The sequence below is a fragment of the Plecotus auritus genome, assembly GCF_963455305.1.
Source record: "Plecotus auritus genome assembly, chromosome: 9".
NCBI lineage: Eukaryota > Metazoa > Chordata > Mammalia > Chiroptera > Vespertilionidae > Plecotus > Plecotus auritus.
This window is the reverse complement of record NC_137783.1, coordinates 68,695,536-68,941,720: the sequence shown is the minus strand read 5'-3', so window position 1 is coordinate 68,941,720 and position 246,185 is coordinate 68,695,536. Positions and strand designations below refer to the sequence as shown.

At 50.3% G+C, this 246,185-nt stretch overlaps 8 protein-coding genes and 1 pseudogene across 17 annotated transcripts; 3 read left to right on the top strand and 6 right to left on the bottom strand.

Moving 5' to 3' along the window:
* Positions 1–7,777: 7,777 nt before the first annotated feature.
* Positions 7,778–130,614, top strand: CBL (Cbl proto-oncogene). Its single transcript, XM_080642159.1, has 16 exons — positions 7,778–8,180; positions 47,592–47,839; positions 76,257–76,403; positions 78,231–78,387; positions 81,546–81,667; positions 82,004–82,141; positions 85,940–86,027; positions 86,413–86,544; positions 86,734–86,937; positions 103,881–104,009; positions 104,147–104,524; positions 106,870–106,964; positions 122,845–122,985; positions 127,329–127,429; positions 128,288–128,467; positions 129,390–130,614. Exons 1-16 carry the CDS (start codon positions 7,992–7,994, stop codon positions 129,659–129,661), a joined length of 2,721 nt encoding a protein of 906 aa, XP_080498285.1. The 5' UTR covers positions 7,778–7,991; the 3' UTR covers positions 129,662–130,614.
* LOC308234466 (transcription initiation factor TFIID subunit 13-like) lies at positions 51,179–51,694 on the bottom strand. The gene has a single exon (XM_080642167.1). It carries the CDS (start codon positions 51,659–51,661, stop codon positions 51,287–51,289), a length of 375 nt encoding a protein of 124 aa, XP_080498293.1. The 5' UTR covers positions 51,662–51,694; the 3' UTR covers positions 51,179–51,286.
* Positions 90,206–91,695, top strand: LOC308234465 (zinc finger protein PLAGL2-like; annotated as a pseudogene). The gene has a single exon. The product of its transcript is annotated as a zinc finger protein PLAGL2-like (transcript).
* Positions 130,615–135,784: 5,170 nt separating the features above from the next.
* Positions 135,785–144,482, bottom strand: MCAM (melanoma cell adhesion molecule). 6 transcript variants are annotated; one of them, XM_080642164.1, is made up of 18 exons: positions 144,346–144,482; positions 144,056–144,237; positions 143,216–143,334; positions 141,545–141,669; positions 141,239–141,446; positions 141,038–141,108; positions 140,855–140,942; positions 139,801–139,980; positions 139,586–139,707; positions 139,341–139,503; positions 139,130–139,248; positions 138,901–139,042; positions 138,643–138,764; positions 138,422–138,563; positions 138,264–138,335; positions 137,968–138,115; positions 137,531–137,648; positions 135,785–137,093 (listed from the first exon to the last, which is right to left on the bottom strand). In XM_080642164.1, the coding sequence occupies exons 2-18, from the start codon at positions 144,202–144,204 to the stop codon at positions 137,064–137,066; spliced, it is 2,118 nt and encodes a 705-aa protein (XP_080498290.1). In that variant the 5' UTR covers positions 144,205–144,237; positions 144,346–144,482; the 3' UTR covers positions 135,785–137,063. The 6 variants fall into 6 exon arrangements, with proteins under 6 accessions (XP_080498290.1, XP_080498288.1, XP_080498291.1 ...); XM_080642162.1 differs by lacking the exon at positions 137,531–137,648 and having other exon boundaries at positions 144,346–144,469; XM_080642165.1 differs by lacking the exons at positions 144,056–144,237; positions 144,346–144,482 and adding an exon at positions 143,794–143,882.
* A 14,915-nt stretch (positions 144,483–159,397) lies between these two features.
* RNF26 (ring finger protein 26) lies at positions 159,398–161,252 on the top strand. The gene has a single exon (XM_080688364.1). It carries the CDS (start codon positions 159,953–159,955, stop codon positions 161,249–161,251), a length of 1,299 nt encoding a protein of 432 aa, XP_080544490.1. The 5' UTR covers positions 159,398–159,952; the 3' UTR covers position 161,252.
* A 1,041-nt stretch (positions 161,253–162,293) lies between these two features.
* C1QTNF5 (C1q and TNF related 5) lies at positions 162,294–165,802 on the bottom strand. 2 transcript variants are annotated; one of them, XM_080688366.1, is made up of 4 exons: positions 165,666–165,802; positions 165,173–165,423; positions 164,502–164,875; positions 162,294–162,584 (listed from the first exon to the last, which is right to left on the bottom strand). In XM_080688366.1, exons 2-4 carry the CDS (start codon positions 165,384–165,386, stop codon positions 162,444–162,446), a joined length of 729 nt encoding a protein of 242 aa, XP_080544492.1. In that variant the 5' UTR covers positions 165,387–165,423; positions 165,666–165,802; the 3' UTR covers positions 162,294–162,443. The 2 variants fall into 2 exon arrangements, with proteins under 2 accessions (XP_080544492.1, XP_080544491.1); XM_080688365.1 differs by lacking the exon at positions 162,294–162,584 and having other exon boundaries at positions 164,039–164,875.
* An 842-nt stretch (positions 165,803–166,644) lies between these two features.
* Positions 166,645–171,676, bottom strand: MFRP (membrane frizzled-related protein; the record flags this gene model as incomplete). Its single annotated transcript, XM_080640573.1, has 13 exons — positions 166,645–166,869; positions 166,954–167,081; positions 167,743–167,868; positions 168,007–168,137; positions 168,557–168,705; positions 169,258–169,334; positions 169,564–169,689; positions 169,816–169,946; positions 170,550–170,763; positions 170,892–171,059; positions 171,178–171,288; positions 171,397–171,499; positions 171,623–171,676. The coding sequence occupies 13 exons, from the start codon at positions 171,674–171,676 to the stop codon at positions 166,645–166,647; spliced, it is 1,743 nt and encodes a 580-aa protein (XP_080496699.1).
* Positions 171,677–182,008: 10,332 nt separating this feature from the next.
* On the bottom strand, positions 182,009–209,920 carry USP2 (ubiquitin specific peptidase 2). Of its 3 annotated transcripts, none has more exons than XM_080641942.1 (13): positions 209,752–209,920; positions 200,514–201,331; positions 187,019–187,069; positions 186,514–186,637; positions 185,971–186,082; positions 185,748–185,858; positions 185,509–185,573; positions 185,247–185,350; positions 185,083–185,163; positions 184,899–184,977; positions 184,586–184,693; positions 184,074–184,194; positions 182,009–183,624 (listed from the first exon to the last, which is right to left on the bottom strand). In XM_080641942.1, exons 2-13 carry the CDS (start codon positions 201,288–201,290, stop codon positions 183,537–183,539), a joined length of 1,821 nt encoding a protein of 606 aa, XP_080498068.1. In that variant the 5' UTR covers positions 201,291–201,331; positions 209,752–209,920; the 3' UTR covers positions 182,009–183,536. The 3 variants fall into 3 exon arrangements, with proteins under 3 accessions (XP_080498068.1, XP_080498069.1, XP_080498070.1); XM_080641943.1 differs by lacking the exon at positions 209,752–209,920 and adding an exon at positions 204,152–204,267; XM_080641944.1 differs by lacking the exons at positions 200,514–201,331; positions 209,752–209,920 and adding an exon at positions 191,111–191,489.
* Positions 209,921–221,173: 11,253 nt separating this feature from the next.
* THY1 (Thy-1 cell surface antigen) lies at positions 221,174–227,500 on the bottom strand. Its single transcript, XM_080641555.1, has 4 exons — positions 227,221–227,500; positions 224,950–225,010; positions 223,115–223,450; positions 221,174–222,337 (listed from the first exon to the last, which is right to left on the bottom strand). The coding sequence occupies exons 2-4, from the start codon at positions 224,984–224,986 to the stop codon at positions 222,225–222,227; spliced, it is 486 nt and encodes a 161-aa protein (XP_080497681.1). The 5' UTR covers positions 224,987–225,010; positions 227,221–227,500; the 3' UTR covers positions 221,174–222,224.
* Between the last annotated feature and the right edge of the window lie 18,685 nt (positions 227,501–246,185).

The window sequence follows — 246,185 nt, the reverse complement described above, 5'->3', positions numbered from 1 at the left end:
CCCCCCCACCCAGCGGGGCTTGACAGGGGATCTCAGGCCATGTCCCACACCTGGTGGGGCTTAATGGGGGACCTCAAGGCATGCCCCCCCACCCCAGTCTGGGCCGGGGAACTTCAGGCCATGCCCTCCCCCCACCCCCCCACCCCGGTCCTGGTGCTGGGCCAGGGGACTTGAGGCAATGTTCCCTGCCCATCGGGGCTTGGCAAGGGTGGGACTAGCTAGGTCTGGATCTATCCCAGTGAGGGGGGTGGCGGCCGGGTCTGGGTCTCACGCGATTTTGAGGTGCATGTGGGTGGGCAGGGACTTAACTCTGGGTCCTGTGGTGTGCCCCAGACTCCGACAGGAGGAAGGTTTTCATATACATTTTACTAATTTTCTTTCATCTCTGACACTTCTATTATAGAGAAAGGGAAAATAGCAATATTAAATTATTTCCTCTAATTAATCCCCTTTTAATGTGCACGAATTTCGTGCACTGGGCCACTAGTGTATAAATACAAATGTAACCCGCCATTCTCCGGAGCATTATCTCAGTTCATTGAGGTTCTGCTTCCCAGCATATATCGACAGATTGGCTCAAATAAACTCACAAAAATTCTTTACAGGTTTCAATGGTTTTTTACATTAACAGATGAAACCCATAGCCTTGGTGTGTCTGGACCATGCTCCAACCAACTGAGCCACCCAGCCAGGACTCACATGGTGTGATTGACAGCCCTAGGTCTCACCATCTCACCGGAAGCTCCCCCTCCAGAAGGCATTCTATAGGGCCTGGGAAAGACATGCAGGAGAAGGGCATTGAGAGAGTTTCCCCTTCGGAGAAATGAGACTCAGGGGAGAGGCAGACCCAGGTCTCCAGGTGCTGACCTAGTGGGCTACAAAAGTAGAAGAAAGGGCTCTGGGCAGAGACAAGAGCTATGAGTTCTAGTCTCCCCTTTGTTTTTCTTTTTGTGTGTGTTTTTAAAAAATATTTTTATTGGATGCAGAGAGGAAGGGATAGAAATAGATGAGAGAATCATTGATCTGCTGCTTCCTGCACGCCCCCTACTGGGGATCGAGCCCACAACTCCGTCATGTGCCCTGACCAGGACTTGAATCTGTGACCTCCTGGTTCATAGGTCGATGCAGAGTCATGCCTGCTGCACCTAAATTTTTCTATTTAAATGATTTCTGAGGCAATGTTGTAGGTCCTTCGCTCTTGGGGAAGCTTCCTAGCATTTTGCTGAAGTTGTGAGTGGTGGGACAAAAACATCGGAGGAAAGGAGTATGAAGGATGACTTGCCCTTGCTGAGCCCCCTCCCCCCCCTCTGTGGGGAGCCTTGTCATCTGTCTGCCACCTGGATCTCTGGGCACCTCACTTGTTAGAATGAAAACCGCAGAAACTTCAGGACTCTTCCCCTAGTTGATTAAGGGAACTTCAGACTCCTTCTTTAGCTATTTCTTTCTATCTCTGTCCCTTCAGCAATTTTGTCAATTGCCTATTGTCAGGAGCAGATTGAAGAAATAGCTATAAGATCTGGGAGTAAAAAAATCCTTCCTACCTTAGCTGGTTTAGCTCAGTGGATAGAGTGTTGGCCTGTGGACTGAAGGGTCCCGGATTTGATTCTGGTCAGGGGCACGTACCTCATATGCAGGCTCCTCCCTGGCCCAGGCCCTGGTCAGGGCACATGCAGGAGGCAACAAATCGATGTGTCTCTCTCACATTGATGTTTCTTTCTATCTTTCCCCTCCCTTCCACTCTCTAAAAATCAATGGAAAAATCTCCTCAGGCCCTAACCAGTTTGGCTCAGTGGATAGAGCGTCAGCCTACAGACTGAAGGGTCCCAGGTTCGATTCCGGTCAAGGGCATGTACCTTGGTTGCGGGCACATCCCCAGTAGGGGGTGTGCAGGAGGCAGCTGATCGATGTTTCTTTTCCATCAGTGTTTCTAACTGTCTCTCCCTCTCCCTTCCTCTCTGTGAAAAATCAATAAAATATATTTTAAAAAAATATCCTCAGGTGAGGACTAACAAACAAACAAAACAAAACAAACAAACAAAAATCCTTCCTTCAGACAGCAGGCAGAGTCAAGCAGAGGCGATTCATATTGCTTTGTCTCCTTCATGACCGCAGGTGTGTCTCTGCTGGCCACGTTGCAGAGTAAAGAGCAGCGCAGGCTCGTTTCCCATGTGCGCACAGGTCCTGTGCCTCAGGCTCACATAGCCTCAAGCTCCCTTCCTAAACACGGAGAACCCTTTTCTTCTCATCTCGAAGCATGTGCTGTGTTTATTCTTCCCCCAGAACCCTCTCTTCCTGCCCAGGAACTCAGCGGAAGGATGCCCTAGTCCTCCTCATAGAAGCTGTTTGGGGGCGTTTTCCATGGACGGTAGTGTCTCCATTATGCTGATGCGTGGATGACATATTGAGGACAGAGCTTACAGAATGCAAACAACATAGCATGCCTCAGAAGAGCATTTACTTTTCAAATATGTTCAGTCAACCAGCTTTCAGGTGCAGAATGAGGATGTGGTTTGGGGTGAAGGTGAAATAGAACAAGAAAAGTGCCACATGTCACATACGATATGAACTGAGTTAGCTCCAGGAGCGAGAATGACATTGTGATCAACAACCCAACTTCACTTCTAATGTATTTTGAAAACAAGCCAAGTGAAAATTATGAAGAAAGTAACAATTTCCTTATTTTAAGGAAGGTTTTATTGATTTTAGAGAGGAAGGGAGAGGGAGAGAGAAGCATAGATGTGAGAAACACTGATCGGTTGCCTTCACCCCCCACCTGGGACTGAACCCAAAAGCTGGAAACATGTCCTTACTGGGAACTGAATCTCTCAGTGTATGGGACAATCCTCCAACCAACTGAGCCACACCAGCCAGAGCCAATCTTTCCTTTTAAAAAATTAACTATGTTTAGAAGTGAGCATAAGAAAGATTATGTTAGCATAACTCTGTCTTCCTTTGAATAGGATCACATCTGGGAGACTTGAAGAGACATAGTGAATAGAAGGGTCACTGCGTTATTCAGATGTGAGGCAGGTCATTGTCTAGTAAATTAAACACGGCTCCTGCAGCAGAAACAACACGCATTTATGCCATTCCGCTCTGTGCAGACCGCGCGGAAGACAGCACACTTCGGAAGCTGTTACGCTAGAGGTGTATAGGTGACCTAGACAAGCTCAGAGAAAAAACATATTTTAGAATATAATAGAAGTAGTCCTGTTATTTGCAGATTTTTAATATTTCCCACAACTTTTGTGATATTATACTATGTTAGTACAGTTTTGGTACTATTATATTTAAAATATTTTTTTCTTGAAATATTAATGTTTATTGCATGTAATATTGTTATATTTAAAATAATTTTCTTGAAATATTGTTTATTGCATGAAACATTATTATATTTAAAATCATTTTTAAAGGTTAATTTATTTTATTTTTTAAAATATTTTTATTGAATTTCTTGGAGTTACATTGGTTAGTAAGATTCAATATAGGTTCCAAGGGTTAATTTCTTTATTTTTTTTAATCCTCACCCAAGGATAATTTTCCATTGATTTTTAGAGAAAGTGGAAGAGAGAGGGAAAGACAGAGAGAAACATTGATGTGAGAGAAGCACATTGATTGTTTGCCTCCTGCACACGCCCGATCAGGGGCTGGCCAGGGAGGAGCCTGCAACCATGGTATGTGCCCTTGACTGAATCAAACCTGGGACTTTTCAGTCTGCAGGCTGATGCTCTATCCACTAGGCAAAACCGGCTAGGCCTCAAGGGTTAATTTACCTTACTCCATTAAATCTAGGATCTAACAATGAGGGGAAGAAAATTGCCTTTGTGTACCAACTGTGGATGACTACAGTGGGTGTGAGAAATAAGTGGTTGTGGAAATTTAGAGGAGGTGTGGACGGGAAAAAAAAAGACCACATGCTGACCTGACTAGCTCAGGGAAGCCCTGCATGGAGGTTTTGCAAACTCAAAGACCTAAAGTAACCACAAAGGATGGTCTGAAATTAAAAATTTAACTAAAAGTAGTTTATAGGAGGTAGCCATTTCCTAAGCCAGTATTTTCCCTGACAAAGATCAACCTCCAATCTTTACTAAGTCTATTTCCTTTCTTTCTTTCTTTCTTTCTTTCTTTCTTTCTTTCTTTCTTTCTTTCTTTCTTTCTTATAAATATATTATTTTTATTGATTTCAGAGAGGAAGGGAGAGGGAGAGAGAAACATCAATGATGAGAAAGAATCATTGATCCGCTGCCTCCTGCACGCCCCCTACTGGGGGTTGTGCTTGCAACCCTGGCATGTGCCCTTGATCAGAATCGAACCTGGGACCCTTCATTCCCCAGGCCGACACTCTATCCCAAGCATGTACCCTCGGGCTGCATGTGGCCCATAACGAATATTTTTGCGGCCCAGCCAACATATCAGTATGTAAGAAACGTTTTTATAAAAATTTCATAAGTTAATTTTTACAATATCCTGTTATACGTAATTATTAACAACGAACTACAGCGTTCGCTAATGACTGATGACTATAATCGTGTTGCATTCATTTCCCTTACGCACCTTATGCACAGGTGCACCATTTCTCTCCACTAATACTAGCAGCAAATATTTTAGCAGCCGATGGCCATGTCATTAGTCTTGGACTGACTTGTTTGGTGTGCACAACAGGAAATACTTTGCTTTCGGAGAACAAGAAAAATAGGTTTATTTGTGTTACGTTTATTAATTTGTGCAGTTATTCAGTGTCTTGTAAGTTAATGTTAAAGAAAAAATATTGTTATTAAAATGTTCCTTTATTTTATGTTAATGATAAATAATGATGACTCATTTATTTCAGCCCTTTGTATTCAGCACATCTCTCCCGAAATAAACCTACCTTTCTATGAAAATGGAAGCTTTGTTTTTTTTTCGGCCCACACAAACTTCAACCTTGTTTATTTGGCCCATGTTAGCCTTTGAGTCTGACACGCTTGGTCTATCCACTGAGCCAAACCAGCTGGGCGAGCCTATTGTTTTTCTGCATCTAAGATAACACACCTGTGAAATGTCTGGGTGACTTGTAACTTCCCTTTCTCAGCACCCCTCAGGGCACAACCCATGGCTCCAAGGCGGAGACCACAAATTCCCTCACTGTTTTTTTATCATGTTAATTGTTGCCTGTTAACTATCCTGCACCCACCTATGTAAAAGAAGCATGTGCCAGCCCTTGTGCCAGGCCCTCCTTCTCCCCCTGCTTTGCTTTCTCCCTCCTCCCTAATCTATCACCACTGGATTTCATGTAACCCACTTACATCTCCTCCTTTGATGGTCATTTATAAAAACAAGGTAAAAACCCACCATTCTCCAGAGCAGTGGTCGGCAAACTGCGGCTTGTGAGCCACATGCGACTCTTTGGCCCCTTGAGTGTGGCTCTTCCACAAAATACCACGGCCTGGGCGAGTCTATTTTGAAGAAGTGGCGTTAGAAGAAGTTTAAGTTTAAAAAATTTGGCTCTCAAAAGAAATTTCAATTGTTGTACTGTTGATATTTGGCTCTGTTGACTTAATGAGTTTGCCAACCACTGCTCCAGAGCATTATCCCAATATGTTGACATTCTGCTTCCTTGCAATTGTGGACAGTTTGGCTCAAATAAACACACACAAATTCTTTACAGGCTTGAATGTTCTTTTATGTTAACAGAGAGAAGGATCATTTCTTGCTGGAGTGTCTGGTAAGGACACTATTTGGAGTGATTTTTGAAGAATGGATTTGATTTTAGCAGCACACCTTAGAGGTGTTACAGGATTGCAGGCAGGAGGATAGAGACACTGAGACAGGAAAGTGAAAGCAAGGCCAAACCCTGTGGGCAATTTGCAGCTGGCCTATAACTAACAAGCCGTTATCTTCCCAGCCAAGGACACAGAGCAAATGGTTAGACACCTCCCTACGGAGACGGAGGAGAGGGGAAACGGACAAAGGGCGGGTTACTTCCTAAGCAGAGAAGCCAGCAGTCCCAAGGCGGGGCAAGGTAAAGTGTAGGTGCTTCTCAGGAATTCTGGGAAGGCCACAGCGAGGTAAACAGGGGCCTTGAGAATTCATTTGCACCAAAATATCCAGCAAAGGAATGTTGAAGCTTATAGCCAGGAGGATGTATAACACCTCGGACCCCACCCAACCTGCTCTTCAGATGAGCTGAGAGCCGGTCTGCACTTCATAAGATGTATAGGTTTGCTTGCTTTGCTTTTTCAGTAAGGGTGCATGCTCCAACTGCTTTAATAAATTGGCTTTTCAAAATGCAGTCAAGACCTCTGGCATAAATTCATTTACATGGGAAGGATTGAGGCTGGGGACACCCTCCCCCACAGACTCAGAGGGCTGTCCAGGAACACCACTCTGGTGTTGGTGAGAAGTGCCTGTAACACTCTGAGTAATGGTTATGAAAGAAAGAAAAGAATTGTGGTATTTTGTGACTTGGTGAGTCAGTACAGGATCCATGTATTGGAATAGTGTAAAACCGCCAGGTATTTTGGAGTTAGATCATGGCTCTTAACTTCATTCAGGAGGAATGGGGAGCATTTAACGTTTTTTTGGTGATGCTGTCAGAACCATATTTAGAAGACGCGTCTGGTGACAGAATGGATTGGAGGCAGCATGACAACCAGTGTGGAAAAGATGTCAATAGACCAGGAGAGAGGAGGAGGGCCTGGCACAAGGGTGGGCACTAGGGATGCTAAGCTTTGCCCATTATCTCAGAGCTTTGCCTAGACTCTCCCTTGGGAGAGTGCCCTAACTTTCTAGATAGGAACTAATGAAAGGAAATTCTTTGGAGGAAATGATACTGTTGACTTCATACTCAACCTTCCAGCAAGGCCTTTGAACTGCAGCGCCAGGATAACTGGCTGAGGGCTCTTGAGTTAGAGAGATTTTCCCTGATATGCAGGAGTGCTTGATCAGCTCAATTCCCGAACAGTCAAGGGTTTTGTGGAAGAGCCAGGCGGAGGGTCTAAGGTGGAACTGAGTACTTATTGTCACACCAGTGTCTGCAAGTTCCCCAAGAGGAGGCTCAGAATTAGCAAATTGGGGCAGGGCACTTCCTTCTTTGGGAGGGAAGTTCCTTTTTTCAAAGTTCTTCCATCGGAACTCTTAGATTAGAAAAGGGGAAGTGCCTGGAGCTGCAGAGGACTCCTCGGCCCGGCCCAGCCCTGCAGGATCTGTGGTCGGGGCCTGGCTCCGGCGGCAGCGGTGCAAGGCGCTGAGTAGGGGATCTTAAGTACATACTCAATTCCCAGCAAAGGAACTTGTGTTCAGAAGCCAAAAAAAGGGGGAAGTGTTTTGTTTTCAGAGGTCAAAGGGCTTGCTGGAAGAATAGTTCACGGCGCGCCTGTCTCCAGCCTTTTTCTGAGGTCTAATCAGTTCCAACGATCCGCAGCGTTCTCAGTCCCGTCCGCGGCCACCTGGGTATGAGTACAGAACTCATCGCTACATTCATGGCGTGGGAATCACTTCCTTTCTTCCACCGCGGGAAGGAGCCACTTCCTCCTCTGTCGGCCCGGGGCTACAGACTTGAATTCGGGTTCTTCCTACCGCGACCCACGGTCAAGTTCCCAGGACCCACTCGCCCAGCGCCGGACGGGCAGCCCGCGGGGACCCGCGCAGCCCGGCCGTGTCCAGTACGCAGACTCGGACCAGGCCCCGCCCCTTACAGCCCGGCCCCGCCCTCGCCACCCGGCCCCGCCCACCGGCCGCCTGGCGAGGAGGAGGGAGGAGGTGGAGACGGTGCTCAGCTTGGCTGCTGCCCGTGAGCGGGCGGCGCGGGGTCGCTGGCCCGTGGGGACGAGGACGCCGGATCTCCGAGCTCGACGGATCCCTCGGCCCCGACACCGCCCCTCCCTGCGCCGCTCTCCCTGCGCCGACGCCGGCGGCTGGGCGAGGCCCCCGTGCGCCCTCCCGCGTCCGGCTCGCCACCCTGCGGAGCCGGCGGCCCGGCCCCAGCGCCCCCGCGCCCCGCGCCCGCGGCCATGGCCGGCAACGTGAAGAAGAACGCGGGGCCCGGGGGCGGCGGCGGCTCCGGGGGCTCGGGCCCTGGCGGTCTGATCGGGCTCATGAAGGACGCCTTCCAGCCGCACCACCACCACCACCTCGGCCCCCACCCGCCGGGCGCCGTGGACAAGAAGATGGTGGAGAAGTGCTGGAAGCTCATGGACAAGGTGAGGGCCTGGCGATCGCGGGCGGGGGGCGTGGGCGTGGGCCGGGGCCGGGGCCGGCGCTGAGGAAACGGGAAGCGGGGGGAGGGGACGTGTCAGGCGAGGCAGGGCGGCGCTGAGCCGGGGTGCTGGGCTGGGAGTGGGGGTCGCGGGGCGGGGAGCCGGGTGGCGGTGGGGGAAGGGCCGCGGCAGCTGCGGGTGGGGACGTGGAGGTGGTGCGTGTGGCGTGGCGAGACAAAGGGGCCTGGGGTGCAGGTTGGCTGGGGAGCCGCCGGGCGGAAGTGCAGTGGGGGTGCGGGTTTGGGGCGCCGCGCAGGGCGCAGTGATGTGGGTCACGGACTTGCCCCGGGAGATGGGAGGCGGGAGGAGGAAGTGTTTGAGTTCCCAGCTCAGCTGGGAGTTGCTGGGAACTTATTCCTGGAGCGGCTCGGCTGGAGAGACCGCGGTCGGGACCACCCCGCAGGCATCTGGACTCCGGTTGCCGTTTAGTTTTCTTTCTCCTTAAGGGTAACACCAAGATGAAAGGAATAGGTGTGTTTCACTTGCCTCCCCGCCAGCGCTGGCTCAAGTTTGTGTCCTCACGAGCCTGGCGGCTACCCTGCGGGCACACCTGTGAACGGATGAAACCACAGGTCTAGCTGCAGCCAGGACCTTGGGGAAGGTGTGCACCGGCCGAGCGTGCTAAGCTGCAGGCGAGCTGCTCAACTTCCTCCTTACACCCGCCTGGCTGGCTTCTGCTTTGTGTAACGGACTTGCCTCCTCACTACAGCACCTGACCACGCCTGCTCCACGGGCTGCTTTGATTACCTGTTAAAAATTTTTTAAAAAAAATATATCTTTTATTGATTTCAGAGAGAAAGGGAGAGGGAGAGCGAGAAACATTAATGATGAGAGAGAATCATGGATCGGCTGCCTCCTGCACGCACCCCACTGGGGATCAAGCCCACGACCCGGGCATGTGCCCTTGACCGGAATCGAACTTCAGTCGGCAGGCTCATGCTCTATCCACTGAGCCAAACCAGGTAGGGCTAAAAAATTTGTTTTAAAGCAAGTTTGAAAAATAACACCATTATATTAGCCACTTTAAGTTTGGCCTTTGGGAGAACTTTACTTCCTGGTATTTGTGTCTATATAACGAAATACAGTAGTTAGTCCCAAGTACTGAAGAGTGTTTTGAAGCAGTCTACAATTTGTTCGAGAGAATTCAATACTATAGTTCCTTGATCTCTTTCACATTATTAATAACTTGTTTCTGCTAAATGTATACTGTAAATGAGAAGTGATTAGAAGGATCTGGCACATTGTAAGAGAATGGTGTTATTTCCAGAGTAAAACTGGTTATTTTCTGGTCCAAGATTTCTCTTCTCAAAAGTATTTCATGTATTGTTTTGGATTAGAAACGACTAATAAAAATGATTATGAGCCCTAGCTGGTTTGGCCCAGTGGATAGAACGTAGGTCTGCAGACTGAAGGGTTCCAAGTTCGATTCCTGTCAAGGGCACATGCCGGGGTTATGGGCTCGATCCCCAGTGGGGGGTGTGCAGGAGGCAGCTGATCAATGGTTCTCTCATTGATGTTTCTATCTCTCCCTCTCCCTTCCTCTCTGAAATCAATAATAAAAAATGATTATGAAGCACTTGGCAAATATAAACGTGCTATATAAATGCTTAATAAGTCCTGTGTGTGAGCTAACAATCCTGTAGTGCGGTGGTTCTCAACCTTCCTAATGCCGCGACCCTTTAATACAGTTCCTGATGTTGTGGTGACACCCAACCATAAAATTATTTTCGTTGCTACTTCATAACTGTAATTTTGTTACTGTTAATGAATCGTAATTTAAATATCTGTGTTTTCCGATGGTCTTAGGCTCTAAGTCGTGACCCACAGGTTGAGAACCGCTAGCAGGGTCGCCTAAATAATTTCATGGTTGGGGGTTACCACAACATGAGGAACTGTATTAAAGGGTCGTGGCATTAGGAAGGTTGAGAACCACTGCTGTAGTGCATACCCGTGGTTTCAGAGCCACTTTTTCTCATGTTAAATTGATACTGTAATTAATGACACAAAGATTACTTAAAATCTTTATTGTTGAAAGTATTACATAGGTTCTCTTTCCCCCCCATTAACCTCCTGTAGCCCGCTCCTGGCCTCCTCCACCCCCTCAGGCTCAAGTATCATTATTATTTGTTAATCCTCACCCGAGGATATTTTTTCCATTGATTTTTAGAGAGAGTGGAAGGGAGGGAGGGGGGAGAGAGAGAAAAACATTGATGTGTCTGGGTTGGTTGCACCCCCCCATGCACCCAGAGGCGTGCCCTTGACTGGAATTGGAACCCTTCCGTGTGCAAGCCCAGCTCTAATGACTGAAACACATGGCTAGGGCAATGATACAAATATTTTTATGTTGATTATATTGGGTGTTGTAGTGCTCATTTTGTTATTAGAAATTTTAATAAAACTGTTACAGAAAGTTAGGCATGTAAAGGGAACTTTAAGTGCATTGACATTTTATTTTTTTAAAATATATATTTTATTGATTTTTTACAGAGAGAAAGGGAGAGGGATAGAGAGCTAGAAACATCGATGAGAGAGAAACATCGATCAGCTGCCTCCTGCACACCCCCCACTAGGGATGTGCCTGCAACCAAGGCACATGCCCTTGACCAGAATCGAACCAGGGACCCTTCAGTTCGCAGGCCAATGCTCTATCCACTGAGCCAAACCGGTCAGGACAGCATTGACATATTTTAGAAAAACAACATGAATGCTAGGAGGAGGGGCAGAGGAGGTGGGAATGGGAGATATCTGTGATACTATCAACAATAAAAATATGTTAAAAAACAACAACAGTCCTGACTGGTTTGGCTCAGTGGATGGAGCGTCGGCCTGTAATCTGAGAGGTCCCAGGTTCGATTCCGGTCAGGGGCATGTACCTTGGTTGCGGGCATATCCCCAGTGGGAGGTGTGCAGGAGGCAGCTGGTCGATGTTTCTCTCTCATCGATGTTTCTAACTCTCTATCCCTCTCCCTCCTCTCTGTAAAAAATCAATAAAATATATTTAAAAAACAACAACAACACAAACCCGGTTGGCATGGCCCAGTGGTTGAGCATTGACCTATGAACCAGGAGGTCACAGTTCGATTCCCAGTCCGGGCACATACCTCGGTTGCAGGCTCAATCCCCAGTGTGGGGCGTGCAGGAGTCAGCCGATCAATGATTCTCTCTCATCATTGATGTTTTTATCTATCCCTCTCCCTTCCTCTGTGAAGTGAATAATAATAATAATTTAAAAAATACGAACGTGTTCAAAATCTGAAGTTTGTAGGTTTGCATTTTAGGGATTTGCAGTTAGGACTAAAATGGTTCTTCTGGTATAAAAAATGTTTGTATTTCTAATTAGTCTCATATAAAATGTGTACGCAATGTATCAAAATTGTATTGATTAGAGACCTCTTCTTAAAAATAATAAACTTCAATCAAACTTTTGAGTTTCTGTAAAGTAGTCCAATATAAGATCCCTTCTTAAGTCTTACCGCTTCATCTATTTAAAGTATGTGTGTTAGTTTTTTTTTCTTCTGCAGAATGTTTAACTATTTGGGAAGAACAAGGAGGACTCAGAGTTTTGTGTGAAGGTGATTTTTAGGTGTTGACAGTTTCGAGGAGAGGAGGCTCTGGCTTTTCCACGTCAGTGTAGGGAGAGGGTGTTTTACTCTCAGCTGCTTGTCCCGGAAGGTGGCTTGTGGTCCTCGTTGAGCTCTGTGTCACATATTACTGGTTGTGCTGGAATGAAAACTTCAGTTCTTTCTGATGTATGATAGGTTCATACTATTTCCAGAATTTCTGAATATTTCTGCAGTGTTGTTAGGTCACATGATCTCCTTGACTTTTGACATTTTGAGCATAGATGTTCTCTTTTTTCACTATATTTATTGTTGAAAGTCTTAAATGTGACTTCAGGTGGTCTGAGTGGTGAAGAACTTACTGTCAAATCCATAGGTTTCACACATTTATTGAATTTAGTTCTGTCACCATCTCATACATGTTTTTTCCTTGTCAATGAAGTGAGATGAATATTATTCCAGCTGATTGTTAAGCAGTTTATTGATTTAGCACTGAAAATCTTTAGTCTCCTGCCCTCTTGCAATATTGGATGTATGTAGATGGAGAAGTTGGCATAGTCATAGGTTCTGGGCAACATAGGCCCAATTCACTAATTCATTCATAGGCTCAGTTTTTTAAACCATTGTGGAACTTAAACTGGTTGGAAAATACTTGTGCTACAATGCTTGTTATTAAACAAAAGACATGCTCAGCCCCTAGTGTGTGTGTGTGTGTGTGGTGTGTGTGAGTATGTGTGTGTGTTTTAACCAACTCAGAATATTGTGTAATGCCTGTATAAACACTTGTATGTGAAGAGAGTGGCTAGTAAAGAAAGTACTGGACAGGGGAGTGGAGAGAGACATCATATAAATTCCCTTAAATGTAAATATAGAAGTATGAAGGCATTGGTTTAGCGAGACACTCAAAATTCCATTAGGAAGTAGAGCAGGAGGTGGGACACTTTTCTGTCAGGGGACAGATATTAAATATTTTAGGCATTGCTGTCCACATACTCAGTCCTATATTCTTGGTTGTTGTTTTTACAACACTTTAAAATGTAAAAGCTACCCTAGCTGGTGTGGCTCAGTGGACAGAGCATTGACCTGTGGACTGAAGGTCCTGGGTTTGATTTCGGCCAAGGGCACATGCCCAGGTTGCAGGCTCAATCCCCAGTAGGGGGTGTGCAGGAGGCAGCCGATCAATGATTCTCTCTCATCATTGATGGTTCTGTCTCTCTCTCCCTCTCTTTTCCTTGCTGAAATCAATAAAAATATATTTTTAAAAAATGTAAAAGCCATTCTTAGCTTGCAGGTATACAAAAAGCTGTAGGCTGTGGTTTACCCACTTCTGAAGTAGAGCATCATGCTGGCAGAATTTTAGGTCAATACTATGTTTTTATTTTAAATAAGTTTACATCATTAAAACATTAAGGTGTTGATTTTTTAAAAAATTGGATGTAATTTATTGGAAAATGCTTCCCTTTAAAGCATGCGTTCAAAAACAGTGTTTTCAGCTCCAGATTTTGAAAAAACCCAAGCCTGCGTCTTCCAGGTGAGTGGTGGAAGGACATCTCTAAAATGTTTTAATTATCATCATATGCATCATTTAATCAATTGAATAAGTAAAACCAAATAACATTGCTTGAAACTTAAGTTAAAAATCATATAGGGAGATGGTTAGCTTCACAGGCCACACACCCAAAGGGAAGTTTCAGCAGGCACCAGATCCTACAGGGTGAATTTTGCTTTGTGTGGTTAGCTCTTTTTTTTTTTTTTTTTTAAATATATTTTATTGATTTTTTACAGAGAGGAAGAGAGAGGGATAGAGAGTTAGAAACATCGATGAGAGAGAGACATCGATCAGCTGCCTCCTGCATGCCTCCTACTGGGGATGTGCCCGCAACCCAGGTACATGCCCTTGACCGGAATCGAACCTGGGACCCTTCAGTCCGCAGGCCGACGCTCTATCCACTGAGCCAAACCTGTTAGGGCTGTGTGGTTAGCTCTTGCATAGCAACTCATACACTGTGGTTGGGGTCAAGCCTCATAGTCAGCCAGGCTGAAGGCCAACCCCATCCACGGGAGGTCAAATAGCAATCAAGACAATGACAATAGGAGGGCTCACATAACCCCCACAGAAACCCTTCTGGAGCACCCTGACTAAATGATCAGGGAGACTGTACCACTGAGCCCCGCAGGGTACCTGCTACATAAGGCCACCCTGCCAGGACTGGAACACAGGGCAAATTGACCTGATGCACAGAAATAAATGCACAGAGACAGCCAAAATGGGGAGACAAAGAAGCATGCTCCAAACGAAAAAAACAGAAGAACCCCCCAGAAAAAGGATCTGCCAGATACAGAGTTCAAAACAATGGCTGTAAGGATGCCCAAGGAACTTAGGGGAAGAGTGGATGAACTCAGTAAGAACTTAACGAAAGAGATACGAAGCATAAAAAAGGACCATCAGAGGTGAAGAATACAATATCTGAAATGAAGAATACACTAGAAAGCCCTGGCTGGGTGGCTCAGTTTATTGGAGCATTGTCCTGTACACCAAAAAAGGTTGCAGATTTGATTCCCGATCAGGGCATATATCTAGGTTGTGGGTTTGATCCCTGGTCAGGGTGAGTACAGGAGGCAACTGATCAATGTTTATCACATCAATGTTTCTCCCTCCCCCTCCCCCTCCCCCTCTTCCTCTCCCTCTCTCTCCCCTCCCCTTCCCCCTCCATCTCTCCCTCTCCCTCTGTCAAATCAAACATATCCTCAGGTGAGGATTAAAAATACACTTGAGGGACTCAAAGGCAGATTAAATGAAGCAGAAGATCAAATCAGTGATATGGAAGATAAGATAGCAGAGAATACCCAATTAGAACAGCAAAAAGAAAAAAGTATTTTAAAAAAATGAGGAACATTTAAGGGACCTCTGGTACAACATGAAATGCAACAACATCCCCATCATAGGGGTACTAGAAGGAGAATAGAGAGAGCAAGGGATTGATAACCTATTTGAAGAAATAATGACTGAAAAATTTTCAACCTGATGAAGGAAAAAGACACACAAGTCCAGGAAGTGCAGAGTCCCAAACAAGATGAACTCAAAGAGGCCCACACCAAGACACATCATAATTAAAATGCAAAAGATTAAAGACAAAGACAGAGCCCTAGCTGGTTTGGCTCAGTGGATAGAGCATCGGTCTAAGGACCAAAGAGTCCCAGGTTTGATTCCAGTCAAGGGCAGGTACCTTGGTTGCAGGCTCTGTCCTGGCCCTGGTCAGGGCTCCTGCAGGAGGCAAGCAATCAATGTGTTTCTCTCACATCGATGTTTTTCTCCGTTTTTCCCTCTCTCTTCCATTCTCCCTAAAAAAATTAACAGAAAAATATCCTTGGATGAGGATTAAAAAAAAAGATAAAGACAGAATCTTAAAAGCAGCAAGAGAAAGATAGTTACCTACTAGTACAAGGGAGTTCTCCTAAGATTGTCAGCTGATTTCTCAACAGAAACTGCCTGCCAGATTAGGCTGAAATATTCAGTGATGAAAATTAAAGATTTACATCCAAGATTACTCTGCTCAGCAAGGCTATCATTTGAGATTGAAGGAGAAGTAAAGGGCTTCCCAGACAAAAAAAGGCCAAAGGAATTCATCACCACCAAAACAGTATTTATAATGTGTTAAAGGGACATTTTTAAGAAGAAAGAAAAAAAGAGGAACATAAATATGAATAAGGAAGTGGCAATAAATACATATGCATCAATAAATTTATTTAAATCATAATTTTTCAATTACAGTTGATAGACAATACAGGGGTTGGCAAAAATAGGTTTACAGTTATAGTACACATAAATAATACAGTGACTAAGAAATCTATATATATAAAAGGCTAAGTGACTGTCTGACTGTCTGACTGGTAGCTATGATGTGCACTGACCACTAGGGGGCAGATGCTCAATGCAGGAGCTGCTGAGCTGCGGTGACTTGGCAGTGGCGGTTCTCAGGTGATGCAACCCGGAGCCCGAGAGGAGGGAGTGTGATTCCAGGATGTGTCACCCAAGAACTGCCCTCTTGCAATCCAGGACCCCTTGGGGGATGTTGGAGAACCGGTTTAGGCCCAATTCCTGCAGGCCAGGCCAAGGAACCCCACCTGCTCAAGGCTCTCTGCTCACTCCACAGATGCTCTTCGAGCCATGGCGCCGCCTCAGGTGTGGCTGGTGGCAGGGGGGGGGGACTGCGGGAGGTTGGCTTCAGTGTGTGTCCAGCCCGTCTCACCCAGTCCTGCCGGCCACATTCTAATTAATTTCCTTTCAATGTGCATGAATCTGTGCACTGGGACACCAGTATTAATATAAGAGTAAACTCTGTTTTATTTACTCACAACTGTAAATCTACTTTTCCCACCTCTGTATTATATTGGTTTCAGGTGTACACCCCAGTGATTAGACATTTGATCACCCCGATAAATCTTGTACCCATCTACACCATACATAGTTATTATGATATTATTGACTATACTAGTGGCCCGGTGCATGAAATTCGTGCACATTAAAAGGGGATTAATTAGAGGAAATAATTTAATATTGCTATTTGCCCTTTCTCTATAATAGAAGTGTCAGAGATGAAAGAAAATTAATAAAATGTATATGAAAACCTTCCTCCTGTCGGAGTCTGGGGTACACCACAGGACCCAGAGTCAAGTCCCTGCCCACCCACATGCACCTCAAAATCGCGTGAGACCCAGACCCGGCCACCACCCCCCTCATTGGGATAGATCCAGACCTAGCTAGTCCCACCCTTGCCAAGCCCCGATGGGCAGGGAACATAGCCTCAAGTCCCCTGGCCCAGCACCAGGACCGGGAAGGGGGTGGGCATGGCCTGAGGTCCCCGGGCCCAGACTGGGGTGGGGGGGCATGCCTTGAGGTCCCCCATTAAGCCCCACCAGGTGTGGGACATGGCCTGAGATCCCCTGTCAAGCCCCGCTGGGTGGGGGGCATGGCCTGAGGTCCCCTGTCAAGCCCCCTCAGGTGGGGGGGCAGGCGCAGCCTCAGGTCCCCCAGCCCAGCACCGGGAGGGGGGAACAGCCTCAGGTCCCCTGTCAAGCCCCATCGGCAGGAGGGTGGTGCCTCAGGTCCCCCCTGGGCAGGGTGCTCGGCCTGAGTTCCCCCGACCCAGCACTGGGTGTGCACCTTGAGGTCCCCTGGCTCAGTGCTGGGGCGGGGGGTGCAGCCTGAGGTCTCCCGGCATGGTGCTGGGTGGGGGGCTCAGCCTGAGGTCCCGTAGCCCAGCACCAGGACGGGAAGTGCACCTTGAGATCCCCTGTAAAGCCCTGCCAGCCTGAGGTCCCCTGTCGAGCCCCATGGGGGTGGGGGAGGGCGTAGCCTCAGGTCCCTGCTGATTGCTTGTTAAGGCTCCTTATGGGAACTTGGCCTCAGCTGTGGGTGCAGCCATCTTTGTGACAGAGTGATGGTTAATTAGCATATTCCCTCTTTATTAGATATGATTCCCTATGCTGTACTTTAACAGCCCTGTGACTATTCTGTAACTCTATTTGCACTTCTTAATCTCTTCACCTTTTTCACCTAACCCCAAGCTCCCTCCCAATCACCCAATCATCAAAATGTTCTCTGACTCTGTTCTGTTTGTTCATTTATTTTGTTTTTTAGATTCAGTTGTGTGTGTGTGTGTGTGTGTGTGTGTGTGTGTGTGTGTGTATATATATATATATATATATATATATATATATATAGCCATCTTATTGTTCATATGTTTGATTTTTGATTTTTCTTCTTAAAAAAGACTTTAATATTTTATATAATGCTGGTTTGGCAGTGATGAACTCCTTTTATCTTTTTCTTGTCTGGGAAGCTCTTTATTTCTTTTTCAATTTTAAGTAATAGTTTTGCTGGGTAGAGTAATCTTATAGATAACTTACTGGTTTTCTCTTGCTGCTTTTATTTATTTATTTTTATTTTTTTATTTTAATAAATCTTTATTCAGATTATTACAATTGTTTCTCCTTTTTCCCCCCATAGCTCCCCTCCACCCAGTTCCCACCCCACCTTCTACCCTTACCTCCCCCGCACTGTCCTCATCCATAGGTGTATGATTTTTGTCCAGTCTCTTCCTGAAACCCCCATACCCCTTTCCCCCTGAGAATTATCAGTCCACTCCCTTTCTATGCCCCTGATTCTATTATATTCACCAGATTATTCTGTTCCTCAGGTTTTTAATTCACTTGATTTTTAGGTTCACTTGTTGATAGATATGTATTTGTTGTTAATAATTTTTCTCTTTATTTTTTTCTTCTTCCTCCTATAGAATACCTTTCAGCATTTCATATAATACTGGTTTGGTGGTGATGAACTCCTTCAGCTTTTTCTTATCTGTGAAGCTCTTTATCTGCCCTTCAATTCTGAATGATAGCTTTGCTGGGTAGAGTAATCTTGGTTGTAGGTTCTTGCTATTCATCACATTGAAAATTTCTTGCCACTCCCATCTGGCCTGCATAGTTTCTGTTGAGAAATCAGCTGACAATCGTATGGGTACTCCCTTGTAGGTAACTAACTGTTTTTCTCTTGCTGCTTTTAATATTCTCTCTTTGTCTTTTGCTCATGGCATTTTAATTATGCTGTGTCTTGGTGTGGTCCTCTTTGGATTCCTTTTGTTTGGGGTTCTGTGCGCTTCCTGGACTTGTAAGTCTATTTCTTTCACCAGGTGGGGGAAGTTTTCGGTCATTATTTCTTCAAATAGTTTTTCAGTATCTTGCTCTCTCTCTTCTTCTGGCAGCCCCATAATTCTGATGTTGGTACGCTTGAAGTTGTCCCAGAGTCTTCTTACACTATCTTCAACTTTTTGGATTTTTTTTTTTTGCTTTTTGCTTTTTCGGTTGAGTGTTTTTTGCTTCTTTGTATTTCAATTCTTTGACTTGATACTTGTGTTCCTCTAGTCTGTTTTTGGGTCTCTGTATAATATTTTTTATTTCAGTCAGTGTATGTTTAATTTCTAGTTGGTCCTTTTTCATATCTTCGAGGGTCTCGTTATATTTATCGGCCTTTTCTAGGATATTCTTGAAAAGCCTTATAACCGTGGTTTTGAATTCTATATCCAGTCGTTTGTTTTCCTCCATTTCTTTCGTTTGTGATCTGTTTCTTTGACGCCGCATTTTCACTGCTTCCCTGAGTTGGTAGGGTAAATTTGTGTGCTAGGTTTCCAATATGGCCCAGTGGGTCTGCCTCCCCAGTTAACCTGAGGTGGACACTCTTGGTGCACCCCTTTGTGGACTGTGTGTACAGCCTTGTTGTAATGAAGTCTTGATTGTTGTTGGTATCACTGGGAGGAATTGACCTCCAGGCCAGTTGGCTGTAAGGATCAGCTGTGTCTATGCTGGGAGAAGTTTGGTGTTGGAGACAGCCTTATAGGATTAGACTTGCCAAATTGCAATAGCCTCTGTGCTCAGCTTGGATGGGGTGGAGTCTCAGTCTTGGCTTCCTGTCAGCCTTGCCCTTGCACGCACTCGTAGACCTCTGCCTTCCCCAGCTCCCGAGTCTCCGCCCGAGAGTCCAGACTCCCCCCACAAGAGCGTGGGTCCCCAGGGGCTCGCCTGGAACTGGGGTTCAGTGCAGTCAGAACTGGGGCTCAGTGCAGTCAGGAGCCTCTGACTCCCTTCCACTAGGCAAAGCCTGTGACAACCTCCGCTGCCTTTGTGTGCACTGGCATGTGTGCGTCTTCAGACCTCTGCTTTCCCCGGCTCCTGAGTCTCCGCCCGAGAGTCCAGACTCCCCCCACAAGAGTGTGGGTCCCAGGGGCTCGCCCGGAACCGGGGTTCAGTGCAGTTAGAACTGGGGCCCAGTGCAGTCAGGATCCTCCGACTCACTTCCACTAGGGAAAGCCTGTGGCAACCTCTGCAGCCTTTGTGCGCACTGGCACGCGTGCTCCTTCAGACCTCTGCCTTCCCCGGCTCCTGAGTCTCCGCCCGAGAGTCCAGACTCCCCCCGTAAGAGCGTGGGTCCCCAGAGGCTCGCCTGGAACTGGGGTTCAGTGCAGTCAGAACTGGGGTTCAGTGCGGTCGGGGGCTTCCTTCCCCCTTCCTCCAGAGAAACTCAGCCAGGCTCTCAGCCACCCTTCCTCTCTGCGCGCACAAAGACCCTTTGCCGTACCTCCAATTCTCTGTGAGCTTTTCTCTTTCCTTCTAGTTGTAGAATTTTCACTCAGCCAGCTTTCCTGTGGTTCTGGATGGTGTCTGTTCTGTCTTTTAGTTGTAGTTTTGAAATTGTTGTGCGAGGCAGCAGTTTAGGTGCTTACCTATGCCGCCATCTTGGTTTCTCCCTCCTCTCTTGCTGCTTTTAAGATTCACTCTTTGTCTCTTTAACCTTTTGTATTTTAATTATGATGTGTCCGGATATGTTCCTCTTTAGGTTCATCTTGTTTGGGACTCTGTGCTTCCTGGACTTGTGTACAAGTCTTTATCCTTTACCAGGTTAGGGAAGTTTTCCGTCATTAAAAAAAAAAAATTCTTTATTGTTGAAAGTATTGCATATGTCCCCACCCCCCATTGAACCCCCCAAGCCCCTTCTTCCCAGCATTTTTAAAAAATAGGCTTTTAATTTCTTATTCTCTTTGTTCCTTCACTGTTTTGAGTCTTGGCTTCATCTTCTCTACTGTTGATTCCCTGTAAATTATTCTTTTTATTTACATATGCTGCAAACTTGAACAGAAGCCAGTAATCACTTTAAATATAATTGGATTAAGTGCTCCAATCAAAAGACATAGGGTAGTCCTGGCTGGGTGGCTCAGTTGCTTGGACCGTTGTCCTATACACCAAAAGGTTGTGGGTTTGAGTCCCTGTAATGACACCTATCTAGGTTGTGGGCTTGATCCCCGGTTGGGGTGTGCACGGGAATCAACTGCGCAATGTTTTCCTCTCATATTGACTCTCTCTCTCTCTCTCTCTCTATCTCTCTCGCTCCCTCTCTTTTTCTCTCAAATCAATAAAAGCATATGCTCTGGTGAGGAAAAGAAAAAAACACATAGAGTAGCTGAATTGATAAAACAAAACCCATATATATGCTGTTTCCAAGACACTTACTTTAGATGCAGAGACACACACAAACTGAAATTGAAGGGATGGAAAGATTTCATGCAAACAAAAACAAACAAAAAAAGCTACAGTAGCAATACTTATATCAGACAATGTAGACTTTATTTTTTAATTTTTTAGTATATTTTATTGATTTTTTTTTTTACAGAGAGGAAGTGAGAGGGATAGAGAGTTAGAAACATTGATGAGAGAGAAACATCAATCAGCTGCCTCCTGCACACCCCATACTGGAGATGTTCCTGCAACCAAGGTACATGTCCTTGACCGGAATCTAACCTGGGACCATTCAGTCTGTAGGCTGACGCTTTATCCACTGAGTCAAACCAGTTTGGGCGACAATGTAGACTTTAAAAGAAAGGCTGTAGTAAGAGACAAAGAAGGACATTACATAATGGTAAAGGGATCAATTCAACAAAAGGGTATAACCCTTGTATACATTTTTGTATGCAACATAGGGCCACTGAAATATATAAAGCAAATATTGATGGACATAAAGGGAGAGATCAACTCAAATAAGTAATCTAACCTTACAACTATAGGAACTAGAAAAAGAACAACAAAAAAAGCCCAAAGTGAGTAGAAGTAAAAAAAAAACCTATATAATAAAAGAGTATTATGCAAATTAACCATCACGCCACTACACCCACCAGCCACGCCAACCAGCCAATCAGGAGCCAATATGCAAATAAACCCAACCAAGATGGCTACCGCCACAGAGAGCAGGAGGGAGGCATGGGTTTCCCCGGCAATGGAGGAAGCCAAGCTTTCCGCCTGCCCTTGCTGGCCAGGCCTCCACTCAAGGCTACAAAGTTTCAATGATAGAAGATACATAAACCCAAACAGAAATGGGGGCAGCCATGGAGCTGGAAAGAGCAGGAGGCTAGGGTTGCCCCCGGCGATGGAGGAAGCCAAGCTTTTCCGCTCACCCTGGCTGGCCCAGGCCTCGCTTAAGGCTACAAAGTTTCAATTATAGAAGATACATAAACCCCAACAGAAATGGCTGCCACCATGGAGCAAGCAGAAGGCTTGGCTCCGCTCCAGGCTACAAAGTTTCAATTGTAGAAGATAAACAAACCACAGATACCAGGGCCTCCGCTTGGGTCGCCAGGGGGTGTGGCCAGCCTGCAAACCACCACAGGCCCCTAACCCAGGTTGCCTCATGCCCCAGGGGAACCCCTACCCTGATCTGGGACACCCTTCAGGGCAAACCAGCTGGCCTCCACCCGTGCACCAGGCCTCTGTCCTATCTAATAAAAGAGTAATATGCAGATTGACCATCACTCCAACACACAAGATGGCTGCCCCCATGTGGACACAAGATGGCCACCACAAGATGGCCAGCAGGGGAGGGCAGTTGGGAGGGACCAGGTCTCCAAGGGAGAGCAGTTGTGGGCGATCATGCCAGCAGGGGAGGGCAATTAGGGGTGACCAAGCCGGCAGAGGAGGGAAGTTGGGGCGACCAGGCCTGCAGGTAAGGGCAGTTAGGGGAGACCCGGCTGGCAGAGGAGGGAAGTTGGGGGCGACCAGGCCTGCAGGGAAAGGCAGTTGGGAGGGACCCAGGCCTGCAGGGGAGAGCAGTTGGGGGGGACCAGGGCTGCAGGGGAGGGCAGTTAGGGGTGACCAGGCCTGCAGGGGAGGGCAGTTAGGGGTGACCAGGCCTGCAGGGGAGGGCAGTTAGGGGCAAACAGGCTGGCAGAGGATCAGTTAGGCATCAATCAGGCTGGCAGGGGAGTGGTTAGGGGGTGATCAGGCTGGCAGGGGAGTGGTTAGGGGGTGATCAGGCTGGCAGGCAGAAGAGGTTAGGGGCAATCAGGAAGGCAGGCAGGTGAGCAGTTGGGAGCCAGCAGTCCTGGATTGTGGGAGGGATGTCCGACCTGCCCGTTTAGGCCCGATCCCACTGGGATCGGGCCTAAACGGGCAGGTTGGACATCCCTCGAGGGGTACCAGATTGGAGAGGGTGCAGGCTGGGCTGAGGGACAACCCCCCCCCACCCTTGCACGAATTTCGTGCACCGGGCTTCTAGTAAAGATCATAAAGATCAGAGCAGAAATAAACAAAATAGAGTAAAAAAAAAAACAATACAAAAGATCAGTGAAGCAAAGAACTGGTTCTATGAAAAGATAAGTAATATCCATAAACCTTTAATCAGACTCATCAAGAATAAAAGAGAGGACCCAAATAAATGAAAAAAATAAAAGTGAAGAAGTAATAACAGACACTACAGAAATACAAAGGAGTATAAGAAAATGCTATTAAAATTATATACCAACAAATTGAACCATCTGAAAGATATGGATAAATTCCTAGAAATATGCAATCTTCCAAGACTGAATTGAGAAAAAACAAAATCTGAACATACCAATTACAACCAACAAATTGAAGCAGTAATAAAAAAATTTCCCAACAAACATTCTGGATTGGATGGCTTCACAGATAAATTTACCAAACATTCAAAGAAGAACTAACTCCTATTTGAGGTGTTGGATGTCAACTAAATTGACTGTGGTAATCATTCCACAGTATAGCCATGTATCAAATCATTATTCTGTACACCTTAAAACAAAAGGATCCCTCTTCTTTTTGCTCTCTCCGTACCTGCTCCTATTGGCACTACCCACCTGCCTCCCCACCAAAAAAAGCACCTGAGTTAATTAACATCCTATATGAGAAGTAAGATGCAAATAATAGAATTTATGAATCAGTACCTATATATTAAAATTTTTTTTATTGATTGATTTCTGGAGAGAGAGGAAGGAGGAGAGAGAGAAACATTAATTTGTTGTTCCACTTATTTATTTATTCATTGGTTGTTACTTGTATGTGCTCTGACCGAGGATTAAACCCGAAACCTTGGTGTATCCAGACAGTGCTCTAACCAATTAAGCTGAAACAGTATATTTCATTGGGCTTCTTACTCCCTTTCTTCTTGCCTTTCTTCCTATGTTTGCCTGGTCACTAAATCCCAAGCAAGCTTGGTGTAAATTCTTATACTACAGGAGATTACGTTATAGTGATAAATGACTACATAAGTATGTACAGAGTGATAGATTTCAAGTTTAAATATAGCATACATGTTTCTTCTGTGCTTATCTTTTTTTTTCAATTTTTTTTTCCTACTTCTGTGCTTATCTTCTTAAGATTGTAAGCTCCACGGGGACAGCAGCTGTAGTCTGCTTATCTGCTGCATTGTCCAGTCTGGAGGTCTTACACAATAGTAAGTGCTTTGTAAATATTTGTTACCCAAAGTATTTACTGAAAGGGAAGGGTATTGAGATGGGAATGATTTTAATTACATTAAACTGACTTATTTCTTGCTGTAGCCCTTTAGTAATATCATCCGTCCATCCAACTGTCCATCCATCCATCCATTCCTTCCCTTTTTAAAAATTTTATTTTATTTGTGTATTTATTTTTTAAACATAATGGTTTTATTTTTTAAATATATTTTTTAATTGATTTCAGAGAAGAAGGGAGAAGGAGAGATAGAAACATCAATGATGAGAGAGGATCATTGATTGGCTGTCTCCTGCACGCCCCCTACTAGGGATCAAGCCTGTGGTCCTGGCATATGCCCTGGCCGGGAATTGAACCATGACCTCCTGGTTCATAGGTTGACACTCAACCACTGAGCCACATCGGCCAGGCCTATTTATTTATTTATTTATTTATTTATTTATTTATTTATGTGGCATGGAAAGGGAGGGAGGGAGGGAAGAAGGGAGGTGAGAGAGAGAAAGAAGGAAAGAGAAACAAGAAACATGGATGTGAGAGAGAGACATCAATTGGTTGCCTCCCACATGTGCCCTTACTGGAGTCGGGGATTGAACCCACAACCCAGATATGTGCCCTAGATTGGGAATTGAACCCATGACAGTTCAGTGTATGTGGGCAGATGCTCTCTCTAACTGCTGAGCAGTACCAGCCGAGGCTATCATCTGTTTCTTTATTTTATTTTTTTATTGTTTAAAGTATTACACATAGTTGTACATATATCTCCTTTTTCCCCCCATTGACTTTCCCCCAGCCTCCCCTACCCCACCGTTGCATGCCCTCATCCCACCCCCTGCCAGTGTCTTGTGTCCATTGGTTGTGCTTATATGCATGCCTTTTTTTAAAATAAATCTTTATTGTTCAGATTATTACAGTTGTTCCTCTTTTTTCCCCCCAATAGCTCCCCTCCACCAGTTCCCACCCTACCCCCTGCCTTTACACCCCCTCCCCCACTGTCCTCATCCATAGGTGTATGATTTTTGTCCAGTCTCTTCCCACACCCCCCACACCCTTTTCCCCCTGAGAATTGTCAGTCCACTCCCTTTCTATGCCCCTGATTCTATTATATTCACCAGTTTATTCTGTTCATCAGATTCTTTATTCCCTTGATTTTTAGATTCACTTGTTGATAAATATGTATTTGTTGTTCATAATTTTTATCTTTACCTTTTTTCTTCTTCTTCCTCTTCTTAAAGAATATCCTTCAGCATTTCCTATAATGGTTTGGTGGTAATAAACTCCTTTAGCTTTTTCTTATCTGTGAAGCTCTTTATCTGACCTCCCATTCTGAATGATAGCTTTGCTGGGTAGAGTAATCTTGGTTGTAGGTTCTTGCTATTCATCACTTTGAAAATTTCTTGCCACTCCCGTCTGGCCTGCATAGTTTCTGTTGAGAAATCAGCTGACAATCGTATGGGTGCTCCCTTGTAGGTAACTATTTTTCTCTTGCTGCTTTTAATATTCTCTCTTTGTCTTTTGCTCTTGGCATTTTAATTATGATGTGTCTTGGTGTGGTCCTCTTTGGATTCCTTTTGTTTGGGGTTCTGTGCGCTTCCTGGACTTGTATTTCTTTCACCAGGTGGGGGAAGTTTTCTGTCATTATTTCTTCAAATAGGTTTTCAATATCTTGCTCTCTCGCTTCTTCTGGCACCCCCATAATTCAGATGTTGTTGCGCTTGAGGTTGTCCCAGAGGCTCCTTACACTATCTTCAAATTTTTGGATTCTTTTTTCTTTATGCTTTTCTGGTTGGGTGTTTTTTGCTTCTTCGTATTTCAAATCTTTGACTTGATTCTTGCAATCCTCTTGTCTGCTGTTGGATCTCTGTATATTATTCTTTATTTCAGTCAGTGTATTCTTAATTTCTAGTTGGTCCTTTTTCATATCCTTGAGGGTCTCACTAAATTTATCAGCGGTTTCTAGAAGATTCTTGAAAAGCCTTATAACCGTGGTTTTGAACTCTATATCCAGTAGTTTGCTTTCCTCCTTTTCTGTCATTTGTGACCTGTTTCTTTGTCTCTGCATTTTGGCTGCTTCCCTGAGTTGATAGAGTGACTTTGTGTGCTAGGTGTCCTCCCCAATTACCTGAGGTGGACACTCTTTTTTTTTTTTTTTTTTTTTTTTTTAAATATATTTTATTGATATTTTACAGAGAGGAAGGGAGAGGGACAGAGAGTTAGAAACATCGATGAGAGAGAAACATCGATCAGCCGCCTCCTGCACAACCCCCACTGGGGATTTGCCTGCAACCCAGGTACATGCCCTTGACCGGAATCGAACCCGGGACCTTCCAGTCCGCAGGCCGACGCTCTATCCACTGAGCCAAACCGGTTTCGGCAGGACACTCTTGGGGCACCCAGGCCAATTGACTGTGAGGATCAGCAGTGTCTACGCTGGGAGAACTTCTGTGCTGGAGACACCCTTATATGGCAAGAGTTGCTTCAGTGGGGCTTTGGTGCTCACTGAGTCTGTCCCCTGAGTGTGTCCCTTATTGATCTGAGGAGTTGTAATCTGGATGGTCCCACTCTGACCACTGGGTACACTGGCTCTTGGATCTCTAAGGAGGTGCAAATTTAGCCTCTGCCTGAGGCCACCCAGCAGGAGCTACAGAGAGATCTGTAGATTCCTCTTCTTTGTTTGGGGTTTGGAGGTGCCCAGATGAGGCCCAGCTGTGAAGCAATGCAAGCTGCTGTGGGGCCTTGGGCCTTCTTTTGGAAGTACTTGGGCTCTCTGACCCAGCTGCAGTTTGTTAGGTAATTTTACATTTCAAAGGACCAGGCCATTCATATGCAAAAGCCTCTGCACACAGGTTAGGTGGGGCAGGGTCTCAGGGAATCAACAGGGTGGAGCAAACAGCTAAGGCTGGTCCTCAGCCCTGCCTTAAGAGGCTCCGGTCTCAGTGTCCCTCGGTAATCACTGCAAACACCTCTGAGTTCCGCCCGATGCCAGACAGTCCAGTTTCTCCCCATATGAGTCTGGGTGCCCAGAGTCTCACCCAGAACTGGAGTTCAGAGCAGTTGGGAGTTTGTGTCTCCCTCCCGACTGAGTAAGCCAGCTGCGTACAGTTGCCAGCCCTTTCCTCATGCACGCGCCTCTGTACCTCTGCACTTTACTTCCGCACCTCCTCTGAGTCTCAGTGTGCTTTTCTCTTTACTTCTAGTTGTAGAATTTCCACTCAGCCTTCCTGTGGTTCTGGATGATGTCCGTTTTGTCTTTTAGTTGTAGTTTTGAAGTGGTTGTGCGAGGTAGCAATTTCAGGTGTTTACCTATGCCGCCATCTTGGTTTCTCCTCTATCATTCGTTTCTTATAGATGTGGTAGGCTTCGAGGTTATGTAACTTCGTTAATAGAGGAGGCTGACCTGGAATCAAGCATTACGCACCATCTAAGGTGTAGTTGTTTCCTCCGTACAATACCTTCTTGGGTATATATAACAAAGTCTGCATAACACAAGCCATTTATTCAGAAAGGTCCTATGTAGGCACATAGCAGCATTGCATGCATGAGCAAATCCCCTGCCATCACACAACCAGGCAAAGCACACATATTATTTTGAACTAGAGGCCGAAGGGGGGTGTCCCTTAGCCCAGCCTGCACCCTCTCCAATCTGGGACCCTTCGAGGGATGTCGACTGCCCGTTTAGGCCCGATCCAGCTAGGATGGGGCCTAAACGGGCAGTCGGACATCCCTCTCACAATCCAGGACTGCTGGCTCCCAACTGCTCGCCTGCCTGCCTGCCTGATTGCCCCAACCACTTCTGCCTGCCAGCCTGTTCTAACCACTCCGCTGCCAGCCTGATCGACGTCTAACTGCTCCCCTGCCGGCCCGATTGCCCTTAACTGCCCTCCCCTGCTGGCCTGGTCACCCCTAACTGCCCTCCCCTGCAGGCCTGGTTCCCTCCAACTGCCCTCCCCTGCAAGCCTGGTCCCCCCAACTGCTCTCCCCTGCAGGCCTGGTCCCTCCCAACTGCCCTCCCCTGCCGGCCTGGTTGCCCCTATCTGCTCTCCCGTGCTGGTCTGGTCTCCCCTAACTGCCCTCCCCTGCAGTTCTGGTTACCCCCAACTGCCCTCCCCTGCAGGCCTCGTCCCCCCCAACTGCCCTCCCCTGCAGGCCTGGTCCCCCCCAACTGCCCTCCCTGCTGGCCTGATCGCCCACAACTGCCCTCCCTTGCTGGCCATCTTTGACAACATGGGGGTTGCCATCTTGTGTGTTAGAGTGACAGTCAATTTGCACATTACCTCTTTATTAGATAGGATGATATTAAGAGAGTGTTTAGCCCTAATGGGTTTGGCTCAGCGGATAGAGCATCGGCCTGTGGACTGAAGGGTCCCGGGTTTGATTTTGGTCAAGGGCACGTGCCCAGGTTGTGGGCTCCATCCCCAGGAGGGTGCGTGCAGAAGGCAGGTGATCAATGGTTCTCTCTCATCATTGATGTTTCTATCTCTCTCTCTCTCCCTTCCTCTAGGAAATCAATAAAAAAATATATAAAAAGAGAGTGTTTAATTAGTACCATTCAATACAATATCTTATCTACTTTTAAGTTAAGGGTTTGTGTCTCTTCAAATTATGTGTACTGGCCCTAGCTTGTTTGGCTCAGTGGATAGAGCTTCCACCTGTGGACCAAGGTCCTGGGTTCGATTCTGGTCAAGGGCACATACTTGGTTGCAGGCTCCTCCCTGGCCCAGGCCCTGGTTGGGGCTCATGCAGAAGGCAACCAGTGATTTTTTTCTCACATTGATGTTTCTCTCTCTGTCTCTCTCTCTTCCAATCTCTCTAAAAATCAATGGAAAAATATCCTTGGGTGAGGATGAAAAAAAGAAATTATGTGTACTGGTTATTTTGCATAGAGGTTTGTACACCTTATTTTCCCATCATGCTTAATTCACATTGTCTGTGCTAACATTCATACTTTTATTTCATTGCTCTCCTTCACTAGCGCTCCTCAGGACCCAGGCTTTGCCTGAACTTTGGTTCCTGTGCCCAAGATATAGCACTTACAAGTGAAGTTAAGTGGGATCAGAATATGGTCCCTCTTTTTCTATATGATTAATTAGGGGATAAGGTAGAGAATATTTTTATTTTTAATTTTAATGCTTAATTAAAGTAACATAAGTAATTTCACCCTTTTTTGTTATAAAGATATCATAGTCATTGTAAAACATGAAGTGTTGTTTTTATGCCTATTTTGATAAGCTCCCCCCAAAGGATGTAACATTTTAAATATTTCCATATGAAAAATGAGCTCAATTGAGCATTTCATGTGATTCATGATTAAAATGCTGCAAGGCCCGTAGAATAAAAGTAGTAGTATTAGGCCCAGAAGAAGGTAGTCTGCTCGGTTCAGTGTGTGACTTTGGTTGAAGTTTTCGGTGATTTTTGCTATAGTAAAGCCTGTTTTTAAAACAAGAGTAGGGACAAGTAGGCTTACAGCTGTTCATATGGAAAATAATACAATATTAATAAATAATCATAGAAGAATAAACTGTGTCTTGCATACTCACAACTGTCACCTACCTTACCTGCCCTGTATGTTAGTCAGCAGCACACACATAGTGCACCTGGTAAGTCAGGAGCAGATTGGCCCGACTCCTCACTCACCAGCGTTCATGTTACATTCAAACATATAGTAACGTTCATACAACGAAAACCTATCTCTCTAATGACCATCCCAGAACATTAAAAGAAAAATGAACTAAGTATTATTTTGAAAACTGAGTCTGAACTTCAATCCCATTTTCTAAGCTGTTAGTTCTGATCTACATTAGGTTTGTCAGAAGAGGGAATTGCAACCAGCAAGTCATTGTGACATGTTTTCCTGATTAGCACATGCTGTGCTGGAAGGAAGTAGGTGGGAGTAGTCAACAAGGAGCCCTGGAAGCCAGCTCAGCTTGGGCCCCAGTGTTCCTTCCTGTGGCAGGTCCAGAAAGAGGATGAGAAGGGTACTTATGATGGCATCAGTGGTGCCCCCTGTGCGGGGTGCAGGCCCTGGGGGAGATGTTCCTTTTACGTTCATGTCCCCCAATGACTACCCTGCAGAGGTACCTAGTATCTAAAATGTGGGGTCCACCACTTCAGTCCTTATCCCTTTCCCTAAGTGCCTCTGGGGAGGCTGTCCATCCAGCATTGTTTTTGAAAGATTTATTGACTTGGTTGTTGACTGTAGCATTTACTAAGACTGATAACCAAGTTCTAATCATCCCTCAGATTGTAGTTTACAGCTTCACAGCTGCTGATGCATGAAAAGCTCACATGTGTCTTTTGAGAATGAAACGGAGATTCAGAGAGATTAAGTAGCATGTCTAAGTCGCCCAGCTAATACTATTTTTTTTATGTGGATCTTGAACTGGTATTCAGACTCCGTTAAGTGATTTCTTATAAACCAGTGCTTCTTATAACATGAATTCAGATCATCTGGGGCAAGCATGTCAGACTCAAAGGCTAACACGGGCCAAATAAACAAGGTTGAAGTTTATGTGGCTGCAAAAAAAAAAAAAAAAAAAAGCTTCAATTTTCATAGAAACATAGGTTTTTGATAGAGACATTCTGAATACAAAGGGCTGAAATAAATGAGTCATCGTTAACATAAAATAAAGGAACATTTTAATAACAATTAATATTTTTTCTTGAACATTAACTTACCAGACACTGAATAACTGCACAAATTAATAAGCATAACACAAATAAACCTATTTTTCTTGTTCTCCGAAAGCAAAATATTTCCTGTTGTGGACACCAAACAAGTCAGTCCAAGACTAATGACATGGCAATTGGCTGTATTAATAGTTCGTTATTAATAACTAGAGGCCCAGGGCATGAAATTTGTGCACTGGCTGGGTCCCTAGGGGCTGCTGGCAGGGGCCTCCGGCCCTTCCCTCGGCCAGGCTCACCCCCTGGTCGAACTCCCGGACAACTCCCGGTCCAGGGGACAATTTGCATACTATGCTTTTATTATATAGGATTATGTATAACAGGATATTGTAAAAATTAAGCTACGAAATTTTTATTAAAATGTTTTTTACATACCATTATATTGGCTGAGCCGCAAAAATATTTGTTGTGGGCCACGAGTTTGACATGCTTGCTCTGAGGATATTGTTAAAATATATAATCTGAGTAGATCTGGGTGGGGCTTGAGATTCTACATCCCTGACCAGCTCCCAGGGGAAGTTGATGCAGCTGGCCCACATCGACCACACTGGAAGGCAGGGCTCCATACCACAGGTGCTTTAATTTTAGACAGATTTGACAGTTTTTTTTTTTTTTTAAAGAAATGTCAACAGCCCTGGCCCATTTGGCTCAGTGGATAGAGTGTCGGCTTGCTGACCGAAGGGTCCTGGATTTGATTCCAGTCAAGGGCAAGTACCTTGGTTGCCAGGGGGCATGCAGGAAGCAACCAATCGATGTGTCTCTCTTACATCAGTGTTTCTCTCTGTCTCTCCCTTCCACTTTCTAAAAATCAATGGAAAAAATCGGTTGAGGATTAAAAAGTAAATAAATGAAATGGGAACAAAGCATCCTATTTCTGTTTTAAGGTTTTAGTTATTATGTTCTTAAATTTTATAAAATTATACATTTTTAAGTAAAAGTGGGATTTTTAAGCAAAATTCGTTCTAGAAGTTTTTCTTTTTTTTTAATTTAATAAATCTTTATTGTTGAGATTATTACAATTGTTCCTCTTTTTTCCCCCCAATAGCTCCCCTCCACCCAGTTCCCACCTCACCCTCTGCCCTTACCTCCCCCTCACTGTCCTCATCCATAGGTGTACGATTTTTGTCCAGTCTCTTCCCGCACCTCCCACACCCCTTACCTCCCGAGAATTGTCAGTCCACTCCCTTTCTATGCCCCTGATTCTCTTATATTCACTAGTTTATTCTGTTCATCAAATTTTTAATTCACTTGATTTATAGATTCACTTGTTGATAGACATTTATTAGTTGTTCATAATTTTTATCTTTACCTTTTTCTTCTTCTTCCTCTTCTTAAAGAATACCTTTCAGCATTTCATATAATACTGGTTTGGCGGTGATGAACTCCCTTAGCTTTTTCTTATCTGTGAAGCTCTTTATCTGCCCTTCAATTCTGAATGATAGCTTTGCTGGGTAGAGTAATCTTGGTTGTAGGTTCTTGCTATTCATCACTTTGAAAATTCCTTGCCACTCCCGTCTGGCCTGCATAGTTTCTGTTGAGAAATCAGCTGACAGTCGTATGGGTGCTCCCTTGTAGGTAACTAACTATTTTTCTCTTGCTGCTTTTAATATTCTCTCTTTGTCTTTTGCTCTTGGCATTTTAATTATGATGTGTCTTGGTGTGGTCCTCTTTGGATTCCTTTTGTTTGGGGTTCTGTGCGCTTCCTGGACTTGTAAGTCTATTTCTTTCACCAGCTGGGGGAAGTTTTTGGTCATTATTTCTTCAAATAGGTTTTCAGTATCTTGCTCTCTCTCTTCTTTTGTCATCCCCATAATTCAGATGTTGTTGCGCTTGAGGTTGTCCCAGGGGCTCCTTACACAATCTTCAAATTTTTGAATTCTTTTTTCTTTTTGCTTTTCCGGCTGAGTGTTTTTTGCTTCTTTGTATTTCAACTCTTTGACTTGATTCTTGCAATCCTCTAGTCTGCTGTTAGGTCTCTGTATAATATTTTTTATTTCAGTCAGTGTATTCTTAATTTCTAGTTGGTCCTTTTTCATCCTCGAGGGTCTCGTTAAATTTATCGGCCTTTTCTAGGAAATTCTTGAGAAACCTTATAACTGTGGTTTTGAACTCTATATCCAGTCGTTTGTTTTCCTCCATTTCTTTCATTTGTGATATGTTTTTTTTGTCTCCATATTTTCGTTGCTTTCCTGAGTTGGTAGAGTAGCTTTATGTGGTAGGTGTCCTCTAGGGCACAGTGGCTCAGTCTCCCCAGTTACCTGAGGTGGAAACTCTTGGTGCACCCCTTTGTGGACTGTGTGCTCAGCCTTGTTGTAGTTAAGTCTCCCCCCCCCCCCCTGCCCCCGGAGATTTTATTTATTTATTTATTTAGTTACCTTTTCATCAATTTTATTTTTTTAAATTAATAATTTATTTTTTTTTTGTTTGAAGTATTACAAATAGTAGTACATATGCCTCCTTTTTTTTTTTTTTTTCTCCATTGACCTCCCCCGGCCTCCCCTTCCCCCCAGTACATGCCTTTACCTGCCCCCCACCCCCCAGTGTCTTGTATCCATTGGTTACACTTATATGTAGTTAAGTCTTGATTGTTGTTGGTATCACTGGGAGGAATTGACCTCCAGGTCAATTGGCTGTGAGTACAGCTGTGTCTACGCTGGGAACACTTCTGTGCTGGAAACACTCTTATGAGACAAGACTTGCAGAATTGCAAAAGCCTCTGTGCTCAGCTTGGAGTTTCAGGGCGGAGCAGACAGCCTTGGTTTCCCGTCAGCCCTGCCCTATGAGGCCCCTGGGTCTCAGTGTCCCTTGGTAATCGCTGCAAGCACCTCTGAGAGAAAGCCACCCTTGAGTTCCGCCCACTGCCAGACAGTCCAGTTTCTCCCCAAATGAGTCGGGGTTCCCAGAAACTTGCCTGGAACTGGAGTTCAACGCAGTCGGGAGCTTCAGTCTCCCTCCTGCTTTAGAAAGCCAGCCACGCACTCAGCCTCCCGTGCATTCAGCAGTCAGTCCTCTCTGTGCGTGCGCGCGCACGCGCGCTTCCAGACCTCTGCCTTCCGCAGCTCCCGAGTCTCAGTGAACTTTCTTTTTCCTGACAGTCTAGATTCCCCCCGAATGAATCTGGTTTCCCAGCGTCTCGCCCGGGACTGGAGTTCAGTGCAGTCGGGAGCTTCCGTCTCCCTCCTGCTTTAGAAAGCCAGCTGCACACTCAGCCGCCCATGCACACAGCCGCCCTTCCTCTCTGCGTGTGAGCCTCCATCCCTCAGCCTTTTGTAGCTCCTCTGAGTCTCAATGTGCTTTCCTCTTTTCTTCTAGTTGTAGAATTTCCACTCAGCCAGCTTTCCTGTGGTTCTGGATGGTGTCCGTTTTGTCTTTTAGTTGTCGTTTTGATATTGTTGTGAGAGGCAGCAGTTTAAGTGTTTACCTATGCCGCCATCTTGGTTTCTCCGAAGTTTTTCTTTTTAAAAATTTGCTACATAATGGAGGTTTTTCCATGTTAATAACACTTATATGTCTTCTTGAATTAAAATTTTTTAAAAATCCTCACCCTAGCCCTAACCGGTTTGGCTCAGTGGATAGAGCGTCGGCCTGCAGACTGAAAGGTCCCAGGTTCGATTCTGGTCAAGGGCATGTACATTGGTTGTGGGCACATCCCCAGTAGGAGGTGTGCAGGAGGCAGCTGATCAATGTTTCTCTTTCATTGATGTTTCTAACTCTCTATCCCTCTTCCTTCCTATCTGTAAAAAATCAATAAGCCGAAACCGGTTTGGCTCAGTGGATAGAGCGTTGGCCTGTGGACTCAAGGGTCCCGGGTTCGATTCCGGTCAAGGGCATGTGCCGTGGTTGTGGGCACATCCCCAGTGGGAGGTGTGCGGGAGGCAGCTGATGGATGTTTCTCTCTCATCGATGTTTCTGGCTCTGTATCTCTCTCCTTTCCTCTCTGTAAAATATCAATAAAATATATTTTTTTAAAAAAATCAATAAAATATATTAAAAAAAATAAAATCCTCACCCTAGGATATGTTTTTTTAAATTGATTTTTAGAGAGAGAGGAAGAGAAAAAGAGAGGGAAACATCAATGTGAAAGTGAAACATTGATTGATTGCCTCCTGGGGCTTGAACCTGAAACCTAGATATGTGCCCTGACCAGGAATCGAACCCACCACCTTTTGGTGTATGGGGGGATGCTCCAACCAACTGAGCCACCTGGCTAGGACTTCTTGAATTATTTTTTAAGGACTTATTTAATACTAGTTACCTGGTGCATGAAATTTGTGCACGGGGGGTGGGAGGTATGGTTCCCTCAGCCCAGCCTGCACCCTCTCTAATTGGGGACATCTGTCACAATCTGGGACCGCTGGCTCATAACTGCTCACCTGCCTGCCTGCCTGATTGCCCCAACCCCTCTGCCTGCCTGCCTGATCGCCCCTAACTGCCTCTGCCTGCCTGCCTGATTGCCCCTAACTGCCCTCCCCTGCTGGCCTGGTTGCCCCCAACTGCCCTCCCCTGCCTGCCTGATTGCCCCTAACTGCCCTCCCCCACCAGCCTGATCTCGCCCCCAACTGCCCTCCCCTGCTGGCCTAGTTGTCCCCACCTGCCCTCCCCTGCCGGCCTGATCTCGCCCCCAACTGCCCTCCCCTGCGGCCTGATCACCCCTAAAGGCCTCTGCCTTGGTCCCCACCACCGTGGCTTTGTCCGGAAGGAAGTCGGATGTCTGGAAGATGGCAGGTCAACCCAGTCTAATTAGCATATTACCCTTTTAATAGTATAGATAGATTATATAGGATAGGATTGCTTAAAAGTCGGGGGGGGGGGCCTTTTTCATCAGGAGGAGATGCTCTTGGCAGACAAAAATACATAATCCCTATATCTGGACTGATAGCCAGGCATATGCACTATACTGCCAAACCAGTCATTAAAAAATTGAACCACTTTCTTACACCTTACACCAAACAGCTGTTGCCCTTAAAACCCCTCTTCAGCCCCTACTTTAGGTTCTGCCTTCGCAGTTCACCCAGATTAGGTTCTGATTGGTCGATTTCTATGCCAGTCAGCGTCAAAAGCTCCGCCTCCTAGGCAGCCATTGGCTCCTTGCACTTCACCCAGATTTGGTTCTGATTGGTCGGTTTCTATGCCAGTCAGCGTCTCTGGGCCTATCAACGGGCCTGATCAAAGAGGCGGGGCTGATCAGCAGCCCCAGTGGAGGCCCAACAGAAAGAGAGGCGCAGCTGCTGGCCAGGCCCCGAGAGAGAGAGAGAGAGAGAGAGAGAGAGAGAGAGAGAGAGAGAGAGAGAGAGAGGCAAGGGCTGATCAACAGCTGCCACGGAGGCTACACATCAGACCCTGCTTCTCCTTCCAGGCCTCTCTTCAGGCCTGATCCACAGCCCCCTCTGCAGTTAGTGCTGGGTCGCCACAGCCACCTAGCACTGACTTCCTGTCAGTTGAGCCTTCGGTCATTTTGGATGTTATGGACACTGGGTTTTTATATATTAGGACATTTATATTGCTTACTTTCTAGGTTATTCTTTATTTTTAATATTAGAAACAGTGCTTTGATGAGTATCCATTATGCAATTTCTAAATATTTCTTTAGACTAAACTCCTAGAAATGAAATAGGCTGAAATGAAATGAAAAAGGAATCATACATTAAATTTTAAAAAATATATACTATATCAAATTAAATAACTTGACATGTGCTGACTTCTTAACCATGCAGGTTTTATACATGGATTCTATTTTTGAGTTTGTTTTGTTAATCCTCACCTGAGGATATTTTTTCCATTGATTTTTAGAGAGAGTGGAAGGGAGGGGGAGAGACAGAGAGAGAGAAACATCGATGTGAGAGAGACACATCCATTGGTTGCTTCCCACATGTGCCCCAACCAGGGTCCAGGAATCAAGTCTGCAACCCAGGTACGTGCCCTTGACTGCAATCGAATGTGGGATCCTTCAGTCCATGGGCCAACGCTCTAACCACTGAGCAACTGGCTAGGGCTACTTTGTCCTTTTTAAAATAGAATCCATGCCCTGGCTGGTATGGCTCATTGGTAAGAGTATCGGCCCACCGACTGAAGGGTTGCGGGTTCGATTCCAGTCAAGGGCACGTACCTCGATTGCAGGTTCCCCAGCCCCAGTATGGAGTGTGGGGGAGGCAACCAATCCACGTGTCTCTCTCATATCAATGTTTCTCTCTCTCTTCCCCCTTCCTTCCTCCCTTCTATTCTCTCTAGAAATCAATGGAAAAAATATCCTCAGGTGAGGATTAAAAAAAAAAAAAAAGTAATTCTCTGACCAGGCATATTAGTTAAATTCCAAACCAAACACAGAACAAACTAGAGGTGAAATGATTTTAGCATCACATGTGGATGTCTGACCCTAGTTGAGATGCTACTGTGGATTAGGACAGTGCAGCGCCTGTCTGGTCTAAAGTCCCTCCCCATTCCCAATGCCCTGCTTGTCTTCTCAGGGATTAAGTAATAGTTTACCTAATGACCCCCACTGAGCTGCCCAGAGCCCTGTGTGTGCCCTCACTACGGCACGAGAGCGCAGTGTGCACGCACTGGGCACCTGTATAGAGTATGTGTCAGATATAGTGTGAGCGTGGCAAGGTGCCATGACTTTCACTAAGGTACCTAAGATACCAAGGAATCAGCTACCATATTTAAATTAATAAACTAGACAAGGGTTGTGGGTAGAAGATTATTTTTTGGAGGGCACTATGCTAATATACATATTTATACTTATACAACTGATAACTCTTCAAGTTTCTGAAACTTGAAATTTTAAGAAGACTTTAGGAAATTAAAGTCTTGAGACTTTAGAAATTACTTGATCTCTTTTATTTATAGAGTTAGAAATTGAGAGATGAATAACTTGCCTAACGTCATGTAGCCAGTTAATGTCATACACCAGACTAGAACCCAGGGCTCCAGACTCCTAGTCTGGTGTCTCTTTTGCTATACTCTTGAGCAATATAAATTCTTTTAAAACTGTAATCCAATTTTACATGTTTTATGTGAAGCTCAACATACTGAATACTTGTTTTTGAGTGCTATTTTCATAATGTTTTAATGTATGAAATAGTTTGAAATGAAAAACGCTCCCATGGATAAGTTGAGGTCTACAGAGATGAAAAGTACTCAGTTATGCCTGGCCAGCGTGGCTCAGGGGTTGAGTATCAATCTATGAACCAGGAGGTCATGGTTGGATTCCTGGTCGGGGCACATGCCCCGGTTGTGGGCTTGATCCCCATTGTGGGGTGTGCAGCTGAGCAATGATTCTCTCTCATCATTGATGTTTCTCTCTCTCTTTCTCCCTCTCCCTGCCTCTCTCGGAACTCATAAAAATAGATTAAAAAAAAGAATACTTATTCATAGTCCTATATACTTACAGTTTTCTGCTTAATTGGAAATACAGGTTCCTTTGTGTTAGCAAACATTGTGATCAGAATAGAATTAGGTTAGGCACTGTTCTCTGTAGCTTTTCTGTTTTTCAAAAATTTAGCAGTTTTGAAGCATAATATACCTCTGTAGTGTGATCATAGCACTTTCCAAAATTTTTCTATTGATCATTGAGCGTTGGCAGAAGCAAAGAGGAGTCAGGCTAGTGAGAAAGCTGCTATGAATGGAGGCTATGGCAGCTGCACAGGGTATTGTTGGTCCCAGAGATAGGCACATTCTTCTTTTTTTCATTGTTCTGCGTGATGCTATAAATGTACAGCAGAGGTAAACAAAAGGCAGCCATTTTTACTGTTGTGAGACTTGGAAAGCAAAGGAAAGCTGGCCACATAGAGATCAGACTAGTCAGGAAAATATTTTGTCTGGCAGAAATTATTTGGTGAATTTTTTTAAGTTAACTATGACTGCCAATTTAAAATTCACTAAAGTAACAAAGGCAGGCTGCTTTGGCCTTCGATATTTGTTAACTATTGGTTGATAATTTGTTGAATTATTCACAGAGCCTTTTTGGAACTTTGTTTTCCTAGAGGTTATAAATATTTAAGGCATTTTTTTTCTTTTTCTTTTTTTTTTTCTTTTAAATTTTTTTTAATTGTTTGAAGTATTACAAATAGTAGTACATATGTCTCATTTTTTTTCCCATTGACCTCCCCCCAGCCTCCCCTTCCCCCCAGTACATGCCTTTACCTGCCCCCCCCCAGTGTCTTTTATCCATTGGTTATGCTTATATGCATGCGCACAAGTCCTTCAGTTGATCTCTTACAGCCCCCCCCACCCAAAAAAAAAAACCTCCTCTGCCTTCCCGCTGTAGCCCGACAGTCTGTTCAATGCTTCTTTGCCTCTGTATCTATTTTTTCCCCCATTTCTTTCTTTTAAAAAATCTTGCCTCTGCAGACTAGGAATAAACATATAATTACAAAAAATGTTTGAGTCCCAATTTCAATGTCCAACAGTTCTGAGTCCCCGTTTCAATGTCAAACAGTTCCTTAAGTGTACATGTCAGCAATGATATCTGGATGGTGGGCACATGGTGGCAATGCAGGTCCGACCCTCTCTGGTTTGGTCCTAGGCAACCTGCTGCGATGCACAGCTGCTGACTGCGAGCGTGGCAAGGCGTCGTCAGCGTCTCCCATCTCTGGACTGTTTCTCCTCTTGTCTTCCTGGTTGGAGCAAACCTGTCAATTCCTCTCTGTTGCAGGAATCCACATGGTCTTGGAGTTGTTTTCTGAAAATATACAAACATATTCTCGACCAAAAGTTAATAAAGGAATCTTTTCTATATAATTGATTTGGGATCCTTTTTATTTTTGCCCAAACAATTTTCCTTTGTCTTATTTAGACACCATGTGTGTTTTTCATGGGTGTTTTGCTGTTGTCATTACAAATAAAAATTAATCTTGTAAAGTAAAAATTTTCTAGATGTAATTTACTTATAGGATATTTTTCCTTACATGATATTACCCTACTATCCCCCCTTTTTTGATTAATGGAGGCTTTTGTAAATTTTATAATGCAGTCTTGATAACTTTAAATTTTAATTTTTTGCACAAAAATATGGCTGCTTTAGTTTCATTGCATGTTCAGGAATTTTGCCATGAGATGAACTACCAATAGAAATTTTAGTTAACACTTTAGGAACAGCTTTTTGTCCAATACAATTAAATTTTCTTGAATATTCACTTATTTGAATTAGCCTATTTAATTTAATCTGAAAACTTGATTATTATTTTACTGTCAAATTTAATACTCTACCATCAATCTTAGTTTACCCTGTAAATATTAGTGGAAAGGATTATTTGCATTCTTGAGTAGGCCCTGAGCATTCCTGGTGCTAGGCTGGATTTAGATATAGGGCAGCTGCTGTCAGCCAGGTCTCTGTCTGTTACCTGGGTCCCAATCTGAGCTGGGCCAAGTCACTGTCTGTCACCTGTGTCCCGATCTGAAGCAAAGCAGCCATGGGAGCAGGAGACCTCCCTCAGACGGGGCGAGGGTTCAGGCCCCTGTAAGGTTGGGAGGGTGGGGGTCTGTGCCCCACTTCTGATGATCCCCAAGTTGTCTCCTGATGGCCCCTCTGCGACTGTGCCTGTCTTAGGTTGTTCCTTCCGTGAGGAATCTTACCCGTCTCTGGCTAACCAGTCATCCTCCGGGGCCAACATTTTTTTTTCTTTTCAGGAGACTTTAATATCCAAAGAGTAGTTCAACCTATATATTTTCTTAGTATTGAGATTCAAGTTGTTGGTGGAGTGCTGGTTTCCCTGGTCAGACACTTAGTCTACAAATGATCTTTTCCAAGCTCACATTCTAAGGAGAGATATATAACACTCCTGGGAGGTCCATAGTACTAATTTGAAATGCAAATTGATCAAGCATTTTGGAACATTTTTTAAACTTGTGATAGTGTAAGTCTGGTATGTTATTGTGGAGTGATATATGAACATTTATTGATTGCATGTTATAGGTTGGACAATATATGTAAGATCAGAGCAATGCTAGTTTAGTTTTTAGTTGTTGTTACTGAAAGGAAATATATCTTCTTTCCAGAGATTTTAGGCAAATATTACATTTTAACATGATCGCGTTGTGTTAATCCAGTTGCTTTTAATTAGGAAGAATATATGGGTTCGTGTGTTTGGCCCTGTGTATAAATGTAAATGCTTTTATTGGACCTTTGAAGGGGTGGTTCCTGTAGCATCTGTAGGTTGTCGGTCAGCTTGTTCTTGGGCAGCCTGCTGTTTGTTCACTATTCTTTGGGTACCAGTTAGTCAGAGGCCATGCAGAATTGGGAAGGTAGTGGTGGCTTGGCCAGATTGGTAGGAATAATGGTATCAGTTTCTGGGAGTCAGAAAAGGGTTATGTGAGGTCTACCATTGCATCTTCAATAGACAATTCCTGCCCCCCTGTCTGAGCTGGGTGGACATGGGGAGGGGACTGGCCTCCTGAAAGCCTACTTTATTGGAAACTGTGTTCTTTCACAATGAGGTAGTATCATCTCTTTCTACAGATGGGAGGATTGAGGCTCCGATGTTAAGAAATTTACTAAAGGTAAATGACTGATACAGGATATTTTTTTAAAATTAAATATTTTTTATTGGTTTTAGAGAGGAAGGGAGGAGAGAGAAACATCAGTGATGAGAGAGAATCATTGATCTGCTGCCTCCTGCACGCCCCCTACTGGGGATGGAGCCTGCAACCCAGACATGTGCCCTGACTGGGAATCCAACTGTGACCTCCTGGTTCATGGCTTGATGCTCAACCACTGAGCCACACCAAACAGGCGGCACTTTTAAATTCTAATTGAAAATTTAAAAACATATTTTAGACTTCATCATAATGCCTTCTTGTTAATTTCCTGCCTACTCCACATCTCTGTCTCCATTACCCTCTCCACCTTGCTTTCTGCATTTTTCTTTCACTGACCTTTCTATCCAAATCTGTTCTACTTTAGGGCTGTTGGATTAGTTCTTTTCCTCTATTTGGGCTGCTCTTTTGCTGAATCTACATGGCCAACTCCTTGTAATTTCAACTCTCAACCCAAATTTATCTCAGAAAGCTTTCCCTATCCACTATTCTAAAGCACCCAGGATTTTCTTATTATACTACTCTACTCTATTCTCTGCATAGAACCTGATGTTTTTCATGTTGATTTTTTTGAAATATACTTTTTATTGATTTTAGAGAGGAAGGGAGAGGGAGAGAGAGAGATAGAAACATCAATGATGAGAGAGAACCATTGATTGGCTGCCTTCTGCATGCCCCCCACTGGGGATGGAGCCCACAACCCAGGCATGTGCCCTTGGCTGGAATCGAACCTGGGACCCTTCAGTCCGCAGGCCAACACTCTATTCATTGAGCCAAACCAGCCAGGGCTCATGTTGATTTTTTAAAAAGTTGTTGTTTGGCCCTAACCAGTTTGGCTCAGTGGATAGAGCGTCGGCCTGTGGACTGAGGGGTCCCAGGTTCGATTCCAGCCAAGGGCACCTGCCTGGGTTGCGGGCTCCATCCCCAGTGGGGGGCATGCAGGAGGCAGCCAATCAATGGTTCTCTCTCGTCATTGATGTTTCTGTCTCTCTCTCCCTCTCCCTTCCTCTCTAAAATCAATAAAAATATATTTAAAGAAGTTGTTGTTTGTTGCCTTATTCCTCTCAGATTGAGTTTATTCTTGTATTATTATTTATTAATTATTGTATTATTTTCCCAAACAAACAACTGTAAAGCTATGTTGTCCCACCCTGTATTTGTTGAATGGATACATTGAGAAAAATCAAAACCAGCAGGTACAACTTTCTTTAACTTACTGTCTCCATATATGGACCTGTCCTAACTCCTTTTCTTCCTGTTTGAGAGGAAGAAGATGTCCCTTCTTCTTCTTTTTTTAAAAAAAATATATTTTATTGATTTTTTACAGAGAGGAAGGGAGAGGGATAGAGAGTTAGAAACATTGATGAGAGAGAAACATCAATCAGCTGCCTCCTGCACACCCCCTACTGAAGATGTGCCCACAACCAAGGTACATGCCCTTGACGGGAATCGAACCTGGGACCTTTCAGTCTGCAGGCCGACACTCTATCCACTGAGCCAAACCAGTTAGGTCAGAGATGTCCCTTCTTTTAATGTGTGTAGAGCTCTGGTTGTGCTGTAGATCCCATTTCCTGTTCAGTTTTCTCTGAAAATAAAAACCTTCTGTCATATGCCTCGTGTGATCCTTGCAGGTCCTGCTCTCTTAGTTCCAGTGTCAGCTTCCCCTTCTTCCTTCCAGGGACTCACCCAGGGACCTACCATGTTAACATTTTTATATGTGAGTACATATTCTGTAAGAATATATTCTGAATTATAAGCAACTGACTTACAAATGAGGTTTTAGAATGTAACTGGTACATTAGGGACTGTCTGTATTTGTATTATTAACGTGAGTGCTTGACTCCATTGCACTTAGAAGATAGTTGTCTTCTCAGACGGAATCTTTTTTCTTGGCTACACCTTTCTCTTCTGGCCTGAAATTCTTGAGAGGATGAGCACTTCCTAAAGCACTTCAAATATTTATACATTGAATATTTTTGTTGATTTAGTTTATGTTTATTTGCTAGGCTTATATGTAGGTCTGTTCTTAAAAGTTTAAAAAATACCCTAACCGGTTTGGCTCAGTGGATAGAGCGTCGGCCTGCGGACTGAAAGGTCCCAGGTTTGATTCCTGCAATGATTAAGATATGGTATATTGATAGACTGCAATCATTTAGACATCTCAAGAGGTTTATAATGAGCTTCTGGTGACAGAAATATAGGTATTTTAAAATGTGAAATAATGAGTAAGATGTCAGAGTTCTGAAAATGTTAGACTAGGTTGTTTCAAATTAAATATACTGCTGACAACTAGAAAAGCTAGAAGATACAGAAAAGCTGTAAAAGCAGTGAGGATTTATGAGGCCAAACTCTGGAAGATAAGGAAAGCTCAGAGAGGTGAGCCTGATGTTTGAGGCTGCCTTGCCGATGAGGTCATTGCTGATTCAGCCAAGGAAGACAAACAATTGGAATTAGAGCCTGCCAAAGTGGAGGGCCCTGGGGAAACGCTCCAGGCTTTGGGTCGGATCCCTGAGGGCCTAAATCATAGGCGTGAGCGTGCAACAGAAGTAGACCATCTTTTAAGTACTGAAGCCCAGCTTTTAAACCTTCTCAATTTTGGGTTAAGATGATCTGGGATTCCTAGAGTCCATAGCCTATCTGCCTGCCAGTAAGTCAGATAGTAAGTCCTTTATGAATAACAACTTCAGTGGCCTCAGCTTGTCTCTCTACTTTTTTATAATGTTCAGCATCCCATAAAAAATAACTAGGAATATGAAAAGACAAAATACAATAAAAAACGAAGAAGAAAATTTGACAATAGAAACATACCTATGAAGATACAGATAATTAGGTTATCAGTCATGGACTAAAGATATATTTATGATTAATGTGTTAGAAGAATTAAAAACAAAATTTATCATTTTGACAGAGGCTTGAAATGATAAAGAATGATATAGAAATTCTAGAACTGAAAAACATAAGAACTGATTATTAGGAGCTTAGTGGATAGGTTTATTAACAGTATAGATACAGCTAAAGAGAGAATTAGTGTAGTGAAAGATAAATCAGAAAAAAATCCAGACAAGCATTGAGAGACAAAAGGATGGAGAATACAGAAAAGAATGTAAGAGACAAATAGAATATTGTGAAAAGGTCTTGTATATAAGTAACTAAGGTTCCAGAGGGAGAAGAGAGAGAATGGGGCAAGAGCAATGTTTGATGAGAAATTGGCTAGTAATTTCCCCAAATTGATGGAAATTATGAAGTTGCAAATTAAAGAAGCTCAATAAAACACCAGGAGAGTCCTAACCGGTTTGGCTCAGTGGATAGAGTGTCGGCCTGTGGACTCAAGGGTCCCAGGTTCAATTCCGGTCAAGAGCATGTACCTTGGTTGTGGGCACATACCCAGTAGGGGGGTGTGCAGGAGGCAGCTGATCGATGTTTCTCTCTCATCGATGTTTCTAACTCTCTATCACTCTCCCTTCCTCTCTGTAAAAAATCAATAAAAATATATTAAAAAAAAAACCAACAACACCAGGAGAAGTATGAATAAAACGCGAGCCAAAGAAAATCTAAAAAGTGACCAGAGAATAAGACACTTTACCTTCCATGAGGCAGCGAGACTGACAACCTGCCCTCAGCACTAAGTGGCATCCGGAGAGATGAAGTAGCCACCCTAAACGGTGACGTGAAATAACTGGCCATCTGTCTAGTGAAAATAGCTTGTAAGAGTGGGGCCTGTGTGTGCACCCCAGAGGGCCTATGGCATTGTTCTTGGTTCCCACCTGACTTAAAGGGAACCTCACAGTGTCCTGCAGAGGAAGGAGTAGGGTGTCCTCAAATCCCCGCAGCAAGATGGCACTGTCTTGACTTCCAAATGGAACAGTCCATCCGCACAAGGAAGAGGGGCGGCGGCGACACCTACATCTTGAGAGAACCTGGGAGAAGCTTCTGCTGGTGGCTTGGGCCCTTGTTGCCACTGAGCTCCCGCTGAGGTCAGTGGCAGGTCGTCCAGGAGCTCTGGCCAGCGGGCGGTGCGGAAGGTGCCTGTGGCCGCTGGAGCCGCTTCTATAGCTGCTGCCTCACCCTGGAACCGTCACCAGCCAGATCCAGGCCCTCTGGGAGCCGAGACTGACGGCGGTCCCTGCTGCCGGCTGGCCACCAGCCACAGCGTCTGTGTGGACCTCCCCACCTCTGCCTTGTGTCACAGACGCTATGTGGGCAGTGCCTTTCCCTGTAGCCACTGGATGGGGAGGAACAGCCACTGAGTTGCCTTAAACTGCTCTTCCACAAACTTTTTATTTTTGTTTTTAGACGGAGGGAGGGAGGGAGTGGAGAGAGAGAGACATGGGTATTAGAGAGAAACATTTATCGGTTACTTCCCTTATGTGCCTTGACTAGGGATAGAACCCACAGCTTAGGTGTGTGCCCCGACCGGGAATGGAACCCGCCGCCTTTTCGTGTATGGGATGATGCTCTTACTGAGCCACCCGGCCAGGGCCTGAGAGGCCTAATTTTAGGTTTTTGCATAAAGACAGCCAATTTCCCCATAGTTTTTCTCTTGATCTCTGATCTTTTATGCCACTTCTGATTCTGAATTTCGGTACATGTGTGAATCTTTGTTTTTTGTTTTTTATTTTCTGTCCCATTTGGCCATTTACTTACTGTCTTTGGTCAATATCACACTATTTTATTTATTTTTACTTAAAAATTTTTTTTTTATTGATTTCAGAGAGGAAGGGAGAGGGAGAGAAAGAGAGAAACATCAATGATGAGAGAGAACCATTGATTGGCTGCCTCTCGCATGCCCTCCACCAGAGATGGAGCCCGCAACACTGGCATGTGCCCTGATTAGGAATCGAACCATGACCTCCTGGTTCTTGGGTCAGTGCTCAACCACTGAGCAACACTGGTTGGGCAGTTACATTGGATTTTTAAAACCTAGCAATATGTTCTTTAAAAGAGACACATTTAAAATATAAGAATTGCCCTAACCAGTTTGGCTCAGTGGATAGAGCGTTGGCCTGCGGACTCAAGGGTCCCAGGTTCGATTCCGGTGAAGGGCATGTACCTTGGTTGAAGGCACATCCCCAGTAGGAGGTGTGCAGGAGGCAGCTGATCGATGTTTCTAAGTCTCTATCCCTCTCTTCCTCCCTGTAAAAAATCAATAAAATATATTAAAAAAATAAAATAGAAGAATTCAGAAAAGTTGAAAGTAAAGGTGCTAAAAGGAATTCCAGCCTAAAAAGAAAGGCAAAAAAAAAAAAAAAAAAAAAGAATTACAAGCCCAGCTAGTGTGGCTCAGTTGGTTGAGCATTAATTACCCTGTGCACCAAAAGGTTGCCAATTCGATTCCTGGTGAGGGCACATGCTGGGTTGTGGGTTTGGTCCTCCGATTGTGGTGCATGCGTGGGGCAGCCAATGGATGTTTCTCTCTCACATCAATGTTTCTCTCTGTCTTCCTTCCTCTCTTTCTGAAATTAATAAAAACATATTTTTAAAAATAAAAAAAAAAGGAATTACTAGGCAAATTCTGAGAGACCTGCATTTATATGAGAAGAAATGGTATGTCAATGAGCTCGAGCTCCATGCTTCACTGGGTCCACAGCCTCTCTGCCCCTGTCCCCTAGTGGTTGTTCAAAGGCCATACCATGTACCACCCATTTACCTCCCAGCAGCCATCTGCACTTCCGTGCTTGAGAATCTTCTCCTGCTCTCAGGGAGTGAGCCGTGCATCACAAGGAACCTGCCGTATTTCATCCGGCTCTTTTTAGACATTTGTGTGGGTGTCCCCCACCTTCTCCACCTTCCCGCCTTCCTGCTTCAGTTGTTTAGTCTGTTACATGTTGTCTGAATCATTAGCCTCCCATATGGTTTTACGCTTCTAGGGGAACCAGTAAAAATGTAAGTAGGCCCTGGCCGGTTTGGCTCAATGGATTGAGCGTTGGCCTTTGGACTGAAAGGTCCCAGGTTTGATTCTGGTCAAGGGCACAGGCCTGGGTTGCGGGCTTGATCTCCAGTAGGGAGCACGTAGGATGCAGCCAATCAGTGATTTTTCTCTCATCATTGGTGTTTCTCTCTCTCCCTCTCCCTTCCTCTCTGAAATCAATAAAAATATATTAAAAAAAAGTAAATAGATAGCCTGTGGACAGAGGAATTATGGATCATTTCTTGTATTCTTATCCATTTTTCACATTTCTGCAATAGCACATATTTTATAACTTTTTAAACTTAAAGGAAATTGTCCTTTAGATCCTCCAAGTAATAGCCATTTCTTTTCCATTTGTTTCAGGTGGTGCGGCTGTGTCAGAACCCAAAGCTGGCGCTAAAGAACAGCCCACCTTACATCTTAGACCTGCTGCCAGACACCTACCAGCACCTTCGCACTGTCCTGTCAAGATATGAGGGGAAGATGGAGACACTTGGAGAAAATGAGTATTTTAGGGTGTTTATGGAGAATTTGATGAAGAAAACCAAGCAGACCATAAGCCTCTTCAAGGAGGGTAAAGAAAGAATGTATGAGGAGAATTCTCAGCCGAGGTAATGGAGATCCTGCACAAATGTTTGTGCAGGTCTGTGGCTGCTTGAGTGGGTAACATGTAGAAGTAGTTCAGTTGGTTTTAATTTTCTGTCAACAAGAATGCAAAGCTGACATTTGATTTCAAGGTGGGGTTTATAGATAAGGTTGCCCCAGAGGACGTTGAACTGTCCCTCTCTTCCTATGAAAAGTCATTGACTTATAGTCATGAAGATGAGATGGAGGCAGTAGGTCCTTTAGAGACCCTGAAGATCATGAAATTTTGTGGGTAGGTGAGAGTTTGAAAGAAAGAGGCTGGAGTGTTAAGCTGAGGTATAATACGGGCAGATTTTGCCGGAGCTGTAGCATATTAGGTAAATTGTAAGTATGGGATAATAGGAAGACAAATAAAGGCAATAGTTTAGATAACTTTTAAATGAAATGTAGTGAAATGACATTTCTTTTATAGGTAAAGTGACTTTTCAAATAGAATAGATATTGGCAAATGTAAGTCAATTCAATAAATATTTGAGGGATCACTATATATTCTTTTATTCTTATTAAGAACCAAAAACTATATTGGCTATCCTGTTATTGGTTGTTGGACGCTACATACTAGAAGAGAAATAGGTTGATTATATACACTGAGTGGCCAGATTATTATCTCTGAATGCATAATAATCTGGCCACTCAGTGTATGTGTATATTAATATGTATATCTACACTAATAAAAGAGAAACATGCAAATTAACCATCACTCCACTACATCCACAAGCCATGCCCAACAGCCAATCAGGAGTGAGTATGCAAATTAACCCAACCAAGATGGCAGCTGGCCATGGAGCTGGAGCAAGCAGGAGGCTTGGGTTGCCCCGGCAATGGGGGAAGCCAAGCTTCCCGCCCTGGCCGGTCCTGGCCTCTGCTCAAGGCTACAAAGTTTCAATTATAGAAGATAAATGAATCCTAGATACTTGCTTCCAGCCAGCTCTGGCCTCCCCTCAAGGAGGCGCTGAAAAAAAAAAAAGAAAAAGAAAAAAAGGAGGGGCTGGGACCTTGGGTTGCCGGTGGGTGATCAGGCCAGGATGGGATGGCAGGGGCCAATTGGGGGTAAGCAGATCAGCAGGGGGGCCAGTTGGGGGTGAGCAGGCCGTCAGTGGGGGTCAGTTGTGGGTGATCAGGACAGCAGGGGAGGGCGGACCCAGGCCTGCAGGGGAAAGCAGTTGGGGGGGGGGGAACCAGGCCTGCAGGAGAGGGAAGTTGGGGGTGACCAGGCCTGCAGGGGAGGGCAGTTGGGGGGGACTCAGGCCTGTAGGGGAGTGCAGTTGGGAGGGACCAGGCCTGCAAGGGAGGACAGTTGGGGGCAACCAGGCCGGCAGGGGAGGGCAGTTAGCGGTGACCAGGCCAGCAGAGGAGGGAAGTTGGGGGCAACTGGGCCTGCAGGGGAGGGAAGTTGGGGGCGACTGGGCCTGCAGGGGAGGGCAGTTAGGGGTGACCGGGTCAGCAGGGGAGGGCAGTTGGGGGGGGACCAGGCCGGCAGGGGAGGGCAGTTAGGGGTGACCAGGCTGGCAGGGGAGGGCAGTTAGAGGCTATTGGGCTGGCAGGGGAGCAGTTAGGCATCAATCAGGCTGGCAGGGGAGTGGTTAGGGCAGGGGTGGGCAAACTTTTTGACTCGAGGGCTACAATGGGTTCTTAAACTGGACCGAAGGGCCGGAACAAAAGCATGGATGGAGTGTTTGTGTGAACTAATATAAATTCAAAGTAAAGGAGCGGAGGGGAGAGCAAGAGAACCCTCCGCTCTTTCGGCTCCACGGGCCGGATAGAACAGCCGAACGGTCCGGATCCGGCCAGCGGGCCGTAGTTTGCCCACGGCTGGGTTAGGGGGTGATCAGGCTGGCAGGCAGAAGCGGTTGGGGCAATCAGGCAGGCAGGCAGGCAGGCGAGCAGTTGGGAGCCAGCAGTCCTGGATTGTGAGAGGGATGTCCGACTGCCCGTTTAGGCCCGATCCTACTGGAATCAGGCCTAAACGGGCAGTCGGACATCCCTCGAGGGGTCCCAGATTGGAGAGGGTGCAGGCTGGGCTGAGGGACACCCCTCCCTCGTGCACGAATTTCATGCATCGGGCCTCTAGTATGTATGTGTGTGTGTGTATATATATATTAGAGGCCCAGTGCATGAATTCGTGCATGGGTGGGGTCCGGCCAGCCTGGCCAGGGGGAGGGGACATGGACGGTTGGCCGGCCTGCCTGCTGGTCCAACTCCTGGTCGAGGGGACAATTTGCATATTAGCCTTTTATTATATAGGATATACACTGAGTGGCCAGATTATTATGCGTTCAGAGATCGTAATAATCTGGCCACTCAGTGTATGTGGATATAGTTGTATTTGGTTTTATTCAATTGAAAGTAAAGATTAACTCATCTAAAACAAGTAAAAAGTGTAAGTTCCACTAGTTCTTTTTAGGGAATAAACTACTCTTGAGGAGTGACCTGAATTAGGGGGCAGTACTTTCTGAGGGCATTAAGCAGTAGCTTACTGCCTGATATCCCTGTGCCCTTTTATGCTCTTGTTTTAGATTCTGTCTCTCACTTAACATTTGATGCACATCATTATTCCTATTATCTTTACTACCACAAATCACTCAGGTTCGGTCCCGGATACTAATCTTTTTCTTCTTTATTTAAAAAGATGTCGGGTGACTAAATTCAATGTGTAGGAACATTTGTAACTTCTAGTTTATATGAAAATGAACTTTATTCCTTTTAATTATTTTAATTTCATGACTTATGTTAAAACCTTGACTATATGGACCTTAGCTAACTAGTTTTGTATTGTTGAGTTTAAAAATGTTATTAAAAATATAATTTCACTTTATTAGGTACCAGAACTTTAAAAATTTAATTGCCATCTATACTGAACTAGGTTCTGTTTAAATTGTAGGTGAAAAGAAGAGTTACGCATTTAATTATGATGCAACATGATAAATGCTTTAGTAGAGATGTGTATAAAATGCTGTGAAAATATAGTTTTGCTTAGTGGCATTAGGGAGTGTGACCCAGAGAAGGTGTTATTTGAGCTAGATTTTGTTTTTTTTTTTTTTTGTTTTTTTAATTAAAAAAATATTTTTATTGATTCAAGAGAGGAAGGGAGAGGGAGACAGAAATATCAATGATGAGAGAGAATCACTGATCGGGTGCCTTGGGGATCCAGCCCGCAACCCAGGCATGTGCCCTTGACCGGAATCGAACCTGAGACCCTTCAGTCCGCAGGCCAATGCTCTATCTACTGAGCCAAACCAGTTAGGGCTCAAATATCACTCTTAAATAGAAGACATGAAAATAAAGGTGGGAAACTTTGTGCTCCTCCACCTTTCACTTACCTCACTAGTTATCGGGACCTTACTATGGAAAACATATGGTTATGTATTTGGTCTCCCCAGAAGATAAGGAAACTTCAGCAAGTTCAAAAGTTGTCAAGATCCATAGTTTGCTTCATCAAATGCTTTTCTAGCTCGTTTCAATTCTTCATTCATAGTGAGCAAGTCTTTAACCCTAGCAAACTTCCTTGGGTCCTTCCGAATAAAAAAGACGATATCTTCAACTTGTACCCGCCCTTGTCTTCCAATTGACATGGCCTTGTGAGTCATTTCAGTGATGAACTCTATAACAAGGTCTTCAAGAATATCCACCGACTCAGTATAAGGATTCTGGTCATCCCCAAACCCATACATCATACATCGTAATTCTTTAGAAAAAAGTCTCTTTCTTTTACCCTGCCCACCTTCTGCACCTCCTCCAATTTCTTCATTTTCTTCCTCAAAAGTGGGGTCATCTTCCTCATCCGCCATCCCACGGGCCAGCCCACAGCGCCGGGCCCACCTCGCTCCGAGCCGGCTTTTACCTTGAGCTAGATTTTGAAGGGGAGGACTTTTCTAGGCAGAAGAGTGAAGAAAAGGCCTTTAACACAGTGACATAGAAAACATGTTTCAGGACATGCGCAGTCTGGTTTGGCTAGCATTGGGGAGAGAGGTAAGCTGGAAATACAGGTTGGAATTGGATTGTAAAGAGCTGTTCTTTGACCTCTAAACCTTCTCCTCTAGATAACAGGCTGCCATAGGAGAGTTTTTTTTCTAAAAGGGCGTTTTTTCTCTTTAAGATTTTTAGAGAGAGAGGAAGGAAGAGAAATGATACCAAAATCTCAACAGTAGTTATTTCTAGGTATTAGAATTAGAGGTAATTTTAATTTTCTTTCTGTTTATATTTTCAACATTTTCTACAATGAATATGTAATCAATCAAATTATTTTTAAAAGAAGGAAAAAATGCGATAATTTTTAGGTACCAAATGGATTCACAAGGGCAATCCTGAAAAACGTTGTTTATTATAGAACGTGATCGGTTAGACGCAGCTGAGCTCGGCGAACTTAGTTACACACAGTGCTAAGCCCTGTGTCCAGAGGCTAGAGATCTTGGTCGAAGTGGCGACGGTGAGTTTGATGGAGGTGAACACGCACACTGAGTCCCACAGCCCTCTCCAGCCTTCGGGCGGCAGTGCTTGTAGGCAGCAGTCAGTCCCGAGCCACTGTGGTTACCTGGAACACATGGCAGTCACGCCTTCGGGTTTCTTAGAAAACATCACTAGGGTAGGCTGCATGTTAGCCCTAAAGTACTGTTTCTTAAAACTATAGATCTAGCCGAAACCGGTTTGGCTCAGTGGATAGAGCGTCGGCCTGGGGACTGAAGGGTCCCGGGTTTGATTCCGGTCAAGGGCATGTACCTTGGTTGCGGGCACATCCCCAGTGGGGGGTGTGCAGGAGGCAGCTGATCGATGTTTCTCTCTCATCTCTGTTTCTAGCTCTCTATCCCTCTCCCTTCCTCTCTGTAAAATATCAATAAAATATATTAAAAAAAAAAAAAAACTATAGATCTAGTTGTCTAGAGCTTTTTTTTTTTTTTTTTAAACATATTTTATTAATTTTTTACAGAGAGGAAGAGAGAGGAGAGGGATAGAGAGCTAGAAACATCGATGAGAGAGAAACATAGATCAGCTGCCTCCTGCACACCCCCTACTGGGGATGTGCCTGCAACCAAGGTACGTGCCCTTGACCTGAATCGAACCTGGGACCTTTCAGTCTGCAGGCCGACGCTCTATCAACTGAGCCAAACCGGTTTTGGCTAGAGCTTTTGATTACTAATGTAATTTTTTTCTCAAACTTTTTTAATTTTAAGATCTTTTACATTATGAAAATCACTGAGGACATTAAAGAGCTTTGTATATTTGGGTTATACTAGTATATCTCTTTTTTTTATTATTTTTTTATTTAAATAAATCTTTATTCAGATTATTACAATTATTTCTCCTTTTTCCCCCCATAGCTCCCCTCCACCCATTTCCCACCCCACCTTCTGCCCTTACCTCCCCCCCACTGTCCTCATCCATAGGTGTATGATTTTTGTCCAGTCTCTTCATGAACCCCCCATACCCCTTTCCCCCTGAGAATTATCAGTCCACTCCCTTTCTATGCCCCTGATTCTATTATATTCACCAGATTATTCTGTTCCTCAGGTTTTTAATTCACTTGATTTTTAGGTTCGCTTGTTGATAGATATGGATTTGTTGTTCATAATTTTTCTCTTTACTTTTTTCTTCTTCCTCTTCTTTAAGAATACCTTTCAGCATTTCATATAATACTGGTTTGGTGGTGATGAACTCCTTTAGCTTTTTCTTATCTGTGAAGATCTTTATCTGCCCTTCAATTCTGAATGATAGCTTTGCTGGGTAGAGTAATCTTGGTTGTAGGTTCTTGCTATTCATCACATTGAAAATTTCTTGCCAGTCCCGTCTGGCCTGCATAATTTCTGTTGAGACATCAGCTGACAGTCGTATGGGTGCACCCTTGTAGGTAATTAACTGTTTTTCTCTTGCTGCTTTTAATATTCTCTCTTTGTCTTTTGCTCTTGGCATTTTATTTATGATGTGTCTTGGTGTGGTCCTCTTTGGATTCCTTTTGTTTGGGGTTCTGTGCGCTTCCTGGACTTGTAAGTGTATTTCTTTCACCAGGTGGGGGAAGTTTTCGGTCATTATTTCTTCAAATAGGTTTTCAGTATCTTGCTCTCTCTCTTCTTCTGGCACCCCCATAATTCTGATGTTGGTACGCTTGAAGTTGTCCCAGAGTCTTCTTACATTATCTTCAACTTTTTGGATTTTTTTTTTTCTTTTTGCTTTTCCGGTTGAGTGTTTTTTGCTTCTTTGTATTTCAATTCTTTGACTTGATTCTTGTGTTCCTCTAGTCTGTTTTTGGGTCTCTGTATAATATTTTTTATTTCAGTCAGTGTATGTTTAATTTCTAGTTGGTCCTTTTTCATATCTTCGAGGGTCTCGTTATATTTATCGGCCTTTTCTAGGATATTCTTAAAAAGCCTTATAACCGTGGTTTTGAATTCTATATCCAGTCGTTTGTTTTCCTCCATTTCTTTCGTTTGTGATCTGATTCTTTGACCCCGCATTTTCACTGATTCCCTGAGTTGGTAAGGTAGATATTTGTGCTAGGTTTCCAATATGGCCCAGTGGGTCTGCTTCCCCAGTTAACCTGAGGTGGACACTCTTGGTGCACCCCTTTGTGGACTGTGTGTACAGCCTTGTTGTAATTAAGTCTTTATTGTTGTTGGTATCACTGGGAAGAATTGACCTCCGGGCCAGTTGGCTGTAAGGATCAGCTGTGTCTATGCTGGGAGAAGTTCGGTGCTGGAGACAGCCTTATAGGATTAGACTTGCCAAATTGCAATAGCCTCTGTGCTCAGCTTGGATGGGGTGGAGTCTCAGTCTTGGCTTCCTGTCAGCCTTGCCCTTGCGCGCATGTGCGCTTTCAGTCCTCCGCCTTCCCCAGCTCCAGTCTCCGCCTGAGAGTCCAGACTCCCCCCACAAGAGCGTGGGTCCCCAGGGGCTCGCCTGGAACTGGGGTTCACTGCAGTCAGAACTGGGGCTCAGTGCAGTCAGGATCCTCTGACTCCCTTCCACTAGGGAAAGCCTGTGGCAACCTCCGCAGCCTTTGTGCGCACTGGCCCGCGTGCGCCTTCAGACTTCTGCCTTTCCCAGCTCGAGTCTCCGCCCGAGAGTCCAGACTCCCCCTGTAAGAGCGTGGGTCCCCAGGGGTTCGCCCGGAACTGGGGTTCAGTGCAGTCAGAACTGGGGTTCAGTGCGGTCGGGGGCTTCCTTCCCCCTTCCTCCAGAGAAACTCAGCCAGGCTCTCAGCCACCCTTCCTCTCTGCGCGCACAAAGACCCTTTGCTGTACCTCCAATTCTCTGTGAGCTTTTCTCTTTCCTTCTAGTTGTAGAATTTTCACACAGCCAGCTTTCCTGTGGTTCTGGATGGTGTCCGTTCTGTCTTTTAGTTGTAGTTTTGCAATTTTTGTGCGAGGCAGCAGTTTAGGTGTTTACCTATGCCGCCATCTTGGTTTCTCCTATACTAGTATATCTCAATATTAGCCATATTCAGTATTAAAACCAAGAAATTAAAAATATTTAAATAGTTAAAATAACATTTAAACAACATTTTAAAATAACAGTGATAAACCCATTACATTTTAACATGGAAACATTTTTATGGGAATTTTTTTTTGAAATATTTTTTAAAAGAGTTTTACATTTTTGCAAATCTTTTAGACCACCTCAAAGAATATTTTGTACTTTATTACATTAAAATCCATGGTCTTGCACTTGGAATTAGTCTTTTACTCATGTATGATTTTGTAATATCAGGCATTAGTCACTTGGAAAATATTACTAGGTTATGTAGGTTTTTTAAGTGTTGACACATCATTGTACAATCACATTAATTAATTAAATCTCATTAGAAAAGTTTTATTGGGAAGCTGTTAAGCTCATAGTGGATGGAAGTTTTCCAAAATTCTAATTTTTACTTAAAAGCTTGAGTGTATCACTGGCAACACAAACTATTCATTGTTTTCCTTAAAGTGACAGGTCACTTCCTTCATTGTGGAGAAACTGTGTGCCAAATACCCCGTCTGAACTGCCGTACTGTGTTAGTTATCCCTTTAAGTAAATGGTGTTCCACTCACGCCACAGGCTGCAAGCTTCCTCCCGACCTCAGGAGCAAGACGAGGATGTCTGCTCTCACCACTGCTGTTCAACATAGCTTCTATTCCGACAGATGAGGTTCTAGCCAGAGCAATTAAGCAGGATAAAGAAATAAATGTGTCCACAAAGGAAAGGAAGAAGTAAAACTATATCTCTATTTGCACATGAAATGATCTTGTTTATGGAAAATCCTAAGGAATCCACTAAAAAAACCCGACTAGGACCATTAAATGAGTTCTGCAAAGTACAGGATACAAGATCAATATATAAAATCAATTGTATTCTATACATCAGCAATAAACTGCCCAAAAATGAAATTAAGAAAACAATCCCATTTATAACATCATCAGAAAGAATAAACTAGTTAGGAATAAATTAAACACTTCTACACTGAAAACTACAAAATGCTGCTGAAAGAAGTAGAAGACCTAAATAAATGGAAAGACATCCCATGGTCATAAAGTGAAAGACTTAGTATTAGGGTTACAATATGCACCCCTATTTTCATAGCAGCGCAATTTACAACAGCTAAGATCTTGAAACAGCCCACGTGTCCATCAACAGATGAGTGGATAAAAAAGATGTGCTATATTTACATAATGAAGTACTATGCAGATGTGAAAAAGAAGGATCTCTTATCCTTTGAGACAGCATGGAGCGACGTGTAGAGTATCATGCTAAGTGAAATAAGCCAGTCAGAGAAAGACAAGTATCACATGATCTCACTCATATGTGGAATGTAATGAACAAAATAAATGATGCACAACATAGATCCAGAGACATGGAAGCATGGAACAGAGTGCGGAATCTCAGAGGGAAGAGGGGAGAGAAGGGCTGGAAGAGACTAGCCAAAGAACTTGTATGCCTATATGCATAACCCATGGACACAGACAGTAGTGTGGTAAGTCCTTGGGGGTGGGGGCAGGTGCGGGGTGGAGGGGGTCAATGGGGTAAAAGGGGACATCTGTAATATATTCAACAATAAAGATAAATTTTAAAAAATGGCAGTACTCCAAATTGTTCTACAGGCCCACCACAATTCCTGTCAGAATCCCAGTTGCCCTTTTTGCAGAAATTGACATGCTGATCCTAAATTCATAAAGAATCTCAAGGAACCTTAAATAGCCAAAACAATCTTAAAAAAGAACAAAGTTGGAGAACTCACATTTCTTCATTTCAAAGCTTTACTACAAAGCCACAGCAATCAAGATGGTGTGGTACTGGCATAAGGACAGACATATAGAGAGAGCCCAGAAATAAACCCTCACACATATGGTCAATTAATTTTCAACAAGAATTCCAAGTCCACTCGAAGGAAAAGACAGTCTTTTCAACATATGGTGCTGGGAAAACTGGATATCTACATGCAAAAGAATGAAGTTGGACACTACGCACAGCATATATAAAAATTAACTCAAAATCAAAGATCTAAATTTAAGAGCTAAAAAATACAAAATGCTTAGAAGAAAACAGGTGAAATATCTCCATGATCTCAGATTGGGCAATGATTTTTTTTTTGATGATGACACCAAATCACAGACAAAGGAAAAAATCAGATCAATTGGACTTCATCAAAATTTAAAACTTTATGCATTGGGTGCTAGGGGGTGGTAGAAGAAGGGAAAGTTGGGATAAATGGTGATGGAAGGAGACTTGACTTGGGTGGGTAATACAATATACAGATGATGTATTTCAGAATTGTATACCTGAAACCTGTATAATTTTATTAACTAATATCACCCCGATAAATTCAATTTTTTTTTTAAATAAATCTTTATTCAGATTACAATTATTTCTCCTTTTTTCCCCCATAGCTCCCCTCCACCCATTTCCCACCCCACCTTCTGCCCTTACCTACCCCCCACTGTCCTCATCCATAGGTGTATGATTTTTGTCCAGTCTCTTTATGAACCCCCCCATACCCCTTTCCCCCTGAGAATTATCAGTCCACTCCCTTTCTATGCCCCTGATTCTATTATATTCACCAGATTATTCTGTTCCTCAGGTTTTTAATTCACTTGATTTTTAGGTTCACTTGTTGATAGATATGTATTTGTTGTTCATAATTTTTATCTTTCCTTTTTTCTTCTTCCTCTTCTTTAAGAATACCTTTCAGCATTTCATATAATACTGGTTTGGTGGTGATGAACTCCTTTAGCTTTTTCTTGTCTGTGAAACTCTTTATCTGCCCTTCAATTCTGAATGATAGCTTTGCTGGGTAGAGTAATCTTGGTTGTAGGTTCTTGCTATTCATCACATTGAAAATTTCTTGCCACTCCCGTCTGGCCTGCATAGTTTCTGTTGAGACATCAGCTGACAGTCGTATGGGTGCTCCCTTGTAGGTAACTATCTGTTTTTCTCTTGCTGCTTTTAATATTCTCTCTTTGTCTTTTGCTCTTGGCATTTTAATTATGATGTGTCTTGGTGTAGTCCTCTTTGGATTCCTTTTGTTTGGGGTTCTGTGGGCTTCCTGGACTTGTAAGTCTATTTCTTTCACCAGGTGGGGGAAGTTTTCGGTCATTATTTCTTCAAATAGGTTTTCAGTATCTTGCTCTCTCTCTTCTTCTGGCACCCCCATAATTCTGATGTTGGTACGCTTGAAGTTGTCCCAGAGTCTTCTTACATTATCTTCAACTTTTTGGATTTTTTTTTTTGCTTTTTGCTTTTTCGGTTGAGTGTTTTTTGCTTCTTTGTAATTCAATTCTTTGACTTGATTTTTGTGTTCCTCTTGTCTGTTTTTGGGTCTCTGTATAATATTTTTTATTTCAGTCAGTGTATGTTTAATTTCTAGTTGGTCCTTTTTCATCTCTTCGAGGGTCTCGTTATATTTATCGGCCTTTTCTAGGATATTCTTAAAAAGCCTTATAACCGTGGTTTTGAATTCTATATCCAGTCGTTTGTTTTCCTCCATTTCTTTTGTTTGTGATCTGATTCTTAGACGCCGCATTTTCACTGCTTCCCTGAGTTGGTAGATTTGTGTGCTAGGTTTCCAATTTGGCCCAGTGGGTCTGCCTCCCCAGTTAACCTGAGGTGGACACTCTTGGTGCACACCTTTGTGGACTGTGTGTACAGCCTTGTTGTAATTAAGTCTTTATTGTTGTTGGTATCACTGGGAAGAATTGACCTCCAGGCCAGTTGGCTGTAAGGATCAGCTGTGTCTATGCTGGGAGAAGTCCGGTGCTGGAGACAGCCTTATAGGATTAGGCTTGCCAAATTGCAATAGCCTCTGTGCTCAGCTTGGATGGGGTGGAGTCTCAGTCTTGGCTTCCCGTCAGCCTTGCCCTTGCGCGCACGTGTGTGCCTTCAGTCCTCTGCTTTCCCGGCTCCCGATTCTCCGCCCGAGAGTCCAGACTCCCCCCACAAGAGCGTGGGTCCCCAGGGGCTCGCCTGGAACTGGGGTTCACTGCAGTCAGAACTGGGGCTCACTTCAGTCAGAACTGGAGTTCAGTGCCGTCAGGAGCCTCTCACTCCCTTCCGCTAGGGAAAGCCTGTGGCAGCCTCCGCAGCCTTTGTGCGCACTGGCGCGAGCGGACTTTCAGTCCTCCGCCTTCCCCGGCTCCTGAGTCTCCGCCCGAGAGTTTTGACTCCCCCCACAAGAGCGTGGGTCCCCAGGGGCTCGCCTGGAACTGGGGTTCACTGCAGTCAGAACTGGGGCTCACTTCAGTCAGAACTGGAGTTCAGTGCCGTCAGGAGCCTCTCACTCCCTTCCGCTAGGGAAAGCCTGTGGCAGCCTCCGCAGCCTTTGTGCGCACTGGCGCAAGCAGACTTTCAGTCCTCCGCCTTCCCCGGCTCCCGAGTCTCCGCCTGAGAGTCCAGACTCCCCCCACAAGAGCGTGGGTCCCCAGGGGCTCACCCGGAACAGGTGTTCAGTGCAGTCAGAACTGGGGTTCAGTGCGGTCGGGGGCTCCCTTCCCTCTTCCGCCAGAGAAAGTCAGCCAGGCTCTCAGCCGCCCTTCCTCTCTGCGTGCACAAAGACCCTTTGCCGTACCTCCAATTCTCTGTGAGCTTTTCTCTATCCTTCTAGTTGTAGAATTTTCACTCAGTCAGCTTTCCTGTGGTTCTGGATGGTGTCCGTTCTGTCTTTTAGTTGTAGTTTTGAAATTGTTGTGGGAGGCAGCAGTTTAGGTGTTTACCTATGCCGCCATCTTGGTTTCTCCGATAAATTCAATTTTTAAAACACTTTATTCATCAAAGGACATTAACGAGAGTGAAAACACAACCCAAAAATTGGGCAGGAATATTTGTAAATCGAATATTTGTAAATCACATATTTGATAAGGGATTAAGATCCAGAATAGATCTACAATTCAACAACAAAAGAACAGTCTAATGAAAAAAATGAGCAAAAGATATGAATAGATATTTTTTCAAAGAAGTTACATCATTAGCCATTAAATACATGAAAAGAGGCTGAGTAGCATTAGTTGTTAGAGAAATGCACATCAAAACCATAAGATAGCACTTCACACCCATTCGGGTGGTATTGCCCAAAAGGGAATCTGATAAGTGTTGACAAAGCTGTGGAGACACTGGAACGCGTGCACTGCTGGCCGCGATGTGAAGTGGTGCGGTCACTGTGTACAGCGATGGGTGGCTCCTCGCAAAGTTGCAAGTAGCATTACCATCTGCTCTAACTATTCTAGATGTTTACCCAACATAATTGAAAGCAGAGGCTTGAACAGGTGTTTGTACACAAGTGTTCCTAGCAGCATTATTCACAATAGCCACAAGGTGGACACCATGCGGGTGTCCCTCAATAGAGGAATGTGGTCTGTACATACAAGGCAGTATTTCCCAGCTGTAATGAGGAAAGAAATTCTGATACATGCTGCCACATGGATGAACCTTAAAAACGTTATGCTAAGTGAAATAAGCCAGATACAAAAGGACAAACTATTGTATTATTTCACTTATGTCAGGTATTTAGAATAGGCTAATTCATAGAGACAGAAAGCACAAAACGGGCAAGATTAGCTGGGCATAGAGAGAGTAGGTAGTTACTGCTAATTCTGTTTGGGATGATGAAAAATTCTGGAAATGGTTAATGGTGGTAGTTACACAACATTATGAGTATACTTAATGCCACTGAGTTGTATACTTAAAATGATTAAATGATTTAAAAAATGTTTTATGGAAAAAAAAGAGGCTACTTCAACTAACGGTTTAAACATCGCAAAAGTGCTCTTTCTGAAGACATTGCTACGGAAGTGCTCTCTGTGAACTTCTCATTTTGTCATGCAGAATATTAAAAATGTCCTGAGCATCAGATTTAACAAAATTAATGACCTTTCCTGCTTCATCAAGGACATTGCATGCAGCTAACAATTTGACTTGATTGCAAGTCCCGGTGAAGAATACAGTGACCACGTATGTAGTTTAGTGCTACTGTCTTGATTCATGTTGGGGCACCAACAGTCTCACCACCATTGCTTTATGCAACCAATGTAAATGTCAACACAGTGGAAAAGACCGATCACATGCTGTCTTAGTGTTGCTATGGAAACAATTTTCACATCCCCCGCTCTACAAGGGCCTGGAGGACCCCAGGACTGTGCAGCACACCGAGAACCTCTGTAGTCATAGAATTTAATGCTACAGCCATGCCGTAGGGAATTGAGGAAGTAGTGAAAGGAAAGAAGGAATTGATGCTGCTGTCCTTTTGTTGCAGCTCCAAGCTTTTAAAGAGCTCCAAGCTTTTAAAGAGCAGTAAGCTTTTCATGATGTCATGCTGCTCCAGTATAGCTTTATAATTAAGGAGCAAGGCAGGCTAATCTTGTGTGTGTGTGTGTGTGTGTGTGTGTGTGTACCATCATTATACATTTCAAAGGAACAGAATATCAAGGCTGGAAAATAGATATTTTTTTAAAATACATTTTTACTGATTTTAGAGAGGAAGGGAGAGATAGAAACATCAGTGATGAGAGAGAATCTGCAGATGGCTGCTACTTGTGTTGGGCTTGGAGGTGCCCAGGAGAGGCCAAGCTGTGAACTTTGGCAAGCTGCTGCTTGTGCCCGGCCTGGGGCCACTTAGTGAGAGGGATGGGGCACACTGAGGCCAGCTGCTGCTTGTTTGATAGATTTTAGGAAAGTCTGAGGCCTGCGCCAGAACAGGCCATTCTTGTGGAAAAGACACTGCAAACACCTTGGTGGGCTGCAGATTGGGTGGGGTGGGATCAGGGAATCACCAGGGCAGGGCAAACAGTGTGGGCCAGGTTGGTGGAGACTCAGATATGGCGCCTGCTGTCAGCTCTGTGGAGGGGAGGTCCCTGCACTTTTTTCTGGTAGAAAGCTGCCCCCCAAGTTTTTGCCTGATGCCAGACAATTTAGTTTCTCCTCGTATGTCCGTGGATCCTTGCAAGCTGCTGCCCCAGGGCTGGAGCGCAGAGGGAGTGAGTCTGAGTAAGTCCGTGCATGGCCCTCTAAGACAAGCATGTCAAACTCAAAGGCTAACATGGGCCCAATAAACAAGGTGTAAGCTTATGTGGGCTGTAAAAAAACCAAAAGCTTCAATTTTCATAGAAATGTAGGTTTATTTCGATAGAGACATGCTGAACACAAAGGGCTGAAATAAATGAGTCATCGTTAACATAAAATAATAGAACATTTTAATAAAAATTAATATTTTTTCTTGAACTTACCAGACACTGAATAACTGCACAAATTAATAAGCATAATGCAAATAAACCAATTTTTCTTGTTTCCAAAAGTGAAATATTTCCTGTTGCGCACACCAAACAAGTCAGTCCAAGACTAATGACATGGCAATTGGCTGCTAAAATATTTGCTGCTAGTATTAGTGGTGAGAAATGGTGCGCCTGCGTGTAAGGACCGTAAGGGAAATGAATGCAACACGATTATAGTAACCAGTCATTAGCAAACATTGTAGTTCATTATTAATAACTAGAGGCCCGGTGCATGAAAATTCATGCACTGGAGTGGGGTGTCCCTCAGCCCGGTCTTACCCCTCTCACAATCTGGGAGCCCTCAAGGGTGGGAGGTGACCTGGCGATCAGGGGAAGGCAGTGCCCCCATCACACCTCTGCTGCTGCCACTGCTGGCAGTGCAAGCCTCGGCCGGCCCTGGTTACCTGAGCCTCGGGTGGCCCTGGGCGGCTGGGCAGCTGACTTCCGAGGCTTGCCTGTGCCTTGGGCCAGCTCTAGGTAGCTGGGGGGCTTAGGGTGGGTCTGGCTGCAGCGTGTGCCTCTCCCCCCCCCAACCCTGGGGCTGAAAGGACTGGGGGACTCCACCGGGGCTGAGGGGACTGTGCACCGCCATCTTGTGGCTGTGGCGTGCCACCATCTTTGTGACAGCATGATGGTCAATTTACATATTCCCTCTTTATTAGATAGGATTATGTATAACAGGACATTGTAAAAATTAAGTTACGGAATTTTTATTAAAACATTTCTTACATACCATTATATTGGCTGGGCCGCAAAAGCATTCATTGTGGGCTGCGAGTGTGATATGCTTGCTCGAAGAGGAACTGCCTGGTACTCCAGTAGCCTCCGTGTCACTCAGCCACAATCCTCGCTGGTTTTTACAGCCCTAAATTATGGTGACTTCTCTTCCTGGCTCTGGTACTCTGGTCTAGGGGTCTGGTTGTGACAGACCTCTCGCTCCTCAGGGGGGCATCTCTGTAGCCAAGATGTCCCTCCCAATTAAAAACACTCCACACGTGGATGTCAGACCAGCCCGTTTTGTGTCTCTACCCCCCTACCAGTTTCAATGTGGTTTCTTTTTTTATTCTCTAGTTGTAGGACTTCCGTTAAGCCAGATTTCAGGTGTTTCTGAATGATGGTTTTTCGATATTTTAGTTTTAATTTTGAGGTGGTTGTGGGAAGCAGCAAGCACCATATTTACATCACCATCTTGGTTCTTCCTTGACCTAAAATTAATGTAGCTTAGTGAACATGTGCACAATGATTTTAAAGCTATTTTTGTTTTTTTTTTTACAACCACACTGAAAACCAAAAGTACTAACACAAATATTATGCCTCAATAGTTTGTGCTTTAATGAGAATGTATCACGTTAATCATTTAAAAATACTGACTTTAGTATAAGTAGTCTGTTTTAAATGAGTTAGGAAGGAGGGAATATATATGAAGAAGTAAATATTTTCCAGCAATAACTATACTGTGGAGAAGCATGGTAAACACTGCCTAATGTGGGTAGTCAAGGTTGACATTTCCAGTGATGTCATGTGGACTTTATGTACCCCTGATGTGATGTGATGTGATGTGATTAGAAGACACTGCACTTCTGTGTTATTCTTCCTATAAACTCGTAACCCCAGTCAAAATATGAAAAAAACATCAGCTAAACACAAATTGAGGGATGTTGTACAAAAAACCTGAGCAATACTCCTCAAAATGATTAAGGTCATGGAACGCAAGGAAAGACTGAGAAACTGTCATGGACCCCAGGAGACTGAGGAGATGGGGTTAATAAATGTAACGTGTTATCCTTGATTAGATCCTGGAACTGATGAGGACATTAATGGAAAAAGAGATGAAACCTGAATGAAGTCTGGGTTTAGTTAACAGGACTATATGATGTTGATATCCCAGTTTTGACAGAGGTACCACAGTAACACAAGATGATAATATTAAGGGAAACTGAACCTGCATGAGGAGTATATGGGAGTGCTGTGCACTTACTGTCTTTGCAACTTTTTTAAAAAATGTATTTTATTGATATTTTACAGAGAGGAAGGGAGAGGGATAGAGAGCTAGAAACATCGATGAGAGAGAAAAATCGATCAGCTGCCTCCTGCACACCTCCCTGGGGATGTGCCCGCAACCAAGGTACATGCCCTTGATCGGAATCGAACCTGGGACCCTTCAGTCCGCAGGCCGACGCTCTATCCACTGAGCCAAACCGGTTTCGGCGTCTTTGCAACTTTTGTACAAACCTAAAATTCCAAAATAAAAAGTTTATTTAAAAAATAAGTTAGAGAACCAAGATGAGTTTCAGGTTCAATCCCCAGTGTGGGGTGTGCAGGAGGCAGCCAATCAATGATTCTCTCTCATCATTGATGTTTCTGTCTGTCTTTCCCTCTGCCTTCCTCTCTGAAGTCAATAAAAATATTTTTTAAAAACAAATAAATAAAAAATAAGTTATAGCCTGGCTGGTGTGGCTCAGTTGGTTGAAGCATCGTCCCATGCTCCAGGGGTTGCTGGTTCCATTCTCTGTCATGCCTGGGTTGCAGGTTCGATCCCCATTGGGGGGTGTGCAGGAGGCAGCTCATTGACGTTTCTCTCTTATTAATGTTTCTCTCCTTTTCCCTTCCTCTCTCTGAAATAAATAAAAATATTTTAAAAATAAGTTACATTTTCCAATTCAATTCTACAAATTTTATTGAATGACTGTTAAGTGCAGGGCAGTGTGATCCCTCCTGCAGGGGATAGAGTATGTAAGACACCTTCCTGGCCCTGCTTGTCATCCTGGCTGGGGATGAGACAGCTGATGCAAAGTAGAACACGATGGAGCCTGTGCAGAATATGGACAAGATGGAATCGGGGGGTGTCCAAAGTTATAGAGTAGATCCTGAATGAAGACTGGCAAACCTGTTCCCCCAAGGTGATCAGTTCTCTTAAGTATTTCACGTACTGATACCATTTCAGTGATAAATGTGCTGCTTTTCTGGTTCATTGTTAAACTCCAAAAAACCTGGCAGACAAACAGTAGTGTCATCCGAAGAATGCTGAGTGAGAGCACACTGAGACATTTATAACTCAGTGGCAGCATCCTCTGCTCACAGTGATCAGCTTTAAAACAGATACAGCCGAACATCTCTCACAGCTGCACAGCAAGCCAATGAAGTGCTGTTTAACTCTCATCTCCTTAAACTGCCTCTTAAAAAGGGCAAAACGAAAACCATCACCTGCACACTAAATCATCTAAATGCACACTGCTCAATATTGAGCAGTGTGCATTTAGATGCATGATCTGCTGTTAGTGTTAACTATTAGAGATGGAGAGAGGCATATGTTTTTGTAACACCATCACCTGACCAGCAGGAAAGGGTATCACAGGGAAGGGTAGAATGGAAATACTGAGCAGTGTGCATTTAGAAAAGCGGATCAGGAGCACATTGTGAGTGCTTTCACTTACAAACGGAGCAATTTGAAGTTTTGGTGGTTATTGTGAAGTCATTGAAGATTTGCGTGTAGAGGGAATAAGCAGATGGAGTCTCTTAGAACTCATTTGGTAGAAGTCGGAGGGAGTGTTGGAGATTCTCATATGGACTGCTGCCTTTCCATGGACTTGGGGAATTAGTTTTAGAATTCTGTGAAGCAGCTCAGTGTCCTGGGAGGTTGATGTGGGGTGGGCATCTTTCACCAGATAGCAGGGAGTCTCAGAAGTTGGACCACGAGTACAGTGTCAATGCACTTAATATGTGTTTAGTAAAAAAGGGTATTAGTATGTTGAGATATATTGGCTTAGAGCTCCTTCTGCAGGTGATGGTTTTCGTTTTGCCCTTTTTAAGAGGCAGTTTAAGGAGATGAGAGTTAAACAGCACTTCATTGGCTTGCTGTGCAGCTGTGAGAGATGTTCGGCTGTATCTGTTTTAAAGCTGATCACTGTGAGCAGAGGATGCTGCCACTGAGTTATAAATGTCTCAGTGTGCTCTCACTCAGCATTCTTCGGATGACACTACTGTTTGTCTGCCAGGTTTTTTGGAGTTTAACAATGAACCAGAAAAGCAGCACATTTATCACTGAAATGGTATCAGTACGTGAAATACTTAAGAGAACTGATCACCTTTCAGCAGTATAATCATCATCTATATGAATTTTTCAGCTCATACCACGTTGATTAGCAGAGAATGAGTTATAGTGTGACCTCATTTGGGGAATATTTTACAAGTCCAAAATGGTATCATATAATGTTGTACAGTTTGTTACCCATTATATTAAAAAATGTTAATAATTTTGAAGTTTTCCCACTGGGAATTACAGGATCATTCGGTCCACAAATATTAAAATAGATTTCAGCCTCCCTTTTTGTCGTCCCCCCAATGTTTTATTGTGAAATTTTTCAGTCATGCAGAAAAGTTGGAAGATTTTACAGCAGTTCTATGCCTGTCCTTTAGATCCCATAGTTAGCTACACCACTGTTTTTAAAAGGAAAGTTCTGTTTCTCTTTTTATAAATTAAAGAAACTTTTTTTCTGAGTCTTTGAGCCATTTTCACATGGGACTATATTTTGAAATGGCTGAGATTTTTATATATTTCTGTGTTATTTCGTCAGAAATCATAAAATTCTTGGAGTAAAATAATTACCGTTCTGGGATTTAGTCAATCCCTAGTGACAAGAGTAGATAACAAATTTTAGTTTATCATCTTAATTTTTCAGACCCCATATACAGGTTATACAATGAACTGTTCATTTAAATTCCATCAGATTTCAATTCTTTGCAGGCAGGAATAAAATATGCTTTTAAAAATTATTATTTATTGATAAAATTTCTAGTTCTCAGATATATAAGGATAAGCATAGATGTCTTTCTCTCAGGTCTTCCTTCTTCAACCCTCTTATGACATTAAACTAGCAGTTAAGGTTTTTTTTTCCAATTTCAAACCATGGTAAGCATATGAGTACATTTATACATGTTTATATATGGGCAGAGATCTTCACGATAAATGATTCCAGCTGCTGTTATTACATTTGTGCAAAGAGGCCCAGGGAGGTTAACTGCCCAAGGAGACAGTAAGTTAGTAAGAGGCCAGGAAATGCATTTTAGGTCTCTAGTCCTCTTGACTATTATCATATGTATGTATTTCCAGGTATTCCTTTGTAGAAGGAATTTTAAAAGCATGCTTGTCGATGATAGAATCTATCACTGACTATCAAAATGGAGTTTCAAAAAATAGTAACCCTGCCCTAACTGGTTTGGCTCAGTGGATAGAGTGTCGGCCTGCGGACTGAAGGGTCCCAGGTTCAATTCCGGTCAAGGGCATGTACCTTGGTTGCAGGCACATCCCAGTTGGGGTTGTGCAGAAGGCAGCTGATTAATGTTTCTCTCTCATCGATGTTTCTAACTCTCTATCCCTCTCCCGTCCTCTCTGTAAAAAAAATCAATAAAATATATATTAAAAAAAAATAGTAACCCTAAGTGAGAATATCTTTTTTTTTTTAAACATTCTTTTTTAAAAAAAATATATTTTATTGATTTTTTTACAGAGAGGAAAGGAGAGGGATAGAGAGTTAGAAACATCGATGAGAGAAACATCGATTCAGCTGCCTCTTGCACACCCCCTACTGGGGATGTGCCCGCAACCAAGGTACATGCCTTGACCGGAATTGAACCTGGGACCCTTCAGTCCGCAGGCCGACGCTCTATCCACTGAGCCAAACCGGTTAGGGCGAGAATATCTTTATGAATACTTTAGGCTAATTGTTTTATAGGTCATTATTTTTTTCTTGAAGAACTCAGTCTCTTAATATTCACTTCTCAACAGTCTTTTCTTCTTGAAACTGTTACTGTACTTCTAAGGAATTCTCATTAAGACAAAAAAGAGTGATGCTGCTCTCAATACTTGTCTTAACACGTTAAGCGCCAGCCAGTTTTGTCTTCCGGACAGAAAGTATATTGTCCGTCACCAGTGACTGAGGGGGCTCTTAACATGTTAATAAATACATTCTAATATTATGGGTTAATTTCTTCCCCCATATGATGTCCTTTCCCCGTTTCTGCTTCCCTGCAAAGTGCTTTGTGGCCAAGAGGTACACACTGTTTCCCGTGTTCTGTGCAGTGGTCAGTGCATGCGCCAGGATCATCATTTGAATTTTCTGTTTATCTCTTTTATTTTTGTTTGTTTTTTTGTTAATTCTCACTAGAGGGTATTTTTTCCATTGCTTTTCAAAGAGAGTGGGAGGGAGGGAGGGAGGCGGAAAGAGAGAAAGGTAGAATGTGAGAAAGACATTAATTGTTGCCTCCTGCTGGCGCCCCAACCAGGGGGTGAGGAGCAGACCTGCAACCCAGGTGTGTGCACTTGACTGGGAATCAAACCCATGACCCTTCCGTGTGCAGGCTGGCGCTCTAACCACTGAGCCACTGGCCAGGGCAATCTCTTATTATAAAGGCTTCCAACACTCTCTTTTTTTTTTTTTAACACTCTTGATTGATATATAGAAATGGTGGTTGTGGTTCCTATCAGGTGGTATTTATTTTTCTACCTTTGAAGCTAAAACAGGAGCTATAATTGCTCATTTAATTTTTAATATATCTGTGTATTGGTAAGATACAAATATTAGTCCCTTATTAGCTGAAAGATACAAAGAAAAATGTATGCTGTTCCTTTAGTCCTGAGATACATTAACTTTTGGGGTAGGCCCTTTCACAGGTTGAGGGAAAAGAAGCGACACCAGTCTTGACCTTAAAAGTAAGTTGACGCTCCCAGGGGTCCTCAAACTTTTTAAACAGGGGCCCAGTTCACTGTCCCTCAGACCGTTGGAGGGCCGGACTATAGTTTAAAAAAAACTATGAACAAATTCCTATGCGCACTGCGGACCCGGGACCAGGGCTGCTAAGCAGGACAGGCAGCGGCACCCGGCAGGCCGGATAAATGTCCTCAGCGGGCTGCATGTGGCCCGTGGGCAGTAGTTTGAGGACGCCTGCAGCACTTGGTCAGGGGGAGTTGGGCAGGAGAGGAGAGGACGATGGGGCTGTGGAGTGGAGTCGGCAGTTGCTTGATGTGAGTGGTTAGAGCTAAAATGACTTCCTTCTGCAAACACTGAACTGAAAAACGGGTGCTGCTGGCTGCTGCTGGAACCCAGAAAGGAGTCTCCTCCTCAGAGCATCAGGAGCATTGGACAGCAGCGCGGGGTCTGGAGCCCTGCGGGGACAGGTGCGCAGCGGGAGCTGGTCACGCTGGGAGGCGCGGGGGCATTGGTGTCCCCGCGGGGCCCACGGAGCCCTTGTGCGTTCTTGTTCTGATTTGCGTGTTAGCAGCTGCTGCTTGGGCTCTGCCCTGTCCCCGGCGGGCGCTGCCCCACAGCCTGCGGCCTCCCGGTGTCACGGAGGCTCTCCTCTGAGCAACGCGCCCTACGTGGTTTGAGGGACTGTGAGCTGGCTTCTTGGTGGGGTGCCTTCCTGCGCCTATGTTGTCAGCACTCCGAACTGCTCTGGGGCCCCGGGCGCCCCGCATGCCACGGTCAGCCACTCCTGTGCGGCTCCTCCACGGACGAGGACGCTCCCTGTCCGCTGGGAGCGGTCACCTCTGACCCCGCAGGGCCTGGTAGATTCTAAGTGGAAAACGGTGTGAAGAATCAGAGATGCTGACAAAGCCAGGACTCCCACGACTCACTTCCTGTCTTGACTTGAGCGCCGGCTTAAGAATCAGTCCTCAGAGACGGGCCGGGCCTCTGGGACAGCAGCCCGCTGCGCTCACATCCTGCCTTGGTTTTCTTCAAAGCCCTTTCTCCCCCGCCTGGTACTGCCCCCGGGGATGTAAGTGCTCTGATGCCAGGAATGCTGTTTGTTCATGGTGTATCCATCCCCAGTGCCTAGCACACAGTAGGCAGTCAGTGTGTTCTGGTGTAATGAAGGTTAGCCATTGTGCCAGATGCCCAAGGGATGGGAGGAAGTATGCCTCAGAAGTGGATTCGCTCTGTGCACACAGGTAACTGTAGTAGAAGGTGGGTTCAGGAACTAAGAGAACTGCAGGGAAAATGCTGGGATATATATTTTTTGTGTGTCTGTGATCATTCCAGTTTTATTTGTGTCTGTGTTTTTTTTTTAAAATAAATCTTTATTCAGATTATTACAATTGTTTCTCCTTTTTCCCCCCATAGCTCCCCTCCACCCGGTTCCCACCACACCCTCTGCCCTTACCTCCCCCCCACTGTCCTCATCCATAGGTGTATGATTTTTGTCCAGTCTCTTCCTGAACCCCCCATACCCCTTTCCCCCTGAGAATTATCAGTCCACTCCCTTTCTATGCCCCTGATTCTATTATATTCACCAGATTATTCTGTTCCTCAGGTTTTTAATTCACTTGATTTTTAGGTTCGCTTGTTGATAGATATGTATTTGTTGTTCATAATTTTTCTCTTTACTTTTTTCTTCTTCCTCTTCTTTAAGAATACCTTTCAGCATTTCATATAATACTGGTTTGGTGGTGATGAACTCCTTTAGCTTTTTCTTATCTGTGAAGATCTTTATCTGCCCTTCAATTCTGAATGATAGCTTTGCTGGGTAGAGTAATCTTGGTTGTAGGTTCTTGCTATTCATCACATTGAAAATTTCTTGCCTGTCCCGTCTGGCCTGCATAATTTCTGTTGAGACATCAGCTGACAGTCGTATGGGTGCACCCTTGTAGGTAATTAACTGTTTTTCTCTTGCTGCTTTTAATATTCTCTCTTTGTCTTTTGCTCTTGGCATTTTAATTATGATGTGTCTTGGTGTGGTCCTCTTTGGATTCCTTTTGTTTGGGGTTCTGTGCGCTTCCTGGACTTGTAAGTGTATTTCTTTCACCAGGTGGGGGAAGTTTTCGGTCATTATTTCTTCAAATAGGTTTTCAGTATCTTGCTCTCTCTCTTCTTCTGGCACCCCCATAATTCTGATGTTGGTGCGCTTGAAGTTTTCCCAGTCTTCTTACACTATCTTCAACTTTTTGGATTTTTTTTTTTGCTTTTTGCTTTTTCGGTTGAGTGTTTTTTGCTTCTTTGTATTTCAATTCTTTGACTTGATTCTTGCGTTCCTCTAGTCTGTTTTTGGGTCTCTGTATAATATTTTTTATTTCAGTCAGTGTATGTTTAATTTCTAGTTGGTCCTTTTTCATATCTTCGAGGGTCTCGTTATATTTATCGGCCTTTTCTAGGATATTCTTGAAAAGCCTTATAACCGTGGTTTTGAATTCTATATCCAGTCGTTTGTTTTCCTCCATTTCTTTCGTTTGTGATCTGTTTCTTTGACGCCGCATTTTCACTGCTTCCCTGAGTTGGTAGGGTAAATTTGTGTGCTAGGTTTCCAATATGGCCCAGTGGGTCTGCCTCCCCAGTTAACCTGAGGTGGACACTCTTGGTGCACCCCTTTGTGGACTGTGTGTACAGCCTTGTTGTAATGAAGTCTTGATTGTTGTTGGTATCACTGGGAGGAATTGACCTCCAGGCCAGTTGGCTGTAAGGATCAGCTGTGTCTATGCTGGGAGAAGTTTGGTGTTGGAGACAGCCTTATAGGATTAGACTTGCCAAATTGCAATAGCCTCTGTGCTCAGCTTGGATGGGGTGGAGTCTCAGGGCGGAGCAGACAGTCTTGGCTTCCTGTTAGCCTTGCCCTTGCGCGCACTCGTAGACCTCTGCCTTCCCCAGCTCCCGAGTCTCCGCCCGAGAGTCCAGACTCCCCCCACAAGAGCGTGGGTCCCCAGGGGCTCGCCTGGAACTGGGGTTCAGTGCAGTCAGAACTGGGGCTCAGTGCAGTCAGGAGCCTCTGACTCCCTTCCACTAGGCAAAGCCTGTGGCAACCTCCGCTGCCTTTGTGCGCACTGGCACGCGTGCGTCTTCAGACCTCTGCTTTCCCCGGCTCCTGAGTCTCCGCCTGAGAGTCCAGACTCCCCCCACAAGAGTGTGGGTCCCAGGGGCTTGCCTGGAACCAGGGTTCAGTGCAGTTAGAACTGGGGCCCAGTGCAGTCAGGATCCTCCGACTCACTTCCACTAGGGAAAGCCTGTGGCAACCTCTGCAGCCTTTGTGCGCACTGGCACGCGTGCTCCTTCAGACCTCTGCCTTCCCCGGCTCCTGAGTCTCCGCCCGAGAGTCCAGACTCCCCCCGTAAGAGCGTGGGTCCCCAGAGGCTCGCCCGGAACTGGGGTTCAGTGCAGTCAGAACTGGGGTTCAGTGCGGTCGGGGGCTTCCTTCCCCCTTCCGCCAGAGAAAGTCAGCCAGGCTCTCAGCCACCCTTCCTCTCTGAGCGCACAAAGACCCTTTGCCGTACCTCCAATTCTCTGTGAGCTTTTCTCTTTCCTTCTAGTTGTAGAATTTTCACACAGCCAGCTTTCCTGTGGTTCTGGATGGTGTCCGTTCTGTCTTTTAGTTGTAGTTTTGAAATTTTTGTGCAAGGCAGCAGTTTAGGTGCTTACCTATGCCGCCATCTTGGTTTCTGTATCATGCTGGGATATTTTAAAGACGGATTACTTCTAGCTGGCCTCTTAAGAAATGATATTTAGCCTGACCAGTGTGGCTCAGTGGTTGAGTGTTGACCTATGAACCAGGAGGTCATGGTTCATACTCCCAAGTTATCTGATTCAGAATCCCTCTGTGACTTAGTCTTGATCTTTTCTCTTTTTTTATTTTTGAAACAGTAAAATCCTAGTCAGCAATAGATAAAGGCTCTCAAAGTGCAGACGGTAATGAGGAAAACAGTAACAGAGGTTAGGCATTAACTCTTAAGGATCTGAATTATTTCAGACAATTTTCAAAGCATATTAATATTTATCAGTTTTTGTAGGTGCTTTCAGAAAAGAAATAGGAAACTAGAAAGAAGCTAATGTGCTACAAGTACAAGGAAAGTATGAAAAGCTGAAGCTGATGTTGGGTTCTGGTGGGAAGGGTTCAGTAGCATTTTGCAGAAAAGTCAGGCTAGAGGCGGTTGCTGTGGGGCAGTGCTGTATTCAGGGAAAGAGGCGGGGCCGATGATGGCTCCAGTGTGGCACAAAAACAGGAGGGTTTGTATCAAAGAGACTTTTTAGGCAATCAAATTTTATCCTGAATTTACTTGAAATTTTATAGTCCACTTATATGACAAGTATAGACTTTTGAATACATAACTACGAATTATTGAGGCAAGGGAAAGCAAGCGAGGGTAGTCAGTAGCTATTGGAGTATGACAGTATCGAAAGCATCTGTATCTTGCTTTACCATTAAAGATAAAGATTATTGCTTAAAGGACATACCTAAAAGTGGAGATATTAGCTGATGTGTTAAATTGATAGGGTGGCATCTTTATAATCACAGCCATTAAACAGAGGTTACTAGTATGAAGTTACTAGTTGTTAAAGCAGTAGTAGCACGTGCACTTAGACATTTTTACATAGTTTGGATGTTAACGTTCCATTTTTGGAAACGGAAGAGTTGTTTTTGTAAAACCTTTAGGGTCTGATTCAGTGAAAATATTGGTTAGGTCTGGATATTTAAATAGTCCTTTTTATTGATAATTTTATGAGTTTTATGATAATTTTCTTACCCAGAATAGCTTATCCAAAGCAGGAAATAATATATTTTGCTTTTCTAACATTTCCTTTCTCTTATAAGTTGAGTGGTTAGTCTAGTAATGTACACGTTCTTTTTTTCTTTTCTTTTTTAAATTACATTTATTGGGGTGCCATTGGTCCACATGAACATACAGGTTTCAGGTGTGGGTTTCCATGTGACAAGATCTGTGTATTGCACACTGAGCCCACCACCCAGAGTCAGATCTCCTCTAAAATATATCACTGTTAATTTTTTTCTTATTTACTACACAGCATCTATTTGAGTGGAGGGAATAGTGGGCGTAGTAGATTCAAGATACCAGGAATGCCGTTATATTTGCATCTTTCATATGATGTTAGGGCAAACAGTTTCTGAAGTCCTTCTTTGAACAAAGGTACTCTCCTGGAGTAAGGGGTCAGAGGTGCCTAGGAGCATACTCCCCCAAACTGGACCAATTCTGCTGCTGACCAGAAGCGTGGCTGATGGCAGTTAGTAAGCACGTATTTTGTCTGTTATGTATTAGATGCTGTATTCTTACCATAAAGGAAGCTAGAGAATAGAAAACACTAAGAAAACCGTGAGAAAGAGAAACAACACTCACCTTTCCATGTGCGTTAATTGAAAAACTCCCCACATACGTGGACATGCACAGTTGGTCCAGGACCAGCTGTTTCAGATTGTCAGCAGCACGTTCCTTTCTTCTTCCCACACGTTCTGTATCTTGGATAACGCTGGCTGGGTGTCTATTTGAAAGGGTTTATAAATGCACTTCAATGTTCACCTGTGCGTGGCTGGCGGTGGGAGTGCATCCTATGTAATAAAAGAGTAATATGCAAATTAACCACCACTCTGCGACACCCACAAGCCACGCCCACAAGTCACACCCACCAGCCAATCAGGAGCGAATATGCAAATAAACCCAACCAAGATGGCTACGGCCACAGAGAGCAGGAGGGAGGCTTGGGTTTCCCCGGCAATGGAGGAAGCCAAGCTTTCTGCCTGTCCTTGCCAGCCTAAGCCTCCACTCAAGGCTACAAAGTTTCATGATAGAAGATACATAAACCCAAACAGAAATGGCAGCAGCCACAGAGCTGGAAAGAGCAGCAGGCTAGGGTTGCCCCCGGCGATGGAGGAAGCCAAGCTTTCCACACACCCTGGCAGGCCCAGGCCTCGCTTAAGGCTACAAAGTTTCAATTATAGAAGATACATAAATCCCAACAGAAATGGCTGCCACCATGGAGCAAGCAGAAGGCTTGGCTCCGCTCCAGGCTACAAAGTTTCAATTGTAGAAGATAAACAAACCACAGATACCAGGGCCTCTGCTTGGGTCACCAGGGGGCGTGGCCAGCCTGCAAACCACCACAGGCCCTCGCCCAGGCTGCCCCACACCCCAAGGGAACCCCCACCCTGATCCGGGACACCCTTCAGGGCAAACCAGCTGGCCCCCACCCATGCACCGGGCCTCTATCCTATCTAATAAAGGAGTAATATGCAGTTTGACCATCACTCCAACACACAAGATGGCTGCCCCCATGTGGTCAAAGATCTTGTCCCCATGTGGACACAAGATGGCCAGCAGGGGAGGGCAGTTGGGGGCGATCAAGCCTGCAGGGGAGGGCAGTTAGGGGTGACCAAACCGGCAGAGGAGGGAAGTTGGGGGCAACCAGGCCTGCAGGGAAAGGCATTTGGGAGGGACCCAGGCCTGCAGGGGAGAGCAGTTGGGGGGGACTAGGCCTGCAGGGGAGGGCAGTTAGGGGTGACCAGGCCTGCAGGGGAGGGCAGTTAGGGGTGACCAGGCCTACAGGGGAGCAGTTAGGCATCAATCAGGCTGTCAGGGGAGTGGTTAGGGGGTGATCAGGCTGGCAGGCAGAAGCGGTTAGGGGCAATCAGGAAAGCAGGCAGATGAGCAGTTGGGAGCCAGCAGTCCTGGATTGTGAGAGGGATGTCCGACTGCCCGTTTAGGCCCAATCCCACCGGGATCGAGCTTAAAGGGGCAGTCGGACATCCCTCGAGGGGTTTCAGATTGGAGAGGGTGCAGGCTGGGCTGAGGGACACAACCCCTCGTGCACGAATTTCATGCACCGGGCCTCTAGTCTAAGATAAACGTCACTTGGTGCTGATATGATTGCTGTGCTTCTGGTCCTCACAGGCGGAACCTGACCAAGCTGTCACTGATCTTCAGCCACATGCTGGCCGAGCTGAAGGGCATCTTCCCCAGCGGGCTGTTCCAGGGCGACGCGTTCCGCATCACCAAGGCCGACGCTGCCGAGTTCTGGAGGAGAGCCTTCGGGGAAAAGTGAGTCTCAAATCATGAATGTGAACTGTGAGGAACTGAAGCTGGTATTGTGAGTTTTGGTTTCGTTTTTTATTAATGAAATATTTAAAACATGGGAAAACAGTAAAATAATGACTGTTTGTAAATACTATCCAGCTTTGGTAAATATTAACGTCCCCCCCCTCCCTTTTTTAAAAAAAAATATTTTTTGTTGTTCATTTCAGAGAGGAAGGGAGAGGGAGAGAGAGTTGGAAACATCAATGATGAGAGAGAATCATTGATCGGCTGCCTCCTGCACGCCCTACACTGGGGTGTCAAGCCTGCAACCCAGGCCTGTGCCCTGACCAGGAATCGAACTGTGAACTCCTGATTCATAGTTTGATGCTCAACCCCTGAGCCACACTGCTTCCCCCCGCCCCTTCTTCTTTTCTTAAAGAAATAAGCCTGTGAAGATTCAGTTGAAACCTATGCTCTTTGATGGAATACTCCTCTCTTCTTCTCCCTATCTATTATGCTTTTAATTGACATTCACATTTAAAATTATTTGCTGTTGCCAACAATGCTGCGCGAATAAAATTATATTTGTCTTCAGATGCGAGAGCTTGTCGGTATTTTCAGACCTAGGGGTGGAATTGCCGAGTTGGGGTTTCACATCTTCTGCTTGGCCAAATATTGCCTAATTGCTTTCCAAAGTGGTTGTGCCAGTTAATTTCCTGAAGGCAGTGTGCGTGAATTCCAGTCGCTCCGCAATCTGTCTAACACCAGTAGTAGGAATTGGTATCTGACTGGTCGGATTCTTACTCTGACTTGCCTGTTGCTCTTCCTGCTGCCTCCGCTTTCCTATTGCGTTGTCTTTTTCCTGTTGTAAGATACTAATTCTTTACTACATTACAAATACATTCTCCTACTCTATGGCTTGTCTTTCTACTTCGTTATATTGTCTCTTGAAACACAGAAGTTTAAAATTACATAGACAGATTAATAAGTCACGCTTATGTTTTTACCTTAATATAAATGTTCTTATAGATCTGAAATTTTGGATCAAAAAACTGAAAAAGGAAGAAAGCAATAAGTTTTCAGTTGAATATATAGATCCTAATGTAAGTCTCTTTAAATGCTACTTTTATTTTTTTAAATTGTGTTTACATATAAAATATAGAATAACCACAACTTAAAAACCTTAGTTGAAGAGAACGTGAATAAGTTTACTTTGTTCCTTTAACTTAATTAATAACTGCATTAGAAAAGAGTTCCAAATGCTACTTGTTTTTTCAGGCAAGCAAATACATAAGCTACTCAAAGGCTTTATTTGTTTTAAAGATCTTAAGGAAGAAAAATCACATCATATCTCTTGCTAGCCCTATCTAGGGTTTAATCAGTCTTATAATCAGTTCAGCAGTTTCTCACTCATCTCTATGAGAACTCTGCTCTTCCTGTACCTCCAGCCTATTTCTTCCTGTCTAGGCCTTGATGGTGTGGTTCCTCAAAGAACTCATCATGTTTTACATGGTTTTAAAAAGTTAGCTTAAACACAAGTTTTCATTAGTGAAGTTTGGGTCATTCTCTAATAGAACAAATGTCTGAAGAAAGATGATAAAAGAGATTAATTTGTGACATTCTGTTAAAGAACAGTGGAAAAAGACTTGTCTGTTGTGAATTTACTCATTTGACAGTTAAGAAATATATCATTTACTCCCTTTCTGTTCTCAATCCAAAATATAGCTCCACTTCTTTAAGAGAATTGAAATAGATACCGAGAGCTTAATGTGGCTCTCTTTTCCTTGATTATAGCATTGCCCAGAATTATCTGTTACCCCACTCTGCCTTCTCACCCCTCTGCCACCCCAGGACGATAGTCCCTTGGAAGAGCTTCCGACAGGCCCTTCATGACGTGCATCCCATCAGTTCCGGGCTGGAGGCCATGGCTCTGAAGTCCACAATTGATCTGACCTGCAATGATTATATTTCAGTTTTTGAATTTGACATCTTCACACGGCTCTTTCAGGTAGGACACTAAAAAGTTGGTTAAGGTAGTTATTGCTGCTTTTCTGAAGAGAACGCTTTTTAAAATAACACTTGGGATTTTGCCTATTATAAATGTATTTTTACTTATTCTAGAAACTATAGCAAAAAAGATTAGAACTACCTTGCACTTCATAGCTGTATATAAATATGTATATGCACATACAGTACTTTTTGTTAAAAAATAATCTACACTAATAAAAGAGAAACATGCAAATTGACCGTACCTCCATTACGCCCACCAGCCACGCCCACCAGCCAATCAGGAGCGAGTATGCAAATTAACCCAACCAAGATGGCTGCAGCCACGGAGTGAGCAGGAGGCTTGGGTATCCCCGGCAATGGAGGAAGCCAAGCTTCCCGCCCGCTCTGGCCAGTCCTGGCCTCCGCTCAAGGCTACAAAGTTTCAATTACATAAGATAAATAAATCCCAGATACCAGGGCCTCCGCTTGGGTCGTCAGGTGGCATGGCCGGCCTGCAAACCACCACAGGCCCCTCGCCCAGGCCGCCCCACACCCCAAGGGAACCCCCACCCTGATCCGGGACACCCTTCAGGGCAAACCAGCCGGCCCCCACCTGTGCATCAGGCCTCTATCCTATCTATGCAAATTGACCGTCACTCCAACACACAAGATGGCTGCCCCCATGTGGACACAAGATGGCCACCACAAGATGGCCAGCAGGGGAGGGCAGTTGGGAGGGACCAAGCCTGCAAGGGAGGGCAGTTGGGGTTGATCAAGCCTGCAGGGGAGGGCAATTAGGAGTGACGAGGCCGGCAGAGGAGGGAAGTTGGGGGCAACCGGGCCTGCAGGGAAGGGCAGTTGTGGGGGGACCCAGGCCTGCAGGGGAGAGTAGTTGGGGGGGACCAGGCCTGCAGGGGAGGGCAGTTAGGGGGGACCAGGCCTGCAGGGGAGGGCAGTTAGGGGCAAACAGGCTGGTAGGGGAGTGGTTAGGTGATCAGGCTGGCAGGGGAGTGGATAGGGGGTGATCAGGCTGGCAGGCAGAAGCAGTTAGGGGCAATCAGGAAGGCAGGCAGGCGAGCAGTTGGGAGCCAGCAGTCCTGGATTGTGAGAGGGATGTCCAACTGCCCGTTTAGGCCTGATCCTACCGGGATCGGGTCTAAACGGGCAGTCAGAGATCCCTCGAGGGGTCCCATATTGGAGAGGGTGCAGGCTGGACTGAGGAACAGCCCCCTCTCCCCCCATGCACAAATTTCATGCACCGGGCCTCTAGTAACTATATAATCTGCTTTCTTACCTTGACATTTATCATCTTTCTTTGCTATTAAATAATTCTTTTGCATCAGTTTAATGGTTGTAGAATGTGCAGAAAATGGGTATACAGTCACTTGCTACATAACAACAGGGATTTGTTCTGAGAAGTGCGTGTTAGTCAGTTTCATCCTTGTACAAACATCATCACATGCACTTACACAACCCTGAGTGGCAGAGCCTACTGCACACCTAGGCCAAATGGTGTAGCCTGCTGCTCCAAGGCTTACACCTGTACGGCACATTACTGTACTGAATCTTGTAGGCAGTTGAAGCACAGTGACTAGGTATTTGTGTATCTAACCATAGAAAAGGTACAGGAAAAATACTGTATGAAAGATTTGCAATATGGAACACCTGTACAGGGCACTTCTCATGAATGGAGCTTGCAGGACTGGGAGTCATTGAGTGGGTGGTAAGTGAATGTGAAGGCCTAGGACACTACTATATACTGCTGCAGACTATAACACTGTACACTTAGGCTGCATTAATTTATAAAACAACACTGGAGGCCCAGTGCACCGATTTGTGCACTGGTGGGGTCCCTCTGCCTGGCCTGTGGGGATCAGGCCGAAACCGACTCTCCAACATCCCCCGAGGGGTCCCAGATTGCTAGAGGGTGCAGGCCAGGCCGAGGGACCCCTCCGGTGCACGATTGCTCCAGGATGTGTCCGGCCCGTCTTGCTCAGTCCCGATCAGCTGGACCCCAACAGCAAGCTAACCTGCCAGTTGGAGCGTCTGCCCCTGATGGTCAGTGCACATCATAGCGACTGGTCAAATGGTTCAAGGGTTGGACACTTAGCATATTAGGCTTTTATATATATATATATATATATATATATAGATGAGGCTCGATCAAGTGTAAGAGAAAATGATGCATTTAAAATATGTGGTAAACACATGATGTATGAGGTTGCTGCCAGCATGCCCGGGTTGCAGGCTCAGTCCCCAATGTGGGGTGTGCAGGAGGCAGCCAATCAATGATTCTCATCATTGATATTTCTATCTTTCCCTCTCCCTTCTTCTTGGAAATAAATTTAAGAAATACATATTTTAAAAAAGAAAGGTACACTCTAAAATGACAATAAAACGTTTAGTATAAGCCAGTAAGAGCCATTTCTTAGTAGCAGATATTATGTGTTGTAATGATGTGTGTGCTGTACTTGTATGGGACTGGCAGCACAGTAGGTTTGCTTACACCAGCATTACCACAGACACGTGAGCAATGCGGTGCCCTGCAGTGCTAGTATGGCTGTGATGTGAGTAGTTGACAGGACTTTTAGCTCCATTTTCATCTTAATGGGACTACCATGGTATATGGGGTCAGTCTTTGACCAAAACATTAGTGTGCGGTGCACGACTGTAATGTGACATATTTAATGAGTTCTCTGTAAGTGGATAGTTACATATGTTTCCAACTTTTCTCCTATTGTATAGACATTCTTGACTTTAATATTGAGATGTAATGATGCTTCAAAAAGAACTCACGTTTTCTTTTCTAAAGATAATGTGTGTGTGAGACATCTGCATAACCTGCATATGGAGCTTCTTGGTGGCACATGTAGTCCCTGCCTTGTTCTGTTCTTTGGGTTCTTGTGGTCTAACCTCACGACTGTTAGTTGGAACTGCTTTAAAGTTTTTTAAATTTTATTTTGTAAAGTTAAGTTTTTTTATACGAATATATTTGTTTCTTTTTAGGTTTTCACAGTTTTTATCTCCCAAATACATTGTCTTTCCTCAAAGTGACAATCCGATCAAAAATTTGTGACAATAAATGGGGATTTGTAATTGAGAATTGAGGTCTCTGTCACTCTGAGGAGGGCTGTATGTCTTGAGCCAAGTGGTCCAATTGATCTCTTGTTTTCTTAGCCCTGGTCCTCTCTGCTCAGGAACTGGAACAGTCTCGCTGTCACTCACCCTGGTTACATGGCTTTCCTGACGTATGATGAAGTAAAAGCTCGGCTCCAGAAATTCATTCACAAACCTGGCAGGTCAGTGCCATGAGTCAAAGAGGCTTATTCTCCTGAATTTTATTTTCTGATGACCTTTGTTAAAATAGAGAAAACATGATCTTTGATTAGTTCCCCAATGGACATTTTTCTGCAGATAGATGCCTAATTTATCAGAGGAATTGACTCATTCAGATCTGATGATATGATAAATGCTTTCAATTCACTTCAGAATTGGGCTTATGTGTCTTTGCATTTTGGTCTGGAGTCATTGAAGATTCTATTATTGATGGTGTTTTTTATTTTTGTCCCTGTTTTACCATTTACCCTAATATGAAGTTATCATGTATTAAAGATTCTGTTTACCTCTATTCTCAGTTACATATTCCGGCTAAGCTGTACTCGTCTGGGTCAGTGGGCTATTGGGTATGTCACCGCTGATGGGAATATTCTCCAGACAATCCCTCACAACAAACCTCTTTTCCAAGCGCTGATTGACGGCTTCCGGGAAGGCTTGTGAGTACCTGCTGTTTGCCATCTGCCAGGGTCTGGGAACTGAGGGCTTGTCAGGCCCTATCATCAATGACTTTGATGGGTTCCTTATGCAGATGAAAATTCAGGAAATGTTTTAACAGATCATATTGTTGTGACCTTCAGGTTCTGTAGGACTTCTGTTTTTATTTAAGAGGAATTGGATGAAATTACTTTTTCTCTACTGCTTCACTTATTACTATGAGTAAACTTTATCTTTTTCCTTTTCCAAATGTTAACTTATTTTCAAGTCTGTTAGATTTAAAATGTTATCAGCTATTTCGCTAGCCACGCTAGAGTGATTAGGTGTTTGCTCCTGATGCCACCAGGCTCAGACCTTCCTCCTGACGTCACTTGGCTCAGCAGCATTTCTCCAGGCTTTGGGCTTTTGTACTGTGTGCTGATATTTATGGTTAAATTCTTATTTATTCCAGAATTGCTATTCCTTTGGGAATTTAAATAGATTATAACTTGGTAAGTACTGAAAGTACCAATGTTGACTAGGTATCAGAAAACTACTTGTATTTAAGGTAATTATGCATCATCTTCTACAGTAGCATTGGAGCTTCACCAAATGCCAGAGCAGTTTGATTCTAGAAGCTTCCTGGTAGATGATCTCAAGTGGCTTAATTTGTATCTTGTTACATTTCTTTTAAGTTGGTGTCTCTCAGTGTTAAAATCTGTAAACAAGGTGTTTACAGATTTTAGGTGTTTACAGTATTTTAGGTGTTTGGTCAAAAGTAAATGCAGTTTGGAGAGTCAACCCAGATGGCGGTGTAGGTAAACATGGTACTCACCTCCTCCCACAACCACATCAAAATTACAGCCAAACTACAGAACAACCATCTTTCAGAACTGCCTGAAATCTGACTGAATAAAAGTCCTACAGCTGGAGAATTAAAGAAGAAGCTACATTCAGACTGGTAGGAGGGGCGGAGACACGGAACAGGCTTGTCCGACACCTGTGTGTGGCTTTTTTTTTAATTGGGAGGGATATCTTGGCTGCAGAGGTCTCCTGTGAGGAGATAGGGGTCCAAGACCCATCAGACCAGGGTTCCAGAGTTGGGAAGAGAAGTCCCTATAACCTTGGGCTGTAAAAACCAGCAGGGGAAAAGTAAAAAACGAAAAAGAAAAAGAAAATAAAACCAACAGGGACTGTGACTGAGTGACGTGGAGGCTGTGGGAGACCCAGGCAGTTCCTCTTAAAGGGCCCACACAGGGACTTAACTGACTCACTCCCCCTCACTCCCCCTGAGCGCCAGCCCTAGGGCAGCAGCTTTTTTAAAATTTATTTTTTATTTTTAAAAAATGTATTTTTATTGATTTCAGAGAGGAAGGGAGAGGGAGAGAGAGATAGAAACATCAATGATGAGAGAGAATCATTGATCAGCCATGGGGCAACAGCTTGAAAGGATCCAGGGACGTATGGGAAGGAACTAAATTTTCTGGTATTAGGGCAAGAACTTGAAGGCAGCTTTCTACCAGACAAAAGGGCTGGCAGAGGTCATTGAACCTTTTCTGAGACCTCCCTGCCACATTGCTGACAGGCAGTCACCAGATATGAGTCTCCATCGACTTGGCCCACACTGTTCGTCCTGCCCTGGTGATTACCTGAGACCCAGACCCACCCAATTTGCAGCCTAACCCAAGCTGTTTGCAGTAGCTTTTTCATATGCATGGCCTGTCTTGGCTCAGGCTTCAGACTTTGCCTAAAATCTCTCAAACAAGCAGCAGGTGGCCTCAGTGTGCCCCATTACTCTTGATAAGTGACCACAGGCCTGGCAGCAGCCCCAGCCTGCCTTGGTTCACAGCTTGCCCTCTCCTGATACTTTCAAGTAGCAGCCATCTGCAGATTGCTCTGTAGCTCCTGCCGGGTGGTCCCAGGCAGTGGCAGACTTTGCACTTCCCGGGAGGCTCCAGAGCCAGTGCACCCCATGGACAGCTTCAGACCCTACCAGATTACAACTCTACACATCCACCAGCAACACACTCAAGAGGCAGACTCAGTGAGCACCATAGCTCCACTGAAGAAAGTCCTGCTCCATAGGGGTGTCTCCTGCACAGCTGCTCTTCCACTGTAGTCACAGCTGGTCCTCACAGCCAGTTGGCCTGGAGGTCAATTCCTCCTAGTGACGCCAACAGCAATGAAGGCTCAACTACAATGAGACTGTGCATACAGCCCACACAGGGTACCCCTAGAGTGCCCAGCTCAGGTGACTGAGGAGGCTGAGCCACTGGGCCTACAGGACACCTACTACATTAGGCCACTCTACCAACTCCAGGAGACATAGCAGCTCTACCTAATACATAGAAACAAACACAGGGAGGCAGCCAAAATGTGAAGACAAAGAAACATGTCACAAATGAAAGAATAGAAGAAATCTCCAGAAAAATGATGAAATGAAATGGAAGCCAACAAACTACTAGATACAGAGTTCAAAACAATGGTTATAAGGATGCTCAAAGTCTTACTGAGAACTTCAAGGAATTTAGTGAGAACAGCAAAGACATTAAAAAAAAAAGATTAGTCAGAAATTAAAGATACACTAACTGAAATGAAGAATAATTTACAGGAAGTCAACAGTAGAGTAGAAGATGCCAGGAATCAAATCAACGATTTGGAATATGAGGAAGCAAAAACACCAATCAGAACAGCATTTAAAAAAAGAATCCAACATTCCCATGATGGAGTGCCATCCTGGAAGGAGAAGAGAGGGAGCAAGAAATTGAAAACGTATTTGAAAAAATAATCAACAAACTTCCCCTACCTGGTGAAAGAAATAGACATACAAGTCCAGGAAGCTCAGACAGTCCCAAACAAGATGAGCCCAATGAGGCCCAAAAGAGAATTTAAAAGCAGCAAGAGAAAAGCAGTTAGTTACCTAAAGGAGTGCCAGCTGATTTCTGGCACCCGCTGGGAGTGGGCCTAAGCCATCAGTTGGACATCCCCCGAGGGCTCCCGGACTGCTAAAGGGCGCAGGCTGGACACCTCCCCACCCCCCACCCCCTCACGAGTGCATGAATGTCATGCACCGGGCCTCTAATAAATACATATCTATCAACAATTGAATCTAAAAATCAAAATAAATGAACAAGGAATCTAATGAACAAAATTAACTAATGCATAAAATAGAGGCATGGAAACATGGAACAGACTGATGAATCTCAGAGAGAAGGGGTAAGGGAAGGTGGGTAGAGATTAAACAAAAAAACTTATAAGCATACATGCATTACCCATGGTCACAGATAATAGGGTGGTGAAGGTCAGGGTGGTATGGGATCCAGGGGGAGGGGGAAAGACTAAGGGGGGGACATCTGTGATATTCTCAACAATAAAGATTTTTTTAAAAGCAAATGCAGTTTAAATTAAGAATTTATACTTTGTGGCCATCCATAGATCAAAATAGGGTTGGCAAACTGGCACATAGGCCAGCTATTTTGTGTCTAAGATACGTTTTAAAGTGTTGTTAAAAAAGAACATACACACACACAAAGAATATGTGACTTTATCGCTTGCAAAGCCTAAAATATTTACTGTCAGGCCTTACAGAAAAAGTTTGTCAACTCCTTGATTAAAAGGTGGGACCTGTGGCAACGTGCCCTGGAGAAAGGATAGCAGTTTTAGGAGAACACTGTTTTTGGAAGTGTTAGTAAGATTTATCCTTGCACTTTTTGCAAAGCGTCCCTTTGACAATGAGGGAATTCCTAAATGCCATCTGTTATGTTAGCGAGGGCTGACAAATCGACTTCAATGAAGTCACAGGCTGCTTTCTCCGCTCACAGCTATTTGTTTCCTGATGGGCGGAATCAGAATCCCGATCTGACAGGCTTGTGTGAACCAACGCCCCAAGACCACATCAAAGTGACCCAGGTGAGCTTTGTTGACATGATAACCATTTCACTAGAGTCGATTTTGTGTGGACTTAATGGAGCTGCCAGGAGAATGTATTAAGTGACTGAACACTTAAATTTTAAACTGTTGACTAGATTAGTGAATTTATGTTCCATGTGGTTTCTCTTTGAACCATGCAGCTTCAAGTAGTACCAAGACTAGGTAATTTCTGTGCTATGGGAGAACATTGACCACTGATGTGAAATTTTTGTTGTGATGGTGAAATTTTTGTACAAGCAAAATTTGTATAGACAGTAACGGTCTTTAATATTTTCGTTTTTAGCATTTATGGTTGCATTAATTCATTCAACAAATACCTGAAATAGGCTGAGTAACTTGTTTTTTATTTTTATTTTAATCAAAGGAACAATATGAATTATACTGTGAGATGGGCTCCACATTCCAACTGTGTAAAATATGTGCCGAGAATGATAAGGATGTGAAGATCGAGCCCTGTGGACACCTCATGTGCACTTCCTGTCTTACATCCTGGCAGGTATGGATCCAAATCATGCATTTTCTCAGTTGTGTAATCCTTCTGAAGAGTTGGGGATCGTATGTAAAGGATGGCTTGGTGTGTGGGGTAGAGGAACTTTTTCTTTCGTTTTTCAAATGTATTTCCTGGTGGGTGAATATTTTAAGTGCTTTCAGATGTGCCTGTCACCATCTCCTATTTCCTCTGCAGGAATCGGAAGGCCAGGGCTGTCCTTTTTGCCGATGTGAAATTAAAGGTACTGAGCCCATTGTGGTAGATCCATTTGATCCAAGAGGAAGTGGCAGCCTATTGAGGCAAGGAGCAGAGGGAGCTTCTTCCCCAAATTATGATGATGATGATGATGAACGAGCTGATGATTCTCTCTTTATGATGAAGGAATTAGCTGGTGCCAAGGTAAGTCTGCAATTTAAGAGCCGGTGGCAAACTCCACTGTGAGTTGCAATCTAAAGCTATGGAACACGTAATGGCATCCAAACTACGAGGAGCAATAATAACTAATATTTACTGAGCATCTGATGTCAGAGATGCCATGCTAAGCACTATGCTTATTTTAACTCATATAACCCAACAAGTAAGGACTATTATTATCCTCATATAACAGATGAAGAAACTGAGGCACAGAGATTAAGGAATTTGCTGAAGGTCACGCAGATAATAAGTTGAACCAGAATTTGTGGCCAGGCATTTTGGCTTCAAGGCCCATGTTCTTACTGTCTATATCCTAAATTTGGGCTTTACTCAGATATCTTGGTGGAAAAAATGAAGGGGAATAAAAGAATTGGACCCTGTTTTGCTACTGTGACTAGAATATATTGCTCTTGTCTTTTCTCTAATGGAGTCTTGTCATTACAACGTTAGGTTTGATGGGGAGAAAGATGTACTGTTAATAACAAAATAAGTGGCAACTAAAGTGATTGGAGGGTGATAGGAGGTACCATGTAGAATCTAACTGGAATTAAAACTAAATTGGGGAATATTCACCCTAAAATACCAGCTGAAGACTGGTGGAAGAGGCTTTATACAGGAAGGGCAGAAAACACCTTGAGACTGCTGGGAAGGACGGTCCTAGCCCAGCTCAAGAGTGCTGGCCAAGGGTGAGGAAGGTTCCCCTGGAGAGGAGAAAGACCTGGATCTCAGGCAAGGCCTCCCAGTCCGGACAGCCAGAGCTGGAACAGCTGCCCACGCAGCAACTAGCAGTGGGGCTTCTATCAGCTAGGGAGCTGAGCTGCCTGAAGACAAAGCCACAAGGGCTGGTGCACAGGATTTTCGTTCTAAGATGCTCACCTAGGTTTCTGTGGAGAAATGGTGGTGCGGACTGGAGTTGCCTGAAGAGACGGATAGAAGGAGTTGGGGAGAGTTGTGACGAGGGCGCTATTGGGATACCTGTGTTGAGCCACCCCCCCACTGCAATATCACAGTAGCCGTTTTTCTGGAAAGGCCCAAGTCCCTCCCAACATCAGAAGCCTGGGGAAAGGCAAATACCGCCCCCCCCCCCCCCCCCCGGGATGCGGCTCCCTGCCCTGAGGAATCCATCATGCTCCACCTTGCATCTGACGCCTGCTAAGGGGGAAGCAGCTCGGGGGCAGCAGTCTCAGAGAGCTTCAGGACTGGATTTGAGGTGGGAATATTCCTCCCACATTCATAGGAACCTGCCTGGCGCTTCCCTCATACAGGAGAGCTGATAGAAACTGCTGGCTTCTGGCATACTACACTGGCCTGCCTAAGAGGGACACTGCCCTGCGGAGGACGGGGAAATAGTGCAAGAACACATTCACAATCTTCCCTGAGTTCTGAACATTTGCTGACCTGTTTAGGGCCCTGTGCTGCCAACAAACAAACCAGCTTAGGAGCTCAGCTTGACACCTGCAGTGGACAGTCAAGCCCAGTGGAGGCAGCCACAAGCTGTGGATTGCTTGAAGCTTTGAACAGGGTGTTGAAAGCCAAACTTGTACAGCTTCTGACATTGGCTAGCACAAAAGTACCTCCCAGGAGACCCCAAATGAGCATGCAGAGTGGTTAGCCACAGACAACATAGAGCAGAACCAAAGGGAAAGCCTATCAGGCCCTAAAATCTGCTGAGAAGAACTTCACTTACTTAGTAATATTGTTGCTTTGTTTTGTTTTTTTCTTCTATTGCTTTGGTATTGTTATTTTTTTCTCATTTCTCACTTGTTTCTTTCATATCTTTTATTTGCCTTTCCTTCTCTTACTCTGTTTATTTCTTTTTTTTTTTACCTCTCCATATCTCTTTCTTTTCCTTTTTATCATTTTCCTTTATCTGTTCTTTATTCTAATTATTTTCTCTCCTTTCTTTCCTTTCAGATTATTTTTTCATTCCAATTTCTCTTCTAGTATTATTTTAGTTTTATTGATTACTAGAGGCCTGATGCACAAAATTCGTGCAAGGGGCTCAGCCCTCCCAGCTGCGGGGCTTCCTCCAGCTTCATCCAGAAGGTCATCCGGAAGGTTGTTCGGCTGTCTGTTCTAATTAGCATATTATGCTTTTATTATTATTACTAGTGGCCTGGTGCATGAAATTCGTGCATGGGGGTGTGTGTCCCTCAGCCCAGCCTGCACCCTCTCCAACCTGGGACCCCTTGGGGTATGTCCGACTGCCGGTTTAGGCCCAATCCCTGGGATTGGGACTAAACTGGCAGTCGGACATCCCTCTTGCAATCCAGGACCACTGGCTCCTAACCACTCTGCCTGCTGGCCTGCTTTCCCCAACTGCCCCCCACCGCCGGCCTGCTTGCCCCCAACTGCCCCCCTTGCCAGCCTGATCGCCCCCAACTGCCCCCCCTTGCTGGCCTGCTCACCCCCAACTGCCCCCCTGTGCTGGCCTGCTCGCCCCCAACTGCTCCCCCTGCCGGCCTGATCGCCCCCAACTGCCCTCCACTGCTGGCCTGCTTGGCCCCAACTGCCCTCCCCTCCTGGCCTGACAGCCCCTAACTGCCTCTGCCTTGGACCTGCCACCATGGCTTTGTCCAGAAGGACATCCAAAAGGTCTCCTTGTCTAATTAGCATATTACCCTTTTATTAGTATAGATTATAGATTATTATTATTTCTTTTTCACTTATTCTTGTTCTTTTTCTTAATTTTCTTTTCTTTTGAGGTTGTTTTTGCTGTTGTTGTCAGGTTCGTTTGTATGGTTTTGTTTTATTTCCTGTTTTGTTTTGTCCTATACAACAGCTTGCATGACATGGTGTGGGTGGAGCCTCAGAGCCAGCTTGAGAGGAGATCCCACCCACAAACTGGACAATAGCAGTCAAAACCCTATTGCAATAGTAGAGCCCAAATACCCCACAAAAGGGTCACTCCTAGAGCATCCAGCTCAGGAGTTCAAGGAGACTACACCACAGGGTTCCACAGGATATTTACTACAAAAAGACCACCTCACAAAGACTGGGAGTCATAGCTAGTATATTTAATACATAGAAACAAACACAAAGAGACAACTAAAATAAAGAAACAGGCCACTACCGGGGCCTGAGCAGGCCTGGCAGAGCCCGAGCGCGGCCCGGCCCACAGTGCGGGGCCCCGAGCGCGGTGAAGAGATTGTTTTCTGAAGGCTGCGTTGGAAGCTGTGACAGAGCAGAGAGCCTGTGTGAAGCCGATGGGGAGGCTTTCTGAGTAACATGGCCCTTCGCCATTAGCCTTGCCATGACCACATTTTTCACCAGCATCCCCCCCTGGATTCAAGATGCAAAGCAGGAGGAGGAAGTGGGCTGGAAAATAGTTCCCAGGCCTCAGGGCCGGGAGGCGGAGAGTCAAGTGAAGTGCCAATGTGAAATCTCGGGGACACCCTTCTCAAATGGGGAGAAGCTGAGGCCTCACAGCCTTCCCCATCCAGAGCAGAGACCATATAGCTGCCCTCAGCTGCACTGTGGGAAGTCTTTTGCCTCCAAGTATAAGCTGTATAGGCACATGGCTACCCACTCAGCCCAAAAACCACACCAGTGCATGTACTGTGATAAGATGTTTTACTGCAAGGACCATCTCCGGAACCACCTGCAGACCTACGACCCCAACAAAGAGGCTCTTCACTGTTCCGAGTGCTGTAAGAATTACAATACAAAGCTGGACTACCAGCGCCATCTGGCCATGCATGCTGCTAGCAACGGTGACCTCAGCTGTAAGGTGTGCCTGTAGACCTTTGAGAGTACCCAGGCCCTGCTAGAGCACCTGAAGGCCCACTCACCCCGGGTAGCAGGGGGTGCCAAGGAAAAGAAGCACCCCTGTGACCACTGTGACCGGCGCTTCTATACTCGTAAGGATGTGCGGAGGCACCTAGTGGTGCACACAGGCCGAAAGGACTTCCTATGCCAGTACTGTGCCCAGCGGTTTGGCCGCAAGGACCACCTGACACGGCATGTCAAGAAGAGCCACTCGCAGGAGCTGCTCAAAATTAAGACAGAGCCAGTGGACATGTTAGGCCTACTCAGCTGCAGCTCCACAGTCAGTGTGAAGGAAGAGCTAAGCCCTGTGCTGTGCATGGCCTCTCAGGACATGATGGGGGCCAAGGCCTTCCCTAGTATGTTACCCATGGGCATGTATGGCGCCCACATCCCTACCATGCCCAGTGCAGGCATGCCACACTCCCTGGTGCACAACACACTGCCCATGGGTATGAGCTATCTCTGGAATCTTCACCTATCTCTTCTCCAGCTCAGCTTCCTCCAAAATACTAGCTTGGATCTACCTCATACTTGCCCGACAAATTGCCCAAAATGGAGGTGGATAGTTTTATGGCGAAACTTCCTGGAAGCCTATCTCTTTCATCTGCAGAACCCTAGCCCGCCTCACCTCAGCCGGCGGCAGCTGCGGCCCTCCTAGATGAAGCACTGCTCACCAAGAGCCCCGCCAACCGCTCTGAGGCCCTCTGCGCTGCTAATGTGGACTTCTCCCACTTACTGGGCTTCCTTCCACTCAACCTGCCCTCATGTAACCCTCCTGGGGCCACAGGAGGCCTGGTCATGGGCTACTCCCAGGCTGAGGCACAGCCCCTGCTCACCACATTGCAAGCTCAGCCTCAAGATTCCCCAGGAACTGGGGGACCTCTGAACTTAGGGCCTCTGCACTCCTTGCCTCCTGTTTTCACCTCTGGCCTGAGCACCACCACCCTGCCTCGTTTCCACCAGGCATTCCAGTAGCCCCCAAGGAGGCCCTCAGTTCAGTCTTGAACTCTGTCAGGGTGCTTCAGTACCCATCCTATCTGCATCCCTCATAACGGCAGCTGAGCTTTCAGAGCTGGGTTCAAACAGAAAAAAATCCAGTATCTGTATGGAGCACTTGGTTCGGGGGCTCAGGCTTCAGGATCAGTTCCAAGAGGAGCTTTGAGCCCCAACCCCATGAAAAGATCACATACTATAGGACTTCAGGTATTTTTACTTTTATTTTTTTATCTGAATCGGGAGCTATACTTAGTCCTCTCATCTCCAAAGTGTCAGAACCTCATTCTCTTTGGAGAAAGGATGACCTGTTGGTGACACAGAGGGTTTCACTTTGGATGACCTCGAGAAAAATAGCCGAATAAGCCCGCCTTCTGGTCCCAACCTGCAGACCCACACAGTTGGTCAGGCCCTAATGGCAGAGGGTCACTTGGCTCCATCATCTGCTTCCAACCAGCGGGCAGGAGAGAAGGTCTCTATTCTTCCCCATCATCCCATCCCTCCTGTACCAGCACCTCCATTTTCAGTCAGTGTTGTCCAGCAACAGTACTGTTTACACAGTCGCTTCAGACACACCATTTCGCCTCCCTTGCCGAGCTGTTATCCTGAGAATGATTGCAGTGAACATTGGAAGGAAGGAAGGAAGGAAGGGAGGAAGGAAGGAAGGAAGGAAGGAAGGAAGGAAGGAAGGAAGGAAGGAAGGAAAGAAAAAGAAACTACCCTCAAATGAAAGAAAAGGAGAAATCTCCAGAAAAAGACTGAACTGAGATGGAGGTAAGCAATTTATCAGAGTTCAGAGTAATGGCTATAACAGTGCTCAAGAACCTTAACAGAACTACAAGGAATTTAATGGGAACTATAAGGAAATTAGTGGGAACTACATCAGCATGAAAAGAACATAGAAACCATGAATAAGAACAAGTCAGAAATGAATACTAAATCTGACAACTAAATCTGTCATACACATATGACACTGAAAGAAATTAAAAGCAGGCTTGATGAAGCAGAGGGTAGAATCAGTGATTTGGAAGAGAAGATAGGAAAAAGCAATTAGAGCAGCAAAAAGAAAAACACTTAAAAGGCCTGAGGAGAGTTTAAGGGAACTTTATGACACTGTGAAATGGAACAACATCTGCATCATAGTGGTACCAGGAGAAGAATGTGAACAAGGGATGGAGAAATTGAAGAAATAATGACAGAGCCCTGGCCAGTGTGGCTCAATGATTAGAACATTGGCCCGCACACTGAAGGGTCATGGGTTCAAATCCCGATCAAGAGCATATACCAGAGTTGCAGGTTCTATCCTAGTTCCTAATCGGGGCATGTGTGGGAGACAACCATTAGATGTTTCTCTCATCATCCCTCTCTCACTGTTTCTATCTCCATCCCTCCCTCACTCCCTCCCTTCCAATCTATCTAAAATCAAAAGAAAAGTATGCTTGGGTGAGGATTAATAACCACCACAACAATGCTATATAATAAAAGAGAAACATGTAAATTGACTGTACCTCCGCTATGCTAACCAGCCAATCAGGAGGGAGTATGCAAATTAACACGACAAAGATGGTGGGTTAATTTGCATATGCAGGCCGTTCCTAGCCTGTAGACCCTGAGTGCGTAGGCCCTGAGTGGCCAGGGTCCCAGAATGCCCCTGGCCACTCTGGGCCTGCAGGCTCCATATGGATGTTCCCGCAGCAGCCCAGGTCTGCATGCCCCCCAGCCCAGCGCCCACAACGCGGGGCTGCAGGCCTGGGGGGCATGCCCCCCAGGCTGTGGGGACACGCCCCTAGCCCAGTGGACACAATGCAGGGGGTCCTCTGCGCATGAGCTGCAGAGGAAACAACCTTTTCTTTTTTAAAAAAATACATTTTATTGATTTTTTACAGAGAAGAGAGGAGAGGGATAGACAGTCTGAAACATCAGTGAGAGAGAAACATCGATCAGCTGCCTTCTGCACACTCCCCAGCCAAGGTACATGCCCTTAACAGGAATCAAACCTGGGACCCTTCAGTCTGCAGGCCGATGCTCTATCCACTGAGCCAAACCAGTTTGAGTGTAAACACCTTTTCTGACCGCTCATTGGCTAAGCTCCCTGTACGCTGCCACTTGCAGTGTTCTTTGTAACTTGGGTTATAAGAATCCAAGAAGGTGATCTAGGGTTTTTCCACCACACTCCTGGAGGAAAAAATGAAGGTCTGCTGCTGGAGGGGCTAAGAAATGTCATATCCTTCCCTAGCCAGTTTAGCTTAGTGGAAAGCCTCAGCCTGCCAACTGCAGGGTCCAGGTTTGATTCTGATCAACGGCATGTACCTAGGTTACAGGCTTCTCCCTGGCCGGGGTCCAGGTCAGGGCTCATGCAGGAAGCAACCAATCGAAGTGTCCCTCTCACATTGATGTTTCTCTCTGTCTCTCCCTCTCTCTTCCACACTCTCTAAAAATCAATGGAAACATATCCTCAGGTGAGGATGAAAAAAAGAAAGAAAGAAAGAAATGTCATATCCTATGAAAGACAAATCTTGAAAATGCCTAAAGAAATTTGTCATTTTTTCATGGTGAAGGGACTGGAATCTGTGTTGATGAAAACACCTTGGTGGCTGCGGTGGCTAGCAGTGGCTGCAGCAGCAGGGTGATGGGGCTGGTGCCTTCCCCTGATCAGCCCAGTTGCCTCCCACAGAGGGAGGACAGACTGTGGCTTAGGCCCGCTCCCCCAGGGAGCGGTCCTAAGCCATCAGTAGGACATCCCCTGAGGGCTCCCAGTCTGTGAGAGGGGGCAGGCTGGGCTGAGGGACCCTCCCCCAGTGCACAAATTTCGTGCACCTGGTCCCTAGTAAGAATAACAATAGAAAACGTTCATAACCTGGTGAAGGAAAAAGTCACACAAATCCAGGAAGCACAGTGAGTCCCAATGAAGATGAACACAAAGACACTCACACTAAGACACATTATAATTAAAATAGCAAACGTTAAAGACAAATAGAAAATCTTAAGGGCAGCAAGAGAGCAACAGTTGCCTACAAGGAAGCTCCCATAAGGCTGTCAGATGATTTCTCAACAGAAACTCTACAGGCCAGAAGGGACTGGCATGAAGTATTCAAAGTAATGAAAAGCAAGGGATCCAAGACTACTCTATCCAGCAAGGCTATCATTCAGAATTGAAGATGAAATAAAGAATTTCCCAACAAAAAAGGCTAAAGGAGCTTATTACCACCCTACCAGCACTGAAAGAAATGCTAAAGGGACTGTAGTAAAAAGAAGAAGAAATAGAGAGAAAGAGAGGAATATAGACATAAAGAATAAAGATGACAATAAATAAGTACCTATCACTAATAATTTTAAGTGTAAATGAATTAAATGCTCCAAAAGACATAGGGTAGCTGAATGGATAAGACAACATGACCCATATACTGTGTATGCTATCTACAAGAGACCCACCTTAGAACAGAAGAAAGTAAAGGGATGGAAAAAAAATTTTCATGCAAATGGAAATGGAAAAAAATGTGGGGGGTAATATTACTCATATCTGACAAAATATACTTGAAAATAAAGGCCATAAGAAGAGATAGAAAAGGTTACTATATAATACTAAAGGGATTGTTCCAATAAGAAGATATAACCCTGGTAAACATATATGCACCCAATACAGGAGGAATCTAACTATATTAAAAAACTCGTGGAGGTCCTGGCCAGTTGCTCAGTGGTTAGAATGTTGGCCTGTGGACTGAAGGGTCGAGGGATCGATTCCCAGCCAAGGGCACATATCTGAGTTGCAGGTTTGATTCCTGGCCCCTGTTGGGGTGTGAGCAACTAATTGATGTGTTTCTCTCTGTTTGATATTTCTCTCTTTGCCCCTCTTCTCCCTCCCTTCCATTCTTTCTAAAAAGAATCAATGGAGCCCAGTAGTTGAACATTTTGACCTATGACCCAGGAGGTCACAGTTCAAGTCCCAGACAGGTTACGTGCCTGGATTGCAGGCTTAATCCCTGGTAGGGGGCATGCAGGAGGTGTCCGATAAATGATTCTCTCTCATCGTTGATGTTTCTATCTCCATTCCTTTCTGAAATTAATAAAAATACACTTAAAAATAAAAAGTCAATGAAAAACATATCCTCAGGTGAGGATTAAAAAAGCAACAACACACTCCTGGAGGACCTGAAAGGAGAGATAATGATCAGCAGTGTACTTATAGTGGGGGCTTTAACACCCACTGACATCAATGAATAGGTCTTCCAGACAAAAATCAACAAGGAAACAGTGACCTTAAAGCACACACTAGATTAGATGGATGTAATTGACATTTACTGAACATTATATCCCCAAACTGCAGAATATACATTCTTCTCAAGTGCACAGGGAACATTCTCAAAGATAGACATGTTAGGACACAAAACAAGCATTTACAAGTTCAGGGAGGTAGAAATCATATCAATCATCTTCTTGGATCATAACAGTATGAAACTAGAAATCAACTACAGTAAAAAAAAAACACCCTGAAAAATATTCAGACACATGGGTGCTAGCTAAATAGCATGTTATTAAACAATGACTGGACTACCAATAAGATCAAAGAAGAAATATAAATTTCCTGGAAACAAATGAAAACAAACACAAAATCTATAGGTCACAAAGAAAGTAGTCCTGTGAAGGAAATTTATAGCATTATAGGTATACCTCAAGAAATAATAAACTCAAATAAATGATCCCCTGCAACTAAAAGAATTAGAAATAGAACAAGAAAAGCCTAGAGGAAGAGGAAATAAGGAAATAATAAAGATCAGAGAGGATATAAAAGGCATAGAGACTAAAAAATAAATACAAAAGATCAAGGAAACCAAGAGCTGGTACCTGGAAAAGATAAACAAGATTGATGAACCATTAGCCAGACTCATCAAGAAAGAGAGGACCCAAATAAAATGAGAAATAAAGAGGTGAAGTAACAGCTGACACCATAAAAATACAAGAGAATTTTGAGAAAATACTATGAACATCTATATGCGAACAAACTGTACAACCTGGGCAAAATGGACAAATACCTAGAAACACAATCTTCCAAAACTCAATCAGGAGGAATCAGGAAACCTGAATGGGCTGTTAGCAACTAATGAAATTGAAACAATAATAAAAAAAAAACTTCCAGAAAACAAAAGGCCTCGACCAGATAGATGTACAGGTGAGTTTTACCAAACATTCAATTAAGAACTAACACCTATCCTCCCCAAACTATTACAAAAAAATTGAAGAGGAAGGAACACTTCCAAGCTTATTTTACGAGGTCAGCATTATCTAATTCCAAGGCCAGATAAAGACACTACAAAGAAAGAGAATTACAGGCCAATATCCCTGATGAACATAGATGCTAAAAGCCTCAACAAAATATTAGCAAATTGGATCCAGCAAGACATTGAAACGATCATATACCATGACAATGTGGGATTTATTCTGGGAATGCAAGGCTGGTACAGTATCAGCAAATCAATAAATGTAATTCATCCCAAGCAAAATGAAAGATAAAAATCACAGGATCATACCAATAGATGCAGAAAAGACATTCAACGAAGTCCAGTGCCCATTTTTGATAAAAACTTAGCAGAGTGCCCTGTCTTGTTTGGCTCAGTGGATAGAGCGTCGGCCTGCGGATTGAAGGGTCCCAGGTTCGATTCTGGTCAAGGGCATGTACCTTGGCTGCGGGCACATCCCCAGTAGGGGGTGTGCAGAAGGCAGCTGATCGATGTTCCTCTCTCATTGATGTTTCTAACTCTCTATCCCTCTCCCTTCCTCTCTGTAAAAAAATCAATAAAATATATATTTAAAAAAAAAAAACTCAGCAGAGTGGGAATAGAGGGATCATACCTCAACATAATAAAGGCCACATATGACAAACCTACAGCTAACATCACACTCAATGGGCAAAAACTAAAACCATTTCCTATAAGAACAGGAACAAGACAAGATGTCTGCTTTCACCACTCTTATTCAGCATAGTACTGGAAGTCAGAGAGGAAGAAAAAAAATAAAAAGGCACCCAAATTGGAAAGGAGGAAGTAAAACTGTCATTATTGGCAGATTATATGGTACTAGAGGCCTGGTGCACGAATTTGTGCATGGGTGGAGTCCGGCCAGCCCGCCTCGATGGGGGCCGATCGGGGCCGGGCCGGTTGGGGGAAGGGGCCTGGGGAGGTTGGCCACCCTGCCCTGCCCCCAATTGAGATTGGGCGGGGGGAGACCTGATCAGGGGCAGGGCTGGCCAGGGGGAGGGGCCACACGTTGTTGGAGCCCGATTGGGCCGGTTGGCTACTGCAGTGTGTGTCATAGCGACCGGTCGTTCCAGTTGCTTGGCTTTTATATATATACTAGAGGCCCGGTGCACGAAATTCGTGCACGGGGGTGTGTGTCCCTCAGCCCAGCCTGCACCCTCTCCAATCTGGGACCCCTCGAGGGATGTCCAACTGCCTGTTTAGGCTCTATCCAGCTAGGATTGGGCCTAAACGGATGTTGGACATCCCTCTCACAATCCAGGACTGCTGGCTCCCAACTGCTCGCCTGCATACCTTCCTGATTGCCCCTAACTGCTTCTGCCTGCCAGCCTGATCACCCCCTAACCACTCCCCTGACAGCCTTATTGATGCCTAACTGCTCCCCTGCCAGCCTGTTTGCCCCTAACTGCCCTCCCCTGCAGGCCTGGTCACCCCTAACTGCTCTCCCCTGCAGGCCTGATCGCCCACAACTGCCCTCCCTTGCAGGCCTGGTCCCTCCCAACTGCCCTCCCCTGCTGGCCATCTTGTGGTGGCCATCTTATGTCCACATGGGGGCAGGATCTTTGACCACATGGGGGCAGCCATCTTGTGTGTTGGAGTGATGGTCAATCTGCATATTACTCTTTTATTAGATAGGATAGAGGCCTGGTGCACGGGTGGGGGCCAGCCGGTTTGCCCTGAAGGGTGTCCCGGATCAGGGTGGGGGTTCCCTTGGGGCATGGGGCGGCCTGGTCGAGGGGCCTGTGGTGGTTTGCAGGCCGGCCACGCCCCCCTGGTGACCCAAGCGGAGACCCTGGTATCTGGGGTTTATTTATCTTCTACAATTGAAACTTTGTAGCCTGGAGCGGAGCCAAGCCTTCTGCTCCTCCGTGGCGGCAGCCATTTTTGGGGGGATTTATGTATCTTCTATAATTGAAACTTTGTAGCCTTAAGCGAGGCCTGGGCCGGCCAGGGTGTGTGGAAAGCTTGGCTTCCTCCATTGCCCAGGGCAACCCTAGCTTCCTGCTCTTTCCAGCTCCGTGACTGCCGCCATTTCTGTTTGGGTTTATGTATCTTCTATCATTGAAACTTTGTAGCCTTGAGTGGAGGTCTAGGCCGGCAAGGGCAGGCGGAAAGCTTGGCTTCCTCCATTGCCGGGGAAACCCAAGCCTCCTTCCTGCTCTCTGTGGCCGTAGCCATCTTGGTTGGGTTTATTTGCATATTTGCTCCTGATTGGCTGGTGGGCGTGGCTGGTGGGTGTAGCAGAGTGATGGTTAATTTGCATATTACTCTTTTATTAGATAGGATATTGTGCATAGAAAATCCAAAAGACTCTGCCAAACAACTAACACATTTAATAAATGAATCTGGCAAAGTTGCAGGAAACAAAATTAACATCCAGAAATCAGTGGCATTTTTATACACCAAAAATGAACTCTCAGAAAGAGAAACTAAATGAACAATCTCATTTATCACCTCAGGAAAGAAAAAAAAAGATACTTAGGAATAAACTTAACTAAGGAGGTAAAAGACCTGTACTCAGAAAACTATGGTGAATTGAAGATAGAAATAGAGGAAGACACCCTAGCTGGTTTGGCTCAGTGGATAGAGCGTCAGCCTGTAGACTGAAGGGTCCTGGGTTCGATTCCAGTCAAGGGCACATACCTTGGTTGCAGGCTCCAGGCCCTGGTCGGGGGCATGCAGGAGGCAACCAATCAATGTGTCTCTCTCACAGTGGTGTTTCTCTCTGTCTTTCCCTCTCCCTTCTACTCTCTCTAAAAGTCAATGGAAAAAATATCCTTGGGTGAGGATTATAAATCCTATCTAATAAAGAGGGAATATGCAAATTGACCGTCATACTGTAACAAGGTGGCTGCGCCCACAGCGGAGGCAGGGATTCCTTAACACAAGATGGCTGTGCCCATAGCAGAGGCCGAGTTCCCGTAATGAGCCTTAATGAGCAATCAACAGGGACCTGAGGCTGCGTGGTGCTGGGCTGGGGCAGGGGACCTGAGGCTGTGCGCCCCGCCTGGTAGGGCTTGACAGGGGGCCTCAGGCCGTGCCCCCTGCCCAGCAGAGCTTGATGGGGGCCTCAGGCCACCCCCCCACACCTGGCAGGGCTTGACGGGGGACCTCAGGCCGCGCCCCCTGCCCCAGCGCCAGGCCGGGGGACCTGAGGCCATGCCCCCTGCCCGTGGGGCTTGATGGGGACCTCAAGGTATTCCCCCTGCCCTGGCCCAGGCCGGAGGACCTCAGGCCATGCACGCTGCTCTGGTGCTGGGCCAGGGGACCTGAGGCTGTGCCCCCCACCCGGCGGGGCTTGATGGGGGTGGGGTCGGGTCTGGGTCTAGCCCAGGCATGGGCAAACTTTTTGACTCGAGGGCCACAATGGGTTCTTAAACTGGACCGGAGGGCCGGAACAAAAGCATGGATGGAGTGTTTGTGTGAACTAATATAAATTCAAAGTAAACATCATTACATAAAAGGGTACGGTCTTTTTTATTTTTTATTTCAATAGTTTTATTCATTTCAAACATTTTAACAAGAAGAATGTAAACACTAATTATTATAATTTGAAACTTCAAAAAATGGAGGAATCATAACACAATAACATACCTTATATTGAAGATGGCAAAGGCAAAATAAAATTGCCTAACAAAGGAAAGGTACAAAAGCCTTTCAAATTAAACTTAAATATAATAAAATAATTTAAAACTAAAACAAATAGAAAAGAACAAAATGTGTAAACAGTAAATTACACATTTTTTTAATATATATATTTTATTGATTTTTTACAGAGAGGAAGGAAGAGGGATAGAGAGTTAGAAACATCGATGAGAGAGAAACATCAATCAGCTGCCTCTTGCACACCTCCTATTGGGGATGTGCCCGCAACCAAGTTACGTGCCCTTGACCGGAATCGAACCTGGGACCTTTCAGTCCGCAGGCTGACGCTCTATCCACTGAGCCAAACCGGTTTTGGCTACACATTTTCTTTAGTGCAACTTCCAAATTATGCCCGGGACGTAGATGTAGATGGCAATGTAGACTGGGTTGAAAGGTTTTTGGTCTTTAAAACATCAACTTCAGTGGGAACAGTGTTGTTGGTCTCCTTTTTAGCTAATGCTCTGATACTGTGCTCTCCAGGGGCGTGTCTCCCTACATCACCACGATAATGTGTCTACGCATTCCCAGGGTGATGTTGGGGGACGCGTCCGCGGGCATTACAAGGAGCCTCTGGAAGATTGAGAGGTTGTTCCTTCTACTGAATGGGCTGATATAAATCTGCCCACTCAGAAGAAGGAGCTGCAGCCGTGTTTCCCGACGTTGCCATGTTAACACTGCTGCTGGTGAAGGAGCGGAGGGGAGAGCAAGAGAACCCTCCGCTCTTTCGGCTCCGCGGGCCGGATAGAACAGCCGAACGGGCCGGATCTGGCCCGCAGGCCGTAGTTTGCCCACGGCTGGTCTAGCCCATGTGGTGGGGCCAGCTGAGTCTGGATCTCACGCGATTTCGAGGCGCACGTGGGTGGGTGGGGACTTGACATTGGTTCCTGTGGTGCGCCCCAGACTCTGACAGGAGGAAGATTTTCATATACATTTTACTAATTTTCTTTCATCTCTGACACTTCTATTATAGAGAAAGGGCAAATAGCAATATTAAAATATTTCCTCTAATTAATTCCCTTTTAATGTACACAAATTTTGTACAAAAAGAAATAGAGGAAGATACTAACCAGTGGAAGTATATATCGTGTTCATGGCTTGGAAGAATTAACATAATTAAAATGTCCAAAGCAACCTATTGATTCAGTGTAATCCCTCTTAAAATACCATCGGCATATTTCACAGGTCTAGAGCAAATATTCCAAAAACGTATGGAACCAAAAAAGACTCCAAATAGCCTTAGCAATTTTGAGAAAGAAGAACAAAGTTGGAGGGATCACAATACTGGATATCAAATTATACTACAAAGGCATTTTAATCAAAGCATCCTGGTACTGGCACAAGAACATGTATATAGATCAACGGAACAGAACAGAAAGCCCAGAAATCAACACTTGCTTTTATCCTGAATTAATATTTGACAAAGGCGGCAAGAGCATACACTGGAGTAAAGATAGCCTCTTCAATAAATGGTGTTGGGAAAATTGGACAGATACATTGAAAAAAATGAAGCTAGACCACCAACTTACACCATACACAAGAATAAACTCAAAATGAACAAAAGATTAAATGTAAGCTGTGAAACCATAAAACATCTACAAGAAAATAGGCAGTAAATTGTCAGACATCTCACGTAGCAGAATTTTTACTGATACATCTCCTAGGGCAAGAGAAACAAATAAACAAATGGGACTGTATCAAACTAAAAAGCTGCGCGGCAAAAGAAACCAGCCTCAAAATGCAAAGGGCACCCACTGCGTGGGAGGACATATTTGCCAATGACGCATCTCATAGGGGCTAATTTCCAAAATGTATAAAGACTCATACAACTTAGCAAAAGGAAGACAAACTATACAGTTAAAACAATGGGCACAGGACCTGAATAGACACTTTTCCAAAGAGGACATACAGACCTGTTTGGTGGTGCTCAGTGGTTGAGCCAGGGGGTCACGGTGCAATTCCTGGTCAGGCCACATGCCCGGGTTTCAGGTTAGATCCCCAGTAGGAGCGTGCAAGAGGCAGCTGACTGATGATTCTCTCTCATCATTGATGTTTCTCTCTCTCTCTCCCTTTCCCTACCTCACTGAAGTCAATAAAAACATACAAAAACATAGGCAGAGAGGGCCCTTCAAACGGGGAAACAATTTGAACAAAGTGAGGAAGTGGGAATTCCAGAATAAAGAGGGGGGAAGAATGAGTTATGGACGGATGGTTTCTGAGTTGGTGAGTATTTAAGGATGGTAATGGTGAGCAAAAGGATTTGCTGAGATAAAAAAAACTGGAAGCCAGGAGAACCACGAGAAGGCGGTTTAATAAACCAGGCCAGGGCTGATAGGCACAAGGAAAAGGCTGCTATAGATTTGAGATCATTTTATGGGAAATTAACAGGACACAGTGACTAACTAGAAATCAACGATGAAGGTGGGTTAACTTGACTAATGATTTCGCTTTCTTAACTATGAGCGTTTAGCTTCTCAGATCACACTGTTGGTGCCCCCTTGACGGCCCGTTTTCTGAGGGCAGAGTGAAGGCAAGGAGCATTGCTTAGCGCTGTGTTCACCTCACTCACCAGCAGCGCCAAGACAGGGACAGTGCGGGTGCTGTGTCCTGTCGTGGCCTCCGTGCCTGCGATGCTCACCCCCTGCGCCACGGAGGCGGCAGTGTCGCCTGCTGTGGTTCAGCAGGGATATGGGAAAGGTAGCACACGTATGGTTTCTTCTAATTTGGCTTCTCATTGTTTAGACCACAGATTGACAGAAGGTACTAATCCCTTTAATTACTGAATTGAAATAACTTACTTCTTCAGAAGGACTCATGCCTTTTAGTGATTTTATTGAGCATTTTCCTCTTAGGAAGCTCTTGTTTTCTACCATAACAACCAACAGAGAAGTTATCATCTTTGATCTCCTTGGTTGTTCTGCCCCTAAAACGTTATTTTCCAGGTGATTTCTTGAGAGGTTTATGTCTGCTCCTTTCTTTTCATATGGGTTTCTGTTTTTAATATTATTATTTATCTGAAGAAGAAGAGGTGGAAAATTGTAACTTAAAATAAAAATCGTCCTGTGCGCACTGGCCTGCAGCTACGTCTGCGTGGCCTCCGGGATGGAGACTGGCCTGCTAGGCGACAGGAGCATGGCTGAGAGTGCCACCCCGGCCAGACCTGCCCCTCGGTAGTGTGGTCAGTGTTCATCCGGGGCTTGCTGTTCGCAGCTCTGGGAGGGGTGGAAGGTGCCACTCGCCCAACCAGAGTGACGGTGAGGTTTCCCCGTGCAGGTGGAGCGGCCCCCCTCTCCGTTCTCCTTGGCTCCGCAGGCACCCCTGCCCCCGGTGCCACCGCGACTGGACCTGCTGCAGCAGCGCGCTTGCGCCCCCGCGGGGGCGGGCCTGGGAGCGGCGCCCAAGGTAACGGCCCTGCTCTAGTCCCCGCAGCTCTAGTCCCCACTGCTCTAGTCCCCGCAGCTCTAGTCGCCCGCTGCTCTAGTTGCTGCTGCGCGGCTGCAGCCAGGGCTCCCCTGACTTGTTTCCCTCCTGCTCCACAGGCTGTGGCCGGCGCCCTGCATAAGGACAAGCCATTGCCAGCGCCCCCCCCCCTCAGAGACCTTCCTCCGCCGCCCCCTCCCGACCGGCCTTACTCCGGGGGAGCTGAGGCCCGGCCGCAGAGACGCCCCTTGCCCTGTACTCCCGGTGACTCTTCATACAGGGACAAACTGCCGCCCGTCCCCTCCAGCCGCCTTGGGGAGTCCTGGCTGCCTCGGCCGATCCCCAGAGTTCCCGTCGTCACCCCAAGCTCTGGGGAGCCCTGGACAGGACGGGAACTGACCAACCGGCACTCCCTGCCCTTTTCGCTGCCCTCACAAATGGAGCCCAGAGCAGAGGGGCCTCGGCCTGGGAGCGCCTTCAGTCTGGGTGCCTCCGTGGTGAGTCCTGGTTTTGAAATGATTTAGCCTGTTCTAAAATGTCTGTGGCCTGGCCTGTGGCACAGCATCAGCCCCTGCACCGAAGGGTCGAGGGTTCGATTTCTGGTCAAGGTCACATGCTTTGGTTGCAGGTTCGATCCTCAGCCCCAGTCGGGCACATGTGGGAGGCAACCATTTCTAGTTTTAAAAACCTATTTTTCTATATTGACACCACCACAAAGTCAACCCTAATCTCTCACTGAAACGCCACTTAAACCTGTCACCTCTCCCCTTACAGTCATTCCTGGCCACAGCATTCCTCAACCTCCCCCTTTCACTTCCATTTTTTTTTTTTTAGATTTCTAACTACCTGCTGGTCAATTCTTGTTTCAATAGCTCATCTCACATTCAACATGTCTCTAGCCAGGTTCAAAACCTCAATGGTTGCCTCCCCCTCCCCCCCCCCCCTTTTTTTCCCTTCCTCTCTTCTTCTAAAAATGGAAAAAATATCCTTTGGTGAGGATTAATAAAAGAAAAAAAGAGAAATACTTGTGGGTAGCATTTAAGGGGTCAGTGTTTATGATAGGTTTTATATAGGATTCAAAGATAATATAGCCCCTTCCCTGGGGAAATATAAAGCAGTATAAATAAAAACACAAGTTTTAGAGGAGAAATTATTTCCAGATAGAGCAGACGGTGCAGGCTCTCTGGAAAGAGTGGCTTCTGAATTTGAAGGACTCTTTCCAAAGCGTATCCAGCTCTACGGAGACCAGAACCAGTGACAGAATGCTTCAGTGTATTACAGAATGCGTGGGAGGGCGAGGAGAGCAGAAATGTTGTGCATCGAAGTATGAAAGTCGGCTAGAAAGGGCATTAGTACTAGATTAGAGGGCCTTTGAGACCCCCTCCCACAAGGATTGGAATTGATTTGGTAGGAAATGGGGGGCATTTGAAAGTTTTAACTTAGTGGAGTGACATGACCAAAATGCCAATTTAAAGAGATCCCTTCCCTGGCCGGTGTGGCTCGCTTAGTGGAGCATTGTCCCACTCACAGTTAGATACTGGTTGGGGCAGGTATGGGAGGCAACTGATCAATGTCTCTCACTCTCTTACAATCTTCCCCTCTCTCCCTTTCCCTTCCCTTCTCTCTAAAATAAATAAAAACATTTTTTAATTATAAAGAGATGACTCTAATAATTGTAGGTAGAACGGATTAATAAGAGAATAGATTGGAAAAAGGTTAGGGGTCCATTCTATAAGCATGAGATATAAAGGGTTTGGAACTGAGGGTGGAAGAGATATATTCATTCTTTTGTTGGTTCAGTTATGCACTCAACATAAATTCTTGCCCTTACAAAGTCTATATTCTAGTGGGGGAAAGACAGAAAATAAAAAGGATAAGTTAGTAAACATACAGGGTGTTGGACATGGATGAGTGCTGTAGAGAAATATAGGGCAAAGGGGTTATTGGGACAGCTAAGCAAAGACCTGGAGCGTGGGGAGGGGAGCCATGCTACTTCTGGGGAAAGACAATTCCAGGATGAAGGGAAAGCAGCTGAGCTTAGGAGAGTGTTTGAGGAATGACAGAGGGTGGAACATAGTTGGTGCTAAGTGAGCAGGAAGGAGAATAGCTGTCTAGGAGAAGGTGAGGCAGCCAGAGTATGCAGAGCCTTGAGAGGGTGAGAAACAAAGACCCAGTAAGTTTGAAAGCAGTCAGTGGGCGGGGACAGGACAGGAAACCATATACACACACACGCACTCACACGCGCGCGCACTCACACATGCACACACTCACATGCGCGCACACACGCACGCACACACACTCGCACACGCACACACGCGCAGCCTTGAGGTTTTGAACCTGGCTAGAGACATGTTGAATGTGAGATGAGCTATTGAAACAAGAATTGACCAGCAGGTAGTTAGAAATCTAAGAAAAAAAAATGGAAGTGAAAGGGGGAGGTTGAGGAATGCTGTGGCCAGGAATGACTGTAAGGGGAGAGGTGACAGGTTTAAGTGGCGTTTCAGTGAGAGATTAGGGTTGACTTTGTGGTGGAGTCAATATAGAAAAATAGGTTTTTAAAACTAGAAATGGTATTTGTGTAGACAGTTTTCACAAATATTTCTAGAATTAAGAAAAAATAAATATGTCCTTGGCTTGTTTTTTATCTCTATCTCCCTCATCTCCCTACATTTGAGCTTTTCAGAGCCTGAAACAGCTGTGCTTTTGTTAGATGTAATAACCCGAGTGTGGCGTGGAGTGAGATCTGTGTCTATGTTACTGTTCTTGTTATTGTTAAGTAGGTTAATAAGAGGAGATGCTTAGCTATATTAAGAAGGTCCTTTTTCAAAACTTTTCTTTCCAGAATATGAATAGCAGCCCATTAGCAGGTCCAGAGTGTGAGCACCCCAAAATCAAACCTTCCGCATCGGCCAATGCCATTTATTCCCTGGCTGCCAGGTGAGTCTACAAAGCTGCATTTCACACCGGGGAGCTGTCCTTCTAAAGGGTTTACCTACAGAAAAGTAAACTCAGAGGAAAGTAAAAATGGGTCTGCATTTGCACATATAAAAATCGCCCTGCTTATATTTGGACTATTTCCTCACATTCTTTTCTGTGTAAATGTACAGAGATTAGTCCTGTTGGGTGAGGTTCATCAATTTTACTACATTTTTTCAAAGAAACAATTTTGGATTTTGTTGATTTAAAAAAATTAATTTCTGAATTCTTATTTTTAATTTTAATTCTTAATTCTTGGGTACCTGCTTTTTTTGTGGTAAAATACACGACATTAAATTTTTCATCTGACCTATTTATCAGTATACAGTTTAGTTTTATTAATTAAAACTTCACATTGTGCAATGATCACCACCATCTCCATAATTCTTTTCATTTTGTTTAACTCTATACCTATTAACAATAAATCCTCATTTCCCCCTCTGCCAGCCCCTGACAGCCACCATTATACTTTTTGTCTTTGTGATTTTGATTACTCTAAATTCCTCATGTAAGTACAATCATACAGTATCTGGCTTTTTGTGACTGGCTTATTTCACTCAGCAAAATGTCTTCCAGGTTCGTCTCATTACAGGCTGAATGCTATACTATTGCATGTCTGTGCGACATTTTACTTATCTATTCATCAGTCAATGGCCACTTGGGCTCTTCTTGTTTTAGCTATTGCAGATGATGCTGCTATGAATATGGGTGAGCAATTATCTCTTTAAGACCCTACTTTCAGTTATCTGGATGTATACTCAGAAGTTGAATTGCTGGGTCATATGGTAATTCTATTTTTTTTTTTTTTGAGGCACCTTCATACTATTTTTCACAGCAGCTGTACTATTTTACATCCCAAACCATGGTGCACAAACGTTCCAATTTCTCCAAATTTTTACCAACACTTGGTTATTTTCTGTTTTGTTTTTTTAAAATTTTTATTTCTACTTATTTATTTTTAAAATATATTTTTATTGATTTCAGAGAGGAAGGGAGAGGGAGAGAGAGATAGAAATATCAATGATGAGAAGGAATCACTGATCGGCTGCCTCCTGCATGTCCCCCATTGGGGATCGAGCCTGCAACCCAGGCATGTGCCCTTAACCGGAATCGAACCTGGGACCCTTCAGCCCGCAGGCCGATGCTCTATCTACTGAGCCAAACCAGCTAGGGCTATTTTTATTTTTTTATATCAGCCATTCTAATGGGTGTGAGGTGGCATTCCCTGGTAATTTAGTTTTGCATTTCCCTGATGATTAATGATGATAGTAAGCATCTTTTCATGTGCTTATTGGTCATTCATATATCTTCTTTAAAGAAATTTCTATTGAAGGCCATTGACCATTTTTAAACAAATCTTTATTATTAAGGGTATTACAGATGTCCCCCCTTCTTTCCCTCATTGCCCCCCTCCACCTGGTTCCTGTCCCGCCCCATGCATTATCTATGAACACCCTATTGTCTGTGTCCATAGGTAATGCATATCTATAATAATAAAAACATAATATGCTAATTAGGCTGGACAGCTGAACAAACTTCCGGACATCCTTCCAGACAAAGCTGCAGCTGCGAGGACCAAGCCCCTTGCACGAATTTCGTGCATTGGGCCTCTGGTATGCATATAAAACCTTTGGTTAATCTCTTCCCACCTCTCCTTCCCTGTGAGATTCAACAGCCTGCTCCATGTTTCCATACCTCTGATTCTATTTTATTCACCAGTTTATTTTGTACATTAGATTCCTTGTTCGTTTATTTTGATTTATAGATTCCATTGTTGATAGATATGTATTTATTGTTAATATTTTTACTCTTTTTCTTCTTTTCCCTCTTCTTAAAGCATACCTTTCAACAGTTCATGTAATACTGGTTTGGTGGTGATGAACTTTTTTAGCTTTATCTTGTCTCTGAAGCTCTTTATCTGGCCTTCAATTATAAATGATAGCTTTGCTGGGTAGAGTAATCTTGGTGGTAGGTTCTTGCTATTCATCACTTTGCATATTTCTTGCCCCATTCCCGTCTGGCCTGCATAGTTTCTGTTGAGAAATCAGCTGACAGTCGTATGGGTGCTCTCTTATAGGTAACTAACTGCTTTTTCTCTTGCTGCTTTTAATATTCTCTCTTTGTCTTTGACCCTTGGCATTTTAATTATGATGTGTCTTGGTGTGGGCCTCTTTGAGTTCCTGTGGGACTCTCTGTGCTTCCTGGACTTGTAAGTCTATTTCTTTCACCAGTAGGGGACTTTTCTGTCATTATTTCTTCAGATAGGTTTTTAATATCCTGCTCTCTCTCTTTTCCTTCCGGCACCCCCATAATGCAAATGTTGTTATGCTTGAAGTTGTCCCAGAGGCTCTTTACACTATCTTCATATTTTTGTATTATTTTTCTTTTTTCTTTGCTGCTTGGGTGTTTTTTGCTTCCTCATATTCCAAATAATTGATTGTTTCTCGGAATTCTCTCTTGTTGAATCCCTGTAAATTATTCTTTATTTCAGTAAGTATATTCAGACTTGTCCTTTTTCATGTCTTTGACATTCTCACTAAGATCCTTGAAAGCCTCACTAAATCCCTTGAAGTTCTCTTTGAGTCAACTGAAGCTCTCTTGAGTAACCTTATAACCATGGTTTTGAACTCTGTATCCAGTAATTTGCTTGTTCCCATTTCTTTCATTTGTGACATGTTTCTTTGTCTCTGCATTTTGGCTGCTTCCCTGTGTTTGTTTCTATGTATTAGGTAGAGCTGCTATGTCTCCTGGAGTTGGTAGAGTGGCCTTGTGTAGTAGGTGTCCTGTAGGGCCCAGTGGCTCAGTCTCCACACTCACCTGAGCTGGGCACTCTAGGTGTGCCCCTGTGTGGGCTGTGAGCACAGTCTTATTGTAGTTGAGACTTAATTGCTGTTGGTGTCACTGGGAGGAATTGACCTCCAGGCCAATTGGCTGTGAGGATTGGCAGGGACTACAGTGGGAGAACTGCTGTGCAGGAGACACCCCTATGGATTAGGACTTACTTCAGTGGGGCTTTTGTGCTCACTGAGTCTTCCCCTTGAGTGTGTCATTTGTGGATGTGTAATCTGCTATGGTCTGAAGCTGTCCACTGGGTGCACTGGCTCTGGGGCCTCCCGGGAGGTGTAAAGTCAGCCACTACCTGGGGCCACTGGGCAGGAGCTACAGAGAGATCTGCAGATAGCTGCTACTTGTATTGGGCTTGTGAAGTGCCTATGCAAGGTCAAGTTGTGAAGCAAGGTAGGCTGGTGCTAGTGCCAGGTCTTGGCCTTTTATTGATAGGTTTGAGGCACGCTGACTCCAGCTGCTGCTTATTTGAGAGATTTTAGCAAAGTCTGAAGCCTGAGTCAGGATAGTAAATTGATATGGAAAAGCTGCTGCAAACAACTTGGGTGGGGCGGGTCTCAGAGAATCACCAGGGCAGAGCGAACAGTGTGAGCCAGGCTGATGGAAACTCAGATATGGCTGCCAGTCAGCTCTGCAACAGGGGAGGTCCCAACACAGGAAGAGTGATCCCTGCGAGGACTCCTTGTCTGGGAGAAATCTGCTGCTGAGTTCCCGCTACAGTGCCAGACAATCCAGTTCCTTCCTATATGTCCCTGGGTCCTCCAAAGCCACCTGGCACTGGAGCTCAGAGGGATCATGTCTGAGTAAGTTTGTGTACTGGCCCTTTAAGCGAAACTGCCTGGGTCCCCAGCAGCCTCCTTGTCACTCAGCCACAATCCCCACTGGTTTTTACAGCCCATAGTTATGGGAATTTCTCTTCCCAGCTCTGGTAGCCTGGGCTGGGGGTTTGGTGTCGGGCTGGGACACATTGCTCCTCCTAGGAGGCCTCTGCAGCTGAGATATCCCTCCCAATTAAAAAAAGGGGCACACAGAGAGGATTAAAAATAGCGGCAGAGTAAGTGTATACTGCATGAACATGATCCCAGGAACAAACTGAAATTACAACTAAAATACAGAAAAACTTTCTGAATAATGAACGGAAAACTCGCAGGAGAGAACCCTGATACCTGAGGACCGAAACTGGAGATTGCATAGAGACTGGTAGGAGAGGCAGAGGCACGAAAGGGCTGGCCGGGTGCTGCAGACAGCAACTGAAGTTCTGAAGAGATACCTCAATTGTGGGGGGTTGCAACTGAGAACTCTGGGATCCAATCCCCAAGCTGGGCTCCCCAGCAGAGAGCACCAAATCTAAGGAGGGTACCCATATAACATCTGGCTGTGAAAAACAGTGGGGTGCTGTCTGCCAGGGAGTGACAGCTGAAAATACTCTCTTAAAGGGCCAATGCACAAAATTCCCTGTGGAGCCACCCACCTTGTGCTCCGGCAGAAGGAGGGCACAGTGGACTGGAGCTGTGTGAGCAGAAACCAGGACTGGGGACTCAGGGCGATAGAGCTCAGAAGGCAGACACCCCCAGTTTCCTGGGCTGAGTCATTCCCTCACACAGCGGAGGACAGACAGTTGACTCACCCTATTGGAAAACACCTTGTCCTCAGTTACTTAAGAGACCAAAAATAACAATTAGCCTCCAGGCAGAAGCCACTGCCCCACTCTGTTGAAAAAACTCTCACCACACCTGAGGACAATTGCTTGGGGGCAATTCAAGTTGGAATCCTATCAATCTATAGGCAGGCAGGCAGGCTCTGGAGGCTTTGAGTCTTTGCCTGATCTAATTAGTCAGAAACAGCATTTGACACTGTCCTGCACTGGAGCTTGAGAGGCATAGCAGATCTACCTAATACATAGTCACAAACCCAAACAGACAGCCAAAATGAGGAGACAAAGAAACAAATGGAAGAAGTAGAGAATTCTCCAGAAGAAGAGATAAATGAAGCAGAGGTAAGAAATTTATTTGAAACAGAGTTCAGAGTAATGATGGTGAAGATGTTCAACAGCATGAAAAAAGATATAGTAACTATGAAAAAAGAACAGTCTGAGATAAAGTATGACACAGCAAAAATAAAGAACACATTGGAAGGAATACACAGCCAATTAGGGGTAGCCGAGGATCGAATCAGTGAAATGGAAGACAGGGCTGAAAAAAATCACTCAATCAGAGAACCAAAAAGAAAAAAACAATTAAAAAACAGGAGGACAATTTAAGGAAGCTGTGAGACAATGTGAAACGTAACAATATTCACATAGGAGGTGTGCCAGAAGAGGCCGAAAGATAGGATTAGAGAACATGTTTGAATAAATAATGGCAGACAACTTCCCTAACCTGGTAAAGGAAAAAGTCACACAAGTTCAGGAGGCACAGAGACCCCAACAGGCCCACCCCAGACACATCATAATTAAAATGCCAAAAATTAAAGAAAAGAGAGAATCTTAAAGGCAGCAAGAGAAAAACAAACTGTTACCTACAAAGGAGTTCCCATACTGATTACTTATCAGGAACTCTACAGGCAGGAAGGGAATGGCATGAAGTACTCAAGGTAATAAAGAACAAGGGTCTTGAAACCAAGATTACTATATCCGGTAAGGCTATCATTCAAAATAGATGGTGAAATAAAGAGCTTCCCAGACAAAAAGAAGCTAAAAGAGTATATCACCTCCAAACCAGCATTATAAGAAATGCTAAAGGGATTGCTGTAATGAGAAGAAGAAACAAAGAGAGAAACCTCAGCATACAGAATTAAAATGGCAATAAATAAATACCTCTCAATAATAACCCTAAATGTAAATGGGTTAAATGCTCCAATTAAAAGGTGTAGGGTAGCTGAATGGATACAAAAACATGACCCTTGAGATCAACTGAAGGACTTATATGCATGCATATAAGAGTAACCAACGGATGCAAAACATTGCGGGGTGAGGGCATGTATGGGAGTGGGGTGGGGGGGGGCAATGGTAAGATATGCACACATATAATACCTTAATAAATAAATAAATAAATAAATAAATAAATAAATAAATAAATAAAACGTGACCCAACTATATGCTGGCTACAAGAGACCCACCTGAACAAAAGACACAGGATGAGAGTGAAGGGATGGGAAAAAAATTGTCCACGTAAATGGAAAAGGAAAAAAAGCTGGAATAGCAATACTCATATCCAACAAAATAGATTTTAAAATGAAGGCCATCACAAGAGACAACAAAGGTCACTACATAATACTAAAGGGATTGATCCAACAAGAGGATATAACCCTGGTAAACATATATGCAACAAATATAGGAGCACCTAAATATATAAAAAAAACTTCTGGAGGACTTTAACGGAGAGATCAACAACAATACAGTCATAGTAGGGGACTTTAACACCCCGCTGACTGTATAGATCTTCCAGACAAAAACTTAAGGAAACAGTGACTCTAAAGGACACACTGGATTAGATGGATTTAATTGACATTTATAGAACATTTCTCCCCAATGCAGCAGAATATACATTCTTCTCAAGTGCACATGGATCATTCACAAAAATAGACCACATGTTAAGACACAAAGCAAGTCTCTACAAGTTTAAGAAAATTGAAATCATATCAAGCATCTTCTCAGATCACAGTGGAATGAAATTAGAAATCAACTACAGTAAAAACACTCAAAAATATTCAAACACATGGGGGCTAAATAGCCTGTTATTAAACATTGAATGGGTTACCAAAGAGATCAAGAAAGAAATAAAAAACTTCCTGGAAACAAATGAAAATGAACACCCAACAACCCAAAATCTTTGGGACACAGCAAAAGCATCCTGAGAGGGAAGTTCATAGCACTACAGGCCTACCTCAAAGAACAAGAAAAATCAGCAATAAGCTATTTAACCCTGCAACTTAAAGAACTAGAAAGAGAATAACAAGAAAAGCCCAGAATAAGTAGAAGGAAGGAAATAATCAAGATTAGAGCAGAAATAAATAACATAGAGACAAAAAAAATCAATGAAACCAAGAGCTAGTTCTTTGAAAGGATAAATAAAATTGATAAACCATTAGCCAGATTCATCAAGAAAGAGAAAGAGTACCCAAATATATATATTTTAAAAAAGAAGAAGAAGAAAAAAAGGGCACACATGGGTGTTCCACCAACCCATTTTACACCTCTGCCCCTCCTACCAGTCTCAATGTGCTTTCTTCTTTTCTTGTAGGAGTTCCATTCAGCCATCTTTCAGGTGGTTCTGAATGATGGTTCTGTATTTTAGTTGTTATTTTGATGTGGTTGTGGGAGGTGGCAAGTACTGGCGTTTACCTACAGTGCCATCTTGGTTCCTCCCATTGACCATTTTTTAAATCAGGTTGTGTTGAATTTTAGAAGTTCTTATCCTGGATATTAATCCCTTATCATATATATGATTTGCAAACATTTTCTGCCATTCTATGGGTTGCCATTTTGGTCTTGATGCAAAAAACTTTCATGAAGTCCAATTTGTCTATTTTTTCCTTTGTTACCTGTGCCTTTGGTGTCATTTCCAAGAAATCACTGCCAAGTCCAATGTCATGAAGCTTTTGTCCTGTTTTTTTCTAAGTGTTTTATTTTAGAACTCGAGGCCCGGTGCACGAAATTCGTGAACGGTTAGGGTCCCTAGGCTTGGCCGGTGATCAGGGCCGATTGGGGCCTTCCTTCCCCTGGCTGCCATCGGCCGGTCGGGGCCTTCCTTCATTCCATGTCGCCCCCTGGTGGTCAGCGCACGTCATAGCAAGCGGTCGAGCTCCAGGTCGGTCAAATTCCCAAGGGGACAATTTGCATATTAGCTTTTTATTATATAGGATTTATTTAGTTTTAGGTCTTACATTTAGGTCCTTGCTTCATTTTGAGGTAAACTTTTTTTTTAATATACGAAAGAGAGAGAGAGAGATAGAAACATCAATGATGAGAGAAAATCATTGATCAGCTGCCTTCTGCACGCCCCCTACTGGGGATGGAACCCGAAATAGGGCATGCGCCCTTGACCAGGATCGAACCCAGGACCCTTCAATCCACAGGCCAACACTCTATCCACTGAGCTAAACCAGTTAGGGCTAGTCCTGTTTTTTAACAAACATTTACAGCTATAAATTTACCCCTTAGTACTACTTTTACTGAGTCCCATAAGTTTTGGTTTGTGATTTTCCTTTTTATTCCCCTCTAAATATTTTCTAATTTCTCTTGTAATTTCTTCTTTGATCAATTGGCTGTTTAAAAAGTATATTTTTTAATTTCCTTAATTTTTGTTTGGGCAGTGAATGATTGATTCTTCACCATGATCATTGATGTTTCTCTCTCCCTTCCTCTCTGAAATCAATAAAACTGTATTTAAAAAATAAAATAGAATAGAATAGCTACATCAGTTGTCCTTTAGTTGGTGTTTATATGATCTTTGACCATCCTTCTACTTTCTGTCTTTCTGTGTTCTTACACTTAAGGGGTAGTCTTATAAACAGCATATACATTTCCCCTTAAGTCCAGTCTAGCAGCCTTTGTCTTATAATAATTGGAATATTTGTTTTCATTCTTTTCCCCATATTTTCTTGGTTCATTTCCCTACTTTCTCAAAGTACTTTTAACATTTCCCCCTTTAATTATTATTTTTAACAGTTATCCTGGGCATTCCCTTCATGCACCCTGGACTCAGTAGAGTCTGGCTCTTCACACTTTGCATACATGAAATTTCCCACATACTTACTCTCCAGGCTCCTCAACCCTTACTGCTTGCCATGCTGGAATCTCTTCCTTCTGCCCAGAGAGCTTCCTTTAGAGACAGAGATAGAGAGAGCGTACAGGCGTGGGATGGGGGAATGTATGTGTCTCCCAGCAGTGAGTGCTCCCAGATTTCATTTGATGGAAAACATCTGTTTGACAGAAAATATCTTTTATTTCACTGTGACATTTTTGCAAGGTATTTTCGCTGTGTCTAGTATTGCGCTGGAGTTACTGTCGCGTGGCCTTGCCTCCTGGCTGCCGTGGTTCCTGCTGAAAACGTAGCTGCCGGCCTCGGTGTGCTCCCTTAAAGGCGGTGTCTCCTCTCTGGGCCTCCTGGTCTTGGGTCCCAGCAGTTTTCTTAATGTCCTTGAGGTCTGTGGGCTTTACTCCTTTTTGTGGTTCGATGTTGCTAATGTCTTAGAAAATTCTAGCCCACTATTTCTTAAAATAGCCTGAGTACTATAGTCTCTCTCCTCTCCTGCTGGCCCTCCTGTTACCTAAAGGCCAGCTTCTCACCATTCCTAACGTGGGTGTTATACTCATTCTGTTTTCTTTTTTTGAGTAGTTCCTGCTATCTTCCACTTCCTTTATCACTTTGCAGTGTCTAATCTGCCCTAAGTCCATCTATTGAATTTGTATTTTCGGAAATTATGGGTTTTTTGTTGTTGGGTTTTTTGTTTTGTTTTGTTTTAAATCCTCACCCGAGGATATTTTCCCATTGATTTTTAGGGAGAGTGGGAGAGAGAGGGAAAGACAGAGAGAAACATCGATGTGAGAGAAACGCATCAATTGGTTGCCTCCTGCACGTGCCCCAACCAGGGCCCAGGGCGGGGAGGAGCCTGCAACCAAGGTACATGCCCTTGGCCGGAATCAAACTCAGAACCTTTCAGTCTGCAGGCCGACGCTCTATCCACTGAGCCAAACTGGCCAGGGCCAGATACTATAATTTTAGGTTCTAGGATTTCCATGTCATTTTCAAAAATGTATTTATTTTATTTTATTTCAGGGCTAGCATCAGATTTTTTTATTTTTTATTTTTTTAAATAAACCTTTATTGTTCAGATTATTACAGTTGTTCCTTTTTTTTCCCCCCATAGCTCCCCTCCACCCGGTTCCCACCCCACCCTCTGCCCTTACCCCCCACCCCCACTCTCCTCATCCATAGGTGTACGATTTTTGTCCAGTCTCTTCCCGCATCCCTCACACCCCTTCCCCACCCCCCCGAGAATTGTCAGTGCACTCCCTTTCTATGCCCCTGATTCTATTATATTCACCAGTTTATTCTGTTCATCAGATTTTTTATTCCCTTGATTTTTAGATTCACTTGTTGATAGATATGTATTTGTTGTTCATAATTTTTATCTTTACCTTTTTCTTCTTCTTCTTAAAGAATACCTTTCTGCATTCATATAATACTGGTTTGGTGGTGATGAACTCCTTTAGCTTTTTCTTATCTGTGAAGCTCTTTATCTGACCTTCAATTCTGAATGATAGCTTTGCTGGGTAGAGTAATCTTGGTTGTAGGTTCTTGCCATTCATCAATTTGAATATTTCTTGCCACTCCCATCTGGCCTGCATAGTTTCTGTTGAGAAATCAGTTGACAATTGTATGGGTACTCCCTTGTAGGTAACTAACTGTTTTTCTCTTGCTGCTTTTAATATTCTCTCTTTGTCTTTTGCTCTTGGCATTTTAATTATGATGTGTCTTGGTGTGGTCCTCTTTGGATTCCTTTTGTTTGGGGTTCTCTGTGCTTCCTGGACTTGTAAGTCTATTTCTTGCACCAGGTGAGGAAAGTTTTCTGTCATTATTTCTTCAAATAGTGGAGCAAACAGCAATGGCTTCCCATCAGCCCTGCCCTAAGAGGCCCCCAGGTCTCAGTGTCCCTCGGTAATCACTGCAAGCACCTCTGAGAGAAAGCTGCCCTCGAGTCCCACCACCCCCCCCCCCCCACCAGACAGTCCAGTTTCTCCCCGTATGATTCTGGGTCCCCAGAGTCTCGCCCAGAACTGGAGTTCAGAGCAGTTGGGAGCTTGTTGTCTCCCTCCTGATTGAGTAAGCCAGCTGCGTACTCAGTTGCCAGCCCTTTCCGCGTGCGCCTCCGTGCCTCTGCACTTTACTTCCGCAGCTCCTCTGAGTCTCTTCCCTTCTAGTTGTAGAATTTCCATTCAGCCAGTCTTCCTGTGGTTCTGGATGATGTCTGTTTTGTCTTTTAGTTTTAGTTTTGAAGTGGTTGTGGGAGGCAGCAATTTCAGGTGTTTACCTGTGCTGCCATCTTGATTTCTCCAAAAATGTATTGATTTTAGTTTTCTAATAAAAATTCTGAGTTTTCTGTTCTTACTGAACACATAGTTATTGAAAAGGCCTGCCTGTTATTCCAGCTGGCAGCACAGCCAGCATCTGCTCCTCCTCGGCGGCTGCTTTCGCCTGAGGAACCAGAACCTGCCTCCATGCAAACAGGTCAGGAGTCAGCCTGACTCCAGGGAACCTGCAGCACAGGTGAACCCTCCTCCTCGGCTCCTCCCTTCTTCAGGGTTGTGGGCCCTCACAATGGGCCATCCTGACACCCTGAATTTCCCGCCTCCTGAAACACCCTGGAAACCCCGGGCGTAGCGTGGCGCTTCCATCAGCATGCTCCCTGCTCCGGAACCCCGGCCGCCTCTCCAGTCCTGGCTGTGCGGCTGCTCTCCAAAGCCTTTGTGGTTTTAATTGATTGGGGTGACATTGGTCACTGTGGGCATGTAGGTTTCAGGTGTGAGTTTCTTTGACCAGATCTGTATTGCATGGTGTCCCCACCACCCAGAGTCAAATCCCCTTCTGTCACCCCCTTTTCCCCACACCCATACACCTTTCCTCTGGCCGCCACCATGTACTGTGTGTGTCTGCGAGTTTCTGTTTCTGATCCCACACATGCGTGAGATCATAGGGCTCTCAGCTCTCTCCCAAGGCCTTCTTTCTCTTGTATTTTATCGTGCTTCTTCAGTGGCTGTTCTAGGCAGGTGGTTAGATAGCTTGTTGCTTGGCCATGGCTGTAAACATGTAAAATGTATCTATGTTTTAGATCAAGATAGAGTGTTATATGCTCTCCTTTTTTAAACTTAGCATTATATATTAGGCATTCCTTTCTATTTAAAAAGTGCTTCAAAATCTGTACTTTTAATGATTACATATATAATGTGACTACTACTATCACATATTTTAATTATTCCCCTATTGGTGTATATTTATTTTGTTTAAAAGCTTTACTGTAATAAATATATATATATATTTTAAATATATTTTATTGATATTTTACAGAGAGGAAGGGAGAGGGATAGAGAGCTAGAAACATCGATGAGAGAGAAACATCGATCAGCTGCCTCCTGCACACCTCCCACTGGGGATGTGCCTGCAACCAAGGTACATGCCCTTGACCGGAATCGAACCCGGGACCCTTCAGTCCACAGGCCAACGCCCCATCCACTGAGCCAAACCGGTTTCGGCAATAAATATATTTTGATGAACATTTTTGTACATAATCAGAGATGCAGCCTAAGTAGAATTTCTGTGACGAAAGATGGTGAATGTTTTAAAATATGTGCTGGGCCCTGGCTGGTGTGGCTCAGTGGATAGAGTGTTGCCTGTGGACTGAAGGGTCCCAGGTTCAATTCTGGTCAGGGCACATGCCCAGGGTTGCAGGCTCTATCCCCAATAGGGGGCATGCAGGAGGCAGCTGATCCATGATTCTCTCTCATCATTGATATTTCTCTCTCCCGCTCCCTCCTCTCTGAAATCAATAAAGATATTTTAAAATAAATAGTAAGTGAGTAAATAAAATATGGAAGGGACAGCATAGGACAGAGAGCAGGAGGCTTCGGGAGCGCCTCTCGGACCTGTGAGCTGGGTGCTGACGAGAGCAGAATGACTCTCATCATTGATGTTTCTATCTCTCTCTCTCCCTCTCCCTTCCTCTCTGAAATCAATAAAAAATATATTTAAAAAATAAAATATGTGTTGGCAGAATGCTTAATGAGGAGGTGCATTTTCATATTTTTAACAGAGGCCCAATGCATGAAATTTGTGCAAGAGTAGGCCTTCCTTCCCCCAGCTGCCGGAACTGGCTTCCCTCTGGCACCTGTGACCTAGGCTTCCCTCGCAGCCCAGGCTTTGTCTGGAAGATCATCTGGCAGGACGTTTGGCCTAATTAGCATATTATGCTTTTATTATTATAGACTAGAGCAGTGGTCGGCAAACTCATTAGTCAACAGAGCCAAATATCAACAGTACAACGATTGAAATTTCTTTTGAGAGCCAAATTTTTTAAACTTAAACTTCTTCTAATGCCACTTCTTCAAAATAGACTCACCCAGGCCATGGTATTTTGTGGGAAGAGCCACACTCAAGGGGCCAAAGAGCCGCATGTGACTCGCGAGCCACAGTTTGCCGACCACGGGACTAGAGGCTTGATGCACAAAATTCGTGCAAGGGGCTTGGCCCTCGCAGCTGCTGTGGCTTGCCCTTGGCCCTTGCAGCCCCAGCTTCATCCAGAAGGTTTTTTGGCTGTCCAGTCTAATTAGCATATTATGCTTTTATATATAGAGAGTAACATCATCAACAAAAAGAATTATAATTTAAAAATTTTATTGCCCTTGTAATAACTTTTTTCTTTTTATGGAAGTAATGTGCTAAGTAAAGAATAGATAGAAAGTACGACAAGCAATGCTGAAGAAATGGAAGTCATCCATAACTTACCTCAGTTAGCATGTGATGTATGTTCACTGCCATTCTGTGTGTACATGCTGTTTTTCACTAGGAATATCTCGAACATCTTAGGATGTCATTACATATTCTTCTACAGCAGTGATTTTCAAATTATTTCAGTTGCTCATAAAGCAGAGGAGCTGACCTAAGTGCACTCTCAGTGTGGGAATAGATAAGACCTACTGTGCAGGAGCAGAGACCTCTGAAGCTCTGGCCCGGAGCCCCTGAGGCGCTAAGGGACACAGTCAACTTCAGACGGGTGTGGGGGGAGGAGGGAGGGTTAAAATGTATTCAGCTCCTTGTTATTTAACAGGTGGTTGCCTTTTGTTTAGGATTATAAATAATGCTATAGTGGACATTCTTTATCATTTCCTCAGGGAAATTCCTAGAAATGGAATTTCTGAGTATAAGGGTTTGTATGTTTGGTTAAATACTTTTGCTGAATTACACTCCAGAAAAGTTATAGCATATATTTCTTTATTTCCAAAACTATATAAGAAAGTATCCATTTAAAAAAAGAAAACAACAAAAAGAAAATACTCATTTTCCTACATCTTCACCAATACTTGTTTTGTTGTTGTTTTTTGCTAATCTTTATGGGTTGTTTGCCTCCTCCCCTCCAAACATTTTGTTATGAAAAGTTTTAAAACATAAAGTGAAAGATTTTTTTAAATATATTTTTATTGATTTCAGAGAAGAAGGGAGAGGGACAGAGAGATAGAAACATCAATGATGAGAGTCATTGATCAGTTGTCTCCTGCACGTCCCCTACTGGGGATTGAGCCCACAACCCAGCCATGTGCCCCGATTGGGAATTGAACTGTGACCTCCTGGTTCATAGGTCGACGCTCAACCAGCTGGGTAAGAGTGAAAGATTTTTTTACAGTGAAAATTCGTATATTCCCCGCCTAGGTTCTACCATTAGTATTTTATTATGCTTGTTTTGTCACACATTTATTTATCTGTATTTTTACCCATCCGTCAATCTTCCTTACTTTATTGATGCATTTCTAGGCACACTATAGATACCAATACAGATCTACTTCAAAACTTTAGCATGCAATGCACAAATAATAAACGTAATATGAAGACATAAGAAAAACTCTGAAGTGAGATTATAGGGGATGGTCCTGTTAGGTTTCTGTAGCACTTCAGTGTTTTTAATAAGCAGCTTTTGCTTTTATAATTAGGAAATATAAACATCAAGTAAACTCTGACTGACAAATCCAATAAGTGTTTCTTAGACTATTTAGAATGTGCAAAAAGGCACAGAGGAAGGACGAGAGGCTCACGCACTTCCACTCCCAGAGCAGTTGTGTTCCACGTGTGCGTTTCTTACAGGATTGCATGGGCTTTTGTTGTTTGTTTCATGTTGTTTCCTCTCTGCCTAGTCTTAGAGAGTGGGGTGACAGGAGAAGTTCTGTTTAACATTGGAGAATTATGTGTGAGTGCAATGGCCAGATCCCCAAAGGCCAGGCCTGAAAACTTGGGGGTGGTCCCAGATTTGATGCTGACTGCCACAGCACTTTATATCTTTTTATTTCCTACTAGTGATCCGGGGTGCGAAATCGCGCGACCCTGCCCACCTGCCCGCTGTCCCGCCTTGACACCCTACCCTTTCCCCCCAGAGTTCGAACGCACCTGGCCCCACCCCCGACCCCTCCGGCCTTCTCTGGCCACTTCAAGCACCGCCCTTGGTTCCATGAGTTGCCTTGGGTTGGTCCCGCCACCTCCCCGCTTCCGCCCCATCTCGAGCAACGTGCAGCTCCGCCCCACCGTGCATGCAGCCTCCTGCTGAATGGTCGTTACGGTGTGAGGGCATCACGGCCATTAGGATATTAGCTCTTTGTTATACAGGATTTTTCTTGCACAGTATGAATAGGAAACCTGTTTATGCTACAAGATAATACACGAGAAAGCTGTCAACAAGCTGTGATGTTAGAGCTGAGGTGTGCGTGTTGTCAGGAAGCATCCTGCTGCTGCTTGTTTCCTGCCTTGTGAGAAGCCAGCACGTAGCGCTCGACGGTCCACTCCTGAGGGGGCGCTCCCTGGGGCAGAGCCCTCTCCCAGTGCACACATCTCAGCATAGCAGCCTCACCTTGTCAGTTAAAAGTGAAAATTGAAGTTAGTGTGTTTTTATTAAAATTTTTCCCCTTTTGTTGTGTTTATTGGGGATGCTGGTTAGCAGAATCACACAGGTTTCAGGTGCTCAGCCTACAACGATCCTCTGCACACTGTTGTGTTCACCACCCCGAGTCAGTTTCCGTCCGTCACCATTTACCCTGTGCCTCCCCCACCCCACCCGCTGCTAAAGGAGTGAGTGTTCAGCAGGTGCCTCCCTGAGCCAGGATGGAGAGGGGTTCCCTGGCTGGCACCTACTTGCTCGTCACATCAGAGCGGTGGTTGTTGTGAAGACACTTGTTTCATGCTGAAGGTTTTCCAGCTTCCTTCTTCGCTTTCTTTTCTATGTTTTATTCCTCTTCCAGACCTCTTCCTGTGCCCACGCTGCCGCCCGGGGCGCAGCGCGAGAGCGAGGAGGACGCTGAGTACATGACTCCCTCCTCGAGGCCTGTGGGCCTTCAGAAGCCAGAGGGGAAGCAGCCCTTCGAGACCGCCCCGAGCCTACGGTGGGTTCCCAGCCACCCCGCTTGCCTGCTGCTGCCACGCAGCATAATCGAGCCCCAGTTACAGCTCAGGCTGTAAGCAAACCTACTTCTGTTTCCTCAACACCACAGCAACCTCACACACATACACCACCGCAACCTCACACACACACACCACCGCAACCTCACACACACACACCACCGCAACCTCACACACACACACCACCGCAACCTCACACACACACACCACCGCAACCTCACACACACACACACATCACAGCAACCTCACACACATACACCATCGCAACCTCACACACACACACACCACCGCAACCTCACACACACATACACCACAGCAACCTCACTCACACACACCACAGCAACCTCACACACACACACCACAGCAACCTCACACACACACACCACCGCAACCTCACACACACACACACCACAGCAACCTCACACTCAAACACACCACCGCAACCTCACACACACACACACCACAGCAACCTCACACACACACACACCACAGCAACCTCACACACACACACACCACAGCAACCTCACACTCAAACACACCACAGCAACCTCACACGCACACACCACAGCAACCTCACACACACACACACACCACAGCAACCTCACACAAACACACCACCGCAACCTCACACACACACACACCACCGCAACCTCACACACACACACACCACCGCAACCTCACACACACACACCACCGCAACCTCACACACACACACACCACCGCAACCTCACACACACACACACCACAGCAACCTCACACACACACACCACAGCAACCTCACACACACACACCACAGCAACCTCACACACACACACACCACCGCAACCTCACACTCAAACACACCACAGCAACCTCACACACACACACACCACCGCAACCTCACACACACACACACCACAGCAACCTCACACACACACACCACAGCAACCTCACACACACACACCACAGCAACCTCACACACACACACACCACAGCAACCTCACACACACACACACCACCGCAACCTCACACTCAAACACACCACCGCAACCTCACACACACACACCACCGCAACCTCACACACATACACCACCGCAACCTCACACACACACACCACCGCAACCTCACACACACACACATCACAGCAACCTCACACACATACACCATCGCAACCTCACACACACACACACCACCGCAACCTCACACACACATACACCACAGCAACCTCACACACACACACCACAGCAACCTCACACACACACACCACCGCAACCTCACACACACACACACCACAGCAACCTCACACTCAAACACACCACCGCAACCTCACACACACACACCACCGCAACCTCACACACACACACACCACAGCAACCTCACACACACACACCACCGCAACCTCACACACACACACACCACAGCAACCTCACACTCAAACACACCACAGCAACCTCACACACACACACACCACAGCAACCTCACACACACACACACCACAGCAACCTCACACTCAAACACACCACAGCAACCTCACACGCACACACCACAGCAACCTCACACACACACACACACCACAGCAACCTCACACAAACACACCACCGCAACCTCACACACACACACACCACCGCAACCTCACACACACACACACCACCGCAACCTCACACACACACACCACCGCAACCTCACACACACACACACCACCGCAACCTCACACACACACACACCACAGCAACCTCACACACACACACCACAGCAACCTCACACACACACACCACAGCAACCTCACACACACACACACCACCGCAACCTCACACTCAAACACACCACAGCAACCTCACACACACACACACACCACCGCAACCTCACACACACACACACCACAGCAACCTCACACACACACACCACAGCAACCTCACACACACACACCACAGCAACCTCACACACACGCACACCACCGCAACCTCACACTCAAACACACCACCGCAACCTCACACACACACACCACCGCAACCTCACACACATACACCACCGCAACCTCACACACACACACCACCGCAACCTCACACACACACACCACCGCAACCTCACACACACACACCACCGCAACCTCACACACACACACCACAGCAACCTCACACACACACACACCACAGCAACCTCACACTCAAACACACCACAGCAACCTCACACACACATACACCACCGCAACCTCACACACACACACCACCGCAACCTCACACACACACACCACAGCAACCTCACACACACACACCACCGCAACCTCACACACACACACCACAGCAACCTCACACTCAAACACACCACAGCAACCTCACACTCAAACACACCACAGCAACCTCGCACACACACACACCACAGCAACCTCGCACACACATACACCACAGCAACCTCACACACATACATCATAGCAACCTCACACGCACACACCACAGCAACCTCACACGCACACACCACCGCAACCTCACACGCACACACACCACAGCAACCTCACACTCAAACACACCACAGCAACCTCACACACACACACACCACAGCAACCTCACACACACATACACCACAGCAACCTCACACACATACATCATAGCAACCTCACACGCACACACCACAGCAACCTCACACACACACACCACCGCAACCTCACACGCACACACACCACAGCAACCTCACACTCAAACACACCACAGCAACCTCACACTCAAACACACCACAGCAACCTCACTCACACACACCACAGCAACCTCACACACATACATCATAGCAATCTCACACTCACACACACCACAGCAACCTCACACACACACACACACACCCGTTACTCTCACACGTACATGCCCATTTTCCTCACACACACGCACACATCCTTGTTACCCTCACACTCACACACACCCCGTTACCCTCACACACACATCCCCGTTACCCTTACACGCGCACACCACCCTGCTACCCTCACACGCACACCCCCGTTACCCTCACACGCACACCCCCGTTACCCTTACACGCGCACACCACCCCATTACCCTCACACGCACACCCCCGTTATCCTCACACGCGCACACCACCCCGTTACCCTCACACGCACACCCCCGTTACCCTCACACGCGCACACCATCCTGTTACCCTCACACGCACACCCCCGTTACCCTCACATGCACACCCCCATTACCCTTACACGCACACCCCCGTTACCCTCACACGCACACTCCCGTTACCCTTACACGCGCACACCACCCCGTTACCCTCACACGCACACCCCCGTTACCCTCACACGCACACCCCCGTTACCCTCACACGCACACCCCCGTTACCCTTACACACGCACACCACCCTGTTACCCTCACACGCACACCCCCGTTACCCTCACACGCACACCCCCGTTACCCTCACACGCACACCCCCATTACCCTTACACACGCACACCACCCTGTTACCCTCACACGCACACCCCCGTTACCCTCACACGCGCACACCACCCCGTTACCCTCACACGCACACCTCGTTACCCTTACACGCGCACACCACCGTTACCCTCACACGCACACCCCCGTTACCCTCACACGCACACCACCCTGTTACCCTTACACGCACACCCCCGTTACCCTCACACGCACACCCCCGTTACCCTCACACGCACACCCCCGTTACCCTCACACGCACACCACCCTGTTACCCTTACACGCACACCCCCGTTACCCTTACACACGCACACCACCCTGTTACCCTCACACGCACACCCCCGTTACCCTTACACGCGCACACCACCCTGTTACCTTCACACGCACACCCCCGTTACCCTCACACACACACCCCCGTTACCCTCACACACACACCCCCATTACCCTTACATGCGCACACCCCCCCATTACCCTCACATGCACACCCCCGTTACCCTCACACGCACACCCCCATTACCCTTACATGCGCACACACCCCCATTACCCTCACACGCACACCCCCATTACCCTTACGCGCACACCACCCTGTTACCCTCACACGCACACCCCCGTTACCCTTACACGCACACCCCCCCCATTACCCTCACGCACACCCGTTACCCTTACACGCGCACACACACCCATTACCCTCACATGCACACACCCGTTACCCGCACACGCACACACACCCCCGTTACCCTCACACACACACACCCCCGTTACCTGCACACGCACACCCCTGTTACGCACACAGTAGTGGGTTTTCCCGCCTCTTAGTGACACTGGTGAAAGGATGGGGTCAGGCTCCAGAGCAGCAGTGAGGGGATGAGTCTCAGTGAGTCTGCAGGTGACAGACGTCTGTTTCTGAGACCTTGCGCTGTTTTCTTCCGGGTCAGAGCGGGTGGCGGCGACCAGCAGGCAGACGGCAGCACCTATGAAGCCATGTACACCCTGCAGCCCCCGGGGGCACCGGCCGGCGCAGAGGGCAGCTCCGTCGGTGAGTGGCTTTCTGCTCCCTGAGGTCATGGTGGCCCCAGAAGGAGCCTGTGGCATTTGGCTGGTGAGAAAGCTTGATCTGAGAGGAAAATAATTGTAAATAATTTTATTTGCAAAATATATTTTACCCACGGACAGTAAACCCTCCTCTCTTTTACTTCCTGTTCGCACAGTCAGAGTCTTTGTGCTTTTCCTCCTTCCAGGGCCGGGACCCAGTGTGGCAGCTCCCTTTACCCCACTGCTTGTTATTTATGTATTTATTTCATTGATTTCAGAGAGGAAGGGAGAGGGAAGCATCAATGCTGAGAGAGAATCATGGATTGGCTGCCTCCTGTACGCCCCCCACTGGGATTGAGCCTGCAACCTGGGCATGTGCCCTGACCGGGAATCGAACCCAGGACCCTCCGCAGGCCGACGCTCTTCCCACTGAGCCCCACCAGCTAGGGCGCTCCCATTGCTTTTTAGCATCGATGAACTTCTTTTGTATGGGTGGTGAGTCCTGGGCCCCACACCAACCAGCACTCCAAGTTGAAAGCTCAAGAGGGCCGCGTACAGGGCCCTTGGCTGTCATGGAGTGAAATGTAGAGAGAGTGCTGGGTGAACTGCCCTTGGCAGGGTCGCTTGGGCACCTTTGTTATTTGCAAAAGGAGAATTGCAGGGAGGGGATCTGCAGGCCTGGTGTAGGGTTATTCCTCGGTCTCTTTTATCTCCACTCCCAGGCCTTCCATGGTGTGTGGCCCACAGTAAACAAGTAGTGACGGCTGACTGTACATACGTGCACGGGTGACGGATGCCCTTCTGTTGCGTGTGTTAAAGGTGGAGTATGGGAGGCAAAGGTAACGCGTGCACTTTGCTCTAGGTGAGGGGGACATGGTTGCAGCCCCTGCCGGCGTTGGCCCCGAGGAATTGGAAAACGAAGATGAGGGCTACGATGTCCCTAAGCCGCCCGTGCCCGCAGCGCTGGCCCGCCGGACGCTCTCTGACATCTCCAACGCCAGCTCCTCCTTCGGCTGGCTGTCTCTAGAAGGCGACCCCGCAAGTGAGTCTCGGGCTGCCTGGCTCCTCCTTGGTGCTGAGCAAAGATGCCTGCCCACCTGGTGACCAAGGAGCTCGTGGCTGGAAGCAGTGGACTAAGAAGTCCATCCGAGGGAAGGGAAGCTGGGCTGGGCTCCGGATTAGGAAGTTAAACTGTAGTCAGACCCTGGGATCTGGCCAGAAATGATGTGTTTCCTTAAACCAGTGGTTCTCAACCTTTCTAATGCCACGACCCTTTAATACAGTTCCTCATGTTGTGGTGACCCCCAACCATGAAATTATTTTCGTTGCTACTTCATAACTGTAATTTTGCTACTGTTAATGAATCGTAATGTAAATATCTGTGTTTTCCGATGGTCTTAGGCTCTACAGTAGCGGTTCTCAACCTGTGGGTTGCGAACCACTAGCAGGGTCACCTAAGACCATCGGAAAACAGATATTTACATTACGATTCATAACAGTAACAAAATTACAGTTATGAAGTAGCAACGAAAATAATTTCATGGTTGGGGGTCACCATGTGCAGCCTCCAGGCCCGAAGCAGGTGGTGACCCCTGCCCGCCTTGTTTATGCTTCACCCAAACTGTGCTCGTTTCTGCTTTGTTATTTGCAAAAGGAGAATTGTCGTGTCTTCTCAGAAACACTTAAAAACTACTCCAGGCCGTGATGCGTGTGTTGCCAAGTGTGCTGCGTGTTGCCATGTGGGTGAGGTGCTGTGGCAGCAGTGGGGAGAGCCAGGAGGGCAGGTGTGGGGTGTTGAGGGCTCCCACTGGGAGGAGGCGCTGGGCCTATAGACCAGCCTTGGACTGAAGAGCCTGTGTCCCCGAGGGCGGCTAGCCACATCCAATGGCAGCACGTTGGTGTTACTCCTGCAGTAGCTGAGGTCCCCCAGGTTTGCAGACAATTTTCTTTCTTATTTCTTCTAGACTTCACAGAGGGTTCCCCAGTTCCCGAGAGACCCCCCAAGCCGTTCCCTCGGAGAATCAACTCTGAGCGGAAGGCGGGGCCGGGCCAGCCCGGTGCCACTGCGGCCACCTCGCCGCAGCTCTCCAGCGAGATCGAGAGCCTCCTGAGCCAGGGCTACTCCCACCAGGACATCCAGAAAGCCCTGCTCATCGCTCACAACAACATCGACATGGCCAAGAACATCCTCCGCGAGTTTGTGTCCATCTCTTCTCCCGCCCACGTGGCCACCTAGCACCCCTCCGCCTGCGCTGGCGAGGAAGTGTCTGGGCTCCTCCCGGGGTACCGGGCAGGGGCTCTCCCGGGACACCAGGCAGGGGCTCCCGGAGACTTGGCAGTGAGGTCATCCCTGCTGTGGGCATCCCTGTGGCTAGGGTTTCAAAGCGGTGGATGAACATGGAGCGGCTGGTGCTTGTTGTATTTGTTGGGGGAGTGCGTTTGAAGGCTCTCAGGCCCCACCCAGAGCGAGTGGGGTTTTTATAAAAATGTAGCCCGCCCGCCCGCCGGCCGGAGAGCAGCGAGAAGAAGGAGCGCTGCGCTCTCATCTGATGGGAGACCTAGGGCTTTCCTGGGCTAAGACTGTGGCTGTGTCAGTCTCTGTCTGTGGCTGTGTGTCGTGTGATTTTAAGACGAACCTGCTGTCTCCGTTAATTCCAGGTAGGGGAAATCAGCACAAGAGGTTTCGGAAGGAACAGTGTTAAAACTTCCCTATGATGTGGTATCCCCCACCCCAGCTTGTGTGCAGCCGCAGCACTCCCAGGCCAGCTGCACGCATAGCTCCCCTGTGTTAGGCTCCTCCTCCCCCCGCTCCTCTCCCTCGCGTGGGTGTTGGTGGGTGTGGAGACGCGGGAAGGACGGTTGATCCGAGCAGCGCACGTGTCACTCCAAGCGTCCTTTCTATGGGAACATGGAGGGGCTCTGTTAAAAGGCGTCTCAGTGACCTAACTACAGAACGCCTGCCTGTGGCAGAGGCCTCGACACCCCAGGCCTCCCCAGAATGAGTCGGGATCGCTGCCCTGATGCGGGGAGGTGGGGGCGGGGAGGGGCGGTGTGCGTCTGCTGTGGGCACGCGTGTTTCTGCCGCATGGGCGGGAGGAGCATTTATCCTCAGTGTGGCTTCTGGCCGACGCCCTGAAGCTTCCGGAAGCCTCCTCACATGCTCTTGACCTTGTTGTCCATAAAATGCACAAAACAGACAATTGGGATCTGTTTGTTCAGTGTTTCTTCCCAGTGAATTGATTCCGCTTATAGGGGCACCTCCCTGGACCGGCAGCCTGGCTGTGTCCCCAAGTGATGGTTGTCTTTGCCCTTTGGGTGTGGGTGCCAGCCCGGTGGTGGCACAGCGTTTGCTGGTGTGAGTGCCCGTCCTATGCCCCGCAGCTCGGTTTTCTCTGGTGCCTGTGATTTGGGGAAGGTAGGGTCTCCTTTGCCTCCTCATCCCCCAGGGCCTTGCACACTCGGACGCCTGTGCCCATTGGCTAGACGGCACTCACTGTGTTCATGACTGCCATCAGACAGTCTGAGCAGCCCAGCGTGTGACTGCAGGTTCCTACACAGATCCGGCCCAGGTGGAGCCCGAGCTGCTGGGTGCCACCCAGAGCCCTCAGGTCCAGCCCCCTCCCCCTGCACCTCCTCTCCCCTGCAGCGCCCACCCCCTGGGCTCCGCGAGCTCCTGTCTTTGGATCCGGGCAGAAACGACTCTCCTTAGAGCCTTTGCCATCTTGTTTTTTTTTAGTTTGTTTTTTTTAAATTTCTTTATTGATTAAGGAATTACATATGTGTCCTTATTCCCCCATTACCCCCCCCACCTCCCATTCATGCCCCCACCCCTCTGTTGCCTGTATCCATTGGTTAGGCTTATCTGCATGCATATAAGTCCTTTGGTTGATCTCTCCCCCTTACCCGCACTGCCCCCTACCTTCCCTGAGGTTTGACGTACTGATTGATGTTTTTCTGTCTTTTGCCATCTTGTCATCTCTCGCTAAACTGTGGGCTGGGCATGTATCTGTGTTCTCTCTGTAATAGCAGAGGGCCTCTCTCCCAGCCTCTCTCCCCCTGCCCTCTCCCTCAGCCCTCTCTCCCCCCTCCCCCTGCCCTCCCCCCCCCCCGCCCTCTCCCTCAGCCCTTTCCCCCCCACCCTCTCCCTCATCCCTCTCTTCCCCCCTCTCCCTGCCCTCTTTCTCAGACCTCTCTCCCCCTCCCCCCACCCTCTCCCCCCACCACCCTCTCCCTCTGTCCTCTCTTCTCCTCCCTCGCCCTGCCCTCTCCCTCCCCGCCCTCTCCCTCTGCCCTCTCTTCCCCCCCTCCCCCTGCCCTCTCCTCCTGTCCTCTCCCCTGGCCCTGCTTCCCTGTCTCTCCTTGTACACTTTCAGCACAGGGCCCAGGTGCGTCATCTGGCTGTTTTGTGGATAAAAACATTTGGGGGGGGGGGGGTGGTGGTACTATTCTTCATACTTGAAGTATTTATTTCTTCTATAGAAAAGTGAGATATTTTATGGTCCAAACAGCAAATTTACAAATGAATTTTTAACAGCAAATTTACAAATGAATTTTTGTAAATTTGCTTGCAAAGTAGGGACCCAGCTGTATGTTCCCTTCACGGCACTGTTAACAAGATCTAGGCCTCCCCCCCACCTTTTTACTGAGGTGTAATTGACATAACATCCTATTTATACGATCACCAAGATCTTACTTTCCCTGTGACGAGAATTCTTAAATGTCCTCTCTAGACAGCGCTCACATAGCCACTCGGGTGTCCCCCTCCCTGTGGGGAGAGCGTTGGGTGCGTGCAGCCTCCTACCTCACACATGGGCGGCATGGCCCAGGCCTTCCCCTTCTCACCCAGCAGATGGGTGACCGCCATGCCGGGTGTCAGCCTATTCTCTGGTCACCGTGTGGTGAGGCACTGATGGGGATGGTCCTTGGGCTCCTTGCCACTTGCACTTGGCCCTGAAATAGCCCTTCCCAGTGCGGGTGCGGCCTTCACTCCCAGCCCTGGGTGTACCCCGCAGAGCTGCCCTGGCTCAGACCAGGTCAGGGCTCTCCGTTGCTCCCCACTGTCTTCTGAGCCGTGGTCCTGACTGGGAGGGTCCCCAGTGGAAGACATGGATCCCCTGAGTGTCGTGGAGGTGGAGCCTGGTGGGTTGAGGGGTGTTGGCTCGGAGAGCACGCTAGGCGGAGAGCACGCTAGGCGGAGAGCACGCTAGGCGGAGAGCACGCTAGGCGGAGAGCACGCTAGGCGGAGAGCACGCTAGGCGGAGAGCACGCTAGGCGGAGAGCACGCTAGGCGGAGAGCACGCTAGGCGGAGAGCACGCTAGGCGGAGAGCACGCTAGGCGGAGAGCACGCTAGGCGGAGAGCACGCTAGGCGGAGAGCACGCTAGGCGGAGAGCACGCTAGGCGGAGAGCACGCTAGGCGGAGAGCACGCTAGGCGGAGAGCACGCTAGGCGGAGAGCACGCTAGGCGGAGAGCACGCTAGGCGGAGAGCACGCTAGGCGGAGAGCACGCTAGGCGGAGAGCACGCTAGGCGGAGAGCACGCTAGGCGGAGAGCACGCTAGGCGGAGAGCACGCTAGGCGGAGAGCACGCTAGGCGGAGAGCAGCGCGCCTGCCGCTTCCCTCTCCAGCCTTGTGCCTGCCTCATCTTCCCGCCGGGCCCAGCCTTCTCGTTGGGATGTCTCCCTGTCAGCCTCTGGGCCCTCTCACCGTCTCCCATTCTATTTGGAACTTGTTTTTATCCTTCACAAGCTTTGCAGCTAACCAACCCCGTGTCTTAGCATGACCGAGGTGTGGGAGGGAAGGGTGTGTCTCTGGGTCCTGACCTGCCACCAGGTGTGTGGTCTCCCTGGAGTCGCAGGAGAATAGACTGAACTCAGTTCTCCAAGGTGTTAGCCTGTGTCTCGAGCGCTCAGGGTCCTAGAACTTAGCACCACAATCGGGCTTCCTCCTCCTGGCCTTCCCTCGGGGGCTCTGGGTCGCACCTACAAGATGGGCTCTTTAGAACCGCACACGGCGGGCGGAGGGGGTGCGCCGTGGAGGAAGGTCCAGGGTGCATCTCGGACGATCCTGCTTGGGAATCACAGGAGTGGTCAGGGTGAAGGCAGGAGGGAGTTCAAGGATGCAGGCTGTTTCTCAGAGCCCAGCTGACCCCTGCCTGGAGCTGGAGCTGGGCGGTGTGCACCTCGGCCTTTGTCCCGCCTGGCAGTCTGCTTATTGGGTGATGGGCCCCACTGACGCTCCGTGCTCCCTTCACGTGGCCTCCCAGCCCGAGATCCTCGTGGACAGGTTCCCAGTGACTCTCGGTTCATAGTCTCCATAAAGAAAATGCTCCCAGCATCTTGATGGGTGTCTACCCCAGCCGCCCGCCTCGCCCCTGGGCAGCAGTGCTCCCCTGGGGTGGAGCGTCCTCGCAGGGGTGCAGATGGACGGGTGGCTGAGAACACCGTGGGGAGAGCTGCTCTCACTGCTTCACTGAGAGGAGGCAGCTGTGGGCTGTGCCTGGGCCGGCAGGAAGTTCCTAGGTTAACGGATGCAGGTTGCTGTCTGACCATTTTCTGTTTTCCTTCCCTTTATGGTCTTGGTGCCAGGATTTCTTGCCTCCCTCCTGTCTCGGAGCTGGTCTGTCTGGGGAGACAGGCGTTCCTGCGCCCTCGGGCACTCAGGATGTTCCGCCCGTTCGCGCTAGAGAGCGTGGCACAGCTCGCTGTGGTCCCTTCGGGGAGTCCAGAGGCCACTGGAGCTCCACAGGGCCCGCCTCCCGCCAGCTTGCTGCTGCAGAGGCTGATGGAAGCCCTCCCATGGCCGGTTTCACAAGCTGCTTGCGCTTGCCTGAGCCTTTGACCTTATTTCTCTCGCCCTAGAGCCTGTCCTGTGTCTTAGGCCTTTCGCAGTCACACCTTGCAAACGATTGGAGCCGCTAGGTGTCTGCAGAAGGAATGTAATGGCCCAAGATTAGCTCCGAGGCCCGAGGAGGGGGGCTGTCAGGCCTCCCCTGACGCTTCAGCCTGGGCTCCAGCCCTGAGGACCGGGGCAGCGCCCTCGCCAGCCCAGGAAGACGGTTTCACAGGGCGCTCCTTGTGTCCTGGCTCTGGGTGACAGCACAGGAGGAAGAGGGTAGGGGTGAGTGGCGCTGCATGGGGCTCAGTCAGGTGGAAGGGCTGCCCTTGTCCAGTGCTTGAGACAGATGTTCCCTCTCTGCCTATCCGTCTGTCCACCCGTCCATCGGAGCAAAGGCCGAAAGCCAGCCTCACGTCTGCTGGCTCAGCAGCTGAACAGATCGGCAGAGTTCTGATTGCCCAGCCTGATTCTTGATTAGAACCAACAATCACCGTGAGAGGCGCCTCCATGCCGCCTCTCCCAGGCCCTCCTGCCCAGAACCAGCTGGGGGGCCGGAGGCTGCTCAGCACCTGCTGTGGGCCACTCCTCACCTCTGACCCTTGGTGACTAGAAGGGAGCCATCCTCACCTCTGGAGGCTGAAGAGGCAAAGCTGCTTGTGGGTCAGCAGTCCACGTGCTCTCTGCCGGCACGGGGCAGGGGGGGGGGGCTCCTTTGCTGTTGGGGTGAGAAAGCCCGAGGGCACCCCCCCCCCCCCCCCCCCCGCCCCTGCTCTCAGCATTTAGTGTCTTGGCCGTGACCTGCTGAGCATGTGGCTGGGCAACTATGAAGTACCTCCTACGCCTGCTTCCTGGCTGGGTGATTTAGGGTTTTTAACCTTATATATCTTTTCCTTTATTTAAAACAAAGCAATTTTTAGCACACTGAAGAAGAAAAAAAAAAGCTAAACATTTTGTGCCTTTCTAAGGCAGAGCTGTACCCCAGGCTGCATTTTAGAGCTTAATATGGACATAACAGCGTCTCCATTCTGTTCTGAGTGTCACAGTCCTGGGAGGGCAGTGCTGGGTGTGGCTGCAACGCTGGGCCAGTGCTGGGCCCTCTCCCGCCACGCCATGGGTGGGAGACTGGTTCCATCAGTTCTCAGCCTGCATGTGCTCTGGCCACAGTGTCCCTGACCCAGGCCTGCCGGTCATTCAGGTGTCCCAGCCTCCAGGCCAAGGCAGCGGGTCAGGCCTCTCCTGGAGGGTGGTTTCCCTTTCCCTTTGGTGGATCTTGACCTGCCTCGACCTCCTGCCCCCGGCGGAGCCTTCAGACTCAGAGCAGTGAGCAGCGAGTGCCTCTCTGGGAGAGGCAGCAGAGCTGTGACCACAGCCTGTCCTCAGAACTGATCTTAAAAGTGTCATTAATATAAGAAACTTTATATTAGTAGTATTTAATCTTTCTCACTTGGGAAGAATAAGAAAAACAGAAGGTAAATATTCCTACGGAGAAGAGCAGAGCTTTAAGATGTGTCCATGTTCAGGTCTGTCATACTAATGTTATTTATTAATGTTTTCATTTATATAGTTAACTAAAGAGCTTTTTCAAGCACCCACGTCTGTAAAGTATTTTTAAATAAAGTTTCTTTTTGTTGTAGTTGATCTGAGCGCTTGTCTTTGGTGGGGATGGAGGGTTGACACATGGGGGAGTGGAGCCCCTGTGCCTCAGCAGGTCTGTGCCGCCCCTCCCCACAAGGCTATGTGGCCCCAGGCTCTCGGCCCTGCCCCTGAGCAGGGGCCACCCTGGGGGCTGGAGCTGTGCCTGCTGCTGGCCTTGGGGCAGGTTCCTCCTGGTGCCGGTCCATTTGGAGCCAAGGCGCTGTGGTTCCCGCGGAGAATGAAACGTGTGTACGGTTTCCCGGACAACTAAGCTTTATTTGTGTGTGTGTGTGTGTGTATAAAGGAAACTATTTGCAAGTTTACACACAACCTAACAAAACCACACACACACAAATACATACTATACCCCAAGTTCTGGCCCATTTCCCAGCCTCCCTCTAGGGCCCTTCCTAAAGGGGTCAAGGTCCATCAGCTCAGCTCATAGGAGTTTGGTGCTAGGGTAACTCTAACCTTAATCCCCTTAAAGGGCCGCAGGGACCCCCTCTCTGTCCCCTACTCTCACCCTTCAGTCGTGATCCGGGAGCCAAGTGAACAGCTCAGGGCCTGACTAGGAAGCAGCAGCTCCCTCACTGCTGGGACAATGAGCGCGAATATGAAGGGATGACACCAGTTCCTGGATCCACCCAGGGAAGGGGGTCACAAACGGGGCCCTAGCAGGCAGGCAGGCAACTGCTTCCAGACACTGCCAGGTCCACGGTGGAGCCTGCATGCCTCCGGCCCCAGTAGAGCGCCTGGCTCAGCCCCTCCTGCAGCCACACAGCGGAACTGGGAAGGCAACTGGGGCAGGAAGTCCCCTGAGACAACAGGCCCTTGACTCCCTGGCTGTGGGCAGAAGGCGGGGGCCTTAGTCCATCACTGAGCAGAGATGTTCTGACGGAACTCGCCCCCCCTCCCGGACAGAGGCCGCTTGGAGTGAGTGCCACTCCACACATGGAGTGTGGTCCCCGAGGAGGGGCCGCCAGGGCCCTGCGCCCTGGTCCCAGCCAGTCCACTGGCCCTGCAAAATGGGGGCGGGGGGGGGGAGAGGGGGGAGGGAAGGGGTGCCCTCTGTTGTCCGTGGTAGAGGCTTTGGTGACCATCCTGAGTGCTGGAGCTGGGCGAGCAGGGGCGGCGGCAGGAAGGGGCAGGAAGGGGTACAGCTCCACGCTAGTGCCTCAGTTCGACGTATTTCTCCCCCTGCGAAGGGGAAGGAGGAGAGGAGCATGGAGACATGACGAGGCAGGGGCGAGCACCAGCAGGGAGGAGGCACCCGAGCAGCAGCTGATGAGCCCAGCGGTGCAGCAGCCGCAGGGCGGACAGGAGGTCTTGGCCCCCAGGTCAGATGGGCCCCACACAGGTCACACCTCTCGGCCTGAGCCACAAGCACTTTTGGAAACGGTGACGGCGATGGGAGTGGTCTTTGCTCTCAGTGCCGGGAGCCACCCTGTCCAGGTCCCTCAGCCACTGGCCTGGCCCTACCACCTGTGAGTGTTAGGAGAGGAGGTGCGGCCTGCTCCGTCTCCAGCGGAAGGACGGAGGGCAGAGTTAGTGTCAGGGGCGGGCGGACGAGGCCCGTGAGCCCTATGCGCCAGCCCTGGCGCTGGGCAGGCCCTGGCCGCAGCAGCCGCTCCTACCTGGTCTCCGGGCGCCCTCTGGTCAGCGCGGCTGCCCTGTAGGAGGCCCATCTCTTCGGGGGGCTTATCTGACTTAACTTCAACTACAAATGTGCTCTTATGAGATGGGGGCAGCGTTCTGGGGGGAGGAAGGGAAGCAAGAGGTTGGCAACTGAGGGGGCAAGGGAAGGACAGGGCTCTGGGGAAGGGCTTTGTCTTGGGGGGGTGGACCCAAGGGACGTGGTGCTCTGGGGCTGGCGCGGGGAGCGGGGGGAGAGGCAGGTCATGAAGGGAAGGGAGAGCGTGATGGAGCGTGGCCGTGGCAGTGAAGCAGAGAGCACGCAGACCCAGAGTCCCCTACTGCTCCTAGGGGTGAGGGGCCGCAGTCAGGCCAGCAGGGGACCCGGGAAGCAGTGAGCTGGGTGATGGCGATGCAGGCAGGGGCTAGGATGGCTTACATCTCCTGTTTGCCCGACCGCCCGCAGGGCAGCTTGCCCTTCTTGTAGAAGAAGCAGAGGACAGCGCCCAGCAGCGCCAGGACCAGCAGGCTCACGGTCACGGCCGCGATGACCACGCCCTTGCTCTGGGGCTCGGGCAGCTTCCTCTCTGTCCCACAGAGACACTCGGTCACCCCTGCCCCGCTGCCCCGCTCCCATCACTGCCCACCCAACCGGCTGGTGGGAGAGGGGCTTCCGGGGGCAGCGGGGAAGAATGGGGTGCCCGGTCGGGCTCTGCTCTCGCCGGCCCAGCTCACCCGTGGTGGTGCCGTTGGCTCTGACGTGAGGCCCAACAGTGGCAGTACTGAGCCCAGTGCTTCTGTTGGAGGCTGGGGGGAGACCCACGAGAGGGATGGGGTGGAGGTTTGGAAACGCAGGAGCCCAGGCCCACGCGGGGTGGGGGGGCAGGCCTTACCCAGCTCCAGGAGGATGAGCGTGGTGTTCCTGCCCAGGGCGTTGGAGGCCACACACTCAGCGCCCGTCTCCACCAGCTCCGGGGTCACGCGGACACTCAGGAGGCTCAGGACGCTCTGTGGGCCCTGGTCGTGCTCGCTGGCCTACAAGGAGGAGCAGCGGCTCAGGGGGGGGGGGGGGGGGGGGGAGGGTCGGGAGCCCACAAGGCAAGACGCTGCTCACCCTGCCACCCATGCTCCAGGAGATGGCTGGCCGCGGATGCCCCGACGCCTCACAGGTCAGGTTCAGCAGCGCGTTCTCCCGCACCCACACCTTCCTCTCCTTCAGCGCCATCCACGGGGGGCCTGCGGGCAGGGCGGCTGAGCCACACGGCCGGCCCCTCCTCCCCCAGGGTGCCCGGGGAGGCTTTCTGTCCTCCAAGGGCTTGCAACACCCCACGTGCGGCGGCTCCCCGCCCGATCTCCGCTCAGGGGGCCTCACCGAAAACGGCCACGCTGACCAGCCGCGTGGCGTTGAGGCCGGGCACGCGGGGTGCGGAGGCCACGCAACGGTAGCCACCCCCCGCCTCCCTGTTCAGGTCGTGCAATTCCAGCACTGGCCCCTGCGCCAGCACCCGGCCTGTCTGGGGAGAGAGGCGGGTCAGAGGCCGCTCCCGGGCCCGGCACCCTCCAGGCCCCCCCGGCCGCCCCCGCCCCCTCCCGGCCTGTACCTTTTCTCTCAGCCACTGGAACTCCAGGGCTTGGCTGCTCTCCGCCCCGCAGGTCAGAGTGAGGTTGCTGCCTTCGTGGGCTTCAGGGGCCGCGGGGCGCACCCAGACATCAGACACATCTGGGGACACAGCAGTCGCGTCGGCTCAGCGCGGGGCAGGGGGGTCGCCCGGCCCCGACCCCGGCCCGCCCCCCGCCCCGCCCCGCGCTCACAGTCCACCCGCAGCTCCTGCGGGGCGCTCAGCAGCGAGGCCGTGCTCTCCAGGTCGAGGCCCTGGCACTGGTAGCGCCCGCTGTGCTCTCTCCGTGCCGGAGCCAGGACCAGCACCCCGTCGTCGTTGGTCGTCTCCTCCACCGTCTCCCTGGTGCTGGGGTCCTGGGGCGCAGGCGGGGTGAGTAGAGGGCACCGGCCTCCGCCCCGGCCCCGCCCGCGCCCGAGCCTCTGCCCCGGCCCGCACCTGCTTGCTGAGGCTGAAGTGCGGCGGAGGGTTGCCATCCGCCAGACACCGGATCTCCACGCGGTCCCCTTCCGTCAGCGGCCCCGCGGGCTTCACCTCTAGCCACACCCTCTCCGCTGGGTCTGCGCAGCAAGGGACGCCCTCAGCCGCCGCCCCCGCCCCCGCCCCCGCCCCCGCCCCGCCGGTGGGGAGAGTACCGTCCTGGCGGCACTCACAGAAGACGGGGACCGTGACCTCCCGCGACTCCTTCATGTGGCTCCCGCTGGGCAGCCGGTAGCTGAGCTCGCAGTAGAAGCGCGCGTCCCGGTCCTCCTTGCGCAGCTGGGCCTTTAGGACGCTCCGCAGGGTGTACAGGCCGCTGGACTCCGCGGTCTGGGACGTCTGGATGTGCACCCCTGGGCGGGCGGGAGGGGGGCTCGCCTCGGCTCCGCCTCCACCCCATGGCTGACTCCCGGGAGATCTGAGGCCCTCTCTGTACCCGCAGAGGACCAGGGAGCGCTGCAGACTGAACCACAAGGGCTTCCAAGCCTCACCGTCCAAAGGAGAGCGAAGCTGTGCACAGTGTGCGACACAGTGCCATCGGGACCGGCCTCCCCTCGGCACCCTCCCCCCCTCCACTCGGCACCCCACGCTCAGGACCTGGCAACCCTCGCTGGGGCTGTCCCGTGCTGGTGGGATGTTAGCAGCACCCCGACCTCTACCCACTAGATGCCAAGGGCACCCCTCCATTCGTGACAACCACAAATACCTCCAGACACTGTGAAATACCCCGGAGGGGAACAGATGGCCCCTGGCTGAGAGCCACTGATTTAGGTAATAAAAAACAAAAGCCTCTATATTGCTAGGTTTGTATACATATGTAGGGAAGTACACACACTCAGAGCAGAGATTAATTCCAGGGCAGGTGAGTCTGGGCAGGGTATGAAAATAGCCCTGGCCCACAGACTGAAATCAGTCAGATTCTCTGTCAAAGGCACATGCCTCGTACCTCAGTTGCAGGCTTTGATCCCCAGCCGGGTTTGGCGCGCGGGGGGGGGGGGGGGGGGGGGGGGGGGTGCGAGAGACAACCAATTGATGTGTCTCTCTTACATCGATGATCTCTCTCACCCTACCTCCACTCTAAAAACCAATAAAAAAAATCCTCATGTGAGGATTAACAACAACAAAAAAGTTTACAACCTTATGAAAATATCTTCAAGTATCACTGTGCACTTTTTAAAAAATAAAAGTAAAACATAAGGTGGTTTTCAAAGGCTGAGGGCTGCTTACGGTTCTTCTGCTCCTTTAGAGGCCGTCCATTCTTGTACCAGATGACTTGAGGGACGGGGTACCCATTCCTCCCCACACAGGTAGCAACCTAAGAAGGGCAGGGTGAGTCTCCCTGCCCAGACCTAGCTTAGCCAAGCCCCACCTCAGCTCCTCTTCCCACCTGGCCACCTCTTCCCACCTCACCTCCTCAGGCTCCCTGCTGTTCACGGAAATGCCCAAGGCATTGGCCTGGATGCTCGGCTCCTCTGGAGCTTCTGCACAGGAGAGAGACAAGGAGAGGCCTGGAGCAGCGCTCCCCCACCCGCATGCCCACTCCACCCGCCCCCTCCACCCAACCCACACTGCGCACACTCCATCTGACCGCACTGCCCACCAGACACTCACTGTAGACGCGGAGCTGGAGGCGGTGCTCCTGGGGCCGAGGGCGCTTGCACTGGCACAGGAAGACACGCTCATCGTGAGGGGTTACGTGGGTCAGGGCCAGCGTAGATCCTGTCTCCTGGAGGCTGAGCCGGTGCTGGTACTCCCCGGGCTCACTCTGACCATGGCCCTGGCGCACGCGGAAGATGAGTGTGGGCTTCTCCTTGTGGACCTAAGGGGTGGCGTAGGGGAGGTGGGTCCTGGGCCACAGGAAGGGGACAGCCCCCCCGCCCCCCCTGCTGCCGCCCGCTCTGGAGCCTTGGCACTCACAGAAAACCAGTCCACGTGGCTGAAGTTGCCCTGGGAATGGGAGGGGCCGCACTGGAGGAGGGCTGTGCTGCCCACTTCCACCTCCACCAGCTCAGGCTCAGGCGGCTCGGCCTCTCCAAGCACACCTGGGGCAGAGGACACCCAGCAGCTGCTTCAGCTCCAGCTGCTCCCCATCCCTCCTCCCACCCTGCTCCCTGCAACTGCTCTTCCCACCGCGTCGCGGGTCTGAAGAGGGCACAGTCCTCTCCTGCCCTCACCACTCTCTCCCCTCGCCTTGGGCAAGCCCTCTCCCAGTTCAAGGGAGTTGGATGGTCACCTCTGGTCATGGGAGCAGAGACCCAGAGTGCCACGCACCTCCCAGACGAGGCTGGCAGAGGGGCCCCGGGCTCCAGGCCAAGAGGAAAGCCCCTTTCCTTCCGGGCCCGCCCCCAAGTGAGCTCAGAGGGTGGGAATGCAGGGCATGTGCCAGGCGGGGCACACAGGCCCCTTTGTGCCCCACACCCAGGAGAAGACCACTCCTCTCCCCTTTGCCCCCAAGCCCCTCCCACGTCCCCACAAGACCCACTGGTCCAAAGCAGCACCTCCAGGAACATCCCACACACTCAGGGGACCCCATTCTGGGAATCTTTAAGTATTGAGGGGTCACAGTCTTTCCCAGGGGTCAAGACAAGGCCAGGCAGTGGGCAGGGGTGACGTCAGTGCTGCCAGCCTGCTGCCCTGCTCCATTTGGAGGTGATGTCACTGGACCCCATCCGCCTGGACTCGGGGATCCCGTCCTTGGACTCGGGGACCCCACCTGCTGGACTCCGGGTTGTGGCCCTGGCCTGGCTCCCAGACAAGGACAGACGGAGTGGTCCTCAGCCCGCAGCAGACGCCTGCACCCTAACCCTGGCCCACACCCGGGAGAAGGTCTAGGAGGGCAGGACAGGGCGGCTGGATCTGCGGAGGCTGCGGAGCCTGATGGGCCCTTTCCCCCAGAAATGCAGTCCGCTCGGGAGGCGGCAGCCCGCTGCCCCGGGAGGCTGCCGGCACCGGGCACACGGCCAGCGAGCTGGCACTGCCCGGCCCGCCCCTCCCCAGCCGGACGGCGGCTGCGACAAGGAGAGGGAGCCCAGGGAGACTGTGCCCCAGCGCTGCGCGGACCGGGAGCCGAGCGAGGCTGTCCCGGCGCTCTCCCCACCGAGGGCGGCCCCAGTCCCGGAGGTGGAACAAGTTCGGGCGCTTCCACTCTGGGAACCCTCAGCCCTCATCTCTGCCACCTGTTTTCCGTTCCCCGGTGGAGGTGCAGGGACCCCCCCCACCTCCTCACCCAGCCCCTGCCCACGTGGAGAGGGAGGGGCCGCGCACCCCAGCTGAGAAACTGCCTTTTCCTGTGGCGGCTGAGCGGCGGGACCCTCGGTGCCCCGAGGGCGCTCTGGCTGCGCGCCTGCCATCGCTCCGACCGCGGCCCCGAGCAGAGCACCCGGAGCAGAGGGAAGTCCTCCTGCGCCCCCAGAGTCCCCGCCACCGCGCCCCCAGTGGCTCGGCTCCCCCTTCCCCGCCCCCCACTCGCTCCCGGACTCCGATCGCGGCTGCGAACGGGCTGAGAGCGGCGCGGGAACCCGAGAAAGAGGGCGCACGCCGGGCGGAGCTCCGGCCATTGGGCTGCGGGCCCCAAGCGCCCCTACTCACCGCGGGCGCGGCGGCAGCAGCAGGCGGCCAGCAGGAAGGCGCAGAGGAGCCGGGGCAGCCGCATGCTTCCCCGCGGAGCGCCGACGCAGAGTGCAGAGGTCCGCGCCCGCCCGCCGGCGCTGACGTCAGGGGAGAAGTGGGGAGGGGGGGAGGCGAGCGGAGGGGAGAGAGGCAGGGGAGGGGACGGGGGGGGGGACAGGGGAGGGAAGAGGAGGGCAAGGGAGGGGAGAAGTAGGGAGGGGAGGGGATGAAAGGGGGCAGGGAAGGGGAGGGGAGCGCAGGAGAGAGCAGGGGAGGTGGGGGAGGAGAGGGGGGGTGGGGGTAGGGGAGGAGAAGGGGTGGTCAGGGAGGGGTGGGGCCTGAGCTCCCCGCGGCCCCGCCCCGAAGCCCCCCGCCCCTGTCCCTCCCTGGCACCCTGGGCGGGGGGGAGGGGACGGGACGCGCACCCCACAGCTCCCGCGGGGCTAGGGGAGTAGGCCGCCCGCCCTGGAGGGTGAGCGGGAGGGACAGGTGTCTCGGGCGGCCTGGAGAAGCTGCCGAAAGGCCAGAGTCCCGCGGTCAGATCCCACAGCCCTCACCCTCCGCTCAGCCTCGACCAGCCGGTGCAGCCCTGGGGGCCTCCTGGCGGAGGAGCCGCTGACGGGGCCTCCCCTTCAGGCTCCCTCTGCCCCCGCCTCCCCCCACCAGATCTCGGCCACGGCTACGAGAGACCAGCCGGCCACGGGCGCGTCCCAGAGCCACCGCACTGGTGAGGCTGCCCCTGCCCGGACTGCCCCCACGCCCTGGTCCTGGCATCTTTGAGGGAAGAACGCCGAGCGGACCCCGCAGACCCAGAGGTACCTGTGTGGGGAGTGGAGACGGTGCCTCGGGCTGTCCCTTTGAACCCAGGCTCGCAAGTCCGTGCTGGACTGGACGAAGGAGGGAGTAGCTGGGTTCACAGGCCGAGGCAGTTCACGGCCTGGAGAATCTGTTTCTGCCCCTTTGCTCATGCAGGGCCTAGCCGGGACTCAGCTTCCCTTCGCCTGAATGAAAAGAGGGGAAGAAAGGGGTAATGGGTGCCAGGTCTCCAGTTTGACCCCAGAAAACCTGTTGTGATTCCTGACAGTTGAAAGGGCGCCACCCCTCTCTACCCATCACCGCAGGCTCCCCGACACTCAGGAGCGTGGCTTAGCAGCCGGGGTGGATGTGGAGGAGGCATCAGATCCGCCATGCAGCGCAGCCCCCTCTTCCCAAACCCTGCTCTCATGGCCTCTGAAACTGAGGCTCTGGGGAGTGGGACGGCCTCCTGCCTCAGAGAGATCCCTCCCCCTGGCCTCCGGGGCTTCTTCAGCGCGGGGGGGGGGGGGGGGGGTCAGATAGGGCCTGGCCGGGCAGCCTGCACCCTTTGGGGGAGGAGCAGGGCGATGGGCAGGTGACTGGAGAGCAAGCCCTGGGGTGGTGCTTTGATGACGCAGGGATGACTAACAAACCACATCAGCTCCCATCAGTCTCCAGCGGGGGCCATGCAGCGTGGCCAGGCCCAGACCTGGAGCCAGGGGGGATAGAGGAGGAGGTCCCTGTCTCCCCATCCCCCAGGCGAGTATAGGGTCGGGCCCAGGCCCTGGAGGGGAGCGGATGAGCTTCCTGGTCTGCAGGGTCAGGAGTGGGAATGGCTGGAGGATGCTGACAGCTCTGCTCCCCTGCCCCACCCCCTTCCCCTCACTTAACACAATTAACTCCTCCTCCTGCTCTCTCGGGCCTGAAAGCAATGCCCGCCAACCACCAAGGACAGTCAGTGCGGGAGTCCTTCCGCCTGGAGGAGGACGAAGCCAGTGGGGTGAGAGGCGCTGCCTCTGCAGTGAGGGGAATGCAGGCAGAGCCCCTCCCTGCAGCCCCATCCCACAGGCTGTCCTTCACCAGCGCCAGTAGCAGCCGAGGTGGTCTGAGTGGCCAGGGGCAGACAGCTTTGGGTGGCTTTACTAGGGGCATTTCAGGATTCCAGACTGAAGAGGCAAGACCTTGGCAGGGACTCCAAGGGGACTGGGAACAGAAGAAAAGGGAGTGAAGACAGAGCAGGACAGATGGAGCGGAAGGTGTTGGGGGTCTGCTCCCTGGGCCCTCCCAGCTGCCAGGAGATGGGGTTCAGCAGCTGCAGGACAGAGAGAGGGGCCTAGGTAGAACCTGCAGCAGGAGGATGGAGACCCCGCAGCAGGACCAGCAGGCCCCGGGAGGCAGGCGAGACTCGCCTGGGCTGAGTTGGAAGCGGGCTTGCTCAGATAGAGGCCGAGGTCAGAAGAAGGTGCCCCTGGTGAGAGCCCTGACTTGCTTGATTTCCCTGCCGAAGGAAGGGGTGGGACAGCTGCCACCCTGCACCCGGACAGCCAGGGGGTCTGGGCCGCCCGTCACTACTCAGCCAATTCAGCAAACAGGGGTGAATCATATGAGCGTGTACTCCAATCCTACGGGCAGCGTTGGAGAGCAGCAGGTCACCCATAGAAATCTGCTCTGCCCCCATAAGCCGCTGCTGTATTGGGTAGAAGGATGAAGATTACATGGGAAAGGAGGCATTACAGGCATGGGAAAGTGGGCACGGATAATCAGTACAGGTTACAAGTCATGGGGGCTGGGGAGTCGCAGAGGCGGGAGCCCCGGCCCAGATCACAGGCCGCAGGGGCTGGGGATGTAAAGAGCAGGTGCCCCCAGGACTAGATTGTCTCAGCCCCGAAGCTGTCAATCTCTCCACAATGACAGGCAGCTCTCCGAAAGACGGACCGTGTTCCCATGTGAGCGCCAGGTCCCAGCGCCTGCAGCTCCCAGCCAGGGGAGGAGGTGCTTTCTACTCAGAACAGACCCATCGCGGCTAACAGGGCAGGATTGGTAGTTCTTATTTTATTTCTTATAACTAGTAGCTAGTCCCCAATATTCTATTTCTGCCCCTAACACTCCTGCACCCCATAGTCGACCCAGACTACTCAGAGATGAGAGCACCCAGTGTGTGGGAGGTCCGAGCTGCGTCTCTCTGGCTGTGACTGGGGCTGTGACTAGGGCTGGGTGGGGTTCTGGGGCTGCAGCTAAAATCCCCAGGTGGGTGGGACTTCCACTTCATTGTGAGGAGAAGTGGTGCCCAGCCCCAGGGGCGTTGGAGGTAAAAGGACAAGGATGGACCTGTGCCCCCCCCTCCTCCCCGCTGGGCAGAGATTTGACCCCAGGATCCCTGCCTGGCCTCCAGCATCCTGGGCACAGTGACCTCCCACCCCGCCTCTGGTCCGGGACCTCCCGGAGGATGTGCGAGGACAGGCTGGGCTGAGGAAGGAAGCTGATAAAGACACGTTTGCAGCTGCAGGGAGAAGGAGCTGGGGTGGAGGGGGTGGCCCGGCCATTTCCACAATTAAGGAGTCTGGGGAACCCCCTGGGCCGGCCAGACTGGGCTGGGAGGAGGTAGGAGAACATTTCCAGGATGGGTCTGCGTTGGGAGGAGCCAGTGCTGAGCGAGTTGGGGGCGGGGGGTGCTGCTTGCCGAGGGCATTGCGGGGCAGGAAGCCGGATGCTGGGGGCTGGAGGGAGATGTGGGGAGAGATTGAATGGGGGGAAGCAGCCCCATTCTGGCCGGATGCTGTCTCCCCGTCTCCTCCTCACCTCGCACCTGATCAGGCTGGAGGAGGCTCCTGGATTTAGGTGCCCCAGAAACTATGGGAGAGGAGGGGGTGATGGGGGGCTGCAGGGGCTATTTTTAAACTTGGAAAAAACTTGAGTGAGTTCATCTCCACCCCAGCTCGGCAGCGCAAAGGCCCCATTGTCCCGGCGCAGCGAGGGGAGGGGATGGACAATGGGACTTATGTGGGGCAGGCACAGGGGCGGGGCGGGGGGTGTCTTCTCACAGCTGGCCCACTGCGCCGGGGCCAGCCGGGCTGGGGTGTGGACGGGGGCCTCCAGCACACAGCGCCCCTATTGGGGAGCTGGGGGTCTCTGGTGTCCCCCGCCCATCCTGGGGAGGCGGCTGGGGCGGGACTCCCACAGCCTGGCTTTCCCAGGGCCTGTTCCCAGGCTCCCAGCATTCCGGCGGCTCCCCTGGGAGCTGTGGCCTCCGCCAGGGTGGGGAGCGGGAGGGGAGGACAGGCACTTCCTGGGGAGCAAGACCCTCACCCAGAAGAGGGGTCCCAGCGGTGTAGCCCCACCTGCGGCGCCCTCAGGGGCTGCCCCTCCGACCCCAGGGGCCTCTCCGCATGGACAGCCCTCCACGCCCCGCGCCAGGTCTGCCCAGCGGGGCCCAAGGAGGCGGAGCATCAGGCGCCGCTCGAATGTGACCATAAAAGCTCCTGTGGCGGCGCCGGCGGGGGGTGGGGTGGGAATGGGGGGCCCTGCTGGGGGTTCTGGTCCCTCCGGAAACCCCGAATCCGGTCTCAGGCCTTTTCCAGTCCGGCAGCAGCATGATTCCGTTTGCTCGCTCTCCACTCGGGAAAGTGGGCCTCCAGGGCTGGGGGTGGGGTGGGGTAGGGGAGCCCCGGGGGTGCCTCCTGGGTGCCCAGTGGCCTGTGATGAAGGAAAGAGCAGGACCCTCCTGTCGGCTGGAATAGTGGGGCCTCCTGTCCCCTGTCCCCCGTCCTGAGTCTCAGCTCTCTGTCCTCTGACGGCCTAACCCCCTCCACCTGCTCACCCACCAGCACTGGAGATCCGCATTGGAGGGCGGGCTGGGAACAGGATACGGAGCTTCCATCTCTCCCCCTGGGGGAGGTCATATCTGCTCCCCAAATACCCGCCCCCATGTCTCCAGGGAGCAGTTTAAAGCGACTGTGGCTTATCCTGAGCAAGGGCCAGCTGGTCCACGAGGACCTAGGGGTGCCCTGGGGTCTCCTGACACCTCTCTCCCCCAGACCACCTGCCCCTGTCCTCCCTCCCCCCACCTGCCCCTCTCCTCCCCCCCCCCCACCACCTGGCCCCGCTCCTCCCCCAGACCACCTGTCCCTCTCCTCCCCCCCTCACCCGCCACCTGGCCCCTCTCCTCCTCCAGACCACCTGGCCCCTCTCCTCCCCCAGACCACCTGTCCCTCTCCTCCCCCCCCTACCACCACTTGGCCCCTCTCCTCCCACCCCCCACCCCCCACCCCCACCACCTGGCCCCTCTCCTGCCCCCCCCCCCACCTGGCCCCTCTCTTCCCTTAGAGCACCTGCCCCTCTCCACCCCCCCTCCCCCCCCCCCCCCCCCCCCGCCATCTGGCTCCTCTCCTCCCAGGCCCCATGTCTGCATTTGTTTTTCATTCCACACAAAGCAGCCCCCTCTCCCCACACCGCCCTGCCCTGTGATCCCCACTATGGTTGCCACAGCTGATCTTGGAGGAGGGGAGGGAAGTAGGAGGAAAGAGGAGAGGGGGCGAGCCAGGGCCTGCTCCTTCCTCCTGGACCCGCACCCCAGTGGCTGGGCTTTGAGGAAACATGAACGGAGAGAGGACACTGGACCTGGGGTCAGAGGAAGGGCCCGGCCCGGCCTGCCCGCTGGGCTCTCACTTCCCTTCACGCCCCACGCTGGAAAGTGCCGCTCAGCGTTGGCCTCAGACACGGGCTGGGACTCCATGAAGGAACTGGTGGCTTTGAGGCAACCCTGCCACTAACCTTGGGCGAGTGACCGTTCCGAGGGGAGGGGACCAGCAGGGTCAGGATGAGGGGCAGCCACTCATGCTGGACATTGGTGCTTGACAGCTCAGAGGTGTCACTTAAGGGTCGTTTTCATCTCTGATGTTTGCCTTGATCTTTGCAACAAAACAGTGAGAAAGCCGAAGCACCAAGACTTGTATGACGTGAAGGCACACAGCCTGTGAGTGATGGAGCGACATGGTTTTACTAGGATAAAATAAACACAACATAAAACTTACTTTAACCATTTTCAGCGTACAATTCAGTGGCATGAAGTATATTCCCAATGTCATGCACTCGTTGCCACTGTTTAGTTCCAGAATCTTTTTACCACCCCAAAGAACCACAGTTTGTACCAGGGTTTATCTAACTCCAAAGCCTCAAGACCTGTACTAGTTTACATCTGACTTAAGTAAACAGGTGACGGAAATGAAAGGAGAGGACTGAATACCCCTGGATTCTGTGTGTAAACAGGAAGTGCAACAGGATTCAGAAAAGAGAGCAGCGTTGTGGGCCTCGTTTGCTCCCGCAGAACAGTCATGGCCTGGAAGTGTGGTGGCTGCCAGAGGCCGGGTTCAGGAGGAGGAGTCAGATGGCTCCCATTTCCCCTGTCCCCCTTTGCCTCCCTCTCCCAACTTGTACCCACCCCCCAGGTCTTCACCACCCTATTGCCTGTGTCCATGGGCTTTGCATATAAGTATATAAGTTCTTTGATTTATCTTTCCTTGTCCCCCCACCCCCACAATGAAGTATGTCAGCCTGTTCCATACCCCCATACTTTGGGTCTTATTTTGTTGGTCAATTCGTTTTGTTCAATAAATTCCACAAATAAGTGAGATATGTGATATTTGTCTTTCTCAGATCGGCTTATTTCACTTAGCATAATAGTCTCCAGGTCCATCCATGCTATTCCAAAGGGTAAGAGATCCCTCTTTTTACAGCTGCATAGTATTCCATGTGTAAATGTCCCACAGCTTTTTTATGTTGTTGTTAATCCTCACCCAAAGTGTAGAGAGCACCTGGGAAGGCACATGGGCATTTCTGTAATTATTGTCAGCTGAATCCAGTGGTGGTGGCAAAGCCAGTCCTGGAAACACGCTTTGCCAAAAGGCAGGAGTGTTGTCAGCTTGACCTTCAGCCCAGGTGCCAGGGGGTGGGCTTTATTATTTAAATCCAGCCAAGCACCAGGAATAAATACCACTCAGGACCACCCAAGAATGCAAATAATCTCCTTTGTCTTGACTTTTAGTAAAACTTCCTGTTTTTTGCTGTATAAAATAAACACACTGTATTGGCTCTGGGTCCCTGTCCCTGTCAGAGGACTTCGGTCCCACCCAGCCCCAGCTTTTTCCTTCTGTCTCTGTGTCTGTCTCTTTCTTTCCTTTTCTCAATCCCCAGCAGCCCCTACTCAGGAACCGGATAACTCTCTAGCCGCGCTGACATGGAAAAGAGAGAAATATCCACACCAAGGATATTTTTTCCCATTGATTTTTAGGGAGAGTGGAAGAGAGAGAGAAAGACAGAGAGAAATACTGATGTAAGAGAAACACATCGATTGGTTGCCTCCTGCACGAGCCCTGACCAGGGCCCAGGCCGGGGAGGAGCCTGCAACCAAGGTATGTGCCCTTGACTGGAATCAAACCCAGGACCCTTTGGTCCACAGGCCAAAGCTCTATCCATTGAGCCAAACCAGCTAGGGCTCCCACAGCTTTTCTATTCACTCATCTGCTGATGGGCACTTAGGCTGCTTCCAAATCTTGGCTATTGTAAACAAAATTGCAATGAACATAGGGGTGCTTATATTCTTTTGAATAAGTATTTTGGGTTTCTTAAGATAAATCCACAAAAGTGAAATCTCTGGATCACAAGGCAGTTCCATTTTTAATTTTTGAGGACACTTCATACTGTTCTCCAGAGTGGCTACACCAGTCTGCATTCCCACCAACAGTGCACGAAGGTTCCCTTTTCTCCACATCCTCATCAGCACTGGTTGTTGATTTATTGATGGTAGCCATTCTGACAGGTGTGAGGTGATACCTCATTGTGGTTTTAATTTGCACCTCTCTGACAATTAGTGATGTTGAGCATCTTTTCATATGTCTATTGACCAGCTGCATGTCTTTTTTTGGAGAAGTGTTTATTCAGGTCCTTCACCAATTTTTTAATTGGATTGTTTGGGTATTTTGGTGTTGAGTTTTATAAGTTCTTTATAAATTTTGGATATTAACCCCTTATCAGATCTATTGGTTAATATATTGTCCCATTCAGTGAGTTGTCTTTTCATTTTGTTGATGGTTTCCTTTGCTGTGAGAAAACTTTTTAGTATGATGTAGTTTCATTCCCTTGCCCAAGGAGAAATAGCAGAAAAAATATTGCTATAAGAAATGTCTGAAATATGACTATATATCTTTTCTTCTAGGATTTTTATGGGTTTGAGTCCAATATTTAAGTCAACAGAAACATTTCAGACCAGAAGGGATTGGCATTAAATATTCAAAGTGATGAAAATCAAGGACCTACAACCAAGACTACTTTACCCAGCAAGGTTATCATTTAAAATTGAAGGAGAAATAAACAGCTTCCCAGACAAGAAAAAGGTAGAGGAGTTTGTTACCATCAAATCAGCATTACAAGAACTGTTAAAGGGCCTACTTTAAGAAGGAGAAGAAGGGGAAGAAGGGGAAGAAGGAGGGGGGGGAGGAGGAGGGAGAAGATGAGGAGAAAACAAAAACAGGAATATAATTAAAAGAATAAAATGGCAATAAATATGTCCCTATCAATAATCACTTTAAATGTAAATGGCTTAAATGCTCCAAATAAAAGACATAGATAGCTGAACAAATAAGAAAACATGACCCATATACAGGGTCTCCCCTAAAAATGTACACACACTTCAATAGCTAATAACTCAACTGATGTTTCTTTCTTTTCAGATTTAACCCATTAGAATAAATAATTATTCAAAGTGTGAATACATTTTTTGGGACACCCTGTATATGCTGTCCACAAGAGACCCACCTCATAATGAAAGACACAGACAGACTAAAAGTAAAGAGATGGAAAAAGATATTTCATGCAAATGGAAATGAAAACAAAAGCTGGGGTAGCAATACTTATATCAGACAAAATAGACTTTTAAAAAGGCTGTAGTAAGAGACAAAGAATGACACTACATAATGATAAAGGGAGTAATTCAACAAGAGGCTATAACCCTTATAAACATTTATGCACTCAACAGAGGGACATCTAAATATAAAGCAGATCTTGATGGACATAAAAGGAGAGATGGACAGTCAGAGTAGGGGATTTTAACACCCTGTTGACATCAATGAATAGATCTTCTAGGCAGAAAATGTCTAGATTAAGTGGCCTTAAATGGCACACTAGGTCAGACTGATTTAATTGATATCTTCAGAGCATTTTACCCCAAAACAGCAGAATATACCTTCTTTTCAAGTACACATGGAACATTTTCTAATAAAAACTACACATTAGGACACAAAACAAAGATCAATAATTTAAGAATATTAAAATAATATCAAGCATCTTCTCTGACTGTAATGGTCTGAAACTGGAAATCAATCTCAAGAAAAAACTGAAAAGCACACAAAGACATGGAGGCCAAATAACATATTACTAAACAATGAATGGGCTAACAATGAGATCAGAGAAGAAATCAAAAGATACCTTGAAACAAATGAAAATGAGAATACAACTACCCAAAAGCTATGGGATGCAGTGAAAGCAGTCCTAGGAGGGAAATCCGTAGCATTCCAGGCCTATCTCAAAAACAAACAAACAAGAAAAGTCTCAAATAAACAATCTAACTTTACATTTAAAGACACTTGGAAAAACAACAACAAACAAATCCCAAAGTGAGTGGAAGAAAGACAATAATAAAGATCAGAGCAGGGAGAAACCAAGATGGCGGCATAGGTAAGCACCTAAACTGCTGCCTCGCACAACAATTTCAAAACTACAACTAAAAGACAGAACGGACACCATCCAGAACCACAGGAAAGCTGGCTGAGTGAAAATTCTACAACTAGAAGGAAAGAGGAAAGCTCACAGAGAATTGGAGGTACGGCAAAGGGTCTTTGTGCGCACAGAGAGGAAGGGCGGCTGAGAGCCTGGCTGACTTTCTCTGGCGGAAGGGGGAAGGAAGCCCCCCGACCGCACTGAACCCCAGTTCTGACTGCACTGAACCCCAGTTCCAGGCGAGCCCCTGGGGACCCACGCTCTTACGGGGGGAGTCTGGACTCTCGGGCGGAGACTCGGGAGCCGGGGAAGGCGGAGGACTGAAAGCGCGCGCGCACACGCCAGTGCGCACAAAGGCTGCGGAGGTTGCCACAGGCTTTCCCTAGTGGAAGGGAGTCGGAGGTTCCTGACTGCACTGAACCCCGGTTCCAGGCGAGCCCCTGGGGACCCACGCTCCTGTGGGGGGAGTCTGGACTCTCGGGCAGAGACTCAGGAGCCAGGGAAGGTGGAGGTCTGAAGGCGCGCACGTGCGCGCAAGGGTAAGGCTGACAGGAAGCCAAGACTGAGACTCCACCCCATCCAAGCTGAGCACAGAGGCTATTGCAATTTGGCAAGTCTAATCCTATCAGGCTGTCTCCAGCACCGAACTTCTCCCAGCATAGACACAGCTGATCCTTACAGCCAACTGGCCTGGAGGTCAATTCTTCCCAGTGATACCAACAACAATAAAGACTTAATTACAACAAGGCTGTACACACAGTCCACAAAGGGGTGCACCAAGAGTGTCCACCTCAGGTTAACTGGGGAGGCAGACCCACTGGGCCATATTGGAAACCTAGCACACAAATCTACCTTACCAACTCAGGGAAGCAGTGAAAATGCGGCGTCAAAGAATCAGATCACAAACGAAAGAAATGGAGGAAAACAAACGACTGGATATAGAATTCAAAACCACGGTTATAAGGCTTTTTAAGAATATCCTAGAAAAGGCCGATAAATATAACGAGACCCTCGAAGATATGAAAAAGGACCAACTAGAAATTAAACATACACTGACTGAAATAAAAAATATTATACAGAGACCCAAAAACAGACAAGAGGAACACAAAAATCAAGTCAAAGAATTGAAACACAAAGAAGCAAAAAACACTCAACCGAAAAAGCAAAAAGCAAAAAAAAAAAATCCAAAAAGTTGAAGATAGTGTAAGAAGACTCTGGGACAACTTCAAGCGTACCAACATCAGAATTATGGGGGTGCCAGAAGAAGAGAGAGAGCAAGATACTGAAAACCTATTTGAAGAAATAATGACCGAGAACTTCCCCCACCTGCTGAAAGAAATAGACTTACAAGTCCAGGAAGCGCACAGAACCCCAAACAAAAGGAATCCAAAGAGGACCACACCAAGACACATCATAATTAAAATGCCAAGAGCAAAAGACAAAGAGAGAATATTAAAAGCAGCAAGAGAAAAACAGTTAATTACCTACAAGGGAGCACCCATACGACTGTCAGCTGATGTCTCAACAGAAACTATGCAGGCCAGACGGGAGTGGCAAGAAATTTTCAATGTGATGAATAGCAAGAACCTACAACCAAGATTACTCTACCCAGCAAAGCTATCATTCAGAATTGAAGGGAAGATAAAGAGCTTCACAGATAAGCAAAAGCTGAAGGAGTTCATCACCACCAAACCAGTATTATATGAAATGCTGAAAGGTATTCTTAAAGAAGAGGAAGAAGAAAAAAGTAAAGATAAAAATTATGAACAACAAATACATATCTATCAACAAGTGAACCTAAAAATCAAGTGAATTAAAAACCTGAGGAACAGAATAATCTGGTGAATATAATAGAATCAGGGGCATAGAAAGGGAGTGGACTGATAATTCTCAGGGGGAAAGGGGTATGGGGGGGTTCATGAAGTGACTGGACAAAAATCATACACCTATGGATGAGGACAGTGGGGGGGAGGTAAGGGCAGAAGGTGGGGTGGGAACTGGGTGGAGGGGAGCTATGGGGGGAAAAAGGAGAAATAATTGTAATAATCTGAATAAAGATTTATTTAAAAAAAAAAAAAAGAAATGATGTGGTAACATGAAAAATATCCTAAACAAGTTGGGATATGAAGTGGACTTGGTTATTATTATTTAACAGATGTTTTAAGAATTAGACATTTGCATATAGCCTTCAAAATAACATCTTGAAAGGCTATTCTCTCATAGCCAATATTCCAGCTATCTTTGTAGTTCTGCTTTGGGTATGGTCTTCAGAATCAGCACCCCTTTATTTTTTACCTCTTTGGTGGTAACAACTGTCTTTTTTTCAAATTTTTTTTTTTATTGTTTAAAGTCTCTTAATAATGGGTTTTATTTTTCTGATAGAGCATTCACAACCAGTCCTCTGGGAAATAAAATTATTATCAAGCAAGACAAAACATTTTTGGTTAAAAATAAAGGGTACCTTGGTGATGGGTGGTAAGTAGACTTTTGGTGGTGATCACTTTATAGTGTATGTCGAATTATAATATTGTACACCTGGACCACATGTCATACATCAGTTTTACCTCAATAAAATAGTGTACCTTAAAAAATAAATAAATAAAGATCAGAGCAGAAATAAATAAAATAGAGTCTAAAAAATCAATAAAAAAGATCAATGAAACCAAGAGCTGGTTCTTTGAAAAGACAGAGAAGATTGACAAACCTTTAACCAGACTCATGAAGATAAAAAAGAAAGGGTAGCAATAAATCAGAAATGAAAGAGGTGAAGTAACAACTGACACCAAAGTAATACAAAGGATTGAAAGGAAATATTACAAACAACTGTATGCCAAAAAATTGGACAATGGACAAAATGTATAAATTCCTAGAAATATACAAGCTTCCAAAACTGAATTAGGAAGAAGCACAGAATCTGAATAGATAGATTACAACTAGTGAAACTGAAGCAGTAATAAAAAAACTTCCTGGACCAGATGGCCTCACAGGTAAATCCTATCAAACATTCAAAGAAAAACTAACACATCCTTCACAAACTATGCCAAAATATTCAAGAGGAAAGAAGACTCCCAAGCTCATTTTACAAGGCCAGCATTATCCTAATTCCAAAACCAGATAAAGACACTACAAAGAAAGGAAATTACAGGGCAATATCCCTGATGAACATAATGGATCAAGCAATATTTAAAAAGATCATACACCATGATCAGGTGGGATTTATTCTGGGGATTCTAGGTTGGTACAATATCCACAAATCAATAAACGTGAGACATCACATAAATAAAATGAAGGCTAAAAACCACATGATCAGCCTGGCTCAGTAGTTGTGCATTGACCTCTGAACCAGGAGGTCACGGTTTGATCCTGGTCAGGACATATGCCAGGGTTGTGGGCTCAATCGCCAGTGTGGGGTGTACAGGAGGAAGCTGATCAATGATTCTCTCTCATAATTGATGCTTCTTTCTCTCTCTCCCTCTTCCTTCCTCTCTGAAATCAATTCACACACACAAAAAAACACACGATCATATCAATAGACACAGAAAAAGCACTTGACAATATCCAGCACTCATCTATATATATAAAAGCCTAAGTGACCGAACGATTGATTGACCAGTTGCTATGATGTGCACTGACCACCAGGGGGCAGACACTCAATGCAGGAGCTGCCACATGGTGGTCAGTGCGCTCCCACAGTGGGAATGCCGCACAGCTGACCAACCAGTCCTGGCGGCCCACCAGCCCAGTGGCAGCCACTCACTCCCTCAGTAGTCCTGCAGGTCCAATCTCTGGAGAACGGGCCAGGCACCGAAGGACCAGTGCTGCCGGCACGATTCCGATAGCGCCGCTGGCCTCCTGGAAGTCAGCCTCTGGCACCATGGCCACTTCTCCCTAGATGCTCTCCAAGGAAGAAACCATATAAAAGCAGCTGCCAGGTGGCTCCTGACAACTGGCATGAATGTCAGCAGGATGGATCCAGATCCTAGGCCAGCAAGGGCGTCCCATCGCACCTGGAGGGCCGATCAAGTCCCAGTTCCCCCCACCCCCCTCAGGACGGGTGCCAGATGCAGGGCTTACGGCTGGCAAGTGCCACTATGGTGGTGCGAGCCTCTCCTGATCAGAACTGACTGGGTGTGAGCCCGTGGCAGGCGCAGTGGGGCTGGGATGAGTTGGGGTGGCAGGCAGGAGTGGCAGGTGGTATTGGACTGCCAGTTTCAGCCCAATCCCTGCAAGCCACACTGAGGGACCCCACCCATGCACGATTTCATGCACTGGGCCTCTAGTTTAAGATAAAAATTCCCAGCAAAGAGGGAATAGAGGGAACATACTTCAACATAATAAAGGCCATATATGACAAACCCACAGCCAACATCATACTTAATGGGCAAATCTACAAGCATTTCCCTTAAGATGGTGAGCAAGACAGGGATGTCCATAGTACTGGAAGTACTAGCCACAGCAATGACACAAGAAGAAGAAATAAAAGGCATCCAAATTTGAAAGGAAAAAGTAAAACTGTCATTATTTGCAGAGGATATGATACTGTATAGAGAAGACCCTAAAGATTCCACCAAAAATCTACTAGAACTGATAAGTGAGTTCAGTAAAGTAGCAGGACAAAAATTAAATATTTAGAAATCAGTTGCATTTTTATACACCAATAATGTGTATTTTATACATGAATAATCTCTATCAGAGAGGGAAAATAAATTCCATTTACAATTGCATAAAAAATACCTAGAAATAAATTTAACCAAGGAGATAGAAGGCCTGTAGTCAGAAAATTATGACATTAAAGAAATAAATAAAAGCAGATACAAATAAATCAGAGCATATACCTTGCTCATGGATTGGAAGAATTAACATCATTAAAATGTCCATACCACCCAAAGCAATCTATAGATTCAATGCAATCCCCATTAAAATACCAATGGCGTTTCTCAAAGAAGTAGATGAATAACACAAAATTTTATGGAAACACAAAAGACCCAGAATAGCAACAGCAATCTTGAAAAAGAATAACAAACTTGGCTGCATCACACTACCTGACATTAAACTATACTACAAGGCTATGGTAATAAAACAGCATGGTACTGGCATAAAAACAAACACATAGATAGATGGAACAGAATAGAGAGCCCAGAAATAAACCCATGCCTGTATGGTCAATTAATCCATGACAAAGGAGGCAAGAACATACAATGGGATAAAGACAAGTCTCTTCAATAAATGGTGCTGGGAAAATTGGACATATACATGAAAAAAATATTTTAAAAAGAAACTATACCACCTTCTTACAACATATACAAGAATAAACTCTAAATAGATTAAAGACTGAAGTGTTAGACTTGAAACTATAAAACTAGAAGAAAACAGAGGCAGTAAAGTCTCTGACATCTTTTGTAGCAATATTTTTTTCTGACATATCTCCTCAGGCAAGGGAAACAAAAGAAAAAATAAACAAATGGAACTACATCAAATTAAACAGTTTTTGCACAGCAAAGGAAACCATCAACAAAATGAAAAGATGACCTACTGAATGGGAGAAGATAATTGCCAATGACACATCTGATAAGGGATTAATATCCCAAATACATAAAGAACTCAGACAACATCCAAAAAAGACCAAACAACCCAATTAAAAAACAAACGCCCCCTCCCCCAAACAACACAAATATTTACTACTTTTGACTGGTTACAGGCAGCAGCCCTGAAAATTCAGGAATATATTCAGGATACAGTGGCAGCTAGAGGTCAACTTGATTCAGAGCTCCGACATACGTTGAGGAATGAGAGCACTCTTTTGTTAATTGGCCCACAGCTAGTCACTGGTTAGTTATTCCTGTTTCTTCTCTCACTCTCCAGCAGCTGTAACTTAATTTAGAATTTTCTCTGGTTAATACATCAGCTTTTTATCCATGGCCTATAGGGAGTGACAGATGCAGGCAGTGTTCAGGGAGGAGTGAAGGGACACACAGACGCTTTCTGGAGTCCAGGCCAGCCTGCAGATGAAGAGCTCACTGCAAGCAGGAAATTAAAGGAACGGTGACCAGGGGAAGGATAAGCTTCCAAGTCCTTGCTGTTAGCAAGTCAGTAGAGAACACCAGGTTTCAAAATATATTTGGGGTGGGAGCAGGAGAGAGAGATAGAAACATCAATGATAAGAGAGAATCCTTGATTGATTGCCTCCTGCACGCTCCCTACTGGGGATCTAGCCCAGGGGTCGGCAAACTGCAGCTCGCGAGCCGCGGTTTGCCGCTCTGTTGACCAATGAGTTTGCCGACCACTGACCTAGACTCTAGATTCCAATAATTACAGGCTGTTGTTGTTCCTTGTGATTAAGCCCGAGAAAGAACACCCCGTTGAGCCCAGCTCTGTCCTGCTCTTTATGGGGGCGGGGCTAAAAAGGCACCCCGCCTCTGCCTGTCAACGCCCGTCACCGCCTCGGGAGGGCGGAGACTCACTGTCCCCGCCCTCCCTGGGAAGGATGAGTGTGCGGCCGTTCAAACGAGCCAATGAGCGCCCCTGTCCCCGGCGGCTGGCCCTGGAGCTCGCCACCTTCCCGCCCCTCACGGCTCCGGCCCCGCCCTTCGCGCACAAGATGGCGGCGCGCGGCGGGGTGGAGGCCGCATTGGGGCTCGGCTGAGGGTACCCCCTTTCCCGCGCCCTCTCTGGGCGCTGAGTGCCGCGAACCGAGGAGTGGGGCCGGGCGGGACAGGGCACCTACGCGGCGGGACCGCGAGCCCACACCCGGCCTGCGCCGCCCCTCCCGGCCCCGGCCCAGCCCCAGCCCGTCCCAACCGCTCTCGGCCTCTCCTCGCTCCGACCGCCGGGACGCGGGACGCCGCCGCCAGGTCTGCACAGCCAGGCAGGCCCCTCTCCTCCCGCCCCGGCTCACCTCCGCCCAGAGATGCCCGGCCTCTTCCCTCCCAAACAGCCCGCCTTCCAGGCCTGACCTCCTGGACCCCGTTCCCCCCACTGAGACCCCCTCACCCCTAACCCACTTCCTTCTCAGACTCCCGATTCTCGCCCTTAGTGGGAGACTTTTTCCTTCCCTTCCAGATTAAGCCCTGAGCCCTCCCTCCCAACATTGGCACCTTCCCACTCCCTCACCCGGGAGCTGGACTGTCTTGGGACCGCCCTCCACGCCCCGCCATGGAGGCTGTGTACCTGGTGGTGAACGGGGTAGGCCTGGTGCTGGACGTGCTGACATTGGTGTTGGATCTGAACTTCCTGCTGGTGTCCTCCCTCCTGGCCTCCGTGGCCTGGCTCCTGGCCTTCATCTACAACCTGCCCCACACTGTGCTGACCAGTCTTGTGCACCTGGGCCGCGGAGTCTTGCTGTCACTGCTGGCCTTGATCGAAGCCCTGATGCGGTTCACTTTTGGGGGCTTTCAGGCCCTGTGGACCCTGCTGTACAGCTGCTGCTCTGGCCTGGAGAGCCTGAAGCTCCTGGGGCACCTGGCCTCACATGGGGCCTTGAGGAGCCGGGATATCCTGCACCGGGGCATCCTCAATGTGGTCTCCAGTGGCCATACTGTGCTGCGCCAGGCCTGCGACGTCTGTGCCATTGCCATGAGCCTGGTGGCCTACGTGATCAACAGCCTGGTCAACATCTGCCTCATTGGCACTCAGAATCTCTTCTCCCTGTTGCTGGCCCTATGGGATGCAGTGATGGGGCCACTGTGGAGGATGACGGATGTCATGGCAGCCTTCCTCGCTCACATTTCCAGCAGTGCTGTGGCCATGGCCATCCTTCTCTGGACCCCATGCCAGCTAGCAATGGAGCTCCTGGCCTCAGCTGCCCGCCTTGTGGCCAGTTTTGTGCTTGTCAATCTCACTGGCCTGGTGCTGCTGGCGTGCGTGCTGGCGGTGATGGTGACCGTGCTGCACCCGGACCTCACAGTGAGGCTGGCCACCCAGGCCCTCAGTCAGCTCCACGCCCGCCCATCCTACCACAGGCTTCGAGAGGATGTTACGCGGCTGTCTCGCCTCGCACTGGGCTTGGAGGCTTGGCATCGAGTCTGGAGCCGCAGCCTACAGCTGGCAAGCTGGCCGAATTGGGGAGGGGCACCTGGGGCTCCCCAGGGTGGCCCTAGAAGGGTGCCTGCAGCCAGGACCTTGCAACAGGACACTCTTCCAGAAGCAGGGCCCAGATCAGAGGCAGAAGAGGAAGAAGGTAGAATGGCCAGAGTGACAGCTGCCTGGGGCAGGGAGAGGCTCAATGAGGAGCCTATAGCCGGGCAGGACCCATGGAAGTTGCTGAAAGAGCAAGAGGAGCGGAAGAAGTGCGTCATCTGCCAGGACCAGAGCAAGACAGTGCTGCTGCTGCCCTGTCGGCACCTGTGCCTCTGCCAGGCCTGCACCGAAATCCTTATGCGCCACCCAGTCTACCACCGCAACTGCCCACTCTGCCGCCGGGGCATTCTGCAGACCCTCAACGTCTACCTCTGAGAACTCCCTCCCTGCCCCTCCTCCAGCTGCACGCACCACACAGCCACCTGTGCTAGGACAGCATTCACACCTGACCTCTGGGTCCTGGCCTGAATTGCCTTTTGCTCTGTGGCTGTCATGGCAAGCCTCCAAGCCATACATCCAGGACATTGAGATGGGACACCCTGGAAGACAGTGACCTGGGTGGGGGCAGGATAGCAGCTTCTCTTTATTCAGTAGGTCCCTGCGATGCTGAGGGTAGCGTGTCACTACGTCACGCCCTGAGACTGTTGTGGCCTCCCCTCCAGCTTGCCAAGGCCCACCCTGATGCCAGCCTCTGGGGCTCCTCCTTTGCTTCTGTTTTTTGTTGTTGTTGTTGTTGGGGGTTTGCAGGTCCTCTTCCTAGCTTCTGTAGCCACAACACATCAGTGTTTATTTGGGTATTTTGGCAACTCAAGGGCCTTGCAATGATCTTGAACCTTTGCTTTTAGCCAGAACTCCTGTGCCGGGCAGGTTTTGGGGGTGGTGTCTTGCAGATGCCCTTAGAGCTACCACTTTTGCCTGCCATGATCTTCTGAAGCTCCCTCCCAACCTCGTCCAGCAGCTGGGGTCAGAAGTTTATCCCTGTGTGTGTGTGTGTGTGTGTGTGTGTGTGTGTGTGTAGCTGCACCTGGCTTTGGGACCATGAACCCTCACATCCCAGCTCCACTGGAGCCTCAGGAGAGAGAACCAGATTTCTATTCCTGTCCTTTTATTTCCCCATGTCACAGAGGAAAATGGCATTCCCCTTCTGTTTGCCTCTCCCTGGCACTGGGGAGGGCAGACTGTGCACATTCCACTGGGGTCCAAACACAGTGGGGCCAGGGCCAGGGGCATGCAGTTCCCTGAGGGGTCTTATGGCTCAGTTTCCAGTGAATAAAGTTTTGTTGACAACCCTGACAGCCTCTGTGTGCATCCTTGTAAGGGTGAGCAGCTGGTCAGCGTGACTGACACTACAGCAGGCCCTTCAGTCCTGCTAGTCACCAGAGTGATCTGTGGGGAACCTGGTGGGGGAGAGGGAAGGTAGGATGGGAGCCCTGTGCCTTGGGGAGACCCACGGTGTGGCTGGGTTGGCTTTTATAATTCATTTTGTGTCCTCACACGATCAGCCTTTGGAAAGTCTCCCCTATCTTCTATTTTCGCCAGAAAGCCCAGTAGAGAGAAGTGGGAGCTCTCATCCCAGCTTTCCCTCTGGTGCCACTCTTCCCAGGAGAGAACTTGGGGTTCCTGCTGCCTGGTGTCCAGTCGACTCTGATCCCTGGAGGAGCAGGTGCTTGTCTTTGTGTTTCTTGGCATAGAGTGACACTGATGGGACCTGGTGGAGAGCAGGGAGTTGAAGCTCAGTACTCCGAAGGCTGGTCTCCAGCTCACCCCAGTCCCCATTGGTCACATCTGCCCTCATATGACCAGCAAGAGAGGGGAACATTCCCCCATAATTGTATTTAAATCTAGGAGCATAATACCAGGGACAGCCTTCTGGAAGTGGGAGAAGAGGGAAAAAGCAGAAAGAAACTGAGAGCCCCTCTACTTTCTCAGGTTGAGAGGCTGAGCTGATGTGGGCCTTGCAAGCCCTGATTTGTTAGTTATTGGGTTGGGGTGTGGGACTAGGGCTGCTTCTGAAGGTCAGAAGAGGGGAGCCTTGAAGGACTTGGCACAGCCCACCCAGCCCAATGGGGCTATGCGCCGCACAGCAGGGGTGGGGGGAGTTTGTGGAAATCACCTTGGAGTTGGGAGGCCTTTTTCTACCCTCCCAACCCTGGAGAGAGCTGAGCGAGGAGAGCCTTGGCTCCTAACACTGTTTAAAGTGAGGATAAACGTTTTAGGAGAGAAGATAAACTTCCTGAGCTGGGAGCAGAGGACTCTCCCCTCAACTCCCAACAGGCATTCCATTGGCCAACCTCCATACCCTTCCTCCCCCAACCAACCTAGGAGTCAAGAGCCCAAGCTGCTCTAGCCAGTTTGTGGAAATCACCTTGGAGTTGGGAGGCCTTTTTCTACCCTCCCAACCCTGGAGAGAGCTGAGCAAGGAGAGCCTTGGCTCCTAACACTGTTTAAAGTGAGGATAAACAGTGGATAGAGCATCAGCCTGCGGACTGAAGGGTCCCAGGTTCGATTCTGGTCAGGGCACATGTCCGGGTTGCAGGCTCGATCCCTAGTTGGGGGGCGTGCAAGAGGCAGCCAATCAGTGATTCTCTCTCATCATTGATGTTTCTATCTCACCCTCTCCCTCTCTGAAATCAATAATATTAAAAAAAAAAAAAAAAAAGCTCAAGCTGCCCAGGGTCATTGCTGCATTCTAGAGCGGGCGCGCCCTCTTGTGGCCACCCCTCTTGTGGCCACCTCAGAAACTACTCTCTAGACTCCCTGGCAATGGGGGGTGAGAGAGAAGCAGCCTTCCTCCCAGCCATCAAGGGACCAAGCCAGCAGCAGGAAAATGGTCAAGGAAGAACCCGGGCTCCGTTTCTGTTGACCAGAGCAGGTGTGTGTGTAAAAGTAGCCCCTACCCAGGGCATAGGACACCTTTGAATTTGGACAAGTGGCCAGAGCTCCGTGCCAGAGGGTACCTTCCTCAGCTAGGAACTCCTGCGGACGACCTACACGGGCAGCAGGGTAGGCCCCTCTCCCACGGGGCCTGCCTCCTGTCTCTCCTGCCCTCAGGGCATCCAGCCGAAAGCCCTCCCTTCCTCCCCCTCCATCTCCTCACTTTCCCCATCCGCAGGCCCAGGGCATCTCCACCTCCAACGACGGAAGCCGAGCCAGGAGGAGGGTTGTAGATTTATTGAATGGCCTCCACGAGAAGGGGAAGGGGAGACGGAGAGAAGCAGAGTCCCTGGGAGACAGCACCCGACCTGGGGGGTCTGGGCCAGAGGACCCCACCTACCAGCACAGCCCTGGGTCTTGGGCAGAACCACAGCCGGGAGGCTCTGACTCAGACAGCCTGTCCCCACCCCCTGCCAGCAGCGGGCGCGCCCCAGGGCGCCCCTCATCATTCACAGCATCCTGGGGGCCAGCCTTCCCGGAGGACCTGGTGACAGGGTCACACCCCGCCCCTGGGAGTGAGAGCAGCAGGCGCACTGCCCAGCGGACATCAAGCGAAGACAGGGGAGCCGTGCCAATCGGAATACACCAGGAACCCGGAGAAGGTGCTGTCCGTCTTGACGCTGGCGTAGATGCCCACGTAATCGCCCACCCCGACCTGCACCCACACCTGGTCCTCGGGCTCCAGCCTCACCATGGCGCCACCCGACAGCGAGGCGGGCTTGGGCCACCCCCCGAAGAACTGGAAGAAGGAGGCCACGGACTCGCCGTTCTTGACCAGGTCGAAGTGCAGGCTGGCGCGGTAGACGGTGGCGTGGACCGCGAAGTAGTAGACGCCGGGCACGCGGCAGGTGAACTTGCCCGAGGCCGCGTCGTAGTGGCCCTGCTCGTTCAGCAGCACCCGCTCGAAGGGCAGCGGCGCGTCCGGCGGCGGCGGCTCCCGGCTCTCCGCGCGCTTGGCGCTGAAGGCGGAGCGCGGGGGCACCGCGCACTCCCCCGCTGGCCCCGCCGTGCCCGCGGGGCCCGCCTCTCCGCGCGGCCCGGGCTCCCCGCGGGGCCCCGGCAGTCCTGCGGGGAAGGGGAGGGTTCGGGGTGCTCGGAGGGCGACCCTGGGGACCTCGCGTCTCCTCCAAGCTCCGCAGCTGCCATCCCTCGCCAGCCCCGCCCTGCACCCCGGCCCCCGCGTCCCAGAGCGCGCGGGTCTGATCCGCTGGATCCCGGGAGCGCGCCCGCGGGCAGGTCCCCCTCGTCCCCTCCCCGGTCAGGGGCTCGGCGGGTCCCGTGGGAGCGCCCCCTATTCCCCCGCCCCCCAGGAGCGCCGCCCCTCCGCGCCCGGCCCGCGGCCACGTCTTCGCGCCGCCTTACCGGGCCGCCCGCCCTCGCCTTTCTCTCCGGGTGTCCCGGGCGCGCCGTCCCTGCCGTCCCTGCCGTCACGGCCGGGCAGGCCCTGGGCGCCGTGGTGGCCCGGGGAGCCGGGGAGGCCGGGGTGCCCCGGGCACAGGCTGGGGATCTTGTTGTCGTCGGGCGGGGCCGAGCCGGCCGCCAGGCGCAGGAGCAGCAGAGCGAGCAGCAGCCTCATGGCGCCGGCACGGGGCCCAACGCTGGTCCTCTCGCGCCTGCGGGCGGGACAGGGGTCGGCTCAGCCTTCCGGGACCTGCCTCGCTCCCCAACCCATCGCCGCCCAGTCGGGCCCCACCCCACGGCCAAGTCCCTGGAGCGGAACGGCCGGGGAGACAAAGAAATGAGGCGCCCCTCGACCCGAGAGTACAGCCGGGAAGGAAGGAGGGAGCCCACCCGCCCGGCCCGCGCCCAGTCTCCCCCAGCCCCTCCCAGCCCCAGTCCCCGCCACCGGACTCACCCCTTCCCGCTCCCTCCCGGCGGCTCCCTCCGTCCGCGGCCTCCTCCGGGCGGGCGCTGGCTACTGGGGACCCACAGGGACCCCCGCCTCCCTCTGCGGCCCGGGCTGCCCTCCGCGCCTCTCCCCAGCGGGCGCCTCGCCCTCGCGCGTCCTGCCTGCTGCGCTCGGCCTGCGCGGCTCCGCTCCTCCCCGGCTCCGGGAGGAAACCCAGACCCGCCGGGAGCGGCAGGGAAGGAACTCGTGGTGCCCGGCGGGCGGCCAGACTGCGAGGGAGGAGGGAGGAGGGCCGGACGGAGTGGCCGGGAGACAGACAGACACGCAGGGCCCCTGCTGCTCCCGGGAGTGGGAGGGGGAGGTGTTGCCGAGTCAGGGACCAGGGACAGACTCCAGCCCCGGAGAAACGTAAGCGGTGAAGAGGGCCGAGAGGGCTGGAGGCAGACTGGCAGACAGCTGGGTCCCGGGCCCAGGACAGGCCCACCACAGCCCAGGCACTCGGTGAACAAGTGAAAAGGTCCAAAGGCAGGGGCTGGAGCCCTGGCCGGTGTTGCTCAGTGGGTAGAGCGCGGACCTGCGGACTGAGGGGCGTGTAGGAGGCAGCTGATCAATGATTCTCTCTCATCTTGATGTTTCTATCTCTCTCTCCCTCTCCCTTCCTCTCTGAAGTCAATAAAAAAATATATTTTTTAAAAGGTAGGTGATGGAGACACCTGGAGAAGCAGATGGAGGGGGAGGCAGAAGACAGGAAATGGGGGTCAGAGGCTTGGTGGGAAGCGGCTGGGTTGCCAATGGCACAGCTGGACGTGCAGGGACAGGAGGAGCTGGGACAGTGGCAGGGTCTCCTGAGCCTGCTGAGGGTTCCCTCCTTCCCTGAGGCCCCGAGAAGGTGCGCAGAATCCCATGCAGACCCCTTTCTTGGGCCCTGGTCTGCCCCCCTGGTAGGCAAAGCGTGGGCAGGCAGAGGACAGGGGCCTAGTGGGCATCAGGGCTGGGCACATGCTTCCAGGCCCGTGGCCTCGGGCAGCCGGTTGCAATTGAAGGGCCAGGGGGTACCCAGCAGTGCCAGGCCAGACTGGCACCCGTTCTCTGCCTCCTGGCAGACAGAGCGGCAAGGGGGGAGCACGCTGCCGAGTGGGGTGCAGCGGGGCACCAGCAGCCCGCAGAGGAGTCTCCGGAAGCTCGGGTAGCAGGGAAGGCGGGCCAGGCTCTGCAGGAGGAGGTCAGCCCTCAGGCACCCACACCCCAGCTGCCTTCCCATCCCAGGGTCCCTCCTTATCACTTCCCAGGGCACCTCGTACTCTCTGAGCACCTCCATCACCTCCTCCTGGGTGGCCACGCCGATCCAGATGTTTGGGAAGGCTGTGGCGTTGTAGCTGAGCCCCAGGCACATTGCCACTTGGATGGGCTCACAGGCCAGCTCTACAGGGGCAGGGGGGGGTCACGGTGGGGTTCACTCACTGGCTGTTGGACGGGGCACGTCGCCGAATCACTCTACAAGGGCCCAGAGGGAGTTGTGAGCATCAAAGGAGATAAAACGGAGGGAGAAGCGCTTTATACATCCCTAGCCTCTCTGAGCGCCATGGGCCAGCCCTGGGCACCAGGCAGACACCTCTTTTAAAAAATTTTTAAATATGTTTTTATTGATTTCAGAGAGGAAGGGAGAGGGAGAGAGAGATAGAAACATCAATGATGAGAACCATGGATTGGCTGCCTCTTGCACACCCTGCACTGGCTGGCAATCTTTCTTTAATATATACTTTCCAGGTGCCTCTTTGATCTCAGGGGTCATGGATGGGGCACCAGCACTGGCAGAGGCCCTCAGCAGCTTCCGCTGTCCTCTTTGAGGGGGGCTGTGGAGAGGGGCTCTCTCCTCGTGACAAGGCTGGGCTGGTTCTGGAAGCCTCAGCATTGCTTTCCATAGAGCTTGGGGTGACACAAGACTCCCTGGAGAGTCAGGAGAGTGACCTCTGTCATCCAGGAGGACACGGGGGAGCGGGGGAGGCTATGAAGTGTGCTATGACTGGCACCCTGCCTGCTCAGCCTGCCAGGTCTGTCCACAAGCCGGACCCAGGCTTCTCACCTGGAGGTGGGGACAAGGGGCCGCCGCACTTGTCCGGGCTGCCCTCTGCACAGTCTCGCCACGGGTCACACATCCAGCGCCTACACCCCCCGTCCTGGCAGGAGGGCTCCGTGGGCCCACAGGGCTCTGCAGGTACAGGGAGAGGGCAGTGCCCGGGGATGTCTGCCCCCACTGCCTCTGAGGCGCCCTGACTGGGTCACAGCCTTGCCCTCCTCTCCTGGAGGCACCTCCACTGCCCACACCCACCTGCCCCAGGGCACCTACTCTCTGTGGCGTCCAGGGCCCGGTAGGTGGCCGAGAAGCCTGCGCCACCGATGCCACGGCCTGTCCTGAGGAGCACAGCCAGCCGGTGGCGCGAAGAGAGGAGGCGGGGTGGCGGCTCTGCCCCACAGAACCTGCTGAGCAAGAGTGGCCCTGGGTACGGGGGCCTGAGGCCCCCCAGGCCCGCGGAGCCGGGTGCTCTGGGTGAGGCTGGAGGGGGTGGGAGACAGACCTGGGTCATGGGACTTAGGGTCTGAGGGGGAGACACGTATACAGTGGACGAAGTGTTAACAAAGGCGTGAATTCCAGCCACTGGAGATGGGGAAAGTTCGTGGGCGTTCCCGAGGCCCTGGATGGCCCACAGCTGGGGAGCTGGGGGAGCCTCCTGGAAGCGGTGGGGCAGGGAACAAAGGCCTTTTGTAGGGGACAGACACCTCCTGCTTGGAGGAGCCAAAGGACTAGAAGCGAGGGGAAGCGTTGGGCGAATTGGTAGGAAGCAGGGAGGGGTACTGCGGAGGAGAGGGGCCAGCCCCTCCCCTGGCGCTGTGGATACCTGCCCAGGAGGCCCAGGGCCCCCGAGCTGCCGGCCTCATACACCTCCACGTGGTCAGACTGACACTCGCCCTGGGCCTCCAGGCTGAAGTTGAGGAACTGCAGTTCTACACCATGTCCGGCGGGGACTGAGATATGCCAGGTGCAAAGCTGGGGGGGCACAGCTGGCATCATTCCAGGTTCCTTCTGTCCCTATCTGATCATCCAGGCTAGGCCTAGAATGGGTGGGCACTGCCTACAGAGCTCATCATAGGTGCTTCTCCAGATAGGAAGGGCCTTTTTTAACTTGTCTGCTCTCAGAGATCAATGAGGATGGGAATACTAAGGTATACAGTAGGCACTTAATAATACTCCCTTCCTGTCCGGCCCATGTGGCTCAATGGTTGACCATCAACCTATGAACCAGGAGGTCACGGTTTGATTCCTGGTCAGGGCATATGCCCGGGTTGCAAGCTTGATCCCCAGTGTGGGGCGTGCAGGAGGCAGCCGATCAATGATTCTCTCTCATCATTGATGCTTCTCTCTCTCCCTCTCCCTTCCTCTCTGAGATCAATAAAAATATATTTAAAAAAAATAAAAATAATACTCCCTTCCTGTCTGCTTGATCTCTGACCTTCCCAAGGACAAGGCCGTGTCTGCTGTGCTGTTCTTAGTCACACTGGCTGGATGCCACCCTGCCCTCTCCATGGAGTGCCAGCTTACCAGTCGCTGAGGGTACCCCTGCAGGAAGCTGGGAGCAGAGAAATTTCCCTGGAGCCCCGTCAGGTTTCCCCCACATCCTGTAGAGAGGAGGAGGGCCCTGCATTGGCCAGCATCTGGGCCTTTGTCCAGCAGGCCTGGCTGTACCCCCAGAGGCACATTGGCCATGCCCATGGGGAACAAGTTCTAGGCCAGACAAGGACCAGGCGGGTTAGGGGCGGGGCCAGAGCTGGGAGCCCAGTCTGAACCTGGATCAGATGCCTGAAGATGGCACCTCCCCAGCCCCCCTGAGGCCGGTGGGGCGCATACCCGAGGCCTGGGCACTGCAGTTGCTCTCGTCCCTGCCATCGGTGCAGTGGGTGAAACCGTCACACACCGAGCCAGGGGGCAGGCAGGTGAGCTGGTCGCAGGGGAACTCATCCTGGGCACAGCTCCCTGGGGGGTGCGGAGGCATCTGGATTCAGAAACGCCAGAGCCTCCCCTTCCTGCCAATGTTGGGAGTGGCTGGGGGAGGGAAGGGACCAGGGACAGGCAGCTGGGGCCACACGGGCACACACTCACCGTGCCCCGGAGCCACGGCCTGAAACCAGGCCTGGAAGCCTCGCCCTTCCACGCTGCTGTCTGAAACGAAGGCCACGCGGAGGCGGCTGGCGTTGGTGTTGAGTGTTGGGGGAGGGTCCCTGCCACACACCCTGCAAGAAGCCCGGTGAGGGGTGAGAGAGGCTGAGAGGCAGGACGGAGCCCGCCTGAGCCGCGTACTGTGCCAATGTGGTCGGAAAGGCTCCTGTCATTTCCCAGGGAGCTCTGGGCTTCTTCCCACCTGGGCACCCAACCCTGCAGCATTTCTTTCTTTTTTAAAAAAATATATTTGTATTGATTTCAGAGAGAAAGGGAGAGGGAGAGAGAGAAACATCAATGATGAGAATCACTGATTAGCTGCCTCCTGCACACCCCACACTGGGGCTCGAACCCACAACCCAGGCATGTGCCCTTGACAGGAATCAAACTCGAGACCCTTCAGTCCCCAGGCTGATGCTCTATCCACTGAGCAACACCGTCTGGGCCTTGCAACATTTCTTGATGGGAAAGGAGGTAGGGGCTCCATTTTACAGATTTGGAAACTGGTTAGAGAAGGGACCTTCCCAAAGTCATAGAGCAAGAAGGTAGCAGAGCTGGGCTCAGATGTTGAGACTCAATTTCCTCCCAATCAGGCCTTTCCCACTGACACTCCCTGGCGCTGCCTTCCAGACAGGGATTCAGGACAGAGGTGGGGCTCCAGGGGGAGGGGGACCCACCTGAGGAGGGGGCCTTCCGGCTCCGGGGAGATTTCCAAGCGATCGAAGAGGCAGGAGGCCACGCTCTCCGTGCCCAGAGCTTCGATCCTGAGCTGTATCGCACGGTCTGCAGGCACCTGGATGTGCCACACACAGTGGGTGTCGGGCGGGTAGGGGTCTGGGTAGTTGGGGCTGCTGAAGACGCCCCCTGGTCCAAGGAGGAGGCCCCCACAGGCTGCGGAGACAGCGGTTAGAGTTCAGCAGTCAATGGGAGAGAGACCCTTCCCCACCCCCAGTGCCTCTTCCAGGCCTCCCCCTCCCCGCTCATGTCCCCCCCCACCAAGGTCAGCCTGTGGCACTCACAGGCCTGGGGTGCAAGGCTCAGGCCCGCCTCTCGCTGCCCTTTAGGGGTCCCCGTTGCCTGAGAGGGGGTGGTGGCTGTGGCTGTGGCGGAAGGGGTGCCAGTGGTGATGAGGCCCCTGGTGGGCAGCGGAGGAGAGGAAGCTCCAGATGGGGGTGCAGCCTGCAGCTCTGGAAGCAGAAAGGTGGAGGGGGAGGGTTCAGAAGGGCTGGATCCCTGGGGGACGCGTGGCACAGCTCATGGAGTCCCGTTCCAAAGCCCCTCTCCGGGAAGGGCCTGGGCACTCACGGGCCAGCAGGACGGCCACTAGCCCCAGCAGCCCCAGCAGCAGGCTGGCCAGCAGCAGGGCGCACAGCCCACAGAAGTGCCAGTCGGGTGGCAGCCCTCGGGGACGCCAACCTGTGGGCAGACGGGGTGGGACTGAACCCCTCTCCTCGGCACCCCTCCCCGTGCTCCTCAGCCCCCGTGCCTCTCGGTCCTCCCCCGTGTCACCCCCGAGAGGGCTACCGTGCCAGGGTGCGCACGTGCGACGGCGGGCATCCCCCCGGAAGGCAGGCGGAGGGCAAGGCGGCCCCGACTCGGGCTCAAAGGCAGGGTTGCAGAATTCAGTCTGGAAGAGAGAGGCCGGAGGGCTGAGGGCAGGTGGAGGCACCGCCTGGCAGGGTTGCCCAGGGGCACTGCCAGCCGGGGTGGGCAGCTGGGGTTTGGAACAGCGGCTCTCGGTGGTCCTCACCTGGCTCGGCTCTGCGGACTCCACACGCAGGACGGTGTCTGTGCCGTCCCTCATGCTCCGGTGCGGCGTGGTGTCTGAGGCCTTGCCGAAGCCCGAGCCCCTGGGCCCGCTCCCTGATCCCAAGCCCCTGTCCAAGGGGCAACCCGTGCTTCCGAGGGGAGCGGTTGCCAGGCCGACCAGCTCCCAGGCCGCACTTGGCAGGCTGGTCCTGGGCCCCTGGCCACTGGGGCTCTGTGTTGGGGAGGGGGCAGCCACCAGAAGGAATTTGCGAAGGCGTGAACCGGCCCCTTAATCCAACTCAGCTGAGGGTGCTGAGAACCATGCCCTGGCCCAGATCCCACAGGAGAAACTAGGTGCCGTGTGTGTGTGTGTGTGTGTGTGTGTGTTGTGTGTGTGTGTGTGAGAGAGACAGAGAGAGAGAGAGAGAGAGACAGAGAGAGAGAGAGAGAGAGAGAGAGAGAGAGAGAGAGAGAGAGAGAGAGAGAGAGAGAGAGAAGAGAGAGACCAGGGGAGTGTGGGGTGAGCCTAAGGGGTGCTAGGAGGGAAGGAGGTCAAGGGGGGCTGCTTGGCAGCTTCAAGGCCCATGAGTCCTAAGGGCCCTGGACAAAGCCAGGTCCAGTGCTCCTCCCTGGCAGGGTGGCAAGGGCATGGCCACGCCTGGGCCTGTGAGGCCCCTGTGCTCCCAGGACAAGGAGGTGAGCCCTGCCGGGCAGAACATGGCTGCTCAGGGCTGTGCTACGTGAGGGGGAAACTGCCTCTTCCTGGGGCCCTCAGCCTGCAAGAGGAAGGGCAGGGAGCAGGAGCAGGTGCCCCGGCCTTGGGCAGGTGGTCAGGGCTGGGCGTCTGCAGTGGCTGTAGGACAGGAAGCTACACTGCAACAAGAGCCTCCACGCCTCCCTCTCCACCAGGATGCTCTCTGGGAAACCCAGCCTGGCATGGTGCCTTCAGGGAGTCGGGGGGATGGCTGCCTGGTCTGTGCAGCCCGGCTCGCCTGAGGGAGGCGGGCGGGAGGCGGGGAGGCAGCTGACACCTCCGGCAGCTCCCCGTGGACTGTGTTGGGTGCCAGGCCCTGCAGAGCTCTGACACGCAGTTTCTCTCTTTTAGTCCCTCGATGAAGTAGCGCAACTACTTTCCAAATGATGGCACCAAGGCTCGGAGGGGTGAGGTGGCTCCCCATGCTCACATCTGGGGAGCAACAGAGACCAGAGTAGAATGTGGGGCCAGGTGAATCCAAAGTGCTGGTCTGGCCCTGGTCGGTGTCGCTCAGTGGACAGAGCGTCGGCCTGTGGACCAAAGGGTCCCGGGTTCTATTCCAGTCAAGGACACGTACCTGGGTTGCAGGCTCCTCCCCGGCCCGGGTCATGGTCGGGGCTCATGCAGGAGGCAACCAATCGATCCGTTTCTCTCACATCAACCTTTCTCTCTGTCTTTCCCTCTCTTCCACTCTCCCTAAAAATCAATGAAAAATATCCTCGGGTGAGGATTAACAAACAAAGAAACAAAGTGCTGGTCTTCTGACCCCTCTCTTTCACCCCACCCTGGAGGCGAGGCACAAGGAGAAACAGAGTGGGGAGCAAATGGAAAGAAGAGAGACCCAGGAGGCCGATTCTGTCACCCTAAGGCAGCCCTCCGGCTCAGGGGATGCCCCCAAGCCCAGGTTCTACCATTCACCGCGTGGGGCCAGCCCTCAGGTGGGGACTGCATGGAGGATGTGCCAGGTCAAAGGTCTTTCTGTAGCAACACTGACACCATTTCCATGTTCAGTGCCCCCTAGGCTGCATGGTGTGTGCTCTTGGGACACTGCAGGCAGCAGGAGAGGAGAACCTACCTGTGGTCTAGCAAGCTGGGCACCTGCAAGATTTGCAAAAATGTAAAACAGTGATACCCTGCTTGCTAGTTTCTTCCCTTCCTTCTTCCTTCCTTCCTTCCTCCTCCCTCCCTCCTTCCTTTCTTTTTCCCTCCCTCCCTTCCCTCCTTCCCCCCTTCCTCCCTCCCTCCCTCCCTCCCTTCCTCCTTCCTTCTTTCCTTCCTTTCTCCTTCCTCCCTCCCTTCCTTCCTTCCTTCCTTCCTTCCTTCCTTCCTTCCTTCTTCCTCCCTCCCTCCTTCCTTTATTTTTCCCTCCCTCCCTCCCTTCCCTCCTTCCCCCCTCCCTTCCTCCTTCCTCCCTTCCTTCCTTCCTTCCTTCCTTTCTCCTTCCTCCCTCCTTCCTTCCTTCCTTCCTTCCTTCCTTCCTTCCTTCCTTCCTTCTTCCTCCCTCCCTCTTTCCTTTCTTTTTCCCTCCCTCCCTCCCTTCCCTCCTTCCCCCTCCCTCCCTCCCTTCCTCCTTCCTTTCTTTTTCCTTCCCTCCCTTCCCTCCTTCCCCCCTCCCTCCCTCCCTTCCTCCTTCCTCCCTCCCTTCCTTCCTTCCCTTCCTTCCTTCCTTCCTTCCTTTCTCCTTCCTTCCTTCCTTCTTCCTTCCTCCCTCCCTTCCCTCCTTCCCCCTCCCTCCCTTCCTCCTTCCTTCCTTCCTTCCTTCCTTCCTTCCTTCCTTCCTTCCTTTTCTCCTTCCTCCCTCCCTTCCTCCCTCCCTTCCTTCCTTCCTTCCTTTCTCCTTCCTCCCTCCCTCCCTTCCTTCCTCCCTCCCTCCCTTCCTTCCTTTCTCCTTCCTTCCTTCCTTTCTCCTTCCTCCCTCCCTTCCTTCCTTCCTTCCTTCCTTCCTTCCTTCCTTCCTTCCTTCCTTTCTCCTCCCTCCCTCCTTCCTTCCTTCCTTCTTCCTCCCTCCCTCCCTCCCTCCCTCCCTTCCCTCCTTCCCCCCTCCCTCCCTTCCTCCCTTCCTCCTTCCTTCCTTCCTTCCTTCCTCCCTTCCTTCCTTCCTTCCTTCCTTTCTCCTTCCTCCCTCCCTTCTTTCCTTCCTTCCTTCCTTCCTTTCTTCCTTCCTTCCTTCCTTTTTCCCTCCCTCCCTCCCTTCCCTCCTTCCCCCCTCCCTCCCTTCCTCCTTCCTTCCTTCCTTCCTTCCTTCCTTCCTTCCTTCCTTCCTTCCTTTCTCCTTCCTCCCTCCCTCCCTTCCTTCCTCCCTCCCTCCCTTCCTTCCTTTCTCCTTCCTCCCTCCCTTCCTTCCTTCCTTCCTTCCTTTCTCCTTCCTCCCTCCCTCCCTCCCTCCCTCCTTCCTCCTCTCTTCCTCCCTCCTTTCCTCCCTCCCTCCCTCCTTCCTCCCTCCCTCCCTCCTTCCTCCTCTCTCCCTCCCTCCCTCCTTCCCTCCCTCCCTCCCTCCCTCCCTCCCTCCCTCCGTCCCTTCTTCCTCCTCTCTCCCTTCCTCCTTTCCTCCCTCCCTCCCTCCTTCCTCCCTCCCTCCCTCCCTCCCTCCCTCCCTCCCTCCCTCCCTCCTTCCTTCCTTCCTTCCTTCCTTCCTTCCTTCCTTTCTTCCTTCCTTCCTTCCTTTTTCCCTCCCTCCCTCCCTTCCCTCCTTCCCCCCTCCCTCCCTTCCTCCTTCCTTCCTTCCTTCCTTCCTTCCTTCCTTCCTTCCTTCCTTCCTTCCTTTCTCCTTCCTCCCTCCCTCCCTTCCTTCCTCCCTCCCTCCCTTCCTTCCTTTCTCCTTCCTCCCTCCCTTCCTTCCTTCCTTCCTTCCTTTCTCCTTCCTCCCTCCCTCCCTCCCTCCCTCCTTCCTCCTCTCTTCCTCCCTCCTTTCCTCCCTCCCTCCCTCCTTCCTCCCTCCCTCCCTCCTTCCTCGTCTCTCCCTCCCTCCCTCCTTCCCTCCCTCCCTCCCTCCCTCCCTCCCTCCCTCCGTCCCTTCTTCCTCCTCTCTCCCTTCCTCCTTTCCTCCCTCCCTCCCTCCTTCCTCCCTCCCTCCCTCCCTCCCTCCCTCCCTCCCTCCCTCCCTCCCTCCTTCCTTCCTTCCTTCCTTCCTTCCTTCCTTCCTTCCTTCCTTCCTTCCTTCCTTCCTTTTCTTTTGTTAATGCTCACCTGAGGATATCTTTTCATTGATTCTAGAGAGAATGGAAGGGAGAGGGAGAGACAGAGAGAAACACTGATGTAAGAGAGTCACATCAATTGGTTGCCTCCTGCATGTACCACGACCAGGGCTGGGGAACCTGCAACCAAGGTACGTGCCCTTGACCAGAATCAAACCTGGGACCCTGCAAGTCTGCGGGCTGACGCTCTATCCAATGAGCCAAACCGGCCAGGGCATTAATTTCTTTTTGATTTGTAAAATGTAGTTTTTGAAAAAATAGAAAATGTTATTTATCTTAGTATAGAAAGGGTTTACTGTTATTATTTTTTTATTTTTAAAAATAGATTTTTATTGCCCCGACCAGTTAGGCTCAGTGGATAGAGCGTCGGCCTGCTGACTGAAGGGTCCTAGGTTCGATTCTGGTCAAGGACATGTACCTTGGTTGTGGCACATCCCCAGTACAGAATGTGCAGGAGGCAGCTGATCGATGTTTCTCTCTCATCGATGTTTCTCTCTATCCCTCTCCTTTCCTCTCTGTAAAAAATTAATAAAATATGTTTTAAAAATATATTTTTATTGATTTCAGAGAGGAAGGGAGAGGGAGAGAGAGAAGAAACATCAATGATGAGAGAGAATCATTTGATCAGCTGCATCCTACATGCCCCCACACTGGGGATTGAGCCTGAAACCCAGGCATGTACCCTGATTGGGAATCAAACTGCGATCTCCTGGTTCATAGGTTGATGCTCAACCACAGAGCCACATGGCCAGGCTGGGGTTCTCAATCATTTTAGAAGTGCAAAGGGGTCCCCTGAGAACTGCTGGTTTAGGGGACATACATGAAGACAGTTTACTGGGTTAGAAGATCAGAAATTGAATGCTGGGTAAGCAGAAGCAGCAATGGCCCCTCACTGAGGTGGGCAAGCAGAGGGGCTTCCTGGAAGAGGTAGACATTTTGTCTAAATTTTAAGGGTTGAAAAATATTTGAATAGGCAGAACTGGGAGTGGGGTGGGAAGTTCCAAAAAGGAGGAGCCGAGCACTGTGGGCTTAGGGACGGAGCCTGGCTTGGAAGCTGCTTTAAGCAAGGACTGGCTTGGGCAGACTGGGCCTTGAAACAGTCGGTTTGCGGGACACAGTGTGAAGGAGGCCGGGGGATGCTGGGCCAGGGGGAGCCTTCTCTCCAGCTTGGCTTGTGCATGGCCATCCTCAGCGACGCCCGCGGCTCGGCTGGCACCAGTGCTCTTGCCATGGCTGCTTCATGTAGCCCCCGGGGCGGGGCCAGGCCCGGGTGGGAGAGCGGCACAGTGACCCGACAGTGAGAGAGACAGTGAGCAGATCCCTCCACTGGTGGCCTTGTTTGACCTTCACAACAGCCCTGGGGTAAAGTCAGAGAGCTGATTTTGTTCCCATTTTTCAGATGGAATTGAGGCCCAAATGTGTAAGCTGGCAAGGAGCAGGGCTGGGTTTCCTGGGTGGGGCTGCTGGATTCCTTGTTTCCCATTTTTGTCCTTTTCCTTTCCCTTCCTGTCCACGTCCCATGTCCTTTCTGTAAACCGTATAGAGTAGTTGGGGGCCAGAGGCCTGTGGGCAAGTACGAGGCCTTTGCAGGAGCCCAAGTGGAGAGGTGGCCCAGGCCGTCCCCCCGGCCCCAGGCCGCTGCTTCCTCCTGGCTGCCTCGGTGGCCTTGCTCCCCTTCCCGCAGGTCTGGCCCGGCCCCTCCTGCTCACACCCTTATTGCCAAAGAAGACCATGGACAAGGCGCCTCCACAGCCCTAACTCTACAGCTTTATGGAGACAAAAGAACCCGCACCTTCTGAGCACTAGTCACATGAAGTACATATATGCTCACATGTGCATTTTTTACATAGGGGTGGGTAAATGTAGGTTTACAGTTGTAATACAAATAAATAATGCAATAATCCTATCTAATAAAGAGGGAATATGCTAATTGACCATCACTCCAAGTTTCCATAAGGAGCCTTAATGAGCAATCAGCAGGGACCTGAGGCTATGCCCTCCCCTGGCCCTTTGGGGCTTGACAGGGGACCTCAGGCTGCACCTCCCGCCCAGTGCCAGGCCAGGGGACCTGAGGCCACGCTCCCCTGCCTGGCGAGGCTTGACGGGGGACCTCAAGGTGTGCTTCCTGTCCTGGTGCTGGGCTAGGGGACCTCAGGCTGCACCCCTGCCCCAGCACCAGGCCTGGGGACCTTAGGCCATGCCCCCCACCAGGTGGGGCTTGACACAGGACCTCAGGCTGCGCCCCCCACCCAGGCATCAGGCCGGGGGACCTCAGACTGTACCCCCTGCCTGGCGGGGCTTGACAGGGGACCTCAGGCTGCACCCCCTGCCCCAGCACCAGGCCAGGGGACCTGAGGCTGTGCTCCCCCTGCCTGGCTGGGCTTGACAGGGGACCTCAGGCCATGCCCCCCACCCAGCAGGGCTTGACAGGGGATCTCAGGCTGTGTCCCCCACCTGGTGGGACTTGATGGAGGACCTCAAGGCACGCCCCCCGCTCCGGTCTGGGCTGGGGGACCTCAGGACATGCCCCCATTCCTGGCACCGGGCCAGGGGACCTGAGGCTACGCCCCCTGTTCGGCAGGGCTTGACAAAGGTGGGACTGGCCAGGTCTGGACCTAGCCCAATGTGGGGGAGGGCTAGCTGGGTCTGGGTCTCATGTGATTTTGAGGTGCATGTGGGTGGGCGGGGACTTGACTCTGGGTCCCGTGGTGTGCCCCAGACTCTGACAGGAGGAAGGTTTTCATATACATTTTACTAATTTTCTTTCATCTCTGACATTTCTATTATAGGGAAAGGGCAAATAGCAATATTAAATTATTTCCTCTAATTAATCCCCTTTTTTTTTTTTTTTAAATATATTTTATTGACTTTTTACAGAGAGGAAGGAAGAGGGATAGAGAGTTAGAAACATCGATCAGCTGCCTCTTGCACACCTCCCACTGGGGATGTGCCCGCAACCAAGTTACGTGCCCTTGACTGGAATCGAACCCGGGACCCTTCAGCCCGCAGGCTGACGCTCTATCCACTGAGCCAAACCGGTTTTGGCTAATTAATCCCCTTTTAATGTGCACTAATTTTGTGCACCGGGTCACTAGTACATAAATAAGAATACAAAAATAAACTCTGTGTTTTGTGTACTCACAACTGTACATCTACTTTTGCCCACTGGTATTTTATTTATTTACTTATTTAATATATTTTTATATTTTTAATGATTTCAGAGAGAAAGAGAGAGGGAGAGAGAGATAGAAACATCAATGGTGATGAGAACCATTGATTGGTTGCCTCCTGCATGCCCCACATTGGAAACTGAGCCCACAACCTGGGTGTGTGTCCTTGACCAGAATCGAACCCGGGACCCTTCAGTCCACTGGCCAACGCTCTATCCATTGAACCATACTGGCCAGGGTTGCGCACTTGTATTTCTATAGTAACTTCATGAACTGGAACCAGAGAACCAGAGCCATGTAAGTCTCCTTAGAACTCGGGGCATGTACTTAGAGAAAAGTGACTTGTAATGAGGACACATGAGCGGAGACCTTTAAGGTCCACTAGTCTGATCTCCTTAAGACAAGGCATGAGGCTCAGAAAGAGGGAGGCCCTTGTGGAAGGTCACACAGAGCAGTTGCAGGGGACCCCGCCCCCAGGCCTGCTGGAAGGCACGCAAAGAATGGGGGGAGAAATCCCAGTTGCTAGGAGGCAAAACTGATGGATAAAGAAACAGGGGGACAGATTTTGTTTGGAATCTGGTAGTACCAGGACCTATTGCCATGGGGACGAGAAAGCACCTTAGGTTGAGTATAGAAGGAAGAGCTAGGGACAAGGGCAGAGTGGGCTGAGCCTTGCCCTCAACGTTACCCACAGCCCATCTGCTCTCCACTGGGAGATGCAGGAATTCTTAGGTGCTTCCACCTCCAGGAAACAACGATTCAAAGGGGAGGCATAATCTGGCCGGCCTGGCTCAGTGGGTGAGTGTTGACCTATGAACCAGGAGATCATAGATCCATTCCAGTCAGGGCACATGCCTGGTTTATGAGCTTGATCACCAGTGTGGGGTGAGCAGGAGGCAGTTGATCAGTGATTCTCTCTCATCATTGATGTCTCTCTCTCCCTCTCTAAAATCAATAAAAATATCCTACATAATAAAACCCTAATATACAAATCGACTGAACGGTGGAACGACCGGTCACTATGACGTGCACTGACCACCAGGGGACAGACGCTCAACACAGGAGCTGCCCCCTGGTGGTCAGTGAACTAGCGCACCGCTCAGCCAGAAGCCGGGCTCATGACTGGCAAGCACAGTGGTGGTGGCAGGAGCCCCTCCTGCCTCCATGGCAGCGCTAAGGACCCCTCAGGGGATGCCTGCCTGCCAGCTTAGGCCCACAGGTGGACATCCCTCTAGGGGTCCCGGACTGCAAGAGGGTGCAGGCTGGGCTGAAAGACACCCCCCCGCTGCCCCAGTGCATGAATGCCATGCACCAGGCCTCTAGTATCCTATCTAATAAAGAGGGAATATGCTAATTGACCCTCACACCATCGCAAAGATGGCGGTGCCCATAGCCAATAAGGAGGGAATATGCTAATTGACTGCCACACTCTCGAAGATGGCGGTGCCCACAGCCACAAGATGGTGGTGCCCAGTCCCCTCAGCCACACTGGGGTGCCTGCCTCCAGAGTCCCCTAGTCCCCTCAGCCCCCAACCGCCCAGGGCTGGCCCAAGGGCTCCCGGACTGTGAGAGGGGGCAGGCTGGTCTGAGGGACCCCCCCCTCCAGTGCATAAATTTTCATGCACTGGGCCTCTAGTCTATATAAAAAAGGGGAGGCATAGCAGCTGACACCGATGGGGCTCACCTATTCACTTCGCTCTAAGCTCCCCGCTTCATCATCGTGTGGGCAAACCTATTCCCTGGTGTTTGGGTAAATCATCAGCATTTAGAACCTTATTTGGGGCGGGGCCGCTCCCAGGGCAGGTCAGGGAGAAACGCCAGAGTGTGAGTCACTGTTTTTCCAATCCCTCTTTTTCACTCTTGGGAAATGCCCAGAACAAATGCCCTGACCTGTTAGGTGAGTCTGACAGCAGGTGCCACTCTCTCAGCAAGGATGGAATCGGCAGGCCGTGATTTTTCTTTTACTTAAAAAAAAAAAAAAAAAAAAAAAAAAAAAATATATATATATATATATATATATATATATATATATATATATATATATATATATATATTTTATGGAGGAAGGGAGAGGGAGAGACAGAAACATCAATGATGAGAATCATTGACTGGCTGCCTCCTGCACGCCCCCCATTGGGGATCGAGCCCGCAACCCTGGCATGTGCCCTGACCGGGAATCCAACTGTGACCTCCCGGGTCATAGGTCAATGCTCAACCCCTGAGCTGCCCCCTGATTTTTCTCTGCGGAGAGAGAATGGCGGTGCGGAAAATCCTGAGAAAACATTGGGGCTCATCAGGCAGAGACTTCAGCTCCTCTCGTTCTAAGATCAGTGGCAGAGATGGAACATCTGGAGAGAACTATGAAAAGATAAACCAAAGGAGACATGTGCCTGCACACCCCCAAGAGGCCCTCTCTTTACACGATGATGACTGGGAAGGGCACTTGAGAGAACAAACCCTTTCCCGTCAAACATCTGTTTCCAGGTGTTAGCGGGGCAGGTTGCAATCTCCCATCGGTCACGGAGCAGCTCTGGCCACTCCACACCCAGGAGCCACTCTGCTCTCAGCCTCCGCTGGGGGCATCTGAGCTCATCAGGGGTCAGACTGCATGTCCCGTGTCCAGAGAAGTACCGGTGTCCACACAGCAATGACGCAGCAGTCCCCTTGCCCGAGCATGGCTCAGGGGCTGAGCATCCACCCATGAACCAAGAGGTCTCTGGTTCGCATCCCGGTCAGGGCACATGCCTGGGTTGTGGGCGCGATCCTCAGTGTTGGGTGTGCAGGAGGCAGCTGATCCATGATGTTTCTCTCTCATTAAGGTTTCTCTCTCTCTTCCTCTCTCTGTAAAAATAAATAAAAACATATATTTAAAAAGAAAAAGAGAAATGCCCGTCAGGTATGCCCCGCCCTCAGGCACGAGGAGCTGAGGCTGTGTGGCAGGTCCTCTTCTCTGGAGACCATGCTGAGGAATTTAGAAATGGTGACATGACATCTCGCCCCTACATGTTTTGCTCAAAAGAATAAAGAATATGTAAACAAGCGTGGCGTTTAAAATATCAGTATGTTTATCAGTGAGTCCAGATGAACAGTGTTCAGAATGTGCACTACTCCAGCTTTTTATCGCAAAGCTTACACTGAGAAGTGGGTGAACCCGCCTCCCGGGACTTGAAATGCACACTCTGGTTGCAGCAGTGGAATACTTGGTCACTGATACGCCAGGGCTCTCCCCGAGACCACAGCCTCCCAATTACGATTCTGTCACAGACCAATGGAGTCCTCCAAGCTGGCCTTTATTCTGTACAAGGTCCCGCTGTACACTCGATGCTCTCCTTTTGCTTACACAGTAAACACATGTCCACTGCCCGTGGCTCAGGTGCACAGGGCTTCCCTAGAGAAGGGTGTCAGGCCAGCGAAGTGGAAGTGGGGGTGTCTTTCCCTGATGCCTCCTCCTGGGAGCACCGGGAAGCTTCCGGCTCCACCGCACGAGCCGGGCCACTGAGTGGTACAGAGCTCCCTGCTGGTGCGGAGCAGCCAGACTCCCTGGGACAGCACAGAAGTCTGCCCGACTGCTCAGGGCAAACCCTGCCGCTGGGAAATATCATGGGGCGGAGTCAAGGCATCTCAGCACCCTGGGCACCAACCCTGGGCAGGCCTGGACACTGTGCCCGGGGAGGGCTGGGGTGGGCATCCCTGAGAACTCGGTGAGGAGGCTCTGAGAAGGCGGGCAGGGGGGCGGAGGTCAGGGAGAAAGGCAGGTTAAGAGGGAATAAATTAAAGGTGAGAGGAGCTCGAGGGACAGGAACTGTGCTGACATTCAAACAGCAGGGGAGCAACCAGGGGTGGGTGGGAGGAAGCGGGCAGGGAAACCTGATACACTACATCGTAAGAGATATCCTCTCACCCACCTTCTTCTCCATCTCACTGTGATGCCAGCCAGCTGGGGGCTAAGGGCATGGCCCCACCTCCCCAGTCAGTCCGGACATGGTGTGGGGCCAAGGGAAGTGGCTGTGGGATATTTCAGGGAGGGACAGTCACCCCCCTGGTCCCCAAATGCTATAAGGCACAATTCTTAAGAGGCAATTAGATTCCATCCAAAACATTAAAAAAAGAAAGAAAACAACAAAAACCCTAAAAACCAAAACTCGTTAGATCCCAGGCCTCCGGGGCGGTGCTGGGCCTGGACGCCTACCGAGCAAACTTAGAAAACATGTGTCTGAAGAGACAGAAAACCACTAGCGTCTCTGCTGGGCAGAGGGGAGCAGAGGGCGCCTCCAGTCGGAAAACTTGAGTAAGGGCCGTCACAAAAAATTGGGCTTTTAAAAGCCAACAACAGCTCTTCTTCCAAGATGTGCCGGTCTGTCCCCAGGACTTAGCAGCGCTGAGCGGGCTCCTGGCTCCTGGCTCCTGGGGGGTCTCTTGCTTCTGGACGGTGCACAGGGTCCTGGTGGAGATGGACCAATGCCCGGCTCTGGGGGCGCTGTCCTCTCGGGAGGAGCGGGCAGCAGAGGGTCCTCTCCCACGCGCCACTGCTGTTGATTTCACTCGGGAAAAACCAAAAGCTTAAAGGTGCAAACGGGAGAAGCCGAGGGGCCCTGCCCGCCTGGTCTCCGAGTCCTGCTGGTCTTCGCTGCGGGCGCGGGCTCCAGCCCCGCCCAGGCCGCAGCCATTCCTGCTCCGCAGCTTTATTTACTTTATTTTTCTCTTATTTGTCAGGTTTGCTTGTTTTTTTAAAAAAACAAAACAAAACACGTAGGGCATGGGGCCGCCACGGGCAGGGAGAGGGGTGTAACTCTGCCGCTACATGCGGGAGGGCGGGCTGGCCAGCTCGTAGAAGAGCAGGTAGGCGTCGCTGGTGCGCACTTGGCTGGAGGACATGGGGGTGACACTGCGGAGAGAGGGGGGTCAGCGCCCTGGTGTGTGTGGGGGAGCTGAGGGGTGGCCCTACTCTCTGGGACCCACCCAGCGCCACCCTCATCTGAGGTCTTCTAGTCTTCAAATGGGCAGCAGACATGCTACTTGGCTTCCTGGCTCAGACTTTGTTTTTTGTTTAATTTTTAAAAATATATATTTTTACTGATTTCAGAGAGGAAGGGAGAGGGAAAGAGAGAAACATCAATGATGAGAAAGAATCATCAATTGGCTGCCCCCTGCATGCCCCACACTGGGAATGGAGCCCGGGACCCTTCAGTCCATGGGCTGATGCTCTATCCACTGAGCCACACCAGCTAGGGCTCTGGCTCTGACTTTTCTGTCAGTCAAGGTGGAAGCCAAGCGGACAGGCAAGGGACAGGGTCTGACAGTGGTGGGGCTGTCTGGGGCGCAGGTCTGTCTCACCTGGAGTCATTGAACGTGTGCCATTCGCCGTTGGCCGGGCTCCGGCAGTACGCGGTGTAGTGGCCGCCCATGGTGGTTCCGGAGTGATTGGACACAGCGTACAGGTTGTAAACAGCATGGTCTGGGGAAGAAGCACGGGTCTGCGAGCCCCTGGGCACTCCCGCACCCTCCTGCCTTGATTCCCAGTTTCAAACTCCCTCTCCAGCAGCTTCTCCTTCTCCTGACTTCCCACCTGCATCGTAGGTACCTGTGCCCTGTCCCTCCCTCCCTCCCTGTGACAAATACCGCCCTCCCAGCGTGGCTCAGGGGTGAGCATAGACCGATGAACCGGGAGGTCACCGTTGGGTTCCTGGGCAGGGCACAGGCCCAGGTTGCGGGCTTGCTCCCCTGTAGGGCCGTGCAGGAGGCAGCTGATCAATGATTCTCTCTCACCTTTGATGTTTCTCTCTCTCTCCCTCTTCCTTCCTCTCTGACATCAATAAAAAAAAATATTTAATTAAAAAAACACTCACTGGTGTTTTCTGAAGCAAATTCTCTCAAGTCCAGGTCTCTCAGCGGGAAGTTCACAAATGTTGTGAGCTTGCTGGTCCGCACCCTGGACTCGGAGAACCGTTTCAGATCTGGTAGGAAGCGCGTCAAGGACAGACAGGGTGCAAGTACAGAGTCAAATAATAGGCCGGATCCCCTGACGCGGGCACCCTCCGGGGACAGAAGAGCAAACACGAAAAGGCCCTCTAGACCCCTTTGCCCCCCTGTGGCCTGCCCTGGGTCCGGGCCATCAGCCTCCGAGCTGGGTCTTGCCAGGACGCACGGTCCTAAGGATACGGAGCACCAGGACCTTGGGGAACCTCTGGATGGAGAACTTCTTTAGACACCGCCTCCTGGCGCGGCAGCGGCAGCATGTCTGGGAGACACAAGAAGGAGAGGCCACTGAGCCCAGCGCCAGCGGCCGCGGGTGACAGTGTCTCCCGGACACGGAAGCGGCGGTGCCTCACGGGAGGCCACTTACAGGCTTCTCGTCGCCATCGAGCACGTCCTCTTTGGTGAAGAGCCTCATGCAGTCCATTAAGGTCACCTCGGGATAACCCCGCTGGCAGGGGCAAAGGTACAGGTCAGAGGTCAACAGCACCAAGGGGTCGGATGAGAGTTTCACAAGTGGGTCGGGGTGCCTACCTTCGCAATGGGCAGCGAGAGGTCCCAGAAGGGGTCAAAGACCGTGGAGCAGTAGCCGCAGTCCGTGCAGGTCAGGGAGCTCTTCAGCTGCCCCACAAAGAGATCTGGGGGGACACACGGGTGAGCGGGCGCAGCTCCTCTCACGCCTCCTCCCCGGGTCCCAGGACATGGGCAGGGCAGGGCGCCGGGGGGAGGGTCCTGAGGGCTGGCGTGCTCCACTCAGGCTTACGCACGACGGAAACGTGGCGCCCGCCGCACTCACCCCCAATACGACTGTCTTCCCGCTCCAGGTATTTCCTCCACATCTGCCGCCCTTTCTCGTCATCACTGGGGACCAGAGAGGGGAAGGCAACGGGGTCAGAGGTCAAACCGTGATATGTGTAGGGTCTATCAATCTTATCCTTAATATTCAAACTTCTTCTCAAGTCACTGCCCCTGAGGACGTAGGCAAACACCTCAAGTCCATCCAGTTTTGCTCCCCACGTTCCTCCTCTTACTTACGGAAGGTGATCGAGGTTCTCAGGGGTGGACTTAGGCCTCACTGTGACTCGGTTTACCTCATTGTGCAGCCCATCCAGAAGGAAGCGGAGGAACTCCTGAGCATCCTGCTGACTGAGCCCCAGAACAGAGAGTGAGCAAACCCTCCTGGCCCAGCATCTGCCCCCACCCTCCTGGGGCGGCGGGGGCGGGGCGGTTTGAGGAAACCTGTTGGCAAGGCCCTTACTTATAGCCCACGAAGCGCGGGGCATATCTCTGGATCTGGGTCTTGAACTCTGAGGGGCTCACCACGTCATTGAGAGGCGAAGTCCACATGGCCTGGATTAGCTTGGCAAACTCTGCCAGGAGGAGAGGGGAGGGTGGAGGCATTTTCTATAAGCAGCTCCGAAACCAGGGTCCCAGCGAGGAGGAGCCCGGAGAGAGACAGGAGAGGTGCGCAGGAAAAAACAACTACTAGCCCTGGCCGGTGCGACTCTGTGGATAGAGCATCAGCCTGCGGACCGAAGGGTCCCAGGTTTGATTCCGATCAAGGGCACATGCCCAGGTTGTGGGCTCGATCCCCAGTGGGGGCGTGCGGGAGGCAGCCAATCCATGATTCTCTCTCATCACTGCTGTTTCTCTCTTTCTTTCTCCCTCTCCCTTCCTCTCTGAAATAAATACAAATATATATTTTTTAAAAGAAGGAAAGAAAACACAGCTCCTAGTGCAGCCACAGGGGAGTGGAAAAGGTGTCCAGAGGGTAAGTGGGGCTGTGTGGATGGGCTCCCACCTTCCATGAGGGCCGTGTGCGCATGGCTGCTGTGGCTGAGGTCCCGCAGGTAGAGCCGCTGCAGGCAGTAGTCCCTCAGCTCGCGCGTGTTGCTCAGGCACTGCAGGATGGCATTCATGAAGCACTGCAGGAAATGCGCGTCAGAGGGGAGGCCCTGCGGCACCCACACACCCCGCCCCGAGGTCCTCAGCGTCACCCACCCCCGGAGCGACCCTCCCTCAGCCTCCAGCTCCTCCCTGGTGAGTGAAAGGGGCGGAGGTGAGGCAGATGCCCGCTGCTGGCACAGGTGATGCCACCGGTTATTGCCCAGAGGGGTGTATAAAAGGGTGTGGGCGCCAGACAGAGGTGGGCGGGGAGCGGCAGCGGTCCTGGGGGAGAAAGGTCCAGGGAAGCGCCTCCTGCTGTGGGCAGGGGGTCCGCTGGGGCCCGGAGGGGACTATGGGCAGGTGGTCCCAGATGGGAGAGCAGGGGGTGGTCCCAGGAAAGACGTGGGCTGAGAACTCACCGTGTTCCCAAGGTTGCGCAGGCCAGCCAGACCCTGGGCGCTCTTAGAGTTCTGCAAGCAATGAGCACAGGCACATGAGGCAGAGGCAGAGGGGCCGGGCGCGAGGTTCTTTCATGCTCTCGCTGGGCCAGGAGCACCGGCCACATGTATGCTCTCTTCAACGTTAGTCACATACCTCGTAGGCAATAGGATTGGGAACGCCTGCCCTTTTCAGTGCACAGCAATACCTTTAGGGCTTTGCTTTCTTTTACCCGCCCCCTCCCCCCCATCTTAAAGGGACTCTTTTAAAAGAAAAAGCTTTTTATTGAGTTCAGAGAGGGAGAAGGAGAAAGAGGAACATCGATGATGAGAGAGAATCATTGATCAGCTGCCTCCTGCACGCTCCACACTGGGGATGGAGCCTGCAATCCAGGCAAGTGCCCTTGACCGGAATCACACCCGGGACCCTTCAGTCCACAGGCCGACGCTCTATCCACTGAGCCACACCAGCCAGGGCTTACGTTACTCTCCATTCTCTGCCATACTGGAGGCTGGAGGTTAGAACTGGAAAGTAGGAATTCATATATTTGGGGACATATTTGAGTCCTGGTTACAAGTAACTTCAAGTCCCCAATCCAGACACTGGCCCAGAGATCTGTGTCCTAGGCGCCAAAAGCAGCTGTCATTAGGCACCACAAGGAAAAGCACAATGAGAAAACATCTGAACTGAACGTAGGTCTTGCGGGGGCGCGATATCAAGTCGGCCTGCTACTATGAACGGCCAGAGACAGGCAGATTCTTTCCAGGGGAGCTCAACTGGTGCAAGCCTGGGAGAACCTCCCTGCCTGGCTTGGGTTCCACATCCCAGCAGTCCAGAGGGCCAGCCTTGTGCTGGCAGGTTGCGGCCGCAGAGGCACGCGGCTGCCTGCAGGTGCCGCTCTTGCTCTTGCCCTTGCCCTTGTGGAGGTGGTGAGGTCAGAGAGAACAGGTGCGGGGGAGGGCTCTGCTCATGGTGTGTCCCGGTCCATGGCTAGTTCTGGCCCTGCCTCCAAGGAGTCAGAAAACCTTCAGGCTCCAAAGGTTAAAGAAGCCATCTGCAGATGAGCCTGCCCACCCCGCCCAGAGTGGGGGCCGGGGGCAGGCAACTCTGGAGCAACCCTGGCTGGGGCATGCTCAACCAGCTCACCCTGATCAAACAGGAGCCCAGAATAACTCAGCTAAAATTACTCATGCCCGGCCCTGGCCACGATGCTCAACTGGTTGGAGCATCATCCCATACACCAGAAGGTCGTGGGCTCGATCTCAGTCAGGGCACATAGCTAGGTTGTGGGTTCAGTCCTCACATATGGGTGACAACTGCTCGCTCCCTCCCTTCCTCCCTCCCTCCCTCTCCCTCTCAAAGCATATCCTTGGGTGAGAATTAAAAAAGAAACAATAAAATAACTCATGCCCTGTGCTGACAGCCCAAAGCCTACGAGGTTGTCATCTCCAGGGGGAGGGGCGGGGGCTGAAGGAGGGCTTTCCCCAGGGAACGACATGCTGAGCCACAAGGGAGAGCACCCCTCTCGCCAGCTGTCAGGCCTAACCCTGAGAGGGAGGGAAGGACAGACCCAGAAGGGAGGCGGCCGCAGCAGCGAGAGAAAAGCCCTTGGCAGCAGAAGGGGCAAGCATTCTTGAAGACGTCTGCCGGGACGAGCTGTCTGTGGCTCCAGACACAGCATCTCTGACTGTCTGAACCTCGAGGTTCCGAAGAGGCCCACAATGGAAAGTGTCCCCTGTACAGAGACCGCATCGGCCTTGTTGGGATGTCCTGGGGAAGGACGCCCTGGGCCCAACGACCCCGCTGCCCCAGCCTGCGCGCATCCTGAGTTCGGCCTGGAGGCCCGCAGGCGCAGACGGCCACGCTCACACCTGCTATGGACAGAGCTCTGTTAGTTCTCACCCGCTGCACCTCAGACCACACCTGCCCAAACAGGCTGTGAAAGCAAAGTCACTCTACCACTGGTGATCCTGGCCACAGCCACCAGGTGGGCCCTCCTCTGAGAAAGTGGTCACTCAGACCAGGGACGGTGGGCAGCAGGACCCAGAGGAGGCTTCCTCGTGAGGCATCCTCGGTGTGGACACTCCACTCCCGCCTGGCAGAGGGAGGGTCAGGAAGAGCCTGGCATCGTCCAGTGACTATTCCTTTTTAAATTTTTATTGATTTCAGAGAGGAAGGGAGAGGGAGAGAGAGACATCAGTGATGAGAGAGAATCATCGATCGGCTGCCTCCTGCACGCCCCCCTGGGGATTAAGCCCGCAACCCAGACATGTGCCCTGACTGGAATCAAACCCGGGACCTTCATTCTGCAGGCCGACACTCTGTCCACTGAACCACACCAGCCAGGCCCAGTGACTGTTCTTGAGGAACTAGTCCTGCTAATGCCTGGTGCACGGGGAGAAATTCCTTTAAGGCACTGTGAGCACTCTTGGTGTTTTTTTGCGGGGAGCGGGTGGGATATGGGGGGAGGTGCTGTGCCTTTCTCTAAATTCCTGAATTCAGCCTGGCCGGTGTGGCTCAGTGGTTGAGTGTTGACTTATGAGCCAGGAGGTCACGGTTCAATTTTGGTCAGGGCACATGCCCGGGTTGCGGACTCCATCCCCAGTGTGGGGCATGCAGGAGGAAGTCGATCCAAGATTCTCTCTCATCACTGATGTTTCTATCTCTTTCTCCCTCTCCCTTTCTCTCTAAAATGAGTAAAAAAATATTTTTTCTTTGGAAAAAATAAATAAAATTTTCTGAATTCAAAACCACATGCCAATTTCTAAGGGCTCTATGTAGAAGGCGGTGAACAGCGGCGTTGGGGTGAGGGCAGAGGGAGGCATGAGTCGGGCTGCCCTGGGTCCAGGCTACAGCCAGGCGCCTGCTGTGTGCCCAGCCAGATATCCTCTGCCACCAACAGGCACCGGGAGCTCCGGGGAAGGCCAGCACTTTCCATCCCACAGAGAAACACAATGTCCTGGGAGTGACCTTTCTCTTGCCTGGCAGCTGACGGGGAGAAGCTGGACCTGCAGGAGCTGGGAGCCCCTGCCCAGCGGCCTCACCCCAGGAGAGGACTCCAGGCAGGATGCGGGCATGCGGGAGCTCACGTGCAGAGTCTGGATCAGGAATTCCCCATTAGCCATCGGCAAACCTAGTTTGACAGTAGCGGCCACTGTTCCAGAAGGTCAGGACACAGGCCTGATTCGCCCTCCAGTGAAGGAGTAGGGGGCGCGGGGGCGGGGGGGGGGGGGCGCCCACCAGGGTGAACGTAGAGGCAAGAGCTGGGTGGGACCATGTAAGGAAGGCAGCTTGAGGGTTGTCTTCACCCTCAAGACTCCAATGAAGGGCTTTCCTGCTTACTTCCCCGAGCTCCGCGGGTCAGCGGGCCCAGGGGTCAGCCTGAGTCCTGGGAGCCCAGAGTGGCCCTGGCAGGGGCAGTGGGCGCACCACCAACGCGGGCGGCTGCCTGTTACGTAAGACCTGTCAAACTCTGGCCCTTCTTCTCCCCAAGGTAGGCAGTGCCCAACCTTTACCCCCAGCTTCTCTCAGGTGCCTGCCTCCCTGAGGGACCCAGTGCCCGCTGAGCAGAACTGGAAAGAACAGGGCCTGCACCTCCTCTTCACAGGGCCCACGGTCTCCTTCCCAAGCCTTCGAGAGCCGCCCTTTGGGAATAGCGTGTGGGGGCGGGGGGAGGGAGCTGGGGGGCGCTTTCCGGCCTCCTTTTGGCCTCAGAGTCGTCACCCCGGGGGAGACCAGCGAGCCGGCCACCAGGGCCCTCGCAGGCCAAGAACAGTCAAGGTTACACATTCCTGCACCTGTCCCACCTGTCCCCACAGGTGCCTGCCAGGGGAGTCACCTGGCGCCGGGTTACTGAGGAGTCAGGGCCCGGCCCTCAGGAAGGGGAGGGGGCTGCGAGGAGGCGTGGGATCACCTGGGGCGGGGGCATTCCTGGCCCGGGGCCCTGGGGAAGGAGGTGGGGGCGGGCAGATTCCGTCCTGGCCAGGGTCGCGCGGGGGCCCGGGAGGGGGAGGGGGGCACCCGGGAGTAGGCGGAAACCCAGGCCGCGCGGGGTCCCCGGATGCAGCCCGTACCTTGGCTTTGTTGAGCAGGAGCCCCACGAAGGTGGAGAGCAGCAGCGACGGGGAAAGCGGGGAGCGCGGCCGCAGCTCCTTGGCGAGGGCGGGGAAGGGGGCGGCGGGGGGCTCCTCAGGCAGCGTCACGGTGTAAGAGGTGCGCATGCTGGCTCCGCCCGCGCCTAACAGGGGCCAGAGGGGCGCGGGGGGCACCGCGCGGTTCCACAGCCCGACTCCCAGGCCGGCGGGGCCGCCCCGACCCGTCCACCGCGCCCGTCGGTAACCGCTGCGGCGCCGCCCGCGCGCTCCTGCCCCAACCTCCGGGCGCGCGCCGCCAACGCCAACCGCCCCGCGCGCTCCGAGTCCGGCCCCGAGCCCAGCCCACTGGTGGCTCCCGCGGCCCGACCGACGTCAGCGCCGGGCGGAGCGCGTCCCGCCTCCTACCGCGCTCCGCATCCCCCGCCCCGCGCCACCCTCCCTGCGAAGACCTGCACCCCGGGGAGGGCAGGATGGGGGTGCGGAGCCCCGCATCGGCCTGGGGATGGGACTCAGGAAAACTGTCCTTGAGGCCCGCAGAGGACACGGCCCCAAACGGAGTGTCAGCCGGTGAGCTCCCCTGAGGCAGCGCAAGCGCCTGCACTTGGGGGCCGGTGCAGATCGCTGCGAGAGCCCAGGCGTCTGGACAGTCTCTTCCCGGGAAAATGCACTCGCACACAAACGTTTGTACAGCACGGGGTGGGGATGGGGGCGCTCATACCCTCTTGGAGCCCAGCACCCAGTCTGTGAGGGTCCGTGAGCCCAGGTCAGGGGGCAGAGTCCCGCCTCCCTCCAGCTCTAGTTTGGCCCAGTATTGAGAGGCGATGTTCATATTCTATAAGGCCACAAGGTAAGAACCTTTTCTGGGCTCTTCTACGCAATTACTCAACTCCCTTTCTCCCAGAATCTCAATTTCTGATTTGTTTTTTGGAGGTGGGGGTAAAGTAACACAATAGTGTGTGTGTGTGTGTGTGGGGGGGGGGTGCCTAGCTAGCGTGGGAGTGAGGGTACCACTCCGACCCTAAGGGTGGCGGCGCTTGAAGGTCAGCGGTCTGGCGTTTTTTTTTTTCGGTGCTCCACCCCCTTACCTATCCAGGGCGCACCGGAATCTGCTTAGAGACAGCTTTGCCTGGGCCGGGCTATTTTTAGCCAGTATTTTTAGCATCTCCAATACTCGGAGGCCAGCGGGGTGCCTGTTCCTCCCGCAGGCCCCACCGCACATGCACACACACCCTGCACACAGGATTAAAGCCGTGAGGACCGTGTGCATGACACGCGTGGCTGTGCCCTAGGCCACCCCAAAGCAGCAATTTCATGCCAATGGGTGTGTGTGGTGGGGGGGGGGGGGAGCCGGCAGGAGGCAGGACCTGCACAGCTTCCACTTGGTGATAAAAGAGGGTGCTGGCGTTCAGAGGGTGGTCTCCACAGTCTCTGTGCTCCCCCAGTGGCCCGTCCTGGCTCCTGGACAAAGCACAGCCAGCCCTTTTCTGTGCGCACCCTGCTTTTTAACCACAGCCCTCAGCGGCCTGCAGCGATGCTAGCTGGCATGTGATCACGTCACATCTCTGCCCTGAGACGCGAGCCTCCTCCTGGCTCTCACCTCTGGCCCGGAGCCTGGGGCGGTCCTGTCTGTGGAGCTCTGTCCGTGCCCCCCTGCCCCCCCGCCCCCCGCTCCCAGCACGGTCACCACCAGCCTGCTCTCTTTTCTCTGCCCCAGCACCTGTCTTCTCTCCCGTTGTAACAAACCCGCCTCTGATTGCGTGCTTCCTGAAGGCCAGGCGCTGGCTAAGTGCTTTAGCTAAACCATCGCAGGTGACATCTGTCATGACACAATGCGCAGTGACGATGGCCTCTGCTTCACAGACAAGACCCTGAGCCCTGAGAGCCGGATGACTTGCCATGACCGCAAAGCTAATACATGTCAGCCTGGGGCTTTGAAGCCAGGCCTGTTGTGCAGCAAAACTCATGCTTTTACCGACGGGGAGATGGTAGCCTGACCTTCCTGGTCGGCTAATTGCCTCCTTATAAATTAGAGAAGGCTTTGTTTTCTCCAAAGCCTCCCTGATGGACTCCCCCACCCAGCTCTTTCACAACGGCACCCTGCAGTCTGCTGGCATTCAGTCTGCGCTGTTAGTTTATCCTGATGTATCAATCTTTGCTGTGGTGTCTCTTAGACTCTGGGGAACAGTCTGATTGTGGGTGATGGTGCCATCACTGAAAGCGCCTCAAAGACAGGGTTGTGGGTTCTTAATAAACAGTGCTCTCATTTCTGCAAGGGGCCAGGCCAGGCTCTGCAGGGCATCCTGGGAACCCCCGTGCCTCTGCTGGTGGGGTGGGTCTGAGTTTGCATGCGGAATTGGGGGCTGCAGGGGCAGTTTCCAGCAGGCACTCCCCCCCCCCCCCCCCCCCCCCCCCCCCCGCCGCCTGGAGCAGGCCTGCCTCCCTCTGACCGCAGCCAGCGCTGTGCCTGCTCCACCCAGGACTTCACTGCCTCCTGTCAGACGCTCCTCCCCTCCCCTGGGGGCAGAGGGTTGTGGGCATGGCTGGGCTGGGGGCGAGGGCAGGTGGGAAACCTTTACCTGGGAGCCCCTGAGAAGGCTCAGAGGAGGGGAGAAAATTCACACAGAGTCATCTTGCTAAGCAGGTCTGCACTACCAACAGAGAACTGTGGCTCATTCCTGGACTAGCCACGCCCCCTGGAGACCCTCTCTCTTCAGTGCCACTTCTTAACCCTCCCTGAGGACATGTTTCTCACTAATTCTAGAGCGAGAGGAAGGGAGAAAGAGAGAGAGAGAGAGAGAGAGAGAGAGAGAGAGGGAGAGGAGAGGGAGAGGGAGGGAGAGGGAGAGGGAGAGAGAGAGAGAGAGGGGAACACTGATCCTTTGCCTCAGGCACGCGCCTCAACCGATCAGGAATGGAACCCAAGACCCTTTGGTGCCCAGGATGACGCTCTAACCACTGAACCACACCAGCCAGGCCCAGGGCTATTTCTGGAAGTGGAAGGGGTAAAGGATATACAGCCAGCCTCCTGTATCTGTGGGTTTCACTCCCACGGACTCAACTAACCTCAAGTTTAAAATTTTTTTTTAAAAATGTCGGAAAGTTTCAAAAAGCACAGCTTGAATTTGCAATGTGCAGGGCGCTACGCTGAGTCCCCGTGAGTGGAGTGATGTAGGGGCCCATTCTGCCGCAGCCTCCATGTAGAGAGGTCACGTGCAAGCACGATGCCATTACATAAGAGGCTGCGCATCTGGGGGTTTGGTATTGGGAGGGGGCGTCCTGGAACCGATTCCCCGGGGATCCTGAGAGGGGACTAGTCTCCTGGGTCTGAATCTGGCTCTGGCTTCCTGACTCTGGGGAAGCAGGGTTCGCTCTCACAGGCTGCCTGCCCCCGGCAGCACAAGTAATTTTCTCCCCCTAGAATACTCCCTGGCCTGTATGGAACATAAATAAAGTCAGAGGTAGCTCTGTGAGAGCAAGACTGAGTGTGCGCCCGACAGCATGGCTCAGTGGTTGAGAGTCGACCTATGAACCAGGAGGTCACGGTTCAATTCCCTATCGGGGCACATGACCGGGTTGTGGGCTCGATCCCCAGTGTGGGGTGTGCAGGAGGCGGCCGATCAAGAGAAGAGACAAATATAAATATATATGAAGACTGAGTGTGGCCTGCTTCGCAGGCCTTAGTGGGCAACCGGGCCAGGGTTTGGAAACAATGCTCAGGCCCAGGCGATGCCTTAGGCCAGTGGCCGGCTCCTGCACACAGCTGCTGTTCTCGCTGCCTGCCCGTGGACAGCTGGTGGCTGATTGGTTGTCAGGGTTCCGGGTCCTTGTTGGGGCTGGGCTTTTAGTCACACGTGCCCTCGGAAGGAAAGGCCAGTGGGAAGCTCTGCTTCCCAGCGTCACTTACACCCCAGGAGGCCACCAGCTATGCCTTGGAGCCTCATGCAGCCTGGCCTGAACCAGCCAGATCCTGGAGGCCCACACACTTCCCTCTCTTGCTTGTACCTCTGTCTAGGGCAGTGGTCGGCAAACCGTGGTTCGCGAGCCACATGCGGCTCTTTGGCCCCTTGAGTGTGGCTCTTCCACAAAATACGTGTGGGGGCGCACGTACAGTGCGATTGAAACTTCATGGCCCATGTGCAGAAGTCGGTTTTTGGCTCTCAAAAGAAATTTCAATGGTTTGTACTGTTGATATTTGGCTCTGTCGACTAATGAGTTTGCCGACCACTGGTTTAGGGCACCACTTTTATGTCTCCATCGAGGTCAGAGGGTTCAGGGTTCCCTGTACAGCACTGGGCCCTGAACATGACGTTCATTTCTACAGCCCATGGCCAGTGGAGTGGCGCCTCCAGGGAGGGGACCTTGGCCAGGCCTGACTAACTTCTGCCTGGCCGAGCTCCACCCAACACCACAGCAACTCCTGGGCTGGGGTGAGGGAGGAGGCAGGGCGGATGGGGCTGGGCACTGATTGGGACACAGCTGGGCAAGGCCACACAGGGCCACCGCCAGGCCAGAGCCCACAGCTGGCCTTCCAGGAATGAGCCCACGGTGTCCTGCAGGCTCTGACCACAAACCACGAGCCGCCTGCCCTTTCTCCGCAGCTGGTCCTGGTCCTGGTCCTGGGCCCCCTCTGGCTCAGGGTCCCCTCCGAGTGACCTTCCCATGCTGGCAGCACACATTCAAGCCTCAGGGAGTCCAGCCCCTCAGGACGGCCGACAAGGTGAGGACAGGCCCGGGGTCTCAGGCAGCCAAGCTGCACAAATAGGACTGCAGGCTGCGGCATAGCGAGCCCGGAACAGCAAGGAGGCGGGGGTGGGGGGGGGGGGCGGGGTGTCACACCCTCCCTCAGGAGCCCGGGAGGTCCCCGTCTCCCTAACCGGTGCCTGTGGAGGACGCCCCCCACTGCAGGCAGCAGTCGGGTCCAAAGTCCCACGAGAGACAAATCACATGACCTCAGCTTATATAATCTGCCTGCCACCCAACAGTTGGGACCCGGAGCTTCAAGAGATGAGTGGGCAGCCTGGAGGCAAACAGGCCCTAGGACACCATGGGGCCCAGGTGCGTTAGGGCCCAGACCTTTGGCTCTAGCGGCAGGTCCAGGGCAGAGGGCACGGGAGCAGGGGAGACAAGCTGGGCCAGGATCCCAGCCTCGGGCCCTGCTCTGCTGCGGAACAGCAGGTGCCTGGCCTGGCAACTGCTCTGGAGGGCCTTGGGCTACCCCCCAGCTCTTCCTGGGGACCGGAGAGCGTGGCCTGGGCCGGCCAGCCGGGCAGGGCAGGGAGCAGGCAGGGCTGAGGCTGAAGGCAGAATGCCAGGGCGGGGAGGGAGCAGTTGGCGGGGTGGTGTGGAGGAGGATTAGGACGGATTGTGGGGTTAAAGCAGCCCTGGCAGGGCTCAGCGGGGAACAGCGTGTCCTTGGGCCCAGGGACAGGAGAAGTGGGACGGGGACGGGGGAGGGGGGCAGACCAAGTTGGGTACTTGGGCTCCGGGGCGTCTCTGCAGGGCCAGGCCACCTGGTGTAGAGCGCCCCCTGGGGGTAGTGAAAGCTTTTTCTTCTTTTAAAAATACCAGTTTTTTAAACCATCACATCCTCCCTCTCCAATGTGTGTGCGTTTTAAACAGAAGGTGGAGCCTGGTGCAGCCCTCACTGTCCCAGGCTGAGCGACACCCCGTGGACTGGCATCTGGTTGGTGCTTAGGCAGCAGGAGGGGGTCATTCATGCCCTCCACCCCCACCCCGTCCTTACTGTGCCCAGTTGAGTCTGTGATATTCCAAGTTCATGTTGGCCGGCGGGAGGGAGTCTGGTTAGAGCTTCGGTGCCCTGGCCGGCCTGCTTCTGACCTTCTGACCTCCCTGCAGAAAGCCAGCTGTGGAAAGCCGGCTTTCCCGGGCCCTGGGGATGCCCCCTTACCTCTCTCCTCTGAGGCTGCTCCCTCCCCTCTCTGGGGAGCTGCCAGATGCCCCTTCCTGTCCCTCCCCCCGAAGTTTACAGGGACTCCCTGACATCGACATCGCAGTGGCTTCACATGCCTCCACACCAGCCCGGTGGCATCCCTGTGAGGCAGGCGGGCGGTGTGGCCGCCCCTTCTATGGATGAGGGAGCAGAGCTCAGATGAGGGGTGTCAAGGTAAAGAGGCAAATGCTGCTTCCAGCAGCTGCAGCCCATCCTGGCCACGCCCTCGCCCTCTCCCACCACTTATGACACCTGAAAACGAGGGCTGCGTCCTATTGCAACTATTTTAAGAACTTATTTCCTGCCCAACCCGACTGGTGTGGCTCAGTGGTTGAACGCTGACCTATGAACCAGGAGATCATGGTTCAATTCCCAGTCACGGCACATGCCCGGGTTGCAGGCTCGATCCCCAGTCGAGGGGTGTGCAGGTCAATGATTCTCTTTCATCATTGATGATTCTATCTCTCTCCTTCTCTCTTCCTCTCTGAAATCAATAAAAATATTAAATAAAAAAAGAACTTACCCCCCCTCCGTTAAATGTGAATGCTCTGGGGCAGGCACCAGCTCACACAGCTCGTGCCCCCGGGAGGGTGTGAGGGGGTGACGTCTTTGCACACCCACTACACGCCAGGCGCTTTCCTACACAGCCTGCGATTAGTCATGACAAGATAATCTGTGACGAGGAGACAGGTTCAGAGGTGAGGCGTTTCTCCGGGCCACACCGCTAGGAGTCTGAGCGCCCGTAGGGAGGTCAGGGCAGATGCGCACAGAAACGGGTTTAGAAAGCGCGGCCCAGGCCCCCTGATGGGGTTGTTCTCATTTCAGCAAAGTGCAGGCTGAGCAGAGATGAGAGGGGCGAGCCGGCCTCACACCACCGCTCTCCTGGCTGCAGCATCTCCTTGAACTCCGCGTGGGGCACTGGCTCAGTGGCAGGGCATGGCTGGCATTGCTCGTGGGCTGTAAGGTGTTCTGGAGCAAGGAGGGCTATTGGGGTGCCTAAGTGTGCCCCAGGGCAACTGGCTATTCCCCTGAGGCCCTCTCTCAGCACTTCCCTCAGCCTGGTCTGGGTGAGGGGGCCTGGTATATGCTTGGGGCGGGAGGGCACGGACTCCTGGGAGGCTGGGGATGTGGTATGTGGGAAGGAGGCAGAGCCCAGAGTTCTCACCCCAGAGCAGGAGATGCTGCTCCCTCCCGATGAGGCTGAGGGGCTGTCCTTCCTCTTGGAGAGGCATTGCCGGGCCTCAGGCTCAGGTGCCTACAGGTGGCCGAGGAGCTGAGCGCAGGATAGACTCATAGGCACCAGCCTAGAGAATTAAATTCAGGGGCCCTGGGTGGGGCCAGGTGAGCCCTGCAGGTGGTTCTGAGGTAGGAAGTCAGTGGGTCCATGTGGAGGAGCCCTGGGTACACAGAAACCCTGTTCTTCGGAGCCAAGTGAGGTGGCCCCTCAGAAGCCTCTAGGACCTGGGCCCCTTCACGGAGGGCCGTGTTCTAGTCACCCCTGAGATGGGCAGCGCCAGCCATGCAGCTCTTCCTCTGAGAGCTCACACCTGTCTCCTCGGCAGCTCTGCCATGTCCCACTCCTTCTACCCCAGCCTCGGCGCAGCCACCCGCCCAGGCGGCACCAGCTTCTGTATCTCCCTTGGCCCTTCAGACGCCTCCCGGGGCCAAGACCCTTTAGTCAGGTTAGCAAAGTTGTCCTCTCCAGACCGTTAGTGCTTCCACGCTTCAGGGTCTGTGGCCCAAAGCCCCGCCCTGAGCTGCACTCCTGCTCCATTTATCTGACAAGCCCGCTCAGCAGCATTTCTTTTTTGGTTTTTGAACTTGAAACAATCTTTTTTTTAAAACTCATCCTCTGACAAAGGCTTTACTGACAACTTTCCATACAGTTAGTAAAAAAATACAAAAATACAGAACACAGCAGACAGTATTTCGTACACTAGAAACCAACATGACAGAGTCCCTTCTCATCACTGTATAAAAAACCCCAAACCCTAAGCACTTAGTTTTGGTGGGGACAGGACTGTGGTCTCCCACCTAATGAACCAAAACAACCCAGCAGAAAGTTCTAACTGGGGGTAGGATTGAGTCAGCGGATCAAATTTTAAAATAACTTCAGCATTTCTTATTGTGACACAGTGATAGTGTAAAAGAAGGCACACGTCCTAGGAGTATGGGCAGAGCACATAAAGGAGACGTAACACCTAACTCTCCTTCCTTTATGCTAGCCTGTCCATCTGTTCACGCATCCACCCACCCACCCACCCATCCACCCATCCATCCATCCATCCATCCACCCACCCCTCCATCCATCTACCCATCTAGCCATCCATCCATCCATCCATCCGTCTGTCCATCCATCCCTCCACCCATCTACCCATCCATCTACCCATCCATCCACCCACCCACCCACCCATCCACCTATCCACCCACCTATCCACCCACCCATCCACCTATCCACCCACCTATCCATCCATCCACCCACGCACCCATCCCATCCATCCATACACCTATCCACCCACCCATCCCACCCACCCATCCATCCTTCTATCCACCCATCCATCCATCTGTCCACTTATCCACTCACTCACCCTCCATCCATGCAATCAGCAGGCCAGCTGAGTTCTGTGCTGCTCTAGGTACACGCTGAGGGGTCTAGAGACATCATTTCTTTCTCATCCCCAGAGCACTTGCCACTTAATAGGTTACCAACGACCACACACAAGACCGAACGAAGTCTGTGCCCCAAGGAAGGAGTGTTCAGGGATTAGATGCGAGGGAGATGCCGCCAGCCCTCGCTCAGTCTCCAGGAGAGCCCTGTCCTCACCGGGCCGAGGGAGGGTGGAATCAGAGGTATTAGCTTATCTAAAGCCAGAGACAAAAATGTCTCCAAAGACACAGGAGATGGACGGCTGTCCAGGCGCCTGGCCCTGAGCCAGCTGGTGTCAGTGGAGAATCCCTCGCCCAGTGACCAGGCCCACCTGCTAAGCAGCCTCCGGGCTGGGAGAGAGCCCGAGCAGGAGAGACGTGCTGTGCAGAGGCCTCTCACCACAGGGACCAGGTGGTCTGGGGCCTCAGCACTGCACAGGAGGGGGCTGGGCCTGCACGGGGCTCTGGCCTTCAGGGTAAGAACCGTGGAGTATGTGGGGGTCTCCGAGTATTTCTGGGAGCACTGCTGGACTGTCCTCATGTGCACAAGTCCTCAGTGGGTTTCCCGGGGAAACGGGAAGCCTCGGAGCAGGGCCGGAGCCATCGGGGCACCGGCCATGCCCGGCTGGTCCCCACCAGGGATGCGGGAGCAGCGGCTGGGCCAGGAGGCTTGGGGAGAAGCCCTCTGCCTGGATCGTCAGCAGAGGAAATCCTTCCTGCAGCCTGGCTCTTCCCTATCAGGGGCCCTCTCCAGCCCCTCCCTGGGTCCCCCAGGGGCAAACTCACCGTGGTATGCCGCCCTGGGGAGCTGCTGCGGCTGGGCCCGGGGGCCAGGCCCTTCCCCTTCTCCCACAGAGTGTACCGGCCGCTAGGTCGGTAGGTGGGGCTGAGGACTTCAGGGACTCTCGAGGGAGGGGCCTGGGCAGGCAGCTGAGGGGTGCTGCCCTTGCGCCCATAGTTCTCCAGGTAGTCGGCCAGGTACTCCGAGCGGCTGGCTGCCTGGTAGAGGCCCTGCAGGGCATACAGCTCCCGGCGGGTGCGGGCCAGCCCGGGGCTGCGGCCCAAGGGCCCAGGGTCCAGGCGATAGCTCTCCGAGGCCCGCAGGCTGGAGAAGTCCCTGGCCAGGTCGAGCTGACTGCTGGACTTTTTCTGCGTCAGGGGCAGCCCCTGGCTGCGGGCACTCATGGGCAGGTATCCGAGGGAGCTACTGGTCACTCCATACAGGAATCCGCTGCCCCCGCTGAGTCCGCTCCCTACTGGCCGCTCGAGGCCTCGCGCTGGGCTCTCTGCCTTCTTACCAACCCCAAGGACGTCTGGTCTCAGCAGGGGGTGGCCCCTGTCATAGTCCGGGATGGAGGAAGGGCCATAGGTACTGGGCCGGGTGAGGAAGCTGGCTGGGGGGCCCGGCTTGAAACCCCGCTTCTCCTTCTCCAGGAAGGAGGCAGCCAGGGTGGCACCATAGGAGGAGGGGGTGTAGGAGCCATAGCCTGCCTTGGCGTAAGGGGTGTCTGCGTAGCGGGCCGAGTCCGTGTAGCGCTTCAGCGTGGAGGAGAGCTGGGACATCCTTCAGGGTTGTGCTCCGTGGGGACCGGGAGCCTCATGGGCTGGAAGACAAGGAAAGGTCATCAGAGGGCCCTGCTGGGGGTCGGCTCCCAGCATTCCTGCTCCCCCATCCTCCACCTCCAAACCCTGAATCTCAACTAGGGACGACATGGTCCCTTTCCACAAGAGGCTGGCCCGCCACTGAGCAACATGCCTCTGCACGGTGCACACACATGTGGGCGTTCAGGTCTGCACATACTCAGGCATTCACACTTTAGGAAGGGCACAGAGGGGACTGGCTTTGATGAACCACCAGGGCAGTCAGTCTCAGCACCTCGTGGCATCCCTGAGTGCCCCCCTCACAACGCCAACATGCCAGCAGGAACTGCCCTCTCCCCGAAGCCTCCAACCACACACACAACCCAGCCCAGGCCCCATCGCTCCTCCTGGGCTCCTGCAGAATCTTTGGCGGGTGGCTGCACGGCCCTTGCCCTCGGGACAGAGGACCTGTACAGTGCAAGAGTTAGGACCATCCCACTCCTATCTGACTCATGGGGCGAGTGGGAGTCTGGAATTAGACTGTCTGAGCTGGAAAGACCAGAGGATCCTTGGATCAGATTCCTGGTGAGGAAAAGCAGGCTCGTGAGAGGGAGCGACAGGGGGTGGGGGAGGGGGAGGAGTGAGCAGGTGGCCGGGAGGGGCTTGACCTTGGTCTCCTCACTCCATCCCCAGTCCTTCCCTGACACACCGGCTGCCCTGAGCTGAGTCTCCTGCTCTAAGTGGATCAGGGCACCGTGGCCTCCAGGAGTCCCTGCCAGGTCCATGCCCAGCTGCTCCTGGCGAGGAGGACATGCCCCTAGAGGCTGACATCCGGCACTGCAGGAGACGCACCCCGTGCTGCCCCAGGCGCTCACGCTGGGGAGATCTGGTGAAGGAACACTGACCAGCAGAGCCAGGATGGGAATCCAGGCCTTTCAGGTTTCCAGCCCAGTGCTCTTTACACATGACCTTGATTCACCCCTCCCATCAAACGTAGGCTCACTCGGGACCCCCAGAGTCCCTTCTGCACCCCCAAAGCGCAGGCTTTATCTACAATGGAGCTGGAGGGCACAGAGGCTTTGGAGAGAGCAGCAGGTAGGATCGGGCCCCTTTCCTGAGGGCCACTGGGGGCTCTTGGGGCGGGGGGAGAGCCACCCGGGACCCTCAGAGTAGTGTGTGCAGGCACTGGCTTTGACTTGCCCTGTGATGGACTAGCTGGGTGACTTTGCCCTCGTCATTTCACCCCTCTGAGCCCCAGTGTTCTCACCTGTAAAGCGAGTATAACATCATTGCCATCATCCCTACCTCATAGGGCTGTCCTGAGGAGGTCAGTGAGATAATAACACGGGGAAAGCCCTCCACAGGACAGCTATTATCTCCCCCTTCCCGCACCCCCGCCTGCAGGCAGCCTGTCTGGCCCCACCCTTGGTGAGCCTGGAATAAGTTAAGTCAGGGCTGAGTCCCGTGCCCGCCCCCCCACCCCCACCCCGGGTTGCGGTGGCTTCTGACCTCAGCCTTGAGCACTCAGGTTCCCTGCAGCCCCCAGTGACCTGTACCCCCTCCTCAGGGGTGGCCGCTTAGGAGGCAGTGGCAACAATGTGGCTGCTTGGAGGCAGTGGCAACAATGTGGCTGCTTAGGAGGCAACCCGCAGCTTGCCAGGCCTGTAGCTCAGCCCATCAGGGCAGAGAGGAGCTGGTGCCAAGCCCCACATGCCGAGGGCTTGGCAGAGGGCACTAGAAGCTCGGTGCATGCCAGGCTTGTGGTCAGTGCAGGGGGAGACCCACAGATGGCAATGTTCACGGGGGCTCCAGGAACAAAACATCTAAGGGCTGGAGACCTTCAGCAGTTTCCAGCCCAGGCTGCCTCCGACCAGTCCGGCCCACATCTATTGTCTAACTTTCTCCCACCTGCCCGGACCCCAAACTTCACACACACTCCCTGGCCCGCTGTGCTCCCACCTCCAGCACAATCTTCACCCCTTTCTAGGGAAAGGTGGCTGCAGGAAGACCTTATTCAGGGTTTAGGAAACCATGAGCTTTCCTCACATCGACTTAACTTTCTGGGGTGCAGAGAAGGAAGAGCGTGAAAGCCGAGGGAGGCTGGGGGAGGAACAGACAGAGGCCCAGGGGCTGGGCCTGGGGCCAGGGCCGGGGCCAGGCCGGGGCCCAGTCCAGTCGGGCTGTTTCACTATTGATGAGAACGCCATCAATAATTCACAGTCAAAGAAACTCCAGGTCTAGGAGCTGGGCTTCAGGACACCGAGCTGCCAATCAGATACGACCTGCCCCTCCCATGCCTTCCTGCCTCCGGCCAGGGCTGTCTCCCTCCCCCACGCCATGCTCTGGGGAGTTGGCTCTCTTCATGCAGCGCCCAGCTCTTGACCTCTCCTGGCCGCTGACGGTGCAGAAGGGCTGCAGCCAAGCTAGGCGCAGCCTGGACAGGGACAGACAGACAGATGGACAGCTCTGGGACAGCTGATGAGCAGCCCTGGGGAGAGTCGGAACTAGAGGCAGACCACGCCTTCTGGCCTCAGAGTCCCAGAGGGGCTCCTGAATCCCTGCTTTCCCGCCTGCTCCCATTTGGCAAGAAACTGGCAGACCTCCCCACCCCTGGAAGCTGCCCCGGGGGCCGGGGGGGGGGGGGTGTCCTGCTCCCACACACAGCCTTTTCCGCGTCTGGGAGAGGGTCCCTGTTGGGGCCCAGGCCTAGAGCGTGCCTATCCCCCTCTCCTGCCCTGTCCCGCCCCGCCCACCCGCCCCGCTGTCTCACTCTTGAGACAAGTGCTAGTACCTTCCAGGGAAGCAGACAGGTTGGGGCGGGGCCCCGCTCCTCCCAGCATTACCTGGCAGGGCTGACCGGGAGGCCAGGCCAGGCCCTGGTGGTATCCTTGCCACACAAGTCAGGGGCAGGACTGGCACTCACAGGGCTACGTGGAGGCTCATTGCCACAGGAACAGCCTGAACAGAATGGCCTTTCCATGGGGCAGTGGGAGACATGCTGATTGGCTGGGGCAACCCCTCCCGTCCCTGCCCAGTGGGGGGTCCCGCTGCCGGGCTCCTGCCCCTGTGTGCCCAGCGCTGGCAAGCACAGGCATGTGGCTCCAGAAGGCGCCTCCCAAGTGCCGGCCACCTGGGACGGGAGGGCAGTCCTGCCAGGCTCCTCCTCCGGCCATCTCCACAGAGGCCCTCACTCTCCTGCTCTGAGGCACCCTCACTCTCCTGCTCGCTCCAGTCTCCTCGCTCTGCTCAGTTCCTCCTCTCAGGAGGGGCAGCAACATTCCTCTTTGCAGAGCAGGCAGCCTCCTGATAGCACAGGTGAGCCAAGCACCACCCCTCGGGCCAGGGCTACGCTGAGCACTGCTCACGCAGCCAGCCTCACCACCAGCTTCAGTCTTCCACGTCCACCCCCACCCCCCACCCCCCTGGCTCTTCTAAGTACCTTCAGACGTGTCCCCCAAATCTTAGCGCAGCGTTAAGCTTTAATTCTTTAGAAAGAATAAATGCCTTGCCCTGGCTGCATGACTCAGTTGGTTGGGTGTTGTCCGATGCACCGAAATGTCACCGGTTTGATTCCTGGTCAGGGGACATGTCTGGGCTCGGTCCCGTGGGGGGAGTGCAGGAGACAGTGCTCAGTGATTCTCTCTCATCATCGTTTCTCTCACATCGATGTTCCTTTTTCCCTTCCTCTCTCTCCCTTCCTCTCTCTCTAAAAGAATAATAATAATGATGATGAATAAATGCCACAAACATCATTTGAAGATTTAATTTTTTACATTAACTTGAAATTTAAAATATTTTATTTAAAAATTTAAAAATAAATAGACAAGAAATATAAAGAATGGAGCATTCAAACGAAGCACTCATGTTCCTGAAGTTGTTAGAGCTTAAAACTCACTGAGGTTGTGGAAGCCTGTGCAGACCCATCTCCCCGCAGGAGCAGGTGCTATTAACCTGCCCTTTGGGGCTGGGTTCCCAGGTCTCACTGGGAGGAGGGGCAGAGCTGGTGGGATCTGCGTTCTGCCTCTCACAGCCGCCCTGACCTTGGCCCCCTCTTCACCCTACCATATGCTCTCCCTGAGCTGGCCCAGGGTGGGGAACTCTTGGGACAGGGCGAGGGTGGGACCTCCAGGTGTCACTGTCTGGCCACAGCAAGGCCGAGGCGGCAGCCTCCGTGGGGCAGCCCTGGAGTTTCCACTGCTGGGGAGTGAGCACAGTCAGGTGCAACCCGAGCCGCACGATGCGATGGCAGCGAGATGGGTGGGAGGCCTCCTTCCCTGCAGCCAAACCCTGCCTGTCACTTGGCCCCGGGCTAGCCCTGCCGGCCCTCAGCCCAAGGCCTGGTCAGGGACATGCCCCAGCCTCCCACCTTGCTGCCACTTGGCTCACTCCCCAAGGCAGCCAGGCCAGATGAGTCAGGGGTTCAGATGAAACCAATCCCCCAGGGGCAGCCAGCCCCTCGCAATCAGTCACTGTCATTTCCTGTTGCTCACGTGCAAGGTTCCCGAACCTGCCAGGCCAGGGGAGGACTTGCTCCCCAGGAATCCTGGGCACTCCTGGCATCCAGGTAGGGGACTGGGAACATCCCACGTCCCAGCAGCCTTCCCGCCCCGCTCTGCCCAGATGTGCCCTGCTCTCTGGGGTGAAGGCATGCCAGCTCCCGTGGTGTGGCCGTGTCGCTGTCCAGATGGAAAGCCCATGGCTGGGACCCCAAGGCAGGCCTCCACAGGACCCAGGCTCGCCCCCTGCCAGGTGGCCAGGGCAGGTGCGCGAGAACCAGCCACCCCGGCCCAGCAGGACCGTCAGAGCTTCCCACGGCCACTGGTGAGGGCAGGAGGCCCTACTGGTGTGCTGACCCGCAAGTCCAAGTGGCCGAGAGAGGGGCCCCGTCTCCCTTCACCTCCCCTCTGACCTCCCTCTCCGCTGTCCAGGCACTGGCTGGGCACACGCGGGAGCGTGGGAATCTCAGGATGTCCTGACAGGTGTGGAGACACAGGTGGAGTGGAGGCTAGGGCGAGGATACCTGTGCTCACATAACCCAGGAGACCTGTGGACTCTTCTCAGGGCCCAGGAGCCTTGGCTGGCCGCTCCTCCCAGCCTGTCCCTGGCAGCTCTATCTCTGAGGAGACCCACCAGTAGTGCCTGATCGTTTTACAGGCCTTGACAGGGGTCATGGAAGGAAATTTGGGGCCATTTCTGTGGGAGAAGAGGTAAAATAAAGAGATTGAAGATGAGAGCAAGAATCCTGACTGGCTGAAAAGAAGTGGGTGGGCCCAGGGGAGTATTTCCATTGGGTAATTCTTTGATTTGGGGTTGGGAGAGGGTAGGCATCTCTACAGGTCTAAGAAAAGGCACCGGAAATGGGCCCCCAGACAGAATTGAAATCCTTAAGTTCCTTCCAGCCACCTCTGTGGGGTGCCTTCCAGGGTGCGGCTTTCTCTCTCCCCCTCCAGGACACCATCCTGTCTTGCCCTTGACCTCCAGCCTCTGGTCTTGCCCACAGCACCCACCAGGTCTGGTGGGCCATCTCTCCAATGTTCCCCCAAACAGTCCAGGGCCCTCCATTCAGCGTCCCTGTGAAGCTCAGATATTAAAGGGGCAGCTACTGACCTGTGTTGGGGGGCAATGGGCAGGATCTGGGGGCTTCTCCTTCCCTGGCTGGGCCGGAGCGCCGTGGTGAGCCCTGGCGGCTAGAGTACGCCTCTGGGCTGGTAATCCTGCTCAGGTTACTGACTGATATATATATAGCATCTTATCTGACCTCACAGCATGGCCAGCTAGCTCCACTCACTGCATTCCAAGCCCAGGGGGAATTAAAGGGGCAGCGACAGGCCTTCCCTTAAGGGGCTGTCCTTATGGGCCAGGCCAGGCCAGGAGTCCCAAAGGACTCTCTGAATGGGGGACACTTTGAAGTGGAACTGAAGGGGGATTGATTCCAGGTGGAACAACTGGAGAGAGGGCAGTGGGATGGGGGTGGAATGGACGCAAACTATGCAGAAGCAGGTTCCAGTCACAGACTTAGAGACAAGGAAGAAGCACAGCACCGGCCCTTGCTTCTGAGATGAAGACCTCAAGGTGACAGCCCCTTGTTCAAGGGCACAGACAGTGAGAGGCAGAAGAGACCAGTGCCCAGACTTTCAGCCCAAACCCTTTTACAGCAAGTTCCCAGGCCAGGGCTCCCAGTCCCTTCCTTCCCTTCCAGTGGCTCTGAGACAGAGGGCAAGTCGCATAGGCTGTCGGAACCTCAGTTATTTAATCCTCAAAACAGGAGTCGTAGTCAGCATGATAACACGGCACCTCCCAGTTGTGAGGGTTAAATAAAACACATGTCAATATCCTGGCAGGACCAGAGCCCTAGCACAACACTGATGGGCAGCGAGGTGGGCCGGGAGGCCTCCTTCTCCTGCAGCCAAGCTCCCGCGTGTCCCCTGGCCTTAAGGGCTAGCCCTGGCCATGGCCCTCGGCCCAAGGCCTGGTTGGGGACATGCACCCCAGCCTCCTAATATAATAAATATTATTATATTGAATACTTCCACTTACCATTATAGTTAGTGGTAGTATTTCTTGTTGTTGTTGTTGTTGTTAATCCTCACCCGAGGATATTTTTCCCATTGATTTTTAGAGAGAGTGGAAGGGAAGGGGAGAGACAAATAGAGAGAGAGAAACATCGATGTGAGAGAGACACATCGATTGGTTGCCTCCTGCATGAGCCCTGACCAGGGCCAGGGAGGAGCCTGCAACTGAGGTATATGCCCTTGACTGGAATTTATCACGGGACCCTTCAGTCTGAGGCTCTATCCACTGAGCCAAACCGGCTAGGGCTAATAGTCATCATAATAATGCCATATCTCCCATTTGTGAGGGTTAAATAAAGCATATGTCAATATCTTGGCACATAGTAAGAGTTCAGGAAGTGATCATTATTATTACATTGAGTACTTCCACTTACGAGTATAGTTAGTGGTGGTATTTTCAGTAGCACCTCCCAGGTGAAACTCCTTAGGGAGAACAGGGCCACTGTGCTGGCCCTCGGAGCACCCTCCCCTGACGCTAGAAGATGGCCCCCACTCCCCTGAGATAGTCTGTGCCCCGTAACTGGCCAGGGCAAACGAGGCCTGCCATACTCCCAGCCCTCCAGCCCACCCACCGGAGGAGGCCTGGCCCACCAGGCGCCTTCCTCCTTTGCCTAGAGGCCCTAGAAAAACACAGCAAGAGCAGCTGCTCCCAGGTGGCTCACTCTACCTGCGGGAGTGCTCGGTATCCAAGGCCGCAGAGCTGGGCTGGGCAGGGTCATGGGCGGAAAGAGCAGGGTTCTTAACCTCTCGGCCTGGGCTCTCAGTCGGTTTCTCGAAGGCTCTGCCTACGGACTGGGAGTCCCCAGGCTGTGCCTCACCCTGTCTTGGCCGAGGCCCTGACTCAGCTCCAGCCCTGATGATGCACTTCGGAGGACGCCCTGGCCTGGCCCTCATTTCAGGCCTGGTGACTACTCGTTTGGCAGCATCTGTAGCATCAAAGGAGTGCGGGGTGCCCAACCTCAGCTCAACCAGCTCTCCTGCCCTCCACTTTATGGGGTCCCACTTGGGGGACCTTCACATGCCCATGCCTGGGGAGGTGATCATCACCCCAGTCTCCTACTCAGCCCCATTCTTTTTTATTTATTTATATTTTTATTGATTTCAGAGGAAGGGAGAGTGAGAGAGAGATAGAAACATCAACGATAAGAGAGAATCATTGATCAGCTGCCTCCTGCACGTCCCACACTGGGGATGGAGCCCACAACCCGGGCATGTGCCCTGACCTCCTGGTTCATAGGTCGACGCTCAACCCCATCCTAGAAGCAGCCAGGTGGGAAGTAGATGGTCAGTCCTCGGAGACCAGATAGAACGGGTTGGCCAGGGCTTCCCTGGGCTGTTACTTGCCCCCTGGAGTACACCCCCCCCCCGCCCCGCCCCGCTTCTGGTTCAGGATGGGTGAGAATTTCAAAGATGCCTCTTTCTGGTCGGGAGGGTGGGATATCCCTCCATCACTTCACTGCTGCCCTCCCGACACCCCCACTCCCCTTGGCACATTGACCGTCCTGGGAGCTGTACAGGGAGGAGGGAGTGAGCTGCGCGCCCACGCGAGGAGGTACTGTCAATGTCCAGGCGGCTCTCAGGCCACACACCACAGGGCACAGGGCACGGGGCACGGGGCACGGGGACCCTGACCCGCCAAAGCGCGTTTCCGGAGAACCACTGATCAGCACGCAGACGGCGCCCCTGGCGCCCGGGCTGCCAGCGCAGCCCCCACCCACGGCTGGCACCCACGGCGGCGTCCTCCGCGCAGCTGGCACCCGCTCTACGTCTCCAGTGTCCGCTTCGCCCGGGCGGTCTCCGACACTCCGCTCTCTGAGCCTCAGAGGCACCGACCTCCGCCCCCGGCCTGCCCCCCGGCAGGTGGCACGTACCTGCGTCTTCTCCGAGGGTGACCGCGCCGAGCCGGGCACAAGCATGGGGCCGCGGGAGCCCCCCGGCGGGTCCGAGCGCGGGCAGCGAGCCGCTGACGCGGTGAGCTCCCCGGCCTCCGCTCCGTCGCCTCCTGAACCTCCACCTCCGGCACCTCTGCCCGGGGCCCGCGAGGACCTCCCCGGGCAATCGGCGCCACCCAGCGGGCAGCCACCGCATCGCGCCGGGAAGCGAAGCCACGCCTCGCGGCGCGTCACCGAGACGCCGCACGGGTATTGGCTGTTCCTATTGTGGCGTCATTAGAGCCCGCCCTGCTTGGGTCTCCCTGGCAACGCATTGTGCCGGGAGCCAAGGGGAGGAAAAGCCCGCAAGCTTGGAAGCGGAAGAGCACAGAAGACCAAGCCCGGAATGTGAACCTCGGGGCAGGAAGGTGGGCCAGGACGTGACGGGGGCAGCAGGAAGTGGAAGGTATTGGGGAAGCGGAGGGAGAGGCCCTGGGGAAAGGCCCAGAATTTGAACCCTGGGGCACATGTAGCAGCTCCCAGTGTTTAGGGAAGAGGGCCTGTCCCTCAGCCCCCCTTTTCCTCTAAAAGACACTCTCTCGTTTCACCAACGTGAGACCCGGTGCCTGGTGGTCACTCCTCCAGTGGGCAAACGCGGGGCGGTGCTGAGGCCACGGACCACGGACGGGACGCTCTTTGGTCTTTCAAGAAAAAGCTGAGGCAGAACTTGCATTCTGACCCTCGTTATGTACGCTCTTTCTGTACTTTCTCCTCCTCCTCTCCCTAGGGTGCGGAAACCCGCATAGCCAGGCAGATGGGCGTCAAGACAAATCCAGGCTTTCCGTTTACCTGGACCATCAAACCAAGAAGAGCGAAGCTGTAGGGCTTCTCGATTCCAATAATTACAGGCTGTTGTTGTTCCTTGTGATTAAGCCCTAGGCGACCAGGAGGAAGCCCAGCAGTCTTGGGCGGCTCCCCTGCCCCTGCCTGCAGGAGTGCCCAGGGTCTGTTAGCTGCCTCTCCCTTCTCCACAGCTGGCGTTTGTGTGCATTGTCGCTCTCCTGAAGTCCCTGTGTCTTCTGTTTCCCTGAGAAATCAGAGGAGGAAAATACTTTAAATTTTTGCTGCAAACATATCTGAATTCATTCTTCCTTCTGCGCACAGTAGGAAGGGGTGTGTCTCTTGTTGTTTCAGACTAATCTTAAGGTTTGAGGATCTGGATCTCAACCCTTTGTTTCCTTAGGGCCCTGATTAGATCACATCTTACAGGTGGTGACTGACGTTTCAGGCACTCTTCTAGGCATTGAGGATACAGCAGTATCCATGCATTCCAGTAGAAGCAGAAGGACAATCATCAAATAAGTATGTCCTCTAGTACGTTAGATGGTAGAGAAAGCTATAGAAACAAATAAAGTCGGGAGGGGGTGGGGAGGGGTTCAGTTGCAGTCAGAGATGGCCTCCAGGAGCAGGTGCCATTTAAATGACCTGACGGAGGCGAGAGAGACAACCATCTGGATGTCTTGGGGGAGAATGTTGGACACAGAAGGAATAGTACATGCAAAGGTCCTGAGGTGGAAGCATACTTGCCACTTTTTAGGAAGAACCACAAGATCGTTGTGGCCGGAGTGAGGAGAGAGTGAGTGGGAGATGAGGTCAGAGTTAAGGGAAGGACCTCACCATGGCTCTAGGCCAGTGGTCGGCAAACTCATTAGTCAACAGAGCGGCAAACTGTGGCTCGTGAGCCGCAGTTTGCCGACCACTGCTCTAGGCCATGTGACAATGTTTGAGAGAGAAGCATCACTTTGTTGCTCCACTTACTTATGCATCATTGGTTGACTCTTATATGTACCTTGATCGGCATCGAACCTGCAACCTTGGTGTATGCGACAGTGCTGTAACCAACTGAGCTTCCTGGCCAGGGCTGGGTATATTTGAATGTAGAACCCCCAGGGTCTTCTGATTGTCTAGTACCGTGAAAGAAAGGGAGGGATTGTTGGCCTGAACATTGAGAGGGTGTGTAGACTGAAGGGAGCAGGTTTGGGGGAGGGGGAAGTCAGGAACTTGGTTTAATATATGTAAGTCTTAGATGTCTATCAGTCATGTTAAGATGTAAAGAAAGTGACTGGATGTATAAGCTTGGCAAAATATGAATTGAAGACATAAAATTGAGAGTCATCAGCTTATGGTTGTTATTTAAAGCCATGAGGTTGGAAGAGATTCCCAGGAGCAAGTATAAATAAAAAAATATGCAAGGCCCGAATCTGGGATCTTTCCAACAGTCCATGGCTTTATTTATCGCCAGCAGCCCTGCGCACGAGTCCCTGCACCAGTAGCTCTCTGCCACCTTCCTGTAGCTCCCCCGCCCCCTCCCCCCTCATAGCTTGCTGCCCTGCCCCCTCCTGTAGCTTTTCGCTGCCCGCTTGTAGTTCGTTGCCCCACTCTCCTGCAGATCCGTGATGTGGTCATTAAGCGGTTGGTCTTCACGCCTCAAGGCGTAATGGATAATTAGCATATTCCTCTCTTATTATATGGGACTAGAGGCCTGGTGCATGAAATTCATGCACAGGGGGTGTGTGTGTGTCCCTCAGCCCAGCCTGCACCCTCTCCAATCTGGGACATTTCTCTCACAATCCAGGACTGCTGGCTCCCAACCACTCGCCTGCCTGCCAGCCTGATCACCCCCTAACCACTCCCCTGCCAGCCCGATTGCCCCTAACTGCCCTCCCCTGCCAGCCCAGTCACCCCTAACTTCCTTGCCAGCCTGGTTGCCCCTAACTGCCCTCCCCTGCAGGCCTGATCACCCACAACTGCCCTTCCCTGCCGGCCATCTTGTGTCCACATGGGGGCAGCCATATTGTGTGTTGGAGTGATGGTCAATTTGCATATTACCTCTTTATTAGATAGGATATATATATATATATATATATATATATATATATATATATACACACACACACACACACATACTGAGTGGCCAGATTATTATGACCACCTGACATTTGTAGGCAAATTAGCCGTACACTGCATCGTATGGGATATGGAAGCCGAAGGCCTGTTCGAACACCTTTGCTGTCTGTAGTTACCAAGATAAAATGTCTCCAATTCGCACAGGAACACAAGGATTGGACAGTTGAGCATTGGAAAAAAGTCATGTGGTCCGATGAGTCACGTTTCCAGTTGCATCATGCAGATGGCAGAGTGAGAATTTCACTAAAACAGCATGAAAGCATGCACCCCACATGCACGAGTACAACCCTTCAAGCTGTGGGGGGGGGCAGTGTTATGGTTTGGGGCATGTTTTCCTGGCATGATTTGGGCCCTTTAATTCGTGTGGAACAACGTCTGAATAGCACAACATACCTAAGTATCGTTGCTGATCAAGTTCATCCTATCATGTTGATTGTGTATCCCAATGGAGATGGCTTCTTCCAACAAGACAATGTACCATGCCACGGTGCTCATATTGTGCAGGAGTGGTTTCAAGAACATGAGGGAGACTTTACCTTGCTTAGGTGGCCCCCACAATCACCAGATCTCAATCCAATTGAGCATTTGTGGGATGAAGTTAAAAGAGCCATCAGGCAGCTGGTTCCACAACCATCAAATCTCACAGAACTGGACAGTGCTATTCATCAGGCGTGGTGTCAGATTCCTCTCATCACCTTTCAGCATCTCATGGAGTCTATGCCAAGAAGAATCGCCGCAGTATTGAAGGCAAAAGGTGGCCCAACGAAGTACTGATGGGGTGGTCATAATAATCTGGCCACTCAGTGTATATATGTGTGTGTGTGTGTGTGTGTATACATATATTTATTGATTTTCAGAGAGGAAGAGAGAGGGAGAAGGAGAGAGAGAGAAACATCAGTGATGAGAGAGAATCACTGATCAGCTGCCTCCTGCACACCCCACACTGGGGGGTCAAACCTGCAACCCAGGCATGTGCCCTTGACCAGAATTCAAATTGGGACCCTTCAGTGCACAGGCAGACACTCTGTCCACTGAGCCAAACCCGCCTGGGGAGCTCCATTCTTTTATCTTTCTCCTGGTTGGGCAACCTTCTTTCCCAACCTTGAGAGTCAAGTTGCTAAAACAGTGGGAAGTTTTGCAGTTGACACCCTTGATAAAAAAAATAAGATTGGGGCCCTAACTGGTTTGGCTCAGTGGCTAGAGCATCGACCTGCAGACTCAAGGGTCCCAGGTTCGATTCCAGTCAAGGGCATGTACCTTGGTTGCAGGCACATAACCAGTAGGGAGTGTGCAGAAGGCAGCTTATCGATGTTTCTAACTCTCTATCCCTCTCCCTTCCTCTCTGTAAAAAATCAATAAAATGTATTAAAAAAAATAAGATTGGGGCGGGAGAAGGGGCCCCAATATATGGTGACAAGAGAAGATGTGACTCTGGGTGGTGGGCACACATGCAATACACAGATCTTGTCACATAGAAGCCCACACCTGAAACCTGTATGTTTATGATGACCAATGTCACCCCAATAAATGTAATAAAAGAGATTAAGACGACTGAGTGGCCTACAAAACACTGGAGCAATTTTATCTTCACTAACACCAAACATGAAGCACTAGCGTGTTAAATGAAGGGGTACCAGAGGCAGTTTACAGATGGCGAGTTAGCAGTGATGTGCATTAGATTCTCACTGGCCACCCTGGGCTTCACCTGCCTAGGATTTTCAACACGAGAGGGTAAGTCTGGTTTGTTTTGCTGTAGATGGCATGTAGGATCCTCACGGCAGGTCCTTCTTCACACGCTGATGCCAGTGTGAAGGAAGGGCTTGCAGTTTCTGGGCGCTCCCTGGTCCCGTCAGGCTAGCTCTGGGGAACCTGAGATTGGATCCTATGATTTTTAACCACTTGGTGAGGAGAAACAGGAAAAAACATCATTTAAAAGTTGCAAGCAGCCTGGCTGGTGTGGCTCAGTGGTTGAGTGTCAACCTATGAACCAGGAGGTCACCGGTTTGATTCCCGGTGAGGGCTTGATCCCCAGTAGGGGGCGTGCAGGAGGCAGCTTATCAATGATTCTCTCTCATTGTTGTTTCTATCTTTCTCCCTCTCCCTTCCTCTATGAAATCAATAAAAATATATTAAAAAAAATGAAAGTTGCAGCAGCTTTGGTTTTAGAGGGAGAGCCTCCCACTCTCCTTGGCTGATCGAGTCTCTGCTTTGGGAAAGTTGCTACACAATGTGGGCTTTAGTTCCTACATGTAAAGCAAGTAGTCACAGTGAGCTGAGAGGAATGTTCAGTCTGGTGGAATGGGAAATGCTTTTCCCCATTGTGCTTTTTGTTTTTTCCTAAGTGTTTTTTTATTGATTTTCAGAGAGGGAGGGAGAGAGAGAGAAACATCAATGATGAGAGAATCATTGATCGGCTGCCTCCTGCACATCCCCTACTAGGGATCGAGCCCACAACCTGGGCATGTGCCCTGACTGGGAATCGAACCCTGACCTCCTGGTGCATAGGTCGATGCTCAACCACTGAGCCACACTGGCCGGGCCCCACAAGGTCTTTACAGGAGCTGAGACCCAGGGCAAAGGGGACTCACAAGGAAAGGAGGTGACAGCGGTAGGGAACGGGGCAGAGGCAGCCGGGTGCTGTCCCATACGGCTGGCTAGGATGGACATTTGGAAAGTGTTGAGTTGGCGTGTGTCATGTTGTCTGAGGGTTTGCTAGGGTCAAAGGCCCCTCACACCGTGGGTGGTGGTGAGTCTGTTCTTCTGCAGGAGGTGACTCCACGGTCAAGTGAGTAGAGGCAGGAAATAAAGGGAGTCTTAGAATAGTGGCAAGGACAGTGCCCCCTCCCTGGGCCTCATGACACATGTTTGGGCTCCGAGGAGGTGTATGTTCTGAGCATTGCTGGAGCTGCGGGAAGCTGACCTCGCCCCAGGGAGCAGGCTAAGAGGCTGGGCCCGCCCTTGCCCAGCTCGGCTGCTGGGCAGCTCCTCTGAGGCCGTGTGCATGCAGGGTCCCTGCTCAGGGTCCCGCCAGCTCTGTCCAGTGGAACTCTGTGCAGGTGGACGTGACTTCTGCGCTGTCCGCTGTGCCAGCCGCCAGTCACATGAGTGCTGCAGTGTGGCTGCTATGACTGAGCAACTGACATTTTAATTTACTTCAATGTAATTTATTCATTTTATTTATTTTTTAAAATTTATTTTTATTGATTTCAGAGAGGAAGGGAGAGGGAGACAGAGAAAAATCAATGATGAGAGAGAATCATTGACCAACTGCCTCCTGCACGCCCCACACTGGGGATGGAGCCCACAACTCGGGCAAGTGGCCTGACTGGGAATCGAACCGTGACCTCCTGGTTCATAGGTCAGTGCTCAACCACTGAGCCACGCCAGCTGGGCTAAATGTAATTTATTTAAGTTTAAATCTAAATAATAGGTGGGACTAGTGGCTACCACACTGCACAGCTCCAGTCCGGGGGCAAGGTCTGCAGAGCCGGGATGCAGGCTGATGCCAGGAGAGGCCGCGGAGGCCCCAAGAATCCAAGTGGTGCTGTGTGTGGGTGGAGCTGCCTCAGAGCCTCACAGGGAGACACAGCAGGGGGGTGGCATCCTGGCTGTGCCAGGGCCGTGGCTGCCTACGAGCAGGCCCCTCCCACAGCTAACCAAGCCCGACTGCACCCAGAGCCCAGGTGGTGGGAGCCAAGCCCAGGGTGCGCACGGACCCTGTGCCCCGAGGGGAGGGCACCATTTCCCCTGAAGCAGAGGCTGGTTTCACTCTTGCTTTCAGCACCTAGGGGCGGAGGGGCCTGCGTTGCCCAGGGCTGTGGGAGTCGATTTCCGCCCCGCCCCTTGGCTTAATACACACACACTTGCTCTCTCACCCTTTTGGAAGCCACAAACCAAGGTGTCACAGGGCCACGCCCCCTCTGCAGCCTGGGGGGCGGGGGGGACCTTCCTTCCTCTTCTATTTCTGGTGGCCCTGGTGGAAGACTCATGCCAACCTCTGCCTCTGCCTTCACATGGCCGTGCCCCCAGGCCCCCTGTTTCTCTGTGGGCCAGTCTCCCTTGTCTTACAGGAACTGCCTTCCTGCACTGTGACTGCATCTAACTTGATTCATTAGCAAAGACCCTCTCTCCAAGGGCTGTTCTGTTCACAGTGAGCAGGGGCAGGTCTGCCAGTCAACCCACAGCCGCTGGGGTGAGTGTCCCTGCTCCCCTCTTCCTCCCCAGGCACTCGAGTGTTGCCTGGCCTCGCCACACTATTGCTCCTTCTCGTGACTGCCACTGGCTGCTCCGGGCCCCTTTGCCTCACTCTGTAACACCTCCTGGTCTTGTCTCCCTTTCCACTGTCATCCTCTGATTCAGCACCCCTTTATCCAGTGTAAGCTCTAAAATGCATCATTTTAATCACTACGTTTAAGAAACAAATACTTTTATTGATTTCAGAGAGGAAGGGAAAGAGAGACACAGAGAGAAACAACAATGATGAGAGAGAATCATTGATCAGCTGCCTCCTGCACGCCCCCTGCTGGGGATTCAGCCCGCAACCCAGGGCATGTGGCCTGACTGGAAATCAAACCGTGACCTCCTAGTTCATAGGTCAATGCTCAATCACTGAGCCAATGGGGTGGGGGGAAAAGTATATGTAATACTTTTAACAATAAAGATTTATTTTTAAAAAACCACAAAAAACAACTTTCTCTTCTCTGGCCCACAGCCCCTGGCTTTCCTCTTACCTTGCTGATGCTCTGTAACCTCCTTTGCTTCCCCCAAAACCCTAAATACTGGTCCACCTCAGATCTGAGGTCTGGACTCAGTTATTTCTCTATAATGTTTCCCTGCATGGTCTTACCGGTCCCATGGTTGATATCTACCCCCTGCCCCCCAATGCTGATGTCTCCCAACTCTAGCTGTCTTCTCAATACTCCCATTTGGATGTCTGATGGGCAGGTCCCCACCCCAATCCTCCCCAGCCTCTTCTATCTCAATGGGTGATATCATTGTCCCTTCATTGTTCAAGAAAAACCCGAGTCCTTTAGGATTCTTCTTCTTTTCCTTTCAAACCCTTTCCCCTCTATCTTCCTCCCCCTTCAAACCACTAGTAAGCAAGTCTTCTCTGTGTGTTTGTTTTTTTTTTTTTTGGGGGGGGGAGCAGCATTAATATATTTCTTTAAATATGTTTGATTTACAGTGTTTAGTGAACCAGTATATTTATAGAGATAAATTATTACTAGGCTTATAATGTAAGAGCCGTGTGTTACCCCATCCTAAATTTTCATTCCTCAAAGCAATCATTCTCAATTATTTTAGCTACCTTTTTCTACTATTCTGTATTTCAAAATTTGTCATATAGCAATGCCTTGATTTTTCAGTTATTAGCATTGTTTTTTGACTTTTGACATTGCCCTCTCCACCAAACACGTACACTTATTCTCCCATCTTTCAGTCTAGCTTTATCACAAATTTTGGTTAAAAATCACTGTTTAGTGTTTATGATAGTATGACTATATAAATATTATTCACAGGTAAGCCATGTAATGTGCTACTGGAATTCTTTTTTCCCCTCCCTCTGGAGTTAATACTTGGCTTTTTTTTTTGGGGGGGGGGATTGTTGAGAATTAAAAAAACACTTGGTTGGGGTATGTGTGGGAGGCAAATTGATGTGTCTCTCTCTCTTTCACCTTCCCTCCCTTACAATCTCTAAAAAATCAATGGAAAAAATATCCTCAGGTAAGGATTAACAACAACAACAAAAACTCATTTAAAAATAACATATTTACAGGAAGTTGCAAAAATAGCAAAAAGAGGTCCTGCGTATGCTTCCCCCAGGTTCCCTCAGTAGTGACATCTTACATAGCTGTAGCACAGTATCAAAACTGGGAAACTGATACTGGTAAAATCCATAGGCCGCCTTCAGATCTCAGCTTTAACTCTGTGTATCTCAAAGCCACCACTTCTCTCTGCTTTTGCCACCACATTTTCTTTCTAGATGACCATCATCTCTTTTAGGACGATTGCAATATCCTCCTGATTTTAAAAAATACATACTTTTATTGATTTCAGAGAGGGAGGGAGAGGGAGGGAGGGAGAGATAGAAACATCAATGATGAGAGAGAATCATTGATTGGCTGCCTCCTGCACCACCACCCCCCCTGCCCCCGCCCTGCACTGGGGATCCAGCCCACAACCCGGTCATGTGCCCTGACCGGGAATTAAACCCGGGACTCCTCAGTCCTTAGGGCAACGCTCTATCCACTGAGCAAACCAGCTAGAGCTCCTCCTGATTTCTTGCTTCTATTGTTGTTCTTCTTCAATAGCATGCTACATAAATCAGATTATTATAGCTTCGTGTCATTTACATGTAGGAAGCAATCCAAGAACAATGGGTGGAGCCTTGGTCAGGATGTGGGGGAGAGCCCGAGGATGGGGCCATGGAGCGGGACCTGAAAGGTGGGAAGAAGTGCCCCCTGATGATTGAATATTGTTTAAATATGTTTGATTTACAGTGTTTAGTGAACCCCCAGCACAGGGAGGTAAGGGCACACTCTGCGGGTCCAGGGAGAGCGTGGGACAAGGTGTCCGTGGAGATGAGATACAGGTCCCGTAGGGCCTCAGAGGTCATGGTGAGGAGTTTGGATTTTAGCCCTGGCCGGGTTGGCTCAGTGAATAGAGCGTCGGCCTGTGGACTGAAGGGCCCCAGGTTCGATTCCGGTCAAGGGCACATGCCTGGGTTGCAGGCTCCATCCCCAGTAGCAGGCGTGCAAGAGGCAGCCAATCAATGATTCTCATCATTGATGTTTCTCTCTCTCCCTCTCTATAAAAATCAATAAAAAAATATTAAAAAAAAAAGTAGTGGAGTCTGTCTTTTGTGTTAATGCCTCCTCCCCTGGGAAGTGCTGGGCCTGGCCAGAGGGCCCTGTGTGTGCCTTTCCATAGAACTTTATTGAGGTCACATTTACATTTGATGAGATTCCCCCATTTTAAGTGTAAGTGTATGGTTGATGAGCCTTGACCGATGTGTACACTCATGTAAGCACTCCAGAGAGCTCCCTGCGCCTTGGCTTCCTTTAAAAAGCACACAGCCAGGGTGCAGTACACATGGCATGAGACGGCCCCCTGAATGTGCAGTGCGGCGGTGTGCACACACTCACATTGTTGGGGCCACTGTCACTACGATTCCTGTCCAGACTCTTCTCAGCTTGCAAAACGGAAACTGCACTGAACAGTGGCTCCCACTTCCCCTCCCTGCCCCTGGCCACCACCCTGCAGCTGTTTCTATGAATTTGACTTTGCACTTATTTTTTTTTTTTAAATATATTTTATTGATTTTTTACAGAGAGGAAGAAAGAGGGATAGTCAGAAACATCATTGAGAGAGAAACATCGATCAGCTGCCTCCTGCACACCTCCCACTGGGGATGTGCCCGCAACCAAGTTACATGCCCTTGACCGGAATCGAACCCGGGACCCTTCAGTCCACAGGCTGACGCTCTATCCACTGAGCCAAACCGGTTTTGGCTGCACTTATTTTTTTTATTGTGGTAAAAACACATGGAAAATTTACTATCTTAACCATTTTTAAGTGTACAGTTTAGTAGTGTTGAATACTAGCTTATTTTTTAAGCCTATCTCTTTAATACATTTTATTTTTTATTGATTTCAGAGAGGGAGAGGGATAGAAACATCCATGATGAAAGAGAACCATTGATTAGCTGCCTCCTGCACACCCCACACTGGGCATGTGACCTGGTTCATAGGTCAATGGTCAGCCACTGAGCCACAGCAGCTGGGCTAGATACTGGGCCTTTTAACAAATGCTCAGAAGGAACCATTTTACCCAGAGCTGACCAAGGAGTGAGTAGGCCCCTGGTATTTGCACCTGCCTCCCCAAGGTCCCTGCCCCAGCAGGGAAGGCGGTGGGGGGTGCCTCAGGCTGCCAGCAACGGGAACCTGGAACCCAGTGCGACTGTCCTAGCACCTGTGCCAGGACATGGGTGTTCAGCCTGCACATAGCCTCTTAGGGGAGGGAGCTGAGGAGGGGCTCTGGTGCTCCCCCTTCCCCTGGTGATGGGCCGCACCTACTGGGCCCACTTCTGCTCCTCTGCTTGCTCCAGCACATGCCCTCCCCACAGCAGGCATAATTGGAGGGGGCATTCCCGAGAACCAGATGTGAGAAGGAAAAGTGGGCTCCACCTCTTAGCGCTTGTTAACATGTTTCAGGGCCAGGGTCACACGTGGGCAGGTGGGCCTGTCACCTGCCAGGTGAGTCAGCAGAAGGAAGGTCCACTCATTTGGGCAAATGTCATGTTAACTAGAGCGGTTCTGAGCTGGCCAGCATGCACGGGTGCACCCCTGGGGGCAGGGGAGAGGGGCTGATGAAACCTGGGAGAAGGGGCAGGTCAGACCTCCCAGGGCCAGGTGGGGCTGCCCGGGTGTGGAAGGAGCAGAGCTGGGACCACAGATTCCAGAGGTTTGTTTATTGTGCAGCTTTCTTCTTCCTCAATGAGATGCCATAAGAGGGGGGCACAATGCATGTCACAGGACGAGGTAGAGCTGCCAGGCAGGTGGGGAGCTGGGTGTTGAGGAAATCAATTCCTCAGGGCTTGCCCCAGGACCCCCAGAAGCAGGCTGTGGGGCAGGGGGGTGAGGTTTAGGCACCAGCTGGGGCTGGGATGGCTGGGAGGGAAGGAAACGCCTCTGCCTCCTGGAGAAACATTGGGGCCAAACCCCGTGGCGCTGGGCTCCCTAGCCCCTCACCGCCTCCAGGTCAGCGTCTGGGATTCTTAGGGGCTGGGACAGCCACCTGCTCAGCTGCTGGGGAGGCAGCGAGAAGCAGCAGGCCCCTTCTCAGTGTCCTGAGGAAGGGAGAGATGAGGGGCCCTCCCTTCACCCCCTCCCGCCCCCGTTAGCACTGCTCCTGGGCAGGATCTATGCCTCCACTGGACCGAGGTCCCGAGGGACGGCTGTGGGAAGAGGCCAGCTTCAGGCTGTGGGGAGGATGCCCCCAGCTCTCTCCTCACATACAGACCACAGGCGCCAGCCTTACGTCTGGGCGGGGCTGCTGAGGGGGATCTGCACCCAGGCACACCCCCCTCCCAGGCTCTGTTCCCTAGGGCAGGGATGACCCCGCCCCCCCACAGGTACCCTTCCGCCCCACAGCCCCTCCCCTGTCCTCTCTCCATCAGGCCCCAGCCTGGCTTCCTTTTCACAAACTCCCCAAGAAAAGGAAGGAAAAACCTGAATAAACTACAGAAGCAGCAGCAGCTCTGGAGCAAGGATGAGAAGCCAGTGGTGTGTGGAGGGTGGGAGGCGTTGTGGGGGGGGGGAATGGGGAGTGGGTAGATGATGGCATGCAGCACAGGACTCCTTATGAGGGTGGGGTCCCCATTTCCCCCAGGTGTGTAAGGGACTGGGGGAGGGGTCAGCTGACCAGGAGGAGGAAGCTGTCTGGACGGGGCCTGTGGTTTCCTGTGTACTCTGTGGCCCAGCCGGTCACAGGTCACAGGTCACAGGTCACAGGGAGACGAAATCCATGGCCTGCAGGAGAGGCAGGGAGAGCAGCAGCAGCAGCAGCCATGAGGCGTCCTGGGCCAGCAGGCCGACTCCCCTGCACTTGACCAGCTTGTCTGTGGGGAGAGACGGGGAGAGGGCAGAGCAGGCATGAGGAGCAGACCCAGGCCACCACCTGCGGGGAGACAGCCCGGCTCCCTGGGGAGGCTGGTGCCATGAGGCTCTCGGCTGGAACCAGGGCCAACCTGGTCCAGCAGAACCAATCACCTTTCCCATGTGCAGGGTCCTGAGTCTTTGAACAAACATCATATCCAATCTCTACTAAGTATCCTCACAGGAAAACTGGGGGTGACTAGCTAGTGTCGCTCAGTGGGTAGAGAGTTGGCCTAGAGACTGAAGGGTCCCGGGTTCGATTCTGGTCAAGGGCATGTACCTCGGTTGCAGGCTCCTCCCCCACCTGGGGCCCTGGTCAGGGATCATGCAGGAGGCAACCAATCGATGTGTTTTCCTCACATCGATATTTCTCTCCGTCTTTCCTTCTCTCTCCCTAAAATCAATGGAAATATCCTCAGGTGAGAATTAACAAAAATACAAACAAAACTGTGGGTGAGGTGACTGGGGTCAACCCCGTTTTCCAGGTGGGGAGAGGGAGGACTGTGGAGGCCAAGTCATGGTGGAGGCCTGTCTGACTGACCCCTGACCCTCCCCCTTCTCTGAAGGCAGGGATTCCCAAGGGCATGGGAAGGGGAGAGGTTAAGGCGAGCCCCTCCTCCTCTGGCCAGCGGAGCACTGCCTGCTCCTGCTCGCCCTGCAGCCTCCCCCGGCTCCCCTGACCTGCTGTGCTCGCCCTGCAGCCTCCCCCGGCTCCCCTGGCCTTGTTAGGGCGTGCTCACCTCTGAGCACAGAGATGTTCCTATGGGAGAAGACGGTGGGCTGGCCAGGGAGGTGGAGCTCACAGGTGTACAGCCCCTCGTCCCTGGAGCTGAAGCCAGACAGGTAGAGGACCTTGAGGGTGTTTCTGTTGGTGAGGTTGGTACGGGAGCGGTATGTGTGCTCGGGGATCCCCACGTTGCCTAACAGCACGTGTTTCTTGGCGTCACGGGTCAGGCTGAACTCGAACTGCATGGGCAGGGTTGTGGCATTCTCATGGCGGCAGTCCAGGCGCAGGCTCTGGTCCTCCAGGCAGGCCGTCAGGCTGGTCACCTTCTGTCCGCCGGCCACCTGCAAGCCTGCCCCAGAGCGCCCCCTCTGAGCAGGGGGGGGGGGGCGGGAGGGGTTGGGGGCTGCCCAGCAGGAGGCCTCCCTCCATTCACAGCAGAGAGGGCCCACCCAGAAGGGCACAGGGGGTGCCTTCTGAGCCCCCCACATGCCCCCTGCAAGCCGAGCCCTCCCTCAGGCGCCCCAGGCTTGGTCCCACCATGTGTCCCAGGGCCAGGACACCCTAGGGAGGTGATGCAGGTTCCTCGCTCCCAATGGAGGTTCCAGCTCCATACGGGGTGGGCTCTGTGAAATGTTTCCCAAACCACCCCAGGCCGCCAGGTCAACCAGGGGCCCCCGCTGACTTAGGGATGAAAAGCACCCTTTCTGCCGGGTCAACATGGCTCAGCAGTTGCACTTGGACCCAGGAACCAAGAGGTCATGGGTTCAATTCCCGGTCAGAGCACATGTCCCGGTTGTGGGCTCAATCCCCAGTGTGGGATGTGTAGGAGGCAGCTGATCCATGATTCTCTCTCCTCATTGATGTTTCTGTCTCTCTCTTCCTCTCTGAAATCAATAAAAATATATTTAAAAAAAAAAAAAGAAGAAGAGCCCTGACCGGTTTGGCTCAGTGGATAGAGCGTCAACCTGCGGACTCAAGGGTCCCAGGTTCGATTCGGTCAGGGGCATGTACCTTGGTTGCGGGCACATCCCCAGTGGTGGGTGTGCAGGAAACAGCTGATTGATGTTTCTCTCTCATCGATGTTTCTAACTCTCTCCCTCTCCCTTCCTCTCCGTAAAAAAATCAATAAAATATATATCCTATATAATAAAAGGAATATGCAGATTGACCATCACTCCAACACACAAGATGGCTGCCCCCATGTGGACACAAGATGGCCACCACAAGATGGCCAGCAGGGGAGGGCAGTTGGGAGGGACCAGGCCTACAAGGGAGGGTAGTTGGGGGCAATCAAGCCTGCTGGTGAGGGCAGTTAGGGGTGACCCGGCCGGCAGAGGAGGGAAGTTGGGGGTGACTGAGTCTGCAGGGAAGGGCAGTTGGGGGGGGACTCAGGCCTGCAGGGGAGAACAGTTGGGGGGTACCAGGCCTACAGGGGAGGGCAGTTAGGGGTGACCAGGCCTGCAGAGGAAGACAGTTAGGGGCAAACAGGCTGGCAGGGGAGAAGTTAGGCATCAATCAGGCTGGCAGGGGAGTGGTTAGGGGGTGATCAGGCTGGCAGGCAGAAGCGGTTAGGGGCAATCAGGAAGGCAGGCAGGCGAGCAGTTGGGAGCCAGCAGTCCGGGATTGAGAGAGGGATGTCCGACTGCCTGTTTAGGCCCGATCCCACGGGCAGTCGGACATCCTCCCCCTCCCCGTGCACGAATTTTGTGCACCAGACCTCTAGTATATATAAAAAAGAAGAGCCCTCCCTCCTGTAGTCATCCCCACTTTCCCAGGCCAGGAGGAAGCTAGCTTTTCAAAGGAAGGAAGCCAGGATGCTCAAACGCCACCCTGCCCCTTGCCCAGTACCTGTCAGCAGGAGAGTGATGCTGAAGGCAGGGTTCATGGTGCCGAGAGCTTGGTTCTGGATCTGCGGGTGGGAACAGGGAGTCAGCCAAGAGATGAGGCTGGTGTGCCATGGGGACTGGGGGCCCCGGGACACAGGCCATAAAGGCGCTGGCAGGCAATCAAGCCTTCCTGAACGCGTGCCCTACTTCTAGTGGCTGCACTGCTGCCCCTCCTCCTTCCCTCAGGGAGCGCAGGGGGAGGGCGACAGGCCCTGTGATGGTACTGGTACGCGCTGGTGCTGAGCACTCGCTAGGGCGGCTCTGAGTGATTTTCATTCTACCACTTTCTTTCCCTTCAGGAAGGCAGGAGACTCCTATTTGTAATTGTGGCAAAGTACACATAACACACCATTCACCATCTTAACCACTTTACGTGTACAGCTCAGTAGTGTGAAGTTCATTTACCTTGTTGTACAACCGACCTCCAGAATGCTTTTTTTAAAAAAAAATCCTCATCCAAGGACATTTAGAAAGAGGGAGGGAGGGAAAGAGAGAGCGAGAGCGAGAGCGAGACAGACAGACATAGATCGGCTGCCTCCTGTATGTGTCCCGACCAGGAGGGACCTGCAACCAAGGCATGTGCCCTGACCGGAATGGACCCAGCAACCCTTCGGTGCAAGGGACTATGCGCCTGCCCCAGCCAAGGCTCCAAAACGCTTTTCATCTTGAAATCCTCTTAGAACAAAAACTGTTCATCCGGGGACTTCCTCGTTCACATTCAGAAGGAAATCCCCAGTGTCCAAACACTTCCAGGCAATGCTCCAAAGATGTTCAAGGAATGAATGCCTCTGGGCGTCAGCTAACCAGAGGGTGTGAAGTCATGAAGAAAACTGACAAATGATGCTCCATCGTCCTCTTCCTGTGGCTGTGTGGTTAGGGATGCAGCTGCGTGCGGCTACGGTGCGCCCAGCTAGCACTACACTTGGCTCACAGCTAAGGGCGTTTGCTCGCGATGTGGGGAGGGCGCTGCTCTCCTGTTGTCGGAATGCAGAGAAACCAAGAGGTTCCCAGGTGTCCAGTTCTCCCCGCAGGGCTCCTGGGCCTGCAGCTTTCCAGGCCGGCTCCAGTGGTGCCAGGCCCAGGCTCTGCCCTGCCTTTTTTTTTTTTTTTTTTTGCAATCTTGGATGGCAAGGCAGGCGACTCAGAGCAGGCACCCAGACTGTGCACCTGATCGCCAGGGAGGCCTCAGGAGGGGCCTACAGTGCGCGCTGCCCTGCCCTGGTGCACGCGTCCAGTTGCGCAGTGCGCGCGTGGCTCGCAGAGTCAAGGGCCTCTGCGCTGCGCCCTGCGGCTGGCGAGGCTGGGGTCCCGCGGCTGCGGCTACAGTCAATACCCTCTTGGAGCCACGTTGAGAGGGACCTACTGTAGGTGCTGTAGAAGAACGGGAGGTGGCATCTGGCTCTGGCTCGTGGACACCGAGCCATGGAGAGAGGTGCGAGCTTGGGGACCCAGGAGCTGAAGCAGCAGCGAGAAAGAAGGGAAGGCGGGGTTGGGCTGCGGAAGCGGGGGTTGCGGGGGTGGTAGGGCCACAGGGCAGGTTAGCGGGCAGGAGGGGGCCCAGCCTGTTCTCACTTCCTCCGCCTGGGCTCTCAGCAGACCAGACCCCGGCGAAGCTCCGCCACCGCCCTCTCAGCGCCCACGCTGATTTCTTTTCTGTCGTTCAGTCCCTCCCCGCCCCCACTGAGCTCTCCCTTCCCCCTCTCGCCGTTTTCCAGTTCTTTCCTTCCACCCAGCCCCCGCCCGCCCGCCCGCCCGCGGCACTGCGGTTCCCCATCCCTCGGATGCCCCGCCCGAGGCCGCAGGGCAGTTTTCTCCAGTTCATCACCCTCTGTCCTCTTTCCCCAATTTTAACGCCCTCGCCTCCACCCCACCCCCATCCCGGTCTTCGCGAGCGCGGCTTGGGATCCTCTGGGTGGAGAGCGGAACCCAAGGTGTCCTTGGGCCCTTCCTCCCGACTCCCCTCCAGCGCCCCGGCTCCAGGAGCCACCGCACCCCCCCCGCGGGCGAAAGCCCGGAGGCCTTCCTGGAGAGGCAGGAGCGGCGGGACCCCGGCCCGCAGGCTGCGTCTGCCCGCGCCCCCTCCGGGGAAGCCGACCCTCCCCACCTCCCCCGGCGCTGCGCAGCTCCTTCCCGGGGCGCAGGCCGCCTCTCCCAGCCTTGCCTCGGGCTGCGGGAGCTCGCGCGGCACGTGCCCTGTCCCTGCACCGGGTCCCACCCAGGGTCGGGCTCCCACCTGCTCCCTGTCCACCGCCGCTGCCGCCGACCTCCTGCTCTCTGCGCGCGGGAGACGCCGCCTCGCTGTTGCGCCCGCCCGGTGGCCGCAGTTTTCACCCGGGGCGGGAGGAGGAGCTGGAGGGGCGGCCAATCAGAGGCCGAGGGCAGCGAGCTGGGATGGCTGGGGAGGCGGCAGCGTGCGCAGGGGCCTCACCCGCGGCTGACGGGCCTGACTGGGGGTCAGGCTGGGGAGCACAGGTCCCGCCCAGAGCGCCACGGCGATTGCTCCCCTTTACTGCGTCCCCCCTCGTCTCCAGCCCGGGCTCCGAACCTACCGAGGTGTGAGGGGCGGGGGCGGAGGCCTGCGCCGGTCCCCTTGGGCATTGGCCTCACCTTGTTGCTTCCTTTTCCGCCCGAGCTTACCTGTTAGGGAGGCTCCAGGAGAGGGTTTGGAGTTGAAATTTGACAGGCTTTTTCCAAAGGAAGATGGTAGGGTGTTTCCCACCCTGGAGCGGCCCTTGGGGAACAGGGCAGCACTGCACCCCGTTTTTCCAGCTCCCAGCCCTCACCCCACCCTCCCGCCCCCATCCCAACACCCAGCCTTCAGGGGCTGTATCCTCTGGGGCACCGTCTCAGTTCCTGGGCTGGCAACACCCTGCGCAGGGAGCTAGAAGGTTCTTCCCCCCCTCCTTCTCCTCCTCCTTCCCCTCCCCCCCCCCCCCAAGTCCCTGAGTACCGTGTGTGCTTGGTCTCCAGACCAGGGCAGGAGTGCTGTTCTCCACCAAGCACTGTGCTGGGCATACCACGGGTGCCCACGACCCCCTCCTCCCTGCCCCCCCCCCCCAATAGTCTGCTGGGTTCATCCCATTTCATGGCTAGGAAGTGGGAGAGTTGCCAGTCTACCTGGGCTGGCGAACCCGAATCCTCAAGGCCCAGCCTAGTGGGGGGAACACTGTGGAGCTGCGGGCAGGGGAGGAGCTGGGCCAACTGGAAAGGAACCGCAGGGACGGAGCTTTTCACTTCCTGAGGCGCCTGTCCTGGCGCCACCGATCCGCTGTCACCAGAAGCTCTTGGTGCTTTTCCTTTAAAAAATCTTCACCGGAGGGTACTTTCCCATTGATTTTTAGAGAGAGTGGGAGAGAGAGGGAGAGCCAGAGAGAAAAATCGATGTGAGAGAAACACATCAATTGGTTGCCTCCTGCATATGCCCTGACCAGGACCGGGGTGGGGGAAGAGCCTGCAACCTGAGGTACATGCCCTTGACTGGAATCGAACCCGGGACCCTTTGGTCCGCAGGCCGCTGCTCTATCCACTGAGTCAAACTGGTGAGGGCTGGGCTTTTCCTTTTTATAGCCAGCGCTGACCACTTCTCTCCCTCCCACAGGTGAGGGAACTTTTTGAACGAAGGATCCTTTTATTTATTTGCATTCTCATGGCTACTTGGTGAATTCTGGTCAGGACATCCCGTGGGCCTGCCTTGCCTTTCCGCCATCTGCCTGCCTCCTACTCTCCTATTTCTCCGTAGCCGGTGGTCTGCACCCTGGCTGCAATGCCCATTACTCTAATGGCCCTTCTGGGAGCCATCCCTGGCAAGCAGGACACTCTCTCCTCTCCACCCCAGAGGTTAGATGGCCTCCGGCACTCAGAGTGACAGCTCTCTAACTAGAAGGAACCTCATGGAGTCCAACCTGGGCCACGCGCTCTGGTGAACAACAGAAGCTCTGGGAGCAATTAATGCCTACTACCCTGTCCCCTCATCTCTCCCTCGTGTCTCAGTAGAGCTGCCTGAGTCTGCACTTCTCACAGCAGCTTGGGGTCTGGGGACCGCAGGGCACTGGTCTGGTATCAGACCATTCTCTCTCTCCTTTTTTAAAACACACACTGAGTGGCCAGATTATTATGATCTCTGAACGCATAATAATCTGGCCACTCAGTGTCTAGCCTATATGATAAAAGGCTAATATGCAAATTGTCCCCTCGACCAGGAGTTCAACCAGCAGGCAGGCCGGCCAACCGCCCATGTCCCCTCCCCCTGGCCAGGCTGGCTGGACCCCACTCATGCACGAATTCATGCACTGGGCCTCATATATATATATATATATATATATATATATATATACACACACACACACACACACACACACACACACACACACACACTGAGTGGCCAGATTATTATGCATTCAGAGATCATAATAATCTAGCCACTCAGTGTATATTTGTATTGATTTCAGAGAGGAAGAGAGAGAGAAATATCAATGATGAGAAAGAATCAGGATCGGCTGCCTCCTACATGCCCCCTACTGGGGATCCATCCTGCAACCCAGGCATGTGCCCTGATCGGTAATCAAACCCTGACCTGGTTCATAGTTGCTCAACCACTGAGCCACGGGCTGGGCTAAGACCATTCTCTTCACATGTGCACACACGCACACACAGATAGGGGCTGGAGACAGTTCCTTTTTTTGCTTTGCAGGACATGGGCTTCACAGAGGCCCATTAACTACAAAAGCTATCTGGGCTAGGATGGGGCTCGGATCGGGCTCCGATGGGTTGAGACCCCATGCGTTGTTTTCGCTCCACAGCCCCCTCTCTGAGTGTTGCTGGGTGGAAGGCCTGGCTGTGCTATTTTGATAAGTTCTGAGAACCTGCCCTACATTCTGGGTCCCCAAGCACTGGCCTCCAGTCAGTGAGGGGAGTGGCGACTCTGGAGGGAGAGGCAGTCATGTGTCCGCTAGAGCGAGGTCTCCATCTGGATCGCATTAATGGCTCAAATGAGAAGACCTAGGAGCACAGGGTGGTGCAGGAGAGAAGATTTAGAAACTCCCATTTACTAATGGGATGGGGGCTGATGCTAAAAGCAGGCAGGGTTAAAGATGTCAACCCAAGGCAGACTTTCCTGGCAGACCGTGGCTGTTTATTGATCCCTTAGATCTTTCTTCTCCCACCATCTGCGGTTGCTCCAGCTAGAGGCACCTGGATCAGACCTCCTCTCAAATGCTGGCTCCTTTAGGGTGACTACCTATTATTACTCCCTCTTGTCATTCACTGATTTAATCAGAGTGTTCTTTATAAAACCACAGAGGTAACAAGTCATCCCATCATTCTGTTTCTTTTTTATTTTTTTAAATATATTTTTATTGATTTCAGAGAGTAAGGGAGAGGGAGAGAGAAATAGGAACATCAATGATGAGAGGGAATCATTGATTGCCTGCCTCCTGCACACCCCACACTGGGGATTGAGCCCAGAATGTGGGTATGTGCCCTGACTGGAATTTGAACTGTGACCTCCTAGGTCATAGGTTTCAGAAGCTCAACCACTGAGCTACGCTGGCTGGGCATCCCATCATTTTAGAGCAGGAAATAAAGGCCTAAGAAGGCGAGTGATTTGTCCAAGGCCAGACAAACACTTTGGAACTCTGCCAGGAAGAGCTCGATCCCCGTTCCCCTGACTCCACGGACACTACTCTCCATGGTGGGGAGAGGTTCTGAGTTCTCCAGATGGGTCCCCTGGTTCTCGGTGAACTGGGAAGCAGAGCACAACGTGGGACAGTCTGCACAGGGTTGTCGGGCGCTGCCTGTGGGATAACCTCTTCTTCGCTTTGTCGACGAGGGAGGCATTCCCATTCTAGGGTCTGGGAGATGGCTAAGCCTCTGACATCTGACACTGCACAGATAAGAGCAACAGCAATTTATGAGTCACATATCCTCACAGCCCAGAGGATGACACTGCATGCCATGTAGGGCCATATGGGAGTCGCGCTTGGGAACCGAGTGAACAACCAGGAGCCGGGAAGCAGGCTTTGTCATATCAAGCAGCTGGGCTGGCCCTGTGTCCCATGGGGAGATGGGATGGACTTGTTTGCATGAGCTGTGGCCTGGCAGGGAATGAAGCCCACGACTGAGGGATAATCAGGAGCTATGCCTGGTCCCGAGTAAGGAGAATGTGTGGTCAGGTCCTGTGAAGTCCTCCCAGTCTTACCAGGTGTCAGGACAGCACATACTATTGAACCCTAGTTTTGGGCTAATGGAGGCCACATACTTCCCCTTCCTTAGCAAGGCCTCTATTTTCAGTATAAGGTGATACCTTTCTGCTTTTGTAAAGTGGTGGCAGATGGTCTGTGTTTTAGTGGCCTAGCTAGGCAAAAAGAGAAAATTGATAACTTTCTGTTGAGCCTCAAACTTCTTTGGAAATGTGACTAGTCTGTAAAATTAAAAAAAATATCTATCTTGGAACCACTGCTCTACACTCTTCTGGCTCTCCTAATCTCTAGTTGAAGTCAATGCCTGAGTGAGGTCACTCCCTGAAGAACTGCATGGCTGGCTGGAGAGCAGGACAAACATAAATGGTATTTCCTAGAGCGCAGGGCTGAGGGCAAGAGGACAGAGCCCTGATAGAGATAGAAATGTCAACATTTAATTTAAAGAAGCCTGCTACTTTGTCGCTGCGTCACGAGGCTGTGCCATTTTTAATTTTTTTGAGGAACCTCCATAGTGGCTGCACCAATCTGCATTCCCACCAATGGTGCCCAAGGGTTCCTTTTCCTCACATCCTCACCAACACTTGTTTGCTGATTTATTGATGATAGCCATTTTGACAGGTGTGATACCTTAATGTGGTTTTAATATGCATTTATCTGATAATTAGTGATATCATTTCATATGTCTATCAGCCATCTGCATGTCCTCTTTGGAGAAGTGTCTATTCAGAACCTCTACCCACATTTTTGTAGAGAGTGCTTGGGAGAGCACCTGAGCAAAGGTCATTGGCTGAGTCCAGTGGCATCGGCAAAGCCATGTCCTGGAAACATACCTTACCAAAGGCAGAAATGTTGTCAGTCCTGACCTATAGCTCAGGTGCCAGGGGGTGGGTGTCATTATCTAAGTTCAGCCAGGCACCAGGAGCAGACACAATTATCCGGGCTCAGTAAGGCCTGACGATTTCGAGAAGCCACAAGAATAAAGAATTGCAGCTTGATCTTTAAGCATGGTTCCACATAATTTCCTTTGTCTTAAACTCTAGTAAACTTCCTGGTATCATGCTGTATATAATAAACATGATGCCCTAGCTCTGGGTCACTGTCTCTCCATCTGAGAACAGTGTCCCACCTGGCCCCAGCTTTCCCTACTGTTTCTGTGTCCGTCTCTTGCTTTTTCTCAATCCCAGTCACCCCTACTCAGGACTTGTTTGCTCTCTAGCCATGCTAGTTGTGGCTGGAGAACCCCCATATCTGGTGCCCAGACAGGGAGCTGAGTACAGGGGAACTCTAAGCAATAAAAGGCAAGGGGACGGCTCCAAGCTGCACACACAACAAATTCAAGAAGTAATGTAAGGAGCAGATTGAAATAGCTGTGTGTAAAACATGGGAAATTCAGGGTCTCAGGAAAGAGACCTCTATTCTCAAATGCTTAAGACAATGCTTAAAGCTAGAGGATACTCTGTTAAGTGTAGTCAAATGCTTGATTTCTTAAATATTGTTAATGAAACTCGCCCTTGGTTTCCTGAAGAGGGAACTGTCAACTTAAAGACCTGGGAAAAGGTTGGAAAGCAGTTGCGTGACCGATACACAGCAGAAGGTCCAGAAAAAATTTCTATTCCTACATTCACACTATTGTCTCTAATTCATGACTGCTCGATCCAGCACAGGAGAGTTTAAGACTGTCTAAGCAGGGTGTGGCCATGGCTTTACACCTACAGTAGAGGGGTGTGAATCTCTAAAAATATCACCACCCCCCTCTGCTCCACCTCCTCCTCTGCTCGTTGCTCCTGCAACCTCAGTCAAGAGCCTGCCTGATAAAGTTTTACCTCCTAATTATGAGTGGGAGCTAGAGTTTGAGGTGGAGCGGGACAAGTGTCACTGTGAGCGGGATGACTCAGATAGTGAGAAAAGTTTTACTTGCAGCCACCCAGCCTTTACTGCTGGATGCAGGTGCTCAGCCAAAAGTGAAAGTGACTTCATATTTCACTTTGCTGGAGGCTCAAGCTACTTGTAGTGGACTGAACCTCATAGAAGGGATTGAAGGAATTTCCCAGCAGCTGCCTTCTTTCTCTCCCTTCCAGGCCACTAGAAACTCTTAGCTAGTAAGATTTCTGTCTGTATGTCTGTAATGTAATTTTGGCTTTCTGACTTTTAGGGACTTTAATTTGCTCTTCTCTGATTTATGATTTTGCTGTGCTGGGTTAAAATTGTAAAATTCTAAGATTAATTTCAAAGTGTAAAATTTGTGAAGGTTTCAACCCAGGAAAGTTTAAACAAAGGCCAGCTAATTCCAAGCCTGCCTGTGATTAACAAACATTATCTTCTCCACCGGAGGCAAAATGGAAAAAAAACAAAAAACCTCAGGTTTCAATTTTCAGGCAAGGCAGAATGAGAGGCAGTACTTGCTGAATTTGGCAGGGCGGAGAAATTTGCAAAGCGCTCCCCCTCCCCCACCGCCCCAGCATCACATCCATTAAACATCCAGTTGGCAGTGTCGGTATTAATGGGGACCGGGACTGGGGACCGGGTGGTCTGCGCCTGCCTGTGAAGTCATGAACCCACACAGGCCAGCCGAAGTGGAACTAAGGCTGACCTTGGGGGCACGGCAGCAAGGGAAGGGCAGGTGGTAGGTGTGTCCTCCCAGCGTTTTCTCTACAATTCAAAGTATACTATGGAATTATTAAAATATAACAATTTATTAGCCAGATTGAAAAGGATTAATTTTGTGGTCAAGACGAAATTTTTTTTTTTTTTTTTTTTTTTTAATAAAGACTTTTAATTTTTTTTTAAATATATTTTATTGATTTTTTACAGAGAGGAAGGGAGAGGAATAGAGAGTTAGAAACATCGATGAGAGAGAAACATCGATCAGCTGCCTCCTGCACACCCCCTACTGGGGACATGCCCGCAACCAAGGTACATGCCCTTGACCGGAATCGAACCTGGGACCTTTCAGTCTGCAGGCCGACGCTCTATCCACTGAGCCAAACCGGTTTCGGCAAGACGAAATTTTTAATGTTAAAACTGGTTTAAGCCGAAACTGGTTTAGCTCAGTGGATAGAGCGTCAGCCTGTGGACTGAAGGGTCCCAGGTTCGATTCCGGTCAAGGGCATGTACCTTGGTTGCGGGCACATCCCCAGTAGGGGGTGTGCAGGAGGCGACTGATCAATGATTCTCTCTCATTGATGTTTCTAACTCTCTATCCCTCTCCCTTCCTCTCTGTAAAAAATCAATAAAATATATTAAAAAAAAACTGGTTTAAGTTTTAATAATCTTTAAATTAGGTATATTTGACAGCTTTTCTGAATGTAATATTTCAAGAATTTAACTGAGAGACAGCTTTGTGACACCCCAAGGGCCCTGAGGTGACACAAAGATCTACTCTCTCTCTAAAAGAAATGTTTTTTTTTTTTTAAATATATTTTATTGATTTTTTACAGAGAGGAAGGGAGAGGGAGAGAGAGTTAGAAACATCGATGAGAGAGAAACATCGATCAGCTGCCTCCTGCACACCCCTTACTGGGGATGTGCCCGCAACCAAGGTACATGCCCTTGACCAGAATCGAACCTGGGACCTTTCAGTCCGCAGGCCGACGCTCTATCCACTGAGCCAAACCGGTTAGGGCTAAAAGAAATGTTTTTGAACTAAATTAGACCAACACAATATACTTGAAATTACGTAAGGGAGTAAGCTATATAGGCTAGGTTGGACAACAAGATTTATGCTTCCATGATAAGGGTGGCTCCTGGATCCCAGGAGCATACAATTCCCAGCCAGATTAGTATGTCCTTGCTTTGAACATAAAGGGCAATCATGGTTAAGAAAATGCTTTAGGTAATAATTGGCTTTAAAATCTCAAAGTTGTTAAGATATAATAAATAAATGTAACTAAAATGAAGAATTTGTGATAAAGCTTTTCAGTAATAATTATAAATATGTGAATAATAAAAGTCCAGTCACCTAAGAGGAGACTGACTGTATTCTCTGTTGGAGGAAAGGGCCATTCGCCCTTCTCCCTGTAAGAGTAGAGAAGCCACAGCAGTAACTGTAGATGTTATCTCTAAGGAAAAATGTAGCAGTTTGAATCCAAGTGGCTAGAGGCCTGGGAACAGGCTGTGGGCCTGCTCCCTCCTCCCCCTGCCTTCTCTCCAGCCTCATATGCTTGTACATAATTTTCCCAAGTGTTTTTGTAACTTAAAGGCTTTAAAACATTGCTGGGTTAAATGATAAACATCTAAAGTATTTTAAAATAACATAAAAATACTGAAATATTGATTGCTAGACAAGTTTTTAATTCACCTGCTCTTAGTTTTTATTACAGAAGGTCTCTTGTACTTGATTGAATGTATATTTTCTTAAAAGCAAGAGTGCTTTTTAAGTATGTTTATAAATGTTAATCGAAGAAATGCTGGCTGTTTACTTTTTGGTAATCACTGAAAAATTAAGGTTTAAAGAAAAAAGAAAGGAAAGGGCTGTACAAGTTGCTGAAGGTATGACAGAAAGAAAGAATATTAGAGTAGATATACTTAATGGAGGGTCTGAGGCATGGTTATGCATTTTGAAGGAAAAAGAAGGTGGTTTCTAAAGGTGGTTATTTCTGAAAGTTGTAAGAATGTTTCTGAAAGTTGTAAGAATGCCTGTGGAAATTATAGGAAGTTTGTAGAAAGAAATGTTAAAAGGAAATTGATTAAATGGCACAGGCCTCACATGCCCTGCATCAAAATGCCTCTGCCTTGCACAAGGGAATTTCATATTTCCTGAGAGCAGGCTAGCTAAATTGTTAAGCAATGCCCCCAGTGTGTTATTCACCTCCCTGTGCCAGCATTAGGGGTAAGTCCCCGAGGACTTAAACCTAATTAAATCTGGCAGATGGATGTCACTCATGTCACTGAATTTGGCAAATTTCCATGTCTCTGTGGACACATGCTCATGCTTCATTTTCACTACTCCCCAAACAGGGGAAAGCACAAAGCATATAATTAATCACTGCCTAGTGGCTTTTCCAGTCATGGGATGGCCACTAGAGATAAAAACAGATAATGGACCTGCTTATACTAGCTCCTCCTTTCAGCAGTTTTGCAAGCAATACCAAATAATACATAAAACAGGAATTCCCTATAATCCCCAAAGACAGGCAATTGTAGAAAGAGCCAATCAGACCTTGAAGACTCACTTACAAAAACAAAAACAGGGAGATGGGTATTATCCTACTCCACACAATCAGTTAAATCATGCCCTTAACTTTAATTTTTTTAAATTGTGACAATGAGGGTCGCACAGCAGCCGAGAGGCATCAAGCTCCTGGTGCTGTGGCATCTGCAGGTATGGCGCGATGGAAGGATTTACAAACAGGGCAGTGGAGAGGGTCGGATCCAGTAATGATGTGGGGAAGAGGCCATGTTTGTATCTTTCCAGAAGGCGCTCCTAACCCCATCTGGGTGCCAGAGCAAGCGGTGCGTCATGACCACGGACCTGGGAGAACAGCTCATCCCACCATTCAAGAAGCTGAAGATCACACCTCCCATGATGATGCCAGCTCAGCCACCGACCCCAAAGAAGGAGAAGAGCAGAGGGAGGGTGGCCAACACCACCCGAGAAGCTAGTGTCCCCACATGGGGTCAACTGAAGAAGCTGACCATCCTTGCTCAACAAGTGGTAGAAGGACAGGTAACCCCCTCCACCCTTTTTATTGCTATGCTGGCACTTGTCAGCTGCCAGGTAGGTATGACTACAGCAGAAACTTACTGGACATACGTTCCAAACCCCCAGGTGGTTAATCCAGCCACGTGGACCGGGGAACCAGTGCCAGTGTTTACTAACAACCGGAGCTGTTTATACTTTCCTGGATACTGGCCGATCCAGGGTTCCGGATGCTGTGTAAAGTTTCCAGGGGTCCTCAAACTTTTTAAACAGGGGCCAGTTCACTGTCCCTCAGACCGTTGGAGGGCCGGACTATAGTTTAAAAAAACAACTATGAACAAATTCCTATGCGCACTGCGGGCCCGGGACGAGTCGGCTGCTAAGCAGGACAGGCAGCAGCAGCCGGCGGCCGGATAAATGTCCTCGGCGGGCGCATGTGGCCCGCGGGCCGTAGTTTGAGGACGCCTGCGTCTCTTAAGTCCTCATCCTAGAGTAGACCCCTCAGAAATTCAGTTCAGCAGGTACTTCAACCCATCCAGTTCAGTGGGTACTTCAAAACATTACAGCCAGCTCAGGCCCTTTTTAATCACAGACAGGGGGCCTGAGAGCAGGACACGGGTTATACACACTTCCCCCACAAGACAAGGAAGGAACCCATGACTTTTGCATGAGCTCGGGTTGTCAGGGTGCGGAGATAAGTATGGTCAATCCACCCAACAATCTGTTCTGCGACCGTGCGCAGCAAGGGCCACTCATGCCAGATTCACAAGTGAGGTCCTCACTCCTTATACCCGTGACCAGGAGAGGGGGCGCCGCGCTGGCAAAGGCACCCTTGGCTGGGAGGGGACGTGCCCCTGCCCCCACCAAAGGGGCGTACACAGTGGACGCAGGACGTCCTTTGTGGGTACAGGATGCTGGACATCCTTGTACATTCCCTTTTCTTTCTTCTTTCTTCTAATGGGAAGCATACCATCACATTACATAAAATACAGCCCCTCAAAAATGGGGATAAGTTTGACCCACAAACCTTAAAAAAAAGCCTTATTTCTCTCTGCCCTCAGGTTTAGCGGCCTCAATACCAACCAAAGAATAGTAAAAACTGCCCCAGAATGAGGTTTTAATCTTTTCAATAGAAAAAAATGGAAAATGGTTAAAAGTCCCATATGTCCAAACTTTCTTTACCCTAAGGGACAAGCCAGATTTATACAAGAACTGTAAAGTAAATCCCTCACTTCTGGCAATAACAATCCAAGTCCACTGAGGGAGAAGGCAGCGCCCATGCCCCGCCCCAAGCCAACCTTAATTTGCCTCAAGACAGATGAAGGGTTGGTCATACTTTAGCTCAGACCCCCTTCTCACCCTGGGACATATTAAAAATGATTTCGACAAGTTCTCAGAAGACCGTGACAAGTATATTGAAGTCTTCCAAAACCTTGTTCAAGTATTTGATCTCTCATAAAGAGATATCAGGCTCATATAAAGTCTGACCCTCTCAGCCACTGAAAGGCAGGGTATACTAGAAAGCAAGAAAATTTGGGAATAATCACCTTCTTACTTATGCTGGGGGAATAAAGAATTCTGAGGAAAGGAATAGAGATTTCTTAACAGGACAAGAAACAATTCCCCCCCTAGATCCTCAATGGGATCCTAAAACTGAGAAATAGAAAAAAAAATTGCCAGTTCTGTATTATAGAAGGTCTCAAATATAATAAAACAAAGCCTATTAATTACTCTAAGTTAACCACCATTAACCAAGAGGCTGACGAAAACCCCTCAGCCTTTTTGGAAGGCTCAGGGAGGCTTTGGTTAGGCATACCAATATTACCCCAGATTCAGAATTGGGACAACTAATTTTAAAGGACAAATTTATCACTCAGGTTATCCCAGACATCAGGAGGTTACAAGAATTGGCTATTGGTCCCAAGAGTACTTTAAAAATCTCCTGAAAGTTACCACCTCTGTGTTCTATAATAAAAACCAGAACGAGGGAAAAACAGAAACAGGGGAAGCCGGGCCAGAACCAAGGCTCTTTGTGCCGCACTTCGGCAAGTTCGGCAAGCAAGGGCCCCCCCTCAGAGCCCGAGGCGAACGGTCAGTGCCGGTCACTTGCTATGACTGTAGGCAGGTTGGACTTACGCGCTGGAGTTGCCAAGGGGCGTGGTGGACCCCCAAAGCCCTGTTCTGCCTGTGAAGGAAACCACTGGAAGTCGAACTTCCCCTGGAGATGGAGGTCCCTTGGGTTGGGGCTGGCGACCAGCTGGCCTGGCAGGACTGACAGGGTTTGGGGTCTCCCAACCCAGCTCCTCAAAGGACTGTCCCCTCCACCCAGGAGCCCCGGGGAAGCCTGACAGTGGGGGGCAAGGAAATTAATTTCCTCTCCAATGCTGGAGCCGCCACCTCTGTACTCCTCCCAAACCCTGGTAAACCATCCTCAGAGGCTGTAGCCACTACAGGCATGTCTGGGAAGACAAGAAAGATCTTTTTCTCAGTCTTTAGGGCTTATCTGGGTAAGTTGTTCCTTTCCCATTCCTTCCTGACTTTGCAAGACAGTATCCTCCCAACCCTGAGGCTCTAGAAGGACTCAATATTCTCATAGGCTGTCTGTTCTAGAAGCCCAGTTTACTGAAGCCTTTTTATAATCCTTGCAATACCCCCATCTTAGGGATTCAAAAGCCAAATGGGAAAGAAGGACTAGTTCAGGACTTATAACTAATAAATAAGACAGTAATTCCTATCCAACCAATTGTCCCTAACCCTCATACTTTACTTACCCAAATTCCAAAGGACACAAAGTGGTTGACACTACTAAATCTCAAGGATGCCTTTTTCTGTATACCCCTGTCTCCTAACTCCCTATTTGCCTTTTAAAAATCGCAATAATTAAAACAGTCAGCTAATGTAAGGTTCGAGGCACAGGAAACGGGAGTCGGAGACCAAGGCATGTTAAAGAGGAAGTTTATTCTGCACTAACGAACGAGATTCATTATGGAGGAGGGTAGAAAAACCAGGATTAGAGGAGGGGGAGGAGGAGAAGAAGGACCCAGCTGGACTGCCTCACAGACTGGGGAGACAGCAACACGTGCAGCTGTGGACACGCCTTTTGAGGGGAGGAACAGGAAGGGGTTGGGCCCAGGGCACTCGGCACGCGCTGATTGGTGGTTGAATGTCTTGGGGATGTCCCAGCGCAGGCGCAGGTTACATCATACTCCGCCCACCAGTTGGGGGAAGGGAGGATCTATCATTCCAGGCTTTTGGTGATATTAAAAAAATTGAAAGTCCAGGCAAGGTCAGGGGGTGAAGGTCCGTTTTCTGTAGCCACTTCCTGCTGAGAGGGGGGCGTCATCAGAGGTATCTACCCGGGGTCTTAAGGATTCTGGTGACATAGGTGTCTCTAGGTTCTGAATTCAAGGCCAGATAGATCTCTCCCACCTTCTGGTTGGTGAACGCCCACATTCTGTTCTGCAAAAAACTAGTGAAACAGCACATGAGACAGGGGCCAAAGAGCAAAATTAAAGGAATAGATACCAGTGGGCCTAATGATGGGAGGAGCCATGGGGTAAGTGAGCGAAAAACAGGGAGTGTTTTCTGTGCTGGACGAGGGGTGCAGCAATCCTGTTGAGTCACTTGGGAGGTAAAAGCTGGTCCTGAGGCTGCCACAGTGTCACTTGTCTGGTTTTGCTGCTTTTCTGGGCCTGGAGCTGAAATACAACCTGGGGGTAAGGTTCTTGAGGAGGACTGAGTTCCCCAGCTGGAGGGCTGGTTCTTGGGAGTCTTGGTCAGCTGGTTCTGGCCTGGGCAGAAACCTGTCATCGTGTTCCTGGAGCTTAAGAAGGTGGGGCTCCTTGGTGTAGTCTGGATTCCAGTCAGGGCCATGGGCAGGAGGTTCGACCAGGAGTGGTGAATTTCTAGAGAGAGTTTAGTTAGATGGTCTTTAAGGAGGCTGTTGATCCTCTCGATCTTACCTGATGATTGTGGATGGTAGGGTATGTGCAGTTTAGTTAAGTCAGGATTAGAGAGAGGAAAATCTGAGAGTCCCACCCAAGGTTGAGTGAGGGCCTCGACGACCTCGGGGCAGGAGTGTGTTGCCGCAGGTTGGATGGAGGCAGCAGGAAGGAGAGTGACCGGGTTCAGGGCTGGGGACTGGGTTAGGGAGATGTCAGGACTCTTGAGGAACAGGAGATGGAGTTCCTGCATGCGAGAGGGGGCAAGGAGAGATGAGGATCGGTGGGACAGAAGATCTTGTAGCCTATAAGTGGAGAAGACCTGTAAGGGTTGCTGGAGGCAGATCTTCTGGGCCTCCTTGGAGAGAGTGGCGGCTGCAGCCAGAGCTCAGAGGCAGAGTTGCCATCCCCGAACCATGGGATCAAGCTGTCTGGACAGGTAGGCTACGGGGGTTAAGGCTGGCCCTAGAGGCTGGGTGAGGACACCATAGCTATTCCCTGTCTTCCATCAGTAAATAGTTGGAAAGGCCTGGAGATGTCCGAGAGAGAGAGAGAGAGATGCCAGAAGGGTATCCCGGAGCTTAGAAAAAGCCTGGCGAATGAGGGAGGGTGAGGAGAGGGGGCCTACTGGTGTTTCTTTAGCGGCCTGGTATAGGGGTCTATCTAGGAGAGCAAAGTTTGGGACCCAATGGCAGAAGAATCCTACCAGCCCTAGAAAGGACAAGATCTGTTCCGCAGAAGTGGGAGGCTGTAGGTCTCGTATTGCTTGTGTTTTTAAAACTGCCACTTTTTCCTAGAGATAAAGATCTAAGTTTCTGATAAGCCTGTGCCAGCAAGAAAGTTGTTCTCTAGGGAGGATGGAGTGGGGGAGAGGGCGGGGTGAGAAGGCGCTGAGGCCAGAGCAGTTTTCAGAGGATTAAAGGGTGATTTGCCATCAATACCCATGACCAAGATTGTGTAAGGGAAGAGTGGCCCAGAAAAAGGAGGGCAGGACAGAGAAGGTAGCCCCCGTATTGACCAGAAAGGAGACCTGCTTACCTGCTACCTTGAGCATTACCCTGGGCTCGGCGAGGGTGATGGGTGTCGTCGAGTCTGGGCATCTTCAGTCTTCGGTCAGTCTTCAGTCATGGCCAGCAGCGGGTCATGACCTGGAAGGGCGGCCCCTCTGCGCTGAGACACAGAGGTCCCGTCACTTTTCCAGGGGCAGTCACTTTTACTGCACGCCGAGCAGGGCTTGGTTGGAACCAGGGGCCGGGGCACTGCTTTGCCCAGTGGCCTTCATTTCTGCACTTGAAGCATCTTCCAGGTGGCATTCATCCTCTCGTTGCACCCCCACCATGCACAGTCCCCTTTGGACCATGCATGGCTGCCGTCGGCCTCAGAGCTGCTACCAAGGCTTGGGTTTGCAGATTCACCTTTTGACGAAGGCAGGCTTCCCGATCCGATTCTGCCTACTCCTCATGGGCATTAAAACCTTAAATGCCGTATTCACTGGATCTTGGACCTTGGTCTGAGAAGGCGTTAGTGGAGGGGGTGGTGGAGCAGGCGGCAGGCCATGGACCGGAGAAGGAGGAGGAGCATGGTGGCAGGCAGCCACACCAGGCCGGGCCTGTGGGGGCAGGCTGTGGGAGGTCTCAGTAACTATTTAAAGAGAGGGGTTGGACTTGCTATTTCAAGATGGCAGCCCCCATGGGAACGGCAGGCCATGTGGCCAACATGGTGACTGCTCACAAAACACAAGGGAAGAGCAAACCAAAACAGAAATCTCACTTAGCTGTTTGGAGCAGCTGGTGGGACGGCGGGTGGGTGGCTCTCGCGCTGCGCGGTGCCCTCTTGTTGGCCTGCGGCCTGAGGTGGCGACGGTGGCTCCCACAGTGGTGGCTGCTGGCCGGGGAAGGGGCAGCCGTGGCGAAGAAGGAAGTGGAGGAAGAGAGGGAGCAGAAGGCAGGGCGGCAGGAGTGGGAGAGGTGGAAATGAAAGATTGTCTGGGTCGAAAGAGTCAGAAGACAGAGAGAGGGGCTGAGGACCGGTTTGAGGGGGTTTCTCGCGAGCTAGGAGAACCTGGGCTGTGGAACAGAAGGAGCAGAGGGAGGGACGGGAACACAGATAAAAAAAACCAAACCTGGACATATGGGACCTTGGGCCACTTTCCGGCTTGTCGGCAGAAATTACTAAGGTCAGTGAGGATGTTAACTCCCGCTTTCGAGTCATCTGGACCCAATCCAATTCATACTGAGGCCATGCCACGTTACAGAAGTAGCCAGATTGGTGAGGAGACACCTTAGAGGTGTCTTAGAATCCGGTTTAGATTTTTGATTGCCCATACCAAAACCTGGGGTCAGGACGGGGAACCTGAGGGACAGTAGGAGACATCTCCCCTACCTCCTGGGATCCGGAAGGAGGCCAAAAGGCCAGAGAACCAAGAGGGGACAGGAATGTCTTCGCTGCCTCCCCAGGTTCGGAACCCCTCCTGGAGGGGACCGGAAGGCAATCTCTGACAGAGACGCCAGAGAAACAACCGCCAGGAATTAATATGGGCTGGGACTTACCGCTGACGCTGCTGAGCCGGGGGGAGGAGGCTGAGGGTTCTGAGCCACGAGGAGAGAAGAGGGGGGCACCCCGGACCGTGAACGGTCAAATGCGATGCTCGCACCCTCCCGGGTTTTGGCACCAAATGTAAGGTTCGAGGTGCAGGAAACGGGAGTCGGAGACCAAGGCATGTTAAAGAGGAAGTTTATTCCACACTAACGAGTGAGATTCATTACGGCGGAGGGTAGAAAAACCAGGATTAGAGGAGGGGGAGGAGGAGAAGAAGGACCCAGTCAGACTGCCTCGCAGACTGGGGAGACAGCAACACGTGCAGCCGTGGACACGCCTTTTGAGGGGAGGAACAGGAAGGGGTTGGGCCCAGGGCGGAACGGGAAGGGGTTGGGCCCAGGGCACTCGGCACGCGCTGATTGGTGGTTGAATGTCTCGGGGATGTCCCAGCGCAGGCGCAGGTTACGTCATACTCCGCCCACCAGTGGGGGAAGGGAGGATCTATCAGCTAACATGGACAGTCCTGCCCCAGAGCTTTGGGAATAGCCCTCATTTATTTGGGCAGGCCTTTAAACAGCTCAAAAAACCCTTTTTACAGACACCGTCTTTAAGTTTCCCCACAGGTTAGCAGCATCCACTCCTAAATCCGTCTGTCTCAAATGAGCCTCAAATGCCAGCACAGGAGGAGGACGAAGCTGCATGGCCATCAACTAGATCACCTGATTTCTACTTGTGTGAGCTTCTAGACTCTAGAGCAGCCGTGGGCAAACTACGGCCCGCGGGCTGGATCCGGCCCGTTCGGCTGTTCTATCCGGCCCGCGGAGCCGAAAGAGCGGAGGGTTCTCTTGCTCTCCCCTTCGCTCCTTTACTTTGAATTTATATTAGTTCACACAAACACTCCATCCATGCTTTTGTTCCGGCCCTCCAGTCCAGTTTAAGAACCCATTGTAGCCCTTGAGTCAAAAAGTTTGCCCACCCCTGCTCTAGAGTCTAGAGGACCTGAAACTTCTCTTTTGATGAAATCCTGGGAAATCAATGAGTGCCAGATAAGGAACATTCTCTGGTATTTCTAGATAATCATTGCTTTCATTTTTTAATAATTCTTATTCTGTCTTTTCAGAAGTGTCACATGAAGCCTAGACTGGTACCTGGAGGAGACCTTCTCTGCCCTTACTAGAACCCAGAAACACCATAAGATGCTCCCACTGATAGCCCCTCTCTGTAGCCCTGGTAGAGTACATTTCTCAAGCCACACTGGCTCCCCAAATCCCTGGCTACTAGGTATATTACAAGCAGCCCAACTCAGGATACAGCTTAAGCTAAATCAGACCACAATCGGAGACTCTGTGGCCTTAGGAGTAGCAGCCTTATTACAGCTGTTACAGAATTACTACCACCACCACCAACCAGACCAGGACCACTTCTCGAGTCTATGATCCTTATTTTCAAGAAGGCCCTCAATCAAACGGGGCAAAGTCTGTGCCAAAATTAACACATCTCGCTGCAAGCAGCTTAGCTAAAGGAAATGGCCTCAAAGTATAGAATACCATCTCTATTAGCTAGCTCCCCTCCTCAGACCTTGGTTTATACTGTTTTATTATTACTCATCTTTAACCATGGCTTGTTTAATCTTTGGTATGCCTCATATCCTCCCATTTAGAAGCCCTAAAGCTACAACTGGTCCTCTGCATGGAACCACAGAAGGCTTAAGGCCACTACATTCATCATCTGTGGACCCTTAGTTAGCCCACTTCCGATGGGACCCTGACTGCCGCCCCTAAACTATGACCCCTTTGCCAGCAGGAAGCAGCCAGACAGACCGGTGTCCATTGGAAACAGGAATTTTTAGGGATGAAAAAGACAGGTTTAGGAAATTTTAGAAATTTTAGACATTAAGGGGACCATGGAAGAAGCACAGGGCTGCAGAGCAGCAGAAGGTGTATTTCCATAGAATGGGGAGCTGAAAAGCTGCAACAGGTACATTTCCATAGAATGAGGGAGCTGGGAACAGCAGAAGGTATATGTTTACAAAATAAAGGGAAGGAAGCCCTTCATCCAGAAGGAGAAGAAGAAAGCCCAAAGGGAATAGGAAAACAATAAGGAAGGAGGGGGAGAACTTCACATGTCCCACGTGACCTTTGAGCTCAGGAGTTACTGTAGTAACCAATCCAAGGGACTAGTGATCAATCAGAGGGGATATCAAAGCACCAAGATCTGCAGCCTTTATAAGCTGCAGGGAAAAGGAACTCAGTGGGACCCTTCAGCCTCTCCTGTCCCCACCTGGGAGCCTATACTTGTTCTTCAATAAATCTCCACCTTTGCCATACCCCCTTCCGTCTGTGGATTTATCAGACAAAGAGCTCAGGAACCAGTATCTCCAGGGGAACACCGCATGTTCCAGTCCAAAAACTCCCGCTTCAGCTCTATCCACTGAGCCAAACTGGCTAGGGCTAGTTTCATGGCAGATGAGGGAGAAACTAGCTTTCTAGCTGGGGCCATTGTCTGTGTGGAGTTTACATGTTCTCCCCGGGTCTGTGAGGGTTTTCTCTGGGGACTCTGGTTTCTTCCCAAAGATGTGCAGGTTCGGTTAACCGGCCTGACTGTATTGTCCCACTCTGAGGGAGGGTGGGATGTGGTGTGCGTGGCCTGCCAGAGCAGGTCACTGACTTGTCCCCTGAGCTGCTGGGACAAGCTCAGCTACCCAACTCTCAACTTGAATAGCAGGTTGGAAAATCATTATCCTATTTGTTTTTATCCATCTTTCTTAAATGTATGCATAGCTCATATTTCAATGTTTCATATTAGAAGCATTTGGGTCTTTATTTAGGAGTTTGGTGATGTTTTTGTGACCAGAAATATGACACAGGAACTCAACTCTTGTGTC

Bases quoted from the DNA above. Each gene is read 5' to 3' on its own strand.
- CBL (XM_080642159.1), top strand. From the start codon at position 7,992: ATGGCCGGCAACGTGAAGAAGAACGCGGGGCCCGGGGGCGGCGGCGGC. The intron at 8,181-47,591 runs GTGAGGGCCTGG...CATTTGTTTCAG, and splicing joins GCTGGAAGCTCATGGACAAG to GTGGTGCGGCTGTGTCAGAA. The intron at 81,668-82,003 runs GTCAGTGCCATG...CTCTATTCTCAG, and splicing joins TTCATTCACAAACCTGGCAG to TTACATATTCCGGCTAAGCT.
- LOC308234466 (XM_080642167.1), bottom strand. From the start codon at position 51,661: ATGGCGGATGAGGAAGATGACCCCACTTTTGAGGAAGAAAATGAAGAA.
- MCAM (XM_080642160.1), bottom strand. From the start codon at position 144,204: ATGAGCAAAGGGGCAGAAACAGATTCTCCAGGCCGTGAACTGCCTCGG. The intron at 138,765-138,900 runs GTGAGGCCCCCT...CCCTGCCCGCAG, and splicing joins GGTCAGCGTGGCCGTTTTCG to GCCCCCCGTGGATGGCGCTG. The intron at 137,094-138,263 runs GTGAGCTGGGCC...TCCCCTTCGCAG, and splicing joins AGCCAACGGCACCACCACGG to GGGGAGAAATACGTCGAACT.
- RNF26 (XM_080688364.1), top strand. From the start codon at position 159,953: ATGGAGGCTGTGTACCTGGTGGTGAACGGGGTAGGCCTGGTGCTGGAC.
- C1QTNF5 (XM_080688365.1), bottom strand. From the start codon at position 165,386: ATGAGGCTGCTGCTCGCTCTGCTGCTCCTGCGCCTGGCGGCCGGCTCG. The intron at 164,876-165,172 runs GTAAGGCGGCGC...CCTTCCCCGCAG, and splicing joins AGGCGAGGGCGGGCGGCCCG to GACTGCCGGGGCCCCGCGGG.
- USP2 (XM_080641942.1), bottom strand. From the start codon at position 201,290: ATGTCCCAGCTCTCCTCCACGCTGAAGCGCTACACGGACTCGGCCCGC. The intron at 187,070-200,513 runs GTGAGTTTGCCC...CATTGCTTGCAG, and splicing joins CCCCAGGGCGGCATACCACG to AACTCTAAGAGCGCCCAGGG. The intron at 184,978-185,082 runs GTAAGTGGCCTC...TGTGTCTCCCAG, and splicing joins TCGATGGCGACGAGAAGCCT to ACATGCTGCCGCTGCCGCGC.
- THY1 (XM_080641555.1), bottom strand. From the start codon at position 224,986: ATGAACCCTGCCTTCAGCATCACTCTCCTGCTGACAG. The intron at 223,451-224,949 runs GTACTGGGCAAG...GCTCTGGGGCAG, and splicing joins CATCACTCTCCTGCTGACAG to GCTTGCAGGTGGCCGGCGGA. The intron at 222,338-223,114 runs GTGAGCACGCCC...CTCTCCCCACAG, and splicing joins GAACATCTCTGTGCTCAGAG to ACAAGCTGGTCAAGTGCAGG.